General features: G+C 41.3%; 1 protein-coding gene and 2 long non-coding RNA genes across 9 annotated transcripts; 1 reads left to right on the forward strand and 2 right to left on the reverse strand.

Annotated features, from left to right (window-relative positions):
• Positions 1 to 12,890: 12,890 nt before the first annotated feature.
• On the forward strand, positions 12,891 to 233,254 carry STARD13 (StAR related lipid transfer domain containing 13). Of its 7 annotated transcripts, none has more exons than XM_043891735.1 (14): positions 12,891 to 13,262; positions 175,062 to 175,133; positions 177,781 to 177,862; positions 196,865 to 196,928; positions 207,677 to 209,067; positions 210,262 to 210,435; positions 211,516 to 211,732; positions 219,354 to 219,552; positions 223,593 to 223,803; positions 224,406 to 224,520; positions 225,344 to 225,565; positions 226,266 to 226,483; positions 230,007 to 230,183; positions 230,895 to 233,254. In XM_043891735.1, the coding sequence occupies exons 1-14, from the start codon at positions 13,139 to 13,141 to the stop codon at positions 231,010 to 231,012; spliced, it is 3,384 nt and encodes a 1,127-aa protein (XP_043747670.1). In that variant the 5' UTR covers positions 12,891 to 13,138; the 3' UTR covers positions 231,013 to 233,254. The 7 variants fall into 7 exon arrangements, with proteins under 7 accessions (XP_043747670.1, XP_043747675.1, XP_043747671.1 ...); XM_043891740.1 differs by having other exon boundaries at positions 12,892 to 13,262; positions 211,573 to 211,732; positions 230,895 to 232,578; XM_043891736.1 differs by lacking the exon at positions 12,891 to 13,262 and adding an exon at positions 32,206 to 32,333.
• LOC122686586 lies at positions 210,430 to 216,996 on the reverse strand. The gene is made up of 3 exons (XR_006338840.1): positions 216,766 to 216,996; positions 214,449 to 214,546; positions 210,430 to 210,558 (listed from the first exon to the last, which is right to left on the reverse strand). It is a non-coding gene; the product is annotated as an uncharacterized LOC122686586 (long non-coding RNA).
• LOC122686587 lies at positions 219,488 to 236,279 on the reverse strand. Its single transcript, XR_006338841.1, has 3 exons — positions 235,953 to 236,279; positions 235,550 to 235,658; positions 219,488 to 219,597 (listed from the first exon to the last, which is right to left on the reverse strand). It is a non-coding gene; the product is annotated as an uncharacterized LOC122686587 (long non-coding RNA).
• Positions 236,280 to 256,322: the final 20,043 nt, after the last annotated feature.

A 256,322-nucleotide genomic window follows, 5' to 3' on the forward strand; every position in this document is an offset into this window, starting at 1 on the left:
AGCAGAGACGAAGAGAAGCTGTAACTGGTTCTACAAGTGACTGAACTAGATTGAAAAAGACAAAGGCTGTTACCTTAAATAAAGGCCACGAACAATATGATTATGCACTTTATCCTGTAACATATCCATTTCTAGTAAGCTGAGGTCATGATCATTTATCTTTAGAATATAAAAATCACAAGCTTCAGGAAAAATTAAAAGATTATGAATCCACTGATATATCTTGAATTACTGAATGTTTACTAGTTTGATCCCTGGGTGGTAAGATCTCCTGGAGTAGGAAATGGCATGCCACTTCAGTATTCCTGCCTGGAAAATACCATGGGCCAAGAAGCCTGGCAGGCTACAGTCCATGGGGTCACAAAGAGTTGGACATGACTGAGCAACTGAGCACATGTGTTTATATTTTATATATTATTTATATACTATTTATATTATACTTTATTATTATATTATTATAAAATATTTTATATTATCAAATATATTGGTTAATATTTACCAAGCCTAGTGATTCTTTATTCCATTAATGATAAGTGGTTCCCAAAACAAGAGAGATTTTTCTTCCAACTGCCTTCAAAATAAACTTCATCTAATATATTATGTATGTCTATATCAATGAACATAGACACAGTTCTTTAAACAAAGAGAAAGTAAACTTTTGATACTTCTTTGTTTACAAACTTAAAACAAGTGGTAGTTGATCAGAAGACAAATATGTACTCAGTAAAGATGGTCTCAAGTTGATTTTTTACTTTTTTGCCTTGAACCACTAGACTTGTTTCCAGATCATTAACTTTGCTCAGGATAGATAAATAAATATCCATTAGAAAAGATTTTTTATTAACATACAAGGCTTTTTGGAATGGGCATTATATATATGTAGGATTTCATCTGTTTCAGCACAGAAAGACAACCACAAAGACACCTGCTAAATGCCTCAATGCTTTGAGAAGCTGAGAATCACAAGTGGGAGAAAGTACTTCTGAAATTGTGTCTGGGTCACCCTGATGCGGCTAAACAGAGACAAGAAAATTAGCTCATTTCTAGTGTTGCCAGATAAAATACAGAACAATACAAATACAGATAATGCATGGGATATACTTCTACTAAAAAATTACTTGCTGTTTATCTGAAATTCAAACTTAACTGGATACCTTGAACTTTTATTTTCTAAATCTGGCAGCCTCACTCACTTCCCAAGCCTGCCCCTGGTGGTCCCAAGGCCTTGGTTAGAGATTCCAATAGGAGATGTTTGTGGTGATGGGAAGGGGCAGACTGTGATGGGATCTTTAGCAATGAATACTGGGGGGGCCTCCCAGGACGCCCCCTAGTTGGAACCTAGAAAATCCTGCCTCCTGAAGCCCCTCAAAGACACTCTGAATGTTGAGCTCACTCCTCATGATGCCTTTTCTGGCTCTGGTCTTTGTCGACTGCCTTCAGGTCCACAGCCACCACCTCTTCTGTCCAAGGCATAAACTCGTTCTCATTTTCAGAGCTCTCCTAATCCACACTCTTATTTAAGACCCTCCATAGCACAGGGTCTTTTGCACTTAATATTGCTTTTTCCAGAGCCAAGCACATAGCCCAGAACATATTAGAGGGCCAATAAAATGTTTAGCCCTCTAGTGACTAGGACGGTAAAGAATCTGCCTGCAATGTGGGAGGCCTGGGTTCGATCCCTGGGGTGGGAAGATCCCCTGGAGGAAGCCATGGCAACCCACTCCAATATTTTTGCCTGGAGAATTCCCATGGACAGAGGAACCTGGCAGGCTACAGTCCATGGGGTCTCAAAGAGTAGAATACAACTGAGTGACTAAGCACACACAATAAAATGTTAACTAAACTTGAAGCTTACGAAGATTTTTGTTATTGTTTTCCTGCTAATTAATAGTAAGCAGGAAACAGGAATAAAGTGTCCCCTCCTAAACTCTCATTATTTCTCCTCATTTTCAAAGTCCATAATAGGGACAGACTGTTGCACCATGGACCCCGCCTGAGGTCTGTTATTCAGGATGTACTCAATGAGTACCTGTTGAGTGACTGAATGACTTGTTGAGTGACTAATTATAATATTTGAATACAAAGAGGCCATTAGATTTGTCTATATTTTTTACAAATACCACTTAATTGAAGGAGTCTTTCTGTATTATAAGAGCTAGGCCAGGATGTGAGATGGAGACTGGTTAGATGTTACTTGACCCAGGACACATTGGGGAGAAGAGCTGGCGGAGGGGTGCCTTGAGGAAGTGGGGAAAGGGATTACTCATAGGGTTTACTCCCCTAAGATAAGAAGTGTTTGAAGTCCAGGGAGACTGGAGACACAAGCAATACCAAACAGCAGCGATGGAAGGAGGAAGGGGAAGGAAATCACAAGCCCTGTTATCAGAAGGGGGAGGAGAGTTCTTACAGCTACTGGGCCCTTTGGGCACTTTTCCCAAATGATTATATATCTGAAAATAACAGATCTTTGTTGATATGCATTCATTAGGAACTACCCACAGTGTGAGAGATTACTAAATTCTGAAATTCACATAGCACAACAAACCTTCTTAAATATAGTTCAATTTGAAATACTTATCACATCCCACTAAAATGTTTAATATTGTCAGGGAAAAAAATCCTGTAAGTTCCAATTGAGTCTTTCACCAAATCATTGTGAATTGGCTCCCATTGCACAATAAGGAAAAAGCATATTAGATATGTGGCTAGCTGCCATTTCATCTTCTTCCCACCAAGAAGAAAGCAGAAATAGGACAGGTTAAAGTAAATTAGTAAATTTAAGAATACAACACTCAAGATTTAAGCAAATGGATATTAATACATAAAGAATAGTTTTTAATATTGGAAGCAAGATTTATTATTGCTTTTACTAGTTTAAAACATTTTTTGTCCTTTTTATTTTTTAAGTTATTCACCACTGGGGAGAAATAATTGTAACTTTTTTGTTTGTTTGTTTATTTGTTAACCAGATCGCAGCTATCTTAGACTGAATTTAATTGAAGCCAGTTTGTATGTGGCATTGATTAACTGTTTAAGGCAAGAACTGTCTTCAGGTTTCAAAACTCAGCTTGGTATTATTACCCATATATCTGCTTTATTAGAAATAAATTAAAAGAGGATCTGGAAACATTATTTTTTATGTCTAACATTCATTTTGTAAAAACTTAAGTCATTTGGACAATGATATAGTGCATCTCTGATGTGATGAAAATTCTACATTTCCCTTTTTCTTGATATATTTATCTGCATAGTGGCAGAGGGTGATGAGTGTTCATGCTGCTAATGTTGTCATTAATCATTTAGCTATATATTTATTTTAATGTATTTTTAAAGCAAACTTGGACTACTAGGTACCTGTACAATATTCTTTTATAGGACATGGATAACTCCTATCCTAACTGCTGAAGGTCCCTTATAACAAATAAACATTTAGCTTGAATACAAAAGGTTCGCTTTCATAACAGTTCATCTTTGAACCCCCAGCAATAAGCTCCTTTCACTAAATGTTGATCTCGTATTCGGCCTATCAAATGAAATCAGTGTTTAATGCTATGAAGGGCATAGAACAGTGCAAATGTGCTGTTTTATAAGGCATTAATCCAGAGAGCCAGTAATATGTACAGTGAAGTTTATCTTGACAGGTAAATCAACTCATTGCTAAGTGAAAAAGCCAGACAATACTATCCTTGTTGTTGAACTGCAGGTGTTTGAAAAGCTAAGCTAACTAAGGAAACACCTGACAGCGTCATGTGGCAAGAATGAATGGTGGTGAAGGAAGGGAAGCTTGGTTAGATGGTTTAGGCAGGTGCTTAAGAAATTTAAAGGAGAAAATAGAAACTTAAAGTCAAAAGCAGGTGCCTTGTTAGGTTCTTATGACCTTACAGAAATAATAACAGAACTAAGGTTAGATCACATTAAAATAGTTATTTCTAAGAAATCTTGTTTTGGAAGAATGAAGTAAAGTTTTGGAGATAACTGTGCTCTAAGAATTCATTGTATCCTATAAATCCTGTAAATCTGAAAACAAACATATTTATCAGTCTTAGAAGTATTTATTAAACCTCTCCAGTATCTGTGGCAGGGTTCTATCCTTTAGTCTGTCTTTTTTTTTAAGATAACTATGATGTAATCTTAGGAAATACTATTTACAAGTATTTTTAATAATCATAGCCAAGGGAGACTCAAGAGATGCAGATTCAATCCCTGGGTCAGGAAGATCCCCCTGGAGGAGGAAATGGCAACCCACTCCACTATTCTTGCCAGGAAAATCCCATGGACAGAGGAGCCTCTTGGGTCACAGGTCATGGTATCACAAAGAGTCTGACACAACTGAGTACACACACATGATGCACGTATGCATATAAAGTATATATACACTTGCTTACTGAATGAATTTACACTATTTTGTGTCTATGATGCTATACACAGGGATAAAAGCCATAGAACCTTATGATGCACATCTCCAGCTAATAGTATTAAGAAAACATTTGCTTAAGATAAAATAATCGATAGGTGAATTGTATGGTACACCATTAATATCTTAATAAAGATGTTATTTAAGAACATGGAAGTGGCTAAAATAACATAAAGCCATTAAAGAGAAATTAGGAAAGTAACAAGATTTGTGAACAGGGATAATTAATGTCTCAAGTGAAAATTATTATGTTTACTAGTTATACCAAGAAAAATATAATCAGTAGAGAGAAAACAGAGCAAAATGCTTTCCTGGTAAGACATTTGACCTTCAGTGAATTATAGTTCATAAGCAAGGGTTCCAGAGAACACAATTTATTCTTGAAGATATTGAAAGTCGAGGGATCGCATTTTGTATTCAGCTCTCCCATGATTTACCTACAAAACCCCTTGATGAAATATGTGACATTTCATCTGCTAGAAAATCCTGGGTTTACTTTTGGCTGCACCACGTAAGGGTCAAGTTGGATGGAGTCTCCAACCTTGCCACCCTACCTTAACTTCCTTGGTAGGACTCCCATCTTCAGCCCCAAGTGCTGTCGTCCAGCATGTGGAACCATTCTAATGCACAGTTTCACAGTGTAACAGTGGAGTGATGCTGGGCATCAAGAGTGTGGGTTTATATCGTTCAGTGTCCCTTGCCCAATTTGAAGCCTCTGAACAATTCTTTCCAGCACCTCTGTTTCTCAAATCCCATTAACCTCTAGATGTCTCTATTAGAATCCTTTGAGGCTGTGGATTTTTGTTTGCAACAACACCCAGACCCTCTGCTATTCCTGTCAATCCCCCTCTTCACTCTCCAGGGAACTCAGTTCCTTTCCTGTTTGAGGCTCAGTTGAACCTAAATCAGTTTGTTTTGTGATCACTTCACACTTATGTGGAAGGTACCCAACTGGTTCTTATTCTAGGGTTTTTACCTCTAGAGAGTTGCTTCTTTCCAATTTTAATTCCAGCAGCTTCTCTTTCTGCCCAATATTTTGATGTGTTTTACTGGAGTCCCTTTTTGTTCCTCTGGTTTCATTTAACTTCTGTCCTTCTGATCTTATCCATACTCAATAGCTTCTTTCTTTTTCTTAACCACTATCCTATTCTCCTTTAAAATCGTGTATGCTTTATCAATCAAGATATCTTTTTCCCTAGATAGGATATGGTTTTTCTTTTTTTTTTATTTTTCAATACTGTAGTCCTCTTCAGAGAGTCACATGTTTACCTTGCATGTTAACTTCACAGAACACTCCTACCTATTAAGGATAATCCAATTCATTTCTATTGTATATTTATGACACTGATGACTGTAATTAAATTTTAACTCAGAAAACTTTAGATTCCAACCCTAGTTTGGGTGGAAAGAGGACATTAAATTATGACAAAATTAGTCTCCTCAAGTACAAAATTCAAATTTGGGAGGTAAAAAATCCTAAGTAATTAATCAGCTTGATTAAATGTTCTAAATGGTTAATAACATCTACCTATAGTATTACAGGGATTCCCTGGTAGCTCAGACAGTAAAGCATCTGCCTACAATGCGGGAGACCTGGGTTCGATCCCTGGGTCGGGAAGATCCCCTGGAGAAGGAAATGGCAACCCACTCCAGTATTCTTGCCTGGAAAATCCCATGGACTGAGGATCCTGGTAGGCTACAGTACATGGGTTCGCAAAGAGTCAGACACAACTGAGCAAATTCACTTCACTTTACTTCACTTCATAGTATTATTAAATGTCCTGTCATTCTTGGTTCTTTTATCAGTTGTGACTTGGTACCTGTGTGTGCATATTTATCAATTTCCATCTTTTTTAATGGATTAATGCTAAATATTTCAACATTTCAGTGGATAACACATGGGCACACCTAATTTCCCTGGCCACTTTATAACCTCAATTTCCAATTTGTATTCATTCAATAAATATATATTGAGCACTTACCATGTATTGGGCACTGTATTCCACTGGGGATACAGATATTAAAAGCTTACCTCCTACTTTCAAGGGGCTCACAGTCTAACGGGGGCATGAGATTGTAACTCCGTGGAGCTCAGTGTGTTCAGGCAGAAGTAGTGCAGAGGCCCTGAGGCCAGAGAGAGTGTGCATGCAAGGAGCTGCCAGTGTCTCTATTTTCTCTGTGAAGCATAGAAGAGTGTTTGAATGAAGGTGGGAAGGAAGAAAGTGTTCATGGCTTACGTGAGGTACATAGAAGAGGCAAATTCATAGAGACAGAAAGGAGAGGAGAGGTTACCAGGGGGTGGGGACAGAGAGGACAAAGAAGAGTACAGGGTTTTTATTGGAGATGAAAAAAAATATTAGGTAGACAGTAGTGATGCTTATACAATGCTGTAAATGCATTTAATACCACTCAATTGTATACTTATGAAGAGTTAAATGATATATATTATATATTAGGTATATTTTATCACAATAAAGCAAAAGAAAAACAATTTTTAAGTGTGCCTGGGCCTTGAGGAGAGTGGTGACATGGTGAGACAGTCACAGTGGACAACAAGAACAAGACTCAGCTAGAAACATGGTGAAAATTTCAGGCATTTACTAGTCTACATCAGGAAGATATTAAACACAGCCAAAGATATTGATCGGAGCTTACATCTAACACTAAATATTGCTTCCACAAAAGTTCAATGAAGTTTTACTTAACTAATGGGACAAGCACAGATTGGTGACTGTGAGCTCAGGACCCAAAATGAATGCCAGCTTCTCTAGATCTTTTGGCCAACAGTTTGTTTTTTGTTTTTGGGTTTTTTTATGAATAAATAAATAATAGGAGATTTCATTTCAAACTCTCTATCAACAAGACTCTGAAATGTAGCCTGAAGGGAGCATGGAAGGAACAGTTGCCATATCTCATCTCTCCTGGGGAGGGAATGTGCAGGGGGAGAGGCCCATGAGCTCTTCACCCTTCTGTTATGTGGGGGGCGGAGATGGTGGGGGGTGCAGCAGTGGGTCATGGCAACCAGTTACAGAGAAGCTGAGAAACATGAGATAATGGATTGTGACCATAGGCTCCTGGCAAAGGATTGCTGGCTTGGGACAGTTAGAAATCAGACTTTTTTTTTTTTCCTAAAACAAAGCTTCTGACAACAAGTACTGAAGTAAACAGTAGACTGCACATCTCCATTCTTAGGCATAAGGGGTGATGGCACAGATGAGTTGAACATGAGAGGAGAAGTGGAAAAGATAAGAATTTAAGAGAATTCAGAGATACTGGCTTCACATGTATAGAAGGATAGGTGGCAGAACATGCTTATTACTTGTGGTTGGGGGTGACAATGGTGACAGGTCTTGATCATACAGCATTAAGAGGAGAAAGAAAAAAAAAATTGTTTTCCCCATTTGCCAAAGTTGTTGACAGTATTGTTTGTAATTTCAGAAATTTGAAATAAAGTGTCCAAAATTATGAAAGTTTGAAAATAAATTATGCTATGTCTATCCAACAAAATTCTATATATTCATTTAAGTCTGTATTTCAAAAGACAACAATAAATTGGGAAAATGCTCCCAATATAATGCTAAATGAAAAAATTTTCAAAATTTGGTATAAAAGTTATTCTAATTTTATATGTGTTCTAAAGAGAAAACTGAAAAGGAAAATTTATAACTTTCTGGTAATATTACAGATATTTTTAATGTTTCTGTTTATACTTTTTCTATGTTTAAAAATCTATAACCATCAATACATATTCAGTTCAGTTCAGTCGCTCAGTAGTGTCCAACTCTTTACGACCCCATGGACTGAAGCACACCAGGCTTTCCTGTCCATCACTAACTCCTGGAGCTTGCTCAGACTCATGTTCATCGAGTTGGTGATGCCATCCAACCATCTCATCCTCTGTCGTCCCCTTCGCCTCCCACCTTCAATCTTTCCCAGCATCAGGGTCTTTTCCAATGAGTCAGTTCTTCCCATCAGATGGCCAAAGTATTGGAGTTTCAGCTTCAGCATCAGTCCTTCCAATGAATATTCAGGGCTGATTTTCTTTTTCAGGAATTCGGCTTCAGCATCAGTCCTTCCAATGAATATTCAGGACTAATTTCAACACGTATTGCTTAAAATTAATAAACTTTATGTAAATAGAGTGATAATGATGCGATAAGCATAATTAAGATTTGTATTTATACTAAGGAAAAGACTCTAGTAATAACCAGCCATCCAGAACTATAATGTTAAATTCATTTAGTCAGTAAATGAGCCTTTATGTGCTGTTCACTAGAAAAGGTGCAAGAGATTCAGAAATAAAAGTATCAGTCCCACTGTAGAAACTCCGGACTAGTGGGGAGGCCGTGAGGAAAGTGGACAGTTGCCCCCCTACAGTGCTCTGTGATGTGTGCTTCTCTGGAGATGGGCCTAAGGTGCTGTAGGAACCCAGGCGAGGAGGACCATTCACCCACCAGGATTCATGGAAGGCTTCCAGGAGGAGGTGACATCTGAGTTGACTCCTAAAGGTTGAGTGAAGAAAAAAATCAGAAGAAAGGTGTTCAAGCAGAAGAAATGTATAAAGACATAGACTCGAGTGAGAGCAGTAGCTTCCTAATGTGAGGCTCATTATGCTGAAATTCAGTGGGAGGGGGAGAAAACCTGAACTTAACTATGGGGATGGAGAGACAGAGAAAGATGGAAGGTTCAGAATGTCTTCTAGATTCTCTCTTGTCTCTTGGACACAAGACTGAATGGGTGGTAGCATCACTTTGCTAACATAGGACATAGAGTCAGAAGCGTAGGTTTAGAGGTAAATTTTCGGGAATATCCATTAGCAAAGTAAACAATATATAGCATCAGAGAAAAACCACTCATTTATTCTGCAAGTTTTCACTGAGCACAACTGTCAAGGAGTGATCTAGATGCTGAGGACACACTGCTGAATCAGACAGATCTAACATTGCTCAAGGTCTGCCTGTAAACAAACAAACAGAAAAATGTCCTGAGGAACCAGAGATCAAATTGCTAGGCTTCAATAGTACGTGAACCAAGAACTTCCAGATGTACAAGTTGGGTTTCAAAGATGCAGAGGAACCAGAGAGCAAATGACCAAATTCACTGGATCATGGAGAAAGTAAAGGAGTTCCAGAAAAACATCTACTTCTGCTTCATTGACTGCACTAAAATCTTTGACTTTGTGTATTTGTCTTGATCAAAACAAACTGTGGAAAATTCTTAAAGGGATGGGAGTACCAGACCACCTTACCCATCTCCTGAGAAACCTGTGCATGAGTCAAGAAGCCAGTTAGAATTGGACGTGGAAAAATGGACTGGTTTAAAATTGGGAAAGGAGTACGACAAGGCCGTATATTGTCACCCTGCTTATTTAACTTACATGCAGAGTACATCATGCAAAATGCCAGGTTGGATGAATCACAAACTGGAATTAACATTTCCGGGAGAAATATCAATAAGCTCAGATATTCAGATGACATAACAGCCTCTTGATGAGGGTGAAAGAGGAGAGTGAAAAAGCTGGCTTAAAACTCAACGTTTAAAAAACTAAGATCATGCATCTGCCCCCATCACTTCATGGCAAACAAAAGGGGAAAAAGTAGCAGCAATAAGAGATTTAATTTCTTGGGCTCCAGAATCACTGTGGATAGTGACTGCGGCCTTGAAATTAAAAGATGATTGCTCCTTGGAAGGAAAGCTATGACACACCTAGACAGTGTATTAAAAAGCAGAGACTTTTTAATCACTTTGCTGACAAAAGTCCATATTAGTCAAAGCTATGATTTTTCCATGTGGATGTATGAATGTGAGAGTTGGACCATAAAGAAGGCAGGGTGCCAAAAAATTGATGCTTTCTAACTGTAGTGCAGGAGAAGACTCTTGAGAGTCCCTTGGACTTCAAGGAGATCCAACCAGTCAATCCTCAAGGAAATCAGTCCTGAACATTCATTGGAAGGACTGATGCTGAAGCTGAAGCTCCAATACTTTGGCCACCTGATGGGAAGAACTGACTCATTGGAAAAGACCCTGATGCTGGGAAAGGTTGAAGGCAGGAGGCAAACGGGACAACAGAGGATGAGATGGTTGGATGGCATCACCAACTCAATGGACATGAGTTTGAGCAAACTCCAGAAGATGATGAAGAACAGGAGAGCCTGGTGTGCTGCAGTCCAAGGGGTAACAAAGAGTTGGACACAACTTAGTGACTGAACAACAACAACAGGGATAAGGATTTGCCTGATTTCTTTTCTGCAAAGTAGGTGGTATTGTCATCTGCTGAAGGTGAAGACCCCAGGAAGCAGGGTAATCTTTAAGGTTCAGCTGTGAAGTAGGACGCCTAGAAAATGGAAGTGGATGCTAAGGACCTGTATAAAGGTCTCCAAGTAGTTCAGAGTTCAGAAAGCTTGCATTTGTGGCTGCTGCATCTGCACAGTGGTAAGCTTCCCTCCAGCAGGGCCAGCAGCTGGGCAGTCAGGGAACTGGGTTGTGCTGTGTAGCACCTGTTCTGTTCTGGGAAGATCCATCTAGTCTTTCATCTGGCTTCTGTTGGACAGTCCTGAATTCCTGGCCCCTTCCACAGAGTTAAACAAATCTGCAAGGCCAGAATTTATCTTCAAATTAGTCACTTAAAGAAAACCCCTAATCTATGACATCTGAATATAAAATATGCATTAAAGTAGAAAGTATCAACAGGTAGGGGCCCAGGATCTTTAGAGCTAAATGATCAGTGAAATGGCTGGAATGCTCCTTGTGCTGTCCTATTCCAATGCATATAATGTAACAACAACTGCCTCTGTTTGACTCAAGTAGAGATCCCTTTTTAAAAGTTAAATACACCACTTCCCTGGGAACATAATTGTGAAACATTTTATCATTATACTGTGCAGCAGTCACTTTAAGATAACACAAATCTTGCTTCTTGCTGAGCATTTCCTTACTACTACATGCAAACAAAACAGAGGATGTAATCAAAAGGGTATTTGGCATGGGTCCAGAAAGCAATGTGAATTAGTCTACAACTGGCCGCCATAGTTTCAAGTCTGTTCCTGATCCATGACTTATTGCTTCATAGCTGATCATTTCAAAGGTTTACTAGGATGGCACAGAAAAGCTCAGCCACTACCTTCTAGCTCATTCCAAAGTATTTCACTCGAGAACATTTTTGAGTATTTAAAATAAGAGAGTATAAGACAATAAAAATGGTTTTTAACATCATTTCTCCCCCCATTTTCTACCAACAGTATAAACTAGTGGAGGGAATATTTACTAAAAGTATAGAATAGCAGATGGAATACTTTAGGAAGCTGTTAATTTCTACTCCTTAAGTCAATAGCAATTTATATAATAGAGATAGGATTGGATAGTTTAATTTTAAGACTTCACGTGGAGCATCTGAATTAAAAGAAAAACAGCTGACTAAATTCTTGTTCTTATTTAGCATCCGATACAAATGCAATTTTGTATTTTTTGTAAATTGATTTTCAAGCAATTTTACTGTAAATAATTCAGAAATTCTGTTTTGAAATAATTTAGTTTCTCTAGCCAAACTTGAGATGTATGATATTAATCACATCTCACATCGTTGAGTACATCAGATGTCTTAATTACATTCTCTAAAGGTCCTCCAAGCCCTTTTAAAGCAAAGCTTTGAGAAGAGGAGGACACCCTGAGGCGGGAGCTAGCCTTATCTTCACCTTCTGAGGGAGGCTTTAGAGCCCAGGGAAATGATTTGGACACCACCTCCTCAGGTATTTCTTAAAGAGTCGGTATATTTCCTGCCTTGTCCCTGCAAGAATCAGGGTTAATTTTAAATTATAAGCCTATTTCATGTTATTGGCTAAAATGCTTTTATTTTCACATTTCACTTCCTCATGATACCTACTTTTCTAACTGTATACAGATTTTAATGCTTTACCAGAATATGCAAGTTTATTTTATGTAGGCTTCTCATGGTTTGACCTTAATATTTACAGGCTAGTTTCCTCACACTCAATGACTATGCAATGAATAAATAATTTTAGTTTGATTGTAGATTGCAGCCTGAAAATCATTTCATTGATGAAACCAGGAAAGACTTCTGTTAAGAGCACCAGTATCTAACTCCATAAAGGCCAAACTGAGGAGCCCATTTCAAGTGACTTGAATTCAGGAAAACCATGATGAGCTTTTTCGGCACCAGCTGTGGCTTAGTGTAAAATTTTTGTAATGGTTGTAATGGTGGCGGTTTCTGGGAGTGAAAAATGGAAAGTATCGAGAAATGGGAGGAATATGGTTCAGCCCCTGGTCTCTGACTGAAAAGAGGGGTGGAAACTCCGTAACTGGGGGCCCATCCGAACCAGGCTGTCAGATTTAGGGGAGGGAGGGAGGAAGAGAAAGCTCGCTGGGGGAAGGAGTGGGGCGCCAGACCGTCCCAGAGAGAGGGGGGAGGGAAGGACGGGAGGGAACGGGAGCGGAGGAGCGCCGAGCCGAGGGGAGGGAGGAGAGGGAAAGTGGGAACAGAGTAAAGGAGTGGACGGAGCGCAGAGGTGCCCTTGCGCAGCGCGCGCATTGGAGACGCATCCCGGCCGCTGCGCCTGAAGGCGGAGGTCCCATGTCTCGCCCCCGGCTGGTCCCGGGACCCCAGCGTGAGTCCCGCGTCTGGCGACCCGAGTCGCCAGGAGTCTGAGCTGCGGGCCACGCGGGAGTGGCGGTGGCAAGCCCGCTGGTCGTTATGAGGACGGATCTAAAATGACCGGCAAGCGGAAACCTCTCCAAACTCAGCTCAGGCGGTCAATCAGTGAGCAGTTGCGGGACTCCACTGCCAGAGCCTGGGATCGGCTGTGGAAAAACGTCCGGGAGAGACGGCTGGCAGGTCGGTGCCCCCAAGACTAGGGACTGCGCGGGGGCAGGAGGAGGCGCGGGCCGCGTCGCCCGGCCGGCCCACCGTCCCGCCGCCGCACTGGGCTCCCGACACAGGTTTTCTGAGCCCGGGGTTGGGTGGAGAAGACTGCTCGCACCACCCTCGCTGGACCCGGTCGGAGCGCCCACGCTCACCGCGCTCAGTCTTTGGGCGCGCTGGACCGGGTGGTGGGTGTGGGCTCCGCCCCGCGCGCGCTGACAGTCTGGCAGGGCGCTGCGCTCCCGGCGTGGAGCCGGCGTGGGGGTTACCTGGGGAGTCGTTCTTAAGTGGCCGCTTTTCCTGGGCTGGCCCCGGCTCCGCCGCTATCCACCCGCCCTAGCCCAGTGAATGAATGAGTGCCCAGCCCAAGTGGCCTTCCGGGAGAGTGGTCCCTTTTCCAGCTTCGCCTTTTCCACGAGGGACGCATCCACTGCCTGTGTGGGAGGAGGGGTCAGACAAGGCCAGGGAGCATACCCAAGGCTCTGGGAGACAGATGTTTACGGCGTAGAGAAGGAGGATTTGGGGAAAGACAGATGGACAGTGGTCAGTGCTGGCTGATAGCTGTCCACCACCACCACCTCTGTCCAGCTGTGGATCAGGCTGTCCTCATTTTGGGGCTGCGAAAGAGGGGCTCCCTTTTGGAATCCATTGCTTATGAATGAGAGGAGGAGAAGAGGTGATTATTCCCAGCCAAGAGGTCCTTAAGAATCCTTGCTTCGGTCAGAAGGCCAGTCCCCTCCTTAGCTCTTTCTCCAGCTTCCTGGCTGTGGTCTTTCTTCTGGGCATGCTCCTTGAAGCTACCACCTCGTAGGGCCAGGGATGTAGGAAGTGGTCTGAGCCTTCTCAGAGTCCTTGCTGGAGCATTAGGTCTGGTCAGTCACCACATCATACTTGCCACAATAAGGGAAGGAAGCCCTACTCCACAGCACCCTCCCCAGGCAGTGTAGGATTTAGGACTGCTTTCCTCAAGTGTTAGCAGCTGGAAGGTATTTCTGGAATTGAGGGCAGGTGGATGGAAGGGCCCCCTGAGCTGACTGTTAGTGGAGTCTCTGGATCTTCTGGCCTCCTCTCTCTCCAGCAGCATCTCCTGAGTGGGCCAGTGACCACAGGGGTGAAAGAGAGGTCAGGAGAAGAGGTGACTCCTGGACAGAGGGCAGGACTGCCAAGGGTGAGATGAAAGAGTTAACCTCCTCTGGGCTCCTCCCCCTTGTTCCTCTTGAAGAGCTATAGAAGTCCTTTGCAAGATGCTCTGCCCTTTCTCCCATGCAGCCACATCTCTGCATCAGTCTGACGGCATTCTCGAGTAGATGCCCAAAGTCTGTGTCTCCTTGAGCTGGATCTTTATCAACCTAACTGGTCAAATTAGAAGTGGGGATTATAGATGGCTCCAACATTCAATAGTGTCAGCATAGACTGGTCATCCCGTAGTTTCTCTCCAATACAGTGGCCCCATTTAGTAAGCACCCAAGAAATAAACAGACTTTGCAGTCTGAACCCAGAAATAAGTTGTGGTAACCCAGTAGCTTTACTGTTGATTTTTAAGACCTGTATGTTCACTGCAGACCTCAATTAATAACAATTGATAACTTTCCTGGTTATCATGCCAAATTGTATAATCTACATGATGGATGGTGTTAGAAAAATTGTTGTGGTCTAGTAAACTTTTGTTGCTCCATAACTGCAGAATGCTTACTGCAAATGTCTCCTTCATAGCTTCTGTTATTAAGTTTGTTAAGTTTGTTAAATCAATGGATCCTCAGGAAACAAGAAGTCTTTCCAGGAGGACTGCCAAGGCTGTGCTGAGTTTTTATAGAAGCCGAGGCCAAGGATGACTGCAGCCTTGTCTTTTTAAAAAGGAGATCTGGGAAGGAAGAGAGCATAATGTAAAGTCTGAAAACCATTGAATTTTCCAGGGAAGTCATATATTCACACTGATTTTATACACTGCAGTTTAGTTAGGGCAGTGGAGAGAAAAAGTTTTGATTCTGGAAAGTAAGTGATAGGTAGAGATTTTTAAGATAATGAAATATAGACATTAAGACTAAAAGTGGTTTCAGAATGGTTAAGTATAAGAGTTCTCCCAGAGTAGTGTAATTATTTTTTTTAAATAGTGGTGTGAGGTTTTAAAATGTTTAATCAGAATATTAATATCTGCTTACCCATAATCTGCTTACCACTCTGCTAACAGCAGATGCCAGCAGGTTATTCAACTGGGACCAAACAATCCCCTGTGAAGAGACTTCAACCTCTGCTTCTCTAAGCGAGCTGGGATCCCTGCCACAAAACCAAGCCAACTCCATGAAGGAGCTTTTAGATGCAAATTGATTTTCTTGGGTTTTCTTGCAAAGGTAGCTAAAATATGGAACTTTGGCTATGAGACACTGAAATACTTACATTATTAATGTTGGCATCAATTCTAGGTGAAAGTGTTTTTCATTTGTAAAAGCCTTCTTTATATGGTTTACTTCACAGTATCATAATAACCAACTATATGAGTGTACCCCAGAGAGAATCTGCCCCCTCAAGGGATATTATGGGGCTATTGGCTTTATTTATTTATTTTTTTCTGTCTTTTTCTATCATATAAAAGTTTTGTGCTGGTACTTCTTTAATTTCCCTAAAATTTTCTTCTTTTTCTTCTTTCAGTATTTATTTGCTTATTCAGCTGTGCTGGGTCTTAGTTGTGGCAGGTATGTGGGATCTAGTTTCCTGACCAGGAATCTAGACCCTGGCCCCCTGCATTGGGAGCATGGAGTCTTAGCCACTGGACCACCAGGGAAGTCCCACCTAAAATTTTCTTCCTATTACACTTAGTCAATAGAACATTTATTCAAAGTGCTTTATAATGAACTTGTATTTGTTGTCTGAGCATTCTGAAGGTGTCTGTTGCTCTCTTTTGCTTTTTAACATCTTGAGGCGAGAACCTCATTCTAACTCACTTTTCTCTTCATGAAAGTCTGCCTTGTCAATGTGACAAAAGAGAAGTAGTAGAACTGTTTAAACATAGTGAAGCCTATAGATTTCTGTGTGGTGGGACCATATTTAGGAAGGAGTCTCTTAATGCTCATCACAATGATACAAATAATGAAGCTGATAGAAGGATAAGGTTTTGAATGATATTCTGTGCAGTTTGCTCAGCATTCAAATGTTCTTTCGATGAATTTGTAGGGGAGAAAGTGGTCTCCCCGTCCTATTCCTCTGCCATCTTAGCTCCTCCCCCTGAATGATGTTCAAATATGTTCACTTCATTACAAAATTATACAAAGGAGTTATTGGTAAAGAAGAACTGATACTGGGAGCTCTTCTTGGGCTTTCCAGTTCTGGAGTAGCTGCCAGATTTCCATCAGATTGTGGTGTTTTTGCCAACATGTACTTCTTAATTACCTAAGACTCTAATCCTCATAAGGGTCAATGAGAGTTTTTCTCACCTGTCATCTCAATATTGATCATTCTAATAATGGTGGTAATTGTTGTTTATTCCCGAGATGACAAAGTTAGTGTTCAAACAAGTGTTCTGATTCAAGTTGTCAGAAGTCAAAGGTCACCTGTGCCCACTTTGTGTTTTACCACACTGCCTCTCCATGGGCCTTACAGAGACACATGGACCTCAACTCCTTTCTCCAAGTCTCTCTGTCATTTGCAATTAGTTTTTAAAAGAGTAAGTAAATTAATTGGAAAAATTACTCTTTCCCCCTGCAGTGACAAGGAGAACCCTATGCACCAAATGCTTGCCCCCCAGTCATCCTATTGGGCTGGGTAGTGTATGGGCTCATAGAGAGTTGAAACAAACAGCCATGTATCTGCCTTGTTGGGGCCCTTATGTGTGTGCTCTGCCCATTACCATCGCTGCAAGAAGCCAAAGGCCACAAGAAAGAAATGTTGTCATAAAGCCTCAATGCAGATTTCTTCAAGGTGGATGAGTGACAGGTTCTTTGGCCTCTCCAGTTCCCTAATCAGCCACCACTGATGACAGTTCTTAACCTTTATAGCATCATTAAATTCTCTATGCAGAAGTACACCTTTTAGCTTTTGATCTTTGTAAGCAGCTTCCTCGGTGGCTCAGCAGTAAAGAATCCTCCTGTGATGCAAAAGACAGAGAAGGCCCCGGGTTCAATCCCTGGGTCAAGAAGATCCCCAGGAGGAGAGCATGGCAACCCACTCCAGTGTTCTTGCCTGGAGAATCTCATAGACAGAGGAGCCTGGTGGCCTACAGTCCATAGGGTCACACAGAGTCGGACACAACTAAAGTGACTAAGTATGCACTCAAGCAGCTTGAACTACGTCTCAAAAGCTAAGGTCTGAAAAAAATTCAAATGAGTTTTCTGAAGCTTTCTGCTCCTTTATTGAAACCTAACTATTTTGATGGAGATGTAATCCATATATTTTATTCCTTTATACTCACGTAACAATATTTAGGTAGGTTGTGAACTAATTGATGTTGAAGTCTTTTGATCTCTTTCATTGTCTCATTCTAAATCATTTCTCTTAGACATAGGATGTTATATTGCTGCCCAAAATAAACTAACCTAAAGCACTGAAAAGTTTGAGTTTTGTTAGAAATGCTAATTCCACCAAATTTCAGTGAGTTCTTGTCATGTTAAAACAGGTTTATTCATCCTCAAAGTCAACAGCAGCATCCTGTGATGTGATGTAAACATAAGATTGGGACTTTAATGCAGAGTGGGATCAAGAATAGAACATGGGCCATAAAAATGTTCCTTATTAAATCTAAATGGGTTCCATGATAGCAAGAAGTACAGGATCAGGATGATACTAGCTGATCCTTTTCATTTGTTTTATATGTTTTTCCTTTTTATTCTCACTTTACTGTAAAGAACACCCCATCCTACTCTGTTGGGTTTTTACTTTTTAAACATCTCTTGAAAAGAGAATACATTTAGATTTGATTTATATTAACAATAACAAAAAAAATCTGAGTCAGGTAAATATACAATGAAAATCAGAGAAAGAGAGCACATTACCTGTGCAGGGTTCTTCTCAGCCTTAGCTACCCACAGGGTGACCTGGAGCCTTTCAGAAACATGAATGTTTCACCGCCTCACAGAGACTCTGATTCAGTTCACTTAGGGTCCAGGGATCAGCATTTTTTAAAGCTCTGCAGATGGCTCCAGTGCACAGTCCAGGTTCAGAGTCACTGACTTGTGTTAACTACCATATGATAACTCACAGAAGTCTGTGTCTAGTACTGATGCAAGATCATAGTCTAAGTCCTTAAGAGAAGTTTTGCTTAAGTGAAGTTGGAATGAGCTTGCTATTTTACAAGGACAGGGGGGAAAAAGGCCAGTTTTCCTGGAGCATAAGAAAAAAGTAGATGGTAGGAGATCACATCAGAGGTATGGTAGAGCCAAATTATAAGATCAAGTTGGGCTTTGTTGCCAGGGCAAGGAGGTTGGATTTGGTTCTGCATGTGATAAGCAAGCTTCCCTGATGGCTCAGAGGGTAAAGAATCCGCCTGCAATGTGGGAGACCTGGGTTAAATCCCTGGGTTGGGAAGATCCCCTAGAGAAGGGAATGGCAACCCACTCCAGTATTCTTGTCTGGAGAATTCCATGGACAGGGGAACCTGGCAGGCTGCAGTCCATGGGGTCAAAAGAGTCGGACATGACTGAGCAATAAGCAAAGGATTTTAAGCAGAGGAGAGACAGGACCTGAATAAGTTACTACTGGAGTGGTCTCGGTAAGAGAGAAACAGTGACACGGGTGGGGGTGATAGTCATGGAAATGGAGAGAATGGGACAGATTTCGAATATGTCTTGAAAGTAGGACAACAATGCTGACATTTTTAGTTGGAGGTTGATGGAGAGGGTTCAAGAGTCCCTAGGTTTGTAAAGCCATGGGCTGAGATGGGGACAAGTGGTATATTTGTATCTTGCAATTGCAAGAGACACATTTTTTTTCTTTTTTGCATAAGCCAGATGAAGAGGAAGCTCTCCTTTGGCCTAATTTGTTAGGGCAACGATGCCTATTAGATTCCAGTGTGTGTGTGTGTGCTCAGTCACTCAGTTCTGTCCAACTCTTTGAAACCCCACAGACTGTAGCCCACCAGACTCCTCTGTCCATGGGGTTTCCCAGGAAAGAATACCAGAGTGGGTTGCCATTTACTTCTCCAGGGGATCATCCCGACCCAGGGACTGAAACCATGTCTTTTGCATCTCCTGCATTGGCAGCCAGATTCTTTACCACTGTGCCACCTGGCAGTCCCCAGTAGATATCCTAAGTAAAAGTCAAAGATTTAGATGTACAAGGAAAGTTTTGGGAGAAAAGTCAAACGCAGAGATAGAAATCTGAGAGTTATTGGCATATGACTGTTATAGAGTAAAGCCTTTGGACTGGATGGGCTTACTTAGGAAGAGAATATGGTTAAGAGGAGATGCCAAGGACCAAGTCCTAGAGTGTCCTTTATTTAGAGCACAATATTTGGACATGAACTGTATGTACATAATTCTGTATGTACATGAACTATATGTGCTAAATTTCTGGAGAATAAGAAAAACAGCCCTGTTTCTAAACTCAGTCTTCTGGTGACTGAATAATAGTAGTGATATATTAAATAATCTTTAGTGACAGATTTGCTTCATCCCAGGACTGTTGATGAATAAAAAATAATCATAAAAATATATCTCACTTTATTAATAAAATATGTATTTTAAATTTAAAAATGATATTGCAAAGTAAATTTTAAATAGCATTTAAAAGAAAGACTTCTTAAGGTTGCCCCCATAAAAATTAAAATATAGTTGATTAGGTAAAAATGGTCTTAGAAGGGATACTTCTATGGTTACTGTGACTTGTGGGCCCCATGTGTGATGGGGTAAGAAGTTTATATTGGAAAGGTGATTTCTCCAGTGTCTTGATATCTAGGAATAGGCTAATCAAAGTTTAGCTCTTAAGAAAGATTCTGTACTATATTGAGTTTTCCAAGATTGCATCCATTTGCTGACCTTTACCAATTATGGTCTTTCCATAAAAAGATGATTGAAGGGAAATTTCTCAGAGAAAAATAGGTAACAACGTCTTTAAGTTTTTGTGTTTGTGATGAGGATAACTTAAATATGACCTAATCTACAACATGTTTCCTAACCCTTGGAAGTAACAGTTTCCTCCTAGAGCTGGAGCAAAGAAAGGACCATGCTCATTATTTGTGGCTGGTTGCTCCGAGTAGGAGACAGGAGCCCTACCAGTTGGCCGAAATTCCTTAAGAAGACCATCTGATACCATTTTTGTTAGTCATCAAGCTGATCACTTACTTGGACATGGAGCACATCTAATGAAATTAATATATATTCTTTTTTTTCTTTTTCAATCTTCTGTTGAACAAAACAACTTGGGGGTTTATCCAACAGCATATTTCTGTTCTGCCCTTTTGCAAATTGTGTTTGCTTAGTTGCTCAGTTGTGTCCAGCTCTTTGCGACCCTGTGGACTGTAGCCTGCCAGTCTCCTTTGTCCATGGGGATTTTCCAGGCAAGAATACTGAAGAAGGGTTGCCATGCCCTCCTCCAGGGGGCCTTTCCAACCCAGGGATTGAACCCAGGTCTCCTGCATTGCAGGTGAATTCTTTACTATCTGAGCCACTAGGGAAGCCCATTTTGCAAGTTTAGGGACATTGCAAAATGAAAACAAGCATGGTTTGAAGAATGTTGCAATGTTCCTGGGGTGGTGCTTTTTTTTTTTTTCCCCAAAATCCTTGAGTGTTTAGTCCTAAAGCAATCGAGTTGAAGGACAAACATTTTTGTCATGTTTGTATTTAGTCAGTAAGTATTTATTGAGCCATGAAATAGCATCCTTGTCAAAGCATGTTGGGACTGTAGTGCAGGATATTAATTCAGGACTGTGGTTTTATCCTGGCAAAGCACACAAATTTTATTTATTATGCCGCCCAAATCACTTAACTCATCTCTTTACCCAGAAATAGAACAGGCTTCCAGAAAGTGCTAAAGGACAGTATAGAATGCACCGTGACTACACAATATTGTATTTGCAAACCTGCTGTGTCAAGCTATCTTATCTTCTCAGGCAGAATATTTCCTTAGTAACATTTTTATCTAAGATAAAATGTTCAGAACCTTATGGTTCTGTTATTTTGTGTAGTGGGGCATATTTTAATCTATATTTCATCATGGCATACCATGGTCGTTGAATACTTCTTTCTCCTTCCTATATATGAAATTAAATGAACCACAGAGATCGTCATACAACCTCATGAAAAGTGATACATTCACCAGCAGTGATTTTAACTGGAAGTCTTCTATGCTTCTTATCCTCTCTACATCTGGATAAAATGAAAACATGTCCAGTTTTCTGGAAGGATCTTTAGAAGTATTTTCCACTGAAATTTAATAATTGCCATTAGAATAATGTCCTTGAAGTACAAATATTTTAATAACTGGAAGGTGTGACTGTGAAAGTTGAACTTATCTACTGCTGCATAAGAATGTATGGTTTGTCACAATGACATCGCAAAGGTGGCTTCTCTTTTTTGCCTGATGCTGAGTTGCATTCATTGCAAACCTCTTGAAAAACATGATGGATTGCACGTATCTTAGCCAAGAGGAGTTGTCCCCATGGTCTTGGAAATAAATTGCATCTTTATTTTAGTCCCAAGAAAAGATTTCATAAGCAATAGGCTTAAAGAGGAGCAATTGTTAGAATGAAGATAAGTGGGGGGAAAAAAGCTTTTACATATTTCAACCATTGTCTTATAGGCTATTTTATTCTTTTTGGAAAGAAAGAAGAGCGGCTTTATGATAAGTATTTGATTTCTAGTTCTTGAATCTAAATCAAAGCAATAATGACAAATAAAAAATTACTCTTAACCATTTAGAGAACACTGTAGTGGTGGAAAAAGGATTGAAGCTATTTGAGATATCATCATTTGTATAAAATCACAGCTGTGTAATGGTAATTAACATCTGTGAAATTAGCATCAGTTCAGCCATAATGTTGGTATGAATGTTTGGCATAGCTATGGCTACAGTGCTGGGAACATAGATTTCCTAGTATCTTGAAGGCATGTTGTTTTACTTTTGTTGTGTACAATGTAATGGAGGGCAGGGGTTAGTGGTGTTCGGGCATGATGAAAGATTACTGGCGTACATCAGGGTCTAGTGGTTAAGAGCAGGGGACCCCAACTCCTGGGCTGCAGGCCAGTACCCCCATCTGGGTTACACAGCAGGAGGTGAGCGTTGGTCTGGAGAGCAAGCAAAACTTCACTTGCTGCTCGCCATCATTCACATTACTGTCTGAACCATCCTCTCCCCACCCCATCTGTGGAAAAATTGTCTTCCAGAAAACTAGTCCCTGGTGCCAGAAAGTCTGGGGACCACTGGTTAAGAGCAGTTACTGGAGCAAGGCTATGTGGATTTAAATCCCGTCTCCACCATTTACTCCGTAGGTGCTTGGGCAAGATAAATAATCTTGATGTTCCTAAATCTTTAAAAAGGAGGACAAGCATAATACTTACCTCATAGGGCTATCCTGAGGATTAAATGAGTTCATATTTTCAAAGCATTTAGCATAAAGTCTGACTCCTTAATTAGCATTGTATAAGAGTTTATTTTTAAAAATACATATAGACAGATGGATATAGATGCATAGATGCATCCTCTGTGAAGAATAGACATGTTTTCTGATAAGCAAGAGATGCTTTTTGCTTTAGCCTTAAACCACCCACTCGCTTCATACCTGGATTCACCTGCCTTGTTTCCATATCTTATGGACCCATTCTAGATCCCATGTTCAGGAATTTCCAAGAGCTAAGAGATTAGTTTGCTATAAATGGAATTTTAAAAAATCAAATAGTATATATATTGCCAGCATGGTTGGCAGCATCTTGTGCAAGTCCATTAGTGTTATAGCATGAATCATTCATTATACTAACATTTTATCTTTCTGAAAGATCATCAATTACAGTTTGTTCATCAAAATACCATCAACTTTAAAGCTGTGCGACCAAGAATTCATTCCCATGTCCTTGGCCTAAATGGAATTTGATGGGCGCCTAATTAAAATGAGAGAAGTTGGACTAGATAATCTCTAAGGCCCTATTTAACTTTAAAGATCAATGAGTCTATAAAACTAGCCTGTGTGTCTAAAGGAAGCTTAATGCCCTGAGTCTTAGTTCCTTTTCTGTCTGGATTTCATTGGATATTTCAATAGACTCGGAAAGGACAAAAGCCCAGAAGTATGCCCCAGGATGCCTGCCGATGTCATTTCCCATGCCTCTTTGGTTACCTAACTTCCATCAACTGCAGCAACTTAATTGGTACTTTCTGTTATTGGAATGCTACTTTCTGTTCCTGGAACTACATCTGCCGGAATTGGAAAAGGAACGAGGAGGAGAACAAGCTAGGAGTCCAGGGCCTGCAGTCACTGGTAGAATCTCCCTGAACCACACACAGGCAGGGCCCAGTGCTCAGGCTGGCCCCACTTGGTTTAAGGCTCTACTGTTACAATCTTGAAACTATTAATAATTGTTGAATGAAGGGCCCACATTTTTATTTTATACTGGGTAGAGCAAATGATGTAGTTAATCCTGCATTCAGGAGAAGCCAGTCTCTTGTATAGTCATGTCTTGATTGGTGAGTTCACTCTCATTGATGATTTGGTGTTATTTAAGATAAAACTGACTTGTAAAATCACAGAACATTACATCTGGAAGGAACCTGCAAGCTTTTCCTGGAGCATCTACAGTCTACAGTCTGTATGTTCTTATTCCCCATGCTCTTGGGAAGGTGATCTCCCCAAAGAGAAGTTATTTGTTTTCTTTTATTGTTTATTGATTCTGGCAGCATTATTATGAAATAAGGCAATAATTTTACCCCTGGTGTTTGCAGTTATACTGATTTTATTTTGTTACTATGTATATTGAAGCAGATATTTTAATAGTTTTTTTAAAAATATTGCATTGTTTAGGTAAAATAGGAGGTTGGGACAAATTGCCCACTCATGGTACACTAAATTTTCAGATCCATGGCTTGTTTTTGAAAACAACTTAGTTAATTTGTTTCTTAATTAAAACTTTATTTACAATATCCATAATAGGTTATTCATCAAACCACTGCTATTAAAACCATTAAGGCTATTTCCTGTTTAGAGTTCACCTAGGACTACTTACTAAGAAAAGGAAATTAGGAGAGGTGGTAATAAAGCCTATCATTTATCACCAGGGATTCCCAGCACATATCTACGAACATTTTATTTTGTCAGGATGTTCATCTATCTCTGTGAAGAATACTAAAGTTGATGGAGTCTAGTCTCATAATGTTGCGTAGGTTAGAGCCTCCTTTGCTATGTCTAGAAGTCCCCATTTAATGATGTAAAAAAAAAAAAGAAAAGAAAACCAAAAACAAAAGAAGATGTGTTTCTTTATTTGAAAGTTAGGTTCATTATTTAATGCAAACTATTCGTTCAATTGAATAAAAAGAAGAGTGTGTGCATTTTCATTTTCTCTTCAGCTACTTCAAACAAGAATGTGTTTGCGTAGTCTGAACAGGAAAAAAGTAGGCAGATTCAGCTACCCTGAATTGGACCCTATTGTAAGCCAGGCATTGTGCTAAGGCTTCACGTGTTTTTTCATTCGATGCCCAGGCTTCAGAGCAAGTACTCCCAGGGTCCCTGTTTGCACACAGAGAAGCTTGCTGTGATTTAGAAAAAAGCTTACACTCCGGGCCGAGAATGAGAAAACTATTAGAAACTGCCTTCTCTGAGAAAGTGCAGCCCCATGGGCGTATGGCTAGGTGAGTGCACCCTGGGCTGGGAGGGCCACCTCCCTGGCCCTCTTTGGCTGCTTGCTCTGTGGGCACACACAGCTTACCCAGCTGTAGGGTGTGACCCTGGGCACTGATACTGTCCCCGCTTTATGCATGAGGAAACCCAGGCTTGGAGAGGTTAAGGAACTGCTATTTGTCGTTATATAGATTTATGAGAGTGGCACATTTCGAATGATCTACAGGTCATTATAAGATTTGTGAGATTCTGATAACTCCAAGACCCACACCCCAATCACAGTCTAGCACTTAGGAAGGGGTGACTGTTTCTGGGTGTTGTAGTGACAAAGCAGAACCATTTCCCCAGCCATGCCCCAGTGTTACCTCAGAGTTACCAATGGATATAATAGATGGGAGCTGACCGTGGCGTTCTGGCATCCCAGACAGGGTCCCCATGATAATGATGATGATGATCAATGATGATCTTGAATGTTTGTATAACACTGTACAGTTAAGTGTTTTTCCACTAAGGGTTCTAATAGTGGCTTAAAATTAATAGGTTCTCACTAAAGTCCTTTAAGGTAGGCAGAGTGGGTGTACATTATGAGACAAATGAGGATAAAAATTGTAAGCCAGGCATTATGCTAAGGTTTCATGTGCTTTCTTATGTGATGCCTAGGCTTCAGAGCAAGTACTGTGTGACTGTCCATGGTCCCAAGGTCAGAGAGGGCCAGGGGATTATCTGAATCCAGGCTCTTACCCCCGAGCTTGCCCTTGGGCTTACTTTCCTGCTGCCCTGCGTGAGTTCTGCTCTATCAGCTCAGTCAGTTGCTGTTAATTCAACCCAGTGACTCCCAAACCTGACCAAGCATCAGAATCACTGGAAAACCTCTTTAGAAAACTTTTCCCAGATCTGAGCAGTCAAAATCATCCCCAGGAGACAGTGTATGTGAATATGTATGCTGGGTTCGATCCCTGGGTCAGGAAGATCCCCTGGAGAAGGAAATGGCAACCCACTCCAGTATTCTTGCCCAGAGAATTCCATGGGCAGAGGAGCCTAGCAGTCTACAGTCCATGGGGTCATGAGAGCCGGACACAACTTAGCGATGGAACCACCACCACCATGCGTGGAGGTGGTGGTGGGAGGGAGTGTGTAGTATGCATTTTTTAACAAGGCTCCCAAGTGATTTTCATTGTTGTTGTGTGTGTGCAGCCTGCCTGGCACTCTTCTCTCACCAGTGATTAAAAAGTGGCCCTAAAGTTTATTTCAGACTCCATGCCTTAAGCCACACAAATGTCTTCCAGTCCCAATCCTTTTATCTCCCTTCTGCCTACCTAAATCCTATTCACTTTCAAGGACTTCCTCAAGTCCTTCCCACCTGGTCACCATCTCCCCCTTCCATAACTGAGTGCCCTTTGGTAGGTGGGAGGACCGTGAGGGTCTGCTGCGTGTCAGGCCCCAATTCAGTGCTTCTCTCCCGTCATCCTGTGAAACATCAGAGCCACATGCTGAGGTCATGGTTATCATCCCCATTTTAAGGATGGGGTAAATGAAGGAACTTAGCCAAGGCCAAAACAGCTAGTAAAGTGCAGTTTCATTCAACTTCAAGTTCGTGCCTTTCCATTCACTCTGCTGAATTCTTTCTGTCTGGTTCTTGCCTCACCAGCAAGAGTTCTTTTGTTCTATGTTAGAGAAACCTTAATAGTGAGAGTTGGACTATAAAGAAAGCTGAGTGCCAGAGAATTGATGCTTTTGAACTGTGGTGTTGGAGAAGGCTCTTGAGAGTCCCTTGGACTGCAAGGAGATCAAAGCAGTCAATCCTAAAGGACGTTAGTCCTGAATATTCCTTGGAAGGACTGATGCTGAAGCTGAAACTCCAATACTTTGGCCACCTGATGCAAAGAACTGACTCCTTTGAAAAGACCCTGATGCTGGGAAAGATTGAAAGTGGGAGGAGAGGGAGACGACAGAAGATGAGATGGTTGGATGGCATCACCACTTGATAGACATGAGTTTGAGTAAGCTCTGGGAGTTGGTGATGGACAGGGAAGCCTGGCGTGCTTCAGTCCATGGGGTCGTAAAGAGTCAGACATGACTGAATGACTGAACTGAACTGAGAGAGACTGTCTGACATTAAGGAAAATCTTTTACTTCTTACTATAAATCCACATGGTAAAATAACTGAGTTGTTGAAGAAATAAAAGAATGAGTGCCTTTTCTTACTTATTTTGTGAATCAGTTCCTCACTTCAGGTCAGTCACTCAGTCATGTCCGACTCTTTGCAACCCCATGAACTACAGCATGCTGGGCTTCCCTGTCCATCACCAACTCCCAGAGCTTACTCAAACTCATGTCAATCAAGTTGGTGATGCCATCCAATCATCTCATCCTCTGTCGTCCCCTTCTCCTTCCACCTTCAATCTTTCCCAACATCAGGCTCTTTTCAAGTGAGTCAGTTCTTTGCATCAGGTAGCCAAAGTATTAGAGTTTCCAAGCAAGATTCAAAAAGGCAGACTGATATTGATAGAGATGATACTTGTTTATTCAAACTCTTTAATATTTTGAGCAAATTTAGGCCAACATTCTCTTCTTTCTCTTTAACTCAAAACATCACGAACTGTTAGAGAACATGGAAAGCTTACAGATTATCTTGTCCAGGTTGTTCATTTCACACAAGCTGATTGAACCTTGAAGAGATTCAATTAACCTCTTCCAGGTCACACATCTCATTAGCCATAAACTTAAGATTAGATTCCAAGTCACAGCAAGTGACTTTTGGGTTTGCCAGTGCATTCATATGTAACTGTACCCTTCATAAGCAAAACTCCTGTTTCTGAAATTAGTCTAGAATACAAACTTGTTGAGGGAATGATGGTGCCTTATTTACCTTCAGGAGCAAAGCCTTTCCCATGAGATATAAGTGTTTGTTGGCACCCTGACTCATGGTCTCAATAACTGAAGGACATTTAAAGAATATGATTGCTCCCTCTCAAGTGCTGAGTTTACCTCTGGTGGCCTCAAACTCTGCCTGCCCTACCATGAACAACCCCCACCCCAAGATGTTTGGCACACCTGTCAGCTTTGTGGCTTTGAGCAACAAACCTTTCCCTGGCTTCCCTGGTGGCTCAGTGGTAAAGAATCCGCCTGCCAGTTCAGGAGACATGGGTTTGTCCCTGGGTCAGGAAGATCCCCTGAAGAAGGAAATGGCAGCCCACTCTAGTATTCTCACCTCGAGAATCTCATGGACAGAGGGGCCTGGTGGGCTATAGTCCATAGGGTCGCAAAAGAGTTGGACGTGACTTAGTGACTGAACAATAACAACAACCTTTTCCAGTCCTCCAGCATCCTTCCAAAGTGCAATTAGGATTTTTCATTTTACAGCTAAAGGAAATGAACACAGGTGTTGTTATCACATATTAGGCTGAGGAAAATGAAGAAAACATGGTTGAAATTTAAATATTAATTTTTCATTTAAGATGGAAATGTTCCCTTTTGACTATTAATAAAAATCATAACACTGGAGAAAATAGGTTTGGGGGGTGAAATCCTCCAAATCATATGGCTTTTTCGTTTTTTTCTACAGAGACCGACTCCAGGTTTTCATTCATTCAACTTACTTGTGTGTGTTCAGTCACTTAGTTGTGTCCGACTCTTTGCAACTCCATGGACTGTAGCCCACCAGCTCCTCTGTCCATGGAATTTTCCAGGCAAGAATACTAGAGTGGGTTGCCATTTCCTTCTCCAGGGAATCTTCCCAGCCCAGGAATCGAACCTCCGTCTCTTGTATTGGCAGGCAGATTCTTTACCACTGAGCCCCAACTTACTCAGCAAATATTTATTAAGTATCTACTACAGCAAATACTGTCCCAGCTACTTGTTCAGTGGTGAACAAACCAGACAGATTTAGCCCCCTCATTGGTCTTCCATTTGACTGGGGAAGATAGATAATAATAAATAGTAAACAAATGCATAAGATGTTAACTGTTACAAAGAGGGACCTGGAGAATGCAAGGGAGTACTGGTTTGGATCCAGTGGTCAGAGAAGGTCTCTCTACGAGGAGAAATTATACCCTAAAGAAGAGGAGGAGCAAGTACAATGTAAAGAAACAGAGGCATGAAGCAGCATGAGTGATTGTTCAGTATTGCTGGGGCCATGGGTCAGGAAGGAGAACCGGTGAAGGGAAGACTGGAGAGGTGGGAAGAGGCATGTGACAAGCTTGTGGATCTCATGTGTGACTTCCACTGCTGTATCAGATATACAGCCTATAAATTATTTTCTAATTCCAGGACTTCCTGATTTTGTGAATCCATTTTCCTTTCTCCACCAGCATGTGGTATAAGTGTAACAAGCCCTTACTGATTTTTTAAAATTTATTTTTATTTATTTATTTATTTATTTTATTTTTTCCCAATTATTTTTATTAGTTGGAGGCTAATTAGTTTACCTTATTGATTTTTTAATGGAAAAATATGCCTTTTTTCTTACTGATCATATTAGTTTTGTTTTTTTTTTTAACTTTTTAGTTTGTACTGGGTTATAGCCAACTAGGGTTTCCCGGTGGCTCAGCAGTAAAGAATCCGCCTATGATGTAGAAGATGTAGAATGCCCCAGGTTTGATCCCTGGGTCGGGAAGATCCCCTGGAGGAGGGCATAGCAATCCACTCCAGTGTTATTGCCTGGAGAATCCCCATGGACAGAGGAGCCTGGCAGGCTACAGTCCATGGGGTCACAAAGAGTCGGACACGACTGAAGTGACTAACACACACACACACATAGCCAGTTAACAGGCAGCGTTGTGATAGTCTCAGGTGAACAGCAAAGGGACTCGGCCATACGTGCACATATATGCATTCTCCCCCAAGCCCTCCTCCCCTTTATTGATTTTATATCCATCTTTTCTAAGTTGCCTTGCTTTACAACTTGATTGATGTTTAGAACCTCTTTTCTCGCCTGGGTGAAGCAGAAAACCTAAGGTCTTCCATGGCTCTTAAGGATGACTTCTGTTAAATTAGCAGAACCTACAGGAGCTCCTGGTGAACTCCCAAGTTTCCAACCTCACTTATTGGGGCTTTTTCACTCCAAGTCTCAGTGTGGTTACTCAGATTTAATGTTAAACGGTGTGTCTGAAATATACATGGTATATGTATTACAGACACTTGATAGTCTATAATTTCTGCAATGAAAGTAATATGCGTTCTTGATCTATTTTTCATAGGGCTTTTGGGCAGTAGTTACTTTAAAAGGACCCTCTTAAAAATAGATCTGAAATAGATCTCACAGGCTGTATTTATTCATTCAAAAGCATTTATTGATGTCCTACATTATGCAAAATTGCAGTGCCTGGAACTGGGGACACAAAAATGAATAAGATAAAATCTTTTCTTTCAAGGAACTTCCAACTATTAGTGATTCTTATAGAAATCTGATGACTCTCTGCCTTTAGTATATATGTAGAATGGTTTTAGGTCAATGGTTAAAAAGGTTTTATAAAATTTCATAAAAATAGTTGAGTTCTTTGATTACGCATAAGCTCATGTAAAGCTGGATTTATCTAACATGCTGACTAGAGGCGAGAAGGGGGAAAAAAGCCAGAAGAAAAGTACTAATTCATGGTGCACAACTTGAGAATCTCCATTGAACAGCTGCGTTGGAACACTCACCCTTTTTGTTCACATGGAGTTGCTCTCTGGAATCCTCAGATATCCATGGTCGCCCGAGGGCTCCTCAAATGTCACCAGGCAACAACAAAGTAACACACATGAAGCGGCCCTTCTGTGACATTCTTTATGAAAAGCATTGAATTAAATTATTGCATAACGAATGATCTGCATATGAAAGGCAATGAACTGCTGGAGAACCCAACTGAAAACAAGGCTGAATTTGATTCCTACCTCCACTGATAACTTACTGGCCCCCTGAGAAATCTTACTGTGACCCAACTTCCCGATTTGGAAAGTGGGAAATATTAATAATGTACTTATGACCTCAAGGCAATTATGAGCTTAATTTAGGGAGATCATTGTAACAGAGAAAACTCCCATTTATCCCTGACCCCATTCCTCTTATCTTCCCCCACCCCCTCCGCCCCCCCCCCCCCCCCCCGCTCTGGTCAACCTTCCTAAATGATTAAGAAATTTCCACTCTGGTTGAAACCATTGCAATGGTTTGTCATAACCTATGGAGTTTCTAGGAAAAAGGGCAACAGCTACACTTAGACTCGTGGTAAAGAATCTACAGTGCAGGATCTCCAGGAGACCTGGGTTCAATCCCTGGGTGGGGAAGATCCCCTGAAGAAGGAAATGGCAACCCACTCCAGTATTCTTGCCTGGAGAATCCCCGTGGACAGAGGAGTCTGGCAGGCTACAGTCCATAAGGTCACAAAGAATTGGGCATGACTAAGGCAACTTAGCATGCACACATGTGCCATTGATTGTGCTAATAAGCATTATTTTATTTTATCCTAATGACAAAGACCTCCTTTATTGGTTATCTGTTTTATATATAGTAGTGTGCATATGTTAATCCCAAACTCCTAATTTAGTTTTCTATGTTTGTGGGTCTATTTCTACTTTGTATATACATTCTTAAATTACTAAATAAGATAACCTATGTGAAAGCATTTAGACAGTCATTTTAATTAGTTCACAAGTTTCAGTACAGAAGAACCACCTGATGCCCTTTGTTTCTCTTTTAATGTTTTATTTACTTATTTGTCTGCATTGGGTCTCAGTTGTAGCACACAGAATCGTTTAGTTGCAGCATGTAGGATCTATTAATAGATCTGACCAGGTATTGAACCTGGGCCCCCTGCACTATGAGTGTGGAGTCCCAGCCACTGGACCACGGAGAAGATCCCTGTGCTCTTTCAACTTACATGATCTGGGATCCACTGGCAAGAAAATCAGAAGAAGATCCAGGAACCTGTGTTTTTAAGATGCTTTTCAGAAAATTGTGAAGGTCTAGATCTGTGGGACACACTTCAAAGACACCATTCTATCCACATAGTGGATGCTCTAAATATGGCCTCCTTTCTTTTTTCTAGATGCCTGAGTACAGGAAGAAAACCAATGACAACAGTTTTAAGTTCAGTACATAGGACATGAGTTCAGTTATAGGATACTGTGTGGTTTACTCTACTTGACTGAAATACACTAAAATGAAACTTCATTTCAAATTTAACCTCTTAGGTTGATGGCCTCTGTAAAACTTCAGTGTTCAAAGTGGTGCTTGGGTAAAGAAAGCTCCTACAGAAGCTCTGGTGTGATAAATCTCTTCAAGACTCCTCCAGCACAAGGAGCAGCTAGAGTAAAGCCAGGTGGGGATGCAGGGGATTTCCTGTTTATTCTTTTTACCAACTAAAATGATTTTATACATCCTGTGATTTTTGCAGTTGTTCTGAAAGGAAGCTCTTATATTTAACTCCATTGAAATGTAGTACTTATGTTTTTGGAGGAGGGGAAGATGGGGATAAATCTCCTTTACCCGTCTCACTAGTTTATGAATTATATATTCTTCCAGCTTTACTTCTCTGCTGTCAATAACAGAGATGATGTTAGACTTCATAGTACTGATGATGAATTTCTAAGGTTCATAAGTTATGTGTCAGACGATTCAGGAGGCAGTATATACATTTTTTGGCTCTTCCCCACTCCTTTTCCTGTCCTTTTGGCATGTAACATTTGGATAGTTTAATCCAGCTCATAAAAAGAGAAGGGGATTCAAATTAAAATTCTTCAAAGTACCTCACATAAAAAGGTTTTGTGAAGAAACGGATTCAAGCTCATATCACAATTTTATATTAATTTTGAATTTTGTCTAATCATTTTCTTTGTTCTCTGTGTATAGCATAATCAGGTGATGCCTATGGGCAGAGCTGTTGCTTAGTGACAGCAAGCAGTGTGTTTGGGAAGGGCCCTCATCCCATTCTCTTCTGGAGCTACTGAGGCCTTATATCTTGATATGTCAGCCTTTTTAGGGTTGAATAAAGGCTAGAGATAAGAGGTAAGTTGAACGTGCACAATTCAGCATCAGTAGGAAGTATGACTATTTGCCCTGAAAGCTCAGTTGTGTCCATGATGTTTTCAGAGAGTGACAAGTAGCCTATGATACTCAAAGCAAACTAATGGCAGACTTTTTGATGTTAGGTTCAGAATCCTTTCAGTTTACTTACTACAAAGAGAAAAGATGTGATACATACTTTTGATATACAAGGAAGAAAAAAATTAATGACAGTGAGACAGACCCAGCCAGAGCCAGTAAGAATAACATTTACTGCAGAGCCTAAAAAAATCACTCCACTCTTCAGAAGGGAAGGTGTAAGGCGTGAACTTGACATAGATATAAGAGATCAATAGAGTGAGAGTATTTGTTGCTCAGTCGTGTCTGATGCTTTGTGACCCCATGGGCTGTAGCCTACCAGGCTCTTCTGCCCATGGAATTCTCCAGGCAAGAATACTGGAGTGAGTTGCTGTTCCCTTCTCCTGGGGATCTTCTGGACCCAGGGATCAAACCCAGGTCTCCTGCATTGTAGGCTTATGATGATCAATCTGCAAGTATTTATTACTACCTTCAATGTGCTCAATAGACACATAAAAACAGAACTTTTTAATATGATGGAAATAGAGTTGTTTTTGTTTAATTTAGGTAATCCAAATATATTAATCCCTTGAAAACACATTTTGAAAAATCACATATCTCTTCATTAAACATTGAGTGAAAAGTAGAAAGCAGTCAGATCAGTAGGGGATAGGAAGGTGATGAAACACTACATACCTCTCCCTGAAGAGTTTACATGAGCATTTTCAAGATGTTTTTGTGAACAAGTTGTGGAGGATTCTTTTTTTTAAGTAGAGAAAACAGTCTTGATTAATACCTTGACTTTGAAGCTTGAACTTGAATTCTCTATTCGACATCACCTTTTGTTTTGTGTTTGATATAGTTGGGTTGTAAAGACACTCATTGACAAAAATCTTTTAGAACTTTTAATTCTGGATAAAATAAATCCAGTGTCTAAGTTAGGTATCAGCCCTCATCCTCTACATAAGGAGCTTTTGTTATGCAGGAATGCCCCAGCTGGGGAAATGCCAGTTAATAGATGCAGACAGATGGATTTTGATGAGAGTCTACACTGTTCACACCCGTTTAGCAAATGTTTTCTAATATTCTCAAGTAACACCCTTGAAAACAAATATAGATTTGCTTACTTTAGAGTCAGTAGTTGTTATTATCATTAGCAATATATAAAAATATCTGTTCTGTTTTTGCATATTGAAGTGCTAAATTCATATATCACATTATATCTCTAGACCTTTGGCTGCCTTGTACATACAGAGAAAACACACACACGCTGAATTTAGAACAGACTTTGGCAGAAAATTATTTCAGCTGTTGTGAAATATTGCACTTAAAAAAAAAAAAGCTTCCCTCCCCTCCAAAGTCCAAGCGATCGTCAACTGTGGAAATAGCCTTATGAAGTTTCCAAAGGGAATGCAAGCAAATCCCTTTGGTTGTTGTTACTTTCTTCTCAGTAGAGACTGTGAAACTAGACCAAAAGGGAATAATATTAGAAGAGAAATCAGACCGGTCCAAGGAGCAAGGGAAGAGGGTGTTTCTGACCAGAGCCATTTCGTGGGGTCTGGTGGTCTGTTGCCTGGCACTAACTTAATTGAAGGTCAGAATTTCAAGCTGAAAGTATAGGAAACTGGGAAGGCAGATCAGAGATGGTGCGTGGAGGTGAAAGTGTGAGTGTTAATATACCGAGCACTCTCCTTGAGGGCAGGGAACTTTGCTGGGTGTTGTGGGTATAGTTGAAAAACAAAGATCTCCTAAAACCTGCCGTCTAGGGATACAATGACTTTATTCAACAAATAGCACTTTTAATTATCGAATTAGAGTTGTGGAAAGTGCTGTACAGAAGGAAAGGTGCTACAGCAGTGCAGCGAGGAGACTGACAGCATCTGGAGGGTTGGAGAATGCTTCCTTGAGGAACGGCATTTGAGCTAAGTTCTAGAGTGCAGTATAAATTCCTGAGCAGAAAGGTGTTTTTTAGAAAAACAAACAAACAAAAAAAACGTTTAAGGCCGTGGGAGTAGCCTCAGAGTCTGTGAAGCCTCAAAGTCAGGAAAGCACTTACTTGGGTTAGAACAGGAACTGGAAGGCCCCTTGAGTGGATGGAGACAGAGAATCAGTAGGGGACAAAGCTGGTGGGCATTGTTAACACAGCATCACACATTCTTAGGAGACCCCCTTCACATCTTCTCTGTGTGTACCATGGTGGCTCTGGTTGATAATGCTCATTTTCCCTCTGAAAGAAAAAAAAAAATCAGGATTTCAAATTTATTCTCTTTTTCTGTTACAGTTGTTACCTGTCTCTGTTCCACCTCGGGTTCTTAAAAAAAAAAAAAAAAATTGTTTTCTGTGTCTCATGAGAAAATCATACTACTACTAGTTCATAATGACATGGCAAGCATAATTTAGTATCTACGGTGGCTTTGTATATATTTCAAAAACTGGAATATTACTTCAGATTAGTAGAAATGTGCGCTATCTTATATTATCAAGGTATATATCAATTTAGGTTTTAAATATGGCAGTCTCTTCTGTTTTACTTTTGGTTAAAGGACTGGTTTAGGAAAGGAAAAATAAATCAACTCTTGTATACCAAAATAGAAGGCTTTCCAGATTCTATTTCTGAATAGCTGAATAATGTTTCCATAGCCTTTGCATCACATCTGCATATGCAGCAGCTGCTCTATCATTCCTAAAACTCTAGCATTTGTTCATATTTTAAGATGCTCTACATTTTTATGAGCAGATGTAAGAGTTCAAGTTTTATTTGAGGAAAACACGCCTTTCCAAGTTGCAAAATATAATTTCTGGTTCATTTCTTAGGAAATGAAAATACAAGATATATTTTCTAATGCACTCTGGTGGTTTAACTTCTCAGCCAACTATGCAGAGGACAGCATAAACCACAGACATTGGGCTCCTTCCACCTGTCGGACAAGATTTCACTGATTGCATCGTTTTGAAGGCTCATGTTACTAAGACTTGGGGCTTAGTTTTAGTTTATTTGTACACTGTGTACATTATGAAGAAATATAAGCCATGCTTGTTAATTGTCATCATCAGATTTGAAAAATAATACAAGTGAGGCTATTAGATACAGTGGTGAATAGTAGTATGAAATTGGTAAATGAAGTCGATTTCAAAATGAGACTGAATATTTGTTAGGCCACTGCACTCATGTTAATCACAACACTGTGATTAATGAGTGGTGAATTGATGGGATCTGCTGAGCACCTACTTTACTGAGAATATTCTTTTGCACACAGGTCATAGCAGAATAAAGAGAGAGAGAAAAAAAAAAAACAGAGCCTCTTCTTTGTAAGAAAATAAAAAGTTTACCTGATAGACAAAATATCTTTGATGATGCTTTTAAAAATTCCAAAAATTACCAAAAATCACAAATGAATGCTCTACCAACTGAGTGTATAAATGCCAAAAGAATAAAGAGGAAAGCAAATTCCAATCAGCATAGATCATTTGTAGGAGGCCTGTGAAAAGAGAGAAATTTTACTTGATTGGAGAGGGAGGCCTGTGGCTATGATGAGGTCCAGAGAGGAGGAGAGTCCTGGTTCTGTGTCTGCTAGTACCTTCTCACAGTTGTGTGGCTGGAGGCAAGATACGCCACCACTCAAACTCAATTTTATCATCTATAAAATAGGGTGGATTATCATTTTGTTGTGAGATATTAAATAATATACGTAAGAGGATAGTGATGGAACAGGGTTAAGTATTAATACTTAAAGTGTCAGCCTTTATTATTTATTGTTATATTCATGAATAGAAATTGTAGGAATCAGTCTTGTTGGGCACACAGAAAAAGCACAGATGAAGGAAAAGCACAGAGGAAGGAACAAGCCTGCAGAGAAATAAGTCAGTCCATTTTAAACAATGGAAGTGTTATTTCCAGCAGATTAAATATATTAAATATTATTTTAAACACCCAGTGTTTAATGATCCCCATAAAGTTGTGTAACTTTTAAATGTCCTTAAAAATCTAGAGGTTATTCTATACCTCCACAATTAGAAATACAACTAATTCGTGACTCACCTTTAAACAATGTGTTCCTTATGGAAGAACACATTGTTTAAAGAGTGTTCACTCACCTAAATGATGGAGAGTGTGACACTTTGATTCAAAGTTCACTAGTCCAGTTTTCCATTTAGAATCATATACATAGAAATTCCATCTTTTAATCATTTTTAAAAAGTCTGTGGGTAGAAATGTGATCTGGAGAAACATACATTAAATGTGTAGTGTGAATATACTTTGGGAATTTCCAGGTTCTGAAAAAGTCACGTGAGGAGCACTGGGAGGAAGACCTAACATGCTAGGGTCATGTTCAGAAGAATGCCGTTTTCTCATGCTAGTTCCCTAATCCCTACACACACTATTCCAGGAAACCCGTGCTGCCCTGATCCCAGCGCAGGTGGTTGGGTGCCCTGATTCCACCCTGGGTGGCTTCTGTGAGGGAAAAAATGCCCTAGAGTAAGAGATCCTGGCCCAAGTCACTCAACAGAGCCAGCTCTATTTTCTCGTGTTAAATAAGTATCGGTACCTTAGTCTTTGTGAAAAGACTAAAAGAAAGAACATTTGGCAGCGGGGGGGTCGGGGGGTGGGGGGTGTGTGTGGGGTGTGTGTGGGGTGGGTGAGAGGGTGGGATTCAGTAACTACATGACTTGCTACAATCAAGATATCCAATTGCTCTTAGATGTAGCCAAAAGCTGTCCTCACCTTGTTTTGTTTTAAACATCTATTATTAGGCTTCATGATGACTTCTCTCTAAAATATAAGCTCATTTAATATTTATAGCAGTAGGCACTACTATTCTACAATTTTACAAAGGAGGAGACTGAGATGAAGTGAGATGAAATAACTTGTCTCAGGTCAGGCAGTTAGCAAGCCAGCAGGTAGGGCTTTCAACTTGGATATCTGGTTCCTCCAAAGGGGTGCTCTCCCCATGCAGGCTGTAGCACCTCATCTATCCTGGGGAGGTATAATAAGGAGCATAGGGATATGCATCTTTTCTCTGTTGAGGGTTTTTTGTAGACTTAGAAACAGTGAGCTATGGGACTGAAGGAAACTTTAGAGATCATCTATGAATCCAGATCCTTCTTTTACAAGTTCTCCCTAAAGACCAGAGAAGTTAAGTGATTGACTCACCATCATAGTGATCTTGGTAGTAGAAACGTGATAGGTACCCAGGTCTCCTGAGTCAGTGCTCTTTCCATTGTGCTGCCTTTCTAACGTCACAGGAGATAATCTAATTACTGTTAAGATCACATTCTTTGAAAAAAATTAATTGAGATATAATTCACATAAAATTCATGCTTATGAAGTATGATTTTTAGTGTATTCACCAAGTTGTACAGCCATCATCACTATCTTATTCTGGAACATTTTCATCACCCCAAAATGCCTATATGTAGTCACATCTATTTCTTCCTTCTCCCAACCCTTAGCAACAGTTAAGCTACTTTATGTCTCTATGAATTTGTCTGTTCTGGATCTTTCATATAAATAGAGTGATATAGTGGGTGCCTTTGTGCCTGGCTTCTTTTACTTAACATGATGTTTTCAAGGTTCATCCATGTTGGAGCATGGATTAGTGTTCATTCCTTTTTTATGACTGAATAATGTTGTATGGATATACCACGTTTTACTTATCAGTTCATCAGTTGATGGACATGTGGATTTTCTCCACTTTTTGGCCATGATGAATAATGCTCCTATGAGCATCCATGTCCATATTTTTGTGTAAACATATGTTTTCCATGTTCTTGAATATGTATCTGTGAGCAAAGAGGAGGGCAAGGAATGGGGCACTATAGCCTCAGAGGTCAGCAGGGGAAGAACCCTATGATGAGCTGAAGTGGCACTAAACCAGGAGAGTGTGATATCTCAGAAGCCAAGTGAAGAAAGAATTTCAGGAAGGAGGGTGTGACCAAAAGTGTCAAAAACTTCTGAGATGTCTGGAAAGATAAGGACTGAGAAATTGTCATTGAACTGGCAAGATGGAGGTCATTGGTGACCTCAAGAAATGAGTGTGCTGGGGTGGTAGAAACCAAAACATGGAAGTGTGGGTTATTCAGGATAGAGAGGAAGATGAAGAAGTGAAACTACTACATAAGTCTCACATGGGTGCTATAATATATGCTCAATAACACTATTGATGCTTGTAATTTGAGATCCAATTCAGAGGGATCACAATATATTGGAAAGGGCACAAGCTTTGAAGTCAGACACACCTGATATTACACTCCAGTAATATCACCTGCTTTTTCAGTGATCTTATACAAGTGACTAGTTAAGTCATTGGACTTTATTTTCCCTCATCTATAAAACAGTGATTATAATACCTGTCATACAACAATGATATAAAGACTAGTGATAGTGAAAAACCCATCCTGGGATAGTTTCTGGCACACAACAGTCACACTGTAAAGTGTCAATTTTATATTATTCTTATTATTTTTTAAATTACCAACCAAAACCAAAGCTGCTGGTATTCTATGTTGCTTATCATAAAAAAAAAAAAAAAATCTAATGCTTTGTAACTCAAATGACTGGGAAGACTTTACAAAAGAGGAGTCACTTCACTTCTGTGTTTTGATGGATGACTGGACGCTTTCTTGGGAAAGAAGGTCCAGTGGCATATATCTGACGGGGGGACCACATATGAGAGAGAGCACTTGTGTACAAGGGATGCCTGAAGTAACACACAAGCTGGAGAGAAGGGCTGAGGGTAGAGTGTGAAGACCCTTATAAATCATGCTAAAATAAATGTGATCTTTTATAACATTGTGTTGTTTAGTCACTAAGTTGTGTCGGACTGTTTGTGACCCCATGGACTGTGTACATATGATAATTATTTCCATTTTATTACCAAAGCTCAATGCCTCTATGAACCTGAGTCTTAAAGGGGTACACTTACTAACTTCAAGAGCCACATGTAAATAGGATTCAAGATACCACAAAAGCCCATGGCATTCACTTTAAAGATAAATGTACAACCATCTGGGTGCATCAGCCATTGCCATCAAAATACTGGTGCCTGAATGACAGTCTGATGCAAATGTAATGACTTCATGGGGAAAATGTTATATGAGGCCTCCAACTGATCATTTTTCCTTTACTATGAGGTTATGACCTTTCTTCTTTTTGATTTTAAAATGTCATTTTTAATATTTATTTCTTTTTACTTATTTGGCTGTGCCTTGTCTTAGTTATGGCTTGGGAACTTTTAGTTGTGGTACATGGGATCTAGTTTCCTGACCAGGGATCGAACCCGGGCCCCCTACATTGGGAGCAAGAGTCTTAGCCCCTGGACTACCGGGGAAGTCCCTAAAATGCCATTTTTAAAAAATAAAATGACAAAAAACTAAAAGGTAGATAACTTCAGTTTTTAAAAATCCTTCCCTGAGTCTGTTAAATCTCAAAATCTGGGATGATTTGTCTTAAAATACACTGTCCCTTAAATCTGTAAACGTTGTTTCACTTAATTATGAAGGGATCACAAAGAGTCCATAAATGCCATTGCTGCTGCTAAGTCACTTCAGTCATGTATGACTCTGTGAGACCCCATAGAAGACAGCCCACCAGGCTCCCCCGTCCCTGGGATTCTCCAGGCAAGAACCCTGGAGTGGGTTTCCATTTCCTTCTCCAGCGCATGAGAGTGAAAAGTGAAAGTGAAGTCACTCAGTCGTGTCCGACTCTTAGCGACCTCATGGACTGCGGCCTACCAGGCTCCTTTGTCCATGGGATTTTCCAGGCAAGAGTACTGGAGTGGGGTGCCATTGCCTTCCCCGAAATGCCATTGCTATTGGGAGATAATCACTGAGACACATAGGAGTCTTTTAGGATGTTCTTCTCGTGCTTCAGGCAGCCATTCAAAAGTCCCTAAAGGAAGTCTCTGTACATACAAAATGTGAAGACTGGTATATGCATACAAATACACAGTTGGTGACTCCCAACCTCTCCTGAAGGAGGTTGATCAGATGCTTAGATCATACAGAATATTCTTGCAAGATATCAGCTGAATGGAAGGATTTGGTGAACTGGATAAAGTGGAGAAGGGCCATTCTACCAGGAGCTTTCACGTGCTAAATCAAGTTTCTGTAGTTTTTGTTTCACATTTGCATTACTAAGAGGGTTATCCAAGGGGAACTGTGTTCCAGCTTGATAAAAATATTTTAGAAAGTGTTTTATGTTCTTTCTTCCCAAGGATGTTATAGATTACACACATCATTCAGATTTTACATAAACCTTTGTAATGTCAGTATAAGGGTGGGCTCTCCCTCTGTCTCATTCTATTGATATAAGCTAAATATTCTTAGTAATCACATACATTCTAAACAGAGTATACTGCCAGGTACTGTGAATATAAAAGAACAACTTCTAGTTTTAACTTGATTACTAGGTATTAGATGGGAATGAAGCACTAGTATCAGAGGAGTACACCAGCTTTGGTATTCTCACAGACCCGGGTTTGAATCCAGTTACTGGACAGCTGAAAATTTTGCTTGGTGTTCTGTGGGGAGCCAACAAATTAGATGCAGGTGGAAGTTTGGACGAGTAGGTTGCAAAATGCTCTTCAAAACAGGTGACTGTCAAAATGAATTTTTAAGAATAAGCAGAAATTCACCAAGGATGGAAGGAGGGAAGGATGCTCTGGCAAGGATCGGCAGCATGCACAAAGATTTTTAGGCATGAAGCTGTAGCAAGATGGAAGCATAGGTTCTAGGATTACTGACCCCAAATCAAGATGTCTGAGGAACATACAAATGGAAATATTCAATGGGATTTGGTGGCTTCTGCCTGGATTCATGTGAACTTTAATTAATAAAAGTAAGAATTTATTATGTGGGCCTCCCAGTGAGCTCAGGACTGGAAAAGGTCAGTTTGTATTCAAATCCCAAAGAAAGGCAATGCCAAAGAATGTTCAAACTATCGCACAATTGCACTCATCTCACAAGATAGCAAAGTAAAGCTCAAAATTCTCCAAGCCAGGCTTCAATAGTACATGAACCGTGAAATACCAGATATTCAAGCTGAATTTAGAAGAGGCAAAGGAACCAGAGATCAAATTGCCAACATCCGTTGGATCATAGAAAAAGCAAGAGAATTCCAGAAAAACATCTGCTTTATTGACCACACCAAAGCCTTTGACTCTGTGGATCACAACAAACTGTGGAAAATTCTTAAAAAGATGGGAATATCTGACCACCTTTCCTGTCTCCTGAGAAATCTGTATGCAGGTCAGGAAGCAACAGTTAGAACTGGACATGGAACAACAAACTGGTTCCAAATAGGGAAATGAGTACGTCAAGGCTGTATATTGTCACCCTGCTTATTTAACTTATATGCGGAATACATCATGTGAAATGCTAGGCTGGATGAAGCACAAGCTAGAATCAAGATTGCCGGGAGAAATATCAATAACCTCAGATATGCAGATGATGCCACTCTTATGGCAGAAAGTGAAGAGGAACTAAAGATCTTGCCTCTTGATGAAAGTGAAAGAGGAGAGTGAAAAAGCTGGCTTAAAACTCAACATTCAAAAAACAAAGATCATGGCATCTGGTCTCATCATTTCATGGCAAATACAGGGGAAACAATGGAAACAGTGACAGACTTTATTTTCTTGGGCTCCAAAATCACTGCATATAGTAACTGCAGCCATGAAATTAAAAGACACTTGCTCCTTGGAAGAAAAGTTATGACCAACCTAGACAGCATATTAAAAAGCAGAGACATTACTTTGCCAACAAAGGTCTGTCAAGTCAAAGCTATGGTTTTTCCACTAGTCATGTATGGACGTGAGAGCTGGACTATAAAGATAGCTGAGTGCTGAAGAATTGATGTTTTTGAACTGTGGTGTTGGAGAAGACTCTTGAGGGTCCCTTGGACTGAAAGATCAAAGCCATCAATCCTAAAGGAAATCAGTCCTGAATATTCATTGGAAGGACTGATGCTGAAGCTGAAACTCCAATACTTTGGCCACCTGATGTGAAGAACTGATTCCTTTGAAAAGACCCTGATGCTGGGAAAGATTGAAGGCAGGAGGAGAAGGGGACAACAGAGGATAAGATGGTTGCATGGCATCACTGACTTGATGGACATGAGTTTGAGCAAGCTCTAAGAGTTGGTGAATGGCAGGGAAGCCTGGCCTTCTGCAGTCCATGGGGTCACAAAGAGTAGGACATGACTGAGTGACTGAACTGACTGAAGAGTTTATTTTGTTACATGGTAATGTAATTTCCCATTGGGGTAGCAGATTCTACATTCTAAATGCCTTGGTTATTTTTTTAAAAGAAGAGAGAGAAACCAACAAAAAAACAAACAAAAAATTCCAGCCCCATCACCCATCCCTGCCCCCACAAAACCCCTCTACTTAGGACAGTGAACTTATGATAAATTAAAATCTTCCTAACAGTTTTAAAAATTATACTTATTTTTACTAGGTGCTTATACAGCTCTTGCGAAGAGTTGACTCATTGGAAAAGGCTCTGATGCTGGGAGGGATTGGGGGCAGGAGGAGAAGGGGATTACAGAGGATGAGATGGCTGGATGGCATCACCAACTTGATGGACATGAATTTGAGTAAACTCCGGGAGTTGGTGCTGGACAGGGAGGTCTGGCGTGCTGCAGTTCATGGGGTCGCAGAGTCGGACACGACTGAGAGACTGAACTGAACTGAACTGAACTATACAGCTCTTACTTATTTATGTTTCTAGATAACCTACAGTACTTTGAAAATATTCAGCAACAAAGATAATTGCCTTACTAAGTGATTAAAAAGAAATTATTGGGTTGAAAACTTCAGCTCTACCAACTGGGATCTAAATATTTTGGAACCCACCTCAGTTGGCTAAGGGAGAATGGAGAATGTCATTACCTAAGAAAAGACTTCTCATGAAATTCTAATAAATCTGGCTCAACAAGTCACTATTCATGGAATTTTGGTTGTTTATTATACAGACTTTGTTGTCACATTGATCTGAATGAGATGTTCTAAAATAAAATCCAGAAAGCATAAACAATGTTTCTTACCTACTAAGTCTCTGAATCCAGTAACAGTCATTCACGTACTCATCAAGCCAAGCTTTTGTTTGTTTTGATTTGTAGAGGAAAGTAATGTTGCCACATGTCTACTCCAGTAAATTGTCATTGCTATCAAAACTGACTTATTTGGAAGGGACAAGTCTACATAGAAAAAGTGTAACATACATGCATGCCCAGAACACTGAAATGGACAGGGTTCTCATTTTCTTCTTGTTCAGTGATGCCATCTCTTTACCTTTACCTGTACCATGAGTCAAGCACAGATGCTGACATGTAGAGTCATAGAAAATGAGAGGATAGGGTGGGGTGAAGGGAAGGGAAGGATCAGAAACCAAAGAAGAATTAGGAAAGACAGGATGCAGTTTCTCCAGATAGGAATTTAGGGGAAAATGCCCTCGATAAGGGAATTCCAACTTGAAGGACTATCTTCTCCAGCTAGGTGGCATCTAGAACCTATGATTGCCACTCAGAGAAAAAGAAAAAGGGAAAAAGGAATAGAGCATTTTCTCCTTAAGGCAAAATGAGTTGTTTCTGTTTAATAAATGCATGGACTTAAATTATGGAACCTCAGATTTTAAGTCAAAGCAAAGGAAACTGTGAGATAAGCAGTAAGAATGTTTTATCGATTAGACGTTATTGTAGCTTTTATGTATATTTTGTAAAGCAAAACATGAATATTTCATGCAATGCTTCAAGCACAACTTTCTGAAGAAAACCATCAATCATTTGTTCTGATGGTAACTGCATATTCAATAGTGGACAAATCCCACAGCATTTTTCTTTTTTCTCATAGTAAAGTGTTTTTTAGTGACTGTTGAAAAAAATAAATCACACCATCTTCTTTTACATAGAACTTCATAAGATAATCCACATGAAAGAAAAGCATATTATTATCAATGTTTCTTACCTGTTATTTTTCACCTATGTTGAGACCACGACTTGGTGCCACCTTTGGCCTCATTTCCCGCCATGACTGCCTACTGTTTCTGAGCCCACTTTATGTTTGTATGCCAGAGCCTAAAATGAGTCCACTTTTTTAAACTAAATGAATGAAAATATGAGTAACTTTAGGCTACAAGTGATGAAACATGTTAGTAATATTACAATTAATATTTACAGTTAGCAAAGCCCCTTCTCTGAATTAATATTCAAAATCTTGCTATGAGGTAGATACTTCATATCTCTGTTTTACAAATAAGGAAACAAAAGCTCAGAGAGGTTAAGTAGGTTTCTCAAGAGCCCAGCTGATGAAGTCACTTAATTGGGATTTGAGCCCCAATCTTTGTTAAGTTCCATTTGCTTTCTACTATATCCTACTTTCTCTAAAAGTATTATACACAATGAATAGAAGCTGAAAGATTATATCTAATATATTTAATTTTATTCAGGATGAAATAAGGAAATATTCTATTTTTGAAAAATTCAGAATATTAACAACATTTTATGAATGCTCATATTCATTTGGTTTACTGTTCTTTATAAATATGAAAGAAAAAGAACCAGCAATATGAGTTTAATATCACAAAAGAACTGGCAGTATTTTACTAACCTGCCCTCCTAGGGTGCCTGCGATGATGTAATTACTATTATTTATCAGTCTGTACAGATGTACTGAATTACAGCTTAGAGATGTATAACTTTCACTTACAGAGAGGAAAGCTGGAGGGTGCAAAGCATTTGATTGTAATACTAGGAAGGTATTTTTTTTTAATTGTATTTCCGTTTTGCAATCCCATAATGATTTCCTTTCATATAATCTTCTCTTTAACTGATTTATACCCAGAAGAACCACCAGCAGCCAGCAACATGCTCCCCCAAGAACTTAGTGAGTGACAGCTGCCTGCTGCCATCTAGACTTGCAGTTGAAACAAGCAGAGATGGTGTTCTCTGTGTGTTCTGTATTCCTGATTGTCCAAAGACTAGGAAGTCAAAGGTCTTAACAAGTCTGTATTATTTCTCCACACACATCCCCTTCCTTCTCTGCAGTACAGCATAATATCAGCGCACCCCACATGAAGGTTCTAAGAAATGAACCCAAGGTAGATAATTTATAATACTTGCCAGTTACTAGAAATGTGATGATGCATAGAATAAAAATACAAAAATTAAGATTACCTTGGTCAGGGCTTAAGAATATAAACTGTCCCCATCCTCAGTCCTCTCCTGAGAGGGAAACCTTTTACTCAAAAAAGTCTCTTCCTGTCTCATCCATTCCCAGTTGAGAATATTGTTACCTCCATATGGCTGTCTTTTCTGCTATTACTGCACACAATGAAAACTTGCATATTTAAAAGAAACTCTGATAAAATGTTCTGAAATTTAAAGCAATGTTCTGAAAGTTAAAGCAAACTCTGACAAAGGTCCTAAGCCTAAGATGATTATTTCAGTTCATCACAGCTGCCTGCCCATGCTTTTTAGTATCATCGTTCGGTGTTTTCGAATGAAACAACAATTGACCATGACTGTTCCCTCCAGATATCCTCCCTCTGTACCCACTGTCTGCCTCACTGTGTCTGCCTGTGCTTTGTAAATGTAGACATGCACCAGCTTCTCTTCTGCCTTCCTCTGGTCAGATGTCTCCTTATGACAGCTGACCCACAACTCCAGTTCTCACTATTGCCTCTGTTGTGAAGACTCTAACTTCCCTCCTTCAGCTCTGCAGCTTCTTCTAGGGCCCTGATCCCCTGATCCATCACCTGAATCCACAACTCCCTAATCTCACTTCAGACTCATGAAGTGTTCAAAGAAAGAAGGATAAGTGTATCATTCCAAGAGTCATGGAGGAGGCCAGTCATGGAGTTCAGGCCAGGCCTGAACTCACAGTGATGTAGGCTCTTTTAGATCAGAACTGCCCAAATAGAACTTATATATTAAGAAAACTTATTGAATTCTACTTCTGCTTTATTGACTATGCCAAAGCCTTTGACTGTGTTGACCACAACAAACTCTGGAAAATTCTTAAAGAGATGGGAATACCAGACCACCTGACTTGCCTCTTGAGAAATCTGTATGCAGGTCAGGAAGCAACAGTTAGAACTGGACATGGAACAACAAACTGGTTCCAAATAGGAAAAGGAGTACATCAAGGCTGTATATTGTCACCCTGCTTATTTAACTTATGTGCAGAGTACATCATGAGAAACGCTGGGCTGGAGGAAGCACAAAGTGGAATCAAGATTGCCGGGAGAAGTATCAGTAACCTCAGATATGCAGATGACACCACCCTTATGGCAGAAAGGAAAGAAGAACTAAAGAGCCTCTTGATGAAAGTGAAAGAGGAGAGTGAAAAAGTTGGCTCAAAACTCAACATTCAGAAAACTAAGATCATGGCATCTAGTCCCATCACTTCATGACAAAAAGGTGGGGAATCAGTGGAAACAGTAACAGACTTTATTTTTTTTTGGCTCCAAAATCACTGCAGATGGTGATTGCAGCCATGAAATTAAAAGACATTTGTTCCTTGGAAGAAAAGTTATGACCAACCTAGACAGCATATTAAAAAGCAGAGACATTACTTTGCCAACAAAGGTCTGTCAAGTCAAAGCTATGGTTTTTCCACTAGTCATGTATGGACGTGAGAGCTGGACTATAAAGAAAGCTGAGTGCTGAAGAATTGATGCTTTTGAACTGTGGTGTTGGAGAAGACTCTTTGAGAGTCCCTTGGACTGCAAGGAGATCAAACCAGTCCATCCTAAAGGAAATCAGTCCTGAATATTCATTGGAAGGACTGATGCTGAAGCTGAAACCGCAATCCTTTGGCTGCGTGCTGTGAAGAGCTGACTCATTGGAAAAGACCCTGATGCTGGGAAAGATTGAAGGCAGGAGGAGAAGGGTATGACAGAGGATGAGATGGTTGGATGGCATCACTGACTCAATGGACATGAGTTTGAGTAAACTCCGGGAGTTGGTGATGGACAGGGAGACCTGGCGTGCTGCAGTCCATGGGGTCACAAAGGGTCAGACACGACAGAGCGACTCAACTGAACTGACTGAATCTAATACACACCCAGCGTGTATGTTAGTCAATCAGTCACGTCTAACTCTTTGTGACCCCGTGGACTGTAGCCTGCGAGGCTCCCCTGTCTCTGGAATTCTTCAGGCAAAAGTACTGGAGTGTGTTGCCATGTCCTCCTCCAGGGGATCTTCCTGACCCAGGAATCAAACCTGGGTCTCTTGCGCTACAGGCAGATTCTTTACTGTCTGAGCCACCAGGGAAGCCCTGTACACAACCAGTGGTTCCCATTAAATTTAAATCGCTGTCTGAGATCAGTATTTACTCTGCAGGAAGTTGTGCTTGTTAGAGAATCACAGAATTAAGTACTTGGTGAAAGCTTGGCAAAGTGACCAGTGTTAGAACCTTGGTGGTCTTGCTGACCTCAGAGCCCAAAGGAGGCTCACAACACACAGACTGAGGACAACCATCAGGCGCCATGTGGGAGGAAGCTGGTAATCCTACAAGACAAATCATGTTTTGCCAAGATATTTGATTAAAAAATTGAAAAAAAAAAAGATGATTGATAGGTTTCAGGTTTAATTCCTCCAAGAAATACAGATGTGCAAATTGATAGATGCTTTTCTGACACCTTTTTTAATGTACTATAAGCTATGTTCTCGCATCCATTCCAGGCATGCTGACTCCTGCTCTATTTTCTCCATGCACTGTTTGTGTTTCACTTACATTTTCAGGAATATTTTAGTTAGAATAATTAAAGGAAGAAATAAACAACAGTTAATTGGGAAATGAACTAATTCTAGAGACACAGTGACAGTCTGCGTAGGAGGAGATGGCTGTGATTTCATTGTTCTTCCCCCAGAGACTATCAATAGAGTGGGTTTTGCCAGATCTCTTGAATCAGTTGCTACTATAAAGCTCTCTGGAGCAGGACTGTTGTCCCTCCAAATATAGTCCCTTTGTGTTGAAGGCCAAGAAACCCAATGTCGGAATGAAACAAGGGAAGTCTGCCCAGTAACTTCTGCAAAGAACGATCCCTTTGATAAAACTGCCTGAGAAAGAAGCACCACAATTGCTCTTTCACCAGTTGTTTTAAATATTTGATTATAAATGAATAATTGGTGGTAGCTTGTGATCAAGGAGGTTTACATTTTTCTGTGTGCTTCCCAAAGGGAAAGGTAGTAGGCATGGCACAAGCACAGATAAATGAATATAAAACGTGAAGCTGTAATGTCTATCCCAGGCTTTAGCAGATGCACATCTACCACTAAGATAAATATAGGAAGAATATATACCAACCTTTAAACTGGATCTGAAGCCCTCCCCAGAGTGCTCATGGATGACAAAGTCTACAGGAGTATTTCCATAGAATCCTGTGCTTTAATATATTTAATACTTACTAGAAAGAACCTTCATTAGTTACTTATTTTCTCCCTCATGTTGGGGAGATCTGCATCTTCTTCCTTTACATGCAGTGCTTAGCATATAGTGCATGGCACATAATAGGTACTCACTATAAGCAAATAGTTGAGTTAATGAGTATTCCCACTAGTAAAATTTTATTCAACATGGATACGTTTTACCAATGAGGACATTCACTGCTGGTTTGCTGTCTACACCACAAAGTAAACTTTATGTTCTTGATACAGAAATTGTGTGTTTACTTGGTGTAAGGTGTTCTGCTAATCACTGTAGAGGACACAGAAAGTGAAGATGTAAGACTCCACCTATCCCTAACTTTATCCCCAGGCTTATGTGTAACACTTCTCTTTAACGCACCCTGAATAATCATCTCTCTCTTCTTTGAGGGCTTAGTGACTGGGGTACAGTAGGTACTGATAAAATGTTTGGTGAAGAAATGGATAATAAACCTACATGGTGCTTATGGTCAATCTGACATCGAAAGCTTGAGACTAACAACTTCAGTGTATTGATGAAATACTTGAAGCTCTCCTGGGCTTTATTTTGTCAACTAATTGAGGTCAGCATTCTTAATATGTAACTGCAATAGAAACTTATTGAAGGCAGGATATTAACTATTTCAGTCTTGTTCATCACTGTATTCTCAGACTCATATACATAGTAGATTATCATAAATATTTGCTGAATTGATGAAGTTTTAAATGTTTCATTTTAAGTTTTTATAGAGGAAATTTGAAAAAATGAATAGCTATGATAGAAAATATGGAGCCAAAGAGAAACAGGACAAAATGTTTTAGGGGCTCACTTGTGGTCAAGATCATGTTTTGTTGTGGGGGCACAATGGCTTTATAAATAAAATTTATAAATTTTAATAATAATATTTTGGGTAGATCTTGAAGAGACAGGTAGAATTTCAACAGGTGTAGATGTTCAGGAGAACACTGACTTTTTTTTATTTTAACTGTTACTTCAAAGTTATAGAATACCTTGATTCAGAGACGTGGAGTTTAAAAATTATACAGCATTCTTATCTTTATGTCTGCAGGGAAAACAAGTTATTTTTAAGGTGATTTTCTTAAAAACACATGGAATGCTGATAAATGTTTTTCTTAAGATTTAAAAGTAAGGAGTTTTAGAATTTAATCATAGAATTAATGTTAAGTACTAAAACACATTCCTTTAAAGCTTTAAACTATTTTAGTACCAACAGAAGAATTTAGCTCCTTTTTAGAACTAAAGGCCATTTAAATCAATAAGATATTTGGGAAAAATAATTTTCCTTTTTGTGATGTCATATTAAAAATATGTTGCCTAAAATATTCACCTAACCTTGGAAAACACCTGAGTCTCCACAGAAAGATCAAAACTCTCAAAATCAAGGGCCCTCGTCCAGTGCCTGTCTGTAGTTAGGAGGTTTCACAACCTGGGGAAGTCCACAAACTCATCTTCCTTATTGATGAAAAGAGGGGCTTATATGAGAAAGAACCATGCCTCTCAAGCTTTAATGAGTCATGGACCACCTGCAAATTTTGTTAAAATGCAGGTTCTGATTTAGTATCTCTAGGCCAGGGCCTGGGATTCTGCATTTCCAGCGAACTCCCAGGTGATAACCACATTGCTAGTTTTTTATACCACTCTGAGTATCAAAGAATTAGAGATCTGTTGAGGCTTCCTGCTGCCCTAGGATCCTAGGTAAGGTTTTCAGTATGATAACTTGTTATCAGACATAACCTGGAATGATGGTTCAACCACAGAAAGCTTCTGGAAGTCCTCTTACTGCATGTGCCCTGTGCTTTGCATTACTTTACCACTTCGATTCATATGAGTAATTTTCCCTGGATGTCTTTGGCGTATGGTAGACTCTTCTTCCTTCATTTCTCCCTGATAAGTGCCAGATAGTCGTAGTACTTATTATAAATACCAGTGCTTAATGTAATAAGCCTTGTGTGAATTTAGGCTCCTTTAGGAATCTGGCCAACAGTTATTGTATTGTCCATCAATCATAAATTCTAGTAATAATTTCTTGAGCTCTACTACCTATAGTGGCATAGGTTGAAAATGAAAGTCAGTCAGTCATGTCCGACTCTTTGCAACCCACTTGGAACTCTCCAGACCAGAATACTGGAGTTGGTAGCTTTTCCCTTCTCCAGAGGATCTTCCCAACCCAGGGATTGAACCCAGGTCTCCTGCATTGCTGGCAGATTCCTTGCCAGCTGAGCCACCAGGGAAGCCCAAGAATACTGGAGTGGGTAACCTATCCCTTCTCCAGGGGATCTTCCTGACCCAGGATATACATCATTATGCTTTAACTTGCAGGTGAGGATACTGAGGTTAAGAGAGATATAAGTGAAGTCTAGGGCCACCTAGCCAGTTGTTGTTATTTAGTTGCTGAGGTGTGTCTGACTCTTTGCGACCCCATGGACTGTAGCCCACCAGGCTCCTCTATCCATGAGATTTCCCAGGCAAGAACGCTGAATTGGGTTGCCATTTCCTTCTCCAGGGAATCTTCTGGACCAGGGATCGAGCCCACATCCCCTACATTGGCAGGCAAATTCTTTACCACTGAGCCACCAGGGAAGCCCACCTAACCAGTAAGAGTAGCCAAGATTTGAGCCTAAATCTTCCTAGGTCCCACGCTTTGCTCTCTCTGCCTCATCACACTGCCTCTCTGAAGGAGGCATACATAAGACTGGAAAGAGTAATGTTCAAAGATGTTCATGGCATATTATGGTCTTTAAGAAGTTTTTAATATAAGAGTAATTAGATAATGCAAAGCATCTCCAAGTAAAGTACCCACTGGCTATTTTAGAAATAAGTTTGTGGTAATGCAGAAGTGAGAGGAAACTGTGTGTAAGAATGACCTAGAAAGTCTTCCCAAAGAAGGCAGCCTTTGATTCAAGTCTTGACAAATGAGTGGGAACAAAGAGAGGCGCATCACAGACAGCCGAGACAGAGGTAGAATCGCTTTCCTTCCAAACATGAAAAATTTTAAGACCTTTTTCAGGCAATAAGAAGGGAGTCCACCATGACAAGCCTTTAATACCAGACTGAAGAATTTCAATTTCATCCTTTTATCAACAGGGGGCCTCTTGATGTTTATAAATAGTATGTCAGAACTATACTGTGGAAGGAATAATATATCAGAACTATACTTTAGAGGGGCTTCCCTGGTGGCTCAGCAGTGAGGAATCCCCCTGCCAATGCAGGAGACATAGGTTAGATCCCGGGGTCAGGAAGATACCCTGGAGAAGGGAATGACAACCCACTCTAGTATTCTTGCCTGGAGAATCCCATGGTCACAGAAGCCTGGTGGGTTACTGTCCGTGGGGCTGCAAAGAGTCAGACATGATTTAACAACTAACAACAACAAATACTTTAAAAGATAACTCTGGCAACTAAGTATGTGAAACTTAGAAATTCTAAGTATGTGAAACTCTTCAATCTAGAAGAGTTAGGAATCAGCAAGATAGTTGGGTAGTTAGTTTCTTCATCTGTTAAAAGAGGAAAAAGTACTAACTACCTCATAGGGTTTTTTGAGAGTTAGAGGAGATACAGTTTGTAAAATACTTAGGGTGGCTGGCACATAATGTTAAAAAACGTGAGTTCTCAAATCAGCTAGGTGTGAAGGTGAATGACCTTAAATTCTGTGTTTGTTTACACTTAACATTAGAGTCAGCTCTTCCTTTAGAGAGCCTCTTAGCACAGCGCCAGAATCATGGAATGTCATCACAGTTAGGTAGTGTGGCTGGTTTGTCATCCTCTTCCTCCTCGGAGGTGTGCATTTGTGCCATCTTTTCTCTGACCTTACCATCACAGGGCAGTACAGTGACTTTCCTTTGACTTAATGTTGCACTGTTGCTTGCATCAGTCTTTCCTCTGCTAATTCTACCTCCATTTACTATGTGAGAAGTTTTCCTGAGGATGTGTTCTGCTTGTAGACACAAGAATGAAAGAAGAGCTGCAGTTCTGAGAACGATTTTAAAATAAATGGGTGAGTCCAGGTTTTCTAAGAAAAAGAAACTCAAGGTGGAAATTCCCTGCAGAAGAACTTGACTGGGAGTGATGTTTGGCATGTATCAACAGCTTTGGATTTTCCAAGGTTACTCCTGACTTTAAACCTAGACTTAACATACTAACATAAAAGGTATATTAGACATCTTTAGTTAGAGTTCAATGCAGAAGAAAAGGTATGATGTTGGGGAGGAGGGATAAAGTAGCAGTTAATCATTAGGTCCCCCAGCCCGCATGCTTTGTCCTCACCAAGTAGTCAAATCCCCTTATGCAAATCACTTTCTTTTTCTCACATGCAGGTTGAAAATACCATCTGTGCATATGCCCTTCATCCGGCATTCCATTCTACCAAAATGTGCCAGGCACTGGGCTAAGTGCTGTGATACAATAATGAGCAGAAATACACATGGTCCTTGCCTTCATAGAATGTACAGACTAGGGGTATAGACAGATATTAATCAAATAATCTCCCCCCCCAAAAAAAAAATCACAATGGCGCTAATGTAGCTATGACAGAAGCTACAACAGAGAAGTACAGGGTGGTCCAGAGGGCGACAGGAAAGGTATCCTTGCGGGCATGTGTGCTGAGCGGTAGTTGCTCATGTCACTCTAGAATAGTTGGTGTTATAGTCCAAGAAGAGAGAACTGCACATTCAAAAACCTTGGAAAGAAAGTCACTGTCCCAGGAACACAGAGCAAGAAGGAGGATGTGACTGATGAGGTTGCAAGAGCAGCTGGGGGAAAAACCAAGCCACGCCTGGCAGGTCCTTTCAAAGGATTGTTTTAAAGGGTTGTTGCCATCATCAAGTGAAACAAAGAGCCTAAGTTTATAATTTAAAATCTTTAAAAGTTATCAAATTCTAAACAAATCAAAGATAATTTAATTCTAATCATGAGTATTGTCTCTCTGGGTTATAAGAAGAGAATTATACCAAACATTATCATGTAGCTTGTAATAAGCATGTATTTCACTCATGGAATCAAAATTTGGCTGTATATACTAGCTCATAAAATCCTCTCCAAAGAAAAGCCTAGGCATCTTATCTGTTTGGTACATATAATGTATGTACCAACAGAATCATAAATTCTTAGTTAGGACCTTCCTTGCTAACCTATGATGTTTCCACTATGTCTGATAACACTGAAATTGAGGTATTCTAAGGATGAGAACCTCCTAGCTGTCAAAGGCAATCCATCCTGTCTTTGTACTTTGCACTTGCTTCAGATTTCTCACTCATATTTTGGATCAAAACCTGTGAGATGGGAGCACAGGAAGAGGGTGTTAACCTCACAGTGTGCCAAGCGCTTCATGGCCGTAATCTATTTTAACTCTCACAGGAGCCTTATGAGGCCTAACGTCAGTTTTACAGATGTGAAAACTGAGATGCAGAAAAGTGAGCTAATTTTTATTTGTCCAAGCCCATATATTAAAAAGAGCTTCCCTAGTGACTCAGACGGTAAAGAATTTGCCTGCTAAAGTGGGAGACCTGGGTCAAGAAGATCCCCTAGAAAAGGGAATGGCAACCACTCCAGAATTCTTGCCTGGAGAATGGACAGAGGAGGCTAGTGGGCTACAGTCTATGGGTTGCAAAGAGTCGGACACAACTAACTAACACTTTCATATATTAAATAAATAGCAGAGCCTGACTTTGAGTACAAGCTGATTTGACTCCAAAGCCACAGTTCTCAGGGTTCTAGAACTATACTTTAAAGTCACTTAAAAAATATTTTGATAGTTACAGCATCTTTTGAAAACCTGATGAAATCCAAAGACCTATGCTCTAAAAAGGTGAAAAGTGAAAATATGCACAAAATTTTGCAAACAACCGCAGTTTTGATGACTCACGTAAGTAAATATATCCATGCTATTATATTCATTGGTTACAACACAGGCTTCATTAGGACAGAGATCATTGTCTATCTTAATTGTTGATGCATTCCCAGCACTGAGAACATTGTCTGGCACAGAGTAGGAGTTCAAAAAATAATTGTTGAATAAAATTGATTCCAAATGCTTGGGTCCATTCACCTAATTTCTTAGAGCAGGATGATAAAAGTACAGTATGGAAGGGTTGCCTTGGTGTAAAATTCAAGAAAACCACAGAATGACTTCCGAGCCCTGACCTCAGACCCCCAAGGGAACTTCTGAATTCAGATTTGAGAAATTATAGGCCAGTTTTATTTTGTTTTGCTTTTGTAACTTTAAAATCACTTTCTCTTCCTCCATTCTCAGAAGAGGACAATGTTTTTAATAGTTTCTTTCTAAATCAGAATTTTAAGTACTCTAGTAAAAATAGCACTTGAGTAAGTTTTCAGGAAGTATTTGGGTTAAAAGTGAATGGATCACTTTATCCGATTGCTTCCCAATGTCACCACTATATTATTTAAATGGACTTTGCTTGTTTTTTGGGGGGTGGTGAGAATTTTAGTATGCTTATGTGAATCTCTAAAGCTGAAGTAAATATTAGCTCTTGGTAAATGATTGTAAAACTATTTTATGTTATTTCTCTCAAGTTTTAAAATAGCTGAAAAGATAGTTTTCCATACCAAGAGACTGGGTCTGTGTAGTTGGTAGTTCTTAGCACTCCCACTGAATCTTTCCCAAAAGACAACATTCAGAAAGTATGATACCAAATCCTTTTCAGCTAGTGTATTTGGTTGAGATAACTGATAATCACATACAGTACTTGGCCCCCTTATGTGTGTATAAGATAAGTAATATGTATCCATATAAACCCATGTAGATGAGGAAAGGAAGGCTTTCAGAGACTAAAACAGTAAGTGGTAGAGCTGGGATGTTATTTAGTGCTCTGTAACAGGAGAAAAATATAATGGAAGTGGAATCCTGAAAGGCTAAACGTTCCATGGTGTTCAGGCAAGATGGTATTCAGGAGACAGGGGAAGACAGGGACACAAGTTGAACTGTCAGAATCATCTTGGCAAGAGGACTGGTCCTTACATGGTGGGGGCAATAATGCAAGAAGGAATGGACATGAGAGGCATTTTTGAAAAGGAAATCAATAGACTTTTTTTTTCCTCTTTCTCTTTGTCTCTTATTTTGAACACTGGGGTCTTGACTGATATCATGTGAGGCACTAAGGAAGTTCAAGTCATGTTAGTATCTTTTCCGTGCAGATTTTTCTTGTCTCTGCCTTCCATCTGTGAGATACAGAGGCAGCTGGAAATAAGCTCAGTCTGAGGCTCCTTCTCCTAATCGTTGGTTAGACTTGATCCCCTCTTTATAAAAGCAATATAATTAGTCATATGATAGAATATATAGGAAATGGAAATTTAAAAGACATGACCCATAATTCCACTATTCTAAAAATGGTCATAAATACATTTTTGGTGTGCTTTCTTCTAATCTTTTTTTTTTTACTATGCATTAAATTTTTTAAAAATTATAATATAGCATATACCACACTATTCTGTGCTCTGCATTTTTGATTTATAGCAGAACACTTGATTGATTACCAAAATGCCGTGGGACTAGATTTTCTAAGGTAATTTGTGTAGAGAAATAAGCCAAGGCCAAGGACAGCTTTTGAAAACCCCAACATCAGAGAACAAAAAGAGGATATTTTAAGTTCATCAAAGATTGAGAGTAGCTTTTGGTATGTTCTGTCCTTCTGTGCAGCAGACACATTTCTGGTGCTTAGTAAGTATTTTCCTGTGATTGATTAGAGTTGAGTCATCTTGGTGGAGCAGCATGCGGAGAAGGTAACCACACCCAGCTGTCTCTGTTGTACCCGGTCTGTTTAAACAGGTCCGTGTCATAAGACACAGTGTGATAATGATGTGCTCTTGGAGGTTGGCCAGAGGCCACCGTGTGCTTTGATAAACATCAGGCTCTGGAGAAATAACATGAGAAATCTCAGGACAACCTCTATATATTCACACACACACACATACTCTCTAACAGTAAAGAACCACCCCACCACACCCCCAGGAAGGCCGTACAGAACAGGCGTAAAAGCCAAGCAATGCCCTTTTATTCCCTTATTTCAAAGGAACATCAGTGTAAGGAACCTTCAAGGGAAGCTACTACTGATGCAGTTTTAGAAAACTGTTTTGCCTTTAAAAGTAGAATTGTACCAATTTTGAAAGATGATCAGACAAAGGATAGCTTGTTTCCCCAAGCCAGAGGACCACCTGAGGGGGAGTTTCAGGACTTCTTGCTGTCACTGCCTTCCCGGCAGAGCCCTCTAACTTCGGCCCAAGACTGTAACTCCTGAATTCAGTTTGCCTCTTTGTTCTTACCATCATCCATCATAGTCCTTCTGCTAAAAGGACTATTACCTCCAGGAAATAGCCACAGCAGAGAGATATCCCCCCAACATTAGTGCTTTGGTGGAGACCAGGGGACACGAGTCAGGAGGAGTGCTGGTGGAAAGGTGTGTCCTTCCAACTTGAGTCTTAGAATCAGAAAGTTCTCTGATACAACAACTTGAAATACTAATCTCTCAATAGGGACTTCCCTGATGGTCCAGTGGTTAAGACTCCACCCTTCCAATACAGGGGTCATGGGTCTGATCCCTGGTTGGGGAACTAAGATCCAACATGTCATTTGGAGCAGCCAAAAAAAAAAAGGCATTTTAATCTCTCAATATTAATCTCTCAATAAATGAAGAAGAAGGTTTAGCAAAGGAAAATAGTTCTGTGTTTTTTATTCTCTTTGTGGGTATTTCCCCCCAATATCATCTTCCCCTATTCTTACCCAGCTCTGCATCTTGCCAGCCTTAGCACAGTTTTTTCTGCTGTGTGTGTGAGTCTACTCTTGTTAAGATTCAGCTGACCCTACTCGCTTCCCACCTTCTGCACACCTCTTTCCTAGCACCTGTAACACAGCCCTGTAACTGTAACTACCCTCAACTTTTCCTGTGATAAATCATACTGTTGAGAAGAGGGACAGTGTCTATTTATCTTTGGACATTTGGTGCCTGGCACTGTGCCTGGCATGAAATATACATCAGAACTATTTTACTAAGAAAGAGTTAAAGAAACTATAACATGAATTAATTAGTGGCTTTGTTTCTATGACAGACAAAACATCAGCAGAAAAAAAATCATATTTAAATTATACTATTACATAGAAGCACATTTCATTAAATCATTCTTTCAAACCTGAAAGAGGACCCTCCTCTTGTTGCCGAGTGCTAAGTCCTGAAATTTGTCTTCCCAATCACCTCCAAGTTCCACTGATACCAATATCTAGGGCTCTAGAGAGCTATCACTGCACATGGTGACTGCAGCCGTGAAATTAAAAGACCCTTACTTCTTGGAAGGAAAGTTATGACCAACTTAGACAGCTTATTAAAAAGCAGAGACATTACTTTGCCAGCAAAGGTCTGTCTAGTCAAGGCTATGGTTTTTCCAGGGGTAATGTATGGATGTGAGAGTTGGACTATAAAGAAAGCTGAGCACTGAAGAACTGATGCTTTTGAACTGTGATGTTGGACTTGAGAGTCCCTTGGACTGCAAGGAGATCCAATCAGTCCATCCTAAAGATAATCAGTCCTGAATATTCATTGGAAGGACTAATGTTGAAGCTGAAACTCCAATACTTTGGCCACCTGATACAAAGAGCTGACTCATTTGAAAAGACCCTGATGCTGGGAAAGATTGAAGGCAGGAGGAGAAGGGGACAACAGAGGATAAAATGGTTGGTTGGCATCACCAACTCAATGGATATGAGTTTGAGTAAACTCTGGGAGTTGGTGAAGGACAGGGAGGCCTGGCGTGCTGCAGTCCATGGGGTCACAAAGAGTCAGACATGACTAAGCAACTGAACTGACTGACTGAGAGAGCTATGTTGCTACCTTCTCAAATTCTTAGTGCTTCTCTCTTTATGGGATGTGTTCTAATGTCATTGCTCCTCCTGGCACCACTTTCCATTCTTTAAAGTATAGATTAAAGGTCTTACTTTAGGAATAAAGAGGGAAAACATTCTATCATATTCTTAGTGTACTGAGCTGAATTTATCCAAGAAGTCATATGTGGTTTAAATATATAAGCAGTTCAATTGCATTATTAATCTTACACTCTTACTCCTCCTCAGTTTGTTCAGTTCAGTCACTCAGACTCTCTGCAACCCCATGGACTGTAGCACACCAGGCTTCCCTGTCCATCACCAACTCCTGGAGCTTACTCAAACTCATGTCCATTGAGTCAGTAATGCCATCCAGCCATCTCATCCTCTGTCGTCCCCTTCTCCTCCAACCTTCACTCCTTCCCACCATCAGGGTCTTTTCAAATGGCCCTAAGTTTGTGGGCCATAGTTATTTCCGAACTTCAGTATCCAACTGTTGCCTGATGCCCGATGGGAAGCAATTGTATATAAAAATGGGGACTGGATCCAGGACAGCTCATGCTCAAAAGACCTAGACTCCTTTGTGTTCAGATTTCTAGAAACAGTTTTTAAAGACAACATTAGGCATGAGGGTTGCAGGGTGCATGATCAGCTCATGGACATTCTTCTCATTGGTGGTGAGGTAGTAGGGTGACATTTCAGGAATCTCAGTCATGAGCTTTCCGGTTCCAGCATGCCATCTTAATAATGATGGGCCTCTCTGTGGGCAGGCTCAGACATTTAAAAAAGAGATACTGTGGAAGATCAATACAAAATTTACCAAAGGATTCATCACAGGATTTCTTTAATGAGCAAGCTTCCCTTTCATATTCAGATACTAATTTGAGTCAACATAAAGGAAATATATCCACTCTTGTTTGAGATAAGAAAAGGAGATTAGAAAATCAAATCTGATACAAATGAGGATAGGTCTGTAATAACAGACAAATTCCACTAAGGGACTGAATGATCCATTTTAGAATATAAGCAATTTTTTAAAAAAGAAAAGAAAAATACCCCAAATTAGCAATTACATTAATTTCAATCAAGGCAAAAATATATAGGTTCTAGAAATATCAGACAACAAATTAATTAAAATCTCCACAATAATTTTTTAAAGAATTATTAAAAGATGTTTATGAGCATGAAGAAATAGAGGTGGTTGATAACCCAGATGCAGAATGGGTCCCTGAAGAACACTTGGGCCAATGGTGTTAAACTTTTTTACTGAAGGCACAGGAGGCATGTTTACAAAATTTGAGGTTGATTCAAAGCTAATGAAGATACATTTTTTTTTAATGCCCTTCAGCCTCTCTCTGTGAAGAAACGGTTTCTCACTTCCTCCAAGCTCCCTGGTTTTCACAAGGGGCCTTAAATTGTCCTCTCTTTGATGCCCAAAGCATACACTTTTGCCCCTAACTGCTGCTGCTAAGTCGCTTCAGTCGTGTCCGACTCTGTGTGACCCCATAGACAGCAGCCCACCAGGCTCCCCCATCCCTGGGATTCTCCAGGCAAGAACACTGGAGTGGGTTGCCATTTCCTTCTCCAGGCATGAAAGTGAAAAGTGAAAGTGAAGTCGCTCAGTCGTGTCCGACTGTTAGCGACCCCATGGACTGCAGCCTACCAGGCTCCTCCATCCATGGGATTTTCCAGGCAAGAGTACTGGAGTGGGTTGCCATTGCTTTCTCCTTCCCCTAACTAACAAAGCAAAATATGAGTATTTCAGGTTCTTTTGGAGGGGAAAAAAAAATCTTGAATTATCTGCTGTCCACTTCTTATCCAATCCAAGTTGTTGTAGCAACAACAATATTTATAATGATTGCCTAAAAATATACATTCACTCCTCTAGACATTCTAAATTTTATCTTTGGCAAAATTTAGATAATCATTTATTCAGTTTCTTACTCAATCATTTATTCAACCAATTGCTACTGATTTTCTCCTATGTGCCAGGCCTTGCGGTGGGGTACATAGAATGCGTGTGAAATAAACATGGTCCAGACACAGCAATCTATCAAGAAAAAGTAATGATAGGTGAACGGGCAAATAACTCAGTGAATACAAATTTAGAAAGTACTAGTGCTTTCCTTGTAGCTCAGTTGGTAAAGAATCTGCCTGCAAAACCCGGGTTTGATTCCTGGGGTGGGAAGATCCCCTGGAAAAGGAACTGGCAACCTGCTCCAGTATTCTTGCCTAGAGAATTGCATGGAAAGAGGAGATTGGTGAGCTACAGTCTGTGGGATTGCAAGAGTCGGACACGACTTAGCAACTCAACCACCACCATCACAGAGCCAACAAATGGGGTGCTGCTTCCACTTAGCTAAAGTGAATGGGATGGTGCATCTGAGACTACATCATTTAAGCTGATGCTTGCAAGCTGAGAAGGAGCCAGCAATTGGAAGGACTCCATGAAGAACATTCCAGGCTGAGGAGCAGCATGTATAGAAAGAAGACTCTAAGGCAGCCAAGTCTAGAGATGGCGAGTGAGGAGACTGTGATGAGGTGGGAGTGGTGAGCTGGGAATAGATCACACAGGACCTCGTGGGCCAAGTAAGAAGTACAGAATTTTTTCCAGATAGAGTAGAAAACTTGGAGTACTTTAAGCAGGAAAGTGATGCGATTCAACACATAGCTTAAAAGATCACAGAGGCTAGTATGCTAAAATCATGTTTTCTAGGGGGACCCTCCTAGAATTAATTTTCCTAAATAGTGCTTTGCTATCACACTATTATTGACACTGAAGTGTCAGTTAAGAAACCTTGAACCATATCCAGTATCATTGAGGATGCCGATTCTTTGTGAGAACCCAGAAAAATTTTCCCTGGTAGGGTGGTTAGAGTTCCTCAATACCTGGTAATCTATGCTTATCTTGAATAACTGCCCTGTTTTTATATTATGGAAATATTAAATCTCATAATTGATCTCATTTCCTTTTTGTGTTGTCTGTTAGGAATCTTAAGCCACATTTTCAGCCGCCTCCTGCAAATAACAGGGTTGTGTGACTTGTGTGTCTGTAAACTGGGTTTTCTTACTGTTTCCACCTTTCCTTCACCTTTTTCCAAGCACACTTAACTGTTCATTTTATACTTTTAGAATGTAGGTATTTTCACTAGCTACCTTAAAGAATAAGGCAGGATTAAACTGTTGGATTAAACCATTCAATATCATGGTAATCCAAGTCTATACCCCAACCAGTAATGCTGAAGAAGCTGAAGTTGAATGGTTCTATGAAGACCTATAAGACCTTCTAGAACTAACACCCAAAAAAGATGTCCTTTTCATTATAGGAGACTGGAATGCAAAGTAGGAAGTTAAGAAATACCTGGAGTAACAGGCAAATTTGGCCTTGGGATACAGAATGAAGCAGGGCAAAGGCTCATAGAGTTTTGCCAAGAGAATGCACTGGTCATAGCAAACACCCTATTCCAACAACACGAGAGAAAACGCTACACATGGACATCAGCAGATGGTCCATACCAAAATTAGATTGATTATATTCTTTGCAGCCAAAGATGGAGAAACTCTATAGAGTCAGCAAAAACAAGACTGAGAGCTGACTGTGGCTCAGATCACGAACTCCTTATTGCCAAGTTCAGACTTAAATTGAAGAAAGTAGGGAAAACCACTAGACCATTCAAGTATGACCTAAATCAAATCCCTTATGATTATACAGTGGAAGTGAGAAATAGATTCAAGGGACTAGATCTGATAGACAGAGTGCCTGATGAACTATGGATGGAGGTTCATGACATTGTATAGGAAACAGGGATCAAGAACATCCCCAAGAAAAAGAAATGCAAAGCTGTCTGAGGAGACCTTACAAATAGCTGTGAAAAGAACAGAAGCGAAAAGCAAAGGAGAAAAGGAAAGATATACCCATTTGAATGCAGAGTTCCAAAGAATAGCAAGGAGAAATAAGAAAGCCTTCCTCAGTGATCAGTGAAAAAAATAGAGGAAAACAATAGGATGGGAAAGATTAGAGATCTCTTCAAGAAAATTAGAGATACCACGGGAACATTTCATGTAAAGATGGGCACAATAAAGGACAGAAATGGTAGGGACCTAACAGAAGCAAAAGATATTAGGATGAGATGGCAAGAATACATGCAAGAACTATACAAAAAGATCTCCATGACCCAGATAATCATGATAGTGTGATCACTCACCTAGAGCCAGACATCCTGGAATATGAAGTCAAGTGGGCCTTAGGAAGCATCACTATAAACAAAGCTAGTGGAGGTGATGGAATTCCACTTGAGCTATTTCAAATCCTAAAAGATGATGCTGTGAAAGTGCTGCACTCAATATGCCAGCAAATGTGGAAAACTCAGCAGTGGCCACAGGACTGGAAAAGTCAGTTTTCATTCCAATCCCAAAGAAAGGCAATGCCAAAGAATGCTCAAACCACTGCACAATTGCACTCATCTCACATGCTAGTAAAGTAATTCTCAAAATTCTCCAAGCCAGGCTTCAGCAATATGTGAACCGTGAACTTCCAGATGTTCAAGCTGGTTTTAGAAAAGGCAGAGGAACCAGAGATCAAATTGCCAACATCTGCTAGATCATCGAAAAAGCAAGAGGGTTCCAGAAAACGATCAATTCCTGCTTTATTGACTATGCCAAAGCCTTTGACTGTGTAGACCACAATAAACTGTGGAAAAGTCTGAAAGAGATCTGCATACCAGACCACCTGACCTGCCTCTTGAGAAATCTATATGCAGGTCAGGAAGCAACAGTTAGAACCAGACATGGAACAACAGACTGGCTCCAAATAGGAAAAGGAGTACGTCAAGGCTGTATATTGTCACCCTGCTTATTTAACTTATATGCAGAGTACATCATGAGAAATGCTGGGCTGGAAGAAGCACAAGCTGGAATCAAGGCTGCAGGGAGAAATATCAATCACCTCAAATATGCAGATGACACCACCCTTATGGCAGAAAGTGAAGAAGAACTAAAGAACCTCTTGATGAAAGTGAAAGAGGAGAGTGAAAAAGTTGGCTTAAAGCTCAACATTCAGAAAACCAAGATCATGGAATCTGGTCCCATCACTTTATGGCAAATAGATGTGGAAACAGTGACAGACTTTATTTTTTTTGGCTCCAAAATCACTGCAGATGGTGACTGCAACCATGAAATTAAAAGAAACTTACTCCTTGGAAGAAAAGTTATGACCAACCCAGACAGCATATTGAAAAGCAGAGACATTACTTTGCCAACAAAGGTCCATCTAGTCAAAGCAATGGTTTTTCCAATAGTCGTGTATGGATGTGAGAGTTGGACTATAAAGAAAGCTGAGTGCTGAAGAATTGATGCTTTTGAACTGTGGTGTTGGAGAAGACTCTTGAGAGTCCCTTGGACTGCAAGGAGATCCAACCAGTCAATCCTAAAGGAAATCAGTCCTGAATATTCGTTGGAAGGACTAATGTTGAAGCTGAAACTCCAATACTTTGGCCACCTGATGCGAAGAACTGACTCCTTTGAAAAGATCCTTGATGCTGGGAATGATTGAAGGGAGGAGGAGAAGGGGATGACAGAGGATGAGATGGCTGGATGGCATCACTGACTCAATGGACATGAGTTTGAGTAAACTCCAGGAGTTGGTGATGGACAGGGAGGCCTGGTGTGCTGCAGTGCATGGGCTCTCAGAGTTGGAGACGCCTGAGCGATTGAACTGAACTGAACTGAAAACTGTTGGAAGAGAAAATCAGGAGTTAAAGATATCTCAATAATTCCTTGGGGCTTCACAGGTGACACTGGTGGTAAAGAATCCGGCTGCCAATGTCAGAAACGCAAGAGATGAGGGTTTGATTCTGGGGTCGGGAAGATTCCCCTGGAGGAGGAGATGGAAGCCCACTCCAGTATTCTTGCCTGGAAAATTCGACAGACAGAGGAGCCTGGCTATCTACAGTCCATGGTGTTGCAGAGCCGAATATGACTTATTGACTAAACAACAACACAATAGTAATTTTAATAAGCTAAAAACCTGCTCTTAAGTTTGAAAGCTCATTTATTAATTACAGGATAGAGAACACTCATTTAACAACAGATCTTCTGAAAACACAGAAACACCACTTATATTGACTCTAACGTAGTCTGAGGTGATAGAGATAGCCTCCCACATAGCACTTAACATTCGTATAATAGTGAGATTTTTTTTTTCTCTTCCCTGCCAGACTGTCCCTTGAGACAAGGACAAATACATCGCATTCACCATTGTATCTTTCATACTTACTGCAGTGCTGTGCAGGCATTAATTAATTAATTCACATTAATTCCATGCTGAATTAATGATTGAGTAAATATAGATTAAAAAAATAAAACCTCTCATTATCTCAGACCGGATCAACAAGAGTGCAATCCCCTGAGAGCAGGAGGTACCCACACCCTGTGCCACATACTATTCTGCTTGGCCATGTCTAAAGCTTAAGTTTAGGGTAAGAATAGTATTTTTAAAGAGATACTGAGAGACTGGAGCAGATCCAAAAGACAGCAATCAGCTTGCTAAATAGTTAGAAGTTGTGTGGTTTGATGGAATATGTTTAACCTATGAAAGGAGAGTCTTATAAGAGGTTGGTTTTCTAAAAATATCTGAAGAACAGGCACATGGAAGAAGGAATAGATTTGTCCTAATTCCAAATGACAGAATTAGAACCAATGGATTGAAATTATAACCAAAAACTTTCTTAAACAGCTCGTAGTCCTCAGTGAGGTAATATACTTCACATTTGTTGGGTAGAGCATTCATTCATTGATCTGACCATGACTTGTATAGTAATTGGGTGGTTGGACTGGAATATTTTTAATAGCTTTTCCAAACCCAAGATATGTGAATAATAGTTGAAATGAACAAATGGACTCCATATTAGCATGTAACAATCTAATCTAATCTAGTCATATAACCAATATTTACAGGTATTAACATGACTGTTAATACTAAAGTTTTTGCATTAGTCATGAAACTGTTTCTGAAGGCAGTAAGTTTTGACAGGGTGAAAGAGTAGGAAATCACACAGTTCCAGATCTTTGAAACAACTTATAAAAGTGAAAGAATTTTGGTTTGGCTGGAATGGATGGGTGTAGGCAGTGAGCCCAGGACAAATCAGGCCAAATCGCTGGCCATATGAACTAGATCTGATGGCTGGATCCCCAGGGGATGGAATGAGGGCAGAGAATGCACTCTGAAAGGCCTACAGAGATGAAGTTAACTAAAGAGAGCAACAAGGGCTGAGACAAAAATAAAAGGAAATCCATTACCGCCCAGAAGATTTGCAGTAAGGTCTGGACTCCATGTGGGAGACAAGGCCTAGAGGTGGGAAAACTGAATCAGGAGAGAATGAAAGGTTTTGTGCATGGTTCTGGTCATGGCTGTGTGTTAATATCCCTGGCTTGCCTGCATTGGTCAGCGGGCATGTGGTGTATGCATACCGGAAAGGTTTATTGACAAAGAATGGGGCACATGCATCACAAATCAACTGGTAGAAATTCTTGAAATGAGCCTGAGGGCCCACAGGAAGCTTTGACATGAAACCACAACCTTTGGATTCAAGTAGTTTAAAAAGCAACCCTCCAGATTGGTTCTTCTTTCTTTCCACCAACCACTTGTATCTCAAACATTTTCCTACTTGGCAGAACTGCCTTGGCGCCCTCTGAACAGGCTGATGAGGAGGCTGGAATGTGCGTGAAGGAACAGAAGGAGAAGCAGACAGATGAAAGCACAGTGAGACATTCCTGGCTTCTGTAAAAGCGCTCCTCACTTTCTGCCACATGTACACAAAATTCCGTTGAGCGCTAATCTGGGATCATCTATCAAAAGACTTAAAATTTTTAAATACCAAAAGTTTTGTTTAGAGGTCAAATTTCAGAGTTTTGGCTGTGTTTGGAGTGTTTGCCTTAGGAAGAAATGCCATCGAAGAGGCCAGCCAATATGCAGAGTTAGCCTTGAGGACGAGTGGAAAGCAGAGGGCAAACAGCCTACCCTCCAGAAGAGAAGCTGTTGAACAGAGAGGCCATCAGGCTGCCTCTTCACTGTAGGATTGGGGAAGGAATGGGCGGGCCTCCAGCTCTCAGTCTGAAGTTACTCCAGAGGCGGCCCATTGTTCTCACTGGTTTAATTAAAGGCTCTGGGCTGTGTATATTACTCTAATGACACCTTGATCTCAACCACCGCAAGAATTTAGCTACCCTATACCCATATTTCCATCATATACCATTAAATAGCATTAAGATGATTTTCAGTATATTCTTCCTAAAATTTTCTCCCTTATCCAATTTCCCCAGCACCCTTTTAGTGCCACAGTTTTCCCTTTCCTGTCCCTCATGTGTAATAGTGGAAAGAGTTAAAATATCATCAGCTTAGAGATACACAGAGGCTCTACACTTGGTCGCTGTATCACCTGGGACATTTGTTCACCTCTGAGTCTTAATTTCCTTTTCCACAAAATTATATCAATAAGATAGCACAGAGAGTTTCCATGGAGATTAATTAAAGATGTGACATGTAAATGGCATAAGGTTTAGCACCCAGTAGGTGCTTAGCTTTGTTAGCCACTCCCCCTCTTCCATTCCCCTATTCACTGCTCTTGTTGGTTCCCAATATTGATCTGTTTATCCCATCCCTGAATAGTCTGAGTGAAGATTGTTCTTAATGACCAAATTAGGAAAGAGGAAAAGTAGGTGAAAACTAAAAACTAGTACCATCCATTTTCCTCACTTTTGAAGGAATTGGAAAGGAGGAAATCCAGCATCCTGGGTTTTCAGCACTCTCTCCTTCTCTGATTCCTTTGGTCCTCATCCACTCACTCACCAGTGAAGAGGAAGACCTCTGTCCACGAGATGCATGGAGGACATTTCAGCCGAGGGAAAATTATCAGCAGTTTCTTGATTTTACATTTACAACAACCAGAACTGCCCAGCCAGTGGTGATTCTTCTAACACCGGGGCCAAATGATAAAAGAATTCATTGAAAGAGCTTAGGATTCATAGCAATACATTAGCATAAAACAAGACATTAATGATGCTAATGAGAAAATAATGTTACTTACCTGCCTTAAATATGGTATTCTGAAACACACAAAATGACAAAACCATGGTGAGCAGTTGTATAGATTTATAGATACTACTCTAACCAATGGGCTTCGGCAGCAGTAAAGAATCTGCCTGACAATGCAAGAGATGCAGGAGACAGAAATTCAATCTCTGGGTTTGGAAGATCCCCTGGAAGAGGAAATGGCAACCCACTCCAGTATTCTGACCGGGAAAATCCCATGGACAGAGGAGCCTGGTGGGCCACAGTCCATATGGTCACAATGAGTCAGAAACGACTGAGAGACTGAGCATACCCACACTTTAACCATAAAAAATACGTTGGATGTGACACAGGAAGACAAAGATGTTATACATGATCCTTCATAGATCCCTTTATTAAAACTCAGACTGATTTTTAGAGAAATTAGGCTGTCTTCTAAGTTGTCTTCTTTTAATCAGGGAATTCAGGTTCCTTTTTTCCTCTAATTTGCATTCAATTCCTGTTCTTCATTGCCATCTCCTATGAAATACTATGTTTCACATTTTGTATCTGTTTACATATATCAAAGACTACATATTTATGATCTTGATGTTTTCAGAACAAAACACCTCAGGACTTTGAGTATTCATGTGTTCATTATTGTACAAAGGAAGCATTGTGATTTTTTTAAATGGTAACCTGGCCAAGATACACTGAGGTGCTTTAGTAAGAATCATTCCTATTTATTTTTAAAATGCAGCCACATCAGTATTAAACTACAAGGTTGGCACTGGGAATGGTCAGTCTTTCTTTAAGTGTTATCCACAGCTAAAAAGCAACTGTATATCACTTCCTGTGCTTCCTTCCCTTTGCTTGGTTTTCCAGACATATCCAAGGTTTGCAAGGTCCTTTCTTCTTGCTCTCTCTACTCTTCTATACTCTCCCATTGAAAAGTAATAACTGGCGGGTATTTACAGCAGGGGTGTCCTTAGCACTAGACTATCAAACCAAAAGGTGTACATAAGGTGGCTGATATCTTCATCTCCGTCAGACAGAAGAAGCCAGTGCTGGATCTGAGCTGGGAGAGTGGACCTCTGGAGTATCTAATATTGCAGTGGAGTGCTAAGCGTTTCTGCCATGCATGCCCAGGCTTCCTGCATACGGGGCACTAGATATTAGATCCCTTTCACCGTCCACAAAAGATCCCCTGGAATAGAAAAACTCTGATCAAATCCTAAATAAAAATGGAAAAAGAACACTGTGACCCATGAGAGCTTCCTTTTCTTTCCTGTATCAATGCTGACTTGAAAACCTGACCCTTACCTCCTCTTTGCATGATTATCAGAAGAGGTTCACAATTGCCATGAGAGAGAATATATTCCAGTGAAGGTCCTAGGGATCTATATTAAGGTGTTCATTTACCTAATAGGGCTTCCCTGGTGTCTCAGACTGTAAAGAATCCGCCTGCAATGTGGGAGACCTGAGTTCAATCTGATCCCTAGGTTGGGAAGATCCCCTGGAACAGGGAACGGCTACCCACTCCAGTATTCTTGCCTGGAGAATTCCACGGACAGAGGAGCCTGGCAGGCTACAGTCCATGGGGTGACAAAGAGTCAGACACAACTGAGTGACTTTCACTTTTACCTAGGAAGATATTTATGCGAAATGAGCTGCTTCCCAGAATTGCAGAAGGTTCCACAGGGAAAGATGTTAGGTCTGACACACACAGCAAGAATCGAGGCCCTAATTTAAGCCCCGTTGAACTTTCAATTGAGAGTTTTTCATTATTAGGATTTGAAATCCCAGGCCAGGCTATATTTAAGTTTAAGTCAGCCAACTATAAGAACAACTTGGCCATATGCCTCTTTTTCAAAGAACTTTATTCCTTCAGCCCCAGGCTTAGAATTTGATAACATGTTTTCTATGGATTTTTTTTTCCTCTTCACATCAAACAATATTAAAGAGAAAAAAATAGAGGGAAAAACACTAATTATTCCCATATGTATACTCTGATACGGCCAAGTGGAATTACTGGCAGTTTCCTTAAACACACACTCTGGTTCCAGATCTCTACACATGTGGGCACAGACCCTCCTCAGCCTCTGCCTGTCAGAATCCCACCCATTTTTTTTTTTCAAATCCCACCCAAAGGTCTCTTTCTCTGTGTTGCCAGCTCTCATCACCTCAGTCAAAAATAATATTGCTTCCTCTAATGTCTTCTTGTGTCCTCTTGTGTCCTCTTGCTTGCTCTAATGTCTTCTTGTGTCCTCTTGGGTCTTCTTGAGGCCCCTTTGCTGTAAGGCCTGTATTAGCCCTTCTGCATAACCTCTACTGATCCCAAGCAGCTTGGTGACAGCAGCTTTGCATGAATCTGCATTTTTACAATGATTCCTGGCAGTGTCTTAAATGTGAGAGGTACTTTCAAAATATCAATATTTTGCCTCTGGGTGGTTAAAAATTGGGGAAGTGGAAAATTTAAAGGGGTAGATATTCAACAAAGACGCTGACCTCTGCCAGTCTCCTCCTTAAGAGCTCAACCTCCCATGCCGAGGGTCAGGGGCCTGGAGTGTGTTTACTCAGGGCGTTAAAGCACTTCAAGTTTACTCTTCACTGGAAAAACTTTATTTATTTCTTTGTAATGAAGGGTGGTAATTTATACTCAGAGCTTTATGCTTATGTGAAGCGGCTTTTCACGTACGTCGTTTGTCACACCCAGATCTTCTACCCGGCTGGGCTGCAGCTGCCCTGGAGAAGGCGAGCGTGCTTTCCCTAACCTTTACCACCAGAAAGATTTTTCCCGTGCCCAGGCATTGTTTTCCTTCTGCTGCCGTTTTCTCCTCCCTGTCTCTTTTCCTCTGAACTCCCAGTGAGGGCCGCTTCTCCGGGCTTCGTCAGCGCGGAGGCAGGGCAAGGCCACAGGGCAGGGCCGTGCTCGCGTGGGCTTCCCCACCGCGCCGCTCTCGGCTCTGCGGGACCTGCCTCTCCCGGGCTCGCGGCCGGGCGCGCCCCGTCCCGTCTCCTGCCTCCCTCCGATTGGGTCTGCGAGGTCACGTGGGAGCCGAGGGCTGGAATTCTGAGTTGTGGCTCCTGGCACTCCTTTTTTTCTTTTTTTTTAAAAATCGCTGGGTCTGTTGAGCTCTGCCGGGCTGGGTGCCTCGCTCAGTGACTGAGGCTGGAGGCAGACGGAAACCGCCACAAGGGCAGAAGAAAGTCTGCCGGGATGTTGAGTCAGGGACCCCGGACCCCAGCTTCAGGTTGCTACTATCTAAATGCCATGACACCTGAGGGCCAGGAGATGTATTTGCGATTTGATCAGACTACGAGACGCTCTCCTTACAGGATGAGCCGGATTCTAGCACGCCATCAGCTAGTGACTAAAATTCAACAAGGTGAGTCGCTGGTAGCGGAAGGCTGTTGCTAATTCTGATTTCTGTGGGCTCTCTTTCATGCTAACCCCGTTTTTAAAAATGACTGTTTTCACTTTACAATACATGGATTTCTATGCCACGCCGCGCATACCTTTCAGAAATGCTGCCGTTTTAAGCAAACAGTGACAGCGCTTAGCTGCCGCATAAGTCAACGGTAAAGTCCACAGAAAACTTCAGGACGGGACAGTGAACCATCAGTTTCCGAGACTCAATGTGTGTCTACAGAACAAATGAGACAGGTTTCCTCAGTACGGATTTTAGGAGCTTTTCAGCAGGTTCCTCACGCTCTGTCACATTTAAAACTTGGACACTTGTTTATTTAATTGGGAGAAGGGGAAGAACTAACTTCCACCCTGCCAAGATTCTTTAGAACACTGTTAGTGACAGGAGAAAGTTAAAATTCTATTCTTAAGGCCTTTGGGCTGACAACCAAAGTCACATTCTCTGCCTGTTTGTACGTTTATGTCAGCAGTTGCCACTGATTTGTTGATATTGTTCTTCTAGTAAAAGATAAAAGTGTCTGCTAACCTCAAAACAAATCTTGTGACAGAAGCACCAGCTTTGTAAGGCAGACAGGAGAGGATGCTGATTACAAGCTGCTAGGTGTCCCTTTTTATTCTCAAGGCGGGTGGGGGGAAATCACTAAAGCTCTTTATGCTCCGGAAATAGTTTAAAAGGTGCTGTTTATCTTAGGATAGGTTTGTGTAGAGTAGAAAGATGAGCATTCCTAAGAAACTTCAGTTGCCCATTTAAAAGACATACACACATACCTACACATATACAATATGTTTATGAAGTTTATAACCAGCCCCTTGCAGACTGACTAAATAGCTAAATTATTATATTGGTGATACATAAATTGACCAGGATTTTCTAGAGCCATTACAAAAATACAACTTCCACTTAAATGAGTTTAAGATTATATTGAATTTTAGAGGGGAAGCTGGGGTTCGTAATCATGAAAATCTTATTGTAATGTTTCCAAAAGGAACAATATGTATTCTAGTGAGCAGCATTTGATGAGATTGTTTCCTTGGAAATTAGGATTTGTTTTTAAAGGTTCAGGAACTGGTTATGTGTGAAGGATACTGGTCCTACATACCGGTCTGATTTCAGGAAGGATATTATGTCATTCCATAAACTCTGTGTGCAGGTCTTGGTTGAATAGAAACAAAAGTAATCATTTCCCTGTGGCTTGATTTAAAAATACACTAGGCTTAGAATAAAAGCCAGCTCCATTTTAGTTTTAGAGATTTCTAACAATAGTGCTTTACCAGACATCATCATCATTATGGACATAGGGGCTCAGTAAATGTTTGGTGACAGTTTGATGGCCTATATAGTCTGTGCTCTGTAAATGTTCCTCAGCATGCTCATAAAGTGTGTTATGTTAGAAACATTGCATACAAATAGTTTGAAATATCTTTGTCAATCTCCTTAAAGAAGTTATAGTGATTTATTTCATAAAAAATTATTCATGTTCTTTCTGGAATGAAGATTATTTTTCCAGTAAGGACTTGAGATGTTATGAACACATGTATGATCATTGAAAGTGTATTCTGTGTCAGTGTTTCATTTTGTCTAATTAGAAAATTTGAGCATTCTTACCTTTTTTTTAATATTGGGCAATGGAATATTTGAAGCTAATGAATGCCTAAAAATTAAGTGACAGTTAGGATCATAGGTAAAGCATGCAAGAATTCCAACAGTCCAATGATTAGGAGCTTGTTATTTGTTAATAATGAGTTAGATGGTGAGTTAATAATACAATGTGAAATTGTATCATAAGACTTTGAGAAAGCAGAAGCAAAACGATTTTACTGGGTTTACTGTATGAATACATTGGTTTCCTGTAATAGTAGAGAATATTGACTGAACATTTATAATATATCATGTTCTGCTCTGAGGGCTTTATATTATGTATTTCAATTCATTTTATCCTCAAAAAGTACATCCTTGTAGGTGAGTACTATTATTATACCCATTTTAGAGGTGAGAAAACAGAAGTACATAGAGTTTAAATAATTTCTCCAAAGTTACATAGTAAGAACTGGTATTTGAATGTATCTGTAGAGACCATGCTCAATCATACTCTAAACCATTTTTTAGTTTTTATAGTGAGGGTTAAACTACCAAACCTGTGGTTGATTTCTGAATTGTATATTTCAATCTTTTCTACTCAGGATATAGCACTGAACCATATTATAGAATCATCATGAGATTTCCAGTCAGGTCTTATTTCTCTGGTGGAACAAAGTGCTCTGTGTTTTACCTTCCTCAAGCAGTTAGTACCCAATAGTACATGACGTCTGTTTATTTTACTAATGGCCTACAATCATTCAGTTAAAGCTTATCAAGTGCGTATTAAATTAATAGCATCATTATTTTTTGTAGCTCACTTATTGGTATCTTGAAATGACAGCCACTTCACTAAAATGGTTTTCACTACTCTGCTATAGATATTTCAAGAAAGATTGGGCATTGTATTAATACAATTTGGGGGCATGAAGACATAGTCTTTCATGGCTGTTGGGAACAGTGCAAACAGGAGTAAGTTGCTCCTCTCTGACCTCATTACAATGAGATAATCATTGAATGGCATGGACATGATTCAACAGTAGATCCACTCATGGGAGGGAAAAACAAGGAAGGGAAATAAAGGAATCTTTGATGATGCATAGGATCAGAATGAGTTGCTAAAACCCAGGATGAATCTAAACTTGCTCATCTTAGGGTATGCTCCAAAATATACATGCACCATTTCTCTAGCTGTCTCTTTAGTTCTGAAGTCTTAAGTCCAGTTAAAAAGAGAAGCAATGTTTAAAATAGAGTGTTGTTTTACAGAGTAAAAACTTATCACATAAGTTATACTGCTCATAGTCCTTACCCCACAATCTTGCTGAATCAATGGGGAAATTGTTATAGGGAGAGAGGATGGAAATAATAATGGTCCTTATTTCCCTCACAGGCAGGCACTTGGGATGGACAAGAGGGAGGATGCTAAGGAGGTGGAGGAAGAGTATATTAGGCCATGGAAGGGGAGAATGGGGATTTTATGTCATTGCTGCTGCTGCTAAGTCACTTCAGTTGTGTCCGACTCTGTGTGATCCCATAGACGGCAGCCCACCAGGCTCCCCCGTCCCTGGGATTCTCCAGGCAAAAACACTGGAGTGGGTTGCCATTTCCTTCTCCTTTATGTCCTTAGATGGCTACAATTTATTGGCTACATGTGTACTATGCTTAAGTCTATACACACACACCTTACTAGGAAATTCAAATTGAGGCAGATATATAAATGTGATTACTTGCTTTGTGAAAGAATTCATCATGCTATTAAATGTAAAAAATATGTTAATGCTTTAAATAGCATGAAATGGACCTGATTGCAATAAAGTCCACTGAACTCTAGAGAAAAAAGGAGACAGGGATGCAGGCTCTCCTTAGACGCTGTCTCATTCTTTTACTGTGGCAAGTTTCAGACTTTCACTGGGCCTTCATTTCTTGATGAGGAAATGAGATGGTCAGACTGTGATTCTGGTTCTCAGGGTATTTCTGTGGTTGAGGCAGTAACTTCTTGAACTAGAGTGCATAAAGCAGGGAAATTTAAATCCAGAGTGACAAAGCCAAAAGGGAAACAGAGCAGCAATCTAATGTGGAACAGATCAATGACTTCTAATTTTTCTACATCTTGTCAAGGAAATGGTGAAATGGAAATCAGATTTTAATTCTACTTCTGATGCTAATTAATTGTGTGATCTGGGGAAAGTAACAACTTCTCTGGGCCATTCTTTTCTTCTTGCATAAAATGAAAGAGTTTGAATTAAGTAAGCACGAAGTTCCCATTGTCTCTAAAATTCTAGGATTCTGTGATCACAGGTTATTACTTTAAGAGAAAGATGATGCTTATTTACATTTTCCGTATTATGTCATTCAACATCTACCCGGGCATGCTTCTTTGTTACCTGTTTAATGCTCTCATTATCAATTTACTAGGAACATGAGGATGTCCAGTCTTGTGGACTATTTAAATGTCAGTATAAGCTGTAACTGTAAAGGTTAGTTATAACTATAAAGGAACTTGTAAAGCCTTTCTTTCTCAGGAGTCCTGGACTGTACCATAGAGTTATTGTAATGCCTGGCCCCTTAAAAGGATTGTAGGGACCAGAGAGTTAATGTAGGTATACCCCCATGCTCACCAAAAAAACCCCTCTTTTCTTGATAGAAAATGTAGAGTGTAGAAATTTCACTAATAGGAGAATTAGTGAAAATTGGACCTGCACTTTCATTGACTTTTTATCTGAGACTATTTTTAGAGATAGCTCCTGAACTCATCTAGAGTGGAATAAACTGCCATTTTTATGTTCACAGAGAATGGAACTGGGCATTAGTGATGTATTCACTCTCATGCCTCTATCAAGTCAAATGATATCTTGGGGATCTGCCCATCAAATGATATCTTGGGGATTTGCCCAACCTAAGTGGTGGCATTGCTCATCCCTGGTATAAGAAACCTCCACCCATTGAGTAGCATCAGCCAAAATTAAATAATTCTCTGGGGTTTTTTTTTGGGGGGGGGATTGCCCTTTCTCTGTGCCTTGCATTCTCTTAGTCAACTACTTTCATAAATAGAGGATGAATACACCCGCAGAAAGACAGATGAACACAGAAAACAGGGTGAGAATGTGTCAGTCATGTGAGAGTGCTGGTCAAAAGTTCTTAAAAAAAAAAAAAATTGTCAGAAATTCACATTTCATGAAATCAGAGCCTCTTTCTATTCTGTGCTGGTGGACTGGAGGGCCTGTACAGAAAGGACACTATTCGACTAGAAGTTACAGGAAAATCTGTTAAGTGAATTAAGTCAACTAACTTTGAATAACATTTTAAAAATCATCACATAGTAAAAATGTGAGCAGTCAAGAAATAAGTACTAGAAGGAAATTATCAAAGAGCAATATGCTTGTACACATATAAAACTTGAGAGTTTAACTTTAACCAAATTGTGACTTTCATAGCTGCACTCCACTGAGCTTATTAGTTCTGAACTTATAAACACCCTTCCCAGATGCAGATTTTGTGACATTAGTTTAAGTGAGCAGAAATTCACTGATTCATTTTTTCCTCATTTCTCCTCCCGCCCCATCCTATAATCAGTGCTTTAATTCTTAGTAAATTTAGGACATTGGTCAACTCTTTTAAAACAAGGTTCCCTATTTCCCTAGCAAGCTAATCATGGCCAATTAGAAGCACAAGTTGGGGGGGCGGGGGGCGTGGAGAAAGAAAATCACCAGTAGTGGTCTGAGCAATTGATGGCCCAGACTTACTTAGATAGAAAACAAGTGGGTTTTAGTAAACGTCCTATATAAAGGAAAATGCATGCTTGCTCAGTTGTGTCTGACTCTCTGCGACCCCATGGACTGTAGCCAACCAGGCTTCTCAGTCCATTGGATTCTCCAGGCAAGAATACTGGAATGGGTTGCCATTTCTTCCTCCAGGAAATCTTCCCAACTCAGGGACTGAACCATTGGCAGGCAGGATTCTTTACCACTGAGCCCATGTAAGGGAAAATACATTGGTGGAAATTTAGTGGAACAGATGATCATGTGCTCTGTCCCTGTGTCTCATTAGCTGTGAGAATGAGGTGCTGAGACTAGGGAAGAACACACAAGAAGATGATCATGCATTGCACACCAGATCTTTGAATGAAATGAGGATCATGTGAAAATCATCTTCTGTCTCCTCAGGGGCAACCTGAATATGATTTTGGTGTGGGTAAAGACATTATGTCTTAATTTACATTCTACCTCATTTTCTTAAAGGATTTGGGGTAGTTCAGAGAAGATGCAAGTCAGTTTTAAAAAAGATAAATCTGGTGAAAAAGAAAAATGTAGGTCGATTCAGTTCAGTTCAGTTCAGTTGCTCAGTCGCGTCCTACTCTTTGCAACTCCATGGACTGTAGCACGGCAGGCCTCCCTGTCCATCACTAACTCCCGGAGCTTGCTCAAGCTCATGTCCATCGAGTCGGTGATGCCATCCAACCATCTCATCTTCTGTCATACCCTTCTTCTTCTGCCTTCAATCCTTCCCAGCATCAGGATCTTTTCCAGTGAGTCAGTTCTTCACATCATGTGGCCAAAGTATTGGGGTTTCAGCTTCAGCATCAGTCCTTCCAATGAATATTCAGGACTGATTTCCTTTAGGATTGACTGTTTGGATCTCCTTGCTATCCAAGGGACTCTCAAGAGTCTTCTCCAACATCACAGTTCACAAGCATCAATTCCTCAGCACTCAGCTTTCTTTATGGTCCAACTGTCACATTCATACATGACTACTGAAAAAACCATAACTTAGACTAGGTGGACCTTTGTTGGTAAAATAATGTCTCTGCTTTTTAATATGTTATCTAGGTTGGTCATAGCTTTTCTTCCAAGGAGTAAGCTTCTATTAATTTCATGGCTGCGATTACCATCTGCAGTGATTTTGGAGCCCAAGAAAATTAAGTCTGTCACTGTTTTCATTGTTTCCCCATCTGTTTGCCATGAAGTGATGGGACCAGAGGCCATGATTTTCGTTTTTTGAATGTTGAGTTTTAAGTAGGTCAATTAACAAGATAAAAAGAGATATATAGAGATATTATATAAAAATTTATAATGTAAGGCCCTGATTAATTATTAAAAGCATGCTGCAGGTTTAGCTTGAGCCTTCCTAATCTAAGAAAAGAGGAAAACATGATCAGGGAAGATTTGCCATGTCCGTAAGGTAAAAACATAGCAGTACAGCTTTCCCTGGGACTTGATACACAGGAGCAGTTTCTCATAAAAAAATCCCATGGTGCTTTTTAACATTCTTACAGTGGATTCAATAGCAAACCCCTTACAGCGTCCTATAGTGAAAGTAGAGGCATAACAATAAATTTTAATTCAGTAAAACTATTTGAGGATGGAGTGGGCAGATCACAGCAAGGAGGTTCAGTATGTAATCCTCTGATTCCCTAGCTTGACCTAGAAATAGCATGGAAACTGGAGACAATTTTGCTGTGTCTGAGAACTCTAGTTACATGGACGGATGGATGGATACTTAGACAGATGGATAGTCAAGAGGAAGAAGTTTTTGTGGTTAAGTAATTTTGAGAAAAACTACATCCCCTTTCCTTTCTTGGAAATTCATATTTATGAAAGGCTCAGAGAAACCCTGCAGAAAGTAATTTAACCTTGTTTAAATGCACATTTTTCATTATTAAACCATTTTTTACTGGATACCAGGAAGTGACACATGTGAAACCCATGTTCCCCAAGGAACACATTTTAGAAAGTCTGGTTTAGGAAAGTGCAGGGCTGTGTGGTTCATTCAGATCATTTTCTTTGAACATATTTCTTGCATGAATTAATAATTTGAGATTATATCTTACAAAGTAACATTGCAAGTATTCTGTTTTCAAATAAGACCAACTCCATATACTTTAAAAATCAGCTGGGTAAACTCAGGATGATATCTTTCATGAAAATAAAAAGGAAGATCCTAGCCTGATTAGGTGGCCTCTGCACATTTGCCCAGCAGAAAACTGAAGGGGTAGGTATATGGACAGAGTTAATCATTGTAATAATAGTACAAATAATCTTCAAGTAACCCTACAAAATAGGTTCTATTGGGCCAGAAGATAGAAATTATTGCTTTTTAGCTCTGGATCTGTCTAACCTACAATAAAGCCGAAGTCCTAGTTGAATCCCAAAAGGGTCCGACATTGTAGCAGCTAATTCAGAATATTCCATTACTGCTGGGAAGTGGAGTCACTGCCCCACAGGAAAGAAACAGGAAACTCTTTAGGGGTCACAAATTCTCCCTGGTGGCTCAGAGTCAATTTCTGACTCAGGGTCCAGTTGTATCCTTGGTTACATAATGTCCCTCTCAGAATGACAGAATAAAGTGACCTGATAGATAATAGGTCATTTTTAATAGTAAAATCTGTTTGGTCCAGTTGTATAAGCAACTTACCAAGTTTTCCGTGAAGACTACAGATATTCTTAAGGTTTTCTTTTTTCCTCCTGCTGGCAAAGAGATAACGAATTAACATCTGCATTATGACTGATGCTTTTTGAGAGAAATCCACAGAATATCAAGAGGCTGCAACAGAAAGCATGAAGAATTAGTCCATATCATGTTGCCCAAATCCCTATGCCATAAAGTCATACAGGGTCATGGCAATCACCATAGAAGGGTGCCGCGTAGGGCAGGGTAGACACAGATTACTGTGAAAATGTATACTCTATTGTTTGAAAAGACATGAATTCTCTTTTTTTGGAGAAGCTTAGGGTCAAAAGGAATTTAAATGGAATGGTTAGAAAATGACTTAAAATTGGAGAACATGCTAATGCTGTTAGAAAAAAGAAACCAATAGAAATACATCCAAAATGTCTGGCTAGGCTCTCAAATGACTTCCCTCACAACAATTGTAGAGGTCTGACAGAGGCAGAGCTGACTAAATACCAGTATTTTGCATTGCCACGTCTCTAACATTCTGATAAAGCACTATGCTGAAACAGGGTAGAGGAGAGAGTGGAGGTTGTAAGGGAACTGGCAGTCACCAAATAACTAATTTACATGTCAGTATCTTGAGCTGAAGAAGGCATTCTCTCCCTGCATTCCTACTCTCCCTGCATCCCCACTCTCCTCTTCCTGGTAATTTTGAAAATCATGCATATGGATGCCAAGAACTTTTGATTAGTATTCCATCTGTATAAGTGAACAGTGGCATCCCATACACATTTGTATTCACCAGAGGGCACACTGGAAAAAAAAATACAGTAGTCATAAAATCATTTTCCTCTGAAAGCTTTACTACCCCCAAATTATCTATAATATTTAAAATTACTATAAGAAATAAGAAAGATTCACAATTCCAATGACAATCACATTCCAACCATCCTTACCTAAAGACTAGGGCTCAATGTAAGAAAATATAGTAAGCAAACATCCATGTACATTTGGCCCTTCAAGGTACTGTATGAGCAAATGAAGAATAAATGATGTCCTGTATACTGAGTTTGCTAAGGCAGGCATACCTACTGCCCCATTTTTTGTGTCCTCAGAAAGTGTCCACCACAAAATCTGAAACAAAAGGTGTATGTGTCGAGGGGGGCAGAGGGGTTGTTGTTATTATTTTGTTTTTTATCTTAAGCCATAATGAGAAACATTGTCATTCCCAGCTGTGGTTTCCTGGGCACAGCAGTTACTCTCTCAGTTGCCCTGAACTGACCTGCAGTGGTGGGTTTAGGCCGAGTTTCAACTCATAAAGATAAATAGCAAAGTCTGTTGATCCCCACCTTCCGCCAATAAAAGAGGCAGGAAATGTTCCTGGCTCTGGGACCGACTTGGTGGTAAACTGTGAAGAGAGAGGGCAGCAGTGTTGGGGGAAGGGGGCTGTGCTTTTGCTAGACTGGAGTGAAGAGTGGGAGTGGGGAGCGGTGGGAGCAAGGTTCTAGACAAGCCTTAATGGCCAGTCTATAGATGGTTATATCTACATATCTGATGGTTTTAACTGTATATCTGAGTTCCCCTGTCATCATGTTGTGATTTTTCTAAACTGTTAACTCTGTGCTTGCTAAGTTGCTTCAGTCATGTCTGACTCTTTGCGACCCTATGGACTGTAACCTTCCAGGCTCCTCCATCCATGGGATTCTCCAGGCAAGAATACTGGTGTAGATTGCCATGCCCTTCTGCCAGGGGATCTTCCTGACCAAGGGACTGAACCTGCGTCTCTTATGTCTCCTGCATTGGCAAGCTGGTTCTTTACCACTTGCGAGTTAACTGAGATTTTTCTTAATTTTGTAGAAACTTTTCAGTATTACAGTGGTCTTTGCACAGAGGAGTTCATAGAAAAGAAATGCTGTAAAATGTAAATAAACTTTCTAATGACCAGTTGGCAATTTGAAAATTAAGCACTCTGTTTCCCAAACTCATTCAAACAAGTTATTTAAGAGGCGTTCATTGCCCATTTCATCTAAGTCTTTCATTCCTTTTCATTGAGAGCTGTTCTTCATAATTGTTAAATTCCTCCGTGATGAAAGACTACATATGAATGTGATCATTAACATTTGTTGAAATTTGTCCTTAAGAGTTGAATGGACTAAGTCAACATGGATTCTTTAGCTTCATTTGTTTATGGATTATATGTAGTCTTAGGTCCTCCTCCATTTTGGTAACCCCAAACTAACAGAATAGAAATATTAGTTAGTCCAGTCTTTTCACATCATAACAAAAATGTTAATCTTGAACTTTGTAGAAGCTTTGTTTTCTAAGATTAAATATTTGATGTCTGCATATGGCATCCTGGAAGCCCTGCAAAGCTATTATAATTGCAATGTGTTCACTGGTAGAATGCATGACAGTTTGTGGAGCAGTCCCATGTGCATTGTCTTTTCGAATATGTGTGTAAGATAGTCCTAATAATCTCAAATTAGGAAGCTGTGTTCCCTAGAATCTTTCAGACACCTGACAAATGCATATGCAACTTGCTTACTTTGAGATGTTTCCAGTCTCCTTTTCCCAAGGTTCCTTTGGAAGCGGATTAATTTTCACTTGGTGTTGCGGTACAGCAAAGCACATTTCCCTGAGTGGACTCTATCGATAAATATAGACTCACTTGATCTAATGAGGAAACTTGGCAGTGAGCAATATGGTTGTAAAACATTAACTAACTAGTAGGGTAGAGATGGTTTCAGAGTCCAACTTTTTCCTTTCCCCCTTCCACGTAGAGTAAAATTACTTCCTCACCTCCAGCCTACAGTTAATTCTGTTTCTTGTGGAGCCATTCTGTTTCCGTTTCACATGAGGTTTCTCCTCTCTCTCTTGTCTCTGTGTGGTTACTTGAGTGGAACTGGCTGTGGACACTGCAGCTTCTATCCTGTTTTGTTCCATAAGGCAGGAATGACGTGGAATGGAGACAGGTTCTTTTCAGCTCATTAACTGTCAGTCACGCTGCCTCCTGGCTGTTGGAGTCTACACAGCTGTGTCCAGAGGTACAGGCGCGCCATGCCTCCCGGGCTGAGCAGAACTTTTCCACTGGGTCACCCAAGTGAAAAGAAAAGTGTAAGTCGGGGTTTGTCATGGAGAGGCAACATAGTTTATTAATGTTTCTATGCATTTAGATCAAATATTCAGGTCTGGGATTGATGGTTTGACTTTTTATAAATTTTATGCCTCAAATTTTAGCTCTTGAAATGTTTACAAAAATTTTATAACACTGACAGTATACTTACACCTACTTTTATTGAGGATTCCCTATTATGTACCCAGGACTGTTTTTAGCACATATATTACTATTTTATTTAATTTTCATGAAGACACGAGTGTTAAATTTACTCATCTAGAAAATAAACCTAGGATGGCCTAACACTCAAGGCCTTACACTTACAGGCCTTCATTTTTCAGATGAATAAACAAAGAGAGTTAGGTAACTTTCCCAGAGTTTCCCAGCAAGTAGGTGGCAGAGCTGGGCATTTAACTCAAGTCTCTGTGATTCTGAAGTCCACGTCATTCACTACTGAAAACCCCAGCACCCTTATAATTATGTAAGCGAGTCTGCCTGGATCCAACCAGGGTGTTTTGTTTTTTTCATCACTTTGGACCTCGTCTGTTCCCTGCACGCCCCCCACTCCACCCCCACACCCAGCCCCGGCCTCAACCAGTCCCTCAAGTTGTTTGAGGACTTTACCTCCAAAACCAACAGCAATTTCTCATTATCATCCTTCATACTAACTGCCCTCCTGCCTGCTGGCTGCTCTTCATCATGGACACTTTGTCCAAAGTAAACGTTGCGGCAGCAGCATTTGGCCTTTGGCAAGGAATCTAGCAAGATTAGGTAGGAGCAAGCATAACAGAGGGAAAGAACAGATTCCTCCACCCCCAACCTCCTTTCCCTACTTCCGATCCTGCAAAATGCCGCCCTTCTTCCTAGAAAGTGCTAAGGGTGGATATCGTAGGCCCGCAGGTTTCCCAGGGCTTAGGGCCCCGGAGCTCAGTGGCTCATGTGATCTTCACCGTGGGCCTTTTCAGGTGGGAATCCAGGTAGGAATTAGGTCAGACCTGTGGTATTCTCCGGACTCTAGACCTCTAACTCACCAGTTCTTTACTGGAAGGAAAGCCTATGTTAAATCAGGATCTCCATTTCCAAACAGAGGCCCTGGATGGAGATTTTTTTTTTCCCTCCAGATTTTGCAATTTTGACCTCAGTCATGGCTGAGACCTGCAGACCAGAATAGTTGCAGTTGTGCTCTGCACTTGTAGCTGGAGAACAGTAGCCAGTCAGAAGAAAATATCAATGTTCTGCCAACTTCTGCTGTTTGTGAAATTTTGCCAGAAGCAAAAACAGGATCAAAAATAATAAACAGACCTCCTCCCTTGTTGCATGACTGCTATTTACATAAAGAAATTGATGAACTGACTGTGCTTGTGTGAGTGCTCAGGGAAGGGAGTTTTTAAGGAGAAAAGGTTAATTCTTTGGTAGTTGATTGCATGTGATTTGAGGTTTTCTCAGATAATTGGTTTTTAAAGAAATAACCCATAATATAGATCACACTGCTTCTTCAATAGAAGCAGTCTATATAATGGGAAAAACAACCAGACACACAAATTACGTGCAGCTGTAAAACTTTACAGCAAAAATGAATCTTGAGAGCGAAGGACCACCGTGAGTCTTAAGTAGGATAGAGATGTTTCCAGTGAAAAGAAAAACCTGGGCTGTAGGGCAAGCTTGGGGAACTGGAAGGCAGGAGGCTGGGTTCTAGGACAACTTTGTCGTGACCTGATGACCACGGATACTTTTATTTAATCTGTCAGTGCCTCAGTTTCTTCATCTATCAAATGGGAATAATATACCAGCTCCTGCTATTCAGCGATATTATCAAGAGAAAAAAATCAGTGTGAAGTCAGTTCAAACAGAAGTTGTCATCCTCAGTTCTGGCATGGCTAAGTGATGTCAGGGCACCTGTTAGGGATCTCTGGGCCTGAATACGGGCCCAAACACAAGAGCCGTACAAAGCAAGCCCCAACTCTTTAGTCCTCAGCTAGACACAAAACATCACCACACTTGCTTCTCTTCCTTGAATAATAATTTATATCACCCTCCAGGATATGAAAATAATGTGCCACTCTGTGGTCTTGTTTTGTTTTTAGTTGTTTTCCAAATAGACAAGGTATGCTAATTCTTAAATTTATTTTATATTTTCTTTTTATATATTTGATGTGCTGTGAGGGAATCCATATCATTAATTAGGATCATTTTAAATGCCACTTTCTCTTATTTTTCTGCCTTTCTGAGATGTCAAGAATTTTATGTCGTGTTTTTCACTCAGCTGATTCACTCTTAAAGAATAACTTCCCTTTGCCATGAGCAGAATAAAACCTTCTGAAGTGAAAGATACTGTGTGACAGACTTGGGGACTTTGATAAGTCAATGTGTCATAGATCATATGCTTTCCATGTTAAGAATCTCCAGTATAAATTGGACTCCCTGCCAAGGCTAATGCGCAGTGGGGACGGTCCTCTTAGGCAGGATAGCCTGGAGTGGCTGTCGAGCTAGAGGCCTGAAAGATCTTAACCATAGTCCCAGCAGACTGCCTGAGTCCCAGAGGCCTGAAGGAACCTGATGTCACATGCACAGATTATCTGATGAAGGAAGGATGTGCCCAGTGCTTTCCTGGGACCTTGCCCAGCACAGCCTGGCCTGCATAGCCTTGGGAAAGAAAGGTGAAAGCAGGCACACTTTATCAACATATCCCTTTAAGATGTTGGGGGATTGTCCCATAGTTTTGATACCAGGTTTGTGTTTGTTTTGTTTTTAGTGTTTGACTGTGCTAATGATGTTAGATTCCAAGAAGAAGGGCAATTACTAAGCTTAGACCACTGTGAAAATCTTTTTGTTGAATACTGTCTATGTGTAGTTTTTACTTGGAAAGGCTGAATGTCTTGAGTACAGTGGCATTTGAGGGGCACCTTTATGAATTAAGAGGAAGGTGCATGTTTGATGGAGAATAAACCAAGCCTGTGAAGGCTTCCTAAAGCCTTTGCTCCAGCAAAACTGACCTGTTTGGACTGAAGAGTTGGGGCTTGTTTTGTACGGCTCCTATGTTTGGGCCTGTTCTTATTGATTTGTGTCTTGCATATGAGGATGAGGCTAGTGTCTCTCCACCACCACCCAGATTCATGATGCTCTTAAGTTTCTCTGCGGCCTTTATCTTAGCAGAACACATTTCTTGTTTCTAGCTGGCTCTGCTCAACGATTAGCCATTTAAATAAATTATCATGTCTTGTGATTGATACAGATAACTTGACATGGGACTTCGGAAGTCTTCAGAGCCTTAATTTATCAGAGAAGGATTCTCTCAGACATCTTTCCTTTGGCTCTGGGAGGCTGTGTAGTTTGCAGGTGCAATGTGCAGTGAATGAAAACCTGGGCTTTGGTGTTTCCTGGACCTGGGTTCAAATCCTAGTTCCAACATGGATTGGCTCTGTAATCTTGAGCAAGTTCTATGACCTTTGTATGCCTGTTTCCTCATTTAAAATGGGAATAACAATAATAGCATCTACGACCTGGAGTTGTTATGCAATGAAGTGTTGTCACCCATGCAAAGCGCTTATCACAGAGGCAAGCACTTACTCAGGGCTCAATGTACGTTCGTTCGTCTGAAAAGGAAACAGAATGGAAACAGAAAGTGGTCCATTCCACTGTGGATTAATTCCTTGTGAACAACTTGTCCAAGAACATGGAACTCTCCCTTCTGGTGAAAAGCGCATTGTTGCTCTTCTCAGTTCTCAAAAAGTCAGGGTCCATAATTTATAGAGAGCTTACCCCTGTGGTAACACTGCGACACCAGCATCTGTGCTCCTCCTGGGAGGACGGGGTTGGTGGAGAATTTCTCATGAAATCATCTTTGGTAACATTGCGATAACTAACACAAATATTTAAGAGAGGCTGCATTTTGGGAATGAGTATCACTTCCTCTCCATCAGTTACACTAATGGAGAATCTAACCTAGTCAGTATTTCAACAAATAACTGATAAAAGTCAATTGCACAATCTTTGCTGATATTGAGTGTGATGGAAAATTATCAATATATAAAGCATGATCACTGCCCTCAAGGAGATTACAATTAAGTAAGTTAAGACATAAACTATCGTTAACACCGACAGTTCAAAAGAATGACTAACAGGTTATCAAAACATAGGCATTTATATTGAATGCATTGTCAGCAGGGCTGTAATATAAGGAAGAAAGGTTATTGGGCCTGAGCTATGGAAAGAGGCTGTGTTTCCACTGGGCAAAAATCAGAAAAACTCATTCTAAGTAGGGCAGCAGAATGAATTGAAAAGTAAGATTTAAGTAATTAAGAATGTAGTCCATCCTGCTGTATCTTTGGGGAAGGAGAGGGTGGGACAAATTGGGAGAGTGGCATTGAAACATATACCCTGCCATATGTAGAACAGTCAGAGGGAATTTGCTATATGGTACAGGGAGCTCAAACCTGGTGCTCTGTGACAGCTCAGAAGAGTGGGATACAGTGGGAGGTGGGAAGGAGGTTCAAGGGGGAGGGGACATATGTATACCTATGACTGACTCATGTTGATGTATGGCAGAAATGAACACAATATTGTAAAGCAATTGTCCTCCAATTAAAAATAAATTTATTAAAAAAAAAAGCTGACAATTAGCTACTACCAAAAAAAAAAAATGTAGTCTGTCCTACTGTCCAGCACCAGGAACTATATTCAGTATCTTGTAATAAACCATAATGTAAAAGAATATGAAAAAAATATATAACTGAGTTGCTTTGCTGTATACCATAAGCTAACACAGCATTGTAAATCAACTATACTTTAATACAAAAAATGTATTCTAAATCTGGTGAAATGAGTGGTTGTAGGAAATGAGATGATAAGGTTGGACAAGAACTCCGAGGCCAGACTTCAGTGAATTTGAAATTTCTGTGGCAGGTAATGGGGTGCTACTGAGAGAATTTGAGTAGAGTAGTTGGTTGTAAACAGTCATTTAGAAAGATAAGTAAGTGAACATGGGTTTGAAGTTGTCAGAATTAATGGAGAGAGTGAATAATAATCAAGAAGCATTTGTTTTGACCAGACTGTGTCTAGGCATGATAAATAACTGTCTCATTTAATTCTCATAATAGTAGGTACTGTTGGTGTTCCTATTGTCAGTTCAGTTGCTTAGTCATGTCCGACTCGTTGTGACCCCATGAACTACAGCACGCCAGGCTTCCCTGTCCATCACCAACTCCTGGAGCTTGCTCAAACTCAGGTCCATTGAGTTGGTGATGCCATCCAACCATCTCATCTTGTGTTGTCCCCTTCTACTCCTGCCTTCAGTCTTTCCCAGCATCAGGGTCTTTTCCAATGAGTCAGTAAAAGGCTAAATAATTGAGACCCAGACAGGATAAAGTTACTTGTTCACATTTAACCCAAATAACTAGAAGGACTTGAACCCAGGGCTCACTGACTGTATCTTCTTCCACAGCTCAAACACTATAGTTTAGTTTTGTTGTTACAGTGATTACCTTACCCCAGGGGCTGAGGATTTTAACTGTGGTGATAAAGAAATGATAAAGATAGGATTTAGCTTCATAACTTTTCAGAATAGCAGAATATTTACATACCCTTAAAACTAATGTTCCCAATTACCAATTTATCTCTTCATGTCTTTCCCCTACTCACTATGTTAAGAATTCATTGGTTTGAATTTATTACTATATCTTCTACTAGAAACTTTTATTCTACTTGGAGACACTTGTCAAGTGATTTATATTATCAGTAACTCTTGCTCAGTAAATTCTGGGTCAGCTTACAAGGGACGTTTCCCTGGATTTTAATTGAATTATCTGATAAGACTATACATCCTCAACGATTTACTAGTAAGGAATAAATAAAATTAAGTACTAATATGAAATGAATTTAATATATGTAATAAAGAGATTTAAATTTTAAACTCCTGTGTGTGTGCATGCTCAGTCGTATCCTACTTTTTTGGACCCCATGGACTGGAGCCCCACCAGGCTCCTCTGTCCATGGTATGTCCCAGGCAAGAAGACCAGAGTGTTGTCATTCCTTCTCCAGGGGATCTTCCTGATCCAGGGATTGAACCCGTGGCTCTTGCGTCTCCTGCATTGGCAGGTGGATTGTTTACCACTAGTGCTACCAAACCCCTAGACATTACAAATTGGCTTGAATGATTTCATTTCTCAAAGAAAGGCTTTTTAAAGAGTATTGTATACCTAAATACAAACAAAATTTAGTGCCTGACTTTAGAAACATGAATAAACGAAAACACTAGTTATATTGGGCCAATTTGCTGAAATAGTTTGAAACCAGATTAATTTGTAGAGAACCCAATAAACAAATGGGTCTATAGGGTGCGTGATCTCATTTATACCAAATTCTTGAGCAGTCAGTCATTATTTTATTTAAAAAAAAAAAGAATTTCAAATATGAACTGTTCTAGAAGTAATTTAAAGATGTTTAAATATTTTATGAAGTATGAAATCGCACATAGTAACCTCAGGCAGGCACCCCACTGGTATTGAATAAATATACTCATATAGAGGTTTTTTTTATAAGAGCTATTAATATAAAGTTTTACTTCTTTGCCTGAATTGTAGTTCCTATTCTGAATCTAGCCGCAGGTTAAATTCCAATTAAATGAGATGCCTAAAGAGCCCCCAGGGGACAGAGTTTGTGTGCTTACTTGGATAATGTGCAAATGATACTAAATTTTCTGCTAGAAAGCACACATTCTATTTTCTCAACACAATCTATTCTCTTAACTCCTGTTTAAAAAACAACTTTTCACTGTTTCCCTCAAGTCCAGTCTGTTTCTCTCCTTCTTTATCAAGATGACTATCTCTACACATCAAGATGGGCAAAAGGTCATAGTGAGTCAGGCAAAGTCTCTCTTCTCAGAAGGTCACGGCCACACTTATTCCCATGACCTCTCCCAAGAAGCAAATACTAGAGGTTATGGTTCAAACGCTGGGTCAGCACCAGCTTATTCTCTAGGACAGCCTACTACTGACCCAATTACCAGTTCCTGAAGGTTCTTGGCTTCCCAAGGGAGTGTCCTCCTTTCAGGGTTCACACTTAACATTCTTGTCTGATAGTTACACATAAACCTAATTCCCCCTTTCTTGCTGATCAAGCTGCTATCTACGTGGATGGCATGGGAAAAATCACAGCCTCTAAAACTTCCACGCCACAAGACAGACTTCTAGATAGCACTGATGAATGTGTGGCCTTAAGCTACTCGCCATGCACAATGGAAACCTATTCTGTTTCTGGTGCAATCCCCAGCTGAGCTAATCCTACATGACCCAAGTTCGCCAGTGAATACATTCATTGAGCAGCAGTGGTTGAACTCATGGAGGTATGTGACTGTGGCTGTGTAACAAACCACCCAAAACTTAGTGGCATTAAATGACCATTATTACGCTCATAGGTTCTGTGGGTCAGGAATTTGGAAAAGATACAGTAAAAATGGTTTGTCTCTGCTCCATGTGATTGTGACTTTGTTGTTGCTGCTGTTGTTCATTCTCTCAGTCCTGTCTGACTCTTTGAAACCCATGAACTGCAGCAGGCCGAGTTTCCCTGTCTTTCACTATCTCTTGGAGTTTGCTCAAACTCATGTCCATTGAGTTGGTGATGCCTTCCAGCCATCTCACCCTCTGTCGTCCCATTCTCCTCCTGCCTTCAATCTAAGATTGTGACTTTAGCTAGAAAAAACTTGTAGGCTGTGGATGATTCAATGACTGGGCACTGGGATCATCCAAAGCCTCCTTCATTCCTGGGACTGACTGCCTAAAATGTGGGGCCTCAGTAGAGGCTGCCGGCAACATCTACCTGTGTCCTCTCTAGGCGGCAGCTTAGGCTTCCTCACAGCATGGAGACTGCCTTGCAAGGAAGAGCAAAGCAACAGTGCATGCCTTCTCTTGATGACCGTCAAAGTCTATATAGGGTCTCTTTGGCTCTATCATAAAGATCTGTCCAGGTTCAAGGGGAGGGAACACTACTCGGTGGGAGGAGGGCCAAAGAAGTCACAGACAGGTTTTGTAACTCACATTGGCTAAGTCTACTGCTACTGCTAAGCCACTTCAGTAGCGTCCAACTCTTAGCAACCCCACAGACTGAAGCCTGCCAGGCTCCTCTGTCCATGGAATTCTCCAGGCAAGACTACTGGAGTGGGTTGTTATTTCCTCTTCCAGGGTATTTTCCTGACCCAGGGATTGAATCCTGGTCTCCTTCGGCTCCTGCATTGCAGGCGGATTCTTTACTGCTAAGCCACCAGGGAAGCCCAAAGTCTGGGTTCCTGCCATTCTTGCTGGCATGTGACTGGCCTTTGGCTGATTGATTCATTACTCTGAATTGTACAACTGGAAGAAGTACTATAACTAGAGTCATCATGCTTTGTGGTTTTGCCCCCAGGTGTGCAGAGATTGCCTTAGTGACATTCCTGTGTATACTACATCGCACTAATTCTTTCATTGTGATTATATCATGAGTAGCTACAGGCATTGTTCTGTACATACATTAAATTGTTTAAGCCCTATTACCCTGTGCAAAGGAGAATATCCTTCCACCCCGACTTGTTGCCCAGAATTAAAACAAAATTCAGAATTTCCAAGGTTAGGCTGGAGAAGGGTCTCCAAGTCAAATGGTTCTCAGTTTTATCTGAAACCCTGTTTTCCACAGATGAGAACTCTGAGTTCTCTCATTTTACTCATAGCTGCTGCTGCTGCTGCTTTTTCTTTTTTTAATGCTACCCTGAATCCTTAGGGATAGAGTTTAAGTTCCTGGATGCTGTTTTCTTAAGAAATTAAAGAAGATGGCCTTTTTTTTTTTTTTTTTTTAATAGCAGTGGTCATCAAGCAGGGACAGTTTACCCTCCAGGGACAACTGGCAATATCTGGAGATAGTTTTGATGATCACAACTGGGGGCGGGAGGTTAGGTGCTAGTAGCTTCCAATAGATAGAGGCCAGGGATGCTACCAAACATTCCACAACACACAGAAGAGCCTCCCACACCAAAGAATGATCTTGCCCCAAATGCCAATACTGCCACTGCTGGGAAACTCTGCTTTACAGGGGATTTTTCTAATCCCCCTTATAAAAATGAGGAAACTGGGCCTCAGAGGAGCTCACAGACTTGCTATAGAGTCCACAACCTGTCAGTGATGGAGCCAGAATTAGACAGCCATCTTGAGATCCTCAGTCTCATGTTCTCACCTCTTGTTGATGCTTCAGCCAACCTAGCACTTGCGTGGAGAGAGCGGACTTGGAGCGGGGAGTGGTCATTCTCACTTTTCTCATGCCCCGGGCGGTGCGATGTACATCACACCTCTGCTAGTAAGCACAAATCCCGTGGAGGACATGGTGCTCCTGTGTCTTCTTTCCCCTTCAGGAGGCGGGTGCAGTGCTCACACGGGCTTGGTTCAGACTGCAGGATAAGCCTTGGGTGGCGTTTGTGCTCTAACCTCCCAGAAAGAGACTTAACAACTGAAAAGCTGAAGCACAGGGTACCCATGTGTGTGTGTGTGTGTGTGTGTGTGTGTGTGTGTGTGTGTGTGTGGTCTGGCTGTGTTGCAGGAGGGCAGTAAGATCTTATCTTACAATGACAAGCAAACAGCTAATTACTTGTAATTTTGAAGATAATTGTTTTCTCATCCTGCAAACATGCCGAACAGGAAATTAATCTAAATCCCAGAAAGTTTGGATCGTCCACAGATTGTCAAAAAAGAAACATTCATTATCCCTCTGGAGTCCCAGTCATATCTAAGAGACAAGCAAAGAACGGCAGCTGCGGTCCAGTACCGCCCGCTAGGGCCCCCGCGCTCTAACTGGGGAGAAGACAGCACAGGGAGGCTGGCAGAGGCAGGCCCCCCGCAGACGGGACACCTGGTTAATGCCACCCAAGGCCTGGCTGTGAGTCCTGCTCTCCGGTGGCCCATTCATCACTTTGCATTCCATGTCAGTGCGAGAGCTGGCTTCCTTCTGCCTTGGACAAATGAGTCTTCAGGTAACAGATGATAGTTAAAATGTCAGGCAGATATGGTCTGCAGTGAGAGACACAGCTGTCTCTGCTTAGTCTCTGGTCCCGAGCTTGAAGCAGTCTCTTTACTTCCAAAGGGAGGATAAATTCAACCCAGATCCTTCCCTTAGATGAAGCACCTTCTGCTCCCATCTCCTCACTGCTCCTGGGGCCCCAGTTCACCAGGGAAAGCCTTCTACGGGTGAGCAGCAGAACAAAGGACAAGCGGCCTGCCTTCCGAACTCAGGCAGCCCAGCCCACACAGTGTTTTAACTGTTCTGGGAAGAATGAAGCATTCATAAGCCTCTCCATTTTCAAGAAAAAAATTTCCTGTGACATTTTAGTTCACTGTTGTGCTGGAGCATTTTTAGAGTTTTCTCCTGCCAGTCATCTCGAATGTTTCATATCTCTCTCTTTTAGCTGAATTGCATATTATGAGCAGTGACCCACAATAAAAAATAATGCCACTGTTACTGAATGAAAGTCTCGTTCTTTGGGTTATTCTGGGCTATGGGTCAGCATACAAACGCTGACTTCTGAAAGTCCAAAGATGGGCTGAGGCTTCTGTGGGGAGAACAGAAATGAGCTATGAGATGAAAATGACCACCTGGGAGCTCCAGATTGGTTTATGTTTCTGTGGAATGTTTTCTGTAAGTGATTTGACTGGGTGCCACAGCATTTTTCCTAGTAGGAAACCTGCCTATTTCTGCAATCTCTTGTCCGTTTATGGAATTTTTGTAGATCTTCAGTATCTAATTTAGGGTTTCTCAACCCCAGCGCTGTTGACATTTGGGGCCCAGATAAGTCTTTTCTATGGGAGCTATCCCATGTGTTGTAGTGAGAGACAGCAGTATGTATGTAGTATGTTGAGACATCTATTGTTTCTACCCCCTAGATACTAGAAGAGTCCTCCCCCCAATTTGAGAAACAAAACTGGAAATGTCTGGTGTCTTCAGACAGTGCCATGTGTTGCTAAGGGAGCAAAAGAAAGCATCATTGGTTGAGAGTCACAGACTTAAATTTAAAAATACCTAGAGACGAGCGAATCCATCCTTTTGTTCATTCCTTTTACAAGTATCTCTTGAGTGCCTAGTGTGTGCCAGAATCCTCTCTGAAGACTGTACATTGAAAGGTGAAGAGGTCATAGTCATTGCCCTATAGGGATTTGCAAGGCAAACAAATTTTAATTTAAATAATCACATCAGGGATGTACTCTAGTAAAAATATACAGAATTCCACTGGGGAGTTCAGAGGAAGAAGTCTTAACTTTGATTCAAGTTACCAGACTTCCTGGAAATTCTTGATTCCACATTTATTCAGGAAATACCTTTAGTTTCAGTTGGGGGGAAATCCTGTTTATCAAGACTTTATACTATGGAGAATCTCAAAACCAAACCTGTGAATTCTTCTGTAAATGTATTGATAAAGTAAAGATTATCAAATTTAGATAGAAAAGTGCTCCAGTCTATGGATGTGAACGAATGTGCCAAACATACACCTGAGAGCATCTGAATAATTCTAGTGGCTGTTGGCAGTTCCGTGGGCTGGCAGAGCACCGTGCCTTGGACAGTGTCCAGGCTTGGTCTCAGGAACGTATCTGTCAGACTTCAAAGGCAGTTTTCAATCTCTGTGGATGTTTACACTCTCTAGGCCTCAGATTTGGTAACATCCCCATATAACATGGAAGCTTCCCAGGGGACACAGTGGTAATAAAGAATCTGCCTGCCAATGCTGGAGGCTCAGGAGACCTGGGTTCAGTCCCTAGGTTGGGAAGATCCCCTGGAGGAGGAAACGGCAACCCACTCCAGTATTCTTGCCTTGGAGAATCCCATGAACAGAGGAGTCTGGAGGGCTACAGGGGTCAAAAAGAATCAGACACGACTGAGCAACTGAGTACACACCAATTAATGGGACACATCTCAGTGACTTGAGTACACACCATATAACATGGAGGACCACAAAATGAAACCAGAGTAAACCAGTCCCAGTGACTACAGCCCTGTTGGCAATGGTTGGCCACTGAGGCTGCAGCATGGAGGGCAGTATCCTAGCTGGAAATCTGCCCTTTCTCTTTCCTTCAACAAATGTGAAAGATGCTATTAAAAGTGATGATTCTGAGTGTAAGCAAATTTATATTTAAAATCAGGTGTATGTTTTAACTATGTGGAAGACTGTGATTTAATCCATAAAAGTCAGAAAGACCTAGGGTAAAATCGGCACTCTACCAGGACTAGCTATTTGATCTTGGACAAGTTATCTCCACTGTGCCTTAGGTTCCTTTTAGACATTGATGTCATAAATGCTACCTCAGAGGATTGCTATAAGAACTATAGATGTTCAAAAACACCTGATGCAAGTGCTTAGCAAATAGGGTGGCAGCACTCTTGTAGTAAATATTACTTGTCATATACCTCACACCGGTGTGCCTGTGACCCTGTGGTTGAAAACTGCTATTTTAAAGACAGAAAAGAACAAGACCAGGAAGCCTTTGTAGGTCTGCGGAGCAGATGTGTTACTTAAAACCAAAGAGCAAAAATAGTTGACTTTGCTTGTGATGCTAAGATGCCATTGGAATTTCTTTGGCAGAGTAAAGCCAGTATTGATGAGGTCAGGTGGTATTTATCATTGATTAAAGAGCTGATGCTGATGAGAAGGGGAGATTAGCAAGGCCATCGCAGCTTAGGAAGGGCCTACGTAGGCAAAGATAAACCAGCTGTTTGTTTGCTTTCTGGTGGAATATCAGTAATGATTTTTAAACTCAAACAAAAATGGCATCACTTTTTGGTGATTTCTTGGCCCTGACTTAACTATAAATAGAGAGGCCTTTGCCCTTGAGCCCAGAGACTTAATAAAAATGTGTCCAGACCACTTTCCATGTGCTCTTTGACTGACATCTATGCACATGTGACCAAGGATTGTAACATAAGGACAAAGGAGATATTCTCCAAGGTTGAGATTATATCCAGTCATGGGGACTGACACCAAAGCAAGTGTGAAATTTAATCATGGAGACACTGATGAGAGGCCTATTTGGAAGAGGTCCTTTCCGTTTCTGTAAATATTCTTGCCTGGATATCCTCCTTATCAATATGTTTCTCTATTAATTTTTAATTTCTTCTAAATATCCTCTTTTCAGAAAGAGGATATTATCAGCCCCTATGAAAATGAGAATAGTATAAATTTTTACCAGTTTCTTTCTCAAAAGATCATTTGTCTTATCCATTCCCTCCTGTATTTATTTAGTGTTTATTTAGCTGCTTTTATAATCTGGGCAAGACAAGACAAGGGCACTGCTCTCCAGGCACTTCCACTGTAGTTGGCATGAGGAGGGAGGCTGTACATAAGTAATTACAGCCCAGGACACAAGTACAACATATGTATAAATGCTGGATGCCATGGGAGCCAGAGTCTACACTGAGTGCTTAGGGAAGGCTCCCCAGACAAGGGGGTGCTCCAGCTGACTTCTGAAGGAGTTCAGTTCAGCTCAGTCGCTCAGTTGTGTCCGACTCTTTGTGACCCCATGAACCACAGCACGCCAGGCCTCCCTGTCCATCACCAACTCCCGAAGGAGACACCCAGGCAAAAATAGAAAAGAAAGAAGTTTACAGAAGAAAAATCTCATGTGCCTTGAGGTATGCAAAAACCCAGACTGTTCTTGGAATGTCAAATTAAGGAGAAACCTTGTTTTCCTTGTGGAAGCAGAAACCTGGATCTGTTGCCGTGGCTCTGTAATGACCCTGCGCAGATAATTCCCGGTCACAGGAGCCCTCCTCTAATTCAGTCTGGCTGTAAAAGTGTATGTGCCTTATTTGGTCCTTGTGTAGGAAAACAAAAAAAAGAACACATAGAATTAAGTTGAAAATCTTTCATTGAAACCTGCAAGAATGGTTCTCAGAATATTCTACCCCACATTTAGAAACAGTGCTAATCCATCCCTACTCCTTTTAGCTAAAAAGTCTAAACAGTGCATACTGAGAAGACTGTCCTTTACTGCCTTCCTCTACATTCTTTTTTAAAAATTCCTAATCCCTGCAATGGAAGGTTCATGGTCCCTTGAGATAATGTGCTTCTGTATTATTGGTCTTCATAGTCATTAAGCTATTTCCAAATTTAATTGAAATTCAGTTAAAAAACTTGCTCTCTTTATTTTATTTATTTTTTATTAATTGAAAACACAGAACAACTGCTCTCTGGTACATCTATTTTTTAGGAAGATGGTTATGAAAGAATATATTTCAATGACAAAATAGGGTGGGCTATTGCTTAATAGTTATTGCTTTAACTATGCCAGATAAAGGCTGAACCCAGCTCTCCTTGGTAACTGGAACCATCAATGCTGCAGCCAGAGGATGATGCTTTAAATAAATTTTGATGCTGAAAGGATATTTGCAGATGAGGGACTATCGCTCACCAGTTTAACCCAAGAAGCTGATGAAGGGGAGCTGTTCATTTCAAATGAATCAGTCTTATCACATGCATATAAAACAAAATGACTAAATGAAGCAGCTAGAAGATTATAGTGAGTTTTAATTATCTTTTAATAGCCAAAGGGCTCTTGCCAACACATGCTGATAATCTGTCAGCTGTTTTATGCCATACCATCACCATTTATGAGTCTCAGCTGTTACAAATTGGAAAATATATTTACAGTGATGATCTTTTCTTGTTAAATGCAAATTCCCAGAGATGTTCAAACTGAAATTTGGCCTCACTGCTTTGTTTCTGTTGCCCTCTTGTGTGGAACTAAAAAGATTATCAGAATCTGATAACAATAACCAACATCCTTCTTAATAATTTATAACTCTCATGATGACATAATCTCAATCCATAAAAAGTAAGGGTAAAATCATTTGTGGGGGGGTGCTCATAGATTATATAAATTACCTACAAGTTATTTATTAATGATAATCTACATTTTTTTTTTTTTTCCGAATCAACCCGTCCTCCCCACCCCACTTTGGTTTATCCCTCTCCAGTGATATTTGAGCTCCAAGGCTCTGAGGCAGCTGCCCTGGGATTAGTCACATTCAGTGCTAAGCCTCAGTGCTTAGCATTCAGTCCATGGTAGAGCAAATGAGAAAAAGCTTTTGAGTTTACTGGTCTTTGCCTACTTATTAAAGTTCTTCTTGTGTTGACTTGGCACTGTATTGGCAGTGTATTCCCCTGCTTCTGTTGACCGTTTTTACTGATGCCTTTGCTAGCAAATCTTATTCGTTGCCCCAGTTCTGTGTTCCCCAAGATTTTGTTTCCATTCATGGCTTTTATTACCAATTTCAAAGGGACGATTCCCACATCTACATCTGCAGGTCAGACCTTGCACCTGTCTTCCAGCTCCAGAGTTCAGATTGCCTTAATGAACATTTCTAATTGTATAATCATTGTCACTTCTAATCAACAAGTTTAATAACTGGTGATATTAATTTTCTGTCTGGAACCTTTTCCTTCATCTGTCCTTTAGCACTGTTCTTAAACCTTTAGTGCTTCATCTGTTTTTCTCATCTTCTAGAGTCATGTTTTTAAAAATTCTCTAATCTTTAGCTTTATAGTAAGTCTCTAAGCGCCATCATTTTTTATTCTAAATATATTTGAGATTGGCATAAGGATTGAGTTCTTTATTTTCACTGCAAACATTGTGGCTCAAATACAGAAATATTGTGGCTCTATTTACTTTCAACTTAAAATTTTTAATACATAAACAAATTATTCTTTATTGAAATCTCAGTCTGGATCACCCTGGATAGATGGGTTGGCATCAAGAGACCATCATTTCATTTCTGCCATGACGTTTGTTGATATGGTTGTCATGATTAAGCTTAAGGAGAATTTTTGCAGTCATTTGAACTAATTCTGGTCTGATAAATGCAAAAGCAGCAACAATTGTAAGTTGAGAAGTGGTTTAAAGTTCAAATAGGAAGCTGCAGTTACCATGGGAACAGAAGTAGAAGGTTTTAGAAAACTGAAAGAGAAAATGTTACCTACATTTTTAAAAAGTGGTTTAACTGTTAATGGGTTCAGAAGGAATGTAAGTAAACTGTATTAATAGATGAAGCGTATGGAGCCAAGGTGACTGGCAGTGATCTGTAAGAAACCTGTTGACAAGTGGAAGCGCTGTTGAGTGGAGCCTTGGCGCCTCCCCAGGCCAGCAGGAGCCTTCCTGGGGAGGCTGGACAGGCAGGGGCACCGTTGATGAAACACACATCATCCACCCAGGGGAGTTTCTTAGGTCCCTCACCTGTTCAGGTCCAAACAGCAGAGCGGTTACAGCTCAGGTCTGGCAACAGGCCCGAGGTACAGTCAGACCTTGGCACTCCCTGAAACCAGGTTTGAAAATTAATTTTGAAAATTAATCCTTTTGCTTTTGTTGAGTGTATGTTCAGCTCCTTTAGTATTACTGTAGGCCTAGTTAACTAACACAGTTGAGAAGTGATCAGATGAGGTTAATCAAACTTGTATGTCTGTATTTATATATTTATATTTTAATGTAAAAATTAAATAAAATAAATATATAAGTATATAAATATAGACACAGACATATTACTTTGCCAACAAAGGTCTGTATAGTCAAAGCTATTTTCTAGTAGTCATGTACGGATGTGAGAGTTGGACCATAAAGAAGGCTGCATGCCTAAGAATTGATGCTTTTGAACTGTGGTGTTGGAGAAGACTCTTGAAAGTCCCTTGGACTGCAAGGAGATCAAGCCAGTCCATCCTAAAGGAAATCAACCTCAAATATTCATTTGAAGGACTGATGCTTTGGCCACCTGATGGGAAGAGCTGACTCATTGGAAAAGAGCCTAATGCTGGGAAAGATTGAAGGCAGGAGGAGAGGACAGAGGATGAGATGGTTGGATGGCATCACTGACTCAATGGACATGAGTTTGAGTAAACTCCAGGAGATGGTGAAGGACAGGAATGCCTGGTGTGCTGCAGTCCATGGAATCGCAGAGTCAGACACAACTGAGCGACTGAACAACAGCAACAATATAAAAATTGACCCGAATATATGTACTGTTTCTTTGGTGATTATGAAGGACCTTATGTTACTTGTAGACCATCATTATGAATGTCATTTTGGGGGAACGTAAGCAGAAGGGCCACTAATTAGTGCTTTCTCAGCAACTCTGGGGGGCTTCCCAGGTGGCTTAGATGGTAAAGAATCTGCCTGCAATGCCGGAGACCTGGATTCGATCCCTGGGTCAGGGAGATCCCCTGGAGAAAGAAATGGCAACCCACTCCAGTATTCTTGGCTGGAGAATCCCATGGACAGAGGAGCCTTGTGGGCTACAGTCTATAGGATCACAAAGAGTTGGACATGACTGAGTGACTAACACACACAGTGGCAGCCCACTTAGACAGGGTGTGCAGTTCCATTGAGGACAAGTAACAAGTTACTGTTACAAGTAACACTTTGTGTTTTGTTCATCACTCAGTAAACTCATTTCCACTGGAGAGAGAACTTTATTTCTGTTCCTTTCAGTCTAGTTGGAATCCAAACATCATCTTTAGATTATTACTGTTTTGAAAGTTTCATTCCAGAGTTTGATGATATGCTTACAAATTAGAGACACACTTGACATAAATCAGTAGAATTTATCTGCAATGTTGGTGGATCGTAACTGGGGCCCCAGGAAGCACACAAGGCTGCCTGTCCGCAGAGCTGGCTGAGAAGACCACTCTGACCTCATGGCTGGACGCACACTCTCATCCTTCAGGAGAGCATCTTCCTTGCCCACCAGTACTGCAGTTACATCCAAACATCATGCTCAACATCATGGTCACAGATAAGCCCTGTAGCCCGTGTTGTGGGCGGAGCACTCATTTAGCACTCCACCTCAGCTCTGGATGTTCATTGGGATAATTCTGTTCTTTCCAGATGAAACATTCTAACCCAGCTGGGACATGATCAACCATGTTTATGCTGTCCGTCAGCTTAAAGTATTTTTAAAAATGATTTTTGTGTTAGAATCTATCTTTAATTTGGAAAGTTGAAGAGTGAGATAAGAATAGTAGCGTAAAAAAGAAATATGGTACCTATATTTCCACTAGGGTCTCAGACCTCTATTAGGAAGTGCAGGTTGTCCACAGTCGTCTTCTTAAGACCCCAGAAGCCATGCTGTCTGCAGGACTGTGGAGATGGGGTGGTCAGGGCAGAAATACGGTGCTCTGGAATATAAAGGTAGGATTCTTTTTCGATTCTTAGAGATACCGTAAGCCACTGTGATCTAGGCTTCAAATGGAAAAACTATTTGGTGGTGACCTTTTTATGTGTCCCTAAAGTTATGTGAAATTTGAACAGGATGGGCCAGATCCTCTGTTAAGTGAGTAGAGTGGGCACAAGTTGGCAGGCACTGACCTGCTTCTCTAAGCCAACAGTCTCCAGTGCTCTCTGCAAAGGAAACACATTTCTGCCCTTTACAATCCTAATCATACCACATGCTGGCAGGACTGTAAACTTCTGTGACGTGTGTGGAATCCAGTTTAATTGGAAAAGTACTTTCAGATGAAAATATTGCTAAATCGTTTAATGTGGGAAAAGTCAAAGACACTGTTCTTCTGGATGAGATCTTTCATTGTTTGATTTTGAACAAGTCACCTGTGATCCAAGTGAGACACATACATACCTGCTAGGTCAGTACTCTTTACATTGACAAAATTGGTTTTCTCCTGGCAGCTCCAACAGTATGTTAGAATCCTTGTGTATAGACCTTGAACATTAGGATTTATGAAATGAGAACTATTCAAAGCCTGAAACCAGCTGTTTAGTATATGTAAAAATGTGAGGAAGAGAGAACTAAATACAGCCCGTAGAGTGAAAACCTTCTTAGTCACTCGGTGTGGTTAAAACAAATGACAGGGGACTGCTGTGCAGCTATTTCCGTGTTCCTAATGGAATGTCTAGCGTTCCTTTATCGCTGCTGCCGGAGGAGCCTCTTGAGGCCCTCAGGCCACCCCAGCCAGCCTCACCCATGTTCTCATCGCCCCCTTGTCAAAAATAGGCAGTACTTGGGGGTGTGGCAACCAAGAAGGGATTAAAGGCAGGGAATTCCAAATAAAGGGCAACTTCTGAGACATAAAAGCTGCTCAAAGTCTTGGGTAAATCATATATTTAAGCAGACTAAATTGAATTAGGAGATGATGGTATTTTCTTTGTTAGGAAGGCCAGGTATCATATGGGAAATATTAAATATAGCAATGATCTGAATACTTTATTTAATATGTGATTATTATTATGGCTATACCCTTTCAAGATGAATACAATTTGTTTTGATTTTTAGGCTTTATCAGAAATCTGCAGAGATAGGGTTTTGATAGTTCATCCATTTTGAAAACGACTTCTGAATCTGTGTCCAGGATTAGATGTTCCTTATTTATTTGAAGTAGAAACCTTATTTGACAAGCAAAATAAGGTGCCAAATCTGAGGTTTGCAGAAACAGGCTTTCAAAATTCCACCTACAACTGAAAAATGTATTTTATTAAGCTTACCATCTAGGGAAGAAATAACCCAACCTAGAGATACCAACAGCCAGTTAGACTTTTTGACAGAGAAACTTTGGAAAGCATAAACATGTATGTCCACTTATTAAGAGTCTACCAGCCTTTTGCATATTGCTGACATAATGATGTCTTGTGCACTTCCTCTCTGAAAATAAAAAATAAATGACACTGAAACCAAAAACTCCGCAAATAGCGTCTAGTCAGTCTTTGTAACTGACCTGAAGGCACAGGGTTTTCTCACGATGACCGCAGCTGGGCTGGATGAATCATCCTAACCTTGCATACTGTGTTTGTAGATCTTTCATTTTGATGAAGTGATTCATTTGGAAAGAGAGGCAAAACAAAGAGGACAAGGCCCAAAGACTCCAGGGGCCTGAGAGGGCTCAAAGTCACATAATCTTGTTGTTTGATCACACTGGCAGCCCTGATAGCAGAACCAAGGAAACCTGGGTAGCTTGTCAACCTGCAGTGGGTCACACTCTGGACACTAGTTATTTGCCTACCACCACTTCCTTTCAGGCTTCCCAGGTGGCTCAGAGGTAATGAGCCATTATATGCTGATGCAGGAGATGCAGGTTTGATCCATGGGTCAGGAAGATCCTCTGGAGAAGGAAATGGCAACCCACTCCAGTATTCTTGCCTGGGAAATCCCATGGACAGAAGAGTTTGACGAGCTACAGTCCATGGAGTCGCAAAGAGTTGGACACAACTGAGCACACACACACAACACACACACACCTCCTTTCATTCTCAGGTCGGTCTCATGAGGTTGCTATTATGACATTTTACTGTTAAACATATGAGGCTCAGAGATATGACATAACTTGTAACTAAAGCACCTTAGATTCCAACTCTACATCTTGCTGTTCCGTGAACCCGTCCTCCCCTCTCTCCTTTCTCTAGGATGCCTTCCTTCCCTTTCTGTCTTCAGTCCTATCCCTATTGGGATTCCCTGATAGCCCAGTTGGTAAAGAATCGCCTGTAATGCAGGAGACTCCGATTCAGTTCCTGGGTTGGGAAGAGCCACTGGAGAAAGGATAAGCTACTCACTCCAGTATTCTTGGGCTTCCCTTGTGGCTCAGCTGGTAAAGAATCCGCCTGCAATGCGGAAGACCTGCGTTTAATCCCTGGGTTGGGAAGATCGCCTGGAGAAGGGAAAGGCTACCCACTTCAGTATTCTGGCCTAGAGAATTCCATCGATTCTGCAGTCCGTGGGATTGCAAAGAGTCGGACACGACTGAGCGACTTTCACTTTCACTTTCTTTCCTCCCTTTTTTCCCCATTTATTCATTCATGTATTCACAACATACTGAGCCTCCACACCATGCCAGGCCCTGTGCTAGATCCCAGGATTCACTAGTGAACAGGGCAGACAACAACCTTTTCCTCATGTAGCTGACAGTCTATTGAATAATAACAGACGTGCTTCCAGAGTACAGGTTGAGGGGCCCAGGGGGATGGGGACAAGGGAAGTGGCACATACACAAGGGTTGCTGGCTTCCTGGGGAGGGTGGTAAGCGTATTCATTAGCAGACTAAGAATTTTAAAAAGATTTCAGCAGGATGGAACAATGGGTCAAAAATATTAGACAAAATTAAATAGGAATAAGTTTAAAGTTTTTATTTAGGTTTATCTCAAAATGTATACAGAATTGGAAGACATGATTTCAAAAGTCTTCAGATGAGTTTTGAACCCCAGAAATATGAAGCAATGGTTTTAAAAGGATGCAGTCTTAGGCTTTATCTGTACCACCTTTATTTGTAAAACAAGTGTTGTTAATTCCGTGTCACATCCTCAACTCTCTACTGAACTCTTCTGTTTTATGGGCAACACTGATTACTAGACAGTGAATAGTGAACTTTCAGCTTGAAATATATGAGCTGGGGCAGGAGGTAATTGATATCCCGAAGTAGATGATTTTCCTTAACAATGCCTAGTAATATCTACTGCTTACACTGTTCAGGATATGATTTTCTAGAAAAAAAAATTTTTTTTACTATTTTAGTCTAAATGAGAAGACAAAATTGGGCTATGCAAAGTTACAATAAGATAATACTAAAATGACAAATGTTCAGTTTATGATGGCATTGGGAAGAGAGATGTGAGACTGGTACAGGAAGTGGAAAGAACACACGCATCAGAATTAAACATATGAGTTTGGATACCAGCTCTGCTTATGTTCATTGTGATACAGACAGTTTGCTTCACATCTTCGAGCTTTAACTCTTTCATTTATAAATTGGTGCTACAAATGTCTGTATCACAAGGTTGTCACAGCAATTAGAAATGAAGTTGGGAAACTGACCAGCAAAGTGCCTGGCACATTGTAGGCGGCTAAGGAAACCCCAAGAAAATAAATCATTGAAAGAAAATAGGGGGAAGGTCAAGGAAGGATTTTTGGGAGAAATGTTTTTTGAGATTCATTCTTAAGAAATCCTGGGCATAGATTGACTTCATTTTAAGAAATCCGTTACAGACAGAAAAACAATGACAAAATGAATACATAAGGTCAAGAATTTGTATGGAATGGTGTTGTGATTTCTCTTTGGTCAACCAGGCTGTCATTTGATAATGTGTTTTGTTGAGACTGAAATTCATTGACAGCTGTCTGTGGCTGGTGATAATCTCTGGGTGTGTGTTGATTTCCCTACTCCTAAATCCTGCCTGTATTTGGGGAATGGTGTCATATTGTTATCAACTTGTTTTTCTCATTTTAATTTATAAAACTAGCCATCATGTTAATGCCATGTAGAATGTCAAACCTTTATCATAAGAATTTGCATGAAGCACATTTCCTTGTGATAGCTTCCTGTGAAATGTGTTCATTTCTCCTCTTTTATCAGCAATATCTTACAAGGGGACAAGGAGTTCTGTTTCATGTTTTCTTCTTTATCAGAGACTACTGCCTCAATTATTAGTAGAAAGTATAAAGTAGAAAATAATACATTGTATTATTTAAAATATTTTAAAGAGAACTAGATAATATGTTCAACTTCCCACCCTAAAATCGAAGAAATGTCAAGCAAGTTCATTAAATACAACTAATAATTTAAAATGTTGTGTAATTGAGATGTTCTGGGTTAATAAGGAAGTAGGTATTGGTGAGGAAGAAATGAAGTGATTGGAGAGATGAAGGAAGAAGGGAAGGAAGAAGAGAGAACAAAATACAGGGCCAAGAAAAGGCAGAAGCAGAGAGGAATGCAAAGAAGAAGTAGGAGGAGAAGAAGAAGAAGCAAGAGAGACAGAAAAAAAATAAGAGGAACAGAGAAATGGGTGAGATTAGTGTGGAATAGGGGTCACTGTACTTCTTGCCAGAGGTCCTGCTCCCCAACCTGCCATTCAAGTCTTAACCCCAAAAGGATATGATTCTATATCTAAAGACCAAAGTCAGGGGTTTTATTGTGTGAAGACAAGGGCATGAATCTCTTAACACATTTTCACATGCCCAGGATTGTCATAGACATTCAATTTTAGTATCATATAACAAACTGTGGGAAGTTCTTCAAGAGATGGGAATCCCAGACCACCTTGTCTGCCTCCTGAGAAATCTGTATGCAGATCAAGAAGCAACAGTTAGAACCAGACATGGAACAACAGACTGGTTCCAAATCAGGAAAGGAATACGTCAAGGTTGTATATTATCACCCTGCTTATTTAACTTCTGTGTAGAGTACATCATTCAAAATGCCAGGCTGGATGATGCACAAGTTAGAGTCAAGACTGCTGGGAGAAATATCAATAACCTCAGATATGCAGATGACACAACCCTTATGGCAGAAAGCGAAGAACTAAAGAGCCTTTTGATGAAAGTGAAAGAGGTGAATAAAAAAGCTGGCTTAAAACTCAACATTCAAAAAACAAAGATCTATGGCATCTAGTCCCATCACTAATGGCAAGTAGATGGCAGAACAACGGAAACAGTGAGAGACTATTCTTTGGGCTCCAAAAGCACTGCAGATGGTGACTGCAGCCATGAAATTAAAAGATTGCTCCTTGGAAGAAAAGCTATGACCAACCTAGACAGCATATTAAAAAGCAGAGACATTACATTGCCAACAAAGGTCCATCTAGTCAAGGCTATGGTTTTTCCAGTAGCCATGTATGGATGTGAGATTTGGACTATAAAGAAAGCGAGTTCCGAAGAATTGATGGTTTTGAACTGTGGTGTTGGAGAAGACTCTTGAGAGTCCCTTGGACTGCAGAAGATCAAACCAGTCCGTCCTAAAGGAAATCAGTCTTGAATATTTATTGGAAGGACTTATGCTGAAGCTGAAACGCCAATCCTTTGGCCACCTGATGTGAAGAACTGACTCCTTTGAAAAGACCCTGATGCTGGGAAAGATTGAAGGCAGGAGGAGAAGGGGTCAACAGAGGATGAGATGGCTGGATGGCATCACTGACTCGATGGACATAGTTTGACCAAGCTCTGAGAGTTGGTGAAGGCCAGGGAAGCCTGGTGTGCTGCTGTCCATGGGGTCATAAAGAGTCAGATGTGACTGAATGACTGAACTGAACTGAACAATTCCTTTGTCATGAAAAATTTACTGTTGCATTCTCTTCTTCCTTTTTTTCCCTATCTTCCTCTTCTTCCTGACCTTAGCCCTGACTCATTTGAAACTCAAAACTTATTTCTAAAAATAGAAACCTAAGTTTAAAATGCTATATGTCTATTTATTCAAAATTAATTTTTTTTAGCCTTGTCAGGTCTTGAAGTGCTGTGATGTCAGGACCCCTCAGAATATCATGTAAATAACCAGAGTGAAAAGTCCTTTGCGTCAGTCAGTGGTTCCCAACCCTGTAAGCTCATCAAAATCACCTGGAAGCTGTTGATACCTAGGGTGTCTGGGCCCACTGGCTGGGGTGATCAGAGTTGGAGTTGCCTATTATTATTTTTTAAGCACCTCGGGTTATATGATAATGCAACCAGTGTTGAGAAACATGCCTTTGGGGAGATGGCAACAAAATGTGTGGATCAGGGCTCTTGTGCTCACTAGTAAGGGATTATATAGCCTTTGTGTATATAACTGGGATCATGTGGTTTGGCAACTTACTGTTACATATATGGTAGGACGTTTGTGTCCCTTGGTGGTGGCTGTGATTTAGTCAATAAGTCGTGTTCAACTCTTCGCAACCATGGACTCTAGCCCGCCAGGCTCCTCTGTCCATGGGATTTCCCAGGCAAGAATACTGAAGTGAGTAGCCAATGCCTTCTCCAGGGGAACTTCTGGACCCAGTGATTGATTGAACCTGTGTCTCCTGCATTTCAGGTGGATTCTTTACTGACTGAGCCAACAGGAAAGACTTGAGTCCCTTGGGAAAATGTTATGAAAAGACTAGCTCCAAAAAGTGAGCGAGATGCTGCTCATGTGGAGTAATTGTCTTAGAAACAAGGCTGTGGAAGCTTCATGTTGAATTTGTACCTGCTTACTCACCATCTGAGCACAGTACGCCTCATGTTGTCCTGTTGCCTGCTCACTTGAGCATGGATGGACTCTGCATTTCGAGCTTCCTTCCATTCTAATTTTCTGCCTCCTGGCATCTCAGCTCCAGCCAAATTTTCAGCCACGATACACTTTCTCTTCTGGGCCTTTTCCCAGCCATTCCTTTAAACTGGACCAATCTATAACTAACTCTGCCTAACCACACCACCATCATTTCATCATTGCTCATCAAAATTTTATCTATCCTTCGAGGCCCTTCTCCCATGAGGCAATCTTAATTCTCTTGCCAACAGATATAATCTTTCTTATCTTTGAAATCCCACTGTATGTTCCATTCTCTCTCTCTCCCCTTATCTGTTTTTCTTTTATGGTCATGAATATTTTTATCTTATTTGTCTAATGAGCTGAGTGTAGGTTGAGACTTTGTCTTTGGATCCTTTGCTGAGCCTGTCTGCCCCACTATTATGCACAGAAAATGCTCAACAAATATGTATCAATAGAATTTAATAAAAAAAAAAAAAGGTGGTGATTGAGGTGTAAAACTGATTTAGACAGATGCATTTGTTAAAATAAATCTGCAGGTTTTGGAGATGCTTTTGTGCTCATAGACATAGAGACTTAGACAAAGACACGACATAAGGAGCTCATGATCTCTGATACATTCCAGTCAATGTTGAATAGAGATCCATGTGCGCGTTTCTGGGTGCATTAGGTACAAAGTGAATGAACAGGTCATGGTTTATCCAATGCTAGCACGATAACTCCTCTGTATTTCTCTTTTGTGAAATAAGACAGACACTTATTTGTCTTCAGTCACTTCCTCTTGATTCGTGTTGAAGCTGTGTCTTAAATTGTAACCGGATTTATTCTCTTCTGCTTCAGAAGAAAGACAAAGCCTTTATGTCTACTAGTACAGTATCCTTTCTACCAACATACACACAAAAGAAATTATAATTTTTAAGAATTTGCCAAGCTTGAGTTTACTCTTTGTGTTGTTCCTCTGGATAATAGGCCTTCCCTTCCCCCTTCCTGCATCTTCCAAATATCCCCTCTTGTATAGCAAATAAAATGTAATTGCTATCCTTAGGCCGTATCTCTCTTCTGCTGCGTGCAGTAACCACAAGTGTGCTTTTAAATGTAGAATCTGGCCCCTTGAGTTTAACACAGTTAATTTAATCTATTCTTTAAATAACTTTTTAAAAAATGAATGAATGAAAGAAGGAAAAGAAATCTATTTTAGGAACAAAAATGTATCTGTGCAGTTTTCTTTTCATGTGGAAGACAAAGAACCTTTCCAATCGGAGGACAGAATGACAGTTCCACTTATCTTGGCTGCTTGGAAATTAGATCACTGACATATTTTCTGTTGAAGAAGAAACCTTATCTTAGTGGCTAAATTTCAGAATCAATCATCTGGATTTCAGTCCTGCTCCTCTCACAAGCAGGGAGCATTATGCAATTTGTACGTTTCAATTAGGTTGCAATAAAAAATGAGTAGCTCAAGGGCATTAGTTTATTACTGGTATCCAGCCATGTTTTCTTTTGCTAAATGACATTCTGAAAGCCTCCATTCTGAGCATAATCACCTTAGGGTGCCCACAGAGTGTGGCCCCAAATGATTCAATTATGGCTGAAAGTCATTCTCTTCCCGGAACACAAGACTCTAGAAGCACATCTGCTGTCTTTTGCATTCAAGAGAGATTTTTTTTTTTTTTTGTAAGTGTCCCTGCAAGGATGTAAATGAAAATGATGATTATGTTCTGTCTGAGTTCTCACTGTTCTGTCTTTTCTGTCTGATCTGCTTTTATGAAGTGACATGTTGCATCTTAGGATAAATTATCATCAGTTTACTAACAAGTAAGTTTATAAATGAGTGGATTCAAATGAGGAACATTTCCCCATAGAACCAACAGTAAAATGTTCTGGGCTATATATCCAAAATATATCAAAAACTCCTACTACTCAACTACAAAACAAAACAAATAACCCACAGGATTAAAAAGTGACAAAGGACTTGAATAGACATTTCTCCAAAGAAGATATACACATGTCCAATCAGCATATGGAAAAATGCTCAACAGCACTAATCATCAGGGAAATTCATGTTAAAACCAAAATGAGATATTATCACCTTGAACCTATTAAGATAACCATTGTCAAAACAATAAAATAAAAAATAACAAGTGTTGGTAAGGATTTAGAGAAATTGGAACACTTATGCACTGTCAGTGGAATGTAAAACAGTGCAGCTGCTATGGAAAATAGTGTGGCATTTCCTCAAAAAATTAAAATATTATTACCATATGATCTAGCAGTTCTACTTCTTCACATATAACCAAAAGAACTGAAAATGGATCTCCAGGAGATACTTGCACACCCATGTTCATTGCAGCATTATTCACAATAGCGAAGAGGTGAAAAAAACAAACTAAATGTTCACCAACAGGTGAAAAGATAAAGAAAATGTGACACATACATAGAGAGGAATACTATTCTGTTTTATAAAAGGAAATCTTGTCATATGGTACAAAATAAATGAACCCTGAAGACATTATACCAAGTGAAATAAGTCAGTCATAGAAAGATAAAGACTGTATGATTCCATGTATGTGAGGCACCTAGAGTTAAACTCATAGAAACAGAAAGTAGAATGCCGATTTCAGGACCTAGAGGAAGAGGAGATGAGGAGTTGTTTAGTAAGTAAAGAGTTTCAGTTCTGCAAGATGAAAATGTTCTAGAGATCTATTGTACAGCAGTGTTTGTATAGATAACACTAAAAATACTGTACACTTAAAAATGGTTAAGATTGTAAATTTTATGTTGTGTGCTTTTTTTTTAACCACATAAAAAAGTCATCCTTCCTCATTGGACTTTCACAGAATTAAAGAGATAATGTGTGTAAAGTGCTTAGAGTAACACTTGACTCATAATGTGAAGTTATATGTTATTATTATTATTGCCACAAATTAATCAACTCAAGCCCAAGGATGATAAGTGACTTTCTCAGTGTTCCACAACTACTGAATAATAGAACTGGATCTTCAAGTCAGGTTCTCTCACCCTAGAGCTCATGGATTTTCCACTGTTTTTTAATTCCTAAAACTGAACCTTTCTCCCTTCATGGCAAAAAAATAAACAAATAAAAGTCCTGGAATCTCAAAATTCAAAACCACTATTCTGTTCCTTACTAGACAAACCAAAAGAAGATGAATTTTGCTCTTCTTCCAATGCAAATTTTTTTATCACTCACTTTATCTTTAGGGAGCTGAGTATTTGTTTTCCCCAAATCTTTCACCTCACTTGACCCCATTTTTAATCTCTTGGAAAGCCAATCTTAGTCTGTTATAGTGCCTCAGGAAAAATGAATCTTTAGTCTCAAGGCAAATCTTCAATTTTACCATCTGACTTTGTCTTTGAAACTAGCCAGGAGTTGCACCAACAAAGAAAAATTCTGAGGAAGCTTGGTTGTGTCTGTTGTGTTCACTGGTGAATTCCTAGGGCTTTTTGTGGTGCTGTATCTGTGTATAAGTGAATCAAAGAAAACTGAATGCAATTTTAAACAGGGTCTTAGACTATCCAAGCTGGAAGTAATCCAGGGTCACCCACAACTAGTCAGTGGAAGAGCTAGTCTCAAAATGCATTTCCACTTTCTACTGGTATGTTTGTAATTACTAGTGATTAATTACTCTGTTTGGTTTACATAAGATATGTTTCTGAAAGACATAATCTGATCTATCTCATTTTGTGAGAAAGCTGTCATTGGTATTCAAGCAGTTCTGAGTCTGGAATACTCTGATGTTTTTTTTTTCCTTTTTGCCAGACAGGAAGTTTCATTTTATTTTGGGTCACAAAAGACTCTTTTTCAGCCCAGTGAGTTTATTTTAAAGGCAAAAATCTTTTCAGAGAAGATACAGTGTTTTCCAGAGTATCAGGAGAGATGGTAACAGGCTTTTCCCTAGAAAAATTTGACAAGGGTGTTCAAGTGGGCTTTGCAGGGGTGGAGAGGTTAAGGGAAAATTGGAAGTTTTTGATGAAAGGATCACACTGATATGAGTGCTATGACCTAGGAAAATTTATCTAGCACCAAGGTATAGGGCTACTTGGAGAAGATTCTGGAAACAGGAAAATCAAAACAAGAGTCAATCGAAATAGTCCCAATGGAAAGAGAGGCTACTCCAAACTTTGTTAATGGTGGGAACAGAAAGGAGGAATAAGATATTAAGAAACAAGATGTATTTACCTTCTAGAAAGGAAAGACTAAGTCTTCAATGTCCAGCACTGACCCAGTGCTTTCATCTGGCAGCTACTCAATATACAGATGTTTTATGAATTAATGAATGCATTGAAAGTGTAGGCTAAGGAAAAACACGGATTACAGGATACTTTCCTGCATTTCTCTTTTCTTACCTAGTTAGCTAAGAGTGCCGGTTCCATTAAGAATCCTGAGGTTGTCAAGAGGACAGATCTAATTCCCGGGAAAGAGAATGAATTTAGTTTGGTTCTGGGTGAATTCAATAATCAGGTAGTAGTTGGAAATCTGGGACTTGTAAAGAAGACAAAGGTGGAGTTTCAAGAGAAGTCCAGAGTGTTGAGATGGGTCTGGATGTCATCAGCAAATGGAGAAAGCTGAATTCCTCAGTGTGGATGAGGCTGTAAAGGCTGGTGTTGGAATAGGAGAGAAGAGGTTATGCATCCATGAGAAGCATATGCAGGAGAAGAGGGAGAAGGAAGAACCAAGCTGAGAAAATGAAGGCTAATTTAATAAGAGTATATCCAAGGGAGGAATGAATTTCTGTTATGAAGTAGTGGTCAAAAAGCGTTAAACTTTGAAGAGGAGACTGAACTATTTGGGAGAAGCAAATGAATTTGTGCTGACCTCAAAAGATAGTGATAAATTAATTCCTAAAAATCAACACATTGTGTAAGAATGCTGAAGATATCTGTTGGGCTGCTACTGTGAGCAGGAGGTGCTGGGATCGAGGAATGGAGGCCCAGCTGATCCTTGATGGGGCTTGCTTTCTATCCCCTCAAAGTCAGACAGCGAAATGACTCCAACACAAGAGGATTCAAGTTAACAAAGGTTCTCTTCTCCTGCACTCTCCAGACAGCTTTCTTCCTCTGCTTAACATTCAGCGGGCATCTTGCTAAGGAAGTAGGGGACCTCCCAAGGAAGATTGTTGCAGAAAGCTCCTGCTTTAGTACTCAAAAGTTGGGAAATCTCTGCATATGTACAAAGGCTTAATGGGATTAACTGGGATGAAATACTGAGATCTGCTCCTCAGTGAAGGAGGTTTTACTCAAACCTCTAACACACCAACAGCCGTGTGTTTTCACCATCCCCAGTGGTCTCCTCGCCTCTCATTCTTCGTTACTCTTCTCCACAGAAATGCTGACAGCTTGCGTGAGGTGTGCCCTGGAGGGTATTATTAAGGCAGAGGAGAATGAAAATCAAATTCCTGTCAAGAACTTTGGATCATGGCTCTAAGGCTAGCCTTAGATCTTGTCCTCTGAAGGAAGCGGTATGATTCATTCTCAACAATCAGAAATACTCAGTGATAAAATGATTCGGTTTTCAAGAATCAAAAGGCATTGTGTACTCTCTAGAACACCACAGATTATTCACAATTCAGCAAGTTTTCATTATTTTAAAATTATAGACTAGCAGAAAGATTATAGGCAGGTTTCCAGGTGGCTCAGTGATTAAGAATCCACCTGCCAATGCAGGAGACACGGGTTCAATCCTTGGGTCGGGAAGATCCCCTGGAGGAGGAAATGGCAACCCACTCCAGTATTCTGGCACAGAGAGTCCCATGGACAGAGGGACCTGGTGGGCTACAGTTCACGGGGCCGCAAAGAGTCAGACATGACTGAGCACACATGTATATATCTAGACGCCAGTGTGTGTGTGTGTCTTTATGCAGGTTGGTTTATGTTGGGTTTTTATTTTGTTTTGTTTGCCCCATCTGGGCCATTTCTGTACTTTTTCATGCAAACTGAGATTGTTGTATTATTATTTTGCAAACTGAACATCCACAGGCCCTACCACATAGCTTTACTGTTAGAACATGCCCTGCCATGGTGGTTCTCACACTTGAGTGTGCACTAGAATCATGAGGAGGCCTGGTTAAACCACAGATGGTTCCCCCCCACCCCCACAGTTTCTGAGTCAGTGAGCCTGAGGTGGGGCCTAAGAATTTGCATTTATAGCAAGTTCTCAAATCTTCTTGGTCCATGGTTCTCTCAAAACACTGTGCCCATAGGTTGGGCTGCCAGACCTATGGGGCAGCTCTGTTTCTAGGAGGAAAGAAATACCTCACAGTTCCAACAACTGAAAAAGTATTTATGTCTTAACAACTTAGGCATTAAAAAAAACAATTCCCTTAAATTGGAAAAAATAATTTTTTTAAATTTCATTATTAATAACCACAACGAGTTAATAATGGGATGTGTGCACTCATAGAGACTGCACAGCTTCTCACACCTTGGAATCAGTTTGGATGTCACCACCACATTCTCTATTCCACATTGATTTTCAACAAGGAACTTGCTTTTTATCACAGCAGCTGTCGAAAACCCAGCTTCGCAAACGGTGGCCTCGTGGAAAGGAATGTTGACATGAGCTCATGTTGCCCTTGTCAGCTACCTTGAACTACTAGTTTTCTCAGTGTCTGATAGATGCCTGGCATTGCTGTGAGTCCCTTGAAATGTTAGAATATTTCGAGATTCCCCTGTGCCTTTACTGCGGTGCCCCAGGGCACCTCCAGGGACACCATGGGAGCTGGGTCTTAAGTGCTGCTGCTGCTGCTGGTTTGAAGACTGAACTTTGAGAGTCATCGTACTGATGACTCAGAGATCACAAGGCAGGTGATCTTTTTCTGAGCTCTTTCTTAATTTTTGACAATCTTTAATATTCTTAAAATGTTGGAAAGCAGGAAATGAAGAAAATTACATACAAATTTACTATTATTTATTTTTTTTTATTTCTAAAAGCAGAATTGGGTAGGGAAGGAATCAGAAAATGAATGAATGAATGAATGAATAAAGATACCGCAAAAAGAGTTGTAAATTTTGAAATTAAAAATACTTAAAATTATGTGCAATTGTTGTTATGGCACATTTACAAAGGAGTTTGTTTTTTTTTTAAGCCATTTTTCAGTCATAATTAAACTGAGCAGTCCAAGTGAGCTAGGTAAAGATTACTGTCTTCACTTTACATACAGGAATTGATATATCAGATTAGGTGACTTACCCTAGACTAAAAAGAGCTTAATTTGGTGGAGTCAGAAAGCTGAAATCACAGTATCTTAGCTTTCCTTAAACGATAAGTCATAAGAAATTGGCCTGAGACTTCCTTGGCAGTCCAGTGGTTAAGACTTCACCTTCCAGTGCAGGGATGGGGATTCAATCTCTGGTTAGGGAGCTAGGATCCCACATGCCTCACAGCAAAAAAAAAAAAAACATAAAACAGAAATAATATTGTAACAAATTCAATAAAGACTTTAAAAATGATCCACATCAGAAAAAGAAAGAAAAGAAACTGGCCTGTTATTTCACGTCAGATTCCCTCAAGCTTCATAATTAATTTTCTCAAAAACCTTGGAAGTGTGTTGATAGCAAGCAGTCCTGTTTGACTAACAAGAAATCCATGGCCAGTCGTGCAAGTATTTGGGGGTGTGAGTTTCTAAAGCATTTGAAGGAAAGAGGGAAGACAGTGTGATGAGTTCGAAGCCATGGAACTATAGAGAGAGGAAGACAGGCAGGTACCTTTGACAATAACCAGGGCTGGTGTCCTCAGGAGCATCTTCTTGGAAGAACAAAATTTAAAGCCCCTTGAGGACAAAATGACAGGGAAAAAAATTATTTTAAACCAAAAGCAGCAGGTAATAGTCAAAGTCCTACACCTTGGGAGTAGATGTTCCACTTCTGCTTGATCAAATCACTGCTTCAGATGGGGCCCACGCCAGGTACTTAAAGAGAATCTTTTCATATACAGCCAGCCAAGCAAAGGTTTCTATGGAGACATAGTTTTAAGTCACATGGGTATATCAGTGTAACTCGACATATCTTTGTCTCGTCCACAGTGCCTCGTAGGTTAAGCACTTGATCTACATTACTGGGGTTTCCTGAGTATGACTGTAAGGTTCTAGAGGAAAAGAGAGGTGACGAGTGGTTGTAAATTGAGTGACTGCTTTCTCAGTCGGTCCTGGAGTCCATGTGATCTGACATACTATCCAGCCACTAGATGACTGAACAGGGTATACACGTTCAGATGACACTGAATCAGTTGGTTGTTCAACTCAAATTTCAGATAAAACTCAGTCAACTTAAAAAGTTAGAGAAATGCCACTGGTCCTGGAAAGAGCAATCTGTAGTGTGAATCCCAGCTTTGCTACTTACAGCCGTGTGACCAAGGCCATCTTCAAACTTTAAGTTTCTTACCTCGTGGGTCTGTGTCAAGCTCAACAGTGAGCTAATAAATGTAACCGCACACTCTTAAGTTTTTTAGATACCATCGACTCAAGGTGATACTCAGGGTCCACAGCATCTTATCAACTCCCCAAATCTGCTTCTCCTTCAATTCCTTACTCTTAGTGCAGGGCTTTCAAAACCCGTATGCCTGCAGGGTAGCAATGCTGGCCTGGGCAAATCAGCCTGTGTGCATTACAGGGGTCCATTGTAAAGCTATAGGGCTTTATGTCCAGTCTAAAGCTATATGTCCAGTTTAGAGAGAGCCACTCAGCCACCACTGTGTGCCAGGCCCTGAGCCTTGTCTCCACAGAGCCTTGTGCAATGTGCTGGACACAAAATAGGTGCACAATGAGAGGCGGGCACCTGCCGTCCTGCCTGACAGGACATCACCCCCTTCCCCAAGGCCTCATGCCCCGATGGCCACTGAGTTCACACCTCCAGGGCTGGGGCAGCCTGCCCACTGCTGTTGAGACTGGCCCTCACCTTGTCTCACCCTTGAGATAAACTGTAAGTTCTAATTGTTGGGTGTTCAACTGAAGGATTTTGTGCGACCCAAGACTGGAGTGATAGATCACCCTATATATGGCCATCTTAAATTCTATCTCCTTTAAAACTAATGTCCCAATCTCTACAGTAGGAGTTAAAGATTATTTTCTGTCTTCCTTATATGGCCACAGCTTTCTGATTACACCTCAGTCTTAGCCCTTCTCAGGTATTAGAATTCTCTCCCCAGTGCTTCTGTTTCCTTCGTCAGATTTGTAGCATCTCACGGTTTGTGGTCCTCGTCTCCTCCGTGGTATCTAGTTGATGCTTCTCAGGGATGTACTTACAGAAAGAGTACTTTGCTTGACCTGAAGAAATAAGTCATTCAGATACAAAATGAGTAAAGACTGACCCTGGGTCTCATAATGGACTAAATAAATAGCCTTTTAGGAGAGATCATGTGATTCTTGGATGAGTCAACAAGAGGATAACAGGAAATAGGTTGAGATTTCAGCAAAAGAGAATTCCATGTATCAAAAAGCAGCCTTTGATCAGAAGGATGATGGGGAAAGAAAACAAAGTGAGTACAGCTTGCAAAAGATCATGAAGTCACCACTCTCAGAATCGTTCAGTATTGTGCCACCATCCATGTGTCTCAGTTTAAGATGAAGATTTTCCTGAAGTTAGGGCTGGAGGAAGTAATGGAGGAGGCTTGGTTCAGGCAGGCATCTCCCGAAACCCAGTGGACCAGGATGAATAGCTGCCCTGTTTCCAACAGAAGTGCCATGCCTATTTTTCTTTTTAACCAAGGTAAGATGGACTAGCTTATTCCTGTCTAAACTGTGATTGTTGAGGTTTAGAAGTCAGGACTGTGACAGTATGAAGCTAACTAGCCGTATTACATTATAGTTGAATACTTTTCCCCACAAAGGATTTATCGAAGACTCGGCAAATCACCATTTGCCATGGTCTTCAGTGAGGAACCACAGCTCCGAAATCCTTCCTCCACCATGTGGACTGACCATCTGCTCACAGTGCTTGCAGATTCCCTTCCAGGGTTCATGAAGTCTCCCCGCGTTCTTGCACGTCTCTGAAATGCCCCGGGCAACTGCTCTTCCCTGCAACAGAGCGGCCACAACAGCTGTGGGATTCACCAGGCCTTGTCTCGGCTCCATTTCTGGCAGCAGGCAGCAACCGCCAAGCTGCTCTCCAAAAAAGCCGGCGAATTGTAAACTCATTAAGGCTTAACTCCTAGGGGACAACAAAGAGCGCTGCTGCCTTTGAATGTGTGCTCTGTGTGGGATCACAGGGGCCTCCAGCACCTGGGCCTGTCCTCAGGGCCGGGGTGATCTGTAGGGAAAGTTACAAGCTGCTGAGGGAATATTTTCACAGGTTTTTCCGAACAAAGGGTTCTTTCTTCAAACCCTGTGCAACTCTTTCCTGATTGTTAATTAACCAAACCTTGTGAAAAACAAGCCATTTCTGTAAATAGAAGTTGTGCGTGTGTGTGTGCACGCGCACGCGCACGTATGTGTGGTATGGCTGGTTGTCTTGTTTGTGTTTTCTGACACGTGACGTGAAGCTCTGGTTTGAGTTTGCCGGGACGGTAAGGGGCCTGTCGGAGGCATTCCACCCTTCCCAGTCACCTTCGCCGCGCGCGCTCAGCCGCGCTGCCGTCCTCCAGCGTTGAGTACGTTCTGTGTGCTTTTTTGCCTGAAGTGGCCCCCTCTCCCCTGAAGCCAGCGGCCTGTTTCAGTCTGCCTCTCGGTGTTCTCACCATCGCTCATCTGTCTTCCTCTGTTTGCTCCCTTGGAGTCACTGTTTAGGAAGCCCCTGCCTGGCCCATCTGTCTTAAATCACTACTTTGTTTACTTTCCCAGACGCTTTCCCACCCAGGAACCTGCCCCCTGTCTTGTCGCATGCCTTTTGTATGTGGTGTGTGTTTGAAGATCTGAAAGCCCTCTTTCCTCAGAAGCCCCTACAGGGTCCTGGCAGTCATTATAATGGCTGATTCACTGCTCGGTGCCTGTGGCCACCTCGTCAGAGCTGGCCAGGGCCTGCTGGCCTTCTGGAACTGTTAGTGAAGACTTCCAAACCCTACCTCTTTTAACTCTGCTTTTCCAGTTCCACATTAGGAGTTTTCTAAGTTTTACAATTCAGTATCCTGGAGTTTTTAAAGAGGGTTACATTTTGATTATTTTATCCACCACTAAGGTGCTTATTATTGAGATTATATAGATTATTATAGAATATTATATAGATTATTATAGAATATTATATATTATATAGATTATAAAGACAATTCCATCTTTGTCTTACTGGTGCTTGATCAATACTTCTGGTATTAAATCTAGCATTTTTGGTTATGGTTGAGTTCGGGGAAAGAAGCTCTTCACAGGCCTCTAGTGGACATGCCATGGAACTGCAGAAGTCTTGTATTCAAATACGTGAAACTGGTGTCTTATGGGCTTCGCTTCCCTGATGTCTTAGACGGTAAAGAATCCGCTTGCAATCCCAAAACATGATCTTCATCAGATTTTTAATTTAATAGTATAGTAGTCCATTTGAAGGCATATAAGTTAAGAAAAATGGTGAAATCAAATTCTTGGCTGACTTTAACCACAGGGTATCATCAAGTTGTCAGTTGCTGTCTGATAGCAAGTGGAATGAGTTTCTTTGTCTATTTAGTCTCTGTAACAGCAGCTGAACTTTAACTTCGAATAATAATTTTAAATCAACTGTACTCTAAATTCATTTTTTATCAAGAATTTGAAATCTCTGACATTTTAAGTTTAATAATTTGTGTTTCATCTCAAAAGAGTTGGAAATAATATGCCTCCATAAAGACACAAGTGGGAAGTAATATTGTTCAGAGGCAATCCTCCACCTTCTCCAAAGACCAGAATCCACCCAGGTTTTCTCTCAGCCTTCAGTGATTTTCCATGAGCCTCGCTCTTACATTCCCCTTGCCAGAAGTACCTCCTCCCTTCCACCACCTCCCCACCTGGTGAAATTCTTCATACCCTTACAAACCCAAGTTAAATCCTATCTTTTATTGATAATTCCGCCCCCCACCCCCACAGAAGGGAGTTAAAACTCCTCTATGCTCTTCAGTTTTAGTATCTATCACATGTTCAGCTGTCCATTCCGTTGTTATTTTAAGTTAACTTGCAAAGGATCTGTAAGTTTCTGCTGCTGGGACTTGAACTCCCCATCAGTTAATAGAGTGTTGTATTCTGAAAGTTTCTCATCTTCACTCTATCTGCTGTCGCCAGCACAGTTCCTGCACTGAGTAAAGATTGTCAGCTCATGAGCTGTTTCTTGCAGTGCTTTTCCTGGATAAAACTGGTAGTTGGGGACGTATGCCACGTTTGTCCTTGGTACCTCTGTTTGCATCCAGCGTCTTACCTCCCTTCTTGCTCCCCCTCCACAGTCTCTTCCAACGTAAAATGAATTTATTGTTTTTAAAGTATTTATTTATTCCTTTGGTTGTGTCAGGTCTTAGTTGTGGGCAGGTGGGATTTTCACCGCGCCATCTTTCTGTTTGGCCTGTGCACTCACTCTCTAGATGTGGCCCGCAGGCTCCAGAGCACTCAGGCCCAGTAGTTGCTGCGCATGGGCTCAGTTGCTCTGAGGCTTATGGGATCTTAGTTCCCTTACCAGGGATCAAACCCACATCCCCTGGATTTCAAGACAGTTTCTTAACCTCTAGGCCACAAGGGAATTCCCTTAAAGTGTATTTAAGGCCCTGGAGTACTTTATTCAGGGTATTAGAAATGTAAACCTTATCTTGAACTTGAATCGCTTTGCCCAATGCCAAGCAATTCTGCTGGTGAGAGAGTGGTTTTGGGGAATGGAATCCTCAGCTCCAGATATGTAGTCACGACTCTCTCTTCTCCCTGAGAATTAGACTAGCTTCTTTCGTTTGGAAGAGGGCTTTCATACTGCCTTTGGGGTTAAACTTGCAAAATATTTTCAAGGTATTGACATGGAATGTAGTTCTGGAACAAATTAGCCATGTGTTTTAATCTGTATAGAGCCAAACCACCGGGGATCATATTTGAGCTGTGTATGAGGACAGTGAGATCCTTTTGAGTCCATCACTGCAAGGTCCATCAGACCTCAAACTAGGACAGAAAGGACTGGGGATGAAACTTCCGAGAGGATGACTCTCTGGGTATCTCTCTGCTGAGGGACAACTTGAGATTTCACATCGGAGGCTTGAGCAAAGCTCACAGGTAGTGGATGAGATTGACTACAAGCAGCTGATCACTGAGGTGTCACTGAGGTATTTTATGTGTGCGTGCTAAGTCGCTTCAGTCGTGTCTGACTCTGCAGCCCTAGGCCCTGTAGCCTACCAGGCCCCTCTGTCCATGGGATTCTCCAGGCAAGAATTCTTCCCAACCCAGGGATTGAACCCATGTCCCTGGTGTCTCCTGCAGGAATCAAACCCACCACCGTTACATCTTCTGCATTGACAAGTGAGTTCTTTACCGTTAGCCCCACCTGGGAAGCCCCTGTAAAACTATTAAAGTGGAATGGCGTTTGCTTTGTTGAAAGAGCCAAATTAGTTTGTTCTTGTTTATTCTTTGGAGCTGGGGTTCTTAATCTAGAGACCTCTTATCTCTTTAAAACTTCAGAAATTATAAGAAAAAAATTATATACCTATGCCATGCCTTTAATGGAACTTTCCTGAAACCTAAAAAAGGTTAAAAATTGCTATTTCAAGATATGAAAGGTAGTATTTTTTTATAGTATGGACCAGAGTAATAGACTTTGTCTAAACATTACCTGGGTAGTCTGAGTATTTAGTCAGTCAGTTCAGTCACTCAGTCATTTCCGACTCATTGCGACCCCATGGACTGCAGCATGCCAGGCTTCCCTGCCCATCACCAACTCCTGGAGCTTGCTCAAACTCATGTCTATCAAGTCGGTGATGCCATCCAGCCATCTCGTCCTCTGTTGTCCCCTTCTCTTCCTGCCTTCAATCTTTCCCAGCATCAGGATTTTTTCCATTGAGTCAGTTCTTCACATCAGGTGGCCAAAGAATTGGAGCTTCAGCTTCAGCATCAGTCCTTCCAATGAATATTCAGGACTGATTTCCTTTAGAATTGACTGGTTTGATCTCCTTGCAGTCCAAGGGACTCTCAAGAGTCCTCTCCAACACCACAGTTCAAAAGCATCAATTATTCAATAAAGGCTGGATATTACATTTACACATATTGTCCGATTGTTTGTTTACTAAATTCTTTTAATTGGATAATAGAATTAAACTTGAAAACTACTGTCTAAATGTCCTACCGCTTTTTGGCAATAGCCAGGCAGTAGCCTTTTAATATACCTTCTGTACTTTCATGAGGCAAGTGAAGAAATTGGAGTGGTTAGTTGGGTTGAAAGAATGATTTGTTTTTAAAAGAATGAAAGAGCACAAATAAAATTAATCTCTAAGAATAAATTATTTGGAACTTGAGCAAGTCATAGGGAACAAGTGTTACTTCAGTTATGTGGTTTTTCTAAATTTGTAATCAAACGTTACCACTAGTCTTAGAAAGATAAAGGAAGGAGTAAGATTAAACTATAGATCTAAATATTCACAAATATAAATTACCTTGGAAAAATTAATCTAGAAGGAAGACATGTACTGATATAAAGGGATTTTATTTTAATTAAGGGAAAGATTTAAGAGAAGAAAACAAGACAGTATCTTATAAAACAAAAATATATCAAAGATACTTATGCTTGAGGAAATAAAATGCTAAGTGTTTAATAACCTCTAAGCTAATGATACAGTGACTCTTCATTTATCCAAAATTCAGTATGTGGCAGCATCATTTATATGGAAAAGACCTATAAACTAAGTAATGAAAAAACACTGTCCTTGCAGAACCAAGGTTAAAACTGTATTAACCCTGTAGTGCATTGTCTAAACTATTATCCTCAAATAACTCTTTTAATAACTTTCTCCCCAGACTCTCAAAACTGCCAATAAATGCTGGGTAATCTAGGACAAGTTGGATGACTTCCACCAAAGTTTTTCTTTTTTTAGTTGACTATCAGCTCTTGGCTAAATTAATCTGTGATCTCTTTTCAGAAATGAAATTCTGTAGTAATCCTCAAATGGGAAATGGGATTCCTAACCCTGCTCTCTCTTTGAAAGTCATTGTATTTACCAATCGTTTAATTTATCACTGTTTTACGGACCAGTGATCAACACGAAATTAATTCAGTCTCAGTGAGAGTCAACCTGGGAACAAATAAGAGTTATAGTAGTTAGACTGAGAGCCGAGTTTCTTCAGGTCACCAGTGCCTTCCCTCGGCCACGTTAGGCAGTACCAAAGAGGAATCTTATGGTTGAAATCTTACTCCAAACAGCAGAGGAATAAGGGCTTTACCATATACATGTTATTGGGACTTTACCATATGCATGTTATATGACTAGCATACATATCGCATTCCTTCTTCATCCCTAACCTAGAGAACTATGAAGAAAAGGAAACACAGAAGCGCAGTAGAAAAGGACATTAAATATGCTGCAGGGAGAGGCAGCAGAAAGTATTTCTGGAAACGTTCTGTATCTGCTAGTTATATATTAACCTCATTTATGAATGCTTGTAAGTTTTTTTTTTAATGAAACATAATTTGCCTATAATTTTTCATTTATAATATGAATTAATTTGAAAGGACGTAATACATAGCTTCTAGCATCAAATATATGTGTGATGATGCAGGAATGTAAAATGAATCAAACTGTTTTGAAAGAGTTCACAGTTTAATGGGAGGACATCCCCCATACGGACAAGCAGTGGTGAGTACTCTAAAAGCATAACAACAGCAAGGGGTCAGGGCCAGCTTCATGGGCACGCTGCCCTGCAGTTTATGACAGAGCCCCATGTTAGAAGGGCCCAGCCTTGGTTTAAGGTTATGCTGTTGCCATTTTGAAATTATTAATAATTTTTTTAACTTAGTAAAATACACTTAACATTTACCATCACAACCTCTTTTTAGTGTATTAAGTGAACGTTAAATTTTGCAGATCTATGCAAATTCAGAATTTTTTAATTATTTTACTCAATAAAATAAGGAAATATTGGCTATGTAAAAAAGCGTTGCTGTAAATAAACACTGAGCTCAGTAATGTTTCAGTTCATTCACATTGTCACGCAGCCGTCGTTCATCTCCTGGCCTCTTTTCATCTTGCAGACCTGAGACTCTGCGCGCAATAAATAACAACTCCCCATCTCTCCCTCCCCCCAGCACCTGGCAACCAGCATTCCGTCTCTACGAATCTGACGACTCTAGGTACCTCAAATGAGCTGAATCAGGCAGTATTTGTCATTTTGTGACTGGCTTATTTCACTTAGCATAATGTCTTCAAGCCTCTGTTGTAACACACGTCAGGATATCCTTCCATCTTAAAGCCGAACAATATTTAACTGTATGAATATACCACACTGTGTTTATCCACTGATCCACTGATGAGTACTTGGCTTGATTCCACCTTTTGACTACTGTGAATAATGCTGTCCAAGCTTTGCCATTAAGTAGACACTCAGTAGGGGCTAAAGGTAAAGAATTTGCCTGCCACTGCAGGAGATGCAAGAGACTCAGGTTTGATCCTTGGGTCAAGAAGATCCTCTGGAGAGGGAAATAGCAATTTGGATCCTCAATAAATGTTGATATCCTTTGTCTTTCTTTTTAGAAATAATCAGTTCCTCCCTTGCTACTCTGAGAGCTTCCTGATGGAAAGGAAATTATCTTATCTTCTCTGGGCAATTACCAGCATAATTTCTGGGCTGGTAATTTTTAAGTAAACCTGCATTAAAAAAATGTTAACCTGTGAAAATTTTTTTACTGAAGGATAGTTCATTTACAATATTGTGTTAGTTTCAGGTATATTTAAAGTGTTTCAGTTAAACACATAGACATATATATAGTTTTAAAGTTACTTTTCCATTATAGATTATGACAAGATATGGAATATAGTTGCTTGTTCTGTATAGTAAGTCCGTGTTGTCTGTTTTATATATAGTAATGTGTATCTATTAATCCCAAACTCCTAATTTATCTCTCCTCCTCTTCCCCTTTGGCAAACATGAGATTGTTTTCTATGTCTATGAGTTGTTTCTGTTTTGTAAATGAATACATTTATATTATTTTTTAGATTCCACATATATGTGAAATCATATAATATTTGTCTTTGACTTATTTGATAACTTCTAGGTCCATCCATGTTGCTGCAAATGGAAATATTTCATTCTTTCTAACGGCTGAGTAACATTCCATCACTTTACACACACACACACACACACACACACACACACACCACATCTTCTCTATCCATTCATCTGTTGATGGACTCTTAGATTGCTTCCATGTCTTGGCTAATGTAAATGGTGCTGCTATGAACATTAGGGTGCATGTATCTTCTTTTTGAATTAGAGTTTTCTCCAAATATATACCCAGGAGTGGGATTGCTGGATCATATGGTAGCTCTATTTTTAGTTTTTTGAGGTGCCTCCTTACTGTTTTCCATAGTGGCTGCACTAATTTGCATTCCTATCTACAGGATAGAGGGATCCCTCTTCTCCACATGGCCTCCAGCATTTTCAAAAAATATTTGCTTATTTGACACGCAGGATCTTTGTTGTGTCACATAGGATCTTTCATTGCAGCATGCTGACTCTCTAATTGTGACTTCTGGGCTCAGTAGTTGCAGCGAGTGGACTCCAGAGCACGGAGACTTCAGTATTTGTGGCACTCCGGGCTTAGTTGCTCTGCAGCATGTGGGATCTTAGTTCCCCAAGCAGGGATTAAACCCACGTCCCCTGCATTGCAAGGCGGATTCTTAACCAGTGGTCCACCAGGGAAGTTCTTCCAACACTTGTAATTTGTAGACTTTTTGATGATGTTCATTCTGACTGGTGTGAGGTGATACCTAATTACAGTTTTGATTTGCATTTCTCTAATAATTAGCAATGTTAAGCATCTTTTCATGTGCCTGTTGGCTATCTGTATGTCTTCTTTCGAGAAATGTCTATTTAGGTCTTCTGGCCATTTTTGATTGGGTTATTTGTTTTTTTGTGTGGGTTTGTTTTTTTTTTTATTGAGTTATGTGAGTTGTTCGTATATTTTGAAAATTAAGCTCTGGTTGGTCACATCTTTTGCAAATATTTTCTCCCAGTCCGTAGGTTGTCTTTTTGTTTTGATTTATAGGTTGTGTGTGTGTGTGTGTGTGTGTGTGTGTGTGTTTTGTTTTTGTGTGTGTGTGTGTGTGTGCAAAAGCTTATAAGTTTGTGAAAATATTTTTAACAAAGTGTTTCTTATTTAGGACTCAGCAGCATTCTTCCCAGCTGGGGCTGCACTGCCCTCTCTTGCTTGCTTATTCGCTATCTCTCTCAGATTTTCCCTTGAATCTTCCTGTTTTGAAAGAGCTGCCTGATGAGGCACCATCACCCAGCACAGCAGTGAATGGAGAAGCCCTGAGGGACAGGTTTTGCTGTCCTTGGATGACTCTATAGGCCCTACATCCCTTGCAAAAGTCCCTGTATCCTCTGAGCAGCCACCTGGCTTCTTGTCCAGAAAACAGGTGATTCTTGCTCTTCCCATTGCCCAGCCTGACGAGTGACACGTTTGGCAGGAGCAGGCTGGATGGAGAGAGTTTTTGAAGGCACCAGAGAGATAGATAGTGACAGAGTAATAATAGAGGTAGATAGTGACAGAGTAATAATAGACAGAGATAGATAGTGGCATCACCGACTTGATGGACTTGAGTTTGATCAAGCTCTGGGAGCTGGTGATGGACAGGAAAGCCTGGCGTGCTGCAGTCCATGGGGTCACAAAGAGTTGGACATGACTGAGCAACTGAACTGAACTGAAATGATAGAAGGTAGAGATAGAGAGAGAGAGATAGAAGATAGAGATAGAAGGTAGAAGGCTCAGTTTCTAAGAGTGGGAAGGTCTCCAGATGGTCCTCACCTCTGCAGATGCTTTCTCACTATTGTTTGCACATGTCACCAAAAGCAGTGAGCTGGGCAGGGAGTTGGGGGTATCTTTTCAAATCTCTGGTCTTGTGGGCTGTGATGGATGGCTGCTCAGCAGCTGTAATTTCCAACTGTTTGCAACCCTATGAGCTGTAGCCCTCCAGGCTCCTCTGTCCGTGGAATTTCTCAAGCAGGAATACTAGAGCAGGTCGCCATTTCCTTCTCCAGGGGATTTTCCTGACCTAGGGATCAAACCCACATCTCTGACATCTCCTGCATTAGCAAGTGGATTCTTTACCACTGGGCCACCTGGATAGCATCTAGTCAAATATTACTGATCATGTTCTTCATCCCAAGAAGCTATCTGGTCCATCTCTGTTTTTGGAATGGCCTGCATTTAGACACTTTAGGGAAATGGTATTCTGCATTCCTTTGAAGACACCTAGAAAGTGAGATATCTCTGTTTCCCACAGTTGTTCAGTCATATCTAACCCATGAAGTAGCCACATCTCCAAGTGATAACACAATAACAACAACTTAAGTCGCTCAGTCATGTCTGATTCTTTGTGACCTCATGGACTGTAGCCCATCAGGCTCCTCTGTCCATGGGGATTCTCCAGGCAGGAATACAGGAGTGGGTTGCCATGCACTCCTCCAGGGGATCTTCCAAACCTAGGGATCAAACCCAGGTCTCCCACGTTGCAGGCAGATTCTTTACCATCTGAGCCACCTGGGAAGCCCAGGTGATGAAACTGACATCAAATATGAGGACTGTTACCATGTTCAAGCATCATGGTTCCAAACTCCGGCTTTTCCATGGTCAACAGAATAGAGCATCACTAGATTTGGCATATATGTATATATATATATATTTTTAAATCATGATATATTACAAAGTGGATGGGTCACAGGTTACCTCAAGGTCACTGTGTAGAAAGTTCTCTGAGAATTGAAATAGAAAATGAACCTTTACTGATTTTGCTTTATAGAAGTTATGCTAATATTAGCCTTGTGGGATAAAGATGAGCCAGGAAGAATTAACACTATGGCCCAGACTTGGGCACTTTAGCTCAAATATGTCTGCTGATGAGCACGCAGTCTTTTATGGAAGGGTCTTTAGTGAAAACAGGGTTTCACCAGTCCCAGACTAAAAGGCTCAGCTCTAGGTATTCATTCCCCCCCCCCAATACTAATTTTATTTATGAATTCTTTGATGCACTCACTTCTGAGTTGGGTGAAGCATTTTCTTGTTCTCTAAATAGAACAATGTTTTGTGTGCCTTAGGAGAAAAACTGCAGTTAGCGTCTAATGTTTCCAAAGGATTTAAACAAGGCTTACTTTCCTGGAAAGCAGTCTCTTTCCTGATTATTATACACATTTTTTCATATGAGTTCAGTAGCACCTAAAGCCCTTAACAGTAAAGGTCACTTTAAAACTCAAAATATGTGTGGTATTTTAAAGTGCATCGTGGCTGTTTTAAAAATACAAACAATGTACAGCACTGCAGATGGTCTTAGCGAGGAGAGAGAGAGAGTGTGTGTGTGTGTGTGTGTGTGAGTGTGTGTGTTTACGGTGATGGAAAAGAAAATCTGGGATTTATTAGCAGCTAAGGTTTTTAATAAGTTCTGAAGTCACTGATGGTTGTAGCTGGCTGAGGTAGTTATCACTTGGTGCTGATGTTCCGGGTTGGGACTATTGGGACCGTTATAGTAGAGTAGCTAATCTTTTGTGGCCAGTACTGCTTGCCTGTGTTGATAAATATGATTAACAACTTTAAAAGCCAAATACATTAGCAAATGCCTTATAGCTGCCAGGAATGCTCATGGCCACCCACGCATCACAGCAAAATGAAGAACCAGTTCAGGATCCGAGTACGCCTGAGCCTCTTAGATAAGTAGGCCTCCAAGTTTGGTTCTGAAGTCAGTTTCAATCGAATCATGTAGAGCACTTGCTAGAAAGCAATCAGATGTTAGCAAAAAAGTGAGGGATGTGCTTTTGGTTTGCAAGGTTGTAAAAAGATGCTGCTCGAAATAGTTTCAGAATCTACTTAGGTCTGCTTTTGTTCTGAAATTTCAAAGCTAACTTTAAAAGAGCAATCTGAGGCTTTTTTTTATTTTATTTTTTTTGCAATTTTATTGCATTATAATGCACATGCATTAAAAATTCCATAATCCAATTTTTGATGGTAACCCTGAATAAAAGTCAGAACTCTAGGCTGCATACAAATTGAGCAAGGCGATGACTGGTGACGTACCCTTCAAAGCAGTGGAAGAAATCCAGTTTAGAAAGTGATTAGCCTGACCATCATGTGACCGGGGGCTTTATTCCTCCAAACTGGGCTCCCTGGTTGTCGCCATTAGCATCATAATTAAAGCGGGCCTCTGTGTTACACCCAGGAATTGTGGATTTCTCCACCTAGAATTAAAGATAACACCAGTTGAAAACGTAAACCAGTATAATGAGGTTAAGGGTTACTTAACAGTAGGAGTGAAAGGAAAAGACAGGCATGGAATTAGGGTAGACAATCCTGAAGCACGCTGGTGCCAGTTTCCAAGAGGCAAGTCCATTCTTGCGGAATCGTCCCGTGTACTATTTGTGAAGTTGGCGTCACCCCAGCAGGTAGTTTATATTTTCTGCCCATCTGGTGACTTTCTCTGGTCTCAGCTGCTGGATGCCAGAACTCCACATACCTTCCTACCACACGAGTGCCAAAGTAGGTTCCATTCCTTGGCAACAGAAACCACAAGCCAGCTCTCCAGAGCCTCAGAGTTGTAGGAGAGATACTGCCAAGATGAATATTCTTTTTTTTTTTTTTTCATGGCTTATATTCTTCTGAGCCCACAGTTGTAAACACAGTTATTCTTGCATGATTTTATTTTCTCCATTTTCAGTAGGACTTCTCAATGTACGGCTAACTTTTTATGACAAGCTTTGCCTCTATTACTCTTTTTTTTTTTTTTTCTCTATGTAATGTAAACCAGAAGTTTATAACTTTTGGAATTTTACAAGTATTGAAGTAGAAATCCTACACGTACAGTGGAGCATCACATAGATAAGGCAGTGCTGACATTTTTAAACTGTACCTGATGTGGAATTAAGTTCTTACCATTTGAATTCCATGTACAGCTGTCATTGCTCCTTCAGTTCATTCAGAGCCCTCCTGCTGCCGATGTGCTGTCAGACTTTTCTTATGTAATCTTTTCAGATAAAGGAAGTTAAGAAAAAGATCAGTCAGTGATCCAAGTGCGCAAGCCAGTTACCTTGATTATAGTAGGTTGCCTCTATCTGAAAACATAACAGGCTTCGCAGAACTTTCCATGTTAAACAATATGTACTAATAACAAAGAGAAAATTTGTAATTTTGTAATGAAAAGTAACCTTTCACCAGAAAAAGAAAAGGGATTAAATGTAGTAGGAATTATATGATAGTTTTGTGTTTTTTTAAACCTATTTGTGTGTTAGTCGCTCAGTAGTGTCCAACACTTGGTGACCTCATGGACTGTAGCCCTCCAGGCTCCTCTGTCCATGGAATTCTCCAGGCAAGAGTACTGAAGTGGGTTGCCATTTCTTTCTCCAAACAGAGCTTTAGGGATGTTAAATGCTAGAAAAGGGATTTGGGGAGAGTTTGTTTTTAGAGCACAATATAAACTTGAGCTTGTTTGGTTTTCAACATTACCTGAAATGTTTGCTACTGAAATTGTGTTGGAGGCACACACAGTATCCTGAGAACCTGAAAACCATAAGTTGCAACTTGAAAATGGGTTCCATGACCCCAGAGACTGTGGGTAGTCACAGAGCCCTCTTTGTGCACACCTGCTCCTGCCTGGGCCTGACTGCAGGACCCCTGCAAGCTAGTACACGTCGCTGCTTGCTTGTGTTCCGAAGGCACATGCACCCAAGCAACTCAGTATCCAAACCTGGAAGCTCAACATTTTCATTGCCATAAATAAAAGAAACTCAACCATAGAAGGCGGTATTTATTTTCTGCTTGAAATGGGGGTAGAAAAAAGGCAGACAGACTCCAGATACCTGTGGGCATGCTAGAGGGATAGTCTGTCACCTACAGCAAGTACAGGAACCAAATCCCACTCAATTAATTTTTTTTAATTATTGTATTTTTTTTTAATTGGAGGATAATTTCTTTACAATATTGTGCTGGTTTCTGCTGTATATCTACATGAATCAGCCATAGGCATACATATGTCCCCTTCCTCTTGAACCTCTGTCCCACTCCGTCCCATACCTCTAGGTTCTCACAGAGCCCTGGTTTGAATTCCCCGAGTCATAGAACAAATTTCCACTGGTTATCCATTTTACATATGGTAATTGATATGTTTCCATGCTAATCTCTCAATTCATCCCACCCTTGCCCACTGAGTCCACAAGTCTGTTCTCTATGTCCGCATCTCCACTGCTGCCCTGCAAATAGGCTGATCAGTACCATCTTTCTAGATTCCATATACATGTGTTAATATATGGTATTTGCTTTTCTCTTTCTGACTTACTTCATTCTGTATAATAGTCTCTAGGTTTATCTACCTCATTAGGACTGACTCAAATGTTCTTTTTTATGGCTGAGTAATATTCCATTGTATATATGTACCACAATTTCTTTATCCATTCATCCACTCAATTAATTTTTTATTTATATGAGTTTTGTGTTGTCACTCATTCATCCATCTGTTCTTCCATACTGTCCAGGGTTTAAAGTTATTGGGGAGGAACAGGAGGGACGGACCTGACAAATGACCCACCTAGAAAAGTACAGGTGTGTTTCTGACTCCATTCTGGAGCAGTGCAACTTCTTTGGTCTTGCTTCCCTGGTACCAGATTTTGACTAAAAAATCACTGGGATTCCATTGGGTAAAGCTAGTAGCTTTTACATTTGTTTATTTGAACATCTCTAAGACTGCTAAGTGAACAATATAAGTCTTTGGATAATGCATATAATATGATTCTATTTATGTAAAGATGATTATCTAATGGGTGTGCAGCATGGATGTATGTACATATATGTAGCAATGTGTGTGTATTTTACACATATAAAATATGTGTATATACATGTTGTGTGTGTGTGTACTCAGTCATGGCCGTCTCTTTGTGACCGCATGGTCTGTAGCCCTCCAGGTTCCTCTGTCCCTGAGATTTCCCAGGCAAGAATATTGGAGTGGGTTGCCATTTTCCTTCTCCAGGGGGTCTTCCGAACCCAGTGATTCAAACCCTCATCTCTTGCATCTCCTGCATTGACAGGTGGATTCTTTTACCACTGCACCACCTGGGAAGCCCATGTATATATTATATATACATAAAAATTATATGTATATATTACATATATATATATATATAAAGTTCAGAAAATAGACACTAAGCTGTTCGTAGTGATTAGCTCTAGGAAGGGAAATAGAATTAGGAGTTGTGGATTAAAAGGGGACTTTTGTTTAAAATTTTACAATGAGCATTATTTGATGTAATTAAAATATTTTAAAGAAAAATATCTGTAGGTTATATTTATCAGTTGTTAAAATTATTATAGTGTTTCATTTTACTTTGTGAAGATAATAAAAATTTATTAATAGTGAATGAATCTATATTCATAGCATAAAGCAAATAATGGGTAGTACATTTCTGATGTGTTTTTTCCTAGTTTCTTTTTGCCAAGAAATTGGTGGATTACTTAGAATTCAATATCTAAAGCAAATATGACCAAAAGAAGCATCTTTGTCCTGGGCTCTTTAGTCAAGCAAACTCTGAACTTTTGCTGGTATTCTTAAATGCCTTATGAGTTCCAAGCTCTGTACCATCTTTATTAGTGAAGAAAAATTATCAGATTGGTCCTGCACAACTCTTAGATTTTTTTTTTGCCAGATAATAGTAACCAAAGAACTTTTGAGGCAAAACAGGGTCAACTACTTTCCCCCAAAGTCACAACTGAGTCATATTGATAATCCAATGTAGGACCAAATTCTGTCAAATATATTGACTTTTATTAACAAGCAAACACACCCCTCCCAACATAAATCAATTCATGTAACCTGTGTACAAGTTTCAAGAAGTTCCAGCTCTTCTTCACTTTCATTTTAGATGCTTCAACCACAGCCTTACATAAAAGACTCAACAGAAGCTTGAGGCAAACACCCAGATTCCAAAAACAGATTGTCTCACCCTTATAGCCTGCATCAGGCAAGCAGAATCTTCTAGAAGTCATGGTTGTGGACATGAACTAAGATTGTCAAATTGATCATGCACAACTCTTAGGTCCTTTTTGGTAAACAAGGGCAGCCAAAGAAGCAAGTTTTGAATTAAAAAAGGATCAACTACTACTCTTTCCAAAATCTTACAACCAAATCATACTGATTACAGGTCTAGGCTTATTTAGGGCTTTAGACTGGGGCATTATTAACAGAGGTTCAGATCTAGGTCTTACTGGGTTTTTACACTGAAATACTTTGAACCAACATATATTTCTTGAACACTTTAATTCCACCAGGCATGCTAGTCAGTATAACAATTTTCACCAATTGAAACCCATTTTTGATTCTCAGAATGCTACTTGGAGATTGTTGATGTGGAGATGGTTACAAAGGAGGATTTGTAACAGCCAATTCTGAAGTTCAGGCTCCCTTGTCAGAAGGCCAGCTAGATTGTCTCAGACTCTGAATGCTTTATTTGATGCTGACAGCACCTGGGTTATAACTTAACCTAAACAACACACATGTATTATAGTACCAACCATATATGCTCAAGTGTTTTAAAGTACATTACGGATGAGTACTGCAATTAGCTCTTCTTACAGAGGGTTCTGTTACTTGAATTGCAATCAATCAGAATCAGCCTTTTAAGTGTAGCCATAATCACCTATATTTTTACTTTCTCCCTCTGGAGTGATAGATAACACCTGTTGAAAGCTTATACCATGCTCCATGCTCTTATACCAGCATTTTACACGTATTAACCCACTTAATCTTCACAGCACCCGTAAGAGTTGTGTTACTTTTATCCATTTAACAAGGTGAAATCTCAAGTCACTTGTCCATCCTCATGCTGCTTGTACCTGGCAATTTCAAGATTAAAACCCAAGCATTTGGGACATGAAGTAATTTTTTTCGCTGCATGAAAGACAGAACATACTCTAATTCATGAAGCCATATTGCCCTCACCAGATGCGAAATCCTACTCTTAATTTGCTTTGCACAAATTCTGCACACAAGGCAAATTGTCTACACGTTAAGTTGGAAGGGCTCTTCCATTGATGTGCTGTGTTCCTCTGTCACATCCCCATTTCCTCAGTGTGTTTTCCTCTCTACAGAGCTGATGAGAAATGTTTAATTGTCTGGCCTGGCACTGTGCGCCGAAGAAAACAACATCCCCAAGGAGTCATATCCATTACCTTTTGGACCAATGCCCTTCTAACAACACGCAGCAACCATAGACCCCCAGGGTTTGCTGTTGAAGTTCCACACCCCTCCTGTGAGGCTAGACTTTACTTTTCCTATGTGATCACTAAAGATGTCCTATTGTTGAAAGGAATTGATGATTGAAGTATTAGTCCCCAGCTTAAGAATTACAAAACTGAGGGCCAGCAGATCAGGCCTAATTATTATTGCTGTCCTTCCTACCTGAACTTGCACTGTACTTACACTTGGGCATGGAAATTACTTGTGATACGTAGATGACTTCTTATGCCTAGAATTTTGATAAAAATGGGAAGCTTCAGATGTCATGCCCTTTACAGTGCCACCTGGTTTGATCCTTAAAAGCATTTTTTTGTCCCAAACATGGACAGTGTTCCTTTTCAAGTACTGATTTACCTGGGACACATGGCTATTGGTCTTTTGACCATGAACATAGGCAGAGTTGGATTAGACAGGTTTCTGGCATCTTCCAGTTGATGGTTGTGGGCAGAACTCACACATACATGTGGCTAGGTCATACAGTGCCTAGGTTGACCTGGTTCCAGGGAAGACAGGTGCCAATCTGAAAGCAAAATCCAAATCCTGAATCCCACCCAGTGCTCATTCGACTCCTCAGTATTTTTCTTTCTTTGCCATAAATTCACTCCCTGCCTACAACTTGTCTTCTACACGTGCTCCTGACCACTGGCAGTCTGGTGCCTGTCACCAGTATCTGCCTCAGCTTCCCAGTGTGTGTGCTCAGCCGCTCGGTCACACCCAAATTTTTGTGACCCCATTGACTGTATGTAGCCCATCAGGCTCCTCCGTCCATGGGGATTCTCCAAGCTAGAATACTGGAGTGGGTTGCCATGCCCTCCTCCAGGGGATCTTCCCAATCCAGGGATCAAACCCAGGTCTCCCAGGGCAGGTGGATTCTTTACCATCTGAGCCACCAGGGAAGCCCAAGAATACTGGAGTGGGTTGCCTATTCCTTCTCCAGGGGAACTTCCCAATGCAGGAATCGAACCGGGGTCTCCTGCACTGCAGGTGATGCCTCATGTGTATTTCAGATGTCCGCATATAGAATTTCATTCTATGAAGGTACCTTAATATATTTGTAAGGTCCCTGTTGGTGGGTATTTAGGTAGTTTGCAGTCTTTGGTGATTACAAATAATACTGAAATGAAAACTTGGGGGTTTCTCTTTTGTACATATGCCTGCAAGTATCTCCAGAAAAAAAATTTCTCAAGGTAGTATTTTTTTATGGCCTCACTGTTCGACATTCAGGGACCTCATTTCTCCAGCCAGGGATCAAACCCATGCCCCCTGCACTGAGAGCATGGAGTCTTAACCACTGGACTTCCAGGGAAGTCCCTCAAGGTAGTATTTTCTTTGACTTATCTCCTTTGACTCTCTTGGCTATGCAGCTGCCTATAGAACCCTTCCTTTTTTACCCTCATCCTTCAAATTGAGTCTTTATGACCTGTTGCTTAAATTATTACAGTAGCCTCCTAAGTGTTTCAGTCTGCCTATTCTCTCCTTTATGCGTGTGTGCATGCTCTGTCGCTTCAGTTGTGTCTGACTCTTTGTGACTCTATGGACCGTAGCCCACCAGGCTCCTCTGTCCATGAGATTCTCTGGGCAAGAATACTGGACTGGGTTGCCATGCCCTCCTCCAGGGGATCTTCCCAACCCAGGGACTGAACCTGCATCTCCCACATTGAAGGCAGATTCTTTACTGCTGAACCACTGGAGAAGCCTCACTCTCTCCTTTATAATCAGCCCTAAATAGGGTTTCTTGATTTCACTGCTCAGATTATGTTATACTCATGCTCAAAGATCTCCAAAGGCTCATGACTGCTGGTTGAACTTAGTATAAACTCGCCATGCCCCATCCCAGCTATCAAGACCACACCACAGCATGGTTCCTCCTTGCCTTGGGAGTCTCATACCCCCGTGATTCTCCCATATGTTCCCTGTGCTTGAGCAGAACCAGATGGTTCAGTTTCCGTAGCTTGCTTTGTCCCTTTCTCTGTGCCTTTGAGCTCATTCTTTACTGCGGGAGACTTCTCCTCTTTCAAGTGTCCTCCCTCATCTCTGCCCATGCAGATCCTCCCCAAACTTGAATGCTACCACCCCAGTCATGTTTTCTGCTTCTCCCACCCGCCACTCCCCAAACGATCTCTCCCCCTTGAGCCCCAGCTGCACTCTCCCTCCCCCGCTGTTCTCATATCCTCTTTTGGATTGTAATCCTTCGCGTTGCCTGTGGTAAATCTGCTGCTGCAAGCATATATCTGCTGCAAGCCTCGTAGAATTCCTTGCATATCATAGAAGTGCAAAAGGATTCATTAGATTAAATCTTCACACTCTGTAAATTCTCTTACCCCAAATTGATCTAATCCTTCAGCTTGTGGGAAAGAGATCATACACCTGAAGCCATTATGAAAGTAGGTTAACTTTCCAGTGCATTTGGTCAAGAAGTCAAAAACACTCTGGCAGTGGAAGGCAGGCCGAGGAGGAGTAGGAACTCAACTCATCTGCCTTTCCTTGCCCCTGGAGGGGTCCACAGCTGCCCCTGACACAGCCCACACGGAGCAGAGTTCCTCTGGATTTGGAAAGCTTCTTGCCAGCCACAGCCAACAAGGACTTCCACCCCCTATTAGGAAGAATTTACTCTTAACAATCCATGTACTTTCATTAAAGCGATGTTTGTAAACATCCTGGTTCTTGACTCACACTCATGTCAGCAGATGGCATTCTGTTGGGAAGAAGTGAGGAAGGGGAGATGGTTAGGGGTGAGTGTAGAAGGCTAGATCGGATCAGGGGTCCACAAGCAAAGATCCTCTCTTTTGAGTGGCCCAGAAAGCTTCTTTCCCCACACAAACCTCGCATTTGACAGTCCTGGAAGGACACACGTGGAGTCTCAGCCTCGAAGAATCTGGTTTCCCAACTGCAAGCCTGGGTTTCTCCCTGTCATCTGCAATTCCTCGTTTACAGTAAGTGGCTCTTATCTAGTTCAGTTTCTCACTCATTTACATATTCAGTGAACACCAATTGTGTATGTCCCTGCTCTTAAGGGACTCAAAGACAGATGAGACGTGATGGTTCCCAGATTCTTTTGTGAAAATGCAGAAGGACAACTAAGGTTTCAGACTTACTACTCAACCCCATTCTGACCTGTACTTACCACATCTGCCCTCACTGTAGAGCTCAGATATTCAAAATCTGAGTTATTATTATCTTCAGCATGCACTTGGTACCCTGAATGTTATTCCCAGAATCTTTTTATCTTTACCTTTCCTTACCACAGGCAGTGGTATTTCGTTTGGTACCATCCTTTGCCAGATTCAATATTAATAGTATTTAATATTCTCTCTATTGTTGAAAAGAACAATACAAAAGTTGAAATAGTAACAACAGCATATTTTATCATCTTATTTTAATTTTGGAATCACCCGTCTGGTCTCTGGATCTTTACCCTGTGCCTTTTTTGTTTGGGGCCACTGTCCAAGAAACAGAACTGTGACTTGAATCCAGGTCTTCTGACTCTGGGTCCTGGTACCATCTTCAAATCCTTAGCCTTATTTTAGCAGCACTCACGAGGCTATTTGCAATAGACATTTAGCCTTTCTACCTAATAAGGTTTGATTACTGTTGACTGTGCAGAGTATGTAAACCTGAAAGTGCACCCTATGCCCTAGTGATTCCAGAGCAGACTGGTGTTACATGGTCAACACTACTTGGTAGAGCAGTCTTCTGTCTCTCTTGAACCTGAAATGCATCCCATCCCTTCTCTTGACTCACCAAGTTCATCAGTAGCATGAGTACCAGCAGACCCTGTCTCTCAGGGGCTGCAGTGTCATCTAAGTGTGAATGATGACCTCTGTTTTAGGGTAGAAAAGTGCAGGCACACCAATCTGATACTCTTTTATTTGGATTTTTTTTTCCATTTTCTCCTTGGAATCAGTTTTCATAATTTTAACATGTTAAAAAATATCATGTGCATACATGTGTGTGTGTGTGTGTGTGTGTGTGTGTGTGAGTCACAGGCATCTTCTTTTGAGACTCACTAGGCTTGGAAAAACCTAAGCCTGGTGAGAATGCTTCCCCCGGCCCTGTGAAGTTTCAGGTCAGCTAACCGTGGGGTTTGTTATGTAACCTACACGCCAAGCACTGGCACGAGGGGACCTCAGGCAAGGATCGCCCCTCTTGGTTTGTGACAGACGGGCAGCTTTCTCCTCTAATATGTGCCATAGCTACAGAGCCAGATTGGAAGGAGAGGATTTATAGGAAATCCAGCTGTGAGTTTTCGGGGTTTTTTTTTTTCCTCTTAGAGCTGGAGGCGGGGCCAAAACCAACCTCAAACCAGGCATACCATTGATCAGGCTAGAATGATGTGGAACACAGTCTCACAGACAACAGCTAAGCACAGGGGAAATATTAGCTGGCAGAGATAACGAAGAGGAAACACTCAGTGACAGACGCACCATCTGTCAGTTTCAGAGAAGCGATTTTCAAGAAGGCAGAAAATGAAGAAGAGAGTGGTTTTGTTTCAAAGGTACAGCACAGCCTTAAGGACGTTTTAAACAAAGTGAGCCTGTATTTCATAGAAGAGGTCCTGGCGGTGGGTAAGACAGCAGTTACTTCCTAGCTGTACTGGGAGTTTTTGTTATTGATACAGAAAGTTTTCTTTGTAGTATACTTGATATCTAGAAGGACAGTCTTTTAACAAGAACTTGATTTAAAATGGAAATCAGTGTCTCGTTTTGATTATTCACTTTAAAGACATTGGAAAGTTACAGGAAGATATTTATTTACTCTATTTAACCTCAGAGAATTGCTTTTATCTCAGATAGAGATATTGATATCAGAACTGTCTTATTTTTTTGAACTATGGGCTAAATTACCGGAATCTTTCCTCAAAGGTAATTTAGTGAGAAAGTACCATCTCTCAGATTTAAGAGGTTGACAGAAAATGCTGTCTATTGGATCTTTACTTCCCTGGGATCAGTTGCATTAATAGCCATAACTGTGATCTAAACTTCTACGTGCCTTTCCTAATAGCATTATTGTGTTGATGTAGTTTTTAAAGGAGGCTGCTTCTTAATCTTCTTTATAAGCTGCTAGGTAAAACAATCCTGCTGTGTGTGTTTAATACATTTTCAAAGGTGTTAGTTTTAGAACAAAGTTGGACTTGTGCTGTGTTTGTTACTGTATGTTATATCTAAGTAGTCTGCATTTGATGTCACATGTCATATGTTTTGTTACGCTGAGATTTGTCTAGTTCCGAACAGGTCTAAAGCAGCGCTTTGGAATCATAAGCTTATATGAGCAATAGCAAGAAGTTTTGAGTCGGATCACAGGAGCCCCTGTATTAGAAAAAGGCAGTTCTCTTACAATTCACACAGGCAAAAGGGGCTCATTTTGCCTCAGCGTTAGCCAACTGTCTAGTCCAAACCAGAAGTGGAAGCACTGGCTGTAAACTCGCAAAACCACTCAGTGTTATGGCCCAATATGGATGTCAGAACTTTGTAGCATGTGTGGGAACATGGCTGCAGTCCAGCGTCTGGAATCATTTATCTTCTGGGAGAGTCCAGAAGACAACAGCTTCATGCATTTTACAGAAATCCTAGCTGATTGATTTCATTTACATAGGGCAAGCATAGTGACTGATGGTGGGGCGACCACAAGTGGGGGAGAAGTATTGATCTATTTCTGCTTTTCCTGACATCCTGATCTCATTAGTGTCCCGGCACCTTTGAATGAGATTGTGCCATTACGAGCAACCATATGGTTTCTACAGGGCCCTTTCCACCCGTTTCATAATAAATGCCACATTGATGTCTTTTCTCATTGCGGGGAGTCAGAAACTGAAAGTTGAACATTTGTCTTACTGTCTTTTCAGAAGTTTAACCTATTTCCTATTAGATTTGAGGAGTGAGAGAAAGAAAATACCAGTAGACACAGTTCTCCTTAGGCTCATCGCAGCTTAGGCAGTGAGATTTTAGAGATGTGTGCAAGATGGTCTTTCTGAAATTCTGGAACATACTCTTCGGGATGCATAGACTTGTATCTGTGTGTGAGGATGTCAGCTTTGCCAGCCAGTATTTTCTGGAGAGCTAAGTTCACATGTGCTGACATATGCTGACTTGTGACAGGGTAGCATCCAGATCTTTTTCTAACTTGTGAAATAATATTTGCCAGTTTCTAACAATACCCATGTCAGACTGGGTGAAGACATTTTGAATTTATTGCAAGGACTAAGGTAACAGTCAGAAGTCTTGGATTTCAGCCACTACCCTTATGCTGCCTACTTTGATGACCTTAAGGAAGATAGCTAACCTTTTAAGAAATCTGTTTCACTGCTTTAAAATATAGTGAATATTTCTAGCCATCTCTGATTTCCAGAGACACTTCAAATGTCAGCAAGATGATAATAATGTGTCTTGCTCTGTTACTTTTTAGGATATATGTCATTTATGAAGTAGCCTCTGTTTCCTTAGACTGGAAAAGCTGAAAAATTCTGGGTCACTGGAAAGAAGATTCTGTAATTTTACACAGTAGTACTTTTGTTTGCAACAGCTACTCTTGAAGATAGTTGTACTGATCTTTTTTCTTTATGTGGAATTATCCTTTGATTTTCTCGTTACAGTTTCTGGCATTGTGAAATACCAGGCATTCTCCCAAACAGGTTGAAGTTGTAGAAGTTGGGTTAAGATTGGTGCAATGCTGCTTTGGTCTAGTATGGTTAAATATATATAATTTTTAAAATTCCTAATACAAAAAAATAAATGATAGTGCAAACTAGGTTATCTAATATTTTCTAACATATATATACCCTGGTGGCTTAGACGGTAAAGTGTCTGCCTATAATGCGGGAGACCTGGGTTCAGTCCCTGGGTTGGGAAAATCTCCTGGAGAAGGAAATGGCAACCCACTCCAGTATTCTTGCCTGGAAAATCCCATGGACAGAGGAGCCTGGTGGGCTACAGTCCATGAGGTCGCAAAGAGTCGGACACAACTGAGCAACTTCACTTTCACTTTCACATATATATATATATACACACACACATGCACACATATATATATGCATATAAATAGTGGCTCAGATGGTAAAGAATCTGCCTGCAATGCAGGAGACCCAGGTTTGATCCCTGGGTCAGGAAGATCCCCTGGAAAAGGGAATGGCTACCCATTCCAGTATTCTTGCCTAGAGAATTCCGTGGGCAGAGGAGCCTGGCAGGCTACAGCCCATGGGGTCACAAAGAGTTGAATACACTTGGCAACTAAACAACAACATATAAAATATTAAAAGATAGGAACCCTTAGTATGTTTTCATTTTAAGCCATTTTATTTGAAGTGATAAACATGAGAGCAAGTTAGGATAGTGCAAAGGGCATCAGAACTCAAACCTGCCAATCTCAGCTGCCAATACCACCACACTCCATACAAAACCATCCTTCTGGGCACTCTTCTTATAAGTGCTGGTGATCAAATAATGTCTGTGGAATGAACGAACAAGTCAATCTTTTGGTATCTTTCTGAAGATATTATCTTGTTCATGGTATACTATCATCACACATTCTTCAGGATGGAGTCTGAGTACCCATCTGTGGGTACTCATTACAGTGTTAAATGACTATGAAGAAAACTATGTAAATTGTGGAAGCCTTTTATAATCCCTCATTTAATCTCCTTTTACATGGAATAACTGGCAGAAGTAAATCCATTTTATCATAATAGTTTCTGCAAGTTATATCAGGATAAACCACAGGAATACAGGAAATAATCTCCTCTCAAATCAGGGCCCTGTAGTCAGTTGAACCCTGAACTGACTTAGAAGTTTTACAGCTTCAGTGATAAATTGATCGGGGGCCTCACTGCTGAGATCTACTGTCCATCACTCACCTCTTTGTTCAAGAGGAAGGGTTTTATTTTTTCACTTCTTGGGATAATCCTTGAAATGGACCCCCACTCATGATGCCCTTCCCTGAAGCTCTTGGTAAAGAGGCCGGATCAAAGAACTGCTGGTGGGCAGGACATTTCCCCAGCAGGCCTGGCTGCTTTGTCTTAAAAGGGCAGAAAAGTGTGTGCCTTCTTTAAAGACATTTCTAAATGGTCTTGTTGGGCATACTGCCCACCAAGTAACGCAAGTCCCTGCTTCAGAGCACTCCCTGTGTAAACAGTGAAGGAATGCCAACTTCAAAAAATGAATACAAACCCAGTTGATAAGCAGGCGAATAAATCCCCACATGGGCCACAACCGAGTCTAGGAGTAAATGTCAGAGCGTCAGGTCAGGGGTGGAGGGAACAGGGAAAGTGGAGCCCTGGGGGGGTCATCCTAGAGGAAATCTGAGTCTTCATGATCAAGAAAGCTCCCTGAAGTGGCCTGCTTCTTAGTTAAGCTGTGAGAGTGAGGAGAAGCACCTTCCCAGGGTAGTTTGGCCTGGTAGTCTACAAGCTGCCATGGTAGTTTGCACCTTGGTGGCGGCTTTCACACATCAGGTGAAGGTGGTCAGTTTTGTAGCCTGAGCCGGACCAGGCTGGTTGTCTGAGCTAGAGGAGCATGAGAGAGCCAGCTGCTGAAATCCCCAGCCCAGGGAGCTCTGACAAAATACCAAGGAAGGGCGTGAGTGCAGCCAGCGAGCCAGAGGGGAGGGAGTTCAAGGCGGTAGTGCCCTTCCCTTTCAGCCTCTGCACAGGAGGGAGGCCCGTTACTCTACCTGCAGTCTGCAAAAGGCAGCCGGACCCTGTCTGAATTGTTGCTTGTGGGTCTAGAATTTAAGCTCACTCTACTGCCTCAGAGAAGATTATGCTCTAAAAGCTTCTTGGAATTACTGGTTCTGTACTTGCTGCAAGAGAACAATGATTTAGAACAATCTCCTGAGAACCACTGTTCTTTCCACATGTGCTTATTATCCTGCACACTGGACTGTTTGTACCGGGCCTGACCAGGGAGCTGCTATACACATTATGAGCAGGTCTGGGGAGGAGAAACCCAGCACGCACACGAGATACCCTTGAATTAACCATAAATTATTCCATGAAAAGAACCCTTATGTAACATGGAGGCATTCTGTCTGCTCTTCTTTGAGTCTTGCAAGTACTTGAATAAAACCACAAGATGGTTAAACAACAATAGTGGGTGCTCAGTTTAAATAAAAGCAGTTTACTTGCAGTGGAGTGTCGAACTCCAAACTGACTTCTCCGTGCCAGGCATTACCTCAGAGAGAAATAAGATATGTGTAGCTTTAGAGTTTACTACCGAAGTCTCCAACTCCATGTTGGTTTAAGCTATAATTTTATTTTTCTTTTCAGTCACCCTGATATTCACTGATTTGGTGTTGGTATATTACTTCTGTAAAGAATCTAAATGCCTGTCTTACTTCATTTCCCTTGTCTCGAGATCCATAGCTAGTAACATTGCATATTGCATTTCAGCAAACATCTATTGATCATTGACTAAGTGTGAGGAGCTTGGAGAAGCAGACAGACCTGTGACGCCTGCTCAGGGATGTTATAGTCCCGTCTTTGGGGCAAATATGGACACAGTTCAAGGGAGAATGACTTTTATACTAATTAGAAGCATAAGGAGATACACTATGGAGCACACATTTAAATCAGCTGGAAGAATCGGAGAGCTCCATGGACTATATGACATTTGAGCACAGCCTGGAAACACCAAGAGATGTTAATTTAGGGCAAGATAGAAAACAGACGTTCAGAGATAACAGAATATATGTCAAAAGACATGAAGACTTTATTTTTAATATTTATCTTTACTTTTTAAGTATTTATGTTTATCTGGCTGCGCTAGGTCTTTGCTGCGGCACATGAACTGTGTGGCATGTGGGATCTAGTTCTCTGACCAGGGATCAAACCCAGGGCCCCTGCACTGGGAGTGCTGAGTCTTAGCCACTGGACCTTCAGGGAGGTCCCAAAACATGAAGACTTTAAAGTGATGTATGTGTTCGAGAATAGACACAGGGTCCCCCAGAGTGGTCAGCATGACTAGACTTCAGGGGGTATGAGGAGACAGCTACATCAGAAAACGGGCCTGAAAAGGCAGTTGGGGTTAGAGCTTTGAAGGCTTTTAGATACTGTTTCCTCAGTCACACGTGGTTATTGAGAATTTATGAGGAGGCTGATTTTTAGTGCAAGTGTTTGTTGCTCAGTCGTGTCTAAGTCTCTGTGACCCCATGAACTGTAGCCCGCCAGGTTCCTCTATCCATGGAATTTTCCAGACAAGAACACTGGGGTGGGTTGCCATTTTCTTCTCCAGGGGATCTTCCTGACCCAAGGATCAAACTGGGGTCTCCTGCATTGCAGGCAGATTCTTTACTAGGTGATTTTTAACTTGTAATTTGGGAGGAATGTTCTGGTAAAAGGGTAGATTGGAGAGGAAGCAATGATACCATATATAGGTACATCCATAGCCCATATCCCTCCATTCCATCAACAAATATTATTTAGGGATCTGTTGTGCGTCAGGCCCAATTTTAGGCTATGGAGATACATCAGTGAGCAAAATGGCAGAACAATATTTCCTGCCCTTGTGGAGCTTATGTTCTAATGGAGAAGACATACAGGGAACAACATAAATGTATATTTTAGTGGCAATTGATAAGGAAAATGAGTACAACAGGGCAAGATGGTATGAATGTGAGCAAGAGGGATTAAGTTTTGTGAAAAGGTGGCTGGGGAAAGTCTCTTTGAAGAAGGGACTCAAATGAAGATGCCAAGGAAGGAGAGTGGAAGAGAGCATCTGTGGATTCTGAGGCAAGAGCATGTCCAATGAGGATTGAGAAAAGGCTAAGGCTCTGGTGCAGGTGAGTCTGGGGTGCTCACGAGATGACTGTCTAGATGAGCCAGTCCTGGACAGAAGAAGGAGGAGAAAAAAGGGAGATATTTCAACAAAAGCATCCCTCCGTGACTGGTGGGTTTGGTTATAAGGAAAAGGTCAAAGAGGACTTGGGAGAGGGGGAGTGTGGGTTTACACCGAATGACTCAGATCCAAGTATTTGGTGTTAAGACAGTTTTGTAGGGTGGTCTGGATGACCTCATCAAAGGAAGAAGTGAAATCAGCCATGAGTCAGTAAGTAGTATGGGATGAGGGCTGGGAACTGGTAATCAGCTGCACAGTTTGATCTAGCTGCTGAGAGGAATAGGAAAAGAACTCTACAGCATGTGAATAAAGGACAGATGAACAGTGTTTTTAGCTTACCTGTGGCTTGTTTATCTGTTCAGCAAACACATATTAGCACTTATGGTGTGACTAGCGCTGTACTGAATGCTGAACATGTGGAAGAGGAGTGTGCCTACTGACAGAGAGGACAGAACATTTCTAAATATACAGAATGTGTTCCCTTATTAGATTGGAGAGGGCTTCCCTGGTAGCTCAGTTGGTAAAGAATCTGCCTGCAGTGCAGAAGACCCAGGTTCCATCTCTGGGTCGGGAAGATCCCCTGGAGAAGGAAAAAGCAACCCACTCCAGTATTCTTGCCTGGGAAATCCCATACAGCAGAGCCTGGCAGGCTACAGTCCATGGGGTCTCAAGAGTCAGACATGACTTAGCTACTAAACCACCATTAGATTGGAGAGAATGAGATAATGTAATATTTAACTTCTCACAATAAGCCCACTCACAATACAGACAGCTTTTACTGGGTTGATTCTTAAGAGGTCCATATTAAAACAAAAACAAAAAATGTACTCTTCCTTCTTGTATAGAGTTGATTCAATTAGAACCAAATAGTTGTAATTTTCAACAATTGTGTGTTGTGTGTGCACTCAGCCATGTCTGATTCTTTGCAACCCCATAGACTTTTAACCCTCCAGGCTCCTCTGTCCATGAAATTCTCCATGCAAGAACACTGGAGTGGGTTGCCATTTCCTCCTCCAGGTGATCTTTTTGACCCAGGGATCGAACCTGCATCTCTTGTGACTCCTGCCTTGACAGGCAGATTCTATACCAGCTGTGCCACCTGGGAAGACCTGCTTAAATCTGTCTGTAAAACTGAGTTTCCAATCAGCATGCTTTGAGGTGCATCTCGTGGATATGGGTGTGCTCTAAATGGGTCTAGGGATGCTGAAGATACTAATCCCCTCAGCCTTTGGGCTGGCTGAGTAGGGCCTGGGGTAGCCAAAGACACCATCTGGCTCTAGCAACCTGGTCGTTCACCCCAGTGTGTGGTAAAAATGCAGCATAGGCCAGGTTGAGAAGAAAAGGTTGGGAAGCATGTGATCAAAGATGGCCCTCCAATATGCTGGATCTTTACTCCATGTTTCCAAGCATAGTGGCTTCACACTCTCGAATGTACACGCCTTTTAATAACAAGATTTTGAGCGGTATTCTCTGTATAGCTATCTGTAATTTCTGCTTTGGGAGTGTTTTTTTGTTTGTTTTTGTTTTTGGCTGTACCACTCAGCTTGTGGAATCTTAGTTCCCCAATCAGGGATTGAACTCAAGGCCATAGCAGAGTTCTAACCCCTGGACTGCCAGGGAGCTCCATGTATTTTTTACAAAAAATACATGCTCACTGTTATTAATTATCTCAAGTCATAAAGGCCAAAGATCATTAGCAATTACATACATCTTCATTTCAAACAATCTTCTAGAGAATTTTAATTATTCCAGTTGACTTCTTGTCAGGTCTGAACATATTTTCATTGTTCTTACCTTGTAGATGTGATTGCTATAGTCCCAGTACTGGAGGGAGGGAAATTTCAGCTTTGTCACTTTCTTGTTGACTACTTGTGCTAGTAATTAACATCATCTTCTCTCCATTCTTTCTCTGCAAGAATCTTTTTAAGTGACTTCTCCATTTTATGAAGTTTAGTTTGATTAAAAGTAAGCAATGTATTGGGCTTCCCTTGTAGCTCAGTTGGGAAAGAATCTGCCTGGAATGCAGGAGACCCAGGTTTGATTCCAGGGTCAGGAAGATCCCCTGGAGAAGGAAATGGCAACCCACTCCAATATTCTTGCCTGGAAAATCTCATGGACAGAGGAGCCTGGCAGGCTACAGTCCATGGGGTTACAAGAGTCGGACACGACTTAGCAACTTAACGACCACCACCAAGCAATGTATTCCACATATTTTCTCAATCAGGTACATGTATGCTGCCATACATCATGACACTTGGCAATACTGAAAATATGCATGGACATATGATGACCAGTGCCCCCCTTCTCTGCTCTATGATTCTCACTCTCCCTCAGAATCCACCAGCAGACTTGCAGCTTGAGTGAGGGGGTGTGTGTGCCCTGTGTGCTCAGTCATGTCCAGCTCTTTGAGACCCCATGGACTGAAACCCGCCAGGCTCCTGTGCCCATGGAGTTTTCCAGGCAAGAATCCTGGAGTGGATTGCCATTTCCTATTGCAGGGGATCTTCCCAACCCAGAGATCAATCCTGCATCTCCCACTTGGCAGGCGGATTCTTTACAACTGCACCACCTGGAAAGCCTAATGCCTTGTATCAAATCCTGATATTGATTCCTGGCATAAAATTTTCTTAAAATATCAAAAAATACTTAAGTATTTAAAATAGACACAAATGGAAATTTCTAATGTATTCATCTGCATCCTATTTTGGAGACCATTTCCCTCATGCCCGATAAATAGTCATTGCCCCTCTCCTTAACCTAGTGACACAAGCTATTAGTTATTATATGGTTCTCATCTGCCAACCACAGTACAGATACAAGCTCATTTCATCCTCACAGCCATCCTTTGAGGCAAGACTACTATCTCCATTTTACAGATGAAAAAACTGAGGTTCAGAGAGGTTCATTAATGTGTCCAAGGTGGCACTGGCTGTAAGAAATGGACAGATTTGAAACATAAGATTTTTGCCATCGTAATCACTTCCTTGCTTCTCTTAGGGCTAAGGTAATTTGCCATCTTGTGTCTAAAAAGCTTAGTCCCCAAGAATAAAAGAATTTGGAGTTCTCAAGACACTCTTTGGGGTAATACTGATATGGGTGCTGTATGTCTGTTTCTCACCTTAAATTGTAGCAGCATTATGCCTGGTTTGTATCCATGCCGCAAGCCTGGTTGCTATGGCGTCCTTCATAGTAGGAAAATATTTGTCAGCTCCAGGTGGCTGGAACACCAGGCAGGCTTGCTGATAGTTCAGTGAATAGGAATAATGATTTGGCGAGTTACAGGGTAGTAAGCAGAGAGAAAAACAAAAACTCCAGGGACTCTGATGAAATAGGCCAAGGATTTTCACACTATGTTTCCACCACTACACAACTTCAAGTTCAGTCAGCTGGGTTAGAGAGAGAGACTAAATCTGCAAAGATGAAATTGGAGGCTACTGAAGTAACATCCCTTGCTGTGAGTTCATATAATGCCTTAGAATAAAATGTGTTGTCCCAGTAAAATTAAGTTGCCATATCCAAAGTGGTGGCCGCATTAGACACTTTAATTGTTCATTGACTTAAATCATCTCCTAAGTCATGATTTATTCTCCTTGAACATGATTATCTCCAGATAATGTTCTCTTCCAGTAAGAAGGGAAGAACAAAGGAAAATAAATAAAACACAGTTTATTCAAATCTCATAAAAGTTCTTGCACAAGAAATGAAGAAGCATGGGAAAATACAAGTTCTTTTATAAAAACAAGTTTTTCCTTGAAGTCACTACAAGATTGCAGTTCACATAACATATTGGTATGTGTATATGTTTTTACAAGAGGGGGCTGTGTCACCAGAAAAATGTGACTCAGTCTCTACGGTCATTTTTTAATGACTAACAGTATATATAATATCCTTTTTTTTTAAGCAGTTTATAATTCATTTCTCATTTTTTAAAAAGTCCATTTTTGCTTTCTCTGAAGAAGCCTATATCTGGGAATTGAGAACCATTTTTCTTTTCATCTTAATTCTTAACTACTTTAAATGTGTCCTATATTCTGCCCCAAACTAACAAACCATTAGAAGTTTGAAAAGTTTTGTACTAACAAACATACAAATTATAATTTATAATAAAGCAGTAGCATTCTGAATCCTTAACATGATGTTTAAGCGCCTTCGAGCCTAAAAATAAATGCTCGTTAACCTATTTTATGTACTCTTCCCATAAAAGAATCTACATTTACAAGATACATATATTGGAGGGGGGAGTGGTTCTTGTGTGTTAAGATTCAGTCAAAACACTTTTTTAAAGTGAAAAAAGTTAGTCTCCTTTGTAAACTGGATTTCATAGCAGAATATTCCCAAAATAAAATACTAACTATCCCTCCATATTTAAATTAAGATTTATTCACAGAAGTTCATTTAGCATACAGTTTTAAGGTAATAGCATTGTTTTTGAGCAATCTTAACTGTTTTTAAACAGTGAAGTAAATTTATGGTTCACAAGTCATCTGATTTTTATTTTTTTATTTATCAAGTTATTAGGCATGGGCTATGTTCATTGCCCCATTCCTGTGGCTTTTCTACTGAGTTGAGTCTATTGAATATAAGTCCAGACTGAGGCAAGAAGGGACAGGAAAAAAGTATTTCTGTGTTCTTGCTTCTACCTAGGAAGAATTCTTTCTTTCTTTTTCCCTATATGAGTGAAAAGAAGCTCTAACAATCCCTGAGATCTCTGGGATAATTCTGGACTAGTAACTAATTGAAAAAAACAACATGAAAACCTCGACTTTAAAAGAACTTCTTTTTGCCTCAGCCCTGAGAGGGGGAAGAAAAAGAATAATCCCTCTCACACTTAGTTAGCAGTGCTACAAGGAATTCTGACTGGCTTGATAATCACCATGGAGCTGCAGAGTACTTGGCTGGTAGATAGCTAAATGTAATTAATAGTACAGATTGTCAGATAAACCTCCTCATTTATTTTACAGCTCTGTGTACTTTCTCTGTTCTGCCCCCTCAAGTTAGGGTCTTCTTCTCTAAGTCTCCTTGTTTGCCCCTCGCCTGGCTAGAACACCGCAGCAGGAGCACTTTGAGCAGGGAGGCACCCTGGAGAGTGCTTCGGGCTTCAGGCTGTGATGTTTGAATCCCGGCCCTGTCCCCGGCTGTGTGAACACTTTCCTGCTGCTGGTCCCCAAAGTGGCGATGGTGATGTCTGTCTCAGAGTCTCAGGAGGGTGCAAGGTCACACCCGAAAAACCTGCTTCTGTGCTTCCTCTGGGTGTATGTCCTGTAAAAATGCTGTCAGTATGATGCCCTCATTGTTTCTGCTCCTCGCCTTTTCCTAAGCTCCTGGAGACTTCAGTCTGCCAGGAACCCTAATGTCTCCACCTAGAACCTTCCGAAGAGAGTCGAAACCTTTAGAAAAATAATGCCTGACGCATCAGCTTTTCTCCTCCTTCTTATCACTGACAATCCTCACTTTCATCAGTTTAAGTGCCATCACCTCTTTTTCTGCACCTCAGCTTCTCTGTTGCAGTGGCGACATATGCAGTTAATGGCTATTAAGGTATGAATAAATGGAGAAATTATGAGTGAATTTTTTTTCTTTCATTTGGTTGCTTTTTCTAACTTATAATTTAAACCCTACCTTTTTTCAAAAAGTTTTGGAAGAGCTTTTCTATTGATATCACGTGTTCCCATTTAGTTATGACTGAGGACTGAAACTGGATCAGAACCTGTGGTTTGCCTTATAGTCCCTCCACTGTCCCACCTTTGACACTTTTTTAATCTCTCTGAGCATTAGTTTCTTCCTGTGTAAGATGGGGATGATGGTACCACTGTAGAGGTTGTTGTGAGGATGAAATGAACCATTGTATTGAGAGCATAAAGCATTTAGCATCAATGCCTGGCACACGGTGTCAACAATAACAATGCAGATACCTTCTAACACAATATTCGAGCATCATAAGAGAGAATTAAAACCAGAATTGAGTGGATGCTGTGGACCCTATAAACCTTCCTCGAACAATTTATATCAGGGAGAACATTCATGAATATGCATTTTGAACACTGTAATATTCTAGTGACAATATTTATTTCAAAGAATGCAAATTCCAATAACAAGTAAGGACGATTATGATGAACAAGTTAATGAATAATGGAAGCAAAGTTACCAATATACTGTGTTAGCCTGTAAGTAGCTTATTCTCTATTTAGTAAATACTCCAAATGTTTATCTCCAGTCAAACTACAAAATGCCTAAAAGCCTTCATAGGCTGTAGAATTTTTTTTTTCTTTTTTGGCCTTTCTAATAATAACTATTTAGTAAGTTGCCCAAACAAGTTTTACTATAGCAGCATGTACCTGATATGGTGTCAGGTGTGGTGGGAATGACTGAGAAGTTGGAGACTCCAGTCCACATATTCCTGTAACTCCATTTCAGAGATAGCAGTTCAGGGCCGCACACACTCAGGGCCAGATTGCCTGGCGGATTTGCAAGCTGAGTGCAGTGTGAGGTCATTTACCCAGATATTTTAATAACTGTCTTATAATAATTGAATGCCTTTAAAAATGCACTTTTATTCATCTCCCTCCAGTCAGAATCCTGTCTGTCTTCTTGTCTCTATTAGAATTGAATGACAAGACAGAGAGAGATCAAAAATGGTACATTTAAGGATAAAATTGAAAAAAAGGAACCAGTTGGGGTTAATGTCTAGGACAAAGACGCAGCCACCGAGGCTATGGTTTCTCAGGATGCTTTGCTTGCTGTGTCAGAGACCACAGTATGAAATCACACAGATGTTTGGATTAGGGCTTGTCAACAATGGTTTCCTAGCAACAAAGTGTTAGACCAACCCTAACTCTCCTACAACTTTCCTATATGGGTTTTCTTGGATTCAGGTAGCAGGGGTATGGCTAAAGTCTACAGTCGTGTAGCCCGAACGTACGTATGCTTTATCTTCTTGCAGTCCTGTGACACTGTACCAAGGAGACATTGATTTCAGATACTGTCAGCATAACGTTTCATCTTACAAATCATAGCATTTTAGAGCCCTAAAAGAGACCTCATTTTATTGGTGAGAAGATTGGATCAGAGAAGTCACAGTGCTGTGGCCAAGATCACACAACTAGCTGTCGGTTTAATCATTTTATTTGGCATCTCTTGACTCTTTTGGAGCAAAAACTTATTCCATAAAAGTCTTTGATTCCTACAGGCTCTCTCTCTCTCCTTTTTTTATAATTTCCTGGATATATACATTTTTTTTCCAAAAAAAAAATTAAAAGGAAATTTTTATAAACCTCCTGGTAACAACAACAAGATGGACTATGACTAAGCAAATAGTTTTTTAAAGTTAAATTCAAGGTCTTCAGAATTACTTAGCTTACCATCTAATACCATCTATTAATCAGTGGTGGGCCAATCATCAAAGCTTCCTAAAGAAAAATACACTTAAAAAGTTGAAAATCATGTATATAGTTTAAGAAAAAAACATGGGTTCATTTTAGTAACTATTTAAGTCATAAGTTATTAAAATAAATATACCTTGTAAATTGTTTACAAAATTCCAAAGTCTTTTTGAGTATAATAATGCATTGAAGTAACACAGTTTTTTGCATGTTTGTTTGTTTTGAATGCTTGGATTTTTTTCTAAAAGAGTATGTTGTTTATGTTGGGCACATTGAAAAATGAATGCAATATTACAACTGCATCCTCTATTTTTGGTCTATCATGATGGTGATGCTAAGAGCCACAGGCTTAAAAACACTTGGGGTTTTGTTTTCATGCCTATCTCAGTAAATCTTTAAAATATTTGTTAAATAAAACAAGCTCAAGGCAAAATGAAGCCCAAACAGGGCATTCATTAGCCACAAAAAACTTTAGCCAAATATTTACTCATGGGTTAATGTGAACTTACTGGGTGATCACAGGGTACCTAGTACAGTGAGAAGCTTGTTTTATCCTGGAGGGAGTTGGGCAGCTAAATTTTAAAATAACATAAATCTAGAGTTAGATTTGGAATCATCATTTTTGCAGTAGTATTTAAAGTGATTTAGAGTGGGTGGAAGTTGAAAGAGAGGTGAAGCTTAAGGTGGTCATTTTTTAGTCGATGAAATCCAGAATACTACCTCGGACAGGGCAGACAGGGAGCAAAGGGCACAGAAAGCCAGTCTGTAGATGGGAGAAGAATTGAGCCAATTTAAAAAAAAAAAAAAAAAATGTGCTTAGAAAGATAAAGTTGAGAACAGTGTCAAAATTTATGACTTGAGAATAGCTATGAACTACATACTATCCATAATAATGGCACCAATACATGGGAAAGACAACGGGGCCTTTCTTTGTTAGAAAGAGGCCTGTATACATCAACCAGGTCATAAAATACCAGTGTGCTGAGACACTAGTGCTGGACTCGCCATCTAAGTGCCAGCCAGAGGATAGCTTATTGCTCTAGTTCCCTCCTTTCTCGTTCCTCCCTCTGCCCCTTGCTCCATTTTTCTAATAACTAAAAATCACTTATAGCTAGAGAACTCCCTCACAGTCCAGTGGTTAAGGCTGTGTGCTTTCACTGGAAGGTGCGTGAGTTTGAGCCCCAGTTGGGGAACTAAGATCCTAAAAGCCTTGTGGCCAAAAAAAGAGAAAAAAATTTAGTTATATCTAGTCATTAAATACTAGTGTTAGATGATAAAAGCCACTTTGGAGATTCCAACCAAATTGTAAATGTACCTGCTATCACCTCTTGTGAATATACTAAGGAATTTTTAAAATCTTGATATGTATCTCTTCCTTATGAATGTTATTCCTGATGTTAATTCCTAAACAATAAAAAGGAAGGAAATGAAACATTTTTGAATGATAAAAAAAGTAAAAGTGTTCGTCACTCAGTCGTGTCTGACTCTTTGGGACCCTATGGACTGTAGCCCACCAGGCTCCTCTGTCCATGGAATTCTCCAGGCAAGAATACTGGAGTGGGTTGCCATTCCCTTCTCCAGGGGATCTTCCTGACCCAGGTATCAAACACAGGTCCCCTGCATTGCAGGCAGATTCTTTACCATCTGAGCCACCAGGGAAGAACCTCCTTTGAATGACTAAAAAAGAAACATAAATACAAGATATGGAGCTGTTGGCACCTCCTTGACAGGCCCTACACATCTGTCCCAGGATCCAGTCACAGTTAGTTTGAAAAGGAAACACCAGAGGTCACTTCACAGTCTTAAACCTAGAAATCAAGTTGAGTCTGAAAATAATTACAAATATGTAAGGGATCTGTAGGTGTTGTTATTAAGGCAAAAGTATCTTAACCACGCGTCATTCTCACGGACTAGTCTGATGGGGGCAAGAAGTTTCTTCATGGTGAGAACATGAAGCCAGAAAACCTTCCCACAGTCAGCATCCTCTCATTAAAGTCTTGATAACCCCAAATTGCTTTTTAAATGCTTCGTACTCTATAAAGCTGATGAGCAGTGAAATAAATCTGTTCAGTCAACGGAGATTGGGTTTATTTTCAGGGGTGGCGGGAGGTGGGTACATCAAAGAGAAGGGACTGAATTGAATCCTTTTCAAAAGAAATTATTTCACAATCTATCTTAGTGTGTGGTGCATATTGAAAGTTGGGTGCTTTCCATGAAAGCAAAAATGGACATAAAAGACAAAAGAGTTTCCTAGTGATATTTAGAGTGAAGTTGATTATGTGCATGTAGGAGCAAAGCATGCCAGAAATTTTTCTCAGAATTAACTTTCTGTTGTGCATTTTGATTTTTCATGTGTATACTCTTATGACTCATCCAACTTTCATCATTCCATTCAGTGAACACTGGCCAGATACCTGCTCTTTTCCAGGCACAAGGGGATAATCTTTTCCAATCACGGGGGGATTCAGTGTCAGATAAGGTTGCAGTTCCTATCCTCAAAGTGTTACAGTCTCAGCCAACTAAAAGTATGTTTGCCTTGAGGACAAGATACTCTGCTCCTGATGCAGGCCAACCATGGTTTTCCTGATGCAGCATCAAGCTTCCGAGGTCTCCTGGGCACTGGCGCTTCCACTGGTGGGTGGAGGACAGGGCGAGGTAAATCACATGGCAGGTCTACCCCTGCGCCTTTGCACGGACTTCCTTCACCACCTCCAAGGGAGGCTGGGAGTCACCTTCCACCCGTGTGTTTGTTAAATACTTAGCTTGTCTCTGCTGTAATGTAATTTTTAAATTCTTAATTTAAAAAAATTTACCATAGTAAAAATGTCCTCTTAGTAAAAAGCTGACTTGGAAAGCTAAGACTTGTACTACATCAAATTTATATTAATGACAAATAGGGAGGTTAGTCTCAATGAAACAGATGCCCTTCCAATAACTTACATTTGAGTAGGTCTCAGATTTGCACCATCAGACTTTTCATGAATGTGAGATTGATGAATTTGCTTTTTATTTTTTCTACCCTCCATCCTTCCTGAAGTTGCAAATTAGCAGCAGAAAAGTGGAGAATGGAATCAGGACCCTAGAGGTAAATCAAGTAGTAAAAATGCACAACTCAGGACATTCCTGTAATGATGACCATTTATCTTCGAAGAAATCCAGAGCTGGCTGTGCTCAGCAGCTCACTCTAATATGGATGAAGAGGGACTCCTCTGCCCTCTGTCTTCCTTCCAGTTCGTCTCATCTCAGTCCCCCAGTTTGAGGCAGTTACAGAAGAGGAACTTCAGCCACAAGTTGAAAGGACAGGAAGTGACTCAGAGTTCCCCCAGGGGTCAGGTGAGTGGGTAGTGAGGGAAGGCTGGGAGAGAGAATTCCAGATTAGAAAAGTAGCCCAGATGGGAGAGTGGCCAGGGCTGGAATTTCAGAAATGACAGTGACATCGGCATTCAGGAGCCTCCCCCACTTTCCCAGATGAGTATCTCTAAGCACTGCTGTGAGTCGTTTCCCATTTATTTTCACAGCATGATTGGAGGCAAGGAGGTGTCAATATGAAGCCTGAAAAGAATGATTGCAAATCCTGGGAGCAGAGTTTCATAGGATGTTTCAGGCAGAATTTACTCATAATTTAGTGCAGTCTGGGATTTACTAATATAAACCGTTATGCCAAAGAGAGTTTTAAAACCTAGAACTCGTGAACCTAAGAGGTATGGATTTATTCTTGTTTTTGTTTTTGTTTTTTGTTGTTGTCTTGGGATCATTAACTTCAAATTTGCTGATACCATTAGCATGTTATGAAGTAAGTGACAGTTATGGAACATGTAATTAACAATATGCTGTTTAGACTATAAATAGAAACCACGCTTGACAGAGAAGAGAAGCACAGAATTTAAAGCAGTTATGAACATGAGTACCTACAGGACATATAAGGGTACTTTTTGTACCAAGAAGGAGGAAGTCTTAGAAACATCATCTTTGCTACTTGTAGTCAACTGCGGAATGTTTTAAAACTATACTTAGGTTCTTTAAGGGCATGTAAGAAAGATTTGAAAGTTTCAAAGAAAAGATTAACCATTGGAATTTTAACATAATTCTTGAGCGCTTCCTTGACGAGGAGAGAGTTCTGTTCGCTACTAAAACACTCTGTTGGAAATGTAGTAAGTGGAACATACTTCACCTTACATTTTAGTTCTGTTTAAGAGTTTGATTCATGAGGAAATGTATGGTTCTTTCTGTTCCCAAGGTAATCCTCTCTCCTGGTGACTGTACTTTGAGGCTGTGGTGCAAATCCATGGTGTTCCTTTTTTTCTTTTTTTAATGTGAATGAAAACAGTAGGGAAGGAAGTGTGGAGGTTTGGAATCTTTGCTGCTGCTTCACAGGTCACAGAGGAGCAGTGAGGTTCTTCCTCACTGTCAGAGGCCAGAAGCATGAAGAAGACTATCATTTACTCCTTGCTCTAAGTTTCTTTGAGCCTCTGTGCTGGAAGCTTCCTTGGTTTGTAACGCAAACGTTAATCGAGCCCTTTTGCGGGGTCGGGCACTGTACTGGCATGGGATACACAAAGACCATGCCTGTGGAGGGAAACAGAAAAGCAGAATAAACCGGAAATTGCAGTGCCAGGGTAAGTACCGGGCCAGAGGTACACAGAGGGTGCCAAGGAGAGATGACCGGGAGACCCTTACTTACTTGAGTGGCGGGCAGCTGGTGGTCAAGAGGGACTTGGCAGAGAAGATAACTAGAGCTGAGAATTAAAGAAATAGATGGGAAAGAAGAATAACGCTTAGCTAGTCAGATCAAGTAAGAGAAAGTCCTTCTAGACTTAGGGAAAGTACCTACCAGAAGCAGAAGACGAGGGTGGCCGGAGGTGGCAGTTTCAGGGAGTTGATTGTACCGCTGGCGTCCAGGGAATGTGCCCAGTTGAGACGCAGAAGGACACACCAGGTCCTTCACCAGGTCTCTGAGCTCAAGAATTGTACGCTGTCCTCAGAAGTTTGCATTTTACTTTGGAAGGATTTATGAGTCCTGAAGGATTTTATGCAGTAGAGCGAGGGATCAAATTTGGGTTCCATCTCTGAAGTTATCCTTGAAGGATGTTGTTTGCGTTCCTGAACAAAATGCACAGATTGCTTTTAGAACATGAGCTCTTCTACTCTTTTATAGAAATGTATTTCAGAAGGTCTTTGTTTTCAAACCAGCATCTTATACTGCTGAGCAGAAATTCTGCCTCCATCCTGTGATCTAAGCTCAAACTAACCGTCAGCTGCCCAAAGCCTGTGTGACTTGCAGTTTGTTCTAGTCAGACTTCTGGGTCCAGCAATGTCATCCTGTCTCAGATGGTGTTGGAATTCGCCCAAATTCCACAGTTTCTAGTGTTCAGGGAAGCCATTATTTTAAAATAATGATAAACCATCTCTCTAAAAGTGAAATTCTCTTAAATTTATATCTATGTCCCTTCAGAGCCCCAGAAAGTCCATGATGGTGCATTTTGGAGCATTGGTCTTCTTAAAATTTAAGGGAAAGCTTTTTGCAGTCCTGTCCTCTCTATGGGTGGAAATGGCAAATAATTCATGGAGGACATCTGTTTATTTTCTTCTGCCATTTGAGTATGTCAGTGGGAAAATGTGAAAAGTACTCATTTCAGTTGATAATAATAGCTCCAACTTTTAAGTGCCTGCTCTTTGTCAATTTACATAATTCATTTTGTCCAACAAATGTCAACCAGAGTGAAGTCCAAAGCCTTGTGCCAAGGACCAGAACTGTAGCTGTACACAAAATGCCCTTCCTTGTTACGGAGTTCCTCTCCCATGCTCCCAGCTACTCTGAGGTGTGTGTGTAACGTCACACACGTAACGAAGTTTGTGCAGAGGCCCTCTGCAGGGAGCACGTGCTCTGTACTGCTCTCTGCTGCTGCACTCAGGGTGGAGATGGGGGTCAATCTCAGCTTGCTGTCTTCTTTCCCATATCTGTTCCTGCCTTGACTTTATTCGTTAAAGAATTTCATTCCTTTCCCCTTGGCTACCTTCCTGTCTCTAGAATTGAACAAGGGCCAGAAATCATCACCACCATCATCAATCAATCAAATCAATGTCCATATGAGCTTGTTATTCTGTTAGTTATTAACAGTAGCCATAACAGCCACAAATCTACATTGAGTCCCTACTGTTTGCAAATTCACTGTTCTCAGACTTTAAGTCTGCAGAGAAATGGAAGTCACAGCTCCATATAACAAGTCAAATAACAATTCAGGACAGCCAGAGATCATGCAAGGGTAGAGAGCATAAGGGCTGTAAGGGTTTAGGGAAGGCTTCCTGGAGGAGGTGTCCAACAAGCCACATTTTCAAGGAAGGAAAAGCTTTAACTAAACAGGATAAAGGGGAGTGTCTTCCAGGCAGACCCAACTAAATCGATTGCCCAAAAGAAGGTGACCTCAGTGTATCACACATTTTACCTCTGTTCCTGAGAACCGGAATAGTCACGGCTGGGTGTAGTTATGTTTCAACAGAGGAGATTACTCTACTCCATTACTCTAGTGTGGTTACATTTCAAGAGACGCATCGTTTTACTCTGACTGAAAGCATGCCCACTTCCCTAGCAGTGCCGTCATGGTATGAGTGGATGATTCCCTTGGAGGAATGACTAGGGAAGCCTCAGGGAGCTGGCTGTTTGCCAGGACATATCCAGGGAGATCTTGGGTGGTCCAGACAGAAGTAGGCTCAGATCTGCTCCTGATGAGACCCAAGTCTTTTTGCTCATCCCCAGAACTGCCCTCCTTCTCTAGAAGGTCTTCTGGAAGACCTAAGCTGCATGAGATCTCATGTAACAAATCTCATTGATTTGTTACTGATTAAGATTGGAGCTGGCATTCAACCCATCCTCAGCTGCAGCAAGAGTAGCAGCAGACTTCTCAAATGGAATGGAACAGGAAGGTATGACAACCCAGCATGTGCCCCTCAGCCTGCTTTAATCAAGAAAGGAGAAAGCAAGAGAGCTTTTTACAGGGGCCAGAGTTACCTTCACCGAAGACCTTTGACCAGCAGTATCTGGAGGTCATTTACTATGAACAAATAAAAGGATCAACAGTCCATTCCAGTTTAGGATGAATATCGAGCAATGTTGGTGAAATATGGGTAGCCAAGGGATACTGCAACAGAAGCAGAACTTCTCGGCTCCTCTCCTTCAGCAGATTTATTGAAGGATGGTTGCTTGAAACACACTAGGTTCCAAGTACTCTGCCAGGTACTAGAGGCAAAAAGTGTATCAGGTAACATCTGCCCTTGAAAAGCTTGTAGTTTAATGGGGAGACAGATGTGTTAACAAAAGCATTTCAGTCTAAACTTGTAAGGACTAAAATGTACAAAAATCCAGAAAAGGACAAGCTAACCTGGGATTCAGGAAGTGACGTCTTAGCTGAATCTTGATAGAAGAGTAAGACAGGAGAAAAAGAAGCAGGAAGAATGTGACAGATGAAAGGGAAGAAGCAGCACAAGCCCTTGTGTGGGACATGAGACTGCACCATGGGGCTGGCAGGCAAACTCCCTGCCATTGCAGCAGCTGACCCCAGAGAGGGCAGTGAGCCCTGGAAGGAGGCAGGGGCCAGGTGAGGGGCGGCATCATGGGCCAAGCCATGGGGCTGTGACTTTGTTCTGTGGGTGACAGAGAGGCACAAAGGAGTCCTAAGGAGAGTGATCCTACCACAGGGGGACCTGTTGCAGTAGTCTGGGGACATGATGAGGCTCTAAACTAAGGCAGAGAGAATGGAGGTGGGCAGGTTGGAGTCTGAGAAGTACATTTAAGAGGTGAACTCAACAAGTCTTGAGGTTAAATTTCTGAGAATACAAAGAATTCGTGAGTGGGGAGGAGTCTTTGAAGACCACCAGCTGTCACACCCTTAGAACTAGACTCAGTTTATCCATTGATTTAACTGGATGCTTCTCACAGAATAGAGTCATCTGAGGCAGTGCTCTTTAAACTGAGGGTCATGAAGTCAGCTAATAGGTATTCATAGCAATTTTTAATAGAAAGGAAGAGCAGAAAATGTCATGTGGCATTACATATGTGCAATTATTGTTTTGTGAAACTTTGTTTCATTCTGTGGGTATGTGAGTACCTGCTCAAAACTATATGTACATTGTGTGCCTGAGTGCTAAGTCACTTCAGTTGTGTCTGACTCTTTGCAACCCCATGGACTGTATCCCACCAGGCTCCTCTGTCCATGGGATTCTCCAGGCAAGAATACCAGAGTGGGTTACCATGCCCTCCTCCAGGGATCGAACCCGTGTTCTTAGGACTCCTGCATTGGCATGCAGGTTCTTTACCACTGGTGCCACCTAGGAAGCCTATATGTAGGATGTTTCTCACTAAAGACTGTGGTCAAAACATTTGAAAATCTTACACTATTCTTTGTCTGTGGTTTTGTCTGATTGTTCTCAAGTATGAATGAATATGTCCCAATCAGGTTTGTTGATCTTAACAAGGGGAGAGTGATTCCTTTGTGAAAAAAACAAGGAAATGTTTTCTCACCATTATTCTTCCAAGACTAAATCTTGCAGTAATCTCTGGCCTTGGAATTCCCAAGGATTCCATGCAGAGGAAAGGGAAAGGGATGGCTGCCAGCAGGAAGGACTCTCCCAGTGCATTCTGGGACCATGCCAAATGCCCCACCCTTCAGAAAACATCGGCAACACTGACATCTACACAGACATTGCTGCTCTAGGATATAATACCTTATTTTTTTTTTTTTTTACATAGAGTTTTACAGTTTGCAAAGTACGGTCACAATACATGTTCCCACATTTACAACAGGCCCCATGAGTTTGGAGGGACCTGAATATATGAAAAATGCTTTAGGTGTTTATTAGCCTGTAAATATTTAGAGCTATAAATATTTTCCTCTTAGTATAGTCATGCAGTCTTTCAGTCAACATTCATTTGCCAAGCTCTGGGCCAAGAACTGGACATGCAAATATGCTTTCCAATCTGGTAATGTGTACCTGCAATGTTATAATTTAAGAGGATACACAAATCTATATATTTATTTAAGGATGCTTGCAGTTTTAGCTGTGACATGTTTATAGACTGTATTAATATGTGTGCCCATATGCCTGTTTGTGTGTGTGTGAGAGAGAGTGAGGGAGACGGAGACAGAGAAAGAAATTATTTAACTTTCTGAGTTCCAAAATGAAAAATCAATTGCTCCCAGAAACGAAGCAGGAAAAGGCTGGCCCTCTTTTAAGGTACATAACGTTTTGTCTATCTTGGGCTAAACGGGAGTTCCTTAGTGGTAGAATAAGTGAATCTGAGAGTTCCATGAAAGGTATGTAGCCTCAGCAAATAAAGCACTGATTTTAAAATGTTTACATACAAAGGAGTTCCCAGACCTCAGTTCCTTCTAAAAACTCTAGATTAAGGACCTTCAGTTCATGCATTAACCTAAAGAAGACAGACTTCATCTCAGTTTAAAAAATATGTGTGTTAATATGTACTTACTGTTCCTTATTTTGAAAAAACAGAAGGCTCAAAGAAGACTGCGCTTGAAATTTTCTGTTCACCATTGGGTATAATTTGAGTGATCATGAAACATCCATTATAATCATTTTAGGCCTAAGAGCAAAATATTTCTTTTCTTTTGGATATAAGTGGATATTGAAGTATCTGAATGGTATTTGAACTAGTTTCCCAGTTGACTCCTCACAAGATAGATCCCTGAAAAAACACCTGGAATGTTTTTAATAGTGGGAATGACCTTGATAGGAAGCCTATCTGGGAGACTCGTGACCTCTTGAGGCCAGTGACCTTGGGCTCCACATTAACCCTCAACTTCTCCCAGCAGTTAATCCACAGGAAGCTCATATCCCTTGCTCAAGATTTACTTATTTGTTCAGTTTTTTTGTTTTTTGTTTTTTTTTAACTTGGAAAAATAATCTTCTGACAGCATATCCCGTAATGAAGACTATGTGTCATACAGATTTCTTTCCCAGGGTTCTGATGTGTTTGGTATGTTTAAGCATATCTTTGCCCTTAAGAGCCTCACATATCAAGCTAATTTTTTAAATTAATATTAAGTTGCTAATACTTTACTTATTAACTGGTGAACAAATCATAAAGTATCATAGGCTATAATCACAAGACTGTCTTCCCCAATCTGGTGTTCATATCCTGAAAGCAGCAGCTAGTAGAGGCTCTTACTATTAATACCATTTTCAAAGTGCCACATTTCATCTATGATTCTCATTACATCTTGTTGAACAGCTTTGTATAGTGAGAAGCAAGGCTTCATGTGATACATTACTTAACAGAGTCTAGTGAAATCTATAGAATTAAAAAATGAATTGAGAACTGTTGGATTCTCATCGTAAGAAGAATCTGTATGTAGGGAATGGGTGGTATTTGACCCTGAGACTCTCTTATAGGCATGCTGAAATTAATCCATCCAGAGACTGAAGGTAATGAGTGCTTCTAACCACTGCATGCCATGTTACCTCTTATATCCAGTTAGCTTGCATATGCCCTCAAATAAAGGAATGTTTTCTAAACAAATTGACAGGCTCTTTTTAAAAAGTTAATTCATGAAATGAAGTATGTGTATTGAATACAAAAAGAAACTTGTTTTCTTTAAGTAATAGATATGCTATTAGTTAAGAGCAGAATGAAATCAGAACGTATCTTCTTTTTGAACTCCCTTTTAAAGCAAAAACATTAACCCTGCACAAAAATAAAGATATTTTGTTCTAAAGAGACACACTCTGTGAATTTGTTAGTTTTAGAAATTGGGTCACATTTTGCTTTTGATTATTTAAAAGATTTTAGGAGTCACATAGAACTCCACATATTCATCTAATCATTAAAACAAGATGGGGAGTTTTTCTTTATTTAGTCTAGTTTGTTTTGTTTTTTAAGTGTAACCTTGAAACTGCAGCAACAGCCTTTAGAAAATGTTAATTGCATAAAGTTTTGAAATTCATCTTGGGAATTATCTAAATACATATGCAGGAGGTCAGCGACAAGCAGAACAGCTGTTACATAAAATCTCCACTTTCCAAATACCAAGGAGGAAGAGGTGGGAACGTGGTCCAGGATCTAACCTCAACTTTGAACTTCCTGACTTGTGTTAGTTTAAGACATCCCTGTAGCATCATTTAAACATAGTTCTGGTGTATGAATAAACTTCCACTTGGAATTTCCTTTTTGAAGTCTGCTGAGAATATAAATCAAAACCATATGAGATGTGTCTTAATCCGGAATGTAGAATAATAGAGAAATATCAACCCAAAAGTCCTGAAATACATTCACCAGGATGCACATTCTGGCAAAATTCTTTATTTAGAATGAAGGCCTCCAGAGAACTGGATCTATTATTTTTAACCTGTGATTATGGAAGTCTGAACTGATAAAAGAAGATGCCTTTTAAAGTCATGGCTATAATAGGAATTTTATTCAGCGAAGTAGAATGTTTGAGAAGGATATCTGTTGGCATGGAAAGAGGTTCAGAAGGCATTGTCAACTGAAAAAGCAGATTGAAATTTTATTGCATACATGTACACATCTTCATATTAAAAGAATGAGAGATTACATATGTGCCAACAAAATATTAGTCGATCTCTAGATGGTAGAATGAAAGCAATTTTTCTTTCATTTTTTCCTTCCTTCTTGCAGGTGTTTCAAATCTTAGATTTAGATATTTATACTCTTCTGTTTGATTTCCTTTAAGAGGAAATTTTAAGTTGCTTTTATCTCTTATTCAATTGTGTTCTTGAGGGAAATACTCCTTTCATACCTGAATTCAGTGAGTACTGGGGCAAGCAGGTTAGCCAAGGCCATCATTAGTAAAAATTCTTATATGCTCAAAGCTATGGGCTTCCCAGTGGCTCAGTTGGTAAAGAATCTGCCTGCAATGCAGGAGACCACCTGCAGCACTAGAGATCCAGGATCAATCCCTGGGTTGGGAAGATCCCATGGAGAAGGAAATGACAACCCACTCCGTATTCTTACCTGGAGAATCCCATGGACAGAGGAGCCTGGTGGACTGCAGTCCATGGGGTTGCAAGAATTGGACATAACTTAGAGACTAAACCATCACCACCAAAGCTAGTCAGGTAATTAAATTACAGCTATATTGTACAAGAGTTAGAGTTGCCCGGACCCCTTCTGTTTATAAGTAGTCATGTGTTTACATAACTACACATTTCCACCATTTCCTACTATGTTCTTAAAATCTGGAGAGGTCCAATTAAGATTATGTAACAATAATTCAGTTCAGTCAGTTCAGTTCAGTCGCTCAGTCATGTCCGACTCTTTGCAACCCCATGAATCGCAACACGCCGGGCCTCCCTGTCCATCACCAACTCCCGGAGTTTACTCAAACTCATGCCCATCGAGTCGGTGAGGCCATCCAACCATCTCATCCTCTGTCATCCCCTTCTCCTGCTCCCAATCCCTCCCAGCATCAGGGTCTTTTCCAATGAGTCAGCTCTTCGCATGAGGTGGCCAAAGTACTGGAGTTTCACCTTCAGCATCAGTCCTTCCAATGAACACCCAGGACTGATCTCCTTTAGGATGGACTGGTTGGATCTCCTTGCAGTCCAAGGGACTCTCAAGAGTCTTCTCCAACACCACAGTTCAAAAGCATCAACTTTTTGGTGCTCAGCTTTCTTCACAGTCCAACTCTCACATCCATACATGACCACTGGAAAAACCATAGCCTTGACCAGATGGACCTTTGTTGGCAAAGTAATGTCTCTGCTTTTTAATATGCTATCTAGGTTGGTCAAAGCCCAAAGAATTCTTTAAAATTAGAAGCTATCTACTATACAAATTGAACTATTAGAGGATTTAAAACGTTTATCATGTTTCAAACTTTTAAAGCTTTTTAATAGTTTATATAACTTTTTAAAACCTATTTGATTGCATTCATGGTATATTTATGGAATGCTTCAGTTGACTTTTCTTTAACATTTATTTGTTATTATTATTATTTTTATTCGACTATGTCTGGTCTTGTTGTCGCATTCAGGATCTTCCGTGTAGTGTCCAGACTCTAGTTCTGATGCGCTGGCTCAGTAGTTGTGGTATGAGCACTTATTTGCCCTCAGGCATGCAGGATCTTAGTTCCCCCATCAGGGATCAAGCCCACATCCCTTGCATTGGAAGGCGATTCTTCACCACTGGGCCATGAGGGAGTCCCTCTTCAGTTGACTTTAATATCAGTAGGCTGTGTGGTAGATTATAGCGTGACACAAATCAATAATGTATGATGAAAAAGGAAGTTTTGGTGTACAAGCTGTTTCCTTCAATTGGGAGCTTAATCTACCCCCACCTTAAATCAGGTAAAAATATTTCAACTCCCTCTATTCATTTTAAATTGCTTTCTGTAAGGAATATATAATGTCAGTGTCTATTAATGATTTGCAAAATAGAAATCCCAATATTTAGAGAGTGAACCTCTAAGCTCAGTGGTCTATTTGGCCTTGAAGAACACAGAGGAAAATGAATCTGTAGCTGAAGACCTGATAAAAACCTAATTTCTTGAATCCGGCCCTGATTTTCTGGGATAAATGATACATGTCTAGAAAATCACTCACAGAACCATTGCCACTGCATAAAAGTAGAGAGCATTCCAGAAAACTGGCAAAGATATATTGAAAAATTCTCAGGAAATATTTTATCCCAGTAAATATTTAAAAATAAAATACACACACATACACACACCATCAAGCTTTTATATATAGTCAGATAGTAAAATTACACTTGAGTTGTGCACATCTGATCTTGGGATTAAATTAAGCAAACACTAGTTGTGATTGATCAAGATATCAGAGCTGCACAAAGCCCTGAGCTGGGAGTCAGAAGCTTTGGTGACGTATATTGCTGTGCCAGCCCTACAAGGAGTGAAAAGACATAAAAAGGTTATTGCAGTTATTTTATCCAAACAGATCTATGCTGCTTCTGATGCCTGTGTGGTACAGTTTTCCCTGATATCGTGAAAGCTTCTGGTGTAATTGAAGCACCCACAGTTATAAAAGAGTTGGGCTAAGCAGCTGGAATAGCAGATAAGCCTTTATAAATATAGACCTCCACACATGTCTGAAAATAGATAAGAGAAGGGGGTTGATTCCCTAAAGACATGAATAATTTTTTGTTAACATTTAAAGACTGTCTTAAAGCTGTATAGGATGGAAGAATACCGGTCCAAGGCCAGGATACCTGACTTCCTGGCGGTGGTGGGACTTGTGCAGAACTGTCACTCTTCCCAGAACAGAAGGGCACGGGCGCGACACAGAGAATCCACAGGGCCCCTTCTGATCCCAGCAGCGGGGCTTACCTCGTGGTAGTTACCTTGTGAGCCGCTGTTCCTGAGAGCCAGCATCAGGTCAGCTACCAGGGGCTCTTAGTCTCCACCTTTCCAAGAGAAGCCAAAGAAGCCCAGTAAGAGAGAGAAGCGATCTCCAGAATCCCATACCCTTGTCCCAATATTCTGTTATCTTGATGGGTCAATATGGAGGCACTTTGACCAAGGTCAGAAAATTACAACCCTGTCTGTAATTGTCTGAATCCGCTCTCTGTTCCCCTACCTCGCATTTTCAGTTACATAACTGATTCCATCCCCAAGAATCTCCTGGGATTTAGTGGTAGGCAGTGACTCGACAAACTCGCAGAGCTAGAGGTGTTCATATGCTTGTGCATGCATGTAGCCTCTCTGAGAGATCCCACAAGTGTCTGATGGGAACAGTCTGTACCAAATGAGAGGGGAGGATAAGGAGCTACTCTGCCTCATGGAAAACTCAAGTCCAAACAATCTGGTTAGAAACTATTTAGCTAGTAGAAGATATATTTTCTGTTTTCTTTTTCTTTGAGATTGATTGCAGGGGCCAGGGGTATAATCTTCTTTTTTTTTTTTTTCTTCTCCATACTCTTAGGAATATGAGCCAGGGGAATAGTATTTATATCCCTTGTTCAGTTGCTGAACTTTTGATTTTTCTATGGTGTAAGTGTATAGGTGAGAGGAAGGTATATGTTTGTAATGTGTGTGCACACACGTGTGGATGCATGTGACAGATGAGTATGAAAGAATTGCTTACATTTTAACATTCAACAGAGGTCAGGCACCATCAACAGGGAAGCAGACTTCCAGGCAGAAATGCTTATGAAGTCTGATCGTGTTCACTTCTGACGCACTAACGGACGTCCAGGAACAGCATTAAGTTGAAATAGTTCTCAGCACATCCCTCTGCTTCATTTATAAAAAGGAGCAGCTGGCAGCTGCTAAGTCAGATTATGCCTCTGTAACGAGTTGTCCCCCAGGCTGTAGTGGCATAAAGCAACAGAAGTCAAGGGAAGGGGAGGGGAGCTAACAGAACTAGGGTATAGCTCTTGAAGAGTTTTGCTTGAAACTCCCATTCAATATTTCTGCCCATGTTTCATTGGCCAGAGTGGGTCACATGGCCAACCCAGACATCAGTGGAATGGGAAGAACACATTTCCCAGTCAGAGGAGAACTGCAAGCTCCCTGTCAGCTGGAAAGAGCAGGGGACCATTAAGAACATTTTAGAGTGTGTGTGTGAGTGTGTGTGTGTGTGTGTGTGTGTGTTTTCATTATACATTTGTAACTACATAGATATAGAATTTTATTTAGAATTTTAAATTTATGATTACATAAACTGTATGTATGATTTATATTAAGTGTATTTTAATATGTAATTTAATTTGTAATTATCTTAAAATTTGATAGTAAACAATAAATTATGTATATATAAAATATGATTTCCCCAAAAAAAGGCTGGAAAAGAGAGATTAAAAACAACTTTTGAGTAACTAAGAATAGACCTCCTATTTAGATATAGAATTTGCCTGATTCTTTTTCGCTGTGATAGAAATTACTTTTAAGTGACTAGATCTGCTGTGAATCCAGCTTGCAAAGATACTTCACAACCTGAGAAATAAGACTAGTGTTAAAAATTGGTGATGGAATACTGTGTCTCAGCATGTCTGTAACTCTTGCTTTCAGGGAAAAAGTACACTTAAATACAGCCATGAATCTCCATCTTAGCAGAGTACGATTAGGTGTCTTGGGGATATATACATCTTCCTATTTCTTTCTCCTATGGTTATCTATTAGCTGAGGGCAAGATACTTTTCTACACATCAGAAAAAAAGGTTGCCTTAAATTATAGGGAGATAAAATGGGTGATTATCACTTGGTTCACTGATTTGGATATTCAGAGATGAATAATCTTAAATTTATCCTAAATAAAACCTGTATTTTAACTCTATTAGTAACTTGGAATCTCATAGAAATAAAGTGTTATTCACATTAGAAAAGAATTAAATTTGGTGTACATTTAAGACTTATTCAGGACTTTTACACATTATAGTAAATGTATTATGTAATTCAAAGGATGCAAAAAGATGCATCTAGATGCCATGACAGGGAATCTAAATCAAAGTCTATTGCTACTACAAAACTTGATGTTCCCTCCTGAACCTGTGATTAGGGTTATAAAGCCCTCCCAGGAGAAAGACTGTGATGTTGTGCCTCGTCCTATATAATATTAATACTTGCATCATTCACATCTCTATATAGATGGGATGGATGCTCTGGCATTGGTTTTAACAAATCTGGCCTAGCCTAAAGTGAAGTGAAAGTTGCTCAGTCATGTCTGACTCTTTGCGAGCCCATGGACTATATAATACAGTCCATGGAATTCTCCAGGCCAGGTAGCCTTTCCCTTCTCCAGGGGATCTTCCCAACCCAGGGATCTAACCCAAGTCTCCCACATTGTAGGCAGATTCTTTACCAGCTGAGCCACCAGGGAAGTCCAAGAATATTGGAGTAGGTAGCCTATCCCTTCTCCAGCGGATCTTTCCGACCCAGGAATCGAACCAGGGTCTCCCGCATTGCAGGCGAATTCTTTACCAACTGAGCTACCAGGGAAGCCCTGGCCTAGTCTATGGCCACATAAATACAGCTTCAATAAATAGGGACTTCACTTGAGAAATTCCATCTGAAGACAAAGGAGTCGTTTGTCTGAAGAGGTTCGTTACTAATGAAGCTAATTCAGCCATGTAAACCAGCCTAAGCCAACAGCCATGAGCCTGTTGAAACGTTAATACCTTGGATATGCTTTAATAGTGATAATTGTGTAGGCTGCAGACATCTTGTGGTGGTTGAGTCATCCATAATCTTTCAGAAGCAGGGTGCCCACCCTATCAGCCAATTTAAATGGGAAAAAAAAAACAAAAAAACACTGTTCTCAAGCCCACTTTTTAAAATCACATGGAGAGCCATGAATTCTTTTTTCCCCCACTTGTCTTCAGTACTTTTAATGAGTATTTAAGAATGAACGTTAAGAATGTTTAAGACATTCTTAAACTGAGGTCAGTTTGTCCACCAACATTCCAGGAGATTTGTAAGAACAACATCAATACAGATGCCCTCAACTTTCCATGGTAAACCAGGTTTCTTCTAGCCACCTAGTTTTCTGATGACAATAACATTTCATTTGGCCCTAATTTGAATTTTTAGTCATTTAGAAAGACTAGCATCCCTTTGGGTTAGCTATGGAAAAAGTATTTTCTATGTTGAGAGTAATGTAAACCAAAAAATGTATTTAAATTCTTAGCTGGGAGAACACACTGTTCTGAGTGCTTTAGAAACATCAGTTTAAAAATTCAACGAGCTTGTGACATGAAAGGAGGCCTACAAACCTGGGTGATCAATCTGCTGCACTCAGTATAACTCCTAACTTGACTGAGGCCCTCCGGAGCCTTGTCTACCTGAAAGTGCAAACATCACATGATATTTCCTTAAGGAATAGCTTGTAAATCTCTTTAAACTCACATAGACTTCCAGCCTTCGCTACAATCAGACTGTGTTGATGAAGCCCTACTAAACTGTTTCCTCTTGGCTACCTTGATGTCATCAGCTCAACAGGCAGTATTCACAGATCAGGTATTTTGAAAAATAAGTGTGTTCTCAAAATAATTTTTTTACCAACAACACTGTGATATGGGAAAATATTCATAGTGTATTTTCTTATATGCAAAAAGTAGTCAACCAAAGATATTACCATCATTACCATTTTGACAAATAACATGTATCTAATTATATATTAGCAATGGGGCAAGGGTTGACTTTTGTCTTTCATTGTGCCTTTCTGTATTATAAGTTTTTAACACTGAACACGTGTAACTAAGAAACATGATAATACTTTGCAAAAACAGTGTCACCGGCCACAGCAGTTTCCACGGTCTTTGTGCTCATGCCCATCAATGGTCAGTGACTTGGGCAGCCAGTGAGACAGCGTCCTTCTGCTGCGTTTGACTCTGGTCAGAGGTCCTGTCAGGGTCTAAACATGTAGGAAAGGCAACTGAGACAAACTGAGTAACCTTCCCCCAAGCAGAATCACAAATATGTGATGGAAGAGCGTGCCAAGCACCACACCATCTTCTGGATTTATCAACTGAAAAAATTTGCTTGGTTTTTGTGCAGGTCAAGCTATCAATAGAAAAACTGAATACCTCCCTTTTCAACCAGTTGATTTCAGCCCCCAAACAACTGTTGATGTAAGATCCCAAAGCTCCTTGGTCTCCTTGGACTTTGGGGAATAGGGTCCTTTTAGGGAGCAAGTCATTCCATGTGAGCGGTGGTGATCAGTCAGTCAGTTCAGTTGCTCAGTCATGTCCGACTCTTTGCATGGACTGCAGCACGCCAGGCTTCCCTGCCCATCACCAACTCCCGGAGCTTGCTCAAACTCATGTCTGTCAAGTCAGTGATGCCATCCAACCATCTCATCTTCTGTCGTCCCCTTCTCCTCCTGCCTTCAGTCTTTCCCAGCATCAGGGGTTCTTTTAAGGAGCAGATCACTCCATGTGGGTGGTGGTGATAGAGCCAAGGAATGTGGTTGGAGGGGACCAGGAGTGGCGGCCCCACCTGAACCAGTAGAAGAGGCTCTGTTATTGGAAAAAGGGGGAAGGACGTTGGGCAGGCAAAAATAAATACTCTAGAGTAAAACGGAAATTATTTTTACAGATAATAATTGCAGTAGTTCTGTTGAAATCCTATCATGATCCCGAGCCAAACAGAATTTTCTGCAGTAACAATGCTGTAACCATGCCCGAGATCAATAGGCTAGTCTGTCAAGGGCATTCTCTGGTTCCTCCCCACACTTAAGTTTGCTGTAGGAGATGGTTGGTGTTTTGCCTTATAGCCCTGGAGCTGCTGCAGGGCCAGGTGTGGGTTGCAAATGGAGAACAAACAAAACTGTCAAAATGTGATTTGAATGGCTCCTAAAGCTTCTATGTAATTTTGTGCTGGCTATCAAAAGCTCAGCAGAAAAGAGATCTTCACATTCTCCTCAAATGTCATTTATATCTCATTCGGTAGATATTTGTGAAGTGGTGACAACTGTCAATAATGATTCCTTCCTAATTCTCCAATCATTGTGGCCATTGCAGAGTGATATTCCCTGGGGAAAACATTAGCATTTGGCTGATAGGTGTTAGAAGGCACTGTGGGGAATCAGTAGAAATTATGTCTTTTTTTCTCCAACTCAACTTGATGGGCAAAATCACCTTTGATAGTGGTTAATTATCCTCCACTTTGTTTGTTTGTTTTGTTTGCTTTGGTGGTAAACAAGAGTGTATTATGCCCTTAAACTGAAATATCAAGAATTGGGATTTTCTGGTGGTCCAGTGGTTAAGACTTCACACTGACAATGCAGGGATCTCGGGTTCAATCTCTGGTCAGGGACCTAATATCCCACATGCCTTGCACACAACTGAGTATTTTTTTTAAAAAACACCAAAAAAACAAACAAGCAAACAAAACCCAGAAAATAGCAAAAGTAGGGGGAATGTGTTCGGGAGATATTCTAGATATAGAACAGCAAGTTGGGTATGGGAAGTGATGGTTGGGGGGAGGTATCATACCATCATTACTGAGACGTGGCTTCTTCTCATTATTTACTAATTGCAGTTTTATGTTGTTTGCCTGGAAGACTTAAAAATGTCTATCCAATGAAAAAAATCAGTTTATTTAACTGGGTTCTGATTAAGATTTGATTATTCATGTTTACATATGGGTAGAGTTTCGGTTCATTATCTGTGTTGCTCTTATGAAAAAACAAAACAAAGTTATGTAGAGAGCCTTTTAAATAAAATCTCCTGGGCTAGCCCGAGCCCTGTTCCACTGCCCAACCAGAGTCTCAGTCCCAAAGAGAATCTTTCTGTGAGGACCCCTGCTGCCCACCTCTCACCCAGCGTCCTGTCCTCCTTACCCAGCATCCAGTGGAGTGCGTGCTCTCTTACAAGCTCACTTCCTGCTCCTCTTTGAGCTTCCTGTGTAGCAGAGCTCCTGCCTTCCAAGTCTTCCCCATTTGTTCTTAATGGTCTGTCTCTCTGGGGCTCTCCTGCTTAACACTGCATTTCGATGACAGTAAAAGCAAAAATAAAGTAGAAAAAGGCATACTCTTCAGCTAGTTGGTGTAACAGAATTTTGTGCTTCCTCTCTGAGCCTTGCTGACTCATAACTGTTTAGAGCATGTCTAGAAATCAGGTATTTTCTCATCACTAGGTAGTGTAGTATATTGAAGAAGAAAGCAAACTGAAGCTTGAAAATTTAGAAGGCAGCAGCCTATCTTTGACCAAGAGTAACTCACATTTTCTCCATGTAACAGTCAGAATGTGTGTTTTCTCCTTCCCCTGAAATATTTGTGTGGTTATCAAAGTGGAAGCCTTCACATAAGGACTCTCAGTGTGTGTTAGTTGCTAAGTTGTGTCTGACTCTTTTCGACTGTGTGGACTGTAGCCCACCAGGCTCCTCTGTCCATGAAATTTCCCAGGCAAGAATACTGGAGTGGGTTGCCATCTCCTTCTCCAGGGGATCATCCCAATCCAGGGATTGAACCTGGGTCTCATGCATTGCAAGCAGATTCTTTACCATCTGAACCATCAGGGAAGCCCAAGGTCTCTGAAATGAGTCCTAAATACAACTTTGGAGACTTACAATAATTGCCCTTTGTACCTTTCAAAGGGAAAACCCAAGTTAGCCAATACAGTACAATCCAGCCAATTCATTTTGAACTGCAGTCATGGGGCTCACTCCTCCTCATAGAAAAGCTTTCTGGAGCTTTTGTTTCCAACTTGGTGCCCCAGATAATTCTGAATAATATGTACAAGGCAGGAATGTGTACCTATTTGGTCAGTGCTGGCAGTAATTACGTTAAAAAAATCCTTATGTCAGAGAAAAAAATCTCAAGATTTAGAAATTGTCAGTCTCTCAAATGGCAAGGGATTAGGGGATGCCAAAAGAAGCAGGGACTCTGGGATGGGGGCCACAGCAGGCTGTGTCTCCCTGAATTTAATGATATATCTCAACCCATATCCAACCACATCAGTGGGCCTGTAGGTATTTGCTCTTCCTTTGGAGCCTGTGGATGATCTGGCCTATGTTCTATTTTCCTAACATGGATCAGATAGCTCTGTCACATTGAACATCATGCTTCATAGACATTGAGCTTTCAGTGTAGACTGTAGTCTCTGGCCCACCACTGATGCTAGCATGGATTGTTTCAGCGCAGTGACCCAAGAACACCCTGTACTCTCAAGCTTTGGCTACAGGGAGAAATGCACGTCAGAGTAAATGAAAACGCAATGACCTGACCGGGCTCCCGCCCAACAGCAGAGAAAGGGGCCTGGGTAGAGACCTGTTCTAATCAGCTGCTTAATTTTGTTTGGAGAACCTGGACTTCTGACAGATGAACTTCTTTTTCCCTTGCATTCGTATTTATCTAAGAGTTGTGGTTGGGAAATGATCCAGGATTCACAAGGTCAAAAAGTGACCTGGTTCACATACTGGAGACTCTCCCATCTCTCTCCAGAGTTCTCCAGGCAGGTGGTCCTGTGCACTCTTGGAATGTCCACACCAAAACTGGTCACCCAAAGGACACATCAACTGCGTGAGGCTGGCTCTCGGAGATTCTAGCAGCCCCATCAAACACCTGTCTCATTTCCAGATAATCAGCTTCACTCTTGCCTGCTACACTGTGCAGCTTGAAATCATTCAAATGTGCTTGATGAATGAACATCTTATTACAAGGCATTTGGAATTAAAGCATTAGTAAAACTAAAGCAATAATAAAACATTGGATTTTTGTAATACCTTTCTTCATGAGAAAATACATTTTCACAAGCCTGCCCAGTTGTATTCATTCTTTCATTATCCCCAGAGTAAAAGAATAAAGGAATGTAGGAAAAATAGTCTTAGCTTTATCTTTGAAAGTTTAAAAAAAAAAAAAAAGAACCTGAGGAAGTACTTCCTCCTTCTCCCTAGTCCCCAGGTTCCCTAGTGTATAAATAAGACATTTTTCCCTGCCTGAAACTCAGCCTCTGTGTTCTGTAGTCTGTGGTTTTGCTATTATCCAAATACTTATGGATTGACATTGAAGATAATCTTAGCAGACATGAAACAAGTACCTTGGTGATGCCTGCTCATTTTACACCCATTTCTGAGTAGGCTACTTGTACAGACTTACCGGAGCACAATTTTGCTTTGTAATAACCTGAACAGTGCCCACCAGTTCCTACTGATTGAGGAGGTAGAGGCCAGTGGGTGGCCTGAGACTCACCGCATTTCCTTTTCTTGTGTTTTTCAGAAATCGAGGCGAAGGAAGCATGTGACTGGCTCCGCGCTGCTGGCTTCCCGCAGTACGCTCAGCTATATGAGGGTAGGTTGGGCTTTTCTTCTCTCTTTATAAAGAGAATAAATTCAAAATTTGTCCGTGGTATGTTTTGACTTCCAAGTCTTTTCTCAACCATTTTTTCCTTGCTTTCTCCTTCCCCCGGCCTTTGCAATGCCTGGGACATATACTGATGCCAGTTTAGGAATGAGGGTCACTTCCTGAGACTACTTCACCTTCTGCGCTTCCCTGTTTCTCCTTTCTTTTCTTTTGCTTCTCACTTTCTGGTTCTCATGTCTTTACCACCAATCACAGCTCTGCGTTTTCCTCCCAGTGTTCTGCCAACAGCAGCTTTTTTTCTGCGCTTCCTCCCTATCCTCTTTCTTGTTTTTTTCATCACTGCTCTCAGTTTTCTTGAAAGTACGATAAGTGAATTGTTGATAAATTTCTTAGAAATAACAAAGCTAATTTATCGTGAGGTTTTTACCTTACATGAAAATGTCTAAGACGTGACATGGATCAGATGTTATTTTTCAGGGTTTTAAAAGTAAAGTGTTTTTATTGCTAGCATCATACTTTGTTCCATTGATGTTTTCATTGACAGTTAATAAACTTATTCTCCTATATCTTACTCATATGCACTGCTGTGTGCTCAGTCACTCAGTGATTTCCCACTCTTTGCAACCCCGTGGACTGTAACCCACCAGTCTCCTCTGTCCACGAAATTTTATAGGCAAGAATGCTGGAGCAGGTTGCCACGTCTTACTCCATGGTATCTTCCTGACCCAAGAATAGAACACACATCTCTTGTGTCTCCTGCATTAGCAGGTGGATTTTTTTACCACCATGCCACCTGGGAAGCCCCATTTCTTGCCTATGCCTAAAGTTATAACCAACGCATCTCCTTCTTGGAGAGTCCTAATGTATAGTGAATTAGTCAGGATCCCAGCAGTGAGCAATGGCACACTCAGGACAATCTGTGGAGGTCTTATTCCTAAAAGCGTTCATGATGGAGGTGTGAGCAGGGCATAGGAGACCACGAGGAGCAGTTCAGGAGCCCAAAGCTTGTAGCAGCCCAAAGCTTGAACCCTAGGCCCAAAGCCATAAACAGAAGGTGAGATGCCAGAACCCAGGAGAGAGGATCTCAGAGCAGGCTTAGGAGTAGAGGACACAGCTGTGACGACAGCTCCCCGGGAGAGACCCAGGAGGGCAATGCCCTGATGTCGCACTCCCTCCTCCCTCCATCTCCAGCCGGGGCTTCCCATTGGCCAAACAAAATAAGGCAGTGGACATGGACCCCACTGAACGCCATCCACACATCTGATCCTGGGCACAAACCGGGTTACAGAAGAGTGGAGCATGGATCTTTAGGGCTCAATAGAGCATATCTAATACACTAAACAATATAGTTTCTGATGGCATAAAATTCACATAGGATGGAAAGAATCAACAAAGTTAACTTTTACTCACTGGTGAATCACACCTACTCACCTAGAAGCTCAGTATTCTATTTTAAAAAAGCCTACTTCTCTCTCTTAAATTCTTTGAGGATAAAGGAGAGCATATCTGTAAGGGTGCTTTGAGGTCTAGAGTTGCTGATAAAAACTTTCATAAAATCATAGCCTTTTAGACAAGGAGGAGGGTCTTACAGTTTTGGTCTAAGCAACCATTATTCCCACCCTCCACTACCAACTCACTGATTATGAAAGAGAGGCCCAAAAAGGTTAAGTGACTTTTACAAGATTATAAAATGAAAGAGTCTGAATTAAAATCCCAGTCATTCATATGCCTTTTATAAATGTAATAAAAATTAGAACAAATACTTTTACAGAAAAGTTACAAGTTTGGAACAGTATTTTGCTACAGAGACTTCTCTGGTGGACCAGTAGACCAGTGGTTACGAATCCACCTTCCAGGGCAGGGGACAAGAGTTCAATCCCTGGTCCGGGAACTAAGATCCTACATGTAACTCAGCCTGTGACCACAACTACTGAGCCTGTGCACTCTGGAACCTGTGTGCCACAACTAGAGAGAAGCCTACTCACTGCAACACAGCCAAAAATAAATATTTTTTTAAAAAAGAAAAAGGTTTTGCTACAAAATAAAATACTTGAGACCATTGAGCTTCAGGTATTTTTGGAAACTTCAAAAAAGAAATCTGCCAAACTTCTATCCTGATCAGTATCTCATGACCTTAGGTAGATGGTGAGAGTGTAGAAGTTCTCCATGCAGGCAAATGTCTATGATAATGATGAGCTACAAACAGGTAAAGAATCCACCTGCAATACAGAAGACATAGCAGACTCGGGTTCAATCCCTGGATTGGGAAGATCTCCTGAAGGAGGAAAATGGCAATTCACTCTAATAGTCTTGCCTGAAAAATCCCATGGACAGTGGGGTCGTAAAGAATCAGATAAGACTGAGCAACTGACGCAGGCACAGATAAAAATACAGACATTTAGCAATCCTATCCAAGGTCAAGCACTTGGTTATTTTCATATTGCATGCTTTTTTGTATCCTTAAAAGCATTTATTGGGGTTAAAGCATCCTGCTCTCTAAACATTACCAACACATCCGTCAGTGGAGAATAACTGCAGTTAAGATTAGCCCTGAGTACAGAAATGTGATGGCCTGATGATATCGTTGCTGATTCAGATAAAACAAGCCTCATAAACTCTGTTGTCTCTCTTTCAGATTCACAATTTCCCATCAACATTGTGGCTGTCAAGAACGATCATGATTTTCTTGAAAAGGACCTTGTAGAACCTCTTTACAGGTAAATCATGTGAAATATTTTTGTTTCTTTCAATTGTTAAATGTCTATAATAGTTGTCACTGTATTAAGGGGCGAGTTCAACAACAATTCAGTAAGTCCTTATTGAGTGCCTACTATATGCCAGGCTATAAGTATCTTACTGTGAGCGTGATCAGTCCCTGGTTTCATGGAATTTGAGTTCTAGGACGAAGCTTCAGACTACAGATTGAGTCAAAGAGAGGGTGAGTGAGAGAAAAAGAGAGGAGAAGAAGAGATTATCTCACAGAGTGTTAAATTCTATTTTTAAAAACGTAAAACAAGCTGAGGCTATAGACGGTGATAGAGTGTGAGTGGGTTATTGGGAGGAGGAAGCGTGAGGGACCAGAGTATGAGTGGTCAGAGAAGGCCTTGTTAAACTCCATGAGCATGTCAAGCTTAGCTGTATTTTTTTAAGACAAATGATTATATCAGCAAACTGAAATATGTAAGCTCAAGTAATTATATCTGCTTTCAGAAATAAGTTATACCTTCGCTATGTGATAGGTGATAAAAGGAGGCAAAGATGTATATATTAATAATTTCCTCCCCTCAAAGAATATATAATCTGGTTGAAGAAATCTAATTGAAGAAATGAAGCATACATGAGCAAATAAAACAATTGTAATTTGAGTGATAATGAACGATGCCAATGCAGTCAAATATCTCTGAACAATTAAATGTGCGTAAGAGGTCATGTGTGTCTGTAGGAAATTAGCTTGGAAGTTTTTTAACTAAAGCCCTGGAGAGAAGTCAGAGCTGGAAATAAATATTAGTTTCAGGAGGTGAGTCATTTTTCCAAGGCTACGAGCTAGTAATGGGCTGAACTGACCTTAAACAAGTTTGTGTCACTTGTAGTCCAGTGTTCTTTCTTGTACATTCTGCGTTTGACATACAAAAGATAGCAGTTTAAGAAGAAAGTAGTGATGAGGAAACTTTTGTCAAGATAGGAGAGACAAATGTATGTTAGAATATTGTGAAATAATCATAGACTTGATGATTCTTTAGACATATATTTATATTTCTGTGTTCATAGCTGCTTTCTCAAGGGTTGCTATATGAAGAGAAAATAGAGTCGCGTTAAGAAATGGTCTCTGAATATTCAAGGAAAGCATTGCTGCGGGTTTGCTTATGTGGGTAACGAGAAGAGAACTCTTCAGATCACAAATTGCAGGGATGGGCTATTTGGACTCGAAAATAAACAAGCACGAAATGCCATTTGTGAGCATTTATAAGAGGAGTGGATAGTTTTGTTGTAATTCTTTAAAGGCAATGAATTGGAAAAGCAGTGTTTTCTCCTCACGATGTCTGATGCACACCCCAAGCCTTCATTCACCTCAGAACTATTCCACCAGCGGCTCATCCTGAGTTTTCCCTCTTAATTTTAACTAAGAGCATTTTTACTAATGAGTTGACATTAAAAAAAAAAAAAGATTTATTTATTTATTGGCTGTGCTAGGTCTTCCTTGCTGTGTGGGCTTCTCTCTAATTGCCGCGAGCGAGGGCTGCTCTTCGTCGCGGCGTGCAGGTTTCTCATTGTGGGGGCTTCTCTTGTCGAGGAACACAGGCTCCAGGTGCTCGGGCTTCAGTAGCTGCAGCCTGTGGGCTCAGTAGTTGCGTTGCGGGCTCTCAAGCACGGGCTCGGTGGTTTGGTGGACAGGCTTAGTTGCCCCACGGCGTATGGGATCTTCCCAGATCAGGGATCAAACCCGTGTCCCTTACATTGCAAGGTGGATTCTTAACAACTGGACCACCAGAGAAGCCCATGAGTTGGCACTTTTAAAAGAAATATTTCTTATTGTTAATTGTATTACATTAATTATCTTTTTCCCAATTGCATGTTCTTGCATACTTACAGATATTTACTTGATTGCCAAGTTATGCCCTTTGTTGTTTTTCCCCTGGTTTCACTGAGATATAATTGATATATAGCACTGTTTATGTTTAAGGTGTACAGCGTGATTAGACTTACATACATGATGAAATGTTTACAGTTCATTTAGTGAACATTTATCATCTCATATAGATATAAAATTAAAGAAGTAGGAAAAATAAACCTATTTTTCCTTGTGAGGAAAACTCTTAGGAATTACTTCCTTCACTTTCAGATATAAAACACACAGCAGTGTATATTATCTTGATCATTTTGAACTTTACATCTCTACTACTTATTTATCTTATGACTGGAAGTTTGTACCTTTTGACCACTTTCACTTAGTTGCCCCTTCCTCCCACCTCAGGTAGCCACAAATCTGATTTTTTTTTCTGTAAGTTTGTTTGTTTGTTTGTCTTTGAAATATTAGCCTTACAACACTATGTTAGTTCCTGGTATTCTATATTTCTATACACTTCAAAATGATCACCATAGTAACTTTGGTTGTCATCTATCACTATACAAGATATTACATAATGATTAACTCTGTTCCCCACACTGTACATTTTATACCTGTGACTCATTTATTTTGTAAATGAAGATTTGTACCCCTTTATCTCCCTCACCTATTTCTCTCCTCCTTCCACCCCTCCCATCTGTCAACCTGTTTGCTTTATGTATCTTTGACTCTGTTTCTATTTAGATGTATTATTTATTTTGTTTTTTAGGTTCCACATATAAATGAAATCTATGCAATTAAATTTTTAAATTCAATTTAAAATCATCTCAATTGAATTTTTAAATCTATATCTTCTTTGAGTCAAGGTGTTCTGTATATATCTAAACTAAAATTCACTATTTTCAGTTCTTTGAGTTTTGACAAATGCCTACAATCATGTAGTCACCACCACAACCAAGATATAAAACAGCTTCATCACCTAAAATACTCCCAGGTTCACCTTTGTCATCAACTTCTACCCCTGCTTCCAACCCCTAGAAACCACTAATCTGACTTTTGTGCCTAGTGTTTTGCCTTTTCCAGAATGCTATGTAAGTGAAATCAAACAGTATGTAGCCTTTTGAGTCTGGCTTCATTTTACTTAATACACCTAAGATTCATCTGTGCTCTGTGTATCAATCATAGTCTTCCACTGTGTGGATATGCTACTATAGTTTGTCCATTCACCAAATGAATATTTGAGTTGTCACCACTTTGGGTGATTATATGGGCTTCCCTGGTGGCCCAGATGGTACAGCGTCTGTCTGCAATGTAGGAGACCTGGGTTCAATCCCTGAGTTGGGAAGATCCCCTGCAGAAGGAAATAGCAGCCCACTCCAGTTGTCTTGCCTGGAAAATCCCGTGGATGGAGGAGCCTGATGAGCTACACAAAGAGTCGGGCACGACTAAGCGACTCCACTTTCTTTCTGTCTTATTCTGGGTGATTATATGGCCCTTATAAACATTCATATTCAAGTTTTTGTGTAAACATAAGTTTTCATTTCTTTTGAGTAATTTCTTAGGAATGGGGCTTTGGGGTGTATATGATAAGTATATTTTAACTTCATAAGAAACCCACCAAACATTTCCAAAGTGACCATACCATTTTGTGTTACCACCAATGATGTATGAGAGTTCCTGTTGCTCCACAGCTTTGATGGTACTCGGTATTGTTTGGTTTTGTTTAGTTCTGTTTTTAAGCATTCTAATAAGTGTCTAGTGTTTCCTTTTCATGATTTAAACTTGCATGTTCTTAATGAGTAATGATGCTGAATGTCTTTTCTTGTGCTTCTTTGCCATTCATATATCTTCTTTTGTAAGATATATCTTCTTTTATCTGTTCAAGTCTTTTTTTTTTTAAGTTTTTTTTTTCATTTATTTTTATTAGTTGGAGGCTAATTACTTTACAGTATTGTAGTGGGTTTTGTCATACATCGACATGAATCAGCCATGGATTTACATGTATTTCCCCATCCCGATCCCTGCTCCCACCTCCCTCTCTACCCAATCCCTCTGAGTCTTCCCAGTGCACCAGGCCCAAGCACTTGTCTCATGCATCCAACCTGGGCTGGTGATCTGTTTCACTATAGATAATATACAAGTCTTTTGCCCATTTTTAAAATTTGGTTGTTTGTTTTTTTACTGAGTTTTGAAATGTCCTGCCAGCATGTAGCTTATTTTTTCAATATCTTAATGTCTTTCGAAGAAGTTTTAAGTTTTATTGGAGCCCAAATTAATTTTTTTCATGTTTTTAATGTCACACATAAGAAGTATTGCCTCACATAAGGTCACTATTTTCTCCTTTGTTTTTCTTCTAGAAATTTCAGTTTTGTGTTTTATGTGTAAGGTGATCCATTAATTTTTTATAAGGTACAAAGTATGGATCAAGATTCATATTTTTGCTTATCAGTATGCCATTGGTTGACCACCATGTTGAAAAGCCTATACTTTCCTCATTGAATTGGCTTTCCACTTATATTGTAAATCAATTGACCATTTATGCATGAGTCTGTTTCTAGACTTTCTATTCTGTCCCATTTATCCACGTGTCCATTCTTTTATCAATATACACTTGATTACTTAGCTTTGTGTATGTCTTGGAATCCAATAGTGTAAGTCCTCCAACTTTGTTCTTTGCCACGATTATTTTGTCTATTTTAGATCCTCTGCCTTTCCATATAAATTTAGAAACCTTTCATGGATATCTGTTTTTAAAATCCTCTGGTGCATTGATTTGGATTGTGTAGACTCTATAGATCAATTTGGGGAGAATTGATATCTTAACAGACAAATCTTTTGATTCATACACACAGACCTATTTATTTAGGTCTCCTTTGATTTCTTTCTTTTTAACCCTGACTTGTAATTTTCAGCATATGGGTAATATACATACTTAAAGGTACTTAAGTTATTTCATGTTTTGAGGTGCTGGTTTTTTTTATCATTTCAGTCTCCCATTATCCACTGCTAATATATATATGATATTGTTGTTCATTTGTATTCTGCAGTCTTTCTAAAATTACTCATTAGTTCTAGTAATTTGTACATAGATTCTTCAATTTTTATTGTGAAATATAAATCAAAGATTACATTACAAACCAAGAATACAAATTCTGCTACATATTTTTAACTCAGGATTGCAGGAGTGAACATTGCTTCTAAATGTGCAGTTCTGTTCATTTGATGATGTATGTGGCTGAGTGGGCCACACGTTAAGTGTCAAACATGTGGGTGATAAATCCTTATCTGCTCACTGCTGCATGTGGTCTAAGATCCTTTGACTAAGTTCTGGACTTTTCCATTGAAGTCTACTTAAAAAAACATGCCTTTCAGACATGTTATAGATTAGCCAGTACAGGAATCATTTCAAGATATAAAGTTGTGAATAATAATAGCTGTGTCAGCCAGAAAAATCAGAAAGCCTTCTATTATAGAGGGCTTCCCAGGTGACACTAGTGGTAAAGAATCCGTGTGCCAATGAAGGAGATGCAGGAGACGTGGGTTTAATCCCTGAGTCAGAAGATTCCCCAGAGAAGGACGTGGCAACCCACTCCAGTATTCTTGCCTGGAGAATCCCATGGACAGAGGAGCCTGGTGGGCTACAGCCCATGGGGTCACAGAGAGTCGGACACAACTGAGGGACTGAGCAGGGATGCAACAACGCCAGATACCACAGTGCCCTTGATAAGGCCCAGCTTGCATTGAGTGGCAGGAGGTTGTTATCATTGGAATAATTCTTAGGGCAGCTGTGTCGTCCTTAGTATGATATAAGGAAAGTGTTTGTCTGGCAGTGTGTGAGCTGAGATTCTCAGGGCATAGGAGCAGTGGATAGAGCAGAGGCCAAAGGAGTAGTCTCAGCAGGTGGACCAAAGGATGCCAGTGGAATAGGAAGACAGAGATGGAGGTAGGTTGGCTAAAGGAACACACACGGAATTTCATTGCCTTCCTTATGAATTCCTTCAAGACACAGATTTCCTGAAAGCAGGCAGAAGGAAGACTTCCAGCCTGAGGGAAGTGACAGCACTTTTAAAATTTTGAGTTTGATGAGTGGTTAATTAGACACTCACCCACTTATATGGTATGTTATGATTGACGCCTAGAGAGCAGTAAGGGGCTGTGATTTTATTCGTTTTCTTCCTCATGCACTGCAGACACAGTGGTGGAGCTGGTCTCGTGTTGTAGTTTTAAAACTTTGTGGGCTCCACATTTCTCACGCATATTTGAAACGCTGAGCCAATGCAGAATCCTAAAGGGAACAGGGAACCATGGCCGGAGGGCAGGTAGCTTCTGCCAGGTAGATAAACAGAGACCAGAGGGCTGAAGCTCTCCTACTGTAAATGTTACCCACAAGAATTTTGTTCACCTTTAGTTTTCTGAATGTTTCTCTCATGTATGGACAGAGAGTTAATGTCCTGGGTCCCCATTTACACTTGGAGAGTTGTTGAGTAGTGTTAGCTTTTTATAGATTTATAAAGAAATTGTGGATGGTAGTAAGGACGTTGCTGACAGGGAGGGTTCACGCCTGACTGGGCACACGTGGGTGTGTGGCTCCCATTTTCAGACCTTGGAAACCAGACGGGTTTGCTGTCTTTAGTGAAGGTGTGAATCTCCAGAAGTGTATTCACTCCTCACCATTGCTTCTGCAACTCTGCCAGCACCAGTGCACAGAAGGAGTCTGTAAATTATCTGTTACTGCCAGTCAGAATAGTACTGCAGTCTCTGCTATCTTAGCAACCACATTATAATTCTGTTTTGATGGTTTTTGATAGAATTTTTAATTGAAAAATAATTTCCCCTGTGAGTAATAAAAAGCTAATTGCAAATCTAAAATAGCTGGATGAGCTAATGGAAACTGTAACAGTATCAGAATGTAGGCATAGCCAAGGTATCGCACTACCTTGCTAGGTTTGTCACCTTTAAGGCAAACTGCAGCACATCAAAGCTCCCAAATGAGACTTCCCAGAAGTAGCATGTTCTGTTAGCATTTTGGTTTGGGGTATTTGTTCAGACTGCTGTTAATAACATAGAGCTTTGATGCCCAAGATGATCTCTGAATTTTTAATTTAATGTTAGATCTGCCTAACTTATGCTGTTAATAAACAGTAATTATAACATGTATGAAACAAAGGCATTCACCTTGTTCAGTGCTGTTTCGTGAAGATATGGAATTGACTAAGGTTACAGTTCATCTGTCACTGCCCTTTGCATTTAAAAGAACAGCTCATGGCAATGCATATCATGTGGGACAAGGGAGACTGTAGGAGAGAGTGCCAACAAAAATGCTTTTTACAGTTTACTTCTACACACAAAGGCACACCATTTGATTTGAGTAAATTAAATAACATTAATAATTTTAAATTATAGTAGTCTTTATGAAAATTGATAATATACTTTAAAATTTTCTCTTTAAGAATATCATACAAAATGTACAATATTTTATATATTGCGTTTCTGTGCTGTGCTTAGTCACTTAGTTGTGTCCGACTCCTTGTGACCCCATGGACTGTAGCCCACCAGGGTCCTCTGTCCATGGGGATTCTCCAGCCTAGAATACAGGAGTGGGTAGCCTTTCCCTTCTCCAGGAGATCTTCCCAACCCAGGGATCGAACTCAGGTCTCTTGCATTGCAGGCAGATTCTTTACCATCTGAGCCACCAGGGAAGCCCATATTGTGTGTTATGGCACATAATAATTTGTGACAATTACCTGAAAGAAACCACAGACAAATCATGGGGAGAAGAATATAGATGATTACATAATAATCACAGTCACTTCCACCTTTGAAATTCTAACTTCATAAGTTAACTACAAATCCCAATAAGCAGTGATTTCATTTCTTCAAAACACAAAGTCCTGGAGAATTCCTTGGTAGTCCAGTGGTTAAGAATCTTCCTTCCAGTGCAACAGATAGGTTAAACTCCAGATCGAGAAACTAAGATCCCACATACCTCAGAGCAACTAAGCCTGTGGATTGTAACTATGGGGCCCATACGCTCTGGAGCCTGAGCTCCCCAACAGAAGCCCTCGCGTCTGAGCACCCAAAGCAGCCAAAGTATAAATAAATAAATAAGCCACAAAGTGCTTGGCAAGCACTCCTCTAAGCATTTTATAAATATTTACTCATTAAAGTCCCATAATAATCTTATAAAATAGACTATAATATCATTCCCATCTTACAAATGAGGAAACAGAGGCACAGAGGTATGAAATAACTTGCCCATTTATGGCTCGTAAATAGCAGTACTAGGATTCAAAGCCACACAGGCTGCTTCTGGCATTTTCCAAAGAAAGCTTAGGTCTTTTTGTGAAACACGATTTGGAGTGTTTTTTGTTTTGTTTTTAATTTCTTCCTTTAAAGGTAATTCTTCCCAAGATGTCTATGTTGCCTTGTGATTCTTCCGAATTTAACTTGTAAGTCCCAAGGTTAGAAATTCTGATTGCATTTGTACCATCTTGGACCTCAACTTTTAAAAATAATAATAATTAGAGTAAGAGTTTAAAACACACTCAGTCCTCTTGTGAAGAGTTTAGAACTGACTTACCGTTGAGAGTAGTGGCACTGTGTCATCTCTTCCTTAAGGTCACTCATCAAGGCTGTGTCTTGAGGGCCTTACTTTGCTGGGAGACAAATAAGACAGAATTTTCACCTGAAGTCTCAGTCCAGTGCTGTGGTTCTCAATTCGAGGTGGGGGCAGCATTTGATCCTGTCTCGAGGCCTGGGAATAGTTTTGCTTGTCACTACTGTGGTGATGCTCCTGGCATTTGACGGGTGGAGGCCGGACATGCTGGTCCCTCCCACAAGGCACAGTGTACCCCCCACACAAGGAATTATCTGTCCCCAGATGCCCATAGTACCTAGGTGGAGAATTGAGTAAGCTGTGACTTATGTGGACAAATGGTATGATCGCTATAAGTAGAGGTGCAGGAGAGCTAAGGGTGAAAGTGTTTTAGAGAGAGCTTCCTGGGAAAATGACCCTAAAAGGCCAGTAGGAATTACCCAGACAAGAACATATGAAATTTTGATGTGGTTATTTTGAACTTTCACTCTTGTTTCATTTGACTAATTTAATGTGCAGAAAAGGCATCTGCATCCCCACCCCCACTTTCCATCACAAACCTCACCCCAAGGTAGGCCATACAGAATGGGGGCAGCCAAGACAGGTACAGATATAGAAAGGTCCAAGGTAGGGATTTCATATATACATGTGTACATTTATAAAAATTGATTTTTATATTTTTTAATTGTTTCTTATATAAACTTTTCCAGCCACCTACTCAAAATAACTTTAGGAAGAATACCCAAGAAGCTACAAAGTAGAAGAGCAGGGCTAAAGAAGGAGTTTATATCTTTAATTTTATTCATTTCTCTCTCTATATATGTGTGTTTAGATATTTGTATTGCATTATTTAAAAAACATTAGCAACATTTTTTTAAAATGCCTTGCTTTGCCACATCAAAAATAGATGACCATGGCTATCATTTTGGAGTGTTTACTGTGTGCTGACTAGTATACTAAGTTCTTGACATTGGCTTCATTTTATCCTCACCGGAACCTATGAATAACAGATACTATTATTATCATTGCTGTTGTTGTTCGGGGTTCAGGGGCACCAGATTCCTCCAGGTTTGAGCAGCTGTGTGGCGGTGATGCCTTTCCTCGAGTCAGGAAACAGCGAGGAGAGAGACAAGAGGAGTCCAGCCGGGGTGTGAAGTGGGGAGGGGTGATGCGCTGAGGGGCTGGAGGTGCCAGGGAAGGTGTCGAGTGTGCGGCTGGGCATGTGGGGCTGGAGCTGGACAGGGCCCTCAGCTGGAGACCGAGATGTAATGTCATCCACGGACGAAAGGTATGAGGTCCTGAGAGTGAGACAGTAAAGAGAGGAGAAGAGCACCGGGGCTGACCAAGGGGGACCCCACGTCTATCCGGCAGGCAGGGGAGGAGCCAAGAGACGCCCCTCCGCACCTGGGAGTGAATGTTTCTTCCCACCCCTTCCCTCCGGGGGTTTTGCTTTCTTTCAGTTTTCTCAGAAATCCCTGGTATGACCCTTGCTTCAACCCAGCCTAATTCCCACTGGAGAAATTTTATCTGGATTAGATGCAAATTGTGAAAAGTTAAAAAGCTGAGGACACCCCGTCTGACTTCTCTAGTACAGGCGTAGGTGAATTTAAACTTTGAAATCCACAAACTGAAGAAGTCCAAGGAAACCTGTTCTTTTGTTTTTGTGTGCTTAGTCGCTCAGTCGGGTCCGACTCCTTGTGACTCCATGGATTGTAGCCCGCCAGGCTCCTCTGTACATGGAATTTTCCAGACAAGAGTACTGGAGTGAGTTGCCATTCCCTCCTCCAGGGGATCTTCCCGACCCAGGGATGGAGCTCACGTCTCTTGCGTCTCCTGCATTGGCAGGTGGATTCTTTACCACAGGCGCCACCTGGGAGGCCCCTATTTTGTTTTTAGCTCTTTACCTGTGGGCCACTGTGGCTAATGTCCTTGATCAATTTGCGGAGGGAGCTTGCACTCTTCCCCAAAACTCTCATCATTCGAGGCTATTGCTGATTTCAAATTATTTTCTGGGGATGTAATGTACAGCATGGTGACTATAGTTAGCAATACTGTATTGCATATTTGAAAGTTGCTGAAAGAGTAGGTCTTAAGAATTCTCATCACAGGAAAAAAAAGATAATAACTATGTGTGATGATGGACATTAAACTTATTATGATGATCATTTCAAATATCAAATCATTATGTCATACACCTTAAACTTACCTGAGGTGGTCTGTCAACTGTAAGTCAATTAAAAATATATATTATGCAACTCATACAGTGCCATGCCACATGTACATCCCCTCCCCCTTGAATATCATATAGCAAGATCAGTCCATGCTTTACCATCCCTCTCCCACACCTCCACTGATATCCAGGGCCAGTTTGTGAGGAGCCAGCGTTTCTGCTGCCCCAGGACCACTTGCTAGAAGAACAGCCAGAGTGAACAGCTCGGGAAGGGAGAGGCATGGCCTCCCCTGGTTCAGCTGTGGCCTGGTGACAGCCCCTTGCGACTTCCGATGACACCTTTCTTTCCCCCCAGACACCAGAAACTCGTCCCGCTGGATGGCCTGTGGTATCTAAAAGGCCTCGCCCTGGCCGAGAAGACACCAGACACGTGTCTGTGGCAGAGCTCTCCACCCTGCTCTGTGGAGTCTGTTCTGTGAACCACCGTACAGACAGGGGACCTTTCCCAGGCCCCGCAAGGAGGAGCCGCTGCTCCCGGGGGCGCTCACCTCTGGGCCCTGGACCAGGTGACTTGCTCTTGACCGTCTCTGAGGGCCACGCCTGGGGCACTCCTCAGCAGACAGGGCTGGAGACCTTTCATCTCTGACCCTGGTGAGGAGGGTGAGAAGTTCAGGCTGCAGCTTTAATCAGAATCGCACGTCAGAGATGAATCCGCACCCCTGCCTGTTATTCCTCTTGAGCTTTTGGCAAGAATATTAGAAAAATAGCCCAGGAAACTGACCATTAAGTCAGCATGGAAGACCTCATGAGCAGTCTAGAGTCTGGTAGTTTAAAGGTAAAATATGCATCTAAGAGGAGAAGGAAAGGGCGCCACCGCTCCCGTATATGCGCCAAGTGCAGAGGGCCTCTCTGTGTCTCCCCGGCTCTGTCACAGTGACCGAGTGGGACACCGCTCAGACGGGGCCCTGACCACCCTCCCCATCTCCCTCTGGTCCCCACGCCCCCAGCAAGCACCCTGCCTGCCTTTCCCTCATTCTCCTCCCGGGTGTCCCCTCGTCAGTCAGGGCAGCCCGGGCACAGCTCGCTGCACACTGACCCCATTGTCACATGTGTTTAGCTGGGGAGGTGAGGGACGCCCTCCAGGCTCCATAGTGCTCACTGCTAGGAGCCATATCTTGTTCGGTACATCATGGGCTCACGGTGCTCTGTGGCCATGTGCCGCGCAGGAATTCAATACATGTTTGTTAAATTGCATTGGAACCTGGAAGAAAATAACCTGTCAGTTCACAAATTATTTTAACGCTTCTATCTGTGAGAGGATATTGTGTGGCAATAAATTATTCATTTTCTCCTCAAATGCCCTAAATCTCTCTCCTCCAGAGCTACACTTCTTCACGGCAATCACTCACAGCTCAGCCTTCTACTCAGGCTTCTCCGAAGCTGCTGCCTGCGATGACTGCTAACCCAAGAGGCATATTTTTTGTTTTGTATCAGTTACTCTTAAATATTTGATACAATGAACCAACTGCTCCCTTCTCTCTGTAATGCTCCTTCTGTGGCTTCCAGGACCACTTTGAGCTGGTTCCGTGGACCTCCTGTATCTCTGACTACACCTTCCCCCAGCCCAGCTCCTCCTGCTCCACCCAGCCCTTGAGCATGGGAGTTTCCAGGGCACTGAATTCTCCCTGGAAGATTGGTTTAATGATTATGTATCCTCTGTGTATATCCTCTGCTTGCTGATCATTCCGAAGTGGGTCTGGATGTCACAAGGCATCCCAGCATGACCTTGTGTCTCTTCCCTGAATCCCAGTTCCTGGCCCCTCCCTACTTCACGGTTTTCCCTGCTGATTGACACAGGCACATTGGCAAAAGCCTGAGACCCAGAAGTCACCCTCTATTTCTCCCCGGCCCCCACGCTTCTACATCAGCGGCCAAGTCTTCATCTGCTCTTACTCCCCTTCTGCTCCTCTTTGCCATCTCTCACCTAAACTCTTATAACTGTCTTCCACAGTCATTCTTCTTCAGTTCCTTCTCCATCCTGCCCCCAGTTTTGTCTCCGGCATGCAGTGGCATTGCATTACTCTCCTAACTCCTTCAGTAGCTCCCCTTTGCTGCAGATTGCTCTAACGTCTTCATTTTGGTTCTTCGTGATCTGACCCCTGCCCATCCCACCAGTGATTCCTGCTCACATCCTTGCAGTTCCGAGACTAGGGCACTCCAGTTAATGACTGCTGGCTTTGCCTATAGTCCTTTTCATCTGGGCAGCGAATTTCTCTCAGTCCTTCATTGCCTTGCTCAAATACTGCCTCCTCTGGGAGGCTTTGTCCTTCTGCGTCCTGAGAGTTAATTGCTTTTCCTTTTGTTCATCATATTTATATCCCACTCAGAACTGTGAGATCCTCATGGGCAGGGACCACATCTGGTTCACCTCTTCATTCCCAGCCCCTCGACTTGTTTCTGGAACATGGTGCCCACTGTCAGATGGTTGTATCTCAGCTTCTTCTCTTCCTGTTGACTTTCCCTACAGAATTTCAAGTTTCACTTTTAAAATGAGACTTCTGACTCTTTCTCCTTTACTAATGTATGAACCCTTCTAAAGCCTTCTGAAGACAACAGTATAAATTAACAGGTTCTGGTAGCCATGGACATTGTGGGCGGTCGGTTTGAAAGGGTCAAACTGCTTTGCTTATGTCAACACGTAAATCCAGTTTGCCCAAAGCACAAACTGCACAGCTTCAATATGCGTCATGGGTTTCCACTTTCCATGGAAAATGTAGCGAGGGGAAGGAAACTATCATTTATTGACCAGCCTGTGCAAGGTCCAGGACATGGGCTGTCATCTCCTAGGCCTCCTGGATCCTCCTTGAGGAGGCTGGAGCGGAGAAATCTCTGGACGGGGCAAAGTCCAGCTGTCTAGCTGCTGCATGGTTCCCCTGAGCAAGTGTTTTCTCTCAGAGCCTTAGTCTCCTCATTTGAAAATAAAAGAGGTCAGGCCAGTCGGTCCCCAGAGCCTGCCAGGTTCTAGTATTTCCTTAGCAAACATTTACCCAGTGGATTCTCTCTGAACCAGTGCCTGTGCTGGGCATTAGAGATGCAAATGAGGTGCAGCTCTCAGCCCGTCATATTCAGTGGGGAGAATAATTCTGTTCTTCAGACTACACAAGGTCTATTGTGACTAAAGTCAGTTGCTGATTGGACCAATGTAAACAAAGTATGTTCAGTTTAAAAGAAAAACCTACAGAGACTATCATGTATAAAATTTCCTGCTAGGTTTCAGGTGGATTAGAAGAATAAATTATGGTTCCTCTCAAAAGAGGCTCTAATCCAGTGGAAGACACACTGTTCATGCAGCGAAGAAAACACATTTTATAATTCCTGTTCATGCAGGGATAGTTTTCCAGGCCACCAGTGACAGACAGCTCAGGTTTTCCCAAGGGTTTTATGTTACTTATCATTAAGTGATTTTTATTGTTTGTTGTTTAGTTGCTCAGTCTGTCCAGTTCTTTGCAACCTCAGGGACTGTAGCCCTCCAGGCATCTCTGTCAGTGGAGCGGGTTGCCACTTCTTCCTCCAGGGGATCTTCCCGTCCCAGGGATGGAACCCGCCTCTCCTGCATTGGCAGGCGGATTCTTAACCACAGAGTCACCTAGGAAGCCCCATCATTAGGTTAGAGGGAAATAAATGCTGATGCTAATATTTGTCCTAAATGCAGCCTGGCTGTAGTCATAGAATTCATGGTGGTTTTGATAAAGGGCTGTGAATCCTTCTGTTATATGACATGTTCTTTTACCTGAAGCAGCCAGTCCTTAAAGAGGCATCTCCATCCCTCCAGGGTGTGTGTTTTATCCATTTTCTATTCTTGGAGAGTCTAGCCATTGTTTACCTTATAGAAGATAAATACAGACTGATGCTACACCATGCTGGGAATGTCTGCCTAGTCTCAGGTCACCGTAAAGAGTGTTTTTCCTCTTTGTCTTTTGTTCCCAGCTTAAAAAATCAGTTGCATTTTTTCAGCTTTATTGAGGTATAACTGACAAAATTATAAGATATTTAAAGTATATGGCATGATGATTGGATAAATGTATCCATCGTGAGTGGAAGAACTGAATAGTTGTGCATATGATATTTGAAATTGTATCCAGAATTTCTAAGATGTCTTTAATCATGACAATTTTGTAGATAGAATTGAGTACTAATAACAAAGTAGATTCAGAGCAAAAGAAATGCAGATCACTTTACATCAGTAATTTCAAACTCCAAGAAATAAAATGACTTTTAAATGAACAAAACAAAGATTACGTTTTTAAATAATAGGTTTTATTTTTAGAGCAGTTTTAGACACACAGCAAAATTAAGCACAAAGTATTCGGAGTTCTCATCTACCCACCTGTGGCCACATATGCACAGCCTCTCCCGCCATTAACATCCCCACCCAAGTGATACCTTACAGCTGTGAACCTACACGGACACATCGTTGTCACCCAGAGTCTGTAGTTTGCATAGGCTTCAGTCTCAGCCTTATACATTTTATGGGTTTTGACAAATGTATAGTGTCATGTATCCACCATTATAGTATCATACGCAATATTTCATTGCTCTAACCATCCTCTACCCTTTCTGTCCATCCTGTGATTCCCCTCTCCCTCCTCACCAATAGTAACCACTGATCTTTTTACTGTCCCTATAACGACTGATCTTTTTACTGTTTTGCCTCTTTCAGAATGCCATATAGTTGGAATCATATAGTATGTAGCCTTTCAGATTGGCTTCTCTCACTTAGTAATGTGCATTTAAGGTTCCTCCATGTCTCTTTATGGGCTGATGGCTCATTTCTTTAGCGCTGAATAACATTCCATTGTCTGGATGTACCACAGTTTATCGGTTCACCTACTGAAGAACCTCTTGGTCACTTCCAAGTCTTGGCAATTATGAATAAAGCTGCTATAAACATCCCTGTGCAGTAGCACCTCACACCCACTGCTATTGTGGACATGTTGGCTGCAAAAGTTTGGTCACATTGTTTTATATTTTAAGTGTATGTGTCCTTTAGAAATACAATATTTGTCTTTATGGATTAAAAAATAATTCCTGTGCAAGTTTTTGTGTGCAATAAGTTTTCAACTCTTTGAGTAAACAGCTAGGAGTATAACTACTGGAATATATAGTAAGAAGATGTTTAGTTTTATAAGAAACTGCCAAACTGTCTTCCAAAGGGGTTGTACCATTTTGCACTCCCACCAGCAATGAATGAGAGTTTCTGTCATTCCTCGTCCTGGCCTGCATTTGGTAATACCAATGTTTTAGAATGTTGTTGTTCTAATAAGTATGTTATGGTATCTCACAGTTGTTTTAATTTGCAATTTTGTAATGATATATGATGTGGAACATTTTTTATATGCTTATTTGTGACCAGTGTATCTTGTTTTGGTGAGGTATCCCAATTTTTGTCTGTTTTTTTAAATTGGATTGTTTTATTATTTTGATTTTAAGTTGTTTTTTGTATTTTTTAGGTAACAGTCCTTTATCAGATGTGATTTTTATGAATATTTTCTTCACACCTATGGCATATCCTTTCATACATTGGACAGTGTCTTTCACAGAGTAGAAGTTTTTAATTTAATGAAATCCAATTTGTCAAGTATTTATTTCATAGATTATGCCTTTGATGTTGTATCTAGGAAGTCATCACTAAACCTAAGGTCTTTTAGATATTCTCCTATGACATCTTCTGGGAGTGTTACAGTTTTGTGCTTACATTTAGATCTGTGACCCATTTTGAGTTAATTTATGTGATAGGTATAAGATCTGTGTCTAGACTGACTTTTTTTTGCATGTGGATGTACAGTTTTTTCAACATTGTTTGTTGAAAACCTATCTCTTCTCCATTGTGTTGCCTTTACTCCTTTGTCAAAGATTAGTTAGCTATATTTGTGTGGGTCTATTTCTGGGCTCTTTATTCTATTCCACTGATGATTTGTCTCTTCTTTTACCACTATCATACTGTCTTGATTACTATAGCTTTATGGTGAGTCTAAAAGTTGGGTAGTGTCAATTCTCCAACGTTGTTCTTCTACTTCAGTATTGTGTTGGTTCGTCTGCAAGCTTTTTTCAAAATATTGCAAATCTCAAAAAAAATTTCCTATTTGTTTTTTCATTTGGCTCCACCAGATCTTAGTTGCAGCATGGAGGATCTTTAGTTGCGACATGTGGGATCTCGTTCCCTAACCAGGGATCGAACCTGGGCCCCCTGCATTGGGAACATGGAGTCTTAGCCTCTGGACCACCAGGAAAGTCCCTCCTGTGTATTTATTGACAAAAAAAAATGTGTGTTTGAATGAACCCACACTGTTCAAACCTATGCTGCCCACAGATCAACTGTACATAATGCATCTCAGATAACACTTTTAGCTCTTAGGTAGAGACCTTCACACATTTGGAACTGGCTATCAGGTACAGGAGCAAAGGACCTGAGGGAAGATAGCTTCAGACGAGGTGATCAGCTTCTAGTCCATAACTGCCTGTCACAGTTGACACTGATGAATGTCTAATAAGTGGGTAAACTGGAGATGGCTGACTTTAAGTAAATATCACAATAAGAAGCTGACAAGAAGAACTATTTCAATGTGAAGCATTAGTGAAACCAGTTTAACAGGCTGTCTGTCTCCTGCCTCTAAGTAAAAGATGAGACGGGGCTGAGTACGACCAAGAAGAGGCAAAATTCACAGACATCGTGGCGGTCTAATTAACAGGAAGATGGCTCTGTTATCTAGCTTGGGTGACTTACTGGTGATGCTGTTAATCAAGACAAGACTTTAAACAGGAAAAACAGGTTTTGAAGAGAATACAGTGAGTTCAGTTTTCATAGGTGAGTTTGAAGGGCCAGGAGGACCCCACAGATGAATGAGACTAGTGAATAGCTGAAAAATGTAGCTCTGGAGCTCAGGTGGGGTGTCCAGGCTAGAGAAAGGAGATAACCGTCATCAGAATCTAGTTTAAGAGCTGATATCTCTTTATTCCTATGCAGAGTAAAAAGAACCCAGATGATGTGGTGGATGTTACAGTCAAACACATGATAAAGGGTTAGCTTTGAAAAAGAGTATAAACATCTTGGGCTTCCCTGGTGGTGCAGTGGCTAAGACTCCATGCTCCCAATGCTGGGAACCTAGATTCAATCCCTAGTCAGGGAACTAGATCCCTCATGCTATGACTGAGTTTGCATGACATACAGTCAAATAAATAAAGAAAAATATTTTTTAAAAAGAATATGAACATTTCATATGATGAAGGAAAGAAATGTTAAAAGAATTAATGACTTAAGCTGTATTTTCTCACTGGCAATGGTCTGTTGAGGAATTGTGATATTTTTCATGATCTGAGAATGAATGCCAACAGAGAGAAAAAATGAAATAAATGCTGGTTAGCAATTTGAGGAGCCCAGCTGAGGGAGAATTTCAAAATGTAAGCATTGCTATGTACTAGTCATCACAGACCGCTAAAACAAAATACCACAGACTGGGTGCCTAAACAACAGAAGTTTAATTTCTCACAGTTCTGGAGGCTGGGAAGTCCAAGATCAAGGTGCCAGTGAGGTTTGGTTTCTGGTGAGGACTCTCTTCCTAGCTTGCAGACAGCCACCTTCTTGCCATGTCCTCCCATGGCTGATTGAGAGAGAGGGAGGGGGTGTTCTGGTGTCTCATCCTTTGTTCAGTCACCAAGTCGTGTCCGACTTTTTGCAACCCCATGGACTGAAGCATGCCAGGCTTCAGTCCCTCACCATCTCCCGAAGTTTGCCCAAGTTCATGTCCATTGAATCAGTCTCTTCCTTTAAAGACATTAATTCTATTGGATTAAGGCTCTACCTATGACTTCATTTAACCTTAATCACTTCTTATTCCAAATACAATCACATTGGGGTTTAGGGCTTCAAACTGTTGAGTTTGGGAAGGACACAATTCAGTTCGTGGCATATATAATTCAGCACTATAATGTGAGTTCTTTTCCCATTTATACACAAGAGCAGGAGAGAAGAGAGATGGTTGAGTTGATCCAAATTTGGGGATTAGCAGGATAGACTGGAGAGAAAGTCAAAGTGGCAGATGAAATGAGGGGCTGGTGAAAATATGGCTTAAAATTACTTCCCATGGGTTCCAAGAATGATGAAAGGGAAGCAGCAAGGATTGGTAAGCTTCATGGAAGGTCCTCTCAGGTCTGGAGGCTGGAGAACAAGAGGGAACCCTTTATCATGTACCATCTCTGGGTAGTGTCCTTTCTGGGGATGTGATTGGTTGTTTCTGCACTTTCAGCTTCACTGGCAACCGATGAGAATCATCAAACTGGAAAGATTTAGGTTCATTAGTGATAGCAATGATCACATTTTTCTTTCTTTTTAGACGACTAAATACATTGAACAAGTGTGCCTCAATGAAACTTGATGTGAACTTCCAAAGGAAAAAGGTAGGTATAACTTACTACACCTTACTAAGACCATGTCTGTACCAGCAGGACAAGCTGCATTCACAGATTAAAAACAACATGAACCTAACCAAAATTCTGAAATGACTGACCGTCTATGTGTTTATTCTCCAAATATCTCGTCTTATCATAAGCATCATGAATAAGCCTGATAGGAACCTAGGCTAACATCTGTTTCACTTTGCTTTAGTTTTGATCAGAGGGTTTGCATACAAACATAAAACGCCTTGTTTGTGATCATCTTTCAGAAGTTCGTTTAGTTGTAAATGTCCACTCCATATTAGACTCAAGTTCTCCAGTGATTTGTAGATTAAGAGAATGAAGAACAGAATCTATGGGGCGGGTCATGCCAGGTGTCTTCTGCTTCATTCTTTCCTATGGCATTTTGTTTCAAGTCCAGTTCAGGATGTGTTTATTGTCAGGCTGGTTCATTTCATCGTGGTTGAGCAGGTGGAGGGAGAGGGTAACAACAGGATTCAGAACTCGCCCGTCTCTCCATTCTCACCCCTTGCCCTTTTCTCTAGTCACAGGGGACGTCCTTCAGTTTCCAGAGTCACTACACTTCCTCTCTCTTATAGGACTTTGCAGGCATTTTTCTCTCTGTAGGTGTAAGGCTGGCAATTTCAGTTCTGAAACAAAGCTATACTTTATTGAGCACTTACTGTTTTCCACAAGCTATGTTATGGTATTTCATACATTGTGGCAGAGGGTCTCTGTTTTCTAGAGAAGGAAAATAAAACCTGAACTGGCTAAGTCCCTTGCCTGTGATCTATTAGATGGTGGAGGAGCAGGGTTTCAACTTCAGGTGTGTCTGACTCCAAAACTGAGGCCCATAACCACTGTGCTGAAAGACCTCTCTTTCTCACTGAATTGATCCTTTTAGGAAACTCAGAACTAAAATCGTTAGCTACTTTTTTCATTTCACATCTTCAGTATGTAACAAGTCAAGCCTCACTATATTTTGAAGAAGCAGAGAAAACATCCCTTAGTTTTAAGAAAGTGTTCTTTATTCTGGTCTACACAGAGAAGTCATTACAACCCATGGATTTTAAGTCACTCCCGAGTAACCAAATCTTTAAAAATAACTTTAGCCTGACTTTCTGCTCTAAAATAGCACCCAAAAAGAAGCGCAAATGAATTTTGGTTGACCTCACCTTCAAAACAATTTGGAGTTTGAGCTAGGAACCAAAGATTCAAGCTAAGGAGGTAAAATGGTGAAAAACAATATCCAGAGAATATATTAAAACATGGGCAATTTGTCCGGGTCAAAGAAAATGAAAAATGTGGGAATAAACGTCCCAACAGCTGTCTGGCTGAATAGAGCCCTTGAGAAGTACATACACTGAAGCAGGAAGGTCAGATGTTGTTTTGGTTGTAACACATGGTTCTTATTAAACCAAGCACAGCCACGCCTGTGTGGCTGGTCTGTCCGGCTGCCAGTGCAGATCCTTAGCTGCTATGTATCACAAACACAAATGCCAAAAACTAACGACACGATTTGTTTTCAACCAAGTGGTATGATTGAATTCTTCCCTTATCACCAGCATTTCAAAACCCACACGTGGGACAGGCTTGAATAACATGCATTAGGCCATGTTACCTTCGCAGAAGCTCCTCTGTAAATTGGTCCCTTCGGCATTCTGACATTCTTAATTTATGCCTTACATTGGCTATGGTGGTGTATACACTTACAGTCCCTACTTAGCTGTGGGCCCCATGGATGCAGGCACTTGGATAAAACAGGGCTTTCCACGTTGTTACGTAGGGACTCGTGGCCTGAATTTTGAAATAAATAAATCCAGTGAGTGGTCTCCACCCACTCGTGAATCTTAGTCGTGACACGCATTGGGGGCTGTGGTCTAAGCAACTACATAGGAGACCCTGGTGGTGGCACGTGTCCCTGTGATCTGCTCCTTACACAAGTCACAGACCAGTCCTTTGTTGTTGTTCTGTCTCTCAGTTGTGTCCAACTCTCCATGGCACCATGGACTGCAGCACACCAGGCTTCTGTGTCCTTCATTATCTCCTATAGTTTGCTCAATCCCACGTCCATTGAGTCAGTGATACCATCTGATCAACTCAACCTCTGTCACCCCCTTCTCCTTTTGCCTTCAGTCTTTCCCAGCATGAGGGTCTTTTCCAATGAGTTGGCTCTCGCATCAAGTGGCCAGAGTATTGGAGCTTCAGCCAATCTTTTATTTTACTGCAAAAAAACACTAAATGCAGACTAGGACCAGGCTAAATAATCAAAAGCAGAAAGTGAAACTTGAGAGCCAAGCACCACAGGAGCTTCAATCAACTGTGGAATTAGTTTGTTTGGCAGAAGGGAAAAAAAGACAGTAGCGTTTCCTCTGGGTTTGTCCCTATTTTAATCAATCCAAGAAACAGAAACACAATGCTCACCTCTAATCTGCAGAGGCCCAGACATGTTTAATTCCCCAGAATGTCATCCCCAAATGGCTTCACCACCTGGGAACACGGTCATGCTTCTCCCTCCAGGGCCCCAGAAGGCTGTGTGTGCTTCTTAGAACTCTGTGGTGTGGTGAGCAGGTGCCACAGCCGGTACCACTGCTCATCACTAACCGCATGTCACAGATGCAGAGATTGAAGGACAGGGAAGCCGAGTAACTTGCCCAGAGCCACTCAGAAATGGCACAGGCAGGATCTGAACCCAGCTGTTCTGCCCTTCCTGGCCCTTGAGAGAGATTCAGAAATGTATTGTCATGAGCTTCTGGCGCTCGGCCTAAGACCCAGAAGGGCTTCCTCAGCAATATATACAATTAGGTATTTTTATTGTTGTTTTAGAAGAGGGATATTTCTTGCTTTTTGTACTCAAGTCCACAATTTATTTAATGTCTTCGTGGAAATTTACCTTTGGATCTCTCGTGGTTAAAAGAGCCATGAATTTCATTGCTCTGCTTTGAATTTGGTTCTCACCTGATTTTGTTTAATTCTGAAGAGTTTGGTGGGTTGACCCAAGATAGGGGAAAAAAAAACAAAACAAAATCCACAAATAGATGACAGTGGTGAAGCCTCATTCATACTTAGTTAGGCATGCACTTTCCTTGTACATCAAATGCCACTCACTCGTAAAGCACCAGGACAACTGAAATCGCACCTTGCCACTTTGCAGAAGAGAAAAGCAGCCCTCTAAAGATTCAAGATTACTTTCCCCATGAGAAGCAGGTAGAGTGTCCTCAATCTTGGCCATGCATCTCACTGAAAGACTTACTAAACCCCTGCATTTCTGAGAGGCTGAGGACCCAGCCATTGCCCACGTCTGGCCTCAGGCTTCTCCCCTTGCAATGCTGCAAGTGGCAGGGCCGTGCTTCTGAACAGGAGGGCTCAGACACTCAGCTCCAGTCAACTTTAATGGGAGATACACGTCTAAATTTCCATGTACTTGTGGAGTAGCCACCTCTTACATCTGTGGGCTCGTATGGGCTCCTGTTTCCAGTGTAAAGAGATGGTCAGATTTTGTTTAAAAAAGACAAAATCCTTCCCTTTGCAGTGTCTGTTTTTGGCATTTGTCTCTGAAGCATATATAATTTCAGTTACGAATGTTCTCACTTTTTTAGAAAAAGCCAAAAGAAGTTTGAAGTTTCCTCTAAATTAAAAACAACCAAGGCACATGCAAAGCTACTCTTGCTCAGAAAACGGTTTCTTCATTATGACCTACAGAATTCATACTTGCTTTATGATGACACTGAAATCCCCTCATTACAGTCAGTGTTAATGTGATGTGGGTTCTATTCAAAGTTAAAGTCAGAGACTGAAGACTCCAATGAGGATCTCTGCTAAGTGAGGAAAGTATGAGACGCTTACACATGACTCTTACCTAAGATTTCCTGAGGGAAGACGAGTGGCTTCAAAAGAAGGTCTTGGTTAAAGTCATAGTTTTAATAAAGCTCTCTGAAATCATGACCCCAAGGTGGAAAGCAACAAAGAAACCATGACTAATTGCCACGTTGCAGCCAGCACCTCCTAGCCTGGATGCCGTGGGCATTTCAGAGGAGCTGCAGCTGTTGTCAGGGGGCCTGGTCTGAGCCTCTGCCTGCACCCTCCCCCCCATTGCCTTTCATAACCTCAAATGTCCCACTAAATAAGACACCACCTGGCAGCTCCAAACAGCAGAGTCAAATGAGAGAAGTTACATTTCATTCCATCATTCCTTTGGTGGAGAGTAGTACATCTTACATTGAAGAGTGTTATGTGTGAATATCCTCGAACCTGGATCTTTGAGTGAGAGGAGCTCTTCGCTCATCTTTTCCAACCTCCTATCCAGCACAGGATTTACTTTCAGAGCATCCAGCAATTCACTCAGCCTCTGTTTATAAGCATCTAGACTTGAGTTCATTAAAATGCAAGGCAATTTATTTTTTCCTAAGTACTGGAAGTCTTCCATATAATAAGCTAAAAGTTGACTTGATGTAAACGTGCCCGTCTGATTCCAACTCGTCTCTCTGGAGAGGCACAGAATACAGATTTCTTCTTTGTCTAGACCAGAGCTCAGCAAGCTACTGCTCCTGCTTTGGTAAAGAAAGTTGTACTGGAATAAAGCCACACACATTCTTTTGGCTGCAAAGGCAGAGTTGAGTAGCTGTAGTGTTCTAATATTTACTATCTGGCCCTTTACAGAAACTTTTCTAACCTCTGTTCAATCTAGAACAAAGTTTCTTAAACTGTCTACAGTGAATGATCAATTTTTTAAAAAATTCCCAGCCTGCCACTGACCAAGATACTTTTGTAAAATTCATTACAAAACAATTATTAGAAACATGAATGATATTAGAAATATGAATGATACAATCATTAGATAATCTCTAATGATTGTACTAGAGAAAATACAAGACTAAATGTTTTATTAGGCTTTGAAGATACAAAATTGCATTACAATAAATATAACTGAAACAAATATACCAGGAAACAGAAAAGAATTACAAAAATTGTTCATATTTTTACTAAAAGTGTACACTTAGGCAATTAATATGAAGAATCATGATTGCATTTGCAACTTTTTTTCTGTTGTTCAGCTGTCAGAACTAAACAAAAAGTTTACTTTGAAATACCAATTCCACATATTAAATGTCTATACAACATTTCAGTCAAACACTATGACTATGAGTATTCCCGATGGTGAGTTTTGTTATCTAATTTAGGTTTGATTGACAGAAACCACTCACAGGGGGAAATGTGTATCTCAAATACTTCTTTGTTTTAATACTAACCATCATAAAGAAGCCAGTCCCACAGAATATGTTGAGTGGGTCTTACCTGACGGTCCAGTGGTTAAGACTCTGCCTTCCAAATTGGGGGGTTCAGGCTCAACCCCTGGTCAGGAAGCTAAGATCCCACATGCTTTGCAGCTAAAAAAAACCAAAACATAAAACAAAAACAATACTGTAACAAATTCAATACTGACTTTTAAAATGATACACATTAAAAAAAATAAAAATAAAGAGGTTTTTAAAGTAATTTTTAAAAGCTTTGGCTATTCTTTTTACTTTTACCAAAACGAAGTGAGGCTGTATTGTCAAACTTCACCTCTAATCCACAGTCACCAGCTAGTTTCTACAATAGTCTTTCTGTAAAACAGTGAATCCTGTACGTTATACACTTTGGGTTATGCTAGATAAACTGATCTTGAAATGTCACATGTAACATGGACCTTGTGAGCCCAGCACACAAGCTGGTCTCAACCCTGTTTAGTAAGACAAGTCCAGTAATCATGAACTTGGATAGCACAGCCATGCCAAATGGTGACAAATGGTTTTAGTACTTACTCTCAGTGTCTGAACTCACCTCACTTAAGACTGGTCAGGGGACTGTCAGCCCCTTGACCACACTTTGAGTTGTACTGTCCTCGAGTTCCTTTTTTCTAAACCAAACCATTAGTCCTTTTAATCATCCTTCATAGAAGGTTGTGATGTCTAGATCACTGGCCAACCTGATTACTCTACTCTAGAAATATATCCCATTCCATGGGCCCCTTAAGCTGTGGCCCGTTGTTCCTAATGTATGTTACCGGTGCAGAATACAATGGGGCTGCACCTCCCAAGTGTTGAGATCCATGCTTTTGGTCAGATATCCTAAGGTGAATGTCTTGGTTTGGTTACCACATTACATGGTTAACTCACATTAAGCCTAAATCTGCTACAGTTCTCAAGACTGTTGATAGGAAGGAAGACTGTTCCATCCCACACATCCTGTAATAGATTTGTAAAGTTAAGTTCTTCGTGTTTAACTTCATGAAATTTCATCTTATTAACAGGCCATCCTTCAATTCTGTTAAGATCGTTATGCATCTCAAATCAATATTCTCTAACAATAATTAGTTTCATCTTGCACTTTAAGATTTATCTGGCATTTTCACGTATACTCTCTTTTGATTCTATTGGCAAACCATGCCAGATATGGGTTGTTATCATTTCCATTTTACAGCTGAGAAAATTGAGTCTCAAAGTGAGTGCCTTGCTTAAGATGGCTTAGTGAGACCTGAATGGATGGGATGGGGGCGGGGTGGGAGGTCCAGAAGTGAGAAGAGAGACGTGTACTTATAGCCGATTCACTTCATTGCACAGCAGGAACTAACACGACACTGTAAAGCAGTCGTCCTCCAATTAAAAATAAACAACAGCACAAAGAGCACCTAGTGAATAATCTGTGCCATCTTCACAGTTTAAAAACATGGATCCTTCTGACTCATTCAACTTATTCTTAAAATGGACACAGCCTGGAGGCGTCCTGCGTCATTTGCTTTCAGTCTTTCCATCACCCTCTCTGGTGGAGTTACTCAACCAGCTACTCACAAAACGCTCTGTAGCCTCCAGCAGTTTGGTGTCTTGGCCTTTTGTGAGTTCCTGGCTGAAATCCAGACACACGTGTCCCTAGTATTTCCCTGGTTTACTAAATTGCTGAGATAAGAGAATAAAGTTAGTTTGGTGTGTCTTTTTATCATAAAAACATCTGACTCCTAGAGGTTTCCATTTTGCGTTTCTAAATAATCACAAACTATTTGTGTCTAGCCTCAAAAAAAAAAAAAAAAAAAGATGAAATCTGATCATCTCCTAAAGAGTACACCTTACATTTATTATTGGAGAGTCTGCTATGTCCCTGACCATCTGCTGGTCCCTGAGTATATAAAAAACTAAAACTGTGGTGTTTTTCATGCTGTGAATCAAGGCCCATTGGTAGATTATCAGATGAACCTAATGGGTTGCAAACAACATTAAAAAAAAATGAAATGGACTAAACTAGAATATAAAATATCAGAAGATAAAGATAACTGTGATAGCATAAATTTATGTATTTATTTATTTAGCTTTAGTGTAATTTGTATATGTGCCTTGAGTTGTGCTGGAATTTTTCTTTCTTATGAGCAGCTAACATATATTGAGCACTTAGTATGTTCTATATACTGTTATCAGTGCTGTATTACTTCCTTTTTTCCTCCCTCAGTTTTATTGAGACATAATTGACATATAGCACTGTATCAGTTTAAAGTGGGCAACGTGATTTGACTGACATACATCATGACTACCACAGTAAGTTTAGTGAATATCCATCATCCCAGAGATACAATGCTAAAGAATAGAAAAAAAAAAAAATGTTTTCCTTGTGATGAGAACTCTTAGAACTTACTCACTTAACAACTTACATATATAACATACACGGTATTCATTATGGTGTTTTACCTTGCATCTCTAGTACCCATTTATAACTTAAAAAATGTATTTCTTACTGTATGTCACTATCAGTAGTTTCAAAGATCCTGCACCAGTGGGAAAAAACAGACACAGAATCATGTCAGTACCCTCTGGACGTACTCTGATAATTGCACACTAAAGAAGATAGGTATCTTTTCCTTTTTTCTCTGTTTTATTTTTGTTTTTTATTGCTTTGATTTTTGTTTGTTTTGATTCAAACCATCTAAATACTGCAAAATTTCCCTGAACTGTTTGCCTTTCTCCCCAGGAGTTTACCACTTTTTCACATGCTTCGGTTGGGTTGTAAATATCTCTTTTTGCCCAGAGCCAGTATAATAAGCTCTTAGAGCCCAGCAGACAGGAGCAGGCTTTCCATCCCTAGCCCACAGTGCCCGGCTTGGCATCTTTTCTAAACCAACATAAAGAAGTCCTTCTCCAACTAGTATGTGGTTTGCTAGCATCAGTAACCAAGTTTGGGATTGCTTTAGAGAGCTCATTGGAGCCAACACTAAATGCTGTAGTTTCTATTTTAAAAATCTGTATTTTCTTTAAAAGCATATCCTTCTTTTGCCTTCTCAGAAACTGTTTGCTAAGAGGTTTTTTTCAGAATGTTTACTTAATATCAACTTCTCCTAGCTTCCTGAAATATGACATGAAAATCCAATAAACTCAACCCTCAAACTGTCACAGTACCTGATATTTAAATAGCCCTTAGATGTCAGGGTTTATTGTATCCATCACAGGGAAAGAGGAGGTAGAAAATGCTATGAAGAAAGGATATTTTTGAGTCTTCGTCCTAGAGTCTTGCCCTTTTTCCATTTGTGCAACTTTTTAAGCTCTTTCACCAAAGTTTTATGCAACTTTCTTAAAACTCAAAGCTAATTTCCCACCATGCTGCCACAGCTATGAAATTCTCTGTGATTGCCATGGTTTTCTACTTTCTTCCACCTTATACTTGAAAGTTCAAATTTGTTATGTAGTCTAATCCCTGTGAACCTAGATTTTCAAGGAATAAGAATGGAAGGATCCCACATTCACTGACTGAGCATCTGTTTATTTTTCCTTGAAGACAATATATTGCGATGTCCAGAGGAGTTAAGGTAGCTGCCAGATATATAGAAAGATGGATAAGATCTTACACGGACAGGAAGCACAGATGCAGCTGAACAAACATGAGAAAATAACAAATAAGCCAAAATACCCCTCAATGAAGGATTAGTCAGTGCGTTATTTCATGTAATCCCCGAAGCAAACCTATGATGCAGAACCAATTTTCAGTCCCATTTTATAAATGCCATTTTATAAATGATAGAAATGCACTTTGGAGAGAGTAAGCAACTTTCAGACAGTCACCTAAGTCTAACTGGTACTGCTTGCAGTGGCAACCAGGTCTTAGAACCGGATGCCAAGGTAAAGTGAAATAACACTTAGTCCAATTAATATATATATACACACACATAGAGAGGAAGAGAGCAGTCACTCTCCACTCGGCATTGGGGAGGATATAAATATGAATATGACACAGAAACGCAGGCCCTGGACCTGATGAGTTTATCTGTAACAGTTGAGAGTAGGTGCATGGGACATGAGATTAAGATAGCATTATAATAAATGTTACAATAAAGATCTAAATGCTACAGGAGCACAGTGGAAGCATAGTCACTGCCTTGGGGCTGTCAGGAATGCATCAAAGAGACCCATGAAGCTGACCCAAGAATGGTCAGGGACCAGGGAAGGACAGGGGACCATATAAACCTTTTAGGCTCTTAATCCTGTCACAGAGCTGGGTATTGGACCTAGTTGCAGGTCAGGGAACAGAATGCAGGAAGATGGGGAGGAAGCATTAAAATAAGAAAAGCACATTGGGGTCAGGTTGAAAGAGCTTCAGGTTGAAAGTCAGGTTGAAAATGCCATACTCAGACTTCAGAGAGCTAAGGGGAACGAAAAGTGTCTAAACTGGGAAACCCTGTGATTGCACTTGGATTACACTGTGGAAAGTCGTTTAGATGGAGAGGATGTTGGCCCGGTTTTTACTGTAATAACGCAGCCAGAGGTGCCAAGGGCCCACACTGGGGAATGAGAGTGAAGATATGAACGAGGGAGCAGGTTTGAGAACCATGTCAGAGTCGGGTCTTGGTAATACACATAATGAAGAGGAGGAAGGAATGGGTGATCCAGTTCATCTGGAAAGGAAATTATTTATATGTCTGTGCTGGGCCGGGCCCAGGGATTTGCAAAGATAAACAAAGCCATTTCTGGATTCAGGGAACCCAGACTCTTCTGTCTCAGGGGCTACAAATTCAGGCAGAACCCAGACGTAAGAGAAATGTGTGAGGTGTATGACAGGGCAAAATGGTGGGGCCATAGCACCCAGATACCCATGTCCCAGGAAGGAACTCGGATCCAGGGCTGATTAAAAACAAGAAGGCTGGCCTGGTGGTGCTGGCTGGGATGGGACCTTCCTCCACCAGGAATCTCTAGAATGGCTCCCAAATTTCCACTTCCAGGAATTTGGAGATAATTTGGCTGTTAACTTGCATGGGAACATATGCTAAGAATCAAGTCTGGGAGACTAAGGAGTATTGGCTTTGAGATCTAGTGACTCTGAGGCTCAGAAGAGGAAAGCTAGAAATATGGTCCTAGGGCTCCATAAAGAGATGGAAAGAAGTAAGTGCCTTCTATGGTAAGATTAAGTTTCTACTCAAAAAGGGAGAATTGCAGGTGTTTTATATTTAGCCTGTCTAGCCAGATGGTAATTACATCCTCTATAATCGGTCCATGAAGCTTCTTATAGAGGAGGGAAGGAAAACTGAAGGGAAGAGCGCTGGACGGGTTGGGAAGGGATCTTCCAGCTACTGGGAAGGAAGAGGGCATCCAGGACAATAAAGATGGGGGAGGGACCAACAAAAGGGTCCACCCGTGAGAGGGAGGGAAGGAGGAGGCGGGGGTGCCGTGCCCACGCTCCCTGGACTGCCCTCTCCACCCCTGCCACCCTTACATTAGCATCCTGCTGCTGTTTTCCAGGGTGACGACTCCGATGAGGAAGATCTCTGCATCAGCAACAAATGGACTTTCCAAAGAACCAGCCGCCGGTGGTCTCGCGTGGACGACCTCCACACACTGTTTCCTGGAGGAGACAGAAATGGGTTGTCGGGAGACATTAGGATGAGAAACACGACCAGCAGTGAAAGCGTCCTCACAGATCTGAGCGAGCCTGAGGTCTGCTCCATTCACAGCGAAAGCAGCGGCGGGAGCGACGGCCGCAGCCAGCTGGGCGGGCACGGCGCCAGCCAGGAGGCCTTTGAGGGCCCCGGGCAGTACTGCGCCGACGGCCCGGTCATGCTGGACGCCGCGCTGGTGGGCAACAGCCTCCTGCCGTCCCCCAAAGACGGGCTCCAGCACCCTTTGCATCCAAAGAATGAGAAGCCCAGCCGGGCCAGGGCCAAGTCGTTCCTGAAACGCATGGAAACGCTGCGAGGGAAAGGCACACAGGGGAGGCACAAGGGGCGGACCGGGGGCCTGGTGATCAGCGGTCCAGTGCTGCAGCAGGAGCCCGAGTCCTTCAAGGCCATGCAGTGCGTCCAGATCCCAAACGGACACCTCCAGAACTCGCCCTCCGCCACCGGCAGTGCCGGGCTTCCTGGCCCCGCCAAGTGGGGTGCTGAGAGCAGCCCCTCGGAGAACAGCAGCAGTGCGGGGAGCACACCTGGCCTGAAGGAGCGGAGGTGCCAGGAGGCCCACAAGCGCGGGGGCATGTACCTCGAAGACCTGGACGTGCTTTCGGGGACAGCGCTGCGGGACTCGGGGGACAGAAACCACCACGCACACGAGTTTCACTCCCAAGAGAACTTGGTGGTGCACGTCCCCAAGGACCACAAGCCAGGAACCTTCCCCAAGGCGCTCTCTATCGAAAGCCTCTCGCCAACAGACAACAGCCACGGGGCGAACTGGAGGACCGGGAGCATCTCCCTGGGCAGACAGCCCAGCCCGGGGGCCAGAGAGCCCAGGCTCATGGGGTCCTGCCACAGGGCGAGTCGGGTCAGCATCTACGACAACGTCCCCGGCTCCCACCTGTACGCCAGCACCGGGGACCTTCTGGACTTGGAGAAGGATGACCTCTTCCCTCACCTGGATGACATCCTCCATCACGTCAATGGGCTCCAGGAGGTAGTGGATGACTGGTCCAGAAACATGTTACCCGAACCACAGACACACAGCGCCGGAGAGGCTGGCTTCTCCCCCTTCCCCTCTCCCAATCAGATCACCTTGGATTTCGAAGGCAACTCTGTCTCCGAAGGTCGGACCACACCCAGTGACGTGGAAAGAGACAGAGCGTCTCTTACTGAGTCAGAGGCCGCTGGGGTCAGAGAAAGGAGGGACTCGGGAGTAGGGGCCTCTCTGACCAGGCCAAACAGGTTGGTGGCATGGCTTTGTGAAATGAGGTTTAAATCCATTTCATAATAATTATGGTCTGTTTACTTAACAAACATTTATAGAGTACCTTCTAAATGTTTAACACTGGTCTAAGTGATGTATGCGGTTGGGAATTATTTGAACAGTAGTATGTCTTTTGTGCAGATTGAATCCATGTTAACTCACATTTGTTTCTCCCAGTGTTTACCCTTTAATTCAATCTTGGTTTTATGCAAAAAAAAAAAAAATTGAGCTTCTTATGTGCAAAGCACTGATGACAAGGCCCATTGCCTGTGCACAGGCTCTTCCCATGACCTTGCCAAGCATCTCTTTTGCCAAATCTTAAATTTTTTAAAAGTTCTATGAGAAATTTCTGAGATCTAAGGTTTATCAGTACTTCATATGTTTATTTTGACTTTAAAATGCAGATTACAAAGCACATAAAAGCTGTTTTACTATGACCATTTCACAAGCACCTTAGATAAATGGCCCTGGAAAGGGGTAACCAGTAGGGTCTCTCCTGAGGCAGTGATGTCTCTCGGGCTCACTGCTGTGTGGTCACGTCAGGAGAGCTTCATCTGCACCTGTCACAAGTCAGAGTGTGGAGCCAGGACGGCAGTGTGACGGTACTCTCCAGCTCCCACATGTGTGTGCTCTCCATCTCCGCCTCTGTCTATCTGAATGTCTCTCTCTCTCTCTTACACACACAGTCTCAGGTGCTTTCAACACTGTGGGAATGGATTTAGGAATAAACCAACACAAAAAATTTATTATATCACTTATTTAAGCCTCCTAACGGTGGCTCCAATGGTAAAGAATCTGCCAGCAATGCAGGAGACCTGGGTTCGATCCTTGGGTCAGGAAGATTCCCTGGAGAAGGGAATGGCAACCCACTCCAGCATTCTGGCCTGGAGAATCCCAGGGACAGAGGAGCCTGGCGGGCTACAGTCCATGAGGGTTGCAGAGTTGGACACGACTGAGCAACTAACACCACCAATGAAACAGATAATGACTTCTTCCAAAGTAGTTTCTTCTGTTTGTTCTGTGCATTTTGTGTCTTTCTGCTCCATTTGCTCTGTGATTCTCTTGGCTCGGAAATTATTTTGATTAGCTACTTAAAAATCGGTAACATCCCATGTTTTCTAACAAACCCATCCCCTTTGTGACTGGCTTCTCTGATGGTCTTTCTGGTAAAGGCGACTCCGGTGGAACAGCTTCCAGCTCTCACACCAGCCGCAGCCATCTACGGCGTCACCCCACATCAGCGGACAGACAGCCGGCCAGCTGAACCTGCTCCAGCGCTTCTCGCTGCTCCGCCTCACGGCCATCATGGAGAAGCACTCCATGTCCAACAAGCACGGCTGGACGTGGTGCGTATCCCATTCGCCTTGGAGGGGACCATTCGTTCCAGGGCTCAGTGTGTGATGGCAAGCACTTCAGTGTTTGCTTTCTGAGTTCTGAGGAATCTGTTTGTTGCCTTCACTGCCAGTCTCCTGGAAAAAAAAGAAAATGCGCAGAGTTCTTCCTCATTGTCTGCCTCTGGGCTGCCAAAGCCTGGATGAGATGTAGCCTGCAGGAAGCATTGCTTTATTTGTAGCTCTCTGTCAGTTTCCAGGGAAGGCAGTCAGGCTCCAAGTAAAGAGTGATCAGTTGTGAACAGGACATTAAAAATAAACTTGCCATAAAGTAATTCTGGCAGTTTGCAAAGAAAACATCTGTTTCTTGTACCTCCTGGCCCAATGCAGAGCTCCACACTTAGAGCATTGCTTCATTCTGAGAGCACCGAACTCTTCAAATACAGTTCCGCTCTTATTTCACTGGCTAATAAAAACAAGACTATGCAGTAAACCTTTGGAATAAGGAACTCACAAAAGCACATGTTGGAACTTGAATGTGGACCGATTTTAGACAATTTGATGGATTTGGAAAAACATAAGATGTGCTGCTGATTGTCATATGTTATATATTATGCACAAAGAAGAATCGGCAGTGCTTTTATAAAATATAATAAGAAAGTTACAGATTGTGTGGTCAAATCAACATATGCTTGTATATTAAATTTTTCTTTATAAAGTACAACTGGGTCTAGAAAAGTAAGGGAAGATATTAACATAATATTTTATCTTCTCTTCTTTCTCCCCCAACCCCAACCAAATTTCTTCTTCCTGATGTAGTTTTTAATTTTGTTTTGTTTTGTCTTATTGGGGACTTCAAAGTGTTTATCACTTAGAAGTGTGTCCATTACAGTTAAACTGGAATGTCAAGCACTTGATTTGAAAGCAGGGCCATAAATCCATTCTGCTAACGTGAATCACCCTGTCTAACAGTTATAGGCACAGGGCACACACAGTCCTTCCAATGTAATGTGAATAATCAAGGGAGAAATGTTGAATTCCCTGGCGCCTGTCAGATGTTCCAACAAAAGCTTGGCTTCCCTCTTGCTTTCACAGCCTCTCCCCGCAGTGTGCTCCACGAGGCGTGCATGACCTGGTTTCTGTGAATTCTAGGGCAGTTCCAAAGTTCATGAAGAGGATGAAAGTTCCCGATTATCGAGACAAGGTGGTCTTTGGCGTTCCCCTCATCGTTCACGTCCAGAGAACTGGGCAGCCCCTGCCACAGAGCATCCAGCAAGCGCTGAGGTATCTACGCAGCAACTGCCTCGATCAGGTAGGGTCGTCAGTCCCAGGCACAGGCCAGGCAGCACAGAGCGGCAGCCAGACCAGATCTGTCCAGGGTCAGACAAGACATGCCTCTCGGAAAGAAAAGGCACTGTTGTCTTTAGAGGTCACTGTTTAATTTGACCAGGTGACATCCTCGTCAAGGCATGCAAGGATGTTTCCTCATTGGCAACTTGAAGGCCACCCTGGAGTGACTGCAGAAAGCTAACATTGATCATTTGTACCTGTGATGGCTAATTTGTGATCCCCGGAAACTGGGAGTAAAGCTATCTGCTGCATTTCCTTTTAATTACGGTCTCAATGCACCATTGATTTCACAGCATTCTTTTATCCCTGTTTGTTTGTTTTTAAACTAGAATTAGGTGTTTATATCTCCCTTTATTAATTTTTTTGAAGCAGCACTGTAACTGTTTATATTTTTTAATTTATTTATATATTTTTTAAATGTGCAAGTAAAATATGAAAATAATATCAGCTAAGTTAAATGTCCCTTCATCTTGTGGAGTTGATTAAAAAGCTCAAGGTGAACAAAATTTCTGGAGACCATTTTCCGTCTCCAGGACTGTAGGGGCCACCACAGTGGTGGACACTGAATGGCCCAGAGTGCAACCTAGTCTATGATTAACCAGGCCAGGCCTTTGCTCCTCCGAATTAATACTCATTAGTTTCTCTATTAGACATTCTGTCCAAAATAAAAGCTGTGTTTCTGCTTGATCAATTGCAACCTTGAGTAGTGAGGCTCTTCTCAGGCAACTATCCTATAATGGCTTCTCTTCATCTTACTCTTTAATACCATGTGAAGAATCTGTGCCAGCCTAAGGTTATTTGCACTTTTAATTGATTTACCCTTGGCCTTAAGCTAAGTGGACAGAAATGAGCTAAGCTGCCCGAACTCATGAACTGGTGTCGTCTCCACCCCAGTGCTGAGATCATACTTAGAATCAGGATGGTCTCTTGATGAATCAGATAGCAGTTTTCAATGGAAAAGAACAGGAGTAACTTCTGCATTCAATGCCATCACTGATTGAACTCAATGCATTATTCCCTTTTCCCTTCCCACTCTTCATTTAGATAATACACACATCTACATTTTTTCATATTTAGATGTTACCATGAGGGTAAACATGTTTGCTGTTACCATTGTGGTGGTGATGGCTGCTTTTGTTTGAGAAATGGCCTGGATGGTTTCCCTGTTATTTCTCAGAAAGAAAAGCAACAGACCACTTGTCTAAAACTAATAGCACTCATTTTTGGCAGATGCCCCAACATTAATTGATTTGTGAGTAGCATCCCAATAGAGCAATCCAATGAAGCTGATAGTTAAGCATTAGATTTTTTTTTTAATTTTAGAACTTTTAACCAAAGGCACACATTAATCAAAAGTAGAAGGTCTATGGGTATTTTATTGAGAAAAATTTTTGGAGAGGTGAGCTCCAACATTTGCCTATACCCTGGGAATTCCCTGGTGGCTCAGATGGGAAAGAGTCTGCCTGCAATGTGGTGCAGGAGACCCAGGTTCAATTCCAGGGTCAGGAAGATCCCCTGGAGAAGAAAATAGCTTCCCACTCCAGTATTCTTGCCTGGAAAATCCCATGGCCAGAGGAGCCTGGCAGGCTACAGTCCATGGGGTCGCAAAGGGTTGGAAACAACGGAGCGATTCCACTTTTCACTCTAATTAATCTCTTTTGCAGTTCTGAAAGCACTGCCACCATGCCCTTCAGCACAGGACTTTGAAGCTTCAACTGTACTTTTATTGGACTATTAGTGTAGACCCAGGATTGTATTATGTGGAGAGTAGCCTGCTATTCAGACACATTTTTCCAAACTTCTCAATTTTCATAAAGGTATATGAGACCCATCTTCCCTCTTGACTGATTCTCTTCGAGTCTTTGACTCTAGTGCTTATCAGCAAATGCACTATTAAGAGAAAACAGGGTTTGTTCTGGAATGCTTAAAGTAAATGCCGCAGTTCATCTACACTCTTCACTCAATAACTATAACCTTTCTTAAGTGCCCAGCATGTTTCAGGGATATTAGGTATCCTGCACTCACTGCCTCATTCAATCCCGTATCCACCCAGGGCAGGGTTAGCCCCCAGGTGGCAATGGTGGAGCCAACATTTGTTTGAAAATCTATCTCCAGGGTCCAAGTTTTTAACAAATGCATTTCACTACCACCCGTTAGAATTGCTTGTCCCCAGTGATTTTGGGGTGATGCCACCTCTGGCATTGAGGGACACTTTGAGAAGTGGCCCTAAACAACTCACTGATGGATTCAGTGTCAGGATTGTGTTGATGATGCTATTCGTTGTATCATGTGGTGTCTTCTCTGTAAGAACCAAAGAATTTTTCTTCCTCAGGCCCCAGCACCTGAAAGCATTGTTATTTTGGGGAAAACTGACCTGTCTATATTAGGTACAGCAGGCTCATTCAGCTGGATATGTTTTCCTCTCTACATTGGCTGTGAGAATTATTGAGGCCAAATGCACATTCTGCCTGTAGTTAATATATGTAACATGAGAGCATGCATGAATTTTGTGTGTGAACCTCATTCCTACTTCCTGCTCTCCTTTTCTATCTTTATTTTCCTATTGCTCTGATGGTCTCATCTATGATCCTTAATTTATAGATCACTGTCAGTCACTTTGAATTCTTTCCTAAACAAGATTGGATACACACGCGTTGTAATATCACCACTCTACTCACCACATAGTCTTTATGTAGAACGGAAACCAGTCGTGCCCCCTGTAGACTCCAAATAAACATGTGCCACCAGCACTGCTGCTGTTATTGACGCCAGTCTCCTGTTTGAAGCAAAAGTCATTCACATGGAGAGAAGGAAAGTGGAACCAAATCCCCCTCAACCCTGGCTTATGCTTACTCCCTGTCTCCGTTTCAGGCCTGTAACTATTTTCTTTCTTTCTTTTTTAATCTGGACGACCACCACCCTGAAAAACAGTATGCTGGCAAAGCTTTATAAGAAAAAGGCTCATTTCGTGGACATGGATACTGACTGTAAATGTAAACACAATGAACAAGTCAACCCTTCTCTTGTCTCCGTCAAAAGAAAGAATCTGTCAGATGTCAAAGGGACTTTTGCCTTAGCCAGGCTCTCTCTTAGGAGGCACTCCGTGCCAGCAAGGGCCCCCCACCTTCATCAGGAAAGAGTGTGGGGGGCACACAGAGGGCCCCCTCTGGCCCCTGCAGAGAAGGCAGGCAGCAACAGGAAGCGATGAGGGGGAAGTAGAGAAACATAATAAGAAAACCAGGCTCAGGAGGAAGACTCTCCTAGAGATTTAAGAGCCAACTCAAGCAAATAAAAGCCAGTGAATCAGAAAAGAAAGAGGGACCAAAGCACAAGGAAGGAGAACCCGCCAGATAAGTGTTCTTCCTTCACCAATAGCACCTCCTCTGAATTGAAGACTCAGGTCTACACAGGATCCTGAGACCCCAGCCCCACGACTGTGCAGGAGCAAAGGGTCTAGGATACCCTTCCTCTGAAGCACGCTTGACTGACTTCTCTGCTCCTCCTTTTCTGTGGTCCCCTCCAACCACCTTCTAGGGCTGTCCCAAGGCTCAGCCTCTCACCCCAGAGAGGGAGGCTGCCTCCCTACTCCGCCCCTTCCCCTCAGGCTAAGCATTCTTTTCAAACAGGAGGACGTCACAAGCAGCTGAAGACAGCCCGACAGAGCCCTGAAACAGGGCCACTTACATCCCCAAGTACAGAACATCTTCTTCGTGATGAAACACAGTGTATCCATTTTCGCCTGAGCAGTTGGCTGGAGATGAAATGAGGATGTTTACCTTTGATTATGAATCATTTCAGACATGGCAGTATGTGAAAGGAGCCAGGCTCTGTTGGCTGAGCTTTTATTTCTGCCCTAAATCAGCTGCACAGAAGGGTAGATGATACCCAGGTTATACCCAGCTCCTGATGAGTATAGAGTCATGGCAGTGAGTGGCCAAACCTACAAGGCTCCACATTAGAACCCGCTACATACTGCTCTCAGGCACCTTTCTCTCTGGATAAAACCAACCTTTCTACATTAGTGGCGCACATCCCTAAAGAAGAGGAAACACAAGTCCTGATAAACATCATTAAGTGCTGAAAGGATTAGCATAAGCAGGATGCCAAGTAGGAAATTTAACATTATTTAGATGAAACTTGAATTCTAATGTAGCATTCATGCCCACGCTCTCCTTCTAATGGAGTAGTAAGTTTTAAAAGCCCAATTATGCCGTGAAGACACTGCATACTCAGTACAAGTGTCCTCAACCTGCTGCCTACCTAACATCATAAAATGAGTGATGTTCCTGGGTCTGTCTGTCTTTTTAAATTACATGTTGAGTCCTTGCTTTTCAAAGCTGAGTGTTTAGGTGGAAGACTAAAGAGAGAGGACAGTAAAACCAGACCAGAGGGGCACTCATCATTCATCCTTTTACCCTGAAAATGAGAGATGACGTGCAAGAGACAAGCTTATGAAATGGATTTTGCATTGCTGACCACTACTCTTCCCTATTAAGAGAGGATGTTGGAGCCATGCTTTCTGGTACGTGAGAGCAGGCCCTGCTGTGTAATTTGTGGAGTCTTGTACAAAATGAAAAGTGCGTAGAGATTACGAAGAATTTCAAAATGGCGACCACAGTGTGTTAAACTAAACGTAGGTCCACATGTGACTACCCAGGTCACCAGGCCACCAGCGACAGACACAGAAGCAAATGAAAGACATTTCACACATCTTGGATCTTCTTCATAATGAAGCTGAAGGGCCTGGGGTTGCCTCCCATCAGCCACAATGACCACGGTGCCCTTAGAAGAAACACATTTTCAGTGGTTTCTTTGGTCCTCCACTTTTTACTTGCAAAAAGAAATTAGTCAGAAATACACATTTTATCACAGTTCTGAACGCTTTTTGAAGAGGAAGTGATGGTTGGCAATCCTGGGAACCCCCAGCCCTGGCTGCTCTACGATGATGGATAAGAAAAGCTCTTCCCTCTGATCCCAGAAAAAGCTTCTACTTACCTCACCAGGGAGTTGTCCATTGCAGGGACCTGAAGCCCCGCCCCCAAACTGCTTAAACAGTAGAAAATTCCCACGGTCACATAACAAGGCAGGTAGTAGGGCAGTTCTTCCATCAGCTCAGTGCCGTTTTTTGACAGGGGCCCTCCCCATCTCTCTCTTCTGCCATCCTCAGTACTCCATCTGGAATCTGATTTCAGACCACCTTTACTTTTATTAGACTTAGGGAAAAAAAAAATTTCTTTGGTGCTTCCAACAAAAATCCACAGAATCCACAGATATTTCCCACGTCCCCTGGAAGATAAGGGTGGGACAGGAAGATCAATGTCAGAATTTGAGGCAGAACAAATAAATACCTGACAACCCTCTGGACATCCTGTGAGATCTGAAGTCGGAACAAGCAACGCAGAGCCCGTGGCTGGAGAGCTCCAGACACGTCTCAAATTGTTAAAATAACAGTACCTGCTGAAACTAGAAAGAAACTTGGAGACAGAACAGTGCAAAGAAAGTGTTCCTGGGATGTGTGTGTACCTGCACCTCACATGCACCAGAATCCACACCGGCGAGACCCAGAGGACAATGAGGAACCTGGTCCTGCCATGTACACACACACACACACACACACACACACACATGTACACACACACACGTACACACATACACACGTACACACACACACACACACAGTTGTCAGCTTTATTCTTTTTATAGAACACAATCAGTATTTCTCCACCGTCAAAAACAATAATAACAGGAATTCTCAGATGGAATACTCCCAACTAACAGGAGGAACCCTGTTTGTGAGTCACGCTGAGGAATTCACCTCCAGGGCCCTTGGCTTCTGAGAACTCGTGTGCATCACGGCCCTGAGGCCTGGTCCTGGGCCTCCTTCCAGAACTAGAGATGTAAACACACTTTGAGGCCGGCTCTCACTCCGATAATCACTTATCTGACACCTTGAACTTTTCTTTTGACAGTACATGCTTTCTTCTCCTGCCTTTTGATAAAATTTGGAGTAGTCGCCAGAGGAATAGAAATGTTCTTTAGATTCTTCTTGGCAACGTTCCTGCATTTTCTAGGCATTCCAAACCTTAAGAATCAAAAAGAAAGCGGTTAATGTTTTAAGTGACACTCTGCCTGAATATCCAATTCTGTGGAATTGGGGTGGTAAGCCTCGGAATGCAGAGAAGGATTACTAAGGATTCTGTCTTTATTGCCACAAAAAGTAGCGGTGTATAATTTCCCCTGCGTTCCGTGCCTCTGACGTCTAACAAAACCCCGAGTATTCCCTAATTGCTTGGAATTCTTCCCTTGCTGTTACTGCAGTTCGAAAGAGTGAGGGCTGCTCTCCATTTATAGCAGCAACTGAGAGCTCTGCTCAGACTCCAGAGCTCGGGTGGAGGCCGGCCTGGCAAGCGGAGCGGCCAGGGAGGCGTGACTCCTGAGCAGAGAAGAGCGGCCAGCGCTGACCCCCGGTCCGGCCGCCGCCCACCTCTGACCGCTGGGAGTGTGGAAGCGGGCCAACCAGGGAGCCCCTGGGGAATGAGAAGAGTGCAGATGGAGGGTTGAGGAACCGGTTTTGAGAAACTCAGTGCCCTGCAGGCATTTAAAAATAACAGACATACTAATGCACTGTAAGCCTGGGCCCCCAGAGAAGCTCAGTTCTTTTGGGGTGGCAGCAGGTCCCCTCGAGGGGAGCATACAGCATAACCTGGAAACCACTGCAGGACCCTCCATCCCCACAGGGCTCTGCTTCCCCCTTGCTCATTCCTGTTGGGGCATCATCCCCATGGTGCCCTACTGCTCCATTTATTTGTCAGGCAGAGGAGTCTAAGTGCTAATAATGAAAAAGGCATAAGACGACGTCTTGACGTCTGAAGAAAAGCCACTCAGGAATCATTCTCACCAGAGCCATGACTTACATACATAACAACTAACCAGCTAGAGTAGTAGGTGCATCATATGAGAAGCATATATATGTCACAAGGATTCTAGAGAAGGAAAAGCATAGAAGTAAGACTTTTCGATCAAAATACATGCTTGTGATATTATTTTGTTTCATGAACACATTCCCAATAAACCTTTCCCTCAAAGGGACATTGGATATGGTTACTTATCTGGTATCCATCAAACCTTCCATTGACGGAACTTTTTCAAAACCCCTACTAAAGTGCACACAACCAGGGGACAGGGAATTTTGTCTGGTCTGCTCACTGATGACTCCAGGAAGTTATAAGTATGCCTGATACATAATGGGTATTTAATCACTACTTGTTAACTAAATGAATACAATAACATCGGTGGTGTTATAAAACTTGACAGGTTACAAAGCACAATCACATCTATTTTCTCCGTAGCCCTGTAAGGTGGGATACTATTATTATTTTCATTTTGTGGGAGAGGAAGTCAGTGTTCTGCTACTGCCCAGAGTAGCTAAATTAGTAATTTACAAGTTACTAGTTTGGCCACAATTCCAGCTCACCGAGTCCTGGTCCCACTGCCTTCCCGTCACCCCTCAGGTGCTTGCCGTAGGAAGAAAATATCTGGGGCCAAAGGCAGCCTCACTGACACATCCCTGTGGCTTGTTTCAGGTGGGTCTTTTTCGAAAATCAGGTGTGAAATCTCGAATCCATGCCTTACGTCAAATGAATGAGAACTTCCCTGAGAATGTCAGCTATGAGGACCAGTCCGCTTACGACGTGGCAGACATGGTGAAGCAGTTCTTCCGGGACCTTCCCGAGCCTCTTTTCACCAACAAGCTCAGTGAGACCTTCCTCCACATCTACCAGTGTAAGTGGTACAGTGCCCAGCCTGCTCTTAAGTGCATCCATTCACCTAAAAAAAAAAAAGGTACATAGATTGAATTTTAATCATACAGGTAATACATGCGTGCGTGCTAAGTTGCTTCAGTTGTATCTGACTCTTTGCAACCCTTTGGATTGTAGCCCACCAGGCACCTCTGTCCATGGGATTCTCCAAACAAAAATACTGGAGTTGGTTGCCATGCCCTTCTCCAGGGAATCTCCCACCCAGGGATCGAACCCACGTCTCCTGTGGCCCCTGCATTGCAGGCAGACTCTTTACCGCTGAGCCACCAGGGAAACCCTACAAGCAATGCATGAAGTATATAAAAGTTACAGGAGTAAACTTTGTTCACACTTTGATATGAAAATCTCCAGGCTGTATTTTATGCATTTGAAAATACCTTTTGACATAAAAATCTTCCTTCTCTCAACAGGGGTTTGTTTAAGATATATTAAAAAAAAAAAAAACTAACTTTCAATGTAATTTTAATAAACTTAAAATGAAAAGGGACACAATAGAATTTATTTTACATACAGGTGTTTTTCAAAAGAAAGCATTTCCTTGGTATATATGAAATCCAGATGTGTTAAAATGACTAGAAATCAAGGGCAAATTGTATTTTAATACCATGCATTTTAACTGGTGATAAGTAAGCAAAGCAAATCAAGGCTTAAGCTTAATTCAACTAATTTATATTTTCACTTAGAACTTTTTAAGTGATGTGAAGTTGATAAGGCTCAGTGAAGCCCCTATAATTAATAATTGAAAATAGCAATTACTGATTTAAAGGCATACCCTGCTAAAGGTAGTTGCTAAGGGCAGGAGGAGAAATGAACACGTGGCTTTTTCCTAGCGGCACTGTTATGTTTATATAGCATTCGCATGGGCTTCCTTTCAGGACTCCCCAAGGATACTAAGGTCCCACTGTCAGTTTTCCTTCGGTATCCTCAATTGGGCATCCGAGGATTCAGACAACTTCAGGTCATAAACACAGTACAGGATTCACAGTTCATTGAATCTGCAAATTCAAGACCCAAGTATAGGAAGAGCTGACTGTGTATTTATCAGGAAAAAGCACTCGCCTGTTAAGTTAACCTGTGCAGGTCAAACCATGTTGTTCAAGGGTCAGCTATAAGTATTTAATGGTCCAAGTCTCAATTCTTCAGGAAAAAAACACTCAGCCTGTGGATTTTTGAGTTTTTAGTTAGCAACATATGCATGAAATGGACCTTGTCATGAAATTGATCCAACTCGAAGAAGATTCCTGCTTATTGAGAATTCTGTACTAAATATATTTTAGGAGTTTGCAATATTGCAAACAAAAAGGATTATAACAAGTACCACTTGTTAAAACAGGATAAAGTAGTGACCCACTAAATAAATATTATCTTGTCAAAATGAATAGGTCAAGTTAGTGATACAGGTTGCTGAAGCCTAAATACAGGGAATTCATGTTTCTGCCATAAGAGGTTGAGCTGCGTTTTTCCAGTAAAACCTCCCTTGTGGTTTGGAAGTAGCATATATGAGCCTTTACATGAAATCAGTTCTTGGGTTATGGTTGACATTAGTCTAAGGTTAAAGCCAGATTATTTCCAAGAGATAAATGCTTTCAGCTCTTTTTGAGACTCACAAGCAAAAAAAAAAAAAAGATCAAAGCAGGGTTTATTTTCACTGAGCAAACATTTACTGACTTCAGCTTATGTTCAGGGCACTGTGCTGAGCACTGCAGAGAACATGGATGAGTAAGACTTAACTCTGCTCTTAAGCATCTTACAACTTAGGGAGACAAGACGTACATAGATAACTGCAATACAGCAAGACTGGAGACTTTCCATGATAAGTCACAAAGAGCACCCAAGGGGGTTGAGGTGAGGAATAAGGACTTGATGGAGAGATGACAACTAAATGTTGAGATACACAAGGTACACATGCTGAGTGAAGCAAACAGCACATGTGTCAGGCGATTATAGGATTTCCATCTGGCTTGCAGAAGGGTAACTGTCCAGTGAAGCATCAAATGACTCCAAAAATTAGACTGAGGCCCGTACCCAGGAAGGGCACTGAACATCAGAGCAGAGGGCTTATATTTGATTCATTAATCACTGGAGAACCTTTGGGTATTGTTAAGGAAGATGACCAGTTACGATGCTCTCAGCTATAAACACAGGCCCAAAATCCAACAAACCGTTGTTTAAACAATAAAGACATTATATAATCGCACAAGACAGAAAATCTGGAGTTGAATAATTCCAGAGTTGGTTAATTCAGGGACACCATGGCTGAAGTGTGCCTCTCTTGGTTATCCCCTTAAGGTCACAATAGGACTTGCCACAACTTAGCATTATCATGTCTTCCCAAAATCACATCCAAAGGCAAGAGGCCAGCAGACGGGATCTCCTCAGGCATGTGTCTCTTTCTGTCAGGGAGATAAATTTACAGAAACGCCTACCTAGCAGTTATCTCGGTCCCACAAGCCAGAAAGTATACATTTTTCTAAATGTATACCTAGATCAATCACTGGAGAGAAGAACGGTGTTACCATTTTTGGTTTAGGCCAGTGTGGGTTGGAGGGAAGGGCCCAACCTCCCTGAGCACAATACAGCCCAAACCTGAACAGAACATGGCCTTTCTTAGAGAGGAAAGAGAGAGCAAGTATTTCCCAGGCAGCCAAGCTTGTGCTGCAGGGCCAGTGTCCATCAGAACTGCTTATTTGACCCGTGAATCCGGAAGTGGTGAACAGGAGCTACCGGCTGGGACAAGAATGGAGGATCAGGTAGCCAGCACATTGATTGAGGCTCTGAGTGACGTGCGGTGATTTCTAGTAGCCAGACTAGAAATAACAACGTTCCAGGGATAGACTCTGGAGTCAAGAGTTTTCCAGTGACTGTGGGGAAGAGGCCACTCCTGCCAGGTGGCTCAGACAGTAAAGAATCTGCCTACTAATGCAGGACACGTGGGTTCGATCCCTGGGTGGGGAGGATCCCTTGGAGGAGGATATGGCAACCCATTCCCAGTATTCTTGCCTGGGAAATCCAAGGACAGAGGAGCCTGGTAGGGTCAGGAAGAGTAGGACACGACTAAGCTATTAACACTTCACACTTCTTAACTCAAGTGAGTTCCTGATAGTATCTTTCACAGTGAGGGGAATAAGGCAGTGAGTCAGTCCTAAAAGTGGAGAAGGCAATGGCAACCCACCCCAGTACTCTTGCCTGGAAAATCCCATGGACGGAGGAGCCTGGTAGGCTGCAGTCCATGGGGTCGCTAAGAGTCGGACACAACTGAGCGACTTCACTTTCACTTTTCACTTTCATGCATTGGAAAAGGAAATGGCAACCCACTCCAGTGTTCTTGCCTGGAGAATCCCAGGGCCGGGGTAGCCTGGTGGGCTGCCATCTATGGGGTTGCACAGAGTTGGACACGACTGAAGCGACTTAGCAGCAGCAGCAGTCCTAAAAGATCACTAACAGACACAGCCAGGGGGCAGCAAAATGCAGCACGGAGCACCCATTTTTCTAGGATTTTCCCTCTTAGTTACCTCCTACTGTTCAAGCCAATTCTCTTTCAAGCCTGCATGACCAGGGCCCCCCTCCCCCACCACTACCACCACCACCGTCATCACCACAGGGACCACCCAGAAGAACAGCTTGAGAGGAGAGGGGACCTGTTTCCCCTTCCCACAAGCCCTGGGCATCCTGAGAGATACTTCACAAGCTGGGGAGGGAGGGAAATGGGCAAGAGGTTTGAAACAGCTGAGGTGGCAGACAGGTGCGTATGAAAAGCCAGCACAGGGTGCTCCTTGCGAGTCCAGCCTCGTCGTTAAGACTGTGAGTTCTGGAGTGAGACTGGGGGTTCCGATGCTGGGTCCAAAGCAATGACTTCTCTGTGCCCCCAGCTGTCCTCACGGTCACTGTTGATGACGACGAGGACCCCGAGCATGTTTGCAGGAAGGTAGCACACTCTCCCCATCCCCCGCCGGCTCTTTCTGAGGCTGGCCCTCTGACGGCCTGGCACCCACTTTTTCACAGATGTCCCCAAGGAGCAGAGGCTGCAGGCAGTGCAGGCAGCCATCCTGCTGCTGGCCGATGAGAGCCGGGAGGTGTTGCAGACGCTGCTGTGCTTCCTCAACGATGTGGTCCATGCGGTGGAAGAGAATCAGATGACGGCCATGAACTTGGCCGTGTGTCTGGCCCCCTCCCTCTTCCACCTGAATTTACTGAAGAAAGAAAGCTCCCCCAGGTGGGTTTTTCTCAATAGGAATGCTAATCCTAAACCAGATATTCCCCAGGGCTACTTAAAAAAAAACTACATGCACTGCACTTCAACCTGGGGATCTGTTAGCACTTCGTTTATAATCAGAAAATGTTTGGAGGAACCTGATTCTTGCAGCTCAGAGTCAGAGAATTACCCAGGTAGCATTGAAGAGTGTCCTCTGTGATCCGGAAAACCTGGAATTCTGTTATGTTTTGTGTGTTTATGTGTGAGAAGGAAGGAAAAAGTACACAAGGTGGTATTTTACAAAATCTTCAATTTGAAAAGACTGGATTTCAGGCCCAAGCACAGCAGCTTGCGGTGAAGTAGTTTCAAACTTGGGGAAAAATGGATTAATTTCTCCCCCAACAGTTATTCCTGCCCTTGTGTTTTTCCAAGGTTTTTCATTTGTCAGACTCTTAACCTGTCTCGGGATATCTAAGATGTGTGGTCACTGTTTTTATTTGGAAATGAGAAAGTCTGGAATCTGGGTGGCATCCGGGCATGAAGAGATAGCAGAGGGGTGAACTGGGTCCTGTGAAATGCTCTTGGGTTTGGGATCCGCTGAGGATTGTCCCCTTCAATTACAGAGTCATCCAGAAAAAATATGCCGCCGGGAAACCAGATCAAAAGGACCTCAGTGAGAATCTGGCCGCGGCTCAGGGCCTGGCCCACATGATCATGGAATGTGACAGACTTTTTGAGGTGAGTGAAAGGCTCAAACCGCCTTCCTTATAGCTCTTGGAACTCGATAAGACACTTGGAATGGTTACTGAATTTATGGCTTATTTCTGGGTTTTTTTTTTTTTTCTTTTTTTTTTGACAATGGTACACTGAATAGTGCCTCCCAGAAATATGAGGAGACAACCTCGAAGTTGAGGCTTTGACAGTTAAAGACACTTGGGTTTACCATGATGATAATGTTTATAAAAACGGTTGCATCAAGTTCCCATGCCAGGTCCTAGGCCAGCCAACTATAGTATATTTGATGTGACCTCCAGATTCAATGTATGTGTGTGGGATACTGAACAATTGCTGTTAACTTTGAATCAGTGACAGCTTATGAATACAGCCACAGACATGCCAAAGGAGTAAGTGAACTAGACTTCTGGCATCCTTTTTGTGGCAAAACTGGCATTTGCAAAAGGAAAAAGTGTGCAAAAAGGTAAAGCTGTTTTCTGAGTCATGTTTCATGTTCCCCTTAAGTCTGTGCACTTTTTAAGTTTCCTGAGTCCAAGTTTTGCCAAACTGAATAAAAATATATGACAAGTAAAATCAAAGAAAAATGGAAAGGATGAATGGGAAGTCGTGGCGATGTTCTGAATAATAAATATAGCCTCAAACATATCTGGGTTTCCTGATTTTCAGAAGCCCTTTCTCCCGACCGCTGTCACTGATCTCAGACAAACATCTCTTGCCCCGTGGCACCCGGCCTGTCACCAGTACTGTGGTTTTCGGTGACACTCCTTCACTTTCTCTATTAGTCTCAGCATTTCTGTGTTGCTCTTCTGTGTACCCGTTGATTCAGGTCCCGCTCGAGATGGTGGCCCAGTCTCATAATTCGTATGTGGAGGCTGAGATCCACCCGCCAACTCTGGAAGAGCTGGGGGCCCAGCTGGAGGACAGCGGGGCCACTTTCCACACGTACCTGGAACACCTCGTGCAGGGCCTCCAGAAGGAAGCCAAGGAGAAGTTCAGAGGATGGGTCACATGTCCCAGCACAGACAACACAGAGCTGGCTTTCAGAAAGGTAACTCGGGTCTTGGGAAGTTACTCCTGAGGAGCCGCAGCGAACAGCCTCCAAAAGTGGCCCCTCTGTCTCCAGGGCGTGTCACACACGGGAACTGGGCAAGGCTCTACACCAGAGTCTGACTGTGTAATCAGATGGCAGACTGTGGAGCCACCCTTCTGGACCCAGCCTGGCTCTGCCCCCGAGCTGTGTGACGCTGGGCGAGTCACACACCTGTCTGCGCCTCCATGTTCTCATTTGCATAACGGACATAATAACAGGACCACCACCAGAGAACATATATACACTATGGCTACTACGGATAAAATAGATAACTAATGAGATAACCCTGTAGCATGGGGAACTCAGTGCTCTGTGGTGACCTAAATAGGAAGGAAATCCAGAGAGAGGAGATATATGTATACGTATAGCTGATTCACTTTGCAAACGCTAAGGCAACACTAGAAAGCAACTATACTCCAATAAAAATTAATTTTAAAAAATGGGAAATAAAAAACTAAAAATCAGAACAATGCTTAGCCCACAGGGAGCACTGTGTGCTGCTGGTTATCTTAAGCTTAAGGGTGAACATTTTAAACCTGAGGTGTACAGAATCACTTTCAAGCTCCATAATCGATGAGGCTTTTTGAACACCCAGTGAAGCCCGGTAGGTTCTGCTGGAACCAGCAACGTCTCAGCTGCTGCGGGTGTCTTTCCCCAGGTGGGAGACGGGCCCCCGCTGAGGCTGTGGAAGGCTTCCGCGGAGGTGGAGGCGCCCCCCTCGGTGGTTCTGAACCGCGTGCTGAGGGAGCGCCACCTGTGGGACGAGGACTTCGTGCAGTGGAAGGTGGTGGAAACGCTGGACAAACAGACGGAAGTCTATCAGTACGTGCTGAACAGCATGGCGCCCCACCCCTCCAGGGACTTCGTGGTTCTCAGGTGAGCCTGACCCTCTGCTCCAAAAGCAGGCTGAGAGCTGCAGATGGAAGCATTTCGCTGCGTTCTCCCACCTAAGTCCAGCCTCCGCTGGGAACACTAGCGCCGGCCCTCAGTTCATTTCCCTCGGTGAAAACTGACTGCCGTATTCATGCCCGGCCTCCTGCTTCTTTCACCCAATTTACAGTTCTGCCACGCTCTCTTATGGCTCCTTTCGTTATGGAGCACACGGTTTATTAGGCCATAAATATCGTTCATTTCCTCAGAACGGAGTCCCAAGAAGAGCTGCTGTTTGTCCAGCTGTACTTTCTGCCAAATTATGCAAATTGAATCTCACTGACTTTTCTCTTGATTTTGTTTTTCTCCGCCTGGGAGACTTTCTCCGCAAGTCTTCAGTGGTGTGGCTCTCCATCTGGAGTGTGTGTAACTTCAGAATTCATCTGTATAACTTCACACGTTCAGACTGTGCTCAGTCGCTCAGTCGTGTGCAATTCTTTGCAACCCCATGGACTGTAGCCCGCCAGGCTCCTCTGTCCATGGAATTCTCCAGGCAAGAATACTAGAGTGGGTTGCCTTGATCTCCTCCAGGGGATCTTCCAGACCTAGGGATCTAATCCAGGTCTCCTGGATTGCAGGCAAATTCTTTCCTCTCTGAGCCACCAGGGAAGCCCTCCCGTGTTCATAAGTCATCCCCATGCATGGAAACCTTGGCCCAGCCCTGAAGGTCCAACTATGCTAAGACATTCAAATGTCCAGAAAGATTTCAGGGCCTGACAAGGCTTGAGACTCTGAGCTCATCCGCTGAAATATTGCTTCTAATAGATTTGTGAGTTGAGTTCCAGACCCCTGTTCTCAGGGTTTAGAGTGTGATGCTCAACTAACAGTAGGCAGTGGAACAGTGGAGCTGTGTGTGTTGGCTGGTGAGTCTGTACTGAATCAGAAAGAATGGGGATGGAGGATACTGACAACCCCAAAAAAAATATAATTAAGTAAATTCTTTTTTTTACTGATAACTGATGGTGAATATCATCTTTTCTCATATATTAGTGGTATTAAAAAAAATCACTAGTGAAATCCCCAAATGTATATTTAAAATAGTTTCTTTATTAAACTAGTCTTGATAGCAAACTAAAGATTACTTTTCACATGGGCTATTTCTGCCTTTGAATTTCAAGGGTCATTTTTTTTCCCCCAAGTGTACGTGTTCATCTTAGCCACGATGGGATCCTAGTGGAGAATGTGGGCAACTGTAAGCATGGCTTATTAACACAGTTATTGGGACATTACTCATCTCATTGGAACTTAAATTTTATACCTTCACTGCTGCAAGCAAGAAGTCAAATAGTTCCAGGATGGCAGCCCTGGGAACTGGTGGGTTGGAGCCCGGCCATGGCCCACTCTCCACTCCCCTTAGAGGAGGCGGAGGGCCAGAGTCCATTAATGGAGCAGCCCTTCTTCCACTCCTCCTACAGTGCCACCGCCTGCCATTCCTAGAGTCTCATTCCATCCCAGCCTTGTGCCAGGCACTGTTGGAGACTCAAGATACTGCTGTGAACAGACCACAGTCCTGCTATCTTGAGATTTATATTTTATTAGGCGGAATCAATAAAGAATAAGCAAGGGGACTAGGATTTCTTATCTTTTCTGTTGTTGTTCAGTCGCTAAGTCATTTCCAACTCTGTGACCCCATGGACTGCAGCTTACTAGGCTCTCCTGTCCTTCACTGTCTGGCGGAGTTTGCTCAGATTCATGTCCATTGAGTCGGTGGTGCTATCTAATCATCTCATCCTCTGCCGCCCCCTTCTCCCACCCTCAGTCTTTCTCAGCATCAGGGTCTTTTCTGTTGAGTTGCTGTTGACATTAGATGGCCACAGTATTGGAGCTTCAGTTTCAGCATCAATTCTTCCAATGAATATTCATGGTTGAGTTCCTTTAGGATTGACTGATTTGATCTCCTTATAGTCCAAGGGACTCTGAAGAGTCTTTTCCAGAACCCCAGTTCAAAAACATCGATTCTTTGGTGCGCAGCCTTCTTTATCACCTAGCTCTCACAAGGCTGTGATCCATGAAGGGGTTACTTATCTTAGGGTGATACATAAGATAGAGGGATAGAAAGGAGTAGAATTTCAAATATAGTGGTCAGAGTAGAGTCTCACTGTGTTGATATTTGATCCAAGACTTAAAGGAGAAGGTGGGTGGACCATGAGGCTGAGGGAGGAGAACTCAGCACCCAAGAAGATGAATAATGAACCAGACATGTTGCTTGCAGCAGGAATTCCTTGTGGTTATGATACGAGAGGTAGAAAGTGCCATGGGTGGTCTCCTTTCAGGATTACCATGTTCATGTCTATGTCATCTCTTTCTCTAGTTCCTCAGGAGGTTCCAGTGATAGTCACTGAAGCCTTTTTTCCATTTTATCCCCACAAATCTGTGCAACTTTCAGTCTTTGTTCTTAATCACAGCATCATGCATGAAAAGAGAATGGTCATACCCATGGAGAAGTTGCTAAGAAATTTGTGTTGGGCTTGCTTATTCCCAAGTTTCTTGGTAATATGTTTCTTGTGTGGTAGAAGAGGATGAAGTTATAGATGAGATAACTAAGCAAGGGGATAGGATTTGTGACATAATAACTGAGATTATAATAATCAAACCTATATCTTGTGGTAGAAATGGTTGCTACAGAGATGCTCTTATGGTTCCTGACTTCCATCTACAACCTTTTCCCAAATGGTAGCCCCTTCTATGTTTGAATAGCTCCAGTAATAGTGAGCTCACTACTCCTTATACAGTCCATTCCATTTTTGAAGAGTGCACATTGTGAGACAGTTATTTTCTGCACTGGATTGAAACATGCCTTCATTATCTCTGCTTTCTGGAGTCAAATCAACTGTATTTATTTCTTCTCCCACTCAGGAGCCTCTCAAGCATTTGAAGGCAGTTAGCAGTCCACATGTGTCTAGTTTTCTTCTAACTGAGCATCATCAGCTCATGTATCCTTTCAGACTTGAGTGGAGCATCACCTCCTCCAGGAAGCCTTCCCGTGTGCATGATCTCAGAGCTCTCCTTGCACAGCCTATCACTGTGCTTGTCAGAGTGTTTTAGAGTTCTCTCTGGAGGTCTGTTTCTCCTCCTGATTAGATCTTTGTGTCTTCAGTGGCTTCTCATAGCTTGGCACATCCAGTAGATGTTTGGTGAGAGAACTGAATGAGCAAGTCCCGATTCCCAAATGGTGGGACCAGTGAGCCCTTCAGGAATGTGCAGGAGTCTCTGCAGCCTCAGTTTGAGATTTGGAAAGAATCTCTAGAAACTGCAAAGTCGTTTCTGACCTCTGGATCAGAGGGATGAGACCCCTGCTTTGCACCGCACTGTGTAAACTTTACACACACTTGTGAGAACCATTAACTGAATCCAAGTAACTGGGCTTGGAATTTGAGCAAGAAAATGTCAGCGTAAGCCTCAGCACTGTGCTCAGGGTTTTCTTTCTCTCTCAGCCATAATTCCCACGTGTGGGTCTGTTTTGCTGCAGAACCTGGAAGACTGATTTGCCCAAAGGAATGTGTACCCTAGTGTCCCTCTCCGTGGAACATGAGGAAGCCCAGCTCATGGGCGGCGTGCGGGCTGTGGTGATGGACTCTCAGTACTTGATAGAGCCGTGTGGTTCGGGCAAGTCGCGGCTGACCCACATCTGCAGGGTGGACCTGAGGTGAGTGTGGGCTCCTGGAGGTGGCAGGCGCAGTGCCCTCTTTCCCATCTGATCCCTTACTGCTCTGTCCTTTTCTCCTCCTGACCACTAACACGTTGTCTCGATGATTACGAATCATTCCCCTCACTTCTCTTTCCAGCCTTGCTAAAATTCTGACTTTCAGGAGAAGGTCCCATGCTCGTCTTTATTTTCCATTTTGTCCCACGTGTACTCCTGTGCCTCTCTCACGGGGCAAACGCCAGCACTGGAGCCTGGCACATAGTAGATGCTCAGTAAATACGAGTCCTCTTATGTTTCTTTCCAGCCTGTCTCTTTTCTGCTCCCTCCAGTTGCCCTCGTATGAGAAAGAACTAATTGAAATCCAACCTTTTTCAACGCATTCATGATGCTAAACTGAGTTCTTGTTCTGGGTGGATATAAACTGGGTTTTCTCCATAAATTCTTGAATTAAGTCAGACTCGTCCCTGAGAGGATGCTATCACTTGAAAGCACCCAGTGAATCCTGCAAAGACAGACTGAATCCTTGGCCAGGAAGGCATTTTCACGGGCCCCCATTGACAGAATGAGGTTCTCAGATCCTCGGAGCAGCAGCCCCTCGGGGAAGGCAGGCGGACTGACAGGCAGGGCACAGGCGCAGCCGTGTCGACTGTGACAAACTGTCGTGATGTGGAAGAGGCTTTCCCACTTCCCTCTCCATTTTTGTCCCCACAGAGGTCACTCCCCAGAATGGTACAATAAAGGCTTTGGACACCTGTGTGCGGCGGAAGTTGCCAGGATTAGAAACTCTTTTCAGCCCCTCATTGCTGAGGGTCCAGAAACTAAAATCTGAGTTTTCCCAAGTGTGACATCAAACTCAGGGAAGAAGAAGCGGAAGCAAACACTTGTGGGAGAGAGTGTGAGCGTGAGAAAGCAAGAGAGAGAGAGAGAAACCGATTGACAAAGTTAATGCTCAAAAGCAGAAGCACTGAGAAGTCGGAATGTCGAAGATGCAAGAATTTCTGAGAACTTTTCCTAGCCTTCCTGGAGACGGCTACATCCCTACTAATATAATATTTTTAAAAATCAGAACATTTATCTATGTTACTTAAGATTAAATGGATTATTCCTTGTGCATTTGCTAATTTTGCTATTTAAAGGCTTCTAAGAAGCATTATCATTAACTGTAAATAAATGTATGTATAGCATATGTACATATGTGTGTATATCTCTATCTTTACTGTATATATGTAAAATATCAACTTTATATATAATTGCGTATTTTGAAAAGGAATGCATCTGATCAGGTGAGTCCCTTCCTCACATGGTTTTTTCCAAGTCTCTCTGGGCCCTGTGTCCCCACTGCCCTGTAAGCTGAGCAGAATCTGCTGCTAACACCAAAGTGTGAAAACAAGTTGTCCGCCCTGATGTTTTACCAAAGATTAGCCAACCAAAGGAAAACACATTAAATGGTTCTCACATGTTGTCAGTTTGTATCATTCAAAACCTGAAAGTGGGGTGTTGGATAAAGCAAGGAAAATAATAGTCCTCTTTAAAGCAGAGAAGTGGGTGAGTAGTCGTTACCAGATTTAAGACTATCTTACCAGTTGCCATGGGGCCAGCAGATACAGTTTCAGTGAAATGCCAGACGCCCATGGACCACTGGAGTCAGCTCCAGTGACTGAAACAGAACCTGTATTTCCCTGCTGATTAGAGCTGAATATAATAGCCTTGGCATATTCACAGCCAAAGGGAGCCTCTGTGTTTTGTTGAGGTTACATAGATACATTGCATAATGTTCTTAAATGTCATTCTATTTGACCAGTGGCCTATTTAATGGTCACAGTTAATTGACATGTTCTTACCAACGTCTTGCACTGAATTTAACTCTGGACACCAGATAAAGGGAGATGCTGGTCACTGAAGAGTCCTGGACCATTACAGCTTCAGGGAGTTCTAACATTGCTACGTATGATGCTCTTAAGATATTACTCGTTAAAGTTCTGCAATATGAAAGACAGGGTTTTAAACTAACATTAAGACCAAAACTGTGTTCTTCAATTAGCTTTAGAAAATATAAACAGGTTTGTTAAGTCCATGTTTCTTCATTAGTCAGTCAAGCTAGCTATGCATTTGACTGAACCTTATTTATTATTGTATGGACTAAGCAAATTGACTATCCTTAACCAATTGCTGATGGATTTTAAGTTGGGTTTTTTAAATTGTAATTCAGCAACTCTAGAGAGGAAGATAATTTATTGTGTTTGATTTCAGGGAGAGATTGGTATCATAATTTAGCAATTGGTGTTGGAGGGGAAAAAAACAGTGTTTTCTTTTTATATTGTATGTTTATGTAATGTTTTCTTTTATCAGCAATGTGCAATTCTTTTATTGAGAGGAATAAAAATGCTATAAATGAGTTCTGGATGGTACAAGTAAAATCATACTGTCTGAATTGTAATCGAGGAATTTTTCTTGTTTCCTTGCCTACCGAAGAAGGTGGCGGCAAACCCACAGTTTTCCATTTGCGCACTGCTCTGCGAGCAAAACAAATCCACATCCTAAATTTAACCACACATGCCAGATTACAGACAGGATTGCTAGTGAATTTTAATTTAGCTTAATGCTGGTCCCACTCCAAAGATGGGCTCGCGTGTTTTCAGGAGGTGTGACGGGCACAAAGGATGAACAGTGTCAGGTCACCGAGAGCACGGCTTTTCCAGCCTTAGCAGCACACGGATCACCTGGAGATCTTGTTCCAATGAGCCTCTGATTCAGGCAGTCTCAGGCAGGCCTGAGATTCTGGATTCTGAACCAGCTTCAGGGCAAAGACCACAGCCCGAGAAGCCGAGATCTAGAGGACACTTAGAATAAAAACAAAGTGATTTGATTTCTGACTTCCTTTTTCTTCAAATTACCTTTTTATTTTTTATGCACATACTAAGTACACCCCTGCTGCCTACAACACAGTGCATCTTTTAAAAAAAAACAAAAAAAAGAGGAGAAAGATGCATCAAGCTTGTTGTCAAATACCACAGTATTTTATGCATTGTTATCTTGCCAATGGAAATAAAATATACTGCCTCTAAATAATATATTTATACCTCATGTATATCTTTACCTCAATTGTTGGTATCAATCACCAATTGTAAATAACTCATTGCCAAGGCAAATAAATTTATATACATTAAATATACCCCTCTTTTCTCTATAATACATGTTGAGTTTCATGCTTCATCATATAAATGGAAAACCTGCTTCCTGAGGAAGATTTCTCTATAAAATTGCATGCCATTAAAAAAAAGGAAAGAAAAAAGCTCACCATGAGTTTGACACCTCTGTACTATAGTCAAATCTCTCCCGAATATAAAGATTTATATAAAAGTATAGATTGTTATCTACAGACCTTCACTAGCAGTTATGGGTGTCTTAACCTGTATCTAAACCATTATAGTGATGGGTAGGGATTTCTTTTACATTTCACTGTTCTGAAATCTGGAGTTATAAGAACACCTTTATAGTATTTTATGAAGGATTCTGTGAGCTCTAGCTATATTCCCGTTTTTCTGAGTGCACAAGAAATTGAGACTTGATGATGCAACTTATGGCAGCACCACTGGACCATGAAGAGTGGCCAAACCTGAGTCTGAGCCTCTGGCTTTGCGTCCTTGTACAGTACAGTCAGCCCTCCACATCTCCGGGTTCTGCATCCAAGGATTCAACCAACCACGAATCAAAAATACTCCAAAAAATGAAAAACAATTTCGGAAAGTTCCAAATGAAACTTGAATTTGCTGTGCACTGGCAACTATTTACATAGCATTTCCATTGTATTTACAACTATTTACATATCATTTGCATTGTGCTAAGTATTATAAATAATCTAGAGATGATTTAAAGTATATGGGAGGATGTTTGTAGGTTATATGCAAATACTACAACACTGAATATTCATTGGAAGGACTGATGCTGAAGCTGAAGCTCGAATAATTTGGCCACCTGATGCAAAGAGCCGACTGACTGGAAAAGCCCCAATGCTGGGAAAGATTGAAGGTGGGAGGACAAGGGGACGACAGAGGATGAGATGGTTGAATGGCATCATTGACTCAATGGACATGAGTTTGAGCTAAAACTCTGGGAGATAGTGAAGGACTGGGAGGCCTGGCATGCTGCACTCCATGGGGGTCACAAAGAGTTGGACATGATTGAGTGAACAACGAACAATAATACCTCTTTATATAAACAACTTGAGCGATCCCTGGGTTTTGGTACTTGAAGGGGGTCCTGGAACCAATCTCCTGCAGACACTGAGGGATCAGTACTTGTTCTAAGCTTTACTTCTAAAAGATGACAAAGGTAGCCTCTAATTAAGCAAGCAGGAGCTCTCAGTCTCCACTAAGGCTAAAAAATAGTCACAGCAGCCCCAAAAGACCGTATGCCCCCATAGAAATGATCCAAACTCTGCCCTCTGCTCCTCTCCTTCATGCTTTTTCCCATTACTTGCAAGTTTTGCTTTCATAGGCAAAAGGAGGAATTCCCACTGTCCTGTCCCTTTCCCTCCGCTTTGTGAAAGAAGAACATTGTCGTCCTTCTAGCAGCCACATACAACCAGTGTCTTTCAGGGACCCTAGAGCATATGAATTCAAACTTCATTCTGAGTCTACCTCATGAAATTCTTTGGTGTGAAACTGTTCTACTTCTGTCTTTTGATATCTGGCCACACACACACACACACACAAAATCAGTCATCTGATTTCTTAGAAAGTTAACGTGAAGGGATAAAACAGACCCTGGCCAAGTGGAGTAAGTCTGTTCACCCAGCGCTTGCAATGACTCTGAACTGCCCAGGTGGCGGTGCCCAGCCACCAGCAGGACGCGTCTGAAACATTAAGAGAGTGACCAGGACCCACAGCTAGAGGTAACACCATGTTCACTTCAGTTGTGTTGTCCCTGCCTCTCCTGACAAGCACAGAATGGTCCAGTGATACCAAGCCACTCTTCCACATCTCTGTGAGTTGGCATGGACCTTCTCCCCATCTTGTTGGTCACGTGATAGCCTATCAATTTCTCAGAACCCTATTTGGGATCATTTGTTCCATGGGCTTTGCTGACCACCCATCTGAAATCCACCTGCTTCCTTAACAGTACTCTTATTGCATGAACCACATCATTTGGCAATAAATCTAACTCTCCCACTAGACTGTGAGCTCTTAGGGACATGGACCATGTCTTGGCTCTGAAACTCCATCTCTTAGGACACTTTATGCTACACCATTCTATAAGTATTTAAAATGAACTGGGCATCTGAAAACTGGGCATAAAGATGACAGAAGCCATTCTGGAAGTCATAACCTAGTGTGGAGTATTCCAAAGCTAGTGAAATAACTCACATTTTGCATTTGGCTACTTCAGCTCTCCCATAGCACTGAGAATGGCGCATGAGCTGGTCTTCCAAGAAGTTAAATGTGGCTGTTTCTGAAATTAGCAAATGCTGAACATCTGCTTGCAGAAAATAGGACAGTTTGATTAGTTCATTCATTCAGCAAGTATGCGTGGAGAACTCACGATGTGCCAGACACTGTTCTAGGCATTCAGTAAATAAAACAGTGAATAAAATCAGTGAACAAAACAAACCAAAAACAAACAAACAAAAAAAAACCCTGTCCTCACAGAACTTATGGTCTAGAGGAGAAAACAGCCGAGAAACAAGATAAATAATTGACCAGGGGAGCTCCACAGAGGAAAATAAAATTAGAGGAAGGAGACAGATTAGATAGTCAGGGAAACACTTACCAAGGGCCTGGAGTAAAGAACTACTCAAAAGGACGCGCTGTTTGATTATCTTCCCTCTGGCTCCACCGGAGCTGCTAAAATTACAGCGGTGGGAATGATCAGTTCATCAGTTTGCCAAGACCTCTTCCTTGTAAAGGAAAAGAACACAGTGACGGGAGGAAACGGTGCCTCTGAGAGCTAGGCTTGCTCGGTGTGGGCCCCTTCTCCCACACCCCCGGGAGGAAGGCAGGCCTCCCACAAGCATCGCAGAAGTGCTGGACTCATGCCTGTCCCAGCCGGGAACGCTCAGTCCTCAGGTCTAGACGATCAAGTCTTCCTCATTCTGAGTTCCAGATCCGAGCCCGTCTCCAAGGTCCCCCAGATACTTAGGGGTGTTCTCGAGAGGAGCGCCCCCTGCCTGTGAGCTCACAGGCTTGGCTGTCCTCACACCCACCCCTGCTGACCTTGACCGTGACCTGTCAGCCCACTGCTGGGCCCCATACTGGCATGAGAGTCCGGAAGGAACTCTCCTGATGAAGACCCAGTTCTCCCCCCTTGATGCCTCCTTCTGGAGCTGGCCCAAGTGCTCTCCTAAATCCCCACGGCACACCTGAGACCAGGTGTCACTTGTGTTAGACAACACACACACCAGGGAAATGACCAGGTAAGATGCAACTTACAGCTTCAGCCACAAGGGGCTCGGGTTCCAGCTCATTGACCCAAACCTGACCCCAGAGTCACTCCCCTTCCGCCGGAGCTGCTTGCTCAGCCTCCCACAGGGAAGGGGTGCAGAGACCCCAGGTCGCCTCACTCTCACGCCCGGGTCCCCAGGTTTGGGATGTGATGAACAACCAGCGCTGACAACAAACAGGAACTCACCCAGCTGAGCACCCAGCACTTTATCTGCGCGCTGACCGCATGGCTCCACCCTAAGACCCAGAAGATCAAGACACCATGGACTCACTGATGTACTCTAAACCTGAGCCATCTCGGGAAACCACAGGCGGTTCCTGCGGGCACAGTGGTGCCAGAGCTGTGTGAGGGCTTCCTCACCGTCCCTCTCCCGTGCCTGTCCTCACGTCAAGGGTGGCAGACGCCTCTGCCATCTCCGTGGGTTATCAGTCACCCCATAGGCTGAAAAGCTGGTTGAGGACATTTTCATGTGAATGAGTTTCAGATGGAGCTGCTCCACTGGAGATTTGCATAATGAAGGCTTTTATCTCCTTGCCTGGTATCAGGGGCTTTCCTGTTACAAGGATTTCAGGTATCAGCAGGTAGATGGGAACTATTTTTGGAATGGGCTTCCCTGGTGGTTTGGATGGTAAAGAATCCACCTTCAATACAGGATACCCAGGTTGGATCCCTCAGTGGGGAAGATCCCCTGGAGAAGGGAATGGCACTAAGGAAGAGCCTGAAATGATACTACCACATTAGAAAAAAAAGTAACCCTGAAAGTCACCTGATCTTGGTGTTCTTAGATGGTTAAAGCAGGCAGGATTGTTCCCCCACCTGGTCACAGCTTCTCTGGGAGGCTTGGGTGCTGTGCCCCTGGACAGTCAGGGGTGGGAGCTCTGCCTGAATTCAGGAGGGCTCTTCCATGGAGCCTCCTCCCACCTGCCCCCGCCTTCCCCCTGTCTCTCTTCCCTCCACTACTTCAAAGCTGTCTAAACCTCATCTCTCATCTTTTCTTCTCTGAGATGCCCCACCCCCCACTCCTTTGTTTCCAAGCACTTGAAGAAATTTCCAAAGTGGTGTGTAGTATCCGCTTTGTCTCAATCCTGTAATGCACAGCTTTGTCAGGAAATTTGTACCCAAGGAAGCACCCATATCCAGAGATGCCAGCCAGGAAGAAGGGACCCTACCTTTCTGGGGGCTGGATTCTCACACACTCCAAATGGACAAGAGTTCGTTAGGAAGTCCACCCACTTTAACCATCTAAGAACAAGACCAGGTGATTTTCAGGGGTAGGCTTTTTTTTTTTTAATGTGGTAGTATCATTTCAGGCTCCTCCTTATTGTCATTCCCTTCTCCAGGGGATCTTCCCAACTCAGGGATCCAACCCAGGTCTCCTGCATTGCAGGTGGATTCTTTGCCAGGGAAGACCATTCCAAAAATAGCTCCCACGCACCTGCTAATGTCTGAAATCCTTATAACAGGAAAGAAAGGCTCTGATGCCAGACAAGGAGACAAGGGGAGCACTGGACCAAAAAATAAAACCACTGGAGATATGGGGGTATCATTGGTTTTATCATGGTCCTCCAGTTTCTCTTCGGTTCCCTCATCTACAGAGAAAAATAAAAGGAAACAGGCTTGGCTATTGATTCTATTTGAGCCACAGGTAGAGTGTGCTGACTTCCACAGAGATAGGCAGTTCAAGTTATTGTGGAGAAATAAAGTTATTCAGTTGTCTGAAATTAAATGTGCTCTCCAAAGAGCAGTTACTGGGGAGGAGACTGCCCACCACTGGGATCTACTGGAGCCACCTTCTGGGACCTCACACACAAGAAACACATACTCCAGAATACGGTTCCTCTCCTAGAACTGCATGAAACTGAACGTTCAACTCAAATAAAACTTGAGGACTTCCTTGGTGGTCCAGTGATTAAGAATCCACCTGCCAGTGTAGGGGACACAAGTCTGATCCTTGATCTGGGAAGATTCCACATGCCACAAGGCAGCCACAATTTCTGAACCCACGGGCTGCAACTACTGAAGTCTGAGTGCCTAGAGCCTGTGCTCCACAATGAGAAGCCCATGTACTGCATGCAGCGAAGACTCATAATAAAAAATAAATAAATAAAATTATTTAAAAAAAAAAACACTTGAAAGTGGCAAAGGAGAACAGATGTATTCTCAGTTTTCTATCAGTTTGCAGTGTTCCAGTATAAACCCAGCAGCGTATGCACGAAGCATAAAGAACATTAAAGCAGTGATTCAGTATTGTAGTTTGGCTGCCTTGTTTACTTTTCAGACAGTCACCGTTCAGGGTTCAGATAATCACAAAGCAAGCATTTAGCATGCCTTTACATGAAATGAAGGAATTTTAACCAATCATAAACACAGCAACATCTGTCGCTTCTCCAAACTGAATAAGAACAAGATGGGGACAGTCTTTCTCTGAGAAGGCAGAAGAACTCTTTGTAATTTTTGTTCAAGGATTAGGGAGTGTAAAACAAACACCTCCTCATGTTCCCACATTCCAGGGTCAAGATGCTATGCAGAGACTGGAAACAGACCCAAGGGGACATCCTGTGAGCCACGCAAATGGGGAAAAGACTCTCCCGCAGCGGCGATTCCCAGGACATAATTCCAAGTGGAATTTTGACGCCTAGTGAGAGGGAACCACAGTCAACCAGAACTTCAAACCTAGAAATATAAACATCTGGGGAACTTCCTGATACCCTGTATGCTATAGGCTCTTTGTCTTCCTACTTCAGATCATCACCATACATGGAATAAACTTCCCACTAAGTAAAAAGTGGTAAAATAATGACAGCTGCATGCATCATCGGGGTCTTGCTGTTTACAAGGAGTTTTCATACATACTCACATACATGAGTACATGTATATACAATATAGTAGGCATCAACCTCACCACAACCCAAGAAATAGATACCTCTATCTCTCTTTTTTACAAGAGTAAGTTGAGGTTCAGAAAGGACAAGAGACCTTCCTGAAATCACCCAACCAGGACTGAGACACGTGCGACCTGAGCTTTGCTCTGCTTCTCCCCTTAATGAGGAGGTCCCTCCAGGACAGGATGATGAACTCAGGGACCAGGCGTGCAAGTCAGGAAGCTCTGTTGGCTGTGAGAACACCCAGAGGGATTGGCTGAGCAGACCTTCTAAAGAGTGACATTTTGAGTATAATTGAAAATAGCCTCCATCATGAGGGCTTCCTGGTGGCGTGGGTGGTAAAGAAGTCGCCTGCCAATGCAGGAGACACAAGAGATGCGGGTTTGATCCCTGGGTTGGGAAGATCCCCTGGGATAGGAAATGGCAACCCACTAAGACTAAGGCTTGGAAATGGCGAAGGGCACGTGAGGTAGGGACAACATACACCCTTTCTCCAGCCAGGCCACTCTGTCCAGCCCCTCTCAGCACCTGCCAGGGGAGGGAGAGATGGGAGTGTGATCACTGAGCCATGTGACCTTGTTTGGACGTGGTCACAGCATAGCCAAGTGGTACCAGACCTATGTGCCCCCTCCTCTGTGCACGCAGCCGGCCCAGTAAGTGCAACCAGATACATGGATGAATCCCCAACGAGCCTTGTGGTGTGAGGGGGCCCGCTCAGTCCTAAGGTTTAGGTTCAGAGGCAAGTGGGAGTCCTTGCTCTTGACTATAATTCTCAGACATTTGCACAGCTGTTAATCAAGACGTCTTTTGATTCCTTTCTGCTTTTGTTCCTGTGCACAGAGAGCCTTCCAAGCCTGCTGGGAAGGAACATCCATAAGAGATGATCAAGATCTCAGCATTCTCAAGGGTCCTGGTAATAATAATATCTAATGGCATGAAAATTACCAAAACAACAAGAACAGATTGAAAAGATGGGTGTAACACCTAGCAGAGGTGTCAGGAAGTCTGAAACCCAGCATGTATGGAGATTTTCAGAATGTATTGAGGACAGCAAAAAATAAACAGTAACAATGAAGACTTGTGGAAGGCATATTGAGTGCAAGAATAAAGAGAAGGAAAGGATAGGTCTGTGCTTAACACAGATGACGTTATATCAGTAGAAGACAAAAGGAAAGCATAAATATTTCTTCCTTACAACATCAACTTGCCAACAGTAAACATCTCCCTCCTGAAAAGTGTAGAACGATACCTAGCTCAGAGGGTGGTTTAAAAATACATCCACAAATTATGTGACTCCTGCCTTCAAGAGTTGGGTCTTAATTCTCCTCTCCCTGAGTGTGATCTATATTCCGTGACTCCTTCTAAGAAATAGAATGTGATAGAAATAACAGAGAGTGATTCATTTCTCATGGGTAGATACATAGGAGCTGGACCATAGGGGAGGGGAGATGCTAGTGTGATTCCACTAGCTACCTAGAATTGATGCTCACATGGTATATCTTTGTTTAACATTTTAAGAAACTACCAAACTATTTTCCAATGTGGCTGCACACAAGAATTCCAGTTTATCTACACCCTTGTCAACATGTGACCGTCCATCTTTTGGACTTTATCCATCTAAGTGGGTATGAAGTCATTCAGTTTTAAATGTTGGTCACTGTTTTAAACTTTAAGCAAAAATAGAAGTTCTAATAGATCACAGGAAATGATAGAATTCAATTAACTCAAGCTCTGGTTCTTTTTTTTTTTTTTTAACAATCACTCATTGTTTATTTCAAATCTACAGTCCAAACAATCACAGGGTTGGAAACAGGAACTGAATTATGCCCAAAGCAAGGTAGAACAATTCCAGACTCTCACTTGGTCTTGCTCTGATTTTCTTACTATCAGAACAAACCCATGGAGCCAAGTCTGCCTGTGTCAGGGGCTGACTGTAGCTGAGAGTCCACTGAATTAAATGTCTTATAAATTAAAAGGCTTATTAAAGGATATATAATCAAATATGCTAATAAAAGTTTACATATATTTTACTAAAACTCAGCAGTAACCGTGGTGATTGGTTAGAACATAGAAAAATAAAATATCTCACTAAAATTATTTAGAACTGCCAGCTCATGGTGATAATAAAAAGATCAAATTTTTGTCGGTCTCTCAGTTTTTAAATTCCTACAGGAGATGCAATAATGACCCCCCACTTGCTTGTGCTCCCACCACCCACTTTAGGCCCACTGATGGGGCCAGTCCTGGAGGAAGACAGGCGGAGGTGGGAACACTATCTTCTTACTGACTGGTACATTTTAAAGCCAAGGGTGAATTGTAACTGTAAGTTATTGCCTTTATAAATCGCCAAAGGATTGACAACTTGTTTAAGAAGCAGGGACAAAGGTGAGACAGAGAGCGTGTTTCTGTACTTGCCTCCCTCGCTGGAAATCCCCTTCCACATGTCATTCTGTGAGTAAGAAAGTCAAAGTGAAGTTCACTCAGTCGTGTTCAACTCTTTGCAACCCCATGGACTGTCCATGGGATTCTCCAGGCCAGAATACTGGAGTGAGGTTGCCATTCCCTTCTCCAGGGGATCTTCTCAGCCCAGGGATCAAACCCAGGTCTCCCCCATTGCAGGCAGATTCTTTACCAGCTGAGCCACCAGTGAAGCCCAAGAATACCGGAGTGGGTAGCCTATCCCTTCTCTACCAGATCTTCCTGACCCAGGAATTGAACCAGGGTCTCCTGCATTGCAGGTAGATTCTTTACCCACTGAGCTATCAGGGAAGCCCTTCCTGTGAGTAGGGAAACACACTAAATGAACGCATCTTCACTGGGACCTCACAGTCAAGAGACTGAATTAAGAAGAACAAGGAGTGAAGAAAGTAAAAAGCATTCCTTCCAGTGCTGTGGGAGACGGTGCGGGCGGGGGGAGTGCGGGGGGGATGGGGGGGCGGGGATGGGGAACCTTCCAATCTTAGGCACGCGTGAGGGGAACACCATTGAGAAACACACTCAGGGGTCCACGCAGAACAGTACAGACACCTTAAAACAACCAAAAGGCTCAAAGTGACTGGAAGCTAATTCTATAAAACCAGGAGGAATGTTCTGCCCAGAGGGACAGCTGGTCAGCCCTGGAACCACAAGAAAGGAAAGTTCAGAGGCGAACTCTGGCAATGCCCATCGGATGGGCCTGCCTGGGAAAGATGGCCTCGGGGCAGTGGGCTTGCAGAGCCTCCCTCCCCCGTCCAGTGGCCTCTCCCGGAGGACACACGGGCCACCAGCAGCCCATCCCCCATCTCATTGAATTCTGTTCTGTGCCCAACTTTCCTGCCCCAAAGTGGAGCCTCAGGGGGAGATCACACCCAGTGCGGGAGGCTGGTTTTGGTCCTCAGATTAGATTCACAGCTCCAAATGGGAACAGAGGGATTGGGGAGAAGAAAGAATGGGAAAAAACCCTCAGAAAGGGCTTCCAGGTCCCCAAAAGCATCATCCCACCGGCTCCTCTCCATCCAGTGCCTCGCCCAGCATCCAAGCGCTGAGACGTCACGCAGTGCCTAACAGGGCACGGGGAGCTTTAGGGAATCACCGTTTCCACTCCTGGGGGACATTTGCATGATTGCAGATCCTCAAAAATCAGAGCCCACAAATTAAGGTAGAGTCCTCAAGAGTGGACATCTTGGGAGTTACAAAGAACTCACACACACTGAGTCCCCGCCATAACCACAGCCTCAAAATCCGGCAGTTTTCAAAGAACAGATGCTCAAAGCATCATGCTGTATGTACATTTAAAACTGAGGCAGCCATTCTTCTCGGTGGTATTTGAATGTCTCCGAAATTCAGATTAAGGGGGGGGTGGGTCATGCAAAGTGGCAAAGCCCACAAGGAGTCTTTTGTTGCTAGTGTTTAATGTGGCCATGCTCCCAGAAATACTTTCCCCATAATTGCCCATCTCTACAGGAACACAACAGTTCTAAGCAGCATGTCAAGTGCAGTTTCTGAGAAACCTGAAATTCCTAAAGCTTGTTTTTTGGACATTTGGCTTGTTTGTTTGTTTTTTTGTTTTGTTTTTTTTGAGGACAAACTATGAAAGGTTTATTCCCCAATATTCAGACTTGACCCTCCACCTTTCCACATTAGTATGAGCACCAAAGTAATTCCATGAGTTGTTTTCTAACACACACAAAAGATGTTCATCACGGGACACTCAGGCTACAAACAGGCAAGGAGGGAGTGAGGTACAAGTCTGCTATGAGAGCATTTGTCGTGAAAAGCAACGCAGCACTTCCCGTAAGCAGAAAGGCGCACCCCCACCCCACCCCCCCCACCAGTCAGTGTGGTCTGGGTCCGTCCATCCATTAGCTTTGAGAGCCTGAGTTTCTCTTCCAAGATGTGTATCAAGGGTCCTTAAAAAGTACATTTGCCTTAAAGGGTAGTTAATATAACAAAAGGTTTAAACTAACCGTGTGATCTATCAGTAAGGAGACATGGTGGGTCTTCAAAAAGATCATTAGACAAAAGTCAAGGAAACCAGGGAGGTAATTCTGGCCCCAGAGAAGAAAGAACCACCCAACAGGAAGGAGAAAATCAGGGAGGGAGTAACTGTACGGCAGGACCACCCTGGAGATGTCAGTAACACCCCTGCCGATGCTCTTTGTTACCCGAGGGGCTGGCCTTGAGGAGCTGGTCTCAGGGTTTTGCTGGCATTTCCAGTGTCAGGAGTTATCATGCAAAGCCTTTTATAGGCACAATTCCTGCTTCTCTTCCCACTATGCTATAACTCCAGGAATTAAGAGAATTTTAGCTCTCCAGAAGTTCCCTTGTATAGATTTCTAGTTTAGTTAAAATATTTAATACCATGAAGTTGGGGTGACAATTGGCAGGTCCATTAAAAAGTCAAGCATGACAGAACATCTGTGCAATGTTCTATTTTTCTCTGTGGCTGGAACACAGCCTGACAAATGGAACGATAAAGAAATGTGAAGCTCCTGTGTTTACTTAAGCTGCAGAGACGAAAAAGAACTCTCCCCAGTGGGCCAACTGGAACATAATTGCTGACAGAACAACAGCAGCCACAAGAACAAGAAGGTAGAAAAGTCAAGTCTTAGGAAAACTGACTGAAAGTCTGACTATTGGACCCTGGCATTCTTTTACTTTTTATTTTCCACAAAGAGAACATAAATGGGGATCATGCTGGCTTTTTAAATAGTTTAGTTCCTCCCCCACCCTTATTTATTTCTTCCTTTCTTCCTAAACCACACTAAGTGTCCTGGTTAACAACCTAGTCCTGTAAACATACATCCATGTTCACAAACACATACACATACATAAATGTACATGCATACTTTCTCCTTGTGTATTAGCATTACTTACAGAAATAGAATACCATACATCTCCACAACTAGATTTTTGTCACTCAAAAATACTTCATAGAAATCCTAACCAAGTGTATAGACTCTGCTAAAATTTATCCTTTTTAGTGGTTGCATACTATTTTATGAAATTTTTCTAAAGTCTCTTTTGAAGATCAATTCAGCCACTCTTCTGTGGGGATTCTCTTTGTTTCAGAATTTTAATTGTACGAACAATGCTCTAATAAACATCATGGTCCATATATTTTTATGAAATTATATTGTGTTTTTATTTCTTTGGAATAGCTTCTCAGGAATGAGACTGGTACATCCAACTGTATGTGAACTTTTATTTTCAGAAGATATTGCCATACAACTAACATTTAATTTGCAAAGTATGACAGTCCCTTTTCCTCTGCATCCTTACGTCTTAAGGGAGTGATAGTATTATCCTTCTATTATGCTTTTATTAAATACATGGTTATAAAGGGAAAATTCATTGTTACTTTAATTTGCATTTCCTGATTACTGATAATTTTGAGTGTCCATATGTTTATGGCCATTATACCTACTTTGGATAAATTATTCTTTCATATCTATTTTCTATTATTTGTTGCCCCTTAATAGGAACTCAGTATTTTCAAGATGTTAGCTTTATTTTAATCACCTGTGATGCAAATACATTTTTAACTGTATAATTTCCCACTGACCTTATTTAAATTTTCTGTAGTTTTTGGTTTTTTGTCTTCCTTGAGAACAATCTCCACAAACCCTACATTGTATGTATAGGCTCCTAGATTTCTTTCTATTAGTAATTTATTCATCTATCTAGTAATTGATTTATATTTGTATTTAATTATTTGCTTTAAAGTCTTCAATTATCTGTAGAACCTACTTCTACAAAGGCTGAGATGTGTACACCTCCATCCTCTTCCAGATGGATGGTCAGCTGAGCCTGAATCCTCCTTTTCCCACTGAATTGAAATGTCAACTTCACAGTAGATTAAAATAGGGTATATTGTGAAATCTAGATTGGGATTTTTCTTAAAATTCCTCTACCATCTTTATTTATTTAAAAAACCAATACCCTTATAGTCAGACAAAACTGTAATTCAAGAAGATACGTGCACCCTTATGTTCATAGCAGCACTATTTACAATAGCTAAGACGTGGAAATAACCTAAATGTGCATTAACAGATGAGTGGATAAAGAAGACATGTTACATGTACATACAATGGAGTACTACTCAGCCGTTAAAAAGAAAGAAGCAATGCTATCTGCAGCAACATGGATGCAATTAGAGATTATCATACAAAGTAGAGAAGGTCAGAAAGATAAGGGCAAATACCACACAGTATCACTTATATGTGGAATCTAAAATATGAAACAAATGAATCTATCTATGAAACAGAAACAAAATCAGACGCAAACAGAACAGACTGGTAGTTGCCAAAGGGAGAGGGGCAGGAGAGGGTAGGAATGAGACTTTGGGATTGGCAGACATAAACCGGTATATGCAGAATGGATAAACGACAAGGTCCTACCATATAGCATAGGGAACTATATTTAATATCCTGTGATAAACCACAATGGAAAAGAACATGAAAAATAAGGTGTGTGTGTGTATACACACACATATATATACATATATATAACTGAGTTACTTTACTGTACAGTAGTAGTTAACATAACATGATAATCCAACTATACTTCAATAAAAATAATTTTTAAATGCCTTATTTATTTGATTATAGTGACTTAATAGTAGCCATTAATATCTGCACTCATTAGTCTTTTTTATACATTTTATCCTTGGGCTTTTTATTTTCCCAAATAAGCTTGAAGATCATTTTATATTATTTTGAAATGTTATATGATTCTAATTGGAATCACAGTATATATCATAATTAATTTTATATATAAATATTATATATATGTATATAGTGAATTTGAGAAACTCTAACACTTCAGTTATTTTCAGCCTATACACCTAAGAACTTAGTATGATTTTCCATTTGTTTGAGTCTTGTTTTCAGAACAGTTTTCCTCTTACCATATTTCTTTTCATTTTATTATAATCACAGATTACTTTTTCCCATTTTCATGTTTACATCATTTTTTGCTATCGATTGTTGTATGTATTTTTATACCTATCCATGTTACCATTCAAGTATTTTTTCTTGTCTTTTGGATTTTCCAAGAATATAGTATCATCAAAAAAAAAGAGTTCTTTCCTTTCTTTTCCAATGTTTAGACAAATTATTTTACTGTCTTTTTTCACTGTGTTTGCTAGAACTTTGAAAATAATGTTGAGTAATAGTGGCAAGAATAAGCAGTCTTATCTAGTTCTTGACAATAATTAAAGTGATTCTCATGGTCTGCTAGGAATCACATTTGTCAATGAAGCAACAGTTAGGACTGGACATGGAACAACAGACTGGTTCCAAATTAGGAAAGGCTGCATATTGTCACCCTACTTATTTAACTTGTATGCAGAGAACATCATGAGAAAAGCTGGACTGGGTGAAGCATAAGCTGGAATCAAGATTGCCAGAAGAAATATCAATAACCTCAGATATGCAGATGACACCACCCTTATGGCAGAAAGCGAAAAAGAACTAAAGAGCCTCTTGATGAAAGTGAAAGAGGAGAGTGAAAAAGTTGGCTTAAAATTCAACATTCAGAAAACTAAGATCATGGCATCCAGCTCCATCACTTCATGGGAAATAGATGGAGAAACAGTGCAAACAGTGACAGGCTTTATTTTGGGGAGCTCCAAAATCACTGCAGATGGTGACTGTAGCTATGAAATTAAATGACACTTGCTCCTCAGAAGAAAAGTTATGACCAACCTAGACAGCATATTAAAAAGCAGAAACATTACTTTGCCAACAAAGGTCCATCTAGTCAAAGCTATGGTTTTTCCAGTAGTCATGTATGGATGTGAGAGTTGGACTATAAAGAAAGCTGAGTTCCGAAGAACTGATACTTTTGAACTGTGATGTTGGAGAAGACTCTTGAGAGTCCCTTGGACTGCAAGGAGATCCAGCCAGTTAATCCTAAATGAAATCAGTCCTGAATATTCATTGGAAGGACTGATGCTTAGGCTGAAACTCCAATCCTTTGTCCACCTGATGCGAAGAACTGACTCATTGGAAAAGACCCTGATGCTGGGAAAGATTGAAGGCAGGAGGAGAAGGGGACGACAGAGGATGAGATGGTTGGATGGCATCACTGACTCAATGGACAGAGTTTGAGTAAACTCCGGGAGTTGGTGATGGATGGGGAGGCCGGGTGCGCTGCAGTCCATGGGGTCACAAAGAGTCGGACATGACTAAGAGACTGAACTGAACTTGCCAATGCTTTATAAACTTTATCTTACTTACAAAAGTTCCTCCTGTACATATCTTCCTGAAGTTATTATTAAGGATAGCTGCTGAATGTTTATCAAGATGGCTTTTCGACATCTATTGACATGTTCACTTATTTTTCTGCTTTCATCTGTTGATGTAATGAGTCACATTGCTTGATTTCCTGGTACTAATGCAACCTTGCATGCTTGCAATAAGCTACTTGGCCATAGTTTATTAGTCTGTTAATACATTGCTGGATTATTGTAGCTAATATCACATTAAGAATTTTCTGCATCTAGTGTACTATCAATTTTTTTTGCAGTATTATTTTCACCATGTTATAGCAATAAGATTGAGCTTCCTTGGTGGCTCACTGGTAAAGAATCCACCCGCTAATGTAGGAGACACAGGTTTGATCCCTGTGTCAGGAAGATTCCCTGGAGAAAGAAATGGCAACCCACTCCAGTATTCTTACCTGGGAAATCCCAAGGACAGAGGAGCCTGGCAGGCTAGAGTCCAGGCTAGAGTCGCAAAGAGTCAGACATGACTTAATGACTAAACAACAACAAAGTATTAATAATAAGACTGGACTCATAAATACAATGAGAACTTGTCTGTCTTCTTCTACAGTCTTGAAATTACATCAGAGTTGTTTGCCCTTAAAGATTAAATAGTGTTCAGTTATGTAATTCTCAAATTCTGTTAACTTCTTCAATAATGCATTTTTAATCTCTTTTCTAATCTCTCCTATGGTTCTTGAACTATTCAAAATTTCTACTTCTTCACTGAATTTTAACAGTTTATATTTTCTTAGGAAATCAATGATGTTACCTAGATTTCCAAATTACCTTACTGAGATTAAGATTTTCTGTGTGGTCAAAAACATGATCAACTATTTTTGTAAATGTTATATGGACACTAAAAGACTACATGTACTTTAGGATTCAATACATAAATAAATTTGTGTTTAATAAACAGAAATTTATTGAATCCACCTTGTTGTTTACAATAACTATAGGCTTAGGAGAAATAGGCTAAATTTCTACCTCTCTCCCTTTGCCCATCTTCAGATTTTTATAAGGTGTTCACCACACATGCCCCCAGTGGCTGAGTAACTTGTATTTACAGTTAGTCTCAGTTCTATGTCATTTCCCCCAGGAATTCCCCCTTCATACCCTAGACTCAATTGTAAAACACTGACAATTCAAAGAACGTTTTCTTCTTGGAAGTTGTCTTATTTGTCATTACCTTGTATTTGTATACAAAATAAAGAAATATCCTACTATCTAGTAACCTCCACGAGGATGGGATAACGTTTGCTTTATCTTATCCCCAAAACATAGTTGAACACAGTCGAGTGCCTGGCAGATAGAATGCGTGCAATGTGTATTTCTTATATGACTGAATGAATGAATGGCCTGTTAATTAGGGGAGATACAAATCAGAACCATCACTGGCAGTTTTCCACCCAGTGGTTGGAAACCCAGGCTGCCACATCAACGAGCCTTGAAGCAGACATTCAAGAAAGAAGCAGAGTTGAGAGATGGATGAAAAGAAAACACCCTGGCTCATGAGACCACATCAGTGAGTCAGAGGCCCCATTGCACTCCAGTCCTTGGGGTCGTGAGACCTGCTGGAGCCTGGTAATTCCACTTTTTGCTGAAGCTGAAAACAAAAGCAGATTTCCTTAGTTTCTTCCTAACGTCCATCTGCTCTCCCAAGATGCCATCCAGGACATAGCGTTATGTTTAGTTCCCACGCCCCTCAGACTTCTCCTGGCTGTTAGTGTTTCTCAGTATTTCCTTGTTTTTAATCCTCGTATTTTTTTTTGTAGTTTATTTTATTCCTTCTAATTTTATATTTACTTTTTATTCACTTTGGTTTACTTTGTTGTCTCTTCTTTTTTCTTTTGCTATTTGGGGGGGGGGGGGCTGGGTTTCTTTTCACCATCTTTTTAAATTTTGTTAGTGCTGTTGTTTTGTAACTTTCTATACCTTAAATGTTTGCATCCCCTTTCTAGGACCTCATAACAAAACACTTATTTCTGTAATTTTTTTAAAAAAAGATTTAATTTCTTTCCTTCACTCAGCTAGTCTAACTAATAAGGTCAACCTTTTAGAATATTTTCACTGCTGTTCTTCTCAAATGTGCCCTCATCCAGCCCAAAATAAAATCTTTCACATACTTTGCTTCATAACTTTTCTCGCCATTCACCCCTAACTTCTAGATTTCTCTTGAGATAGTTCAGTACTTTTCGTCCTAGATTATTATTAGAATTACCCTTACATAGTTCCTTTCTATTTTAAGAATTCTTCTTTGGAGTAGCTAGCATACATTCCTGGTCTATTACTGTCCACTTAAATTTAACAGTATGTGCGTGGGGGCTTCCCAGGTGGCACAGTGATAAAGAAACTGCCTGCCAAAGCAGGAGACACAGGAAACATGAGAGAGGAGGGTTTGGTCCCTGGGTCAGGAAGATTCCCTGGAGGAAGAAGTGGCAACAAACTCAGGTATTCTTATTTGGAGAATTCCACGGACAGGTGACCTTGATGGGCTGCAGTCCATGGGGTCGCAGAGTCAGACGTGACTTAGCGACTGAGCATGCACGAATGTTCTTTGCTGAGCACTCCCCTTTTTTCTCTTGATGTTCTCCTGTCTTTGGTGGTGGGGCAGGTGGAGGGTGGCAGAGTATTGGTTATGGGACAGTTATTTGGTTAGTTACAGTCCTCCCTCTAGCAGTTTCCTCTGGTACTGATATGCACGAGAGATGTATTTTATGGACTGTCACACATCACGCACTCCTCTGTTCTGAAAGAGGAAAGACATCTTGAGTGGATACAGGAATCCAGGTTGCAGTCCTTTTCTCTCCTCCACCATTCTGTCATCTTCCAGCTAAGGTGTTTCATACAAAACAATACGGCGGTCTGATTCCTTAAGTAGCTGGTTATCTCTGTCTATGGTTTCTCTTCATTCTTGGTAGTTGAAGAATTTTCCAGACAAACTTGGGGGGACTTTTTCTTTTTCTTGCCCCTTCTGCTTGGAACTTGGTGAGTAGTTTCAAGTTGCACCTTCAGGTCTTTCTTAATTTCAAGGACGTTTTCTTCTTTAGTACTTTAATTAGTGCCTATTCTTCACCTGTTCCTTTTCTACTCTCTGGATCTTCTTTTATTCACAGGTTAGTTCTTCCAAATACATCCTCCAAAAGTCTTTCTTTTAACTCATGATTATTTTCTCCTTGTATTTTTTGCTCTATGTTTAAAAATATTACTTCCAGTTGAGTTTGTAGGCCACTAAGTCAAGTCCCAACACTGATTTCTTCTCTCTTTCAATTTGTTCATTAGCATTTTTTTATTCACAAATCATGTAGAAAGTCTTTAAAAAATATGACTGACTACTCTTACATGTTTCTATATTTTGGATCAAGTTTTAATTCTTTCGTGTCAGGGCTTGTCCTGTGTTTCCCTTATTTTCTTCTCTCAGCTTTCTGGCCCCTCTCTGAATGCTAGAGCTTAGGATCAGCTGTTGGAGGTCTCCAAATGACACCAGGGAAGAGTGGTTCTCAAAGGGTGGTCTGCCAAGCTCTGGAATCCCTGAGACTCTTTCAGGGGATCAATAAGATCAAAGCACTTTCATAATAATACCGACATGGTATGTGTGTTTTTCCCCTGTGTTGACATTTGCTCTGACAAACACAAAAGCCATGGTAGGTAAAACAGCTGCTTCCTTAGCATGAATCACAGCAGTGTCACCAAAAACATATCAGCTGTCATCGCCCCTTCACTACCACACATGAGAAAATTGAAGGATGGAAGGCCTTCCGTGGTTTGTAAAGGTCTCATTGCAATAAAAGGCAAAGCTGGGCTCATGTAAAAATCTCAAGCCCAGGGTCAGACACCTGGCTCTTCTGTGATCCCCCTCCTCTGAGTAAAGTGAAGTGAAAGTCACTCAGTCATGTCTGACTCTTTGCGACCCCATGGATATATAGTCCATGGAATTCTCCAGGCCAGAATACTGGAGGTGGGTAGCCTTTCCCTTCTTCAGGGGATCTTCCCAACCCAGGAATCAAACCCAGGTCTTCCGCATTGCAAGCGGATTCTTTACCAGCTGAACCACAAGGGAAGCCCTGAGTAAACCAGTTCTAATTCCGGAGAGAAGAAAAAGAAGATGAAAATAAAAATAAACATAAAATACACCAGCACTTTTTACCAGAGTGGTGAAATAAGCAGAAAAACCAGTCCATTCTCCTCAGGCTTTCTTCCTCTTTAATGTCATTCCACACCCAATGTGCTGCTGTGGCAACAAGAAAAAAAGCACAGACTGCTTCCAAACCCAGCCTTGCCCTTCAGACGCCGGAAGGTTCACCCAGTCCCTCCGACTCACTCTCATCCCTGTCCCAAGCTGACCAACACCTCTGCTTTGGGTTGTATTTTTTTGTCAGGGCAAAAAGGAACCTGGGACTTTTGGTAGAAAACCTTACCCTCTTTGTTCTCCTATAATATCACCTCTTTCTTCTGAGAGCAGGGCTGCATGCTGGAAGGAGTCACTACAAAATGACAATGAAATCCCCTTGTTTAAAAAGCAGAGAAACGTGCTAATATAAAGGTACTAAAACAAAAGGATTTTTTCCTTTAGAAATATTGTGTTACTTTCAGAAGAATAATAGGGGTGATAGTGATACATGAGAAGAAACTAAATTTTATAAATTTTCAAAATAATATTTTGGTGTCATAATCTTATATAATACATAATACTTTATTAGTGTGATATTTTGATCGCAAGATTTCTTTTTTCTGGCTCACTTTTCTGTAAAATTTATTAGATCATTAAAATCTTTACTTTCAGCAATTTAATTTTCAGTAAATATACTTGAAAGCAATATTGGTTGCTCTTACAAATACAAGATTATAAATACTTTCTGACAGTTTTCAATTTTGAGGTCTTTTCTGCAACTCTTACCGGAGCTGTGAAGAGTAACTTTTAGGCTGTGACAACATTGTTGGGATTATTTGGGGATATTACATTGGGATAAATTTCTGATAAATTTGTCAAAATGTCCATTTTGTTACATCTAGAACTGATTGTTGAGGAATGATTTTTCTAGAAAATTTCGCTTTCTGTACAAATGTGTTTCATATGTCTGAAGTTCACTTTAAATGTGGATTTATCGTGTTGCTTTAATATCTCCTCTAACATTTCCTCCGACTTGTAGAGTTGCCTGTTGCCAGTTCTGCCGTTGTCCCTGTTATTGCCACTAAGTGCGCCCCTGTACTGACCTGGCCACTCCCTGGGGACCCTGAACTGCCCGAGTCACACATGGGCGTCCTGAGCCAAACGTGCGGAGCCCAGACTGCTCACTGGACCCCAACTACCCACCTCTGTACACTGCCGCCTGGTGCATCTCCATGGCCTGTGTGGAGCACTGGCCCATCAGCCTCCTCACAAAACACAAGTTCAAAGATAAAATTATATTAGGGATTCCGAGACAGTCCCAGAAGAACATCAAACTAAGTGCTGGGCCCTTCTCAACACAGGCCCTGCCCAGGAATCCAGACACATAGCAATGGTGATTTCTGGTTTTCCACCCGCTGGTGGTTTGGATTGGAGTGTTTAATGCACTTTTTATTGCCAATCTAGTCAGTAATTTGTCTCATAAATCTGCCATTTACAGTCTGTCCTACTAGAGGCTTTCGGCAGCTCTCTAAGCCAGTAATCATCTCTCTTCTTGTAAATCAGTTGGCACCTCTTCTAGGAAACCAATGTGAACCCTAACTCTAAATAGTCACTAATGACTTAAATTAGTGGCTGTCTCTTTCTGAGCCCCTCATTTTCCCTGAGACTAATTAGCTCAGGCCTAGGGAAGTTCTGGATTCTTGCAGCCGTTTACCACGTGATGGAAATAAATTCAGTCCATACCATAATTCAGTGTGCAAGTTCTGGAATAATCCTGCTTGTTCAAATCCTCCACCTTCCTGCTGTGAGCCTTAGGCAGGCGATTAACCTCTGCAAGCTCTGGTTCTTTCATTTATAAAATGGGGATAATGGCATGCTTTTAAAGATAAAGCTTGACAAATGTTTATTATTACTATTCAATTCTAGATAAGCGGGGCTCGGTCTCTTAGCTTACAGCAGGGATGTTCCTAAGAGGACAAAAGGGCTAGCTTTGACTAACAAATTTTTGGTAAAATATAGAGGATATTCACTACTACTTTCTGAAAGAGTCCACAGGGGAGCAGAGACAGAATCTAGTTTAGGAAGGTCGTTCAGAAAGTTCAGCTGGGAGAAGCTACTGTAGAATCAGCTGAGGGTGTGGAGGGTGTGTGTGTGTGTGTGTGTGTGTGTGTGTGAGTGACCATGAGTTTGCATGTGATCAGCCCTGTGTTTACTTGAAAACAGGCTTTGAGTGTCCGTGTATACAACCAAGAAACACAGATGGCTTTTCTTTGATGTCTTCGATTGCTCCACCGGGTGACGTAGGCAGAGTTCCAAAGGGACGACACTCAGAAGTGATACACACAGAGACAGACGACAGGCATTTTCTGAAGTTGGCTTCTTTTTTTTTATTTTAAACGGGGATGAGCCTTTTCAAACCCCTGATGTTTGGTCACGTATTCCAAGCACAAGCCAACAGCAGGGTTTGGTAAAAAGGAATTCTGAATTTAAAAAGAAATTCACAGTTAGGTGTTTTCAGCTTTACCACTGCGTACTGAAAGGGTAACCATCATTAGATGGTAACTGGTAATATGCCAATAGATGTTGTTGTTGTTTAGTCACTTGGTCATGTCCGACTCTTTGTGACTGCATAGACTGTAGCCCGCCAGGCTCCTCAGTCCATGGGATTCTCCAGGCAAGAATACTAGGGTGGGTTGCCATTTCATTCTCCAGGGGATCTTCCCCAGCCAGGTATCAAACCCGCGTGTCTTGCATCTCCTGCATTGTCAAGTGGATTCTTTACCACTAGTGCCACCTGGGAAGCCCCTAAAATATACAGTTTTATAGAGTCATATTTTGTTTAATGGCTACCGAAAAAAGTGATTAGATATCGCACTGTGCATCAATTACAGCAAACCATTATCTAGCACAATGGAAGCACAAGGCATTTCCAATACACATAAACTGACTAAAGTAGAACCTCCTGCTTAATAACTCTATTAACGTGTACATATTTAGTGTGTGCTAATTATTTGTTGAATGAACTAATCATCAAAGGAAGATTAGTGTTCAGTGTGATATTATTATGAATTTTAATTGCATTTTAATTCTTTTTAAATGGATAATCCATGATGATACATATAATGAATCTGTTAACTAGAAACAAACATCTTAATATGATCTTCTTTTAAATAACTGAGAAGTCATTTCAAGATTTTGTACAGCCCTGGGGTAATCACTATGAACACCAATTATCATTATAAATATTACTAAAAAGAAGTCTGATTGGCAAAACTCCAGGTAATAGAGTTCAACTGAGCCTCAGTAACTGAAAAAAAAGTGAACTCTTTTCAAATAACCATCTATAATGCATTTCCATCCCTTTTCATTAAGTATTTATTCATGTAAGAAGTATTTCTTAAGCAACTAATATACATGCTAGGGAATAACAAGTCAACTAAGATGCAGTCCCTTCCTCAGAGCATTTTATAATCTAATGGAAGTGATTAGACAACCGCGCAAGTCCTGGTAAGAGGTGGTATGTGCTGATTCTAACCTTTAGCAAGGTTGAGGGTGAACAATCCAGAGGACCCGAGAAGAGAGACTGGATAGCAAATGTCAGCTGACTGTGGGGAGTCATGACACACATTAAAAGTATTTAAAGAGAAAAGCGACCGAATCAAAGTGATGTACAGAATGGACACACGCCAGGAAACCATTTAAGGATTACTGGAAAAATCTAAGTGAAAAGTTCAAAGAGGACAATGGTAGCAAGTATCTAAATGAAGGTGGATGCTAGAAATATCAGAATGAAAAAAAAATCCATAGAATTTCATACCTGAATATCTCCACTGGCTGACTGGAGAAAACGAAACAAAAGAGAGAGTTCATTGGAAGGAAAAGAAAATGAATAGAAGGCTACAGAGACATCCACCAAGAGACATCCACTACGGATGCATGGAGAACACTCACTGTTTGCA

The sequence above is a fragment of the Cervus elaphus genome, chromosome 30, assembly GCF_910594005.1.
Source record: "Cervus elaphus chromosome 30, mCerEla1.1, whole genome shotgun sequence".
Lineage (NCBI taxonomy): Eukaryota > Metazoa > Chordata > Mammalia > Artiodactyla > Cervidae > Cervus > Cervus elaphus.

Excerpts from the sequence above, each read along its gene's own strand:
- STARD13 (XM_043891734.1), top strand. The coding sequence starts at position 71,608 with ATGTTGAGTCAGGGACCCCGGACCCCAGCTTCAGGTTGCTACTATCTA. Across the intron at positions 219,553-223,592 it reads CTTCCTCCACATCTACCAGT|ATGTCCCCAAGGAGCAGAGG; the intron begins GTAAGTGGTACA and ends ACTTTTTCACAG. Across the intron at positions 230,184-230,894 it reads ATCTGCAGGGTGGACCTGAG|AGGTCACTCCCCAGAATGGT; the intron begins GTGAGTGTGGGC and ends TTGTCCCCACAG.